This window comes from Mytilus edulis, chromosome 8, assembly GCF_963676685.1.
Source record: "Mytilus edulis chromosome 8, xbMytEdul2.2, whole genome shotgun sequence".
NCBI classification, from domain to species: Eukaryota; Metazoa; Mollusca; class Bivalvia; order Mytilida; family Mytilidae; genus Mytilus; species Mytilus edulis.
This window is the reverse complement of record NC_092351.1, coordinates 3158815-3447172: the sequence shown is the minus strand read 5'-3', so window position 1 is coordinate 3447172 and position 288358 is coordinate 3158815. Positions and strand designations below refer to the sequence as shown.

At 32.9% G+C, this 288358-nt stretch overlaps 6 protein-coding genes and 2 long non-coding RNA genes across 32 annotated transcripts in view; 1 reads left to right on the top strand and 7 right to left on the bottom strand.

Annotated features, from left to right (window-relative positions):
* Positions 1-37847: 37847 nt before the first annotated feature.
* On the bottom strand, positions 37848-40856 carry LOC139486621 (uncharacterized). The gene is made up of 3 exons (XM_071271549.1): positions 40710-40856; positions 38919-39139; positions 37848-38854 (listed from the first exon to the last, which is right to left on the bottom strand). Exons 1-3 carry the CDS (start codon positions 40734-40736, stop codon positions 37909-37911), a joined length of 1194 nt encoding a protein of 397 aa, XP_071127650.1. The 5' UTR covers positions 40737-40856; the 3' UTR covers positions 37848-37908.
* A 12231-nt stretch (positions 40857-53087) lies between these two features.
* LOC139484632 (galactose-3-O-sulfotransferase 2-like) lies at positions 53088-119750 on the bottom strand. Of its 2 annotated transcripts, XM_071268458.1 has the most exons (3): positions 119566-119750; positions 58835-58949; positions 53088-54638 (listed from the first exon to the last, which is right to left on the bottom strand). In XM_071268458.1, the coding sequence occupies exons 2-3, from the start codon at positions 58864-58866 to the stop codon at positions 53396-53398; spliced, it is 1275 nt and encodes a 424-aa protein (XP_071124559.1). In that variant the 5' UTR covers positions 58867-58949; positions 119566-119750; the 3' UTR covers positions 53088-53395. The 2 variants fall into 2 exon arrangements, with proteins under 2 accessions (XP_071124559.1, XP_071124560.1); XM_071268459.1 differs by lacking the exon at positions 119566-119750 and having other exon boundaries at positions 58835-59692.
* LOC139484634 (uncharacterized) lies at positions 72754-119789 on the bottom strand. 3 transcript variants are annotated; one of them, XM_071268464.1, is made up of 3 exons: positions 119674-119789; positions 75809-76004; positions 72754-73111 (listed from the first exon to the last, which is right to left on the bottom strand). In XM_071268464.1, the coding sequence occupies exons 1-3, from the start codon at positions 119711-119713 to the stop codon at positions 72931-72933; spliced, it is 417 nt and encodes a 138-aa protein (XP_071124565.1). In that variant the 5' UTR covers positions 119714-119789; the 3' UTR covers positions 72754-72930. The 3 variants fall into 3 exon arrangements, with proteins under 3 accessions (XP_071124565.1, XP_071124563.1, XP_071124564.1); XM_071268462.1 differs by lacking the exon at positions 119674-119789 and adding an exon at positions 80940-81231; XM_071268463.1 differs by lacking the exons at positions 72754-73111; positions 75809-76004 and adding exons at positions 111021-111337; positions 115743-115941 and having other exon boundaries at positions 119674-119788.
* Positions 93143-96512, bottom strand: LOC139486866 (uncharacterized). Its single transcript, XR_011655659.1, has 3 exons — positions 96366-96512; positions 94503-94704; positions 93143-93498 (listed from the first exon to the last, which is right to left on the bottom strand). It is a non-coding gene; the product is annotated as an uncharacterized lncRNA (long non-coding RNA).
* Positions 119790-133682: 13893 nt separating the features above from the next.
* On the bottom strand, positions 133683-153028 carry LOC139484621 (uncharacterized). The gene is made up of 3 exons (XR_011655126.1): positions 152872-153028; positions 151362-151557; positions 133683-133929 (listed from the first exon to the last, which is right to left on the bottom strand). It is a non-coding gene; the product is annotated as an uncharacterized lncRNA (long non-coding RNA).
* Positions 153029-160327: 7299 nt separating this feature from the next.
* On the top strand, positions 160328-241965 carry LOC139484620 (CAP-Gly domain-containing linker protein 1-like). 20 transcript variants are annotated; one of them, XM_071268433.1, is made up of 22 exons: positions 160343-160447; positions 183432-184220; positions 185334-185595; positions 187324-187359; positions 188181-188321; positions 191864-191978; positions 194874-194955; positions 198681-199605; positions 202504-202586; positions 203530-203638; positions 204674-204781; positions 218172-218395; positions 221630-221711; positions 222691-222849; positions 223337-223392; positions 223995-224100; positions 227958-227984; positions 232333-232406; positions 233320-233418; positions 234917-235036; positions 235398-235495; positions 237509-241965. In XM_071268433.1, exons 1-22 carry the CDS (start codon positions 160445-160447, stop codon positions 238581-238583), a joined length of 4773 nt encoding a protein of 1590 aa, XP_071124534.1. In that variant the 5' UTR covers positions 160343-160444; the 3' UTR covers positions 238584-241965. The 20 variants fall into 20 exon arrangements, with proteins under 20 accessions (XP_071124529.1, XP_071124521.1, XP_071124534.1 ...); XM_071268427.1 differs by having other exon boundaries at positions 184938-185595; XM_071268430.1 differs by lacking the exon at positions 160343-160447 and adding an exon at positions 164316-164363.
* A 5313-nt stretch (positions 241966-247278) lies between these two features.
* LOC139484619 (LIM/homeobox protein Awh-like) lies at positions 247279-255631 on the bottom strand. Of its 2 annotated transcripts, none has more exons than XM_071268411.1 (5): positions 255436-255631; positions 252744-252916; positions 251907-252130; positions 250246-250515; positions 247279-247447 (listed from the first exon to the last, which is right to left on the bottom strand). In XM_071268411.1, the coding sequence occupies exons 1-5, from the start codon at positions 255556-255558 to the stop codon at positions 247386-247388; spliced, it is 852 nt and encodes a 283-aa protein (XP_071124512.1). In that variant the 5' UTR covers positions 255559-255631; the 3' UTR covers positions 247279-247385. The 2 variants fall into 2 exon arrangements, with proteins under 2 accessions (XP_071124512.1, XP_071124513.1); XM_071268412.1 differs by lacking the exon at positions 255436-255631 and adding an exon at positions 254614-254977.
* A 22361-nt stretch (positions 255632-277992) lies between these two features.
* LOC139484617 (LIM/homeobox protein Awh-like) overlaps positions 277993-288358 on the bottom strand; it is a 22765-nt gene continuing 12399 nt past the window's right edge. The window contains exons 1-5 of one of the 2 annotated variants that reach the window (XM_071268409.1): positions 280053-280393; positions 279628-279800; positions 279152-279366; positions 278492-278728; positions 277993-278177 (exon numbers count right to left, since the gene is read on the bottom strand). In XM_071268409.1, coding sequence (XP_071124510.1) covers positions 278125-278177; positions 278492-278728; positions 279152-279366; positions 279628-279800; positions 280053-280190 — 816 coding nt within the window. In that variant the 5' untranslated portion in view covers positions 280191-280393 and the 3' untranslated portion in view covers positions 277993-278124. Of the gene's footprint in view, positions 278178-278491; positions 278729-279151; positions 279367-279627; positions 279801-280052; positions 280394-288358 lie in introns of those variants that run through there. The other variant, XM_071268410.1, reaches the window with a different exon arrangement.

Sequence of the window (288358 nt, the reverse complement as noted above, 5' to 3'; positions counted from 1 at the left end):
TGCAGGTGAAATAAAACAAATGATGTTTTAATCTAATTTCAAATACTAGACTAAGTATGCCAATTTTCTGATTGGCAAGCATTAGTATGGATTCAGAAAATATGGTGTTTAACTTAGTTGAGGATGATAAATTGTTTCTGTTGATGGTGATTTAGAGGAAGAGCTCCTTGGTTGGTGCAGTTTGCTTTATCTCAGTTAGCATGAAATCCTTATTTTATATCATCCTGCCTTCGTATGCCTGCATGTTGTATTTGTAAACGTCAAAATATTAAACGTTATGCCAAACCATCGCATCTCAGCGTACGGATCATCGTACTTCGGCGTGAATTATCGCACTTCAGCGTGACCATCGCACTTCAGCGTCTTTATCTCACCTCCGAGTACTACATATATATATATATATATATAAAATGACTGAATAAATAGTCAACGATCAATCTTACAGGGCGATGGATCATGTAATATGATTCTGTACACTACAAAATATAATATATAACAAGTCAAAAAGGGTACAACATCACCATTAAATAACTATAAAATACACAAATATTAGATATTTCGGATAACAGATATCCTTCTTCGGTAATTGCACAATGACAAATGAATCATGTCAATTCAAATTGAGACTCTATCAAAATCTTGATTTATACAATTTAAGCGAACGCTGGAACAATTTTAAAATTTCCAAACACACCGCAAAGACTACAGAAATATGCCAAAAATAAAAATAGTTATTTACGATGTGAAATGGCACAACTCTAGATTTCCAAAGGTTGTGACAGTTGAGATGTTATAACTGCATTGAGGGCAGTCCTCAAACAAAAAAATGAAAAATGTCCTAACCGATCAAGGATGGTATAAATTAGACAACGGTAGGGCAATTACAACAGAAACTACATATTTAAGCCTCCCAAACGAATATCAGTATAATACTGATTGAAAAAATAAGTATTGTATAATGAGGTAAAATAATTGAACGTGGCAACGTACTTATACATCATCCCGAATCAATGAAAACCTGTAATTTAAACTGTTATTTTAAAAATAATTTCGAACTGTAAAGCCAGTACTAAATCCGGCGTTGTTTGAAACAGGTAGTCACAGGAAAATGAGGGACTCGTTCTATGTTTTTTCATTTATACCCTCTGGGGAGACTGTCCGTAACTTTCTTATCCAAAATCTTTCCCGAGCGACTCTGTCGACCTTCGACCAACCCTCGTTGTGGTCTATGATCGTGATGGAAAGGTTTTTGAGATCAGCTTGTGTGTGTCCAGGTGATCTCAAATGACGACTTACGGGTAGGTCGGGCTTGCAAGTGTAGTCACTTCGATGACCATTCATGCGTTTGTTAAATGGCTGCTCTGTCTCGCCAACATACTGCATGCCACATCGACATTGAAGGAGGTATACAACATTCTGGGTTTTGCAAGTTACATTGCAATATATAGTGTACACAGACCCAGTCGAGTGGCAAGTGAATGTTTGAGTATTCAGTATTTGTTGACAAGTCAGGCAACGTCTGTTACCACATGACTTGCACCATCCTGCAATTGAACAGCTTTTATTTGAGGAGACGTCAGCTCTCCTCAAATAAAAGCTGTTCAATTGCAGGATGGTGCAAGTCATGTGGTAACAGACGTTGCCTGACTTGTCAACAAATACTGAATACTCAAACATTCACTTGCCACTCGACTGGGTCTGTGTACACTATATATTGCAATGTAACTTGCAAAACCCAGAATGTTGTATACCTCCTTCAATGTCGATGTGGCATGCAGTATGTTGGCGAGACAGAGCAGCCATTTAACAAACGCATGAATGGTCATCGAAGTGACTACACTTGCAAGCCCGACCTACCCGTAAGTCGTCATTTGAGATCACCTGGACACACACAAGCTGATCTCAAAAACCTTTCCATCACGATCATAGACCACAACGAGGGTTGGTCGAAGGTCGACAGAGTCGCTCGGGAAAGATTTTGGATAAGAAAGTTACGGACAGTCTCCCCAGAGGGTATAAATGAAAAAACATAGAACGAGTCCCTCATTTTCCTGTGACTACCTGTTTCAAACAACGCCGGATTTAGTACTGGCTTTACAGTTCGAAATTATTTTTAAAATAACAGTTTAAATTACAGGTTTTCATTGATTCGGGATGATGTATAAGTACGTTGCCACGTTCAATTATTTTACCTCATTATACAATACTTATTTTTTCAATCAGTATTATACTGATATTCGTTTGGGAGGCTTAAATATGTAGTTTCTGTTGTAATTGCCCTACCGTTGTCTAATTTATACCATCCTTGATCGGTTAGGACATTTTTCATTTTTTTGTTTGAGGACTGCCCTCAATGCAGTTATAACATCTCAACTGTCACAACCTTTGGAAATCTAGAGTTGTGCCATTTCACATCGTAAATAACTATTTTTATTTTTGGCATATTTCTGTAGTCTTTGCGGTGTGTTTGGAAATTTTAAAATTGTTCCAGCGTTCGCTTAAATTGTATAAATCAAGATTTTGATAGAGTCTCAATTTGAATTGACATGATTCATTTGTCATTGTGCAATTACCGAAGAAGGATATCTGTTATCCGAAATATCTAATATTTGTGTATTTTATAGTTATTTAATGGTGATGTTGTACCCTTTTTGACTTGTTATATATATATATATATATATATATATATATATATATATATATAAGAAAATTATTAAAAGATAATGACGGTTTCAATTCATCACTTTTACTAGTACTTTCACTGCTTTTTCTTTTATATGTATATATACAATAAATATATAACTGTATAAGAATGCATGACAAAATATATTTTTGTAGCTTAATCTATACAAGAGTTGAGAAAAAGTGTAACATATAGCTTGATGTTGCATAAAATATGTTTGTAGCTACAACTACATGAAGTTGGAATAAAAGTTTAACACATTTATAGATGTTCGATTACTTGTATGAATTTAATGTATTAATTGTCGCAAAATAATGTCAATAAATTCATACAATTAATCGAACATCTATAACTGTGTTAAACTTTTATTCCAACTTCATGTAGTTGTAGCTACAAACATATTTTATGCAACATCAATCAATATGTTACACTTTTTCTCAACTCTTGTATAGATTAAGCTACAAAAATATTTTTTTGTCATGCATCCGATTTCACCTTGAGAGATGCACACGCCTGATGAAGCTAATTTGATTAGCGAAATATGGCGTATTTCTATTTAAAATCTAATAGAACTTTTAATGTATTAATTAGCGTGTTTAAGTTATATTCTTAGACAGTTATATAACTTTAATTCAATAACTGTATCAGTTTATTTTCACAAACTGATCCACACTTAAATAGATTGAATGTTGATTGTTGCTATTTTTAGACATTATATATATATATATATATATAAACGAGTCTAAATTGAAAACTACGTTCAAACCTATGATTGCGTTGGATAAAAACCGCAATTTTTAAACGTGTGCATGTAAAACAAATTTCGTTGTAAAAGGGTCTAAAAACAGCACAAACAACATTTTCCAAAAGACCAAAAAAGTAAAAAAGTATCTTTAAACCAAACGCATTTGACTAACAGGTCGAACAACCGATGTTCTTTAACCCTGCTGACTGCAAATGGCGACTGCCAAATAAAATTGATCACAAGATGTAACAAAATGGATTTGCTATATATATATATGGTTTACCTTAGCAATAATCGACATCCTTTTAAAGAATTGCGGTTTTTATAAGTGAACAAAGTCGTATAAAATTTGACCTTTTTTAGTTCGAGCGCACCTGATGACTCTCGAGTAAAGTTGCGTGACTGGTGTAAAAATCAAAATATAGGCCTAGTATCATTGGTGAGTTGTTATGATAAGCATTGTATAATATGCCAATTTACGTTTATTAATTTTTAGTTTCATCTGAAAATGTCAGTCACATTAATGATATTCCAGAATCGACAACCCTACATGAAGTGACGTCAATGTTGACAACATATACAGACCATGACGTGACTTCAATTTTGACAACATATACAGATAGCAAGTTTACTACACCATGGTCTCCTACCATTAAGTTGTCTACTTTCATAGGAAAAGACTCAACAGTTATGATCAGTAAAACAAGATTAGCAAGTTCTACCAACAGCCCTAAAACGAAAGATATGGGTAAAAGCAAAATATATATCGTTCAGTGTTCTTTATTTTCATACATTTCACACACGCTCTTCAACTTTGTATTTTACTTTTCTAACATTTTTTTATTCGAGTGTCACTGATGGGTAGACGAAATGTAAATACAAAATTTCAATCCTTGTATCTTTGATGAGTAAATTTAATGTCAAATATGTCTGGTTAAAACAGAAATCGCTAAATCTAATTCCAAGAAAACAGAATGTGTGTTATAGTAATTGATGAGTTAAAACTGTCAAAAGATATGAAAAATGTCTACCAGTTCAGTGATAAAGGACGTCAAACTAAACTGAAATATATAAATGAACTAATAAAACAAACTCATACAAGACGAAAAATGGCCACATGCCCTTGAAATAGGACAAGCGAAAATATGCAGCGGGGTTTAACATGTTTTATGAGATCTCAGCCACACAAAACAAACACACATCAATATACACGGTAAATCTCAGTTTAAAAGAAGTCAGAGTGTAAACAATGTTAGAATAAGTAATAAAAGAACCTTATCAGAAAGACAATGATATGTAAATTAACAAAGGACTACTATCAGTAAATGACATGCCAGCTCCAGACCTCAATTAAACTGATTGAAACATCATGTCTTTATCACATGAATATCAGGCACAATCCCTCCCGTTAGGGGTTTAGTATCATACTACCATAAAATATATGAGCAAAAACACAACCCGTATCACGGTCAACAACTGGTTTTAAAATAAATGTGTTCATTTCCGATGCTAAAATCACCGCCCACTTGTATGAATTTGCTTATAGGTCTATTATATTAGAATAAATGTGGTGTGCTACTCGAAACAGAAATATAGTTTATGTAACCATAACTAATAAAACAAACCAAACAAACATACACATGACTTTATGCGTACAAGTGTAATAATATGACTGAAAATTACGAATGATAGATGTACCCAGTGGTTATAAATCGTCAACAAAGATTCCAAACGCAAGAAGCATTAACCATCTTGCTGTCAAAGGGACATTTATGGCTTTCTACACACAAATCTTGTTGATTGTGTAGAACGTCAAAGGTCCATTGTAACGTGATAATACTCAGGGGCACTGACAACTTATTTAACGTGTTTACTAATTATCTAGTTCGTCATTTTCATGTAAAATGTTGCATTCTTTCGAGAAATTTGTTTAAAGTTTTTTTCGTACATCTATCAATCCGAATATCTCATATTTATATATTAAAATCAAAAAAATAATGATAAAAAAGGTAACTTTACTGTTATACTTGATTACGCGAAATATTACTATTCATTCACAATTAATACACCATACACGCTTTATTTAAAAGAACTGGATAATTTATTTAGGGCTCAGATACCACGATTGAAATTTCAGCTAGGATTTTTAGCTCACCTGGCCCACAGGGCCAAGTGAGCTTTTCCCATCACTTGGCGTCCGGCGTCCGTCGTCGTCCGTCGTCGTCGTCCGTCGTCGTTAACTTTTACAAAAATCTTCTCCTCTGAAACTACTAGGCCAAATATAACCAAACTTGGCCACAATCATCATTGGGGTATCTAGTTTAACAAATGTGTGGCGTGACCCCGCCAACCAACCAAGATGGCTGCCATGGCTAAAAATAAAACATGGGGGTAAAATGCAGTTTTTGGCTTATAACTCAAAAACCAAAGCATTTAGAGCAAATCTGATAGGGTTAAAATTGTTTATCAGGTCAAGATCTCTCTGCCCTGAAATTTTCAGATGAATCGGACAACCGGTTGTTGAGTTACTGCCCCTGAATTGGTAATTTTAAGGAAACTTTGCTGTTTTTGGTTATTATCTTGAATATTATTACAGATACAAATAAATCAACATGACCGAAATGGTCAGTTGATCCCTTTAGGAGTTATTGCCCTTTATAGTCAATTTTTAACCATTTTTCGTAAATCTTAGTAATCTATTACAAAAATCTTCTCCTCTGAAACTACTGGGCCAAATTTATCTAAACTTGGCCACAATCATCTTTGGGGTATCTAGTTTAAAAAATGTGTGGCGTGACCCGGCCAACCAACCAAGATTGCTGCAATGGCTAAAAATAGAACATAGGGGTGAAATGTAGATTTTGACTTATATCTCTGAAACCAAAGCATTTAGAGCAAATCTGACTGGAGTAAAATCGTTCATCAAGTGAAAAACTATCTGCCCTGAAACTTTCAAATGAATCGGACAACGGGTTGTTGAGTTGCTGACCCGAAATAAGTAATTTGAAGGAAATTTTGAAGATTTTGGTTATCTTGAAGATTATTATAGAAAGAGATAAAATGTTCAGCAAAGTAAGATCTACAAATAAGTTAATATGACTAAAATGGTCAGTTGATCCCTTAAGGAGTTATTGCCCTTTATAGTCAATTTTGACCAATTTTTCGTAAGTTTTTGCAATCTTCTCCTCTGAAACTACTGGGCCAAATTAAATTAAACTTGGCCACAATCATCATTTGGGTATATTGTTAAAAAAAATATGTAGCGTGACCCCGCCAACCAACCAAGATGGGTGCCATGGCTAAAAATAGAACATAGGGGTAAAATGCAGTTTTTGGCTTATAACTCAAAAACAAAGATATTTAGAGCTAATCTGACGAGACAAAATTAATTATCAGGTCAAGATCTATTTGCCCTGAAATTTTTAGACAAATCGGACAACATGTTGTTGGGTTGTTGCCCCCGAATTAGTAATTTTAAGGAAATTTTGCAAATTTTGGTTATTATCTTGAATATTATTATAGATAGAGATGAACTGTAAACAGCAATAATGTTCAGCAAAATAAAATCTACAAATAAGTCAACAAGACCAAAATTGTCAATTAACCCCTTAAGGAGTTATTGCTCTTTATAGTCAATTGTTAACAATTTTCATTAATTTTTGTAAATTTTTAGGAAATATTTTCCACTGTAATTACTGGGCCAAGTTCATTATAGATAGAGATGATTGTAGCAACAAGAATATTCAGTAAAGAAAGATCGACAAACACATCACCATCACCAAAACTCAATTTTGTCATGAATTTATCTGTGTTTATTGTTAATATGCACATAGACCAAGGTGAGCGACACAGGCTCTTGAGAGCCTCTATTTTTTGTAAAATACACACATTTTAATCGATGTACTTGTATTGTCATACGACATTTCAATACATTGTAAACCTGTTTCATCATGGAAGCACTGACTTAAAAATGTTTATTTTCATTCGAAATGGGGATGTTAAATTATTTGTAGACACAATGATTTCTATTCCTATCATATATATCATAGATATCCTTTCCCAGTGGCAACCTCTTTTTTTGGGGGGCATTCAGCACAAATCTTTTACTTTGTAGGACCTACTGAGTAATAGATTTATTGTATATTGAATTTCAGACGTCCTTGATATTGCATGAAATACTTGCCACTGAACGTTGAGAAGGGAACAATTTATCAATTAAAATATTTTAATCATATTTCGTGTATGTCAATTACAGTGTGTACTTTATCATAGTAAATGAAAATGAATTATTATTGATTCAGGTTCACTTGTAGACAATAGAAATTCATTTTAGAGAATTTCTTTTCTCGTTTTTTACTATGTTTTTTTATTCATATTCTCTAAAGTTTTTAGCAATAAGTGGTCAACAAAATGATAATAAACATGATTAAAAAATAAGCAAAATGAATATGGATAATAATTTTTAGATAAAAAATATTTCCTCGCCTACCGAAACAAGGATTGAAATCATGATAATTTTAAAACGACACGTTTGATACTATACAAAAAAAAGTAAAATCACAAAAATACTGAACTTAGAGGAAGATCAATTGGGAAAGTCCATAATCACATGGCAAAATAAGTAGTTCATAGAATCACAAAACAAAAAGTAGTTCATAGAATCATAGAACAGCTGCTCGGAAATTTCATTTATTTTTATTAATTTGTACACGCTTTGTTTTTATTTTCATTTTCATTCGATGCCGTTGTTTTGCCGTTTATATAATGATTTGAGAGATTTTTTTTACAGTATTTACCAATTACCTAATAAAAAAACGAGAATAAATATTTTAGTATTTTATTGTTGGTTAAGAATCATGTATGCATTTCACTTGACAAAGATAAAACAAAGTCTCCTTCAAAGCTAGTATAGCAATTGGTATATTATTTTCACTTTATTTTAAGACAAAAAATAAAAAAAAAAATATATTCCAAGGTTAAAAGTTGTATTTTTGAATAATGTTGTATTAAAAACATCGTTTATGACACTCTTAGAGCAATAACTTCCGTAAAATTACTTATACATCGTTTTTCATAATTACGGCTACATTGACGTGGGAAAAACTATGGACGGCAGGAAAGCGCAGTTCTACAGAGAGGCACAAGTTTTGCAACGTCACAGATAATAAACGTCAAGATGCTTTTGGCGCGACAAAGCAAGAAAAAAAAACTCGGCAGCAAGAGGGTTAAGATTGAAGCCGAGTGCATCCGATTTATGACGTCATGACGTCACACTTAACAGCCACGGAGAAAGCGCAACATCAGATAAGACATTTTAGTTTACCAGGAGATATCAAGAATTTTATGTTAAATGCAAACGATAAAAATACAAAAATGTTAATGTAACAAGCTAAAAAGTTTTTAAAACAAATGATATTTTCAATAACATGTTAAAATTCTTGCAAAATACAATTAAAAAACACACAAAAAGAACATTGAACGTCATTTTCCTAATATATTATTTACATAATTATCTAATATAGAAATTAAGGACTTTCACTCAGTTAATACATCATATATGGACATGAAATATAATATTGACACTTTCGGACTTCGTCCTCAGTCAATATAATCTGAACAGGTCCATATATAACGTATTGACCTCGTCAAACGTCCTTAATTGATAATAACCCGTATTTGATTTTGACGGTATGTTATCATGTTTTCTTCTCACATTTCCACCATTAGGTTTATACAATGTATTATACAATATAGAAATAATTCATAATTCAAACACGATTATTAACAGGTTTAAATGATAGAGAAATAATTATTTATTCAATCAGTGCCGGAACTCTGATATTTGTAATACTAATATGCAGTGTTTGCCAGCGTCGGTATAGAATGATTTACGGCAACTTGAAGAGGTATCAAACGCACAATAGAAGAAGGATAAATATTACAGACAATTCATTACCAGATATTCCTCTGGATGACATAGATGGGATATATGACGTAATAGATGAATCAAATATGATAATTGACCTTGAGTATCTTATGGATAATAATATATCAGATTCCGATACTACTGGAAGTTATGTTCAGGCTGAAAGCAATGGTTATCTAACACCATATCAGCCTGCTGATGAAGATAAAAACGTAGACGATTCAAAAGACAAATCAAAATATTCAGTGTCATCAGATGCTGTTAATCTAACCAAAAGTAATTCCGAATCCACTTCGGCAAGCTCAGAGGAAGATAGGATTAGAAATAGCTATCTTAATCCGTATCAACCAATCGTACCTTCAACAGATATTCATGAATATTCCTGTATTCATAACAGTTCATCAGTGTCTGTAACATTAACAAGGGAATTAGGTTATTTCAATCCAAATCAACTTTTTCCAGACACGGATTTACATGACAAAATACATGAAAATAAATCTGTCCAAGGATGTTCAAAAAGATCAAGTTCTTCGATAGCAGATACATGTACCACCGAACTTGAATTTACGTCTCCCTATTTGGGTAAAGATTTACCATCGGAACTTTATACACAAGAGAACATATCAGTCGGTGGCATATTATGTGATACAGTTTCAATGGACGTAGATATGACAACAGATGGTTCCCTTGAAAAGATTCGAATCCACACAGAAGAAAACTAAATGAACATTGAACAATTTCCAAGTAGTTACATAATTTAATTACCTTATCTTATGCTACTCACTAGAAAACCATGACCTTATAGTATAATGCTATTCCATGACTAATAATTTATTAGACACAACTGGATAAAATAATTTAAAATATTGCAATTGAACCATTCTATAACATATAGACAAATTAGAAGCAACAATGTGAGCCGATTTGTTTTGTAACTGTAACTAGACGGATTGGAAGTCGGGTTGGAAGTAAATGTGTTATTGTTTTGTTATTTCAACACAGGAAATTTAGAAATAATATCAAACACAAGTATTACATATGTTGTTCAAAGGGAAGTAAATTTATGCATGGTCGACAAAAAAGGAACTTTTTAGTTCTGTATTTTAAGACTGTCGACAAAAGAGTAGAATTCTAAATGTTCAACCTCTTTTGGTGTGAATAAATTACACGCATATTTACATTCCTTATTGATGAGAATTATTTTGATCAAGGGATAATGCTTAATTACAAAGGAAAATCTCTTACCTTAAAATGGTAGTTTGTTTCTGTGCACAGATACTGCATAATGGCCACACTCTCCCTATTTATATATATCATATGAGTTCAGAGATATAAACTCAACATGCAGGGGATGAAATATTGTTACAAAGGAACACAAATTTCTTTCAAAATGTCTCAAATTCATTAACTTATCACAGCATTAAAACGAGTTTAAAGGTACAAAGAGTACAAAGAAGCGAAACATTCTGTACATGAGACAACTATCCACCTAAGTTCAAATGAATTAGTGTAGGCAATTAAAGGCAACCATACAGCCTTCAAACATGAGAAGAAGAACAAATACTGTAAAAGTCTCCGACAAAAATATAGCCGTGTGATCTGTAATATATTTCTGATGTATAATTTTGGCTGTGTATGGACATTATTGCAAACATATACAGCCAATTAATGTAAGCATTTATTGGTCACTAAACTATAAATACGATATTGATTCTCTTCTACGAGTTATATGAACCTGCGGAGCATAGGCTGTGAGTACATTAGGATTTCTTGATGCAGGATCCTCCCGGAGCATCTGAGTGCACTCGGTTCCAAGATTATTGTTCATGGTTGATCTTTGATATTATGTGTATTATTGTTTGTTTTAATGTCTTCTTTTAATTGATATGTCTTCATTTGATCAAATAATGTATCTTTTATTGGTCTTCTGTTGGTACTTTGTCTATTGCAAAAATCGAGGATCGATGTTGAATTCTGATTTGTTCAATTTCTAAAAAGAAGTCCTGTTTGAAAATATGTTTTCAGTAAAACTTACTAAAGACTTAGGAATTTTGAATTTTGGACGACAAAAACATAACGATATGATCGTACACTCGGTACCTATTAAGCTGCAGAGAAAACTAAATATTTTCTAAATCTAGTATGTTACAGAAAAATTAACTTTTTACAGTCAACATTACAATTTTACACTGACAGCAGCAATCTCAGGCGAGACAGAGGGTTCTGTGGAATCCTTCAAGAATTTATTATAATACTCATCCCATTTGAAAACTAAGGAAAATAAACGACTTGATTAAGTGGTGTGGGGGTACGTCCGAAATATTGTTATCTTTAAATACTTTTTTTCTAATATTTGACTGTCCCCTTTTCATACCAAACAGTATACAATTACTGTGTTTTGGTGAGGTAAATATGTGGTTACATTGACTTTTGAAAAACTAATATTCAATAAGGCCAAACAGTAATTGTTTTATTCCATATTCCGAGAGAAATGTATATATTGGCAATTATTTACCAAAACCACTTGTACATCAAACTTTTTTTTTTATCAAAATGATGCACGTAAAAGCACGCGACGTTTTGCGCGGTGAATATATACTGACCGACTTTAAAAATGCAACACTCATTTTGTTGATTTTTTTTTTTTACCAAATCATGTTTGATCTTCATACAAGTACTATGCAATCTTATTATACTTCTTTCTCTTTCGAAAAAAGTCAAAATTTGATTTACCTGAGGTTATTGAACATACCGGGTTATTGAGATCTCCCGAATTTCAGAAAGCGAAATTTCGAACCAATAAAAGTTTTTTCTTGCATTTTTTTCTTTCTGATACAGTTCTTTCAATCCTTTGCCACACTTAAATCAGTTAAAAAAATGTTGAATCTCCATTTTGCCAAGACTGAGGAATTATAAACTGAATCAACCCATTAGAATACTTAGTACTGCAAAAAGGAACGTAAACGTGCTGCAACCAAACAATTTGACGTCAGAAACTCGTCTTACTGTCCTTCCGACAATGATACCGGTAGACGGGATTTGTTGAAGACCATTAATGACCAGATCAACATGTAGTGAAAATGCAGCATCAATAGAATTGAATAACGCAACGTCATTTGAGAGACAGATCTACGGCTGAATGCCATTTTGAACAGATTTATGCCATAAATTTTTCCCACTAACTGAACTGCAAAAAAAAAACACTTCAGAAAAAACCTTTAATCCTAAAAGTTTCAAACCGCATAATTGCCAAAACCCATTGTAATGGATGGAACAACGGCAAAATCAGAAGGTGCAAAACAGAAACCAAAACGTGCCGAACAGAATTGGTTGACCTCTCTGACACTCATTTTGGCGTTTGTTACAGGCAGTCATTGTTTTTGATGGTGACACGTTCATTGATAAGGGGAAAACCAAGGATTTAGCGTATACCACAATATTTCAACATTGAAAATGACGTAATCAATTCAACTTTCGAACTTACATTTTTTTTTTAAACATTCTGTTCATAAGTTTGTTTACAAAAATGCTTATTTTAAAATAGGAATTTAAAAGAATAGGATAGTGTTGCGTTTCTAAAGTCGTTCAGTATACTTTTTCCGCAGGTGAATATGCTTATTTATCGTCATTCTCTAAGACTATAGCACCCTTCTCTGTCGCTCCGCAATTCTCGTATAAAGGCTTCAAAACGAGACCTGGCATTATCAGCGACGTCACAATGTGAGGGAAGAAGTTATCAGCGACGTTCCAATGAAAGAGGAGACGTTATCAAGCTTGCGTTTGTCAAGCGAAAACTGTCTTCGGGATAGGTAAACGACCAGTCAGAGAACGTTAAACAGATAATCAGGTTTTCTTCGTATAGATATCGTAAATTATCAGCTGCTCGACACAATGTGATTTTTTAAGCTCGTTTGCTGCGCTCACTCGCAAAAAAGATTTACTTTGTGGCTGATAAGTTATATCTATTTGTAGAAAACCCGATTATCTATACTAATTCAAAATCCGATTCATATAGAAAAACCTTCTAAAATCTTATCAATATGGAATAACTCTGAATATCAACTCGAACTTAAATTTGAAAAAGAACTCAATGGCTAGCGACACTCATCCGAAGCACATATGGAAATCGTTTTTAAAAATAGACCTATGTTTTACCAATATGGTCACGTGGTTTTATAACATCGACGAAATAAACAACTTGTCGACTGAATCAATTAACAAGTTAAATTCAATATGTTGACTTCTTATTACTATATGTCATTACATTTATATGAGGAAGTCGACATTGTAATGCAATTTTATCCGATAAGTTGACTCCACATGATGACTTGATTCCAGCTTATAACACACAACATAACTAACACTTGCGATTTATTTGCAACAGAAAAGCTTTACAAGGGGTGTACCATATGCGCAAACTACTTAACTTTAAAGTCCTTGGATATTGAATGGTGATGGTGGGTGCAAAGTTTGATTTAATAAAGGAGACGACTTTCCGGGTTTTTATTCATATATACATCTCCGTTTTGAGACAATTTATGATTTATATATGAATGGTACATGTAAATGTGTCTTCGTGCCAGCACAAAAACAATGTCCTTGTCGAGAACTTTTAGCTATTGTTTGATACAAGAAGTAAGGGTTAATGTGGTTGCCGTTACTTGTAAAATGTTCTTTTGTCAGTTTATTTTCTTTTATACAGTTAGCATTAAATGAGTCGTGAACAGTGTTACAATATTTCAAATTTCACATTCAAATCAATAATTTACAGGGAAAAGGACGTCCTTTTTATGGAAACGTATATTAGTCACCAGTTGATCAGTTGTCAACACAACTTGACGACAAAAATAAGAGGGAAAGTTGCATTGTTACTGAACTTGTACACTTAAACAAGTTTACTTGTTTAATTAATAATTCAACTTGTAGACTTACTACAAGTTGACTTGTTGAGTTCTTCTGAACAAGACCACAGACCAAAAAGTGTACATAATATTATTGTGTCCTAGTAAACTTTGCCGTTTGTTCACTTGCTAAATTGAACGTTTCTTTCTTGCTTTAGAAAAGTATACTTTCCGAGTTAATCGTGGTCACTTGTCGTGTTGTTTCTCGCCTTTCCGAATTCGTGAAAGCATACTTGTGTTCAAAAACTGCACAAGAGAACTTTTTAAATGTCAATTTGTTCTGGAAAACAGTCCATGTTTACTTTCAAAATGTCGACTTGTTTTAGTGCAAAAGTGAAAAAATAATATTTGACCACGCGGTTCCTAGTGTCTTCTTGGAATTTAAGATGAGCTTCATCTACAGTATTTTAATGGTGAGTATAAATTTTTTGTGGAAAAACCTTTTGATTTTCTTCCAATTATTAAATATTTTTTTTGCCAAATATTTTTGTTAAGCTTATTTTTTCTTTCGCAAGCTATCGCTTTGATTTTTTTAACATGATGTGGTTTCACCACTGACCCTGTGAAGACTTTCTTTTTGAATGCCATTCATAAGATAGTAGAGGGGCATTATGTTTTTTGGTCTGTGTGTCCGTTTGTTCGTCGTACCGTCCGCCCGTGCGTTCGTTCGTCTGTACGTCTGTCACTCCGCCTGTCCCGTGTGAGGTTAAAGTTTTGGTTCAGGTCGTCTTTGCTGAAGTTGAAGTCCCCTCAACTTGATCCTTAGTACACATGTGACCTATCATAATATCTTTCTAATTTTAATTCCAAATACGAGTTTTTACGCCCATTTCACGATCTACTGAACATAGAAAATGATCGTGTGAGGGTACTTTGGACACATTCTTGTTTCATTGTATTTTTCTTCTGAATTTTTTTCTCTTACTTGACCGAGATTTGAGAACCCGAATGCACAACCACAGAAAAGGTAACCTGTCCAAATTTTCATATATACTCCGAAATCAAAAGTCGGTAATATACAAACTGACTACGACGTCTTCTTATATAAGTAATTGCCCCTTCTGTTAAATAAACATATCGACTGTTTTAATTTTAATTAAACGATTGGAAATATTTGACCTTGAAAAGAGTAAACCGGAAATGACCTTGACCAAGCCGAAAGTAGTGTTTTAACAGATTTTCATTGATAACATTCATAATTTTCATATAATTGTGGAATCTGGGTACAAATGTATAAAATTGCCTTAAATGAGACAAAAAAAAATATTTTGTTAACCGGAAGTGGTAGAATATTGGTCTTATTTCAAGTAGAAGTCCTTTTTCGGAATCAAGAGAACTTTTGAAATTATCTTTAAAGTTAGACCAAAAGTAAAAGAAAAACATGACATGACTGTTCCTTATGAGGTGCTGACAAAGCTTTGTTACTTTGTGCGAATCCATCATTCAAGATGGCCACCAGCGGGGTATCAGGGCAAGATTTATCATTAATTGACCCATTCAATACCTATTTTGGTATTTTAGTTTTCTCATTACCAATTCTCAATCAAAAAGGGGAAAAGGCTTAATTTTTTGTATGTTTATGATCATCCGGTTGTTTTTTTGTTGTTCATACTAGTCCGAAAGTTAACAAGGGATATATAGATTAGACCGTTGGTTTTCCCGTTTGAATGGTTTTACACGTCTAGTAATCAAGTTAGGGGCCCTTTATAGCTTGTTGTTCGGTGTGAGCCAAGGCTCCGTGTTGAAGGCCTGGTTCTCTGTTCATTGTCAAGAAAAAAATGCATAACTGTACATGTATCATCATATTGGTATCCAGGTAGCTATACTCAGATTGTTTTACAGTAAAAAAAAAAATTCTCAGACAATAAACATAGAACCAAGCCAAGGGTATCTATATCCGGGTGTTACGATACACCATGCATTATAAGAATGATGCTTGTAAATTGAGATCGATTATAGCATTGATATGTTTGGTTATTTTTCAGGCACTTATTTTCTTACCAGATGGCATTGCATTCCCATTCCCTGGTGAAGATGGCACAAAAGAAGATCTTGTTAGATATTATTTTAATCGACTTTATACAACAAAAGAAATCTGTGGATTTCTTATGTTATATCATGGTATTATAGTGAGCTTCTCGACGATAGAAAGAATTAAAAGGAGACTTCGATTAAGGCGACGCCAAAACCAAGCCCCAACTTGTATGTCAGAAAATATATGAACTACGTGCTAATGGCTTTACAAATGTAGGATACAAGTCAATGTGGAGACTCCTCAACTCAAATTACAATATCACTGTTTCACAGGAAAATGTAAGAAATTGCTTGGGTTTCATAGACACTAATGGCGTAAGCTTAAGAAGAAGGCACAGACTTCAGAGAAGGAGTTATTACAATAGTGGACCGAACTATCTGATACACATAGACGGTTACGATAAGATCAAACCATATGGCATTGCCATTCACGGAGCTATTGATGGCTATTCTAGAAGAATATTGTGGCTAAAAGCAGGTTGCTCCAACAACAACCCTAGATACATTGCTAAGTTTTACATTGATTTTGTGAAGGAATTACGACGAGTTCCCCGAGCCATTCGTGCTGACGCTGGCACCGAGAACGTTTTGGTAAAAGACTTACACATTGCATTGCGATTCGATCATGGGGATGAAATATCTGGATTAAACAGTTTTTTAACAGGAAGATCAACAGGAAACCAAAGAATTGAAAGGTTGTGGAGAAGTCTTTCGGAATATTTAATGTTATTTTGGAGAAATACATTTGCGAACATGCGTGATATTGGACTTTTTAGTACCGCAGATCATCTCCATATTGAATGTTTAAGATTTTGTTTTCTTCCTTTAATTCAGACTCAACTAAATCAGTTTATGGAAAACTGGAACGACCATAGAATACGCAGACAACGACAAGAGGTTATAGTCCCATCGGGTATTCCAAACGTTCTCTATTTTCAACCTGAAATATATGATTCGTCTGATTTTTCTTTTCCTATACTATGCAATGACCAGACATTGAGTGAACTTGAAAATGAGCATACTTCAGACTTACCAGTAAGAGGGTGTTCCGAAGACTTCATGCATCTCATCGGATACCTTAGTGGCGAAGAACCAATGCAAGCCCTTATTCCACAAACCCTTGACGAAGCTTTTCAAAACTTTTGTACACTCATTTATATTTGTAATGGTTGTAGGATTTAGGTTTAAGCCATGCAACGTTACTCTCTTCAAATTAGCCTTAAAGTCAGTTTTGTTGTTTGTGTGAAACGAATGATATGTAATGGCAGAAATCTGAAAAACAATTTTCTAATGGAAGAAGGACAACACGAAGGCGGGAACCTGCTAAGACTACCTGCTTATACATGGATTCACCTTATTTGCGACTAAAAATTTAGTTTATTATAATCTTTTTGCAAATTAGATTTGTTACAGTATTTGCATAATCTGGGATTATTTATAATTACTGAACATTTCAGGGATCTACATAATCACTGAAATTTCAAGTATTCTACATAATCCCTTATTATCCATTTTCACTGTAACATGCACTCTATTAACTATATTGAAAGATGTTGGTTTTTTTTTAATTAAACAGATAGACACGATTTTTTGAATCTAAAATGCTTGTCATATTTGCATAACTTATTAAAGTACCTATCTCATATAGCAGCCGCGTATAGAAAAATAGTTTGTGTTGGGAATTAGGGTGATGGAAACGTAATTTCATTTTTGGCTACCCTAAAATAAACACTTTAACATACTTCAGATAGGGTATGAGTGTTGATAAGACACAATGTAGTTAAAGTTGGCAATAAAATGTTTCAGTACGGCATTCGATCCACAGCCGTGGCTCACACCGAACAGCAAGCTAAAAAGGGCCATTACAATAACAGTGTAACAAATTCCAACGTGACAACCAACGGTCTAATTAATAAACAAACGAGAAGGAAAACCACATATGAACCACACCAACAAACTATAGCTACTGAACAACAGGTCCCTGACTTAGTACAGCTGCATACAATGCAGTGGTTATAAACTGTTTAACAGACCTTGACCTTATCCTGAGACAAACACAGTATTGTACCATTACTCATAAATACATAATATCAAAGATGTCAGGCTTACAATTTATATTACACCAGACGCGCATTTCGTCTATTAAAGACTCAACAATGACGCTCGAATTGAAGTATATTGAAAGGCCAAATAAAGCAAACAAATGAAAACAAAAAAGTTTCAAAAGGTTGTGCCTGTCACGGAATAGAAGTTCCTTCATAACATAAGTTCCAAAAGGAAAATATATTCTGGAATATTATTCCCACAGGAATAAATATTACAGTATATGTTCCTTACGGAAAAAATGGTATAGAATATTTGTTCCAACAGGAATATATTGTAACGTGTAACCGGGCGGGAACGTTTAGATATTATTATCCTCGGGTTCGTACCAGTTTCCTGGGATTTGAAAAGCAATTCAAAAGTTCTAAAGTCAATAAAAAGTTTACACTATCACTAACAAATATGAAACAAATACTATACTACATAAAACGAATTTCAACACCTATCAACCTAACCAGAACCTGTTGAATTAAATCTGTTTAAAACCCTTTCAGTCCGATACTGTTTAAACCAACTGTTTGAAACTATAGTCTGAAACCTAAATGTATAGAACTGGTTTGAAACCTAAATGTATGGAACGGGTCTGAAACCTAAATGTTTGAAACTGGTCTGAAACCTAAATGTATGGAACGGGTCTGAAACCTAAATGTATGAAACTGGTCAGACGGTTTGGAACTACTGTCTGAAACCTAAATGTTTGGAACTGGTCTGAAACCTAAATGTTTGGAACTGGTCTGAAACCTAAATGTTTGGAACTGGTCTGAAACCTAAATGTATGGAACGGTCTGTAACCTAAATGTAAAAAACGGGGCTAAACCTGAATAAAACGAATGTATGGAAACTATTCAAACTGGTGTAAACTTTCGTATGAAACTTTATTAAATAAACATGTCTATAACTGTCTGAACAACAGGGCAGCACTAAGGCATGGTATGTCAGCAAACACTCACTGCAATAGTGAGAGATGTGAGACGCAAAACCTTAGCACCAGCCCTGTTTGGACAATCCGTACCGAACCAACAGTCTCAGCCCTTTCTATATTCTTTCCGCAGGTTCCAAGCACTTCACTTTACTTAAACTAAACCGTCTGCCTGCTATTCACTACTTTCTTTCCAACCTATCCAATGTTAACTGTCTGCTGTCTTCGGTACAAATGACGATTTGAACTGAATAGCTACCCACTATTTATACCTCGAACGCGGACCTCGAAGAGAGCACCCTAGCAACAATTATACAGGTAAAGCGTCTGATAGCAACCAAGGATAAAGGGATGATTTTTAATGCCGTTTGCAATGATAAAGAGATCAAATGGAAAATTCAAAGAGGTTTCAAAAAATATACAACTGTAGAAATATTATAACCTTCTTAAACTGCAAATTCGTAACAATATATTATGACAATGTTTATAACAAAGTTTCCATTGGAACTTCTGTTAGGCGGAACAAATATACGTTAACAGTGCCAAGTCAAATAAATGACATAATATATATAAAAAGATAATTAAAAAGGCCTAACTCATTAAATCGACAAAATGTGAACAAAAACAAGTAGGCTTACATTTAGACCCATGACAAAATCTAATTATAAAATAAAAACACAACTGCTAGTATAACATGGCCATGGACAGCTCAATTTTACGACAAAACAGATGTTCTTAAGTAAAATATTACGTCAATAGTGTTGCAAAAATATTGATAGACACGTAATAACAGGTGAGTCTAATTAATATAATTTTGTTGTTATATAAATTAAAGTTAAATTTCATCGGCAAGATAGAATAAAATGAACTTTAATATTCCTTTCACGGATTTGGCTTTACTTTGTGGACCTTTCGGATTATAGCTCCTCATCTTTTATATAAGCTTTGGATTTCAAATATTATGGCCACGAGCATCACTGAAGAGACATGTATTGTCGAAATGGGCATCTGGTGCAAGAAAATTAGTACCGTTAATTTTATTAATATAATATGGATTAAAAGAAATATTCTACTCAATAAAACTACAGTTGGGTGCGATGGTATGATATGTATCACACAACAAGTTTTTATTGAATTAAAGAAATGCATTACAATAGTGTCAACGGGCCAACTAAAGACTCAAAGTCTTTAACCTAACGGGTAACTATAAAGACTCTAAAAATGACTGATAAAATGAAAAACCAATTCTTCAGGGAACAATTGAAGGTCTTTCCATCTCGATACTAAGAATGCATTTTTAAAAAAGATGTTAGAAAAGGTCACTCCTTGTTGATTTGATTTGGTACCTCAAACTGATATAAAAAAAAGATTAATAGGTATATGCAGGAGACTTTATTGTTTTATAATGAACAAGCAATAATTTAATGCAAAGGTCAAAATTTAAAACGTCAATTTGACCTTGACCTAAATTTCAAGGCCATAGGTCAGTGATCTCAAATCAAAATACCCCAGGTCAATCACTTGTATGGTTGTGGAGAAATACCGATTTCAAATACAAAAGGGGAGAAAACTCCTATAAGGGTTGACCAAACACTTCGACTTAAATGGGTAGAAGTTGCCCCTTATGGTAAACAGTAATTTGGCAAACACATCATATCATTAACTGTTACAGTTTCTTTTGAATATAGATTACAAGCAAAATCCACAAATTTTGAATATGACCTTGACCTTCAACCTTGACCTCAAATTTAATGTCATATGTCAGGGAACTCAAATCGAAAGGCCCGAGGTCAATCACTTGTATGGTTGTGGAGAAATAATGATTTCAAATATATAAGGGGAGAAAACTCCTATAAGGGTTAACCAAAACACTTCGACTGAATAGGTTGAAGTTGCGCCTTATTGTAAACAGTAATTTGGCAAACATATCATTTCATTAACTGTAACAGTTTCTTTTGAATAACGATAACAAGCAAAATTCAAAATTTATAACATGACCTTGACCTTTGACCTTGACCTCAAAGTCCTTCAAATAGACCAAGGACTTCATATCTAAAGACTGTATGCCTCTACGACTTATACCGTATGAATTTATCCAACATATCGCCTATCTTAAATTTTCAAAGGGAAATAACTCCCATAAGATGTGTTCCGATCACGTCAAAATAAAACCACGGGGGGTGGGGGGGGGGGGGGTGGTGGGGGGGGGGAGGGGGTTGTCACTTCTTAATATTGGGTATACGGGGATGTGCCAAAAATATGGGTCATAATTTTGCGAGATTTTATATAGAAATGACCCTCCTTTTTAATGACATCTTATATTAAAATGCCTTTACGTTTGATAACTGTATATGGATTTTGGGTATGATCTACATATCATATATAAATATGCTATTGAGAATCTTACAATATTAATGGTCAATTATTATATTAAATTAAATCAATTCATTTGAAAGTTCACCTTTCAAATAAGTTCCCAAACGAACCCAGGAAATTTGTCGCCTGAGTTAGTGCTTATATAAGCATGAAGTATAGGTCATTCTTTCTTAAATGTTTTTATAACTATAGGTACTGAATTTCAGTGAATGTTATATTAAAATGGGTACGTTTTTTGAGGCAAAAATGGCACACCCTTACAAAAAAAATATCGAAGTTACCCCCCCCCCCCCCCGACCGGGAATAAAACAAATCATTCTTAAGAGTAGACGAACAATTTGGTGAAAACAGTTTGTAAAATATTAAGTGTTCGGTCACACATGATGAGTTTTGAAACCCCCATTACTGTACAACATCATTGGCCAAACATCCATTCCATAAGTGGTAAAACAAAAAAGCATCTCAGACGGCAGAAGAAGAAAAAAATATAATTAGAAGAAAAACAAAAAGTCTTTCCACGAAAAGTGGAAAGACCTCATAATTCAAAAAGAAAAACCAACGGTATAATCTATACACACAACTGCTAGTCCGACCGATCGGTGAAAAAAATGCTCAAATAATGAGGGAAGCACCAATTTTTGCATGATGGTACATTTTTGTGTACTGAGCAATATTAGCTATGGACCCATTCTCAAAATTCAATATGGCGGCCTATTTCAAGATGGCTGCCGTACGTTCTAAAATATTTTCCAGTATTGCATAAACCACAGTGGATTTGATGCTGGGTGCACAAAAATCAACATATTTGAATGACTTGGTGTACTTAGCAAGATTTTGTTTTGTTCTATTTTTGAAATACAAAATGGCGGCTATTTTCAAAATGGCCGCCTTGAAAAATAAGCAAATATTCATTATTGAGAATTGACCTGAATATAAGCATTTTATTGATGTATAGTGTCATTTGGTATCTGTCCCAGTTCTGTCCTTTCTGATTTTGCCTTGCTTGTCATTTCATACACAAAGTAGTAGCTGTCATAAAAAACTGTAGCAGTAGCTTTCATTAAAAGCTGCACTATTTGTTGTCTTGGGTCACACATAAAAGCTGTAATTTGGGATTTATCTGCCTTAAGATATTATTCAGTGCCTATCTTATCTCTTGGTCGCAATATTTTGCAATTTGAGACATTAAACTGAATTGAGAATCAGTTAAACACATATCAGTGAAATGGCAGGAATTGGGGACAACAAGGACAAGAACATTGAAATGGCAGAAACTAAATCACTTGGTGATATTGAGAAACCCACAGCTGAAGACGCTTTAACAGAGGACAGCTCAGAAATGACTATTAAACAATTGTACCAAGAATATTTAACAGATAGAAATCAAATGCTAAAAGAACAGTTGATATTTACCGCAATATAAAACAGAGCGAAGCGCGAATATATAAAATATGTGTTGGTCTCATTACGTTTCAAGCTGAACAGAAAGAGGCAATGAATATCAATAACAAACAGGTGAAAGCAATATCTCAGCAACTTCAGCAGTCTGACGACAGGATAGACCACAAGGCTAGTAATAATTGCTTGACGGAATTGATGGTCAGACCAATAAGATATTCAATGTTGTGGTGAGACGAATGGACAAGCTGACAACAACTGAGGAAGGAGACACAGTTCTATTTCAAAGTGCATTTTAACAGCAGGGTACCTTCCAACAACTGGCATCTGTTGTGAATGAATCAGTGGACAATCGAAATAAAGAAGTTAATATTTCTGCAATGGACACATCATCTAAGCCAAAATTTGACCTTTGCCAGTACAACGCAAGTTTACCAAAAGTACACATCAAAATCCATGCCGTGGTTCTTTCCACAATTGTGCCATAAACCGTGCCAACTCTGTTGAAGGTGTCTTCGCCTTAAGTCAAAAGTCCTATGTCAGGGCCCTTGGCCCTGCATGAGACAGTTCAAATTATTCAACAACAATCTCCATTTAAGAACATACTATAAACCTCTAGTACTAATCAAGGATACCAGCAAAAGGCTTATGTGTCTTCTTACGCACGCTAACCAGCTACTATGAGTCAATAATATTTGGTTTAGATCAGCACACCATTACAGAATCAATTAGCTGCAAATGAATTCTATCAAGTTTCTCCAATGTTGAATGCAGTGCCTACTTACGGTATCATCCCCGTCGAGTCAATGGCAAATCCCACATTTATCACTCCAATTATGACAACCTCGTCCGCTTCTGGAGCTCTAATATGCTTCCCATAACATCAAGTTGGCTCCATTGACCGATCCAGGAAAGGGCAGAGGAAAGAAAAAGAGTGTGACAACACCTCTTCTTCAGACTCTTCACTGGAGAGAGAATATACCATGTGGCAAGAAAATCTTTGAGCAAGGGACCGGAGCCGAAGCCCACAGCTGCCACAAATTTAAAAACTCAATTGAAGAGGATCCATCTCTTGGGAGGCGCTCATTTACCAATTTGAACGAACTGCCGGTAGATGACAATGGGAAATCAGGAAAAATGTGTGTAGGCCCCAGATTGCCAGGCCGATGTTGGCTTTGAGTACGCTCGCATGGTAAACACAGATGATGATTCCAAGGCCTTAAAAAGCATTCATTTGGAGCAGCGCTTCAGCAAGGAAGACGATCAAACCAGATTGCAACCATAACATTCCGTCGAGGATGTAAATAAAGAATCTTCAAGGCATGTAATAGAGAGGAACCTAGAAACATTCAACAAGGTGTTAAAACACGTGAAAACCTCAAAAGCAAACCAGATGGCGATATATGGATAAAAAAGTGCCAATTATGACCATCGACCACCGTTAAAGAAAATATGAGCAGTCCTTTGGATTATGAGTTGCATAACCTCACACAACTTGTCACAAAACTAGCTGATGTTATGCTTTCAACTAATCAGCATAATTTTGGATTGGCCGATCAATATAATCTCGGTTCTTCTGATAAAAAATCATGGAAGATCATCAGTTCAATGGAAGATCACATGATCAATATAAACGTGGAAGATCTATTGAGCAATACAATCGCGGTAAATCGGCAGATAGAAGTACATCCAAGCTTAATGCCTATCGATCAGTAACACCCACACTAAGCTAGAGATCATATAGTCCCTAAAAACAACGGTTAGCATCTCCACGGACAAACTCCAGAAATCCCGAATATTTCAGACAACGGTCACCTTCACCACGATAAGGAGCAAATCAAAGTGTAACCTCAAAAATGGAGCAAAGGGTCGGGCCAGTAGGACAACTCAGATTCCAAAGTCTATTGGCAATGAAACATCATCTTATCACACAATCGAACAGAGGCCCACTGCCTCGTCCAATATTGTCATCAGACGAACCATTTGAAAGAGCTTAGTAGTACGAGGTACTACACATGACCAGAATGTGAGCATGATTGTGGACACTGCTGCAATGATAACATTAGTAAATGAGAAATTAATTCCGGTAGAAAATTTGGAGATTTGGAGAACGTAACGCTACGTGATGAGGTTAACAGCTTGTTATTGAGAAGATTATAAGGAACGACTCTCGACATTAATAGAGTAAACATACAATGGGATATGTGCAAAGAGCCATTAACAGACGATGTTATAATTAGGCTAGTTATTTTGGACACACTGATCGCAGTGATAAACCTGAGTAGTCCCACAATTACCATTAACAATAAAGAGATAAATGCTTCATTTGTTAATAGTGGAAACGAGATTTTAACTCAGCTAGTTTGCATAAAACGAACCATCACAGTTCCACCAAATTCAAACATGACTGTTACCATTAAGACTAATAAAAGTGCTGACCAGGAGTGCATTTTAGGACCATGCTCGCTGAAATGTTGCAAATTGGTTACGCACGTAGTTGGAAAAGGAAATAGTTGCCCCTTAACCATTTTAAATGATGGCAATCGTCTAATCCGCCTGAAGAAAGGTACACCTATTGATTACATAGAATAATTTGACGATGTAGTGGGTACGGCAGATGCAAACGCGATAAGTGACGTAAGACGTGGCATTGAAGAGACACGAGACAAGGTGCCCTCGGCACTGCCTCAAAGTTCAGATGAGTTACCTACTATTCCACCACATTTAACCGACCTATATTAACGTCAATCGACTCGTTTCAACATATTTCATTCCAACCATTAAAACTGAAAGCGTTTAAAGAACAATTACAATAACATGTAACATTATGATATTGATTAACATTTTGAATTTCACTATTTGTTTTTGTATATGCAGCTATATTTGCAACTTATGTGTTATAGAAATACCCAAATTATTTGTTTTATACTTTTGAATTAATTGATAACAAATTCAAGAACATGAAGTCCATTTTTAAAGAATCATTACTTTAATTTCCGAAATTATATAGAATACTTTTAGGACAATCTTGAATTTTATACCGTTTTTCCGCCATCTTGAAAATGGCAGCCATATTGGATTTTTCAGAGTGGGTCCATAGCTGAAATCAAAGGGTATATAACCAAGAACTACTATGCAAAGTTTCATGCTTTCCTCATCAAGTGAGCAATTCTGCTCTATATCTGCACCAATCGGCCGGACTATGCCGAGAAAGACCTTTAAACCAAACCAACAAACGACAACCACTGAACAACATATGACATTGGATATATGTGTAAAAATGCAGCCGAAGTTTGCTACTCAGTTTCAAGAAAAATAACTTTCCAATAGACTAATATAATTATATTGAAAGGGGATTAATTAAGGAAGCAAAAGAGCAAACAAAAATATAGAGGTCAATGTGCTTGTTTTTGAGATATTAGCTATTGAAATTTAGGCGGGAAAACGTTCTCTCTTGACTTTTCATAGTCTTATCATTGACAAGCTAAAGTTCTCAAAACTATTAAAAACTAAATAATATTTTATAAGACTTTTACAAATGGCTTATAATTATACATGTACAAGATTTATAAAATGAATAAGGGTCAATGGGCAAAGTATTTTAAGGCATTCAAATGGATAAAACCAGAAGATTTCGAAAATCTGACAAAAATTCCAAAACATGACAAGCGAACATCCTACCCTTAACAGACGTCATAACCTGAGACAGTAGTGTAACATTAAACAATTATTGTAATTTTTTACCCGAGATGGGTTGTTTTCCTCGAGGGCTGTAAACCGAGAGAAAAAAACTTCAATCAAGGATAAACAATTTGGATGTTTGCCTTGTATGATGGCAATGAATCACATCGGGTATCCAAATCCGAAGAACAAACAGCAAGATCTCAAAAAGTGTTTATCATGATTTTAAAACTTGTTTTATTCATATTTTGAGGTTCGATTTTTCCAAACTTACATGTCAGCTCAAAGACATCAAGTGAACTGATAAAAAGAAATACGTCTTCGACCTGTACATCTTCCAAAAATTGGGGGATTTATATGGCAAGCCCTTTTACTATTTATTCGAATTTCAAGATATCTCCTATAATATATAAGATATCTTATATAATATATAAGATATCTTATATAATATATAAGATATCTCCTTTAATATATAAGATATCTTATATAATTTCATTTCTATAAGATATCTCATATATTATATAAGATATCTCCTAAAGTTTATAAGATATCTCCTAAAGTTAATAAGATATCTCCTAAAGTTTATAAGATATCTCATATAGTTTATAAGATATCTTATGTAATTTATAAGATATCTTCTATAGTTTATAAGATATCTTATAAAGTATATGAAATATCTTATAAACAACTTTTATATCAGATATCTTATATAGTTTATAAGATATGTTATATGGTTTATAAGATATGTTATATAGTTTATATAAGATATGTTATATAGTATATATAAGATATCTTATATAGTTTATAAGATATCTCATATAGTTTATAAGATATCTTATATAGTTTATGAGATATCTTATAAAGACAATTATATAAGATATCTTATAAACTATATAAGATATCTTATAAACTTTAGGAGATATTTTATAAACTTTAGGAGATATCTTATAAACCTTATGAGATATCTTATAAAATTTATGAGATATCTTATAAACTTTATGAGATATCTTATAAACTTTATGAGATATCTTATAAACTAAATAAGATATCTCCTATAATATATAAGATATCTTATATAATTTCATTTTTACGAGATATCTAATATATTATATAAGATATCTCCTAAAATTTATAAGATATCTTATATACTTTATAAGATATCTTCTAAAGTTTATAAGATATCTTCTTAAGTTTATAAGATATCTTATAAAGTATATGAGATATCTTATAAAGACAATTATATAATATATATGATAAATTATATGAGATATCTTATAAACTATTTTCATATAAGATATCTTATATAGTTTATGAGATATCTTATAAAGACAATTATATAATATATCTGATAAATTATATGAGATATCTTATAAACTATATACGATATCTTATAAACTATATGAGATATCTTAAAAACTATTAAAGATATCTTATAAACTATATAAGATATCTTATAAACTATATAAGATATCTTATAAAGTTTATGAGATATCTTGAAGTAAGAATAAATAGCAAAACGGCTTGCCATAGGTTTACAATATAGTCATTTTCATTTATCAACTAGCAGGCTGTTTGTTGTTGTATTCGTGCTTTGTCGCGTGATGTGTTTGTTCTCGTTGTTGTATTTTGTGTACTTCGTATTTTTGATAGAGTTTAGCCATTTTAATTAATATTTTATAGTGCGTCATTTCTTGTTGTAATGTTGTACTGCTGTATCAGGTTAAGGTCAAAGGTTGGTGTCTGTTGAAATCTTCAGACCGGCACCTGCATATATTATATGCACCTTTCCTAAGTTAGGAACCAGCAGTGGTTGTCGTTTGTTGGAATGTTTCATAGATGTTTCTCGTTTCTCGTTTTGTAAATAGATTAGACCGTCTGTTTTCCTGTTTGAATTGTGTTACACTGATTATTTTGCGGCTGTTTATAGCTTACTGTACGATGTGAGTTAATGCTCCGTGTTGAAGGTCGTACTGAGACCTATGATTGTTAACTTTTTTAACATTATGACTTGGATGGAACCTTGTCTCATTGGCACACTTATCACATCTTCTTATTGATTGTTATTTAAACCTTCCTAGATTTTGTTTAAAAGAAATTTGGCATAATTCCTTGTGCCTCAACTTTTATAACATGGTGATACATCCACATGCCAAATTAACGCATATATATATAATGAATAAAGTAAGGAAAAGTAACACCTTGAGGTCAATGTCACATTAAGATCATCGTGGCACCGGACACATCATCTCACGACGATATATTCACATGCAATGAGGCCAAAGAACACAAGCCTATGTCAAATGAGAAAAAGTCATGTCCTGGTCAAGCGTTTTTAGACTAAATCTGCATTAGCTGTAAGTGAAAAGGGGGAGGTTGAGATTCACGAAACACCCGTTTTTAACCCGCCGCATTTTACTTGTCTCTTTGGTAGCAATACACCAGAGGCGGATTTAGGGGTGTGTGGCCAGGCCCACCCCCCCCCTTTTTGGAAAAAAATGTGGTTGTTTATAGAGGGAATCACTGAAGCGTAACTGAAGTGGGCCCCCTCTTAGGTCAGTCAGTGGGCCCCCACTTATGAAAATTTCTGGATCCGCCACTGTACACAATTAGGATTCGACCCGGACCGTGTTAATTATTGGTATTATATATTAATATGAGGAAATCAAAAGGGCCGGGAATGAATCGGGAATGGTGAAAATTTAGTTAACACCATTGTCCTATATTAGTGGCGGGGGTAATTAGTTACATATAAAGTTAAATTCTTTAATTCGTCCGGCGTTTTCAAGTCATGACGGCTGACATTTAATTGGACCTGGCGATCGTTATTTTAGTATTATAGATGTGAGATATCCTGCAGTTATAATAAATAGTAAAACGGCTTGCCATACACATTGTTTATATCATATTAGTAATATCGTTTTTGCGGGGCTCGATATTTATACATCCCGCCAGTGTCCTGTTGTGTTATTGTTAATCATATTTTTGTATTCTTGTTTTTAATGTATTTTTTTTGGTTAATGATGTCTTGTCTAATTATTTTTTTTGTTTTTTTGTTTTTATACACTTATCCGTTTTTATGGTATTTAAAATTCTAACACTAAAATTCTTATTCTAAAATACAACCCAAGAACCGTCCTGTAATACCAACTAATTACAAATTACACGGACACACACTTGACACCGTTGAAGCTAGTAAATACCTGGGAGTTACTATCAGCAATAATCTAACCTGGGACAGACACATCGACAACATAGTGGGAAAAGGCAACAAAACACTAGGCTTCATACGACGTAACCTAAAAGATTGCACTAAACCGGTCAAAGCAGCAGCATATTCAACAATAGTAAGACCTTCAGTTGAGTATGCTAGCACAGTATGGGACCCTACAAAACAGGCTAAAATAAAAGCAATCGAGCAGGTACAGAAAAGAGCAGCTAGATTTGTTAACAACAACTACACAGACCGCACACCTGGCTGTGTAACAAAAATGGTAACATCTTTAAAATGGGAAAGCCTTGAAGACCGCAGGAAACAAAATAGGCTATGCATGCTATTCAAAATCCAACATGATCTGATAGACATAGATAGGCACCAATATCTAACGCCAAACGATAGCCGGACCAGAGGTAAAAACCGCTTCTTCCAAGAAAGGGCAATCATTTTTTCCAAGGACCATTCGAGACTGGAACCAACTGCCAACTTCCGCAACATCAGCTGACACAGTTGATGGATTCAGAGCTGCCCTGAAGGCATGCTCTGCTAAAATTTAGACAGTAACATCCTGTACATAGTTTTAATTGTATATATAGAGAGAACGTTTTATCCTGTAAATAGCCAAGAGAAAACTTTCTGTGTTGTCCGACATTGCGTTAGTTTTCGCGGGACCTCATACATTCAAGATTTGAATTCGGTTCCTTACCTGGAAGAAGAAGAACACTGTCTGTATTGACTGCTGTTCCCCGATTTTTGATTATTGTCAATATATGTAATACTATGCGTCTATCATACCAGTAAGAGTTTTAGTTAAATTTAAGCCACCACTTCTACATAAGAAAATGTCTGTACTAAGTCAGGAATATGACAGTTTCTTTCTATTCGTTTTATGTGTTCGAGCCTTTTGCTTTGCCACTTGATCAAGAATTTTTCCAAATCAATCCATCAACAGTGCACACCAATTGATAAAAATAAGTAATCAATTAAGTGAGAGAACATCATCTAAATAGCTGAAAGTATTTGTTAAAGAACACAGCTAACTTCTTTTTTTTCTTATAAAGTCAGCCTCATATGAATAAAGGAACAAGTCGACAAGAAGAGGGGCACATTTTTTACCAATAGGAATGCCGATTATTTGTTGAAAAACACGTCCTCCAAGCGTAACAAAAATGTTGTCAATCAAGAAATCAAGCATCTTGGTAACGCCAGTTTCAGAGATTTTTTTGTTAGATTCAGAAAGTACTTTATCCCTTTCTAAGACAAGAATTTATGTAAAATCTTAAAGATCTTTTGAATTTTTTAGTATCCTTTTAAGTGCAAGGAAATATGTTAACTTATAAGGTCAACTGAAATTGAAAAGTTTCTTTGAGACCGGAAATGTTTTTTTCAACGCCATATACTTTGGTAATCAAAATGCATACCTCTTATTTTCAGAATATTTTTGAACAAGAATGTGTCGAAAGTACACGAATGCCCCACTCGCACTTTAATTGTCCATGTTCAATGGACCGTGAAATTGGGAAAAAAATCTAATTTGCTATTAAATTTAGAAAGATCATACCATAAGGAACCTCTGTACTAAGTTTCAAGATGATTGGACTTCAGCTTCATCAAAAAATACCTTGACCAAAAACTTTTAACCTGAAGTGGACGGACGAACAAACGAACGGACGCACAGACCAGAAAACATAATGCTCGTAGGTAGCATAAAAATTAAAATCTGGTAGACATGCACATCCTTAGGTTAGGGTTTAAACATCTTAAAGTATTAAAAGCAATACACTTTCAAAAACTGAAGAAGCAGCTAAACAGACAAATCATGTATCTATTTCCAGACTGGTAAATTAACATGGCTCTCAAATTATTGTCACTGGACATAATAAAAAGATTATCCATTAATGATCTTCATGTCTCCAATATACACTAAAACTCGTTGCATTGTTATATGCACCCATCCTATGTCAGCTCTTTGTTCAGTGATTGTCGTTTGTTGGTGTGCCTTATAGGTGTTTTTGTATCTCGATTTATATATAAAGATAGACTTTTAGTTTTCCTGTTTGGATTACTTTACACTGGTCATTTTGGGGCCCTTTATAGCATGCTCTTTGTTGCAAGCCAAGACAATGTGTTGAAGGCCATACTATCACCAATAACAGTTTACTTTAATACATTGTGACTTGGATGGAGGTTTGTCTCATTGGCATCACATCTTATTTATATTAAATTCATTACCATGAAATTTTTATCAACTTGAAGAAACAGAAAATTTCTAACAATATGCACATCTCCATTCAGTGACCCCACATTGCTTTAGTACACTTGTAGTGGATTGCATGTTGGACAGACCACAGACTGACATAATGAAACATCTATATCACCCAAACTTAGTTTAAAGGTATTTAAAAATACTCTGGAGGGATCAAGTGACATTGTATACCCTAGACTTTGTAAGGAGCTAACCATTGATAAGCAGAAACGATAAAACTGTAGACTCAAAGCACAGAATAGGTAGGTTCATATTTGAAAGTCAACCTATTGTTATCAATCATTTGTGAATGGTAATAGTTGATCAAAGGTTGATTATGATCAATTGATAAATATATTAAAGCAATAATGAATTAAAATAAAGAACAAAACATCATAACATTTTATTAAAAAGTAAAGTTTGATCATCAGACCAGAGACCAATAAAATAAACTAGAGGCTCTAAAGAGCCTGTGTCGCTCACCTTGGTCTATGTGCATATTAAACAAAGGACACAAATGGATTCATGACAAAATTGTATTTTGGTGATGGTGATGTGTTTGAAGTTCTTACTTTACTGAACATTCTTGCTTCTTACAATTATATCTATAATGAACTTTGCCCATTAGTAACAGAGAAAAATATTTGGTAAAAATTTACATAAATTTACCAAATTAATGAAAATTGTTAAAAATTGACTATAAAGGGCAATAACTCCTTAAGGGGTCAATTGACCACTTAGGTCATGTGGACTTATTTGTAGATCTTACTTTGATGAACATTATCGCTGATTACAGTTTATCGCTATCTATAATAGTATTCAAGATAATAACCAAAAACAGCAAAATTTCTTTAAAAATTACCAATTGGAGGGCAGCAACCCAACAACTGGTTGTCCAATTGATTTGAATATTTCAGGGCAGATATATATTGACTTGATTAACAATTTAACTCCTTGTCAGATTTCCTCTAAATGATTTTGGTTTCAGAGTTATAAGCAAAAAACTACATTTTACCCCTGTTCTATTTTAAGCCGTGGTGGCCATCTTGGTTGGATGGCCAGGTCATCGGACACATTTTTCAAACAAGGTACCTCAAAGATGATTGTGGCCAAGTTTGAATTAATTTGGCCCAGTAGTTTCAGAGGAGAAGATTTTTGTAAAAGATAACTAAGATTTACGAAAAATGGTTAAAAATTGACTATAAAGGGCAATAACTCCTAAAGGGGTCAACTGACCATTTCGGTCATGTTGACTTCTTTGTAAATCTTACTTTGATGAACATTATTGCTGTTTACAGTTTATCTCTATCTATAATAATATTCAAGATAATAACCAAAAACGGCAAAAATTTCCTCAAAATTACCAATTCAGGGGCAGCAACCCAACAACAGGTTGACCGATTCATCTGAAAATTTCAGGGCAGATAGATCTTGACCTGATAAACATTTTTACTCCATGTCAGATTTTCTCTAAAAGTTTTGGTTTTTGAGTTATAAGCCAAAAACTGCATTTTACCCCTATGTTCTATTTTTAGCCGTGGCAGCCATCTTGGTTGGTTGACTGGGTCACGCCACACATTTTTTAAACTAGATACCCCAAAGATGATTGTGGCCAACTTTGGATTAATTTAGCCCATCAGTTTCAGAGGAGAAGATTTTTGTAAAAGATTACTTAGATTTATGAAAAATGGTTAAAAATTGACTATAAAGGGCAATAACTCCTTAAGGGGTCAACTGACCATTTCAGTCATGTTGACTTGTTTGTAAATCTAACTTTGCTGAACATTATTGCTGTTTACTGTTTATCTCTATCGATAATAATATTCAAGATAATAACCAAAAACGGCAAAAATTTCCTCAAAATTACCAATTCAGGGGCAGCAACCCAACAACAGGTTGTCCGATTCATCTGAAAATTTCAGGGCAGATAGATCTTGACCCTATAAACAATTTTACCCCCATGTCAGATTTGCTCTAAATGCTTTAGTTTTTGAGTTATAAGCCAAAAACTGCATTTTACCCCTATGTTCTATTTTTAGCCGTGGTGGCCATCTTGGTTAGTTGGCCGGGTCACCGGACACATTTTTTAAACTAGATACCCCAATGATGATTGTGGCCAAGTTTGGTTTAATTTGGCCCAGTAGTTTCAGAGGAGAAGATTTTTCTAAAAGATAACTAAGATTTACGAAAAATGGTTAAAAATTGACTATAAAGGGCAATAACTCCTAAAGGGGTCAACTGACCATTTGGGTCAGGTTGACTTATTTGTAAATCTTACTTTGCTGAACATTATTGCTGTTTACAGTTTATCTCTATCTATAATAATATTCAAGATAATAACCAAAAACGGCAAAAATTTCCTTAAAATTACCAATTCAGGGGCAGCAACCCAACAACGGGTTGTCCGATTCATCTGAAAATTTCAGGGCAGATAGATCTTGACCTGATGAACAATTTTACCCCATGTCAGATTTGCTCTAAATGCTTTGGTTTTTGAGTTATAAGCCAAAAACTGCATTTTACTCCTATGTTCTATTTTTAGCCATGGCGGCCATCTTGGTTGGTTGACCGGGTCACCAGACACATTTTTTAAACTAGATACCCCAATGATGATTGTGGCCAAGTTTGGTTAAATTTGGCCCAGTAGTTTCAGAGGAGAAGATTTTTGTAAAAGTTAACGACGCCAGACGACGACGGACGACGGACGACAGACGACGGACGACAGACGACGGACGACGGACGCCAGACGCCAAGTGCTGAGAAAAGCTCACTTGGCCCTTTGGGCCAGGTGAGCTAAAAATACAATTTGAATAAAATGAGAACTTAAATAAATAACAATGCAAGTTATGATTGCAATAAAAATATAACTTATAAGTCATAAAATGTTATAAAAGAAATACTTCAGGAATAATCATACAAATTTAAATTTTAACTGAACATATGTCAATTAATTAATTACGTATGCTGTTATACTGTTGATATCATATAAATAGATATCAGTAATAAATAAACAGCCAAAACTCCCAGAAAGGTCTCAAATTATTATTAAAAATTAAAGGGCAGCTTTTTGTTGAGTCATTGGTCATTTTTTCTCCAATATATCTCATAGATTTTAATTTGATTGCTAAAAACTACAATTTACCATTACACATAATTATGATCTTTTTTACAATGACATCCTTGTTTTTTCACCAAATAAGTTCTGTGCAGAATACCGCAGAAAATATTTTAAAACATTCTAAAGAACATTAATACAAATCAATCTTGAGGTTTTAGCGGAGATTTTTTACAATCATACAATAAAATTAAACAGAAATATAGCTTAAATTGCACATTAATGGCCATTTCTAGTTTGAGATAAATAAATTGAGCTTGATAATTTCTGTACCATTTGTCCTTGCAAAAATAGGGAAAATAAGAACTTAAAACTGTTTTGTGCTATCTAGTTTACATATGTCAAAATAGTTCCTTATGTTTTCCAAATCTTTAGCATAACAAACCAAAAAAAATGCTATAGTATATATAAACAAGAGGCTCTCAAGAGCCTGAATCGCTCACCTTAATTTTTTTCGGTTAAATCTCCCATCAATGATTATTTTGGCTTTTCAATTTACTTAAATGTTCTTTGAATTATCCTATTTTCTTCAAAAAAAAATATTTTCTCCTATGTTCCATTTTAGCCATAGGAGCTATGTTATTTGACATACAAGAAAATAAAATATAAAATTTATTCTAGATACTCTGAAACTCATTTAGCCTAAGTTTGGCTGAAATTGATACAGCAGTTTCAAAGGAGAAGATTTTTAAAAGTAAGTCAACATGATGAACAAATTGTGAAAAAAAAGACTTTAAAGGGCAATAACTCCTTAAGGGGTCAATTGACAATTTTGGTCAAATTGACTTATTTGTAGATCTTACTTTGCTGATCATTTTTGCTGTTTACAATTTATCTTTATCTATAATAATATTCAAGATAAAATTACCAATTAAGTGGCAGCAACCCAACAATGGGTTGTTTGATTTATCTGAAAATTTCAGGGCTGATAGATCTTAACCTAATGAACATTTTACCACCCCCCTCATGTTAGATTTGCTCTAAATGCTTTCGTTTTTGAGATATAAGCCAAAAACTTGCATTTGACCCCTATGTTCTATTTTAAGTAACGGTGGCCATGTTTTTTGACGGATCAAAAATCAAAGCACAAACTTTGTGCAGGATAATCTAAGGAACAATCATGCTAAGTTTCATCCAAATCCATTCAGTAATTTCAGAGGAGAAGATGTTTGAAAAATTGTTAACGACGACAGACGACGGGACGACGACGGACGCCAAGTGATGAGAAAAGCTCGCATTTCCTTTTAGGAAAGGTGAGCTAAAAAAGGAAATTGTTAATTGTTATCATATAAAACCTGATCATTAATTGTCAGATTCATTTACAAAAAATACAGAACCATATATCTAAAAGATACAATTAAGATTAAACCACAATACAAAATCAAAATCCATCTCTGGGAAACAAATGCTATCTGTAAAACAGTTCTGCGGTTTTAATGAACTCACCCTGCTTTTTAAATCAATTAAAGCTCACTTTTCCAATCGACAACATAATGCTTATATTGAAAAAGAGAACTTTTGACATTGCTGCCAAGTTACATATCTCAGACATTTTGTGAGGACAAAATTATTTCCTTTTTGTTTGTAATTAAAAGATTTCTTGTTTGCCTGATATTTCAATATTATTTTTGGCTTACTAGTAAAACACCCAAGTTTTTTAATACATTTGCAGGAGTCAGTTTCTATAATACCAATATTTCAAGCCATCATCACCTACATTATAATTACAATTTTTTTGGCTGTAACTCAAATCTACATCTACTGCAAAAATAAATATATTAGGCCAGAAACTTAAATAAATAAAGACTCCACGAAATGATGAAGCATTACTAATTTCTACATTTTCCTAATGTTCATAAGATAAACACAATAAGATATGAAATTTGAAGTCTTTGTCATAATGAAGGAAGAGCTACTGTCAACCTTTAAACAAACATTTTAGTATGACAATAAACAGAAGAAAGATTGTCCTCTTTAGACTCATAACAACAACAGAACAAGTTGTTTGATCTGATCAATAAATGGAAGCATGTCAATTATGGATTTTATAAAATGATACACTTATCTTATTTATATTCATGCATAAATAAATGACAGTTGCACAAAACAGACTAAAAAGTGCATCAGCTCAGATGCATGTCTGACATAAAACCATTGTAAACATTTAAGTATATGTAGATAGAGTTGTCGTCAAATCAAGTAAAATTTCTATCATGACCTTCAACTATGAATTGGTGCAAACTGTCTGAACAAAAGTTATCCAAAAATGACAGAACTTCTTCACAGCCATCATTTATACTACCAAGAAAAAAATATAAAAACCAAATCTCATATCATCATACATGTTCATTATGTCTATAATCCTCTTTTAAGGAAAACACTGATTTACATCTTGAATGGCTGTTCTGCATACCGGACAAGGCTGGTCTAATGCCTCAATCTGTGTAGCACATGCCATACAAAATGTATGACCACCAGATTTCTGCCATTACATATCAATCGTTTCACACAAACAACAAAACTGACTTTAAGGCTAATTTGAAGAGAGTAACGTTGCATGGCTTAAACCTAAATCCTACAACCATTACAAATATAAATGAGTGTACAAAAGTTTTGAAAAGCTTCGTCAAGGGTTTGTGGAATAAGGGCTTGCATTGGTTCTTCGCCACTAAGGTATCCGATGAGATGCATGAAGTCTTCGGAACACCCTCTTACTGGTAAGTCTGAAGTATGCTCATTTTCAAGTTCACTCAATGTCTGGTCATTGCATAGTATAGGAAAAGAAAAATCAGACGAATCATATATTTCAGGTTGAAAATAGAGAACGTTTGGAATACCCGATGGGACTATAACCTCTTGTCGTTGTCTGCGTATTCTATGGTCGTTCCAGTTTTCCATAAACTGATTTAGTTGAGTCTGAATTAAAGGAAGAAAACAAAATCTTAAACATTCAATATGGAGATGATCTGCGGTACTAAAAAGTCCAATATCACGCATGTTCGCAAATGTATTTCTCCAAAATAACATTAAATATTCCGAAAGACTTCTCCACAACCTTTCAATTCTTTGGTTTCCTGTTGATCTTCCTGTTAAAAAACTGTTTAATCCAGATATTTCATCCCCATGATCGAATCGCAATGCAATGTGTAAGTCTTTTACCAAAACGTTCTCGGTGCCAGCGTCAGCACGAATGGCTCGGGGAACTCGTCGTAATTCCTTCACAAAATCAATGTAAAACTTAGCAATGTATCTAGGGTTGTTGTTGGAGCAACCTGCTTTTAGCCACAATATTCTTCTAGAATAGCCATCAATAGCTCCGTGAATGGCAATGCCATATGGTTTGATCTTGTCGTAACCGTCTATGTGTATCAGATAGTTCGGTCCACTATTGTAATAACTCCTTCTCTGAAGTCTGTGCCTTCTTCTTAAGCTTACGCCATTAGTGTCTATGAAACCCAAGCAATTTCTTACATTTTCCTGTGAAACAGCGATATTGTAATTTGAGTTGAGGAGTCTCCACATTGACTTGTATCCTACATTTGTAAAGCCATTAGCACGTAGTTCATATATTTTCTGACAAACAAGTTGGGGCTTGGTTTTGGCGTCGCCTTAATCGAAGTCTCCTTTTAATTCTTTCTATCGTCGAGAAGCTCACTATAATACCATGATATAACATAAGAAATCCACAGATTTCTTTTGTTGTATAAAGTCGATTAAAATAATATCTAACAAGATCTTCTTTTGTGCCATCTTCACCAGGGAATGGGAATGCAATGCCATCTGGTAAGAAAATAAGTGCCTGAAAAATAACCAAACATATCAATGCTATAATCGATCTCAATTTACAAGCATCATTCTTATAATGCATGGTGTATCGTAACACCCGGATATAGATACCCTTGGCTTGGTTCTATGTTTATTGTCTGAGAATTTTTTTTTTACTGTAAAACAATCTGAGTATAGCTACCTGGATACCAATATGATGATACATGTACAGTTATGCATTTTTTTCTTGACAATGAACAGAGAACCAGGCCTTCAACACGGAGCCTTGGCTCACACCGAACAACAAGCTATAAAGGGCCCCAAACTTGATTACTAGACGTGTAAAACCATTCAAACGGGAAAACCAACGGTCTAATCTATATATCCCTTGTTAACTTTCGGACTAGTATGAACAACAAAAAAACAACCGGATGATCATAAACATACAAAAAATTAAGCCTTTTCCCCTTTTTGATTGAGAATTGGTAATGAGAAAACTAAAATACCAAAATAGGTATTGAATGGGTCAATTAATGATAAATCTTGCCCTGATACCCCGCTGGTGGCCATCTTGAATGATGGATTCGCACAAAGTAACAAAGCTTTGTCAGCACCTCATAAGGAACAGTCATGTCATGTTTTTCTTTTACTTTTGGTCTAACTTTAAAGATAATTTCAAAAGTTCTCTTGATTCCGAAAAAGGACTTCTACTTGAAATAAGACCAATATTCTACCACTTCCGGTTAACAAAATATTTTTTTTTGTCTCATTTAAGGCAATTTTATACATTTGTACCCAGATTCCACAATTATATGAAAATTATGAATGTTATCAATGAAAATCTGTTAAAACACTACTTTCGGCTTGGTCAAGGTCACTTCCGGTTTACTCTTTTCAAGGTCAAATATTTCCAATCGTTTCATTAAAATTAAAACAGTCGATATGTTTATTTAACAGAAGGGGCAATTACTTATATAAGAAGACGTCGTAGTCAGTTTGTATATTACCGACTTTTGATTTCGGAGTATATATGAAAATTTGGACAGGTTACCTTTTCTGTGGTTGTGCATTCGGGTTCTCAAATCTCGGTCAAGTAAGAGAAAAAGTTTCAGAAGAAAAATACAATGAAACAAGAATGTGTCCAAAGTACCCTCACACGATCATTTTCTATGTTCAGTAGATCGTGAAATGGGCGTAAAAACTCGTATTTGGAATTAAAATTAGAAAGATATTATGATAGGTCACATGTGTACTAAGGATCAAGTTGAGGGGACCTCAACTTCAGCAAAGACGACCTGAACCAAAACTTTAACCTCACACGGGACAGGCGGAGTGACGGACGTACAGACGAACGAACGCACGACGAACGTACGACGAACAAACGGACACACAGACCAAAAAACATAATGCCCCTCTACTATCTTATGAATGGCATTCAAAAAAGAAAGTCTTCACAGGGTCAGTGGTGAAACCACATCATGTTAAAAAAATCAAAGCGATAGCTTGCGAAAGAAAAAATAAGCTTAACAAAAATATTTGGCAAAAAAAATATTTAATAATTAGAAGAAAATCAAAAGGTTTTTCCACAAAAAATTTATACTCACCATTAAAATACTGTAGATGAAGCTCATCTTAAATTCCAAGAAGACACTAGGAACCGCGTGGTCAAATATTATTTTTTCACTTTTGCACTAAAACAAGTCGACATTTTGAAAGTAAACATGGACTGTTTTCCAGAACAAATTGACATTTAAAAAGTTCTCTTGTTCAGTTTTTGAACACAAGTATGCTTTCACGAATTCGGAAAGGCGAGAAACAACACGACAAGTGACCACGATTAACTCGGAAAGTATACTTTTCTAAAGCAAGAAAGAAACGTTCAATTTAGCAAGTGTACAAACGGCAAAGTTTACTAGGACACAATAATATTATGTACACTTTTTGGTCTGTGGTCTTGTTCAGAAGAACTCAACAAGTCAACTTGTAGTAAGTCTACAAGTTGAATTATTAATTAAACAAGTAAACTTGTTTAAGTGTACAAGTTCAGTAACAATGCAACTTTCCCTCTTATTTTTGTCGTCAAGTTGTGTTGACAACTGATCAACTGGTGACTAATATACGTTTCCATACCTTTTCTAGTACCGGCTTCACACATTAGTGTATACATATCTCCGACCTACGCCGGGAGTGTTAAAAAATCATGTACGCCGCCCTATGCGCTATGATTGTAATAACTCCAGCGCTCGACTTTATACCTTAAGCGCTGCAACTTTTTATCCACAGCGCAAGATCTTGGATCTCAAGCGCTTGACTTTTGATCTTGAACGGTACATTGAATTTAGATCTGTATCTCTGGTCATTTGAATCTCCATCGCTGGAATTAAAAAAAAAACACCCTCAGCAGAAAACAATCCAAAATTATAAGGATCGAAATAAAATACAACGCGAAATTATTTATTTATAAGTTAAAAAGAGGGGGCGTTCTTGTTTTCTTCATTACAACGGGTTTTCTGCTCTATTTTTATTGATAAATTTGGGAATAAGTCTATATCTTTTTTTGTGTCACAAAGTTTCTATGGGACCAGAAGAATATCTGAAAAAAATGTCTCTCCAGAAAACGAAGATCAGCTTTGTCAAGAATGCTATGTGGAACGTTTCACCTTCAACTTGAAAATTAAAGGGCTTATCAGAAATATTCCTGTTGAACAAAGAATATCCAAAATGTGTGACAGTAGAAGACGAGCCCCTCTTCATGTTTAACTGTAAATTGTATAGCGATATCCGTAAGGAACTTCTTCAAGAGCTACAAACTTTACATCACAATGACTTCACGTACCTTTCATCAATTGATAAACTAAACGAACTTCTCAATAGTAATAAGAATAAAACAGTGGCGAAATTTATCATTGACTGTTCAGTTTTGAAAAATCAATCTACATAGTGTATATATAAATTACCAAACCTATTTTATAACATCTGTTCAAGCTGTAAATGCGTTAAATTTTCTTTCATGTTAGAAACAAACTTAAATTTTGATTTAAAAAAATCATTTCATGATCCAGAATAAACTATAATCATCAGAAAGAAGTGCATCATAAGCCTATTTGGCTGGCTGAATATATTGCCAAAAGTTACTAGTGTAAAACCATTCAACGGTCAATCTATATAAAAATGTTCATCAAAAGAATAACCATGCTGTAGCAAGTCGAGCAATCCGCGCTATAAATTGTAGAGTTGAAAACGTGACAATAAGAAACAAAGTTGCAAAGCTTGCATTTGTATTGACCAGCTTGTTCGTTAATAACTATATACACCTAACTTGTGTGTGGGTGCACACTTCTATGAATGTAAATGATAAGGACGTCACGCTTATATATTCTGCGACCTCACTACGATTATCACGATCTGTCTACGCTAATCACGTCCTCACTACGACCATGCTACGATTTATTCCTTTGCAACACGATTTTACCACGCTTCTGCTGCGCTTATAGCACATTCACATCGCGATCTCACTACGCTCGCAGCAATAACGTCAACATCGTGTTCCATATACTAGTAAATACTGTTCCATTTATTCTATTTCTGGTTAATACGTAGATGTCTTGAAAACAATACAGTCATGCCATCAAGATTTATCAGAACACGTGGGCGTGGTGGAAGGGGTAGATGTAGAAGCAGACGGAGCACTGATAGTAACGAATCCTGATCCAGCAGAGATGTCGGACCGACCAATCCAACCTTAATCACAACCTTATGTTGGTCCAAGTCCCAAGTCAGGAGCCTGAAATTCAGTGGTTGTCGTTTGTTTATGTGTTACATATTTGTTTTTCGTACATTTTTTTTATATAAATAAGGCCGTTAGTTTTCTCGTTTGAATTGTTTACATTGTCTTATCGGGGCCTTTTATAGCTGACTATGGGGTATGGGCTTTGCTCATTGTTGAAGGCCGTACGGTGACCTATAGTTGTTAATGTCTGTGTCATTTTGGTCTTAGTCGACAGTTGTCTCATTTGCAATCATACCACATCTTTTTTATACCATCAAACTATAAGTAACGATGTTTTAGTGAACGATATCAGGGATGACACAGATGTGTCAAGCCTGGTTGAGCCGTTAGAGAAAAAAGTCCAAATTACATACATACAAACGAAACCTGGTAAGCTTTTATATATGTCATGTAAAAATGACAATTAGCATTATGGTCAAAGTATGAACGTAGTCAGGTCGTAAGAAAAGTGTGATGAGGACGGCATGGGCGTGCTAGAATCGTACCATGGTCTTGAACAGAGTGGTTTAAACGTGATATAGTCGTAGTGGAAGCGTAGTTGGGTCGCGGTGCGAACGTGATGGTCGTAGTAAGGTCGTAAAAACGTCGCTGTGAGATCGTAGCGAAGTCACTACGAATAGAATCACGCTCTCGTTACGCTCTCGCTACTTTGGTACAACGACCTGTGCGATCTTACAACGACCTTACTGCACTCTCACTACGTTTCTACTACGACGTAATTTCGCCACGACCGCATGTTCAAAGTTGGCCACGCTCATCACGATCACGAATATGTCACAACCACTGTACTACGAACTTACTGCGATCTGCAGGATCGCAGTACGATCGTCAAAATTATATTTTTTGTGCGATCGTGGCCTAGTGGGACTGCGGTATTAGTTTTATTCCAATTGTTTACCTATTTTCTTGCCTATAGAACGTTATTTGAAACATTGAATGTTTGAATATTGATGATAGCATGATCTATGAGAGGGAAGTGTTCATTGTTAGTATTACTAGTAGCTTTATTAAATGTAAAAACATTGAGAGCCGTGGTGTAGTGGTTAGTGCATCGGACTAGTAACACATATGTACCTGGTTCGATTCCCGTTCGGGATGAAAATTCAGGAACTCAATTTTAGGCTCTCCCTTGACACCATTTGCGAGTATGGTCTTGTGGAAACGATGATAGTCCGTCGGAAGGGAACGATAAATGGCTGGCCCGTGTTAAGAGAGAGCCATATCTCTTGCACGTTAAAGACACCCTTTCAGATTTCGAAAAATATTAGACTAATGCCGCTACAAGGCAGCACTCGCACCCGCAAAGTGGAAAGGAATAATATAAGTTGCAAAACTTGTTTCTCAATCCACTATAAATAAATATGTTGAAACTAAACTAAACGTAAGTTCAACAGGATAAATCTATTTAGAGTTCATACTGGCCCGTTACTGGGCAGTCGATTAACTACCATTTTCTACTTTCATGCATGTGACAAGCTAATAATGATTGTATAGATCTTTCGTCGTAGCTTCAGTTTCATTACTGGGAGCCTAATTATCATCCAAATATCTAAAAGTGATATAAACAAATTTAGCAGATGTTATTTCAATGGGTCGTCACTGATGTTGACATAACTAGTGTTTCGTAACGATGCAGCAACAGGTCTGCAATAAGCAATGCAAAGTTAGTTCCTAATAAATTTAAATATCCGATACCTTGGCGGTATACGGAATCTCGAACAAACATGTTTTAGAGTAAATATTCAATTGCAGGTTCTTTTTGAACTGAGTTTTATTACGCGTATTGCTGTGGGTTTGTTTTTGCCACATTGGCTAAAGATATATATCGTTTGGGGTTGAGATCGCACAAAAAACATGTTTAACCCCGTTGCTTTTTTTGCGACTGTCTCTTGCCCTTATTTGTCTAGTATGTTTTTCAAATGTTAGTTCATTAATATGTTTTGGAACTTCATGTAAGTATGACTTCCATTTGCACTTAACTACACTATTTGATTGGTTGCTGGCAGCGGGATTTTCTTGGGACCCATTGGTGACCATTAGATATTTTGTGCTCCTTGGTCGGGTTGTTGGTTCCTTGACACATTCCCCATTTCCACTCTAAGTTTTAATAGTTGCAGCTATCATACCAAAGCATTACCAATTGACACATGATTAAAAGAGCATGAACATGTAAATTCTGATAATGCGATTTGTTTTCTTGATGAGATTTTGAGGCAAAGTGGAATATAGGTTAGAAAATAATCAGTACTTTGAACGTATTCAATAGCACCAATATAAACCTGCTATTTATCAGGTACTTCCAACACTCATTTTTTGAAAAATAAATTCAACTATTTTCGTAGAACCCCAGGTTTTTGATTGTATCACGTATACTGGTAAGTAGATTGTTAAAGTTGATAAGTGTACCAATGTCTTGAACTTGAAGACGATACAACCTATACGAGTAAGGCGTTTTGTTCGGTTTCAGATGCAAGTGAATAGGTTGAACTTTCATGTTATTCGGGTTTGCTGCACGGTTTGCTTGTAAAGTGGAAGCTTAAATTTTGTGTTTGAAAACCATGACATTTCCCGAAAATGGATCAGTTAGAATGTCGGTAAATTTATGATTTCTTTCTTTTAAAAAACCTAAATATAAAATGTGTGTTAAGCAATAATTATATTATTGGCATCATAACAGCTAGAACAAAAAAATATTTCCTTGTCGAGATGTTTTAGCTTTTTATATAGGAGAAATAAGGCAATGGTTTGTCGCCAGGAGTGAAATTCTCTGTTGTCAGTTTTTTTCTTTTCCTCGTAATATCTATCCATACAGTAAGCTTTGAGATGACCTAGAAATGAAATTAATTTCCATTCCGGTGCAATTTAGTTCGCAACGAATAGAACTATTGTTTATATTATATCTTTATCCTGTCCTGCAATATTTTTTTGCAATATTGTATACTAGTACTTATATATCTTTTTTTTTTTTTTTTTTTTTTACTTTTTGTGTCATAGCAAAAACCAATTAAGCAATTCTTAGTCTAGGTTTTTATATTCATATAAAACATTAAACTGTACCCCTGTATTATCTTTAAAGTAACTGAGCATGATAACTGACCCGTCACTGAGTAGCCATTGAATACTTTAGTGATTGTGGCAAGCTGATCATAAATGTATAAATCCTTCATCGTAGCTTTCGATCGTATTTATAATTCAATATTTAAAATATGGTGTAAAATGCGACATATGTCTTCCACTACAAGAAAAAAGTATCCATATTTTATATATAAACATCTGTTAATTGTGTAAATGAAGAAAATCATTAACACATTACATTTGTAATAGGATATACATGAATGTAAGTATAGAAACCAATTTTTAGTTTTGTCTGTCTTAGATCTTTAGAAATATAGTCGTGTGATCCTCAAAAAATAAAATAACAAAAAATACCGATCTTATTGGGAAATTCAAAACAGAAAGTCCTATCTAAATGGTAAAATCAAAAGCTCGAATTTCATCTTACGAAGGTCATATTCCTGACGTGGTACACTAGAAAATGGTGAATTAAACCTGGGTTTTAGCTAGATTAACCTCTCATTTCTATGTGTCTAATTCAATTCCCGATTGTGACATTTTGGCTGAGTGAGGATTCATATGGCGGGAGTATAATGCACTGGATAGTAAGCGATGCTTACCCTGTTGATTCTTTCGATCTCTTTACATTTAGAGTTCATGCGATTTACTCAGTTTTGTTTTGTTACCTTACAATGAAAACAAAATTGAGACAAAGAAATGGGGAATGTATGAATGTATCAATTATCAAAGTGACAACAATTCGACCAAAGAGCAGAAAACAGCAGAAGGCCATAAACAAGTATTCAATACAGCAAGATAATCCCACCCCCGAAAGCGTACTTCAGCTGGCCCCTTAACGAACATATGTACTAGTTCAGTGATAATGGACGTTATACTAGACTCCAAACTATATAAAAGAAACTAAAATCAAAAATCATACACAAGACTGACAAATTCAAGACCAAAGGCTACTGACTTGGGACAGGCGCAAACATGCAGCGGGGTTAAACATGTTTTTTTTATACTTCAACCCTCACCTAAACCTGTAGACAATGTAGAAAAACAACCACACAGCAATACGAACAGTAAAACTCAATGTCTTTTTAAATCGGTAAACTACTCTTTCCTTGATTTAATTTAGTTATTGAAAATACCACAATGACTGCAATACTTATCTCTGTTCTAAGTTAACCAGGGTAACGTTTGCTGTTATAAAACTTTATGTAAGAGATTAAGAAGGAGGTTCGATAATATACAATAACGTTGATGGAACCAAATGCTCACTTCGACAAGTACTATCCATTCTGCGATGCTTGAGCATATATACTAGTTAACAAAAAAATAAAGATACACAAGTTTGAAACCCAGTTTGTCATAACATATATTAAAAAGGAACATAGTTCTCAAAGGTACCTGGCTTATAATTTAAAACGCAAGACGCGCGTTTCGTCTACATAGGACTCATCAGTGACGTTTAGATCAAAATAGTTAGAAAGACAAACAAGTATAAAGTTGAAAAGCATTGAAAACCCAAAATTCCCAAAAACCTTGTGCCAAATACGGCTAAGGTAATCTATGCCTGGAATATTATAAGAAAATCCTTAATATTTCGAATATATTTTACTTTTGAAAACAGTTAAAAAAACGTTTAAGCTATCCAATGAAAAACATTCATTTGCAAAGCAAATGCATTTGATTAAAAGACAATTTTAAAAGTTAGAAAATACTGTGCTATTGTACTGTGCGTCAATCAACTTCAGTAGTCGTGTCCTTAATTATAACATTCAATACACTATTATCCATCTATAGGAGTGAGTGATCAGATACAATTAAAATCATAGCACAGCGATCAACGCCTAATACAATACAAACAGTTACATCTGCTTCATACATTCACTTTCACATAGAAATGAACGTTGAAATAAATTCTACGTAAAAAACTCTTTTTTCAATTGTGGATTCATTTCTATTTGTATAAAGCAATTTTCGAGCAGCTGTTGCTTAACATTTCTTCATTCATAAGTTATGCCCTGCTAGGTATAATGATTTCTTGACCTTTTTGTGGCATTAGGCTTGTTCTCTCCATTGTATCATACGGATATCTGGAGCACAAGAGTTCACTTGGGTTCATGTTGCCTAAGCATTATCATTCTGATTAGCATTGGTTTGTTTTAAGTCTTCCTTTTTATTTCGCCTGTCCTCGTTATGAATTTTATCGGTCTTTTTTATCATATGTTATTTACTTTGTCTATTACAAAAATCAAGGATCGATGTTGAATTATAATTTGGCAAACTTCGAAAAGAAATCTTGATTAATGATTTTTTTCTTCTATTAAAACAAAATTATCAAAATAACAACAATGAGTGACAGTATGATGACTTGGGTAACCACACCTACGATACTTTTTTGAGCCTTATAGGACAATCGTTGAAACCTCTAAGGGCATATATAAACTGGATTTGACAGTAATATTACTGTGAAAAGATAGTGTAACTGTTTTTTCAAAACACACTTAAACGCAGATTTAACTTTTGATATATTTGTTCATATATTATACAATTTATTACAAAATAAATTCCAACCATGCAACGGGATAGCTGAAGTTATTTTTTTTTTAACATGCTTCAACTGTTATTTTTTTCTATTTTAGGTAACGATCATCCTTTTACGACGAAGGCGTACGATACTTCCAATTGCAAATAACACCTGGCATGTTTTGTCGAAATATAAGAGAATCGGCTTAAGTCATAAATGCTCGAGCGTGATCATCTTTTTTTTTAAATTTGACGAAGTTAACGTGTGTCAAAAAGGTTCAAGAAAAGACAATATGTATTTAATTCGTCCATTCAGAAAATTATTTTTGAAAACTTCTTCAGTCATTAGTTTGCTCTTTCTCCTATTTTGCTATATTCATTTTTTCACGAAAGAGGTACACATACCACGTGTGATTTGGATGTTTTGGGATCGAGGCTTTGAGCAAGCTCCAGAACTTCAACGTGCTTGTTTGAAATCTTGGAGTGAATTAAACACAGATTTCAAAATCGTTATACTCGACATGAAACAAGCTGAAGCTTTGATCAACCGTAAAATTTATTATTCTGACGATGCCTGGAAAAGTGCCATCATTCAAGCAAAATCTGATATTATTCGACTAGAATTACTCGCACAGCATGGAGGAATTTGGGCTGATGCAACTGTACATTGCAATGAACCATTGGTGTCATGGATTGAAAGTGCAGCTGAACTAACTAGTTTTTTCACGTACGAAAGAAGGGACTCCGAGGTGACTCAAAACGAGATGCCCCATATATCAAGCTGGTTCATTGCAACTACAAATACCTCCTACCTAATATCTAGGTGGAGGCACGAGGTTCGTAAAAAGTGGTCTATTAAACCGTATCCCCCTGATGTCTATGGATATTACTGGTTACATCGTATATTCCGTGATTTAACTCGCACTGACCCAGATTTCTATAATGAGTACAACAAGATGCGCTTTATAAATGCCGCTGGACCTCATTGCTTAACACATATAAAACCTTACATGTATAAAATGACAGCAGATCCATGTATAACTCGGTTTAAAATTAGTAGTCAACAGTTCATTAAATGATTGTGTCGATTTTTAATACTCATACAAATAGCAGATATATTTAGCAAAATAACTAAAATCAGAACAAATTAATAACCGAAAACATTAAACATTGTAATATAGACAACACATGTTTATTAACTAGAAAAAAAGAAAACAAAACCGTTTTGTATAAAAAGTGAACAATAAATCTGTAATATGCAAAAGAAGGAAAACAATACATGTGTATTATATACATAATAAAGACTTTCAAATACTTTTAATTTACAGAACAAACGATTGCAAATTTAAAAAGCGTGTAACTATAAATATGTACAAGTGGGTCACATGTTGGGATGGATGGGTAAAGATTGTTTTTTTCTCTCCAACAAAGAGCTTCGTGAAGGGAGAAAGCCACGATCTATGCATGTTATGACTGTCAGGTCCACGAGAATATCATTAGCACAGTAGTCGATACGTCGGTACTGACATGATGTTCGGTCCTATTTGGTCATACAGCTTTTCAACAGTTTCAGTTCAATAAATAATTGGCTTTCAAATATTCAAGATCAAGAGAAAATCGCTTCGGACGTATGCAATTTTTGAAGGTTGTTTTTATCTTTAAGGAACAGTCAGCCCTTGGTATATTTTCCTACTTTTGCAGCTACTTTTAGAAAATTCTGCAGAAGGTGTGTTGCAAAATACAACATCTTCCCCTATCTCACAGGACATTTAATAATGGCAGTCAAAATTTTGTTAATTGTATCCCCGTCAACCCAATTTGCAAATAAAAATAAGAATACCTCAAAAATTGCATGCGTCCGAAGCGATTTAATTTGGATCTACAAAATGCAAAAACGCCATATTAGTTTTATAAGACAGTAAGATTGCTCTAGACGTAGCTAATGCAATGCCAAAACTTAATTTGTATTAAGAAAATCAATATCGAAAATACAGTCATTAAAATAAACATTACAAACCATTCTATATTGTAAAGCTAAACCACTACTTCAGGTTAGGGTGGTGGTTTACACTTGGTAAAACGTTTAAACCTACTGCATTTGTTTTCACCTGTCCATAGTCAGAAACCTGTTGTTCAGTGGTTGACGTCGTTTGTTTATTGTGTTCATTAATGGTTCTTGTTTCCCGTTTATTATATAGATTAGACCGTTGGTGTCCCTGTCTGAATGGTTTAACACTGGTCTTTTTTATGGGCCCTCATGGTTTGCTTTTCGGTGTGAGCCATGGATCCTCTGTGTTGAAGGCCGTTTTATTTTTACCTGTCATGTTTTACTTTTTTTTACTTATATTTACATCGATGGAGAGTTGTCTCATTGGCATTCAAACCACATCTTTTTATATCTATTAAGATATCGTTTTAACTGTTATCTAGTGCATTGCATTATTATACATAATAAATACAGAGTATACCACTATGTTAAGTGTGATACGAAATTTCCCTACTCGAGAATGTTAAAATAAATTTAAAACTCAATGCTTGCTGAGCGCACAACAATGATAAATGCAATTTTTATTGTTCTTCCCTCATTCTACTGAAATATTGTGGCAACAAATCGCCATATATATATATATATTTATATATATATATATATTACATTTTTTTCCGCAAATTTGCAGATCTTTTCACAGAAAATGATAATTATCTTATCAGTGCGTCTGAACCAGTGACCACTTTCCGACGTATTTATATATTCTGTTTAGTATTAAATTTATATTAAGATCCATTTTGTTACATCTTGTGATCAATTTTTTTTGGCAATCGCCAATGGCAGTCAGCAGGGTTAAAGAACATCAGTTGTTCGACCTGTTAGTCAAATGCGTTTTGTTTAAATATACTTTTTCACTTTTTTGGTCTTTTGGAAAATGTTGTTTTTGCTGTTTTTAGACCATTCTACAACGAAATTTGTTTTACATGCAAACGTATAAAAATTGCGGTTTTTATCCAACGCAATCATAGGTTTGAACGTAGTTTTTAATTTAGACTCGTTTATATTTTTTCGTTTGGGCTTGTATCATATTTTCCCTCCGGTTTATATGATCCGTTCATCCTACATTGACTCTTAAAATTCAAGAGTCTATCTAAAAATGAGGGTACTTTCTCTAAGAATGAGGGTACTTTTTATATGGCCTTCTACATACCGTTTCGATCCCTAACATCACTGAAGAGACATTTATTGTCGAAATCCAGATCTGGTGTACTAAATAAATATTGACACCGTATGTTTGTGGCATAACATCGTGGCCACAATTAAAAAAAAAATTCTGTTTAGTATTAAATTTATATTAAGATCCATTTTGTTACATCTTCTGATCAATTTTATTTAGCAATCGCCAATGGCAGTCCGCAGGGTTAAAGAACATCAGTTGTTCGACCTGTTAGTCAAATGCGTTTTGTTTAAATATACTTTTTCACTTTTTTGGTCTTTTGGAAAATGTTGTTTGTGCTGTTTTTAGAGTTATACGAGTCTAAATTGAAAACTACGTTCAAACCTATGATTGCGTTGGATAAAAACCGCAATTTTTATACGTGTGCATGTAAAACAAATTTCGTTGTAGAAGGGTCTAAAAACAGCACAAACAACATTTTCCAAAAGACCAAAAAAGTGAAAAAGTATATTTAAACATTTTTGACATTTGACATTGTTGGGTTGATGTTTAGACGAGTTGTATAAACAGAATGTACACAGCCATGTATCACCATCACATGAATAAATCTGTTGTAAATCTGCCACTGGTTCAGACGTACTTATAAATATAATTATTTCTGTGACTATATCTTACATTAATATGTAGGATCCTTTACTATTGATGATTTACATTGATAAAGCTTTCGGTGGTCGGATACGTGTTACCTTTCCTCGTCAGTTTTTATGTACACAGTACATAATATATAAGGCATGAAGATGGAATTTTAAAAGATCAGCTTATAACATTAACGGTACCAATTTTTCTACACCAGATGCGCATTTCGACAATACATGTCTCTTCAGTGATGCTCGTGGCCAAAATATGTAAAATACAAAGCTTATATAAAACTTATCTATAGTAGAGGATCGAACAAATTAATGTAGGATGCAGTCACAGAAATAATTATATTATATGTACGTCTGAACCAGTGACAACTGCACGACATATATATTTGCTTCCGCAAATTTGCAAATTAATATTGCTGTGCTGATTTGTAGTGGAATTATGAATATAATATGTGTTTTCAATAATGTATCCCCTCACTGGTTATCATATTGATGGATCTGTCATAGAGTTGTCACTTATTTAGACATAATTATACCTATGACTGCATTACGATCCTTAATGTCAAATAATCTAGCTAAACTGCAATCAATATCGTCTTCATGCCAAATGTGTCATGTACTGTGATGCAACCTTAGATCCTGCTGAAGGAGAAAGGTAATAGTTGGTCACCGAAAGCTGAAGTCTAGGTGGTCAAGTGGGCTAAAGCTCTCGACACATTGCAGGTTGTGCTATCACGACATCTCAATAGCATGAAGTCGAATCACGGCGAAGGTCAAACAAAAATTACTTCATCAAATTTGCAGATTTAATATTGTTGTAATGATAATTTGAATAATTATGTAAAAACTGTACAAAACACCAATATCAATATAGGATATATCAAAGATTTAACAATAACAATTTGGAAATTTATACAATTAAAACTGGACATAGCAGCGCTTAGTCAATTCTAAAATTTCAAAAATGACCTAGGCTAAGTCATGTAAGTATTACTAGCATAGAGTGCATAAATATATTTCTAAATTTTCAGCAGTTTGAGAATGATTAAAAAAAAACAATCATATTAATTTCTGTAATTCAATATCTGAATCAATCAATCTTATTTCTTTCTGTGATGATATTTGTTTTCGGCTTTTTTCCCTAATCGCCACAATAAATATAGTTCTCCTTCCATCATGAATTTACATTCTTTAACAGTTATATTAAAAGTGTTATTCCAAGCAGTTTCTTTGATTATCAGTACTTCAGCAAACTGATCATTCGTTTTGTTTTTACAATAAACTAATACAGTTTCTTGCACGATTTTAAAGTTTTCAACTTCTTCATGGAAATTGTGGCTCGTTTTATTAAGTTGTCTCATAAACTTCTTCTCAAAATATTGATACAATCTAAAATCTGCATGGTTATATTTTTGAAGGTTTCTGATATCATCTGGTGATAACTTAATTTTGTTTCCTTTTTCCTTTGAATATTCATTTATTGGTATGAATAATATATCTTTTAGATTCCAACATAAAATTCTTTTCATGAGTACCAGAGATTCGACAAAGTATTCTAATAGCATTATCAGAGAAAATTCTTTATCAAGTGATTTAAGTTTTTCATCAATTGCAGTGTCATTTTCAAAATATTTGACTGGAAGTCCAAAATCAAAGGACATCCGATTATGCATTAAACGTTTTAATAAATCAGGGTGTTTTAAATATTTTGACATACGTTCATTGTCGTTATCTCCCTTTATTCTTTTTCTTATTATATCAAGTACATGCCAATAATATACTCCAGAGAGAAAATGGGATGCTGGATGTCGTATTATTCCAATATTTACGGCATCCTGACCAAGTATTTCTGTAAATTTGTCTTTACTGTAAACCACGTGGTTACATATAATGCTATATGATTCGTTTTGAGGAATTGGAATAAGTCTTTTTTTCTGTAAAAATGTATCTACGCCGAGATAATTCCAGTTACCACTTTTCTCTTTTGGTTTAGGAACTCTGGGTAATGCAATGTTCAATCTATGAGAGTCTCCATATCTTAGAAATATATTCATCACAGTTGAGCTTCCTGCTTTATGAACTTTTAGAAAAGCAACAGTGTTAATTCGATCCTTGCACACATCTTCATTTACCTTTCTTTGTTTCATTGTCGAATTGGCATAAGTCAATTCTATGTCTTTCTGATTTTTCTCCATGGTTACTGTGTCATATAATGACAAATTTGCTGCCAAAGTTCTTTCTGTTATGTTTGTAAGTCTAAAAAGTAATCCTTTAACACGTATGTCATAACATTGATACCAAATGTTCATGAGTCCAATCATTAAAATGATTATTAATATACATCTGAAAAAAGAAAGATGACTTGATTTACGGTATTGACCAATCATTAGACAGGAAAGATTAATCGAGGTACGTATAGATCTACGAAGTATTACTAGTATATGACAACTTTGAAATTCATTTTACCATATTATGATTCATCCGATTGCCTTTTCTTTTTATCTTAATTAAGTTTTCTTAACCAAGGCATAGATTACCTTAGTCGTATTTGGCACAACGTTTTGGAATTTTAGTTTCTCAATATTCGTCAACTTTATACTTGTTTGACTTTTTGATTATTTTGATCTGAGCGTCACTGATGAGTCTGATGCAGATGAATTGCGCGTCTGGCTTATCAAAATTATAAGCCTGGTACCTATGATAACAATTAACACCACTGAGTTGATGCCACTGCTGGTGGACGTTTCGTCCCAGAGGGTATCACCAACCCAGTAGTCAGCACTTCGGAATTGACATGAATATCAATTATTTGGTCATTCTTTATAAAGTAACTGTTTGCAAAAGTAAGAATTATTCGAAATACTAAGGATTTTCATGTCCCAGGCAAAGATAACCTTAGCCGTATATGGCACAATTTTTTGAAATTTTGGGTCCTTAATGCTGTTCAACTTTATACTTGTTTGACGTTTGAATTATTTTGATCTGAGCGTCGCTGATGAGTCTTATGAAGACGAAACACGCGTCTGGCGTATCAACATTATAAGCCTGGTACCTATGATAACTATTCAGTTGTTTTGTTTCAAGTATGTTTACGTTATATGACTATGGCACGGGCTTATAAAATTGTCAGGTTTCAAAGAAATGCACCGTATTACAAAAAGGAAAACAAGATAATTTTAAGTTACTAACGCTACAAATTCCGTTCGATAGTCATTTCTTCTATTAGACATGTTTAATCACAAATCGGTACCGATACCGTACACGTTTAGGTTAGGTTTGGATTCTCAAGGTTTACAACAATCGCAGGTTGTTACATTAACTTAATAAAATGGGAATTATTTCATTGTATATACTATGGATTTTTTTGGGTTTATTTCAATTATATGTTCCTTTTGATAACCTGTCTGTTTAGTAAAGTAGAAATGCCAGATGCTAAAAATGTTCAACATATAAAAAAAGAATCAATTACAAATTGAAAAAATACATAGAAATGTGAAGCTTCTTAAGTTGTGATGCATTTTTGTTCAGAAGAATAACTGACGTCGACGATAAGCAAATTTTCTCAGATTTTACTCATTGCAGATAATTTATTTGACTAAACAATGTTATGATCGTAATTTATTCTAACGAACAATCCTTAGCAGGATAGGAGTTTAATCGGTGTTGACATGAATATCAATAATATGGTAATTTTTATAAATTTGCTGTTTACAAAACTTTGAATTTTTCGAAAAACTAAGGATTTTCTTATTCAAGGCATAGATGACCTTAGCCGTATTTGGCACAACTTTTTGGAATTTTGGATACTCAATACTCTTCAACTTTGTACTTGTTTGGCTTTAAATATATTTTGATATGAGCGTCATTGATGAGTCTTAAGTAGACGAAACGCGCGTCTGGCGTACTAAATTATAATCCTAGTACCTTTAATAACTATTTGCGTCATAAAACGTTCACTATTGAAAAACAAATGATAAACATACAATTACCTGTAAAAAAAGGCGGAAGATGCCAAGGGATCATTCAAAACTCTTTTGTGAAACTCATGTGCTCCGGAAAGGTAAACAGTTAGAGCTTCACATTTAGCACCGGTCTTGTTGCTTATGCTAGTACAGAGATAAGTATCATTTGGTGAAGTCATAATTGACAATAAGACGAATAAATTATGGAAACAATAATTGGAGCATATCTATAACCATGTGTGACGCAGATTCGAGTTGACGTCCGTGAGACATTCGAAAGGATTCCTACAAACTTAACATATTTGGAACTCTTGTCTCAATAACTGCGTTGAAATCAGCAACCTGCTATCAAGGAATTCACATTAGGAGTTACAGCTCTGAAATATCGTATCAACTGACAGATATATATTGCATATTGATTCGTTGTTCCATATTCATAACAATCGGGGTAATTATTTATGACATCTTTTGTTTTGTATTGTATATGTAAATGTCATATGATTGAACGTTGTGGCGCCTTGATAAAGATGTCTCGCAATTTAGTAAACACGGAAGAGCTATTGTGATGAGAAATAAATGTAGTAACATTGTGCGAGTACAAAACATCAAAAATAAACACGTAAAATTCAACAGAATAGACGAAATCATTAAAGTAAAATGAAAGAAAAACAATTCTAAAGAATCAACCATTTATGAATTAAAAAAAACACCTTTGCAGCGATTGGTAAAAAAGCTAATAAGCAGTCACGCATTCAGAGTTTTATTTAAATATGCAGTACTGAGTTGATACTCATCCTGTCGGGGAGTATCTTTTTCATTTCCCCGAGGGTATCACAAGCCCAGTAGTCAGCACTTTTTGTGCTGACATGAATTATCAATAATATGGTTATGTTTATAAATTAACTGTTTACAAAATTTTGAATATTTTTAAATACTAAGGATTTTCTACCTCAGGCATAGATTACCTTAGCTGTATTTGGCAAAAAAATTTTGGTCCTCAATGCATTTCAACATCGTACTTTATTTGGCCTTTTTAACTTTTTTGGATTCGAGCGTCATTGATGAGTCTTTTGTAGACGAAACGCACGTCTGGCGTATATACAAAATTTAGTCTAGTTTATTTAAATAGCATTGGTAATTACTAGTGTTGTCAAATCAAACAGTTTTGCCTAATCGGGTACACTGATAATGTTTCGACCAATTAATCGGTAGTCAAATTGATGTTTCAGGCCTCATCTATAATACCTTACAAGTGTATGTTTTATGATCGATATATTGAAGTTTATTCTTGAGTATTATAAGGCTTGACTTTAATCATTCCTTGAAAAGTTTTATTTTTAATAATCCAAACTACAGTATATAGAATCTCGCTTGTAATAACTATATATTGGGATTAAGAAAATCTTCTTAATGTCGTCGAATTGACAATGTTTTTAACGAATGTCTCAGAAAATAATGTTGAGTGTTTCAATATAAGATTGTTAAGCGTATTACTCATACCACCCATTATACATTAATTCCGCTGACGTTGATGTTCAATTCTTCCTCTTTTCGAGTCTGCATTTTATTCAAAGCATGACAAAGCCTTGGACAGTGGATACAGTATATTTAGATGTAGGTTATGACATTTTGATTAAAAAATAAATTAGTGTAGTAAATCATAAATTTTAAATCGACTTACAATTAATTGTTCATTGTTTTAAAGTGTATGCTAATTATATTATTTACAGTCTTGCCCGAGCTGATAGGCAAGTTGTCTTTGTGCTAATTAGGTTTTAAGTTAATAATGTTTAATGATGATAATAATAATCAATATACTGGACAATTGATATGTCGAATCATTTACCACATTGATCATTTTGAAATTGAACTAAATTTATTAATGATGGCAATACACATTTATATCGAATCTGTTGAAATTGAAAAAAGGTCTGGTTAGCCGGTTAGCGTTTTTGGTATTCGATATCGTTGACAACAGTAATTGTTACTGATTTTATAGTAAAAAAGCTACACAGTCAATTTCTTCGTAATTTATTCAATAATTCTTTATCGTGACGTTAATTTAGAATGACATTTTAAAAGTATATATTGATTGATTTTGTTGGTTGTTGTTTAACGCCACTTTCAACACTATTGTGCTATTTCGTGTCAGTCAGTTTTTATTAAGATTGGAGTCGATTAGTATGCTGGACTAGTGAGGTATATTGTTAACAGCAGAAAGTACAATTTGTTGGAGTCGATTTCACCTGCACCGTGCAGGATTCGATCTCACAACCTCAGTTTTATGAAAAAGAAAAGAAGACACGCGGAAAAGATATACAAATTCAAGCGTGTAAAACAAACTGGGAAAACGAGCAGGAACTTGTTCTGAAGTTGCATCTGTTCTATTGAAGCTTGTCATACTCGCAATCAAAAACACTGATATAACTGCCCATTTGTGGCAGGGGTGATTTCAACCTTTTAATTCTTTGATTTAGACTATGCAAACACTATTTTGTCTTGAAGAACATAACTTAATGATTGGTAATTTCATACTGCGTTTTAAACATAATCTTAATTTATGATATACTTAGTTACCTTGATGTACTTTTTCCACATGAACATCCCATCCCGATAACACTTTACAGCAGCGACTGACATTGAAAGTCTTACTAGTTACCAAATTTGATGTCATATTACTGATTATCAACAGCTGTTAAAATAAATTGAAATTGATTTTCCTCTTTCTTAACAGGGTATATTCAATTTTCACTGAATAGTTTATTTTTCATAATCCGACCACACTTTCTTGAGGTGTTATTTAAGTAATGTATGGCTATTGATTTGTACTATATACCAATTGTCATTCCGCAAATAAGATACAGGTTATTCTTATTCAGCCCACATATATACTATACAGGTAATAAATAATGTCTGAACTTTTTTTTTAAATTGAAGGAAACCTATTTCATTGTATTTTCTTTTTCTTGGCAATAAGTTGTCTTATTGTGAAACTCAGTCAGGTCAAGAATATGAATATAAAGGGAGCAACAGTAGTATAACAGTTTTTAAAAGTCATAAACCGATTGAGAGAAAATAAATCCGGGTTACAAACTAAAACTGAGGGAAACACATCAACTCTAAGAGGAAAACATAAGAACAACAGGAACACTGAAGTGAAACAAAAACAAACGCCAACATACATAGAAACGCACAAACAAATAATATTACAGTCGACACAACATGCAAACCGCAGAACAACAACACATATATTTCATCAACGACAGACACCACATGATACATGTATCAAAAACAGTGGAGCGCTTATGTAAATAACATGCAATCTAGACCTTAATACAATTATTTTCACAATACTCATCCGAACAATTTTTGAAAGGCAATTTCATAGAGTATTTTAATTTTGATTTTGAAAATATATATTTATAATCCCTGTAGTGTGTAAATTAACGGCATAATTCTTAAAACCTAAACAAGTTTTTAGAAATTCATCATAAAGGCTTCGGATCTTTAAAATAAGTTCATGTGAAATGGCAGGGAGATGATCGTGTGTCCGAATACGTTAACTTACAAAAACACAAGTGTTTCTGTCTCAAGAAGATCCTAATCAACCATTTTCTTAAGAGGGCACTGGATCGTTACGAGTAACGATACAGGTTCACAATAAATACATTATATAAAGGCCTAAAAGGTAACGACAGTTAATGTATTTCTTCAAAGACTGCGTGTAAATATATACCCAATGAACAACACTGACCGATCTAAGCTGATTTAATTTTTACAGAACGAGTCTACCTTGGTTGTACATACGATAAATGTTGATATACACAAAATAGTTTTCTAATGTAAGTGTTTTGACAATCTGCTACAATATTTTACTTTTTATTGTAATTTGCTCGTTCGGCATACTCAAACAATTATTGCCAGGTTGAGTCGGTTAATATCCAAAGTAGTCAACTTGGGTAAGGGCTATTCCCCTCGGGCTAAAGCTCTTGTGGAATAACCCTCACTCAGGTTGACAATTTTGGATATACACCTTCTCAGCGGTTCATTATCTTATTTTGTAATGACGAACAGTAGCTTGCCAATGTTCACATTTTGTCCAGTGTGATTCAGTAATAATGTACTTGCAATAAGATAGTAAAATAGAACTCTGTATAATAGATTAACAACAAGTAATATAAGATAAGAAGATATGGTATGATTGCCAATAATAAAACTATCAAACAGAATTTAAAAAAAGTTAAATGACGAAATAAATATGTAACACTCCCAAGCGTGTCCTTCCCCCCAAACGTGTCCGATTCCCACAAACGTGTCTATTCTCCCCAAACGTGTCTATAATATTCAATGTTCCCCAAACGTGTCTGATGTCATAACCCCAAACGTGTCCAACAATATTGTTATTCGCCAAAACGTGTCCACTATTTAACGCCAGAACGTCTCATGTCGTTTATCGCTAATACATGTATCTCCTAAATGAAACCGCTGATAACGTTTACGGCAATTCTATTGCGAGGGACACAGATGATAAAGTTGTCATGTATTATCATTAGTTAGTGCAATGCCGGTTTATAATGATTATCATAATTCCAAATTTAATCTGTAATTGTAAACTTTTGACTGAAATTGCTTATTGTCCAGTTGCAAGTATTTCTTACTCATTTAGAGCGAACATACAAATAATTCTAGAGTTGAATTAATCGTTAACTTTGTAAATTATTTTACACGTCTAATAACATGCTTTATATATTTATCCGAATATTGCACGGCAGGCTTTCAGCAGGATTTTTTTCACTTTTGTCAACAGTTTTCAATTTGAATTATATGTATTTTCAAAGCTCATCAAATCATATACGGATAGTCAGGTTTTTAATAAATTTTAATAAATTTTAGGTTTCCACCATCACTAAAGATAAAATATTTAGAGCGAACATAGTTTTTCAAGTTTTAATGCTTTAACTTTTGCTGTATATCTTAACTTTTATAGACTGTTTTAATATGGCGTATTTCTGGTTGCAAGTATTTCATTTAAGGGATGATTGTAATATTTTTTCTGTCTATGAAGAAATAACATAAAAAATTTGGTGCACACTGAATAACGCGCGTAGCGGGTTATTTAACAGTGTGCACCACATTTTTTATGTTATTTCGAATAGACAGAAAACAATATTACAGTCATTTCTTATAATTTAATTCTAAATTCCATTTTAAACCGTAGAAAACCATGAAAAAACGTTGATGACGTCGCGGTCACATGACTAAATTATGTCTATGGGCTCATAACAAAATAACGTCAGCCAATCAGAAGACGCGTTACATCCAAAATTAAATTATTCATATTTAGAGAAAACATATGCTACAAGTTTTTAAGTTTTTACATTTGTACTATATAAATTTACTTTAGACTGTTGATTGCGTATTGTTCAGATTCAAGTATTTCTTCATGCATATTATGACAGAACGTAAAAGTTTTAATGCGTAGGAAAGGAACATTATTACCCGGTAACTGTACAGTTGTACTCAACGTGTGTGCTTACAATTTACATACGACATAGCTGAAATGACGCCCCACTTTTACACAGTTTATACTGCTTGTTTATAAAAGTACTTACGTACCTTATCTATATTTTTAATGAAATAGTAAAATTAGCATACGTTAATGAAATAGCAATAACCAAATAACGCTTGACATGGACACGCTTTGGGGATCGGACACGTTTGTGGGTTAGTTGAAAAATGGACACGTTTGGACGTCTATATAAATGCCACCCTTTGGCGCCCTTTTGCAACTATACATGTTTTACAGTTCAGTGACGTTTTGTGGACACGTTTGGGGGAATCGGACACGTTTGAGGGGAAGGACACGTTTCTGAGTGTTACAAATATACTACTATTGCCTTTATTTATTCAATACCAGAATTTTGACAAACGAGACAATTTCTATTTTGAAATTATAAATTTTCCTCACTGAATGAGCAATATACTAGCTTCACCCGCGTACGAAGTATAAATTTCTCATGCATGTGTACACATATTTGACTGCTGGATCTGTCAGATTAACCTATTACTAGTATGTCTGTTATGAATGCTTGACTGTTTTGTCCATTCTTTCGATGTGTTTGAGCTTTGATAACTTTTGTTATTCTTGTCAATTTGTAAGAGCTTTACCTTAATAAATTTGCCTTTGTTCAGGGATGTACTTTGGTGAGGTTTTGGAATATGTGTTAGATGATCGGAATCCTTGTTTTTTTTTAACATACTATAGAAGATAAAATAGTTTGCCACATAACACCCCTTTTTCTTTTTTATAAGACATAATAGCTCAAATTTTAAGCAGATTCTTGATTTTTTTCTTTTGATTTGAAACCCAAACAATACCAATGAAAATATAAGGTAAAAGACAGAGTCAGGCTTTTCCCGCCATATTTTAAAAATCAAACATCTCGAAAAGGAGCTCCGTGACCTATCAATATTTCAGCTTTGTTCCTTAAGGTTCATGTGGACCCTATGGCTAAAATGGCCGTATTTTCACTTTAAAATTTTCTCTGAGTACAGGCAAACCTGTGCATCTGAAAAAGTTTTAAGGCATGGCATGCCCTAGATAAATAGAATTCAAATGCATTGTATGATTTAGAAAATTTATAACTTAACTGGATTTTGCCGTGCACTTTTTTTCGTCTCTGCAGAAGATGATAAAATTAACAAACAGTTGAGTTTACCTTGATATGGTCCACTCAGGTACACAGTTTAAATAACCAATTATTGTCAGGTATCTAGTGTCCATCTAATGTCCATGTCAATTAAAAATGCTCACTTTAATTTTTACCTGTGGGGAAGTTCTCAAACCTGTTTCCCAACTTAGTTTATTTTGGCACCTTCTGGAGGAATGAAAAAAAGTGCACGGCAAAATCCTGGTAAGTTTTTATTTTTCTAAAACATAAAACATACTAAAAATTCATTTATCTAGGGCATGCTATGCCTGAAATGTTTTACAGATGCGCAGGTTTGTCTGTACTCAGAGTAAATTTTGAGGTTAAAATACGGCCATTTTAGCCATAGGGTCCACATGAACCTTAACCAATGCTCTTCCGACTTATAGTATCAATTTTAAATGTTTGATTCTTTTTAATTTCACCTAAGTACACCCTTAAGTTCGGTATTTTGTTTTTTCTTCGATTTTTACAATTATCGTGTGTGGATCATGGATTATGTATGCACAACATGGTAATATGGCTTCTCTTTCGACGAGTACAGTTTCGTTCTTTTGGTGTTCATTCAATTCACCAATTCTATTTGTTATCTTAAATGTTTTCTTTTTACCAATATATAAAATTTGAACATTGGTTAATTGATGAATAGACTTAGCATATGAAGAGTTCAGATTAAATATGACACGATTGGAGAATTGGAATCGCAAAAACACTCATCGAAGAATTACTAGTAGCGTCGACATGTTTTTATAATATCCCATTGACACGAGCAGAGATATTAGATTTATAACATCTTACTATTTCATCATTGAGGGCATATAATTATTCCTTTCGTTTCGTTTCGTTCTGTAAAGGAGTAAAAATACAAAGATAGGAAAGAGAAAATCTAATATTAAATATTTGTGCATTAATTCATTGTTAATTTAATTTGAAATCTTATTTTTTTTTATTCAACTACTCGCTTTATAAAATGATATTCATATTCGATATCATTGATATTTGTACATGTTGTATTATATAACTCACATTACTATTATTACACCGGACTCAACCACTACAACTACAAGGGTTACTTTTCTGTAATCCTGCTTGGAGTGGTAGACGGCATCCTGGTTTAAATTCGCTGAACAATTATAATATAAACTAATACGAACAACGTCGTTTACTTGGACCGAAGTTATAATGACACTGAACAATATTGAAAGCAAATGGCAAATGACACACAATAAATCGGACCTTCTTTATATACTAGTAATTCGGGGTCAAACGCGCGAGTGACCCACGACCGTTGTGCGACAGTCGTACGACAGTGACACAAAAGTAAAACGCGCATTCCATGACATGAAAACCTGAAAAAAATATTTCCCAAAACAGCTTGGGACTGTCACACGACAGTTTCACGACCGACTTGCGACAAATCCACGACAGTACAATTACATTTGTTTTTCTTCTGCCGTGTACCCATTGGAACCACCGTGAACATGTCGTAGCTGATTATTAATATAGATGATATTACCATTCGAAATATGTTTTTGACATTTTGAACGACAATGCCACGACAACTGTTTTATAGAATTCCACGATGAAAAAACGTACAATTTATTGTGACCGGAGCTGAAGGTAACGAGACTTCGAACATATCCGTCGTCATCTGTGAAACATATATTTTAAGTTGTTCCGTAATTAAAGGCAACATTAGTATACCATGTATGCTGCTGTTTAAAAGTCGAATAGCAATAATGAAGATTGTTCATATTTCCTGAACATTCAAATTTTAAATTTGTCAATGAACATAACAAGATCTCTAATAAGAACTCAAGGGCAGATTAAGGAGTGAAATATACTCGACTTGTCTCTTCTCGTCACACATAATCCTATCCTGTTGTGTGTGTGTTTGTCTATTGTCTCCAGGAATTGACACTCGATTTCACAACGTCTGTGAATGGGCAATGATTGATCCACATTGATAATGGAAAAAATAAGACTACTCATTTGTGCATCTAGCGAACACTCAAGATATAACTAGTGGAAAACATACCATTTTGTCTTACTTTAAGGATACTAAGGCAACGGTGATTTAAATTTTGGGGCTGGGGAATAGTTATTATTCCGTTCCACAATTGTTTAAAGCAATCGCAAGTGTCGCATTATTTCTTATAATATAACAAAATTTTGGTTATTCTCCCAGATTATATTTGTCATCTTTTTTCATACATTATAACATATTTGTCTTACAAATATTGATAATTAAGGTTACAATTTGATGAAGGCAAAGTCATCAAAAACGAAGTTTTAAGTGGTTTAAACATTTAAAGATATGCATTTCTATGTGTGTAATCATTCTTCACATAAGCAACTCATCGGACGTAAGTGTATTTAAAACTATTTTTCCTTTTTTTTGTCTGATCATTCGCGTTTTAATTACCACCTGTCTAAATTGTTTGCGATCTATTTCAATCAGATAGGAATGCCTTTAAGTCGGATAAAATAGACTCTCAGTATCATTGCGTATCATACAGTATGAATATAGCCCTTAGACTTAGTCAATTCCAAGCCACATATGATTACAATGTATTTGGTTGAACAATTGACCTTATGAGAGATATATCTTTGCTGCTCACTTTGATCTTATAACTCCACTCAAAAATGATTTTCCAACAGATTTTTCGACAAAATATTTCTCTTAATTTCAGAGTCAGATGCTTTGATGCATACCATATCAGTAAATATCATAGCAAGCTTCGGGATAATCCCTCTAGTTTCCAGCCTGATGCAGAGAAAGTAAATTTGAGAACCTATGGATACGGTAATGGTGGATGTACGTGGAAAGCTAACCATTGTGGACCAAACTACTGCTGTTGCAAAGCTTATTAAAAAGTATGAAAAAAATCAATATCAACTACCAATGAATTAAACATATCATATATTTGTATTTGTCTGATATTCAATTTATCATATACTTCCACTTTACTTAACATAATGACGTCAATCTGCTTTGAGTTATACATTGACGTTCTGTAAAAGGACGGGCAAAAGATACCAAAAGGACAGTCAAACTCATAGATCGAAAATAAACTGACAACGCCATGGCTAAAAGGGAAAAAGACAAACAGACAAATAATAGTACACAAGAAACAACATAGAAAACTAAAGACTAAACAACACGAACCCCATCAAAGACTCGAGGTGTCCTCATGTACTCCAGAAGGGTAAGCAGATCCTGCTCCACATGTGGCACCTGTCGTGTTGCTTATGTAATTGCAATTCCGATAAATGGTATAAATCGGTAGGTCACATTTGTAAAAAGGTAAGGGGATTGTAAGGAACATATTCAATATCATCTGTGAAACGGTTATTTCATAAGGTCAACCAACTCGTGATGGCGTCCGTAAATAGTTATCAAAGGTACCATGTGATAATTTAAAACGCCAGTCGCGCGTTTCGTCTACATAAAATTTACGACGAATTATTTTTTAATTCACCATTTAGAACTCTTGGTTTAAAGGAGGGACGAAAGATACCAGAGGAACAGTCAAACTCATAAATCGAAAATAAACTGACAACGCCATGGCTAAAAATGAAAAAGACAAACAGACAAACAATAGTACACATGACACAACATAGAAAACTAAAGAATAAGCAACACAAAGCCCAACAAAAACAAAGGGTGATAATAGCTTCCTTGTGAGCAGCAACCCTCTATCAGTTTTATGAAATTATTTCCCATTATAATGAATAACCCATATTTCAGCCAATACTTACATCTCATATATCCAAGTGAACTTGAAATTAAGGATACCACTGATACTAGAAGGACTGCTTCATACCTTGATCTTTTCCTCAATATTGACGTAGATGGACGACTTCACACGAAAATCTATGATAAACGGGACGATTTCAACTTCCCAATTATCAATTTCCCATTTCTCAGCAGTAACATACCCTCTGCCCCTTCGTATGGTGTTTACATATCACAATTGATACGTTATTCACGTGCTTGTTCACACTATACGGACTTCATATACAGGAGTGTGCTCCTTACGCAGAAACTGCTCCAACAAAGTTATGAGGAGGACAGATTAAAATTGACACTCCGTAAATTTTATGGACACCATCACGATTTGGTGGATCCATACGATGTTTCGTTGACCAAACTAGCTAAGGACATTTTTACCACATGGTAGATTGTGTTTTGTCATAATGTCGTCTAATCTTTTAATTACCAAACGTGACTTATTCCCGATTGTGACTGTGTTGCCGAGTGTGAACTCGCATTACTATAAGACGTGGTACGGTACTTATACATCCCATATTCATGTATTTAGTTTAAATGTTTAATGTTATATTTGTAATTCTCATCGGATTTTGTCAAATGTGTTAATGTCTTTTCTATTATATTTCTGTGTTATGGTAAAGAAAATTAATCACCGCCTTCATTTATCAGATTTGATTTCGTTCAAAGTAATCAGTACGATATTTTACGTTTGAAGTTAGATTCATAACAAACCTGACATAGTTTTATAATATAGTTAATTGCTACCTCAGTTTTATATTAATAAGAATTAAAATGTGCTTTGTTATTAAATGCAATATCAGTATTTAGTTCAAATATATAATCTTAAATTAATCCTAATTCTAATGACGTCATTTTTTCGTCATTTTTCATTTTTTGATGCTCTGTTTTACTAATTCTAATGACGTCATTTTTTCGTCATTTTTCATTTTTTGATGCTCTGTTTTACTAATTCTAATGACGTCATTTTTTCGTCATTTTTCAGTTTCAAATAGGACGTCACTTGGCGTAGAGGTTTATACGTATTCGGATGTGTCTACTTTTGTGTTTCAAATGTCTGGTTATGTAAATGTATTTCAGTTGTTTCCTGTAATTAGTTAACACTTCAGCTTTATCATGTACATCTTTTGAATATTCATTTTATTAAATTTACTGTTTGCAAAAGTATAAATTACTCTAAATTATAGGGATTTTCTGGTAACTTAACGGAAAACCCTTGCCGTTTTTGGCACAACCTTTTTGATCTTTTGGTCCTCGATGCTGTTCAACTTTGTACTCGTTTCGGCTTTCAAACTTTTGTATCTGTGCGTCACACATAGGTCTTGTGTGGACAAAATACACTTCTGGCGTATTAAAATTTTGAACTTGTTGGCTGTTGTTCGTGTGATTCTTTGTCTATTGTGTTCTCCAATTTATTTATATTGTAGTCCTGTGTTGTCATTTTGATGTTATATTTTACATGGCCATAAAAGTGCGAGGTTTGGCATGCCACAAAACCAGGTTCAACCCACCATTTTTTCCTTTAAAAATGCCCTGTACCAAGTCAGGAATATGGTCATTGTTATATTATAGTTCGTTTCTGTGTGTATTACATTATAACGTTGTGTCGTTTGTTTTCTCTTATTTTTGAGTGTAAATTCACATTGCGATAAGACGTGTCACGGTACTTGTCTATCCCAAATTCATGTATTTGGTTTTGATGTTATATATATATGTTATATTTGTTTTTCTCGTGGGATTTTGTCTATATGTGTTACATTTTAGTGTTATGTCGTTGTTCTCCTCTTATATTTAATGCGTTTCCCTCGGTTTTAGTTTGTTATCCCGATTTTGTTTTTTGTCCATGGATTTATGAGTTTTGAACAGCGGTATACTACTGTTGCCTTTATAATACATTTTTTTTTAACAATTTCGCTTTATTTCAAATACACTATTATTATTTCATAGTATTTTTAAAGGATAAATTTTTTCTAATAACTATTCAATAAGTTAACTAACGAGATAGGATTTCACGGCAAAGGAAAAAATATCCCCGGGAAATATTTTCCTCCGGATAAAAAAATAACAACAAGTACTGTGACATTTTTTCCTCCGGATCAAATTTCACCCGGATATAATTTTGCTTTACATATACACTACGTATGTAGGCGCTGCTGGAATGTTGCTACATAGAACATAATTGTAAAATTTCTATAGTACACAGATACAAGAGTGAAATAAATCATTCAAATGGCTCCGCAACCAAATTTTCGGGGCAACCCTCATCCGCCATTTCGTCATTTCGTTTTCTGTTTAAATGCCTCCACATATTGCCCAAAATTTAAGTATGTGAGTCTACTATGTTGAGTAACAGATCGAATGAACATTTTGTTCCGCTCCGCTTATTTTGCCAAAGTAAAGGGCTTTGGACTTTTAAAATTTCACCTCAAACTTTGCTAATCACGGGCCATTTTTTGGCTTATCAATGAATAATGATATTGTGCGCCCTCCTCCAAAAACAAAAAAATAAAAAAAAAATAAAAAGATTACTTCTTTGCACTATTACCCTAAGAATACAAAGGCAAAAATGTTTGTGGACTTTGAAACTTCTTAAACATAGCAGTTATACTGATTGTTTTCTACAGTATACATGTGTCTGTCAAAGGTTGGCAGCCTTAATTCAGTGTTGTCTGTTTGTTACTGTGTAACATATTTGGGTTTGGTTGATTGTTTTGTACATTAATTAGGCCGATGATTTTATCGTTATAATTGCTTTACACTTTTGATGCATTTCTTAGCTGAGTATGCGGTGCAATGACCTACAGTTGTTAATTTCTGTGACATTTTTGTGGTCTCTTGTGGAGTGTTGTCTCTTTGGCAATAATACCACATCTTCTTTAAATATTCATTTTTAAAATGTTCACTCCTAAAAATGAATCCAAGCTTTTTTTTACGAACGAGGCCATTCGTGTCTTTCCGATTCATCTTGATCAACTTGTCGTTCTTATAGATTAATTTTGTTTACTACAAATAAAAAAAAAGAACGAAAAAAGTGAAAGAAGTTGATTAGACATCAACACTTTATAGTCAAGCCAAATGTTCTCTGAAACGTTGGTAAATATGGTCTCTTATCGACGTCTGTTTCTTGAATATGTCGTATGAGATTAGCATTCCAAAATTGACGGGTGATGATCTAATTCTTTTCCCGTTCTGAAATTTCCTTTACATAGTAATTGGATAGCCGTATCTATTGTATCCGGTGGTATTTTTCATTTGATTATAAATTCAGGGGATGTTGGTAGTTCTCTACAAACATAGTTAGATCTGGACATGCTAGACTGGTGAAGTGTTGTTTAAAGCCTTCTGGTACATTTTCCCAAAAACTGCGTGACGTCAGTTCCTGCTGATTGTTTTTTTAACTAGGCGAAGTAACAGTTTTGTATCTTTTGTTTAAGTTTCCAAAATTCGTTGTTTCGTTTAAACATAGGGCAACTTTCCAGTAGCACCTGCATACGGAGTAAATATCTCCACATTCATACAATATTTCAGGATTTGTATTTTCTATTATGAATTACTTGATAGAGAGATGCTGCTCACAATGCAGGTGAGCTATTTAACCAAGATTTACAAGTCGTAAAGTTGAAACCATCCCTTCGTAAATTTTACAAACGCCATCATCGGGTTGGTTTACCGTTATGGAATTCTGTCTTGGGCTTTAAATCTTCATAAACCATGACCAAGTAATTTCTAACATATACACCAATGATGGACGGTGTAAGAACAATGTTGTTTTGAACTTTTAACCATTTTTTATCAGTTAATTTACGACAAAGCAAAATATCAATGAAATTTCCGGACATAAGCGCTGCCTCCCTGTTTGAAAACGTCCCCTGTTAGATACATGAACCCAGTGGTTGAAACACTTCATTACAGAAACAAGGATTTCATTGTTAATACCAGACGCACGTTACGACTTCATAAGACTTAATCTGGCAATTGAGTCAAACGAGTGTATGAAAAAAATTATTTAACGAAGTAAAAAAAAGTAATGTGTGCTGCTTACATAAAACTTTATACCAACAATGAGTTAAAATATGTATACGTTAACAAACTGCTGTTTTTGGAACATATTGACTGTAAAAAATGATATAAAACTTTACATCGATCATAATGGCATGTTATTGTTATCAACTCATTTTGATTAACGACAAAGCAACATATGAATGCAATTTGAACAAGTATAAGTTCTCGTGACGGGGACCTTTCCGTTTGGAATGTCCTCTTGCTATTTTCGTCTTAAATTTGGTGTCATTCATCTTTTTTAAAGTATTTACCAACATTCCAGCTGAAAGACTTTGTTATAGTTAAAGTTGTCATTTACTCTGTGTAATTTAGTTTACTGTGTGGATTTGATGTTCCATCATGTCCATCGAAGTCGTCACCGTTTTTCTGTGCTTTTATGAGGTTCGCTCCTGTGTTTCATAATAGCACGGTATTTTGAATAGATATGTAGGACTCTAAAGTACAATGGTACTCGAAAGTGGATGGTCACGCTAAAGTGCGATGGTCTTCGCTAAAGTGCGATGGTGTCTCACGCTAAAGTGCGATGGTCGTTTGTTTGCTTTAGTACGATGTACCAATAGGTTAAGGTTCGAGGGCTTTAAAAACTTTTAAGAACATTCAATGTAAAATAGTGCAGAATCTATTATTATAAGGTATATATCATATGTTATAGGCATTCTAATTTAAATGTAGTCTTAAAAAAAGTGTATGATTCCAAAAGACCAACCATAATAATAATAAATAAAAAGTTATAAAAACGAGATGTTGTATGATTGCCAATGAGACAACTATCCACAAAAGACCAAAATGACACAGACATTAACAACTATAGGTTACCGTACGGCCTTCAACAATGAGCAAAGCCCATACCGCATAGTCAGCTATAATAGGTTAGTTTAGGTTTTACAACATACTATGTTTTTTGTAAAGAATTTTTTAACAATTCGAGCGTATAAAGTATTGTGATAATTGGTAAACCTTGCCGTTCACACATTGTAGCCTATTACTTATGGTAACAACTCCCCTTACAATCGTCCTTGTAAATTACATATACAAAATTCGTTTAATATCGGAAAAAGTAACATTTAATGTTTACGATTTAATTTAAAGAAGAGAGAAAGGCGATGTTCGCCGACCTTAATTTTCCTTTTTTTTGTAGCGACTACACATTCATGTTATATTTTCCTGCAATGTACTTACTACTAGTCATATTCTAGACGACAATTTATATTTTACGCATGAAAAGTTTAAGTGCCAAATAATCTGCAACATAAACAACGATTCAAATGTATCCGTTCGCTTCCAATAAAAGCAGGATACAGGATATCTATGCGAAAACTACTTGTATCTATAAGGCCTATAGTAAAACGATCGACTAAAGGATACTGTTACAAGTTCTTCTTCCAGCTTCCACAATAAAACACATTTGCTTGAGCCAACAAAGCTCTGTTAAAATTAAAATTAATTAAGTTACTGACATTTTGTTGAAAAGTTCTTAATCAAATATTTGAAATTTGTCTTCCGGCGTGTTCATTTTTAGTCTGTATATTTCTAACGTCTATACTTTCACAGACCATCGGACTTTAGCGTCTTGAGGGATCGCACTTTAGCGTATACCATCGTACTTTAGCGTGACCATCGTACTTACCGTCCCCATCGCACTCGAGAGTCCTACATATATATGAAGATGTGATATCTTTGCGAAAAGGGGTCTCTAGTTTTTCCCGACATTTAACTTTGGCATTTTTGTCTTAAAGAAACTATGAAATAATATTAAGGATTAAATGAATTTTTTAAGAATGGCTTTTTGAAGGCCGTACGGTGACCTATAGTTATTAATGTCTGTGTCATTTTGGTCTTTTGTGGATAGTTGACTCATTGGCAATCATACCACATCTACTTTTTAATATTTTTAACTGTATGTGATAAAATCATGAACATAGAAGTAGACGTTAGCAGGTAAAGTTTTATTTACACTTAACATACAATACCAAAGGATTCCGATTATCTGACAAAGTTTCAAAACAAGGAAAGAGAATATCTTTGACATTTGCTATATTTGATATAAAAGGCAACATTATAGGATAGGTAAATTCATCGGTAACCGAGATTGAATTTTCTCAGACCTTTTAGAAGGCTTTGCAACAGCAGTAGTTTGGACCACAATGGTTAGCTTTCCAGGTACATCCACCACTACCGTAACCGTAGGTCTTGAAGATAACTGTGTTTGAATCAGGCTGTGCAGTCGATGGGTTGTCTCGGAGTCTGTTATGGTTTTTACTAACCTTGTATCCATCGAAGCAACTGACTCTAAAAGTACAAAGAAACATATTGTTGTATTCTGTCATGTTATATCTGTAACATGTGATGCTTTGAATTCGCTACTTTCTGCGTACTGATGTTGTTTATCATCTTAACAACGTGTTTTATAGTTCTTTCATTTGTCTTTGCTCTATTAATAATATTACTTTTACTGTTGAATGGTTTTATGTGATATCCGTTTGACGTGGCTCGGTACTTATACATCTCGTCAATGTGTCTCGTGTTTGTATTGTCTTTCATTTTTTGGTGGCGTGTTTTGTATATGCGACTTATTGTATTTCTTTGGTTCTTATAACGTGACTCTGTACTTTAAAAGATCCCGTCAGTATGATATTGTTCTATTTTATGTCATTATGATATATTTCTATTATGAATTACAAAATACGTTGAACAATAAACGTCAAAATCCATCAATCGCGTAGAGGAATTAACTATTTGTGGATTCTTATAAATTCTGTATATAACTTTTGTACTATTTTCAATCTTGGTCTATGTTCCTTTAAATTGTTATACGATGATGACTGATGTACCCATATTTTGACTTTTTTATTTATTGTGTTTAGTAGACGCATCAATGTAAATATAACGGAATTTGATGAGACTGTCATCAAAGTTAGAGGGTTAGCGGTATAAAACCAGGTTTAATCCATCATGTTCTACATTTGAAAATGCCTGTACCATGTCAGGAATATGACAGTTCTTATCCATTCGTTTTTTATGCGTTTTGTTATTTGATTTTGCCATGTGATTATGGACTTTCCGAATTGATTTTCCTCTAAGTTCAGTATTTTTGTGATTTTACCTTTTATCACAACAGCCGCTTGTACGACATTAAGAAACATACAAAAAATGCAAAATACAGCAGCATGTGTTATCACCAAGACGAGAAAGCTTGCAATTCAAAATAAATTTTTTTTATTATATACTGTGCTTTGAAAGGTATCGGCCTTGCTTACAAACAGGAACAAGTAAACATGCACGTGCTTGTACGATCTCGCTGTTCAGGCTCTTCACAACTTCTTATGATTCCAACAAAAAAAAAAACAGACGGAGGCGCACTACGAAAGACAGCTTGATTGGGTAGCGGCTTTTTTTTTTTCAATATTCCGACAGTTTGAGAAAATGCAAAGAACAAGAGTACTTTCAGAAATATTACAATTGTTGTCCATTCGTTTGATTTGTTTTATCATTTGATTTTGCCATTTGATAAGGGCCTTTCCGTTTTGAATTTTCCTCGGAGTTCAGTATTTTTGTGATTTTACTTTTTAATCCTCAGCTTAAAAATTAATTTTATCAAATTGATTTATAACATTTTTTAGAATATCATGTTACTTATCTAAATTGAGAAACTAGTTAACCGTGTGCTTGATAGGTTGAGGATTTTTGCATGCCGTGTTAGCAATGATGACGTTTATAAATTCAGATATTTATTACACGTTAAAGTCTATGGACTTTCTGCAAAAATGTTGTCTGTATTTGTCAAAAAATCCCCATTTTCTATTAAATGCAATAAAACAATAAGTAATAATGCAGAGAATGGAGCTTTCCTTTGGCATATGTACACAATGGCACATCTCTATAATTCATTTACTTTGCTGTTTTGATATATTTACACTTAAAAAATTTCGTAATAAACATTGCTATAGAAGGAGTCATTAACATACATGAACATATATTGCTGCTACTTTCATTTTTACGGTTAAAACAAAAAAAAAAATCTTAAGTTTATTTTTAATTTTTACAGTTAAAAAAGGAAATTAGATCTTAAAGTTCTTTTTTGAAGCGATGATAAATCGTTTTCATTTTAACATATTTATAAGTAGTTAGTTCCGACTTATATTGTTTGATATCTTTGGCAGCAAATTTAGTTTGATTTTAAAAATAGAATATTGAAGAAAAGCACACATTGCAAATGTTTTCGTTTCGCTTTGTACGTTGGTATTCGCGTAAATTAAGTATGCAATGCATGTTTGCAATAGCCAATAAAAAGAATGTAGTATCCGGACAGAATCTGACTACAAGTCAACTAAGTTGAGATGACCATAAATTAGAGTATCATTCGAAAAGACCTTTAATTTAGGTCTACATAAGTTCATCAGAGTTACTGAAGTAAATCAAATTGTGTTTAGCACATACTTGTATCCTATGTTGCTTTGTAGTAAAGAGTGACGCTAAAATATCCCAGTGAATACTATTAACAAAATTCAAAGAAATAGAATAAAAGTATGAATTATCCCGGTATGATTTTAACATAGTTTAGTGTCTGTAAAATCAAACGTAACTTAATGTACAATATTAGGTCAATGTCAGAAAAATTATAACTTTTTTTTGTAGGAGGCTGAGAAACTGGGAAAGGGCGAGGTTTTGCCAAGGTCTTCCACAGTTTTGCGCCGAATACAAAAAAGTTTATATGTTTTCTGAAATTGACCTTATATTGTTTTCATACTGCAACTTGAATTAATACATTGCTGACTATTTAAACTGTATTATTAATTTCAAACTTATTTTCTTCCTTTAAGGAACCCCTGATTGTGGAAAAAGTGATCCATGATGAAATCGACATTGCACAAAATATAACTGTGTTACTATATTTAAGAAATAAACACATCTAGTTGCAGTATAAAACATAGAGATATATATAATTATATTTAAAATCACATAAAAAGTTAAATAGTTAAAACTCACCGTGTTCCCTGATTACTAATTGAAGCCAGTATTGCATTCTTTGCACTAGCACATATATTGTTGCAAGTATCCGCTCCCCTCGCACAGTCTCGTCGAAGAGCAAAAACCCAGACTGATGACAGACACGCACAGTAAGATTGTGCCATCTCATCATAGTTGTAAGTCAGTGTTCCATCATAACCCTTTGGTAACAACACTGAAATTGTGTTAGCAAGGTAATAGTAAGTCAATTGTTATTTGCAATTGGTTTGACCTTTAATTTTCCAAAAGACATAAATGTGCAATCTTTTTAAAATGTACAGTGTTTGTGTAAATGTCGAGTTTTGTTTTGATAATATCAATAATAATTAAAAACCAATTGATCAGAGAACGATTGAAGGTCTTTCCACTTCTAAGGATTATTTTTTATATGACAATGTTAAAAGTCCGTTTTCAATGTCATTACCAGTGTCTAATGAAAGCTCATTGTTTGCTGATTCCAAAAGTATATGGTTTCTTTACAATTCTGTTTGAAATAAGAGAGGTTCCGTTCTGAAGAATGTCACTTCCGGTACTATTTGATAGTTTATTTGACATTTTTTGGTTTGTACAAGGTCACTTCCGGTTGGCTTTTTCAGTCACATGGCTTGATACTAATGCTACAGTCATATGGCTTTATGATGTATCAGTATGAATTTAAAGCAAAAGTCAGAATAAAGAACGTCAAACTAACCTTTGACCTTGAGCTCAATATCAAAATCAAATACCAAAAACCTCAAATCAAAAGAGTTCTGGGTCTATAGGTTGCACTTTGTAAATACAGCTGTTTCTCAAACCACACCCTTTTTTGGGGAGATTTAGAATATTCAAAGAAAATTTATTTTGTTTACATACTGGTTCCTAGTTATGCTCTCTGTCTTCCATATCATAGAGAAATAACTTTGGAATGTTACCAGTAAATATACATTTGCATATTGTTTACATTGAAATCTGTGGTACCCTTTCATTCAAGGTAGGGGTAGTTAAGAAAATTAGTGTAAGTTTAAACTATGAAAAGTTCAGGGTATATAAACGTTGAAATATGCCGCACAGCCCTATTTTATGACCTTTGAAAAAAATTGTAGTGCATATGAACTTTCTATTCAAGGATAAGATTTTTTCAAAACTTCATAGTAAAAGTGGTACAGTTTAAGCCGTAAAAGGAGTTCCTATGGGAAATTGCATTGTCAATATTTACAAAAATCTAACCTTTAATTGTTGATAATTTATTTCACTGTAAGCATAATACTTAATATAAGAAAAACTCCCATTTTTTGTCTTAGCACCCTTTCAACCAAAATATAGGAGTTACGACATATTGCAAATTACAGTTTAGTATACATATGTTGTCAATATATTGTACGGTTTACGAAAAGAAGTGAAAATGAGCAAAATGTAGACGTTAACCTTGATCTAATTATTTTTTTTTACCAAGAACCTCAAATAAAAAGGCCCTATGTCTTTATCACTTATTGCTTAACAGTTAGTAATGCATATCACTTATATCAAACGCATGAGGGGAAATAAATCCCATATGGAGTGGCGGAACTCTGCTGTGAAAACCAAGCTCAACATTCTTAAGACATAGCGATCAGTTAGGTAAAAAACTTGTCGTAATCTTTTACTGTTGCGAAGGAGTAGTCGACACAAGAAATACAGTGTTTGGGAGATAACTGTTACATGAAAAAGTGTTCTGTTAAATAGGATCAGTTTCAAAAGCGCACAAACTGTTCGATATCATATACCAAACACCAAAGCGACGTCTTGTACAATAACAAGACTGCGAAAGAAACAAGATAATAGTCAAAACAAATTCTAAAGGTAAAGTGGAAAGACCTGATAATTAGAACAAAATCTAAAGATTTTTTAATGGAAAAGTGGAAAGACCTAATAATCAGAACAAAATCAACAGGTCTTCCAATGGAAAGGTGGAAGAATCTAATACATGTAATCAGAACAAAGTCAATAGGTCTTCCAATGGAAAGGTGGAAAGACCTAATAATGAAAACAAAATCTAAAGGTCTACCCACAGAAAAGAGGTAAGACTTATTATTGTAATAATTATGAAAGAATTTTTTCAATTTTTATTTTCATATTTTGCGTACATTTTGAATCTGTCGGTAAACTCATGATACCTACCAGGATTAAATTATGAGTGCACCAGATACGCGTTTCTTCTACAAAATACTGCTTTTTACCAGTATTTAGTCTTATTTGTTGTTTTGTGGACTATTCCCAATTGAAAAGATTTGAAACAGTACAAGTTCTCGTGATGGGGGATGAAAGCGTGCGAACGCCAATTCACTTTCTTACTGAAGTTCCTTTATTCATTCCTTACCTCCCAGAGTGATTGCCTGTTGACTTGATTTGCCTCCTAATCGACTTTCGAGATTTAAACATATACACATGGAAAAAAGTATTGCAACACCTTGATTTTTTAAAATCAGCCTCTTATTTTGGATGGAATTGGATAAAATATTTGTAAAATAATATTGAACGTAGTTAATGATAGTATTTGCTTTAAAAAGAACAAAAAAATATTGAAAAAAAATGTTTTATCTAACCAAAATTTTTATAACAAAATAAAGTGTTTTATTGTACCAAAAAATGCATTTTATAACTTTTACTGTAGTCGAAATTAACAATGTCAGACATTTCTAAATTATTCTTTAGATGATTGTTCACATCATGGTTGATCGTTATACGCCAAAGAATTAGTACTTTGTGCGCAGCCTCCATTCAAACGGATAACCGCATCTTAACGTCTTCTGATTCCTGCCATAAGTCAACTAATTTGTTGCTAAGGTAGTAACAATCAATACTGACTAAGGGTATTGTGTATTTCATGACGTGTTTGAACTGGGGTGTCCTTTTGTGCAGACTTGAACAAACGTCTACTATACTGTACTACAGGCTCTGATTTGGGACATGCAAATAAAAAATTGTGGCGGGGTTGATCATGTTTGTGACAGATTAATCTTCACACTAACCTGGAACAGTTGTGTTACAGCACAGCATACGAACAAACTGTTAAAATCAGTTGCAACTGTCTAAACTCATACGATATGTACGAGGTACAACAACAACTAACATAAAGATACTAGACACAAGGCATCAAAATAAGAGTACTCGAAGTTTACATTCGTTAAATGCCAATTATAACTCATAAATAAATCATGTTTTCCCTGACTTTCAATCAGTACACATCCAACGGATTTAGTTTAAATATGTGTAAAAACGGTATGACCTTGTGTTTTACGGCTTTATCATACATGTATATCATTCGAATTGACAATTTGAGTACGGTAAAATTGTAAATGAAACAGAAGACCCTCTACTGCTGTCATAGAAAGGTCTATTTATGATTAATTGTAGTTAATTCATTTGAATAGGTTATTGCATCATTAACTTTTTCAATTTACACACGTATTATTTGCTACAACTACTCCGGCTCGTTACCGCTTGTGTAGTTGCATAAGCAACACGACGGTTGCCACATGTTTAGCAGCATCCTCTCTGAAACACCTGAGATCTAGCGGGGTTCATGTTGCTCATTCTTTAGTTTTCAATGTTTTGTATTGTATAATGTTGTTTGTCTTTTGGTCTTTTCTGTATTGTGTCATGGTGTTGTCAGTGTATTTAAACTTATAAAATACAATGTCATTTTGGTATACATGTATCTTAGTCTCTAATCTTTTCACAACTACACTTGTTCTTAGCTCCGCCTTCCCATAATACTAACCCAGGCTTATTCATATCATGACAGAGTGTCATGTTTTGGCTGAAGGACTGTACGTATCAATTTGTTTGAGCACTAGCTACAAATGAACGGCATAACGGGACATGTCAAGGCGGGAAGCTTAAACAAATCTTTGAAAATCCAAAAGCAGTGGCTCCAAAAGACAATATACGAAATGAGTCTGTCATGTGATTCGGAGGACGAATTTTATTATTCTACTTTATATTTTGATGTCTGTGGGGTAGTTGATTAAGGCATTTACAGTTGTAGATATAGGAAGATGTGGTAGAAGTGTCAATGAGACAACTCTCCATCCAAGACATTTAAAGTTATAACACGTTTCTGCTTCATTACATTTGTAAGATATGCATATTTGCGTAACCCGTATTTCTAGATGGATACTTTGTCTTCCTTTTCAAACTCGAAATTACACAACGCCTACCAATGTGAAAGACTAAAACCGAGTAGTGGGTTCTGGTTATATAAAATTTACTATTTGAAGAAATTTTTAGTTATTTTCATTCTTTATTTTACCAAATTGTTCGCTATATCTAAAGGATGTTGAGTTTGGTTTTCATCGCAGCGTTCGGGTGTTTTTCTATGTTGTGATGTTATGCTATTGTTTTAGAAAAAGGGAGAAGGTTTGGTACCGTTAAAACGTTTAATCCCGCTTCAAATTGTCTGCACCTGTCCTAAGTCAGGAATCTGATGGACAGTAGCTGTCGTTTGTTTGTTATTTATACGTGTTACTTGTTTCTCGTTTTTATATAGATTAGATCGTTGATTTTCCTGTTTGGATGGTTTGACACTAGTTATTTTGAGGCCCTTTATAGCTTGTTGTTCGGTGTGAGCCAAGGCTCCGTGTTGGTGGCCGTACATTGACCTATAATGGTTTACTTTTATAAATTGTTATTTGGATGGGGAGTTGTCTCATTGGCACTCACGCCACATCTTCCTATATCTACTTTGACAAATAATGGAAGTTTTTTCCCCTCTCATATTTAGAATTATGCATACAGTGATATAACTAATTAACTTTACAATTTAGGTCTTTTGGTTTGAAGTCTTTGGTATATAACCTTGACATTGAGTTCAAGGTGAAAGGTTAATTTGATGTTCTTTATTTTGCCTATTACTTTAAATTCATACTGATACATCATAAAGCCATAGGACTGTAGCATTAGGTATCAAGCCATATGCCTTTGAAAAGCTAACCGGAAGTGACCTTGTGCAAACCCGAAGTGACTTTTCTGTACTTATTTCAGATGAAAGCTTATAGAAAAATAAATCTTTGAAAGCAGGGTCAAATACGTTATCAAATTGTACCGGAAGTGATTTTTTCAGAACGGAAGTATATAATACCATTAAACTCACCTTTCAGAGGAGTTTTGTCTGCTGCTTGTTCACTGACTTGTAATTTACTTATATAATCTTTTTCTTCTTGAATGGCCTTGCGAATTTCAATTTTCTTCTTTTCTAGTTTTAACACATTGACTTCTTTTTCTAAAGTTGACAGTTCCCGGTCTTGTATGAGTTCTTTTTCTAAAATTGACAGTTCCCGGTCTTGTAAAATAAAGAAAAAACACTTAACTAAACAAACAGCAAAATCATTGGTGGAATATTTAAAAAGTGTGTGTGTCCACCAATACATACATGGTTGCTTAAGCACAATATTTGCATCTAACGCAAAAAATAATTTGACGACGTATTATATGAGTCAAATTTAAAACGATGTTTACGAAACGCTATTTAGACAAACATATTTGTTTATTTAATCATTAGCGATTTTGACATACTTGTATTATAACTTTTACAAAGATGCTCTACGATTTTCTTGTGTATGTTGACTTATTAAACAAGGAAGCTTTAATGATTAGTTAAATACAGGTTCAAATTATTGTTTCTCCTTTAATAGTTTTCCGTCCGATTACCTGTGGAAAGTTCCTTCATTCTTCACTGGGGTAAAGCTGATGACCGTAACTGCATTCACGGTCATCCCAAGATGTCGGATGAAAAATTAGGTCAGTTTCTGTATTGTCTGTTAAAGTGTTTCTATATCATTTTCTTTACAAATCATACATTGAAACGATGTAAATTTATAAAAGAATCACTCGGAAATCACTAATTACTTCCGAGAAATGTGCATGAAACGGGAAATTCGATTTGAAAAAATCGTTAAGATGACCGTAAATCATAATCAAAATATTTTCAAGATGACCGTAACATAAAACAAGGATGACCGTGATTGGTAAAAAGATGACCGTAACTTGTAAAGGATGACCGTAATTTGTAAAGACTGACTATAATTTATATAGGACGACCGTAACTTTTATAGGATGACCATCAATTCTAAGAAATATCTGTATTGTATTCAAAGCTTTTTTGTTGAGTTTGTCGATCTCAATAGGGGCTCGGTTAGCGGATATAAATATGTTTCATAAATTTCTTTTTTTAAACTATAATATAATTGGCCATATTTAGGATTTATAACAATGATAGTAAATTGCATATTTCTCGTAAACAATGAAATATTTATTGATATCGACGTTAAAATTTTAACACAAATTTACAGCGAAACGACGAAAATTTGAAGAAACATGAATGTGTCCCTAGTACACGGATGCCTCATCTACACTATCATTTTCTATGTTTAGTGGACTATGAAAATGGGATAAAACTGTAATTTGGCATTAGAATTAAAAAGATCATACCATAGGGAAAATGTGTACTAAGTTTCAATTTTATTTAACTTGAAGCTGGACAAACGGACAAACAAACAGACGAACGGACGAACGTACGCACAGACCAGAAAAACATAATGCCAATAAATGGAGCATTAAAAACATTAATAATACATACAAATATTTGGTAATCGAGCCCATGTGTATGGGTCCAGAGGAAGCAGATTAAAATCTTAATTTGTCTTGATATATGCAGGCGGAAACACTTTTGAAATAGAACAAAAGAATCGAAGCTCTGTGTTTATCGAGAAAGCGATAAAAGTTAACTGTAATGTTTGATATAGTAACAAAATTTTAAAAAGTTAATAGAAACAAATAAAACGACAATTTTCTTATTTTAAAAACATCATTTGCATAAGTTTTCAATGTATCTATTACATGTACATAGTAATGCAAAACAATAAGATATCAAGTCGACGACATGGTTCTTATCGGGGCCTTTTATAGCTGACTATGCGGTATGGGTTTTGCTCATTGTTGAAGGCCTTACGGTTACCTATAGTTGTTAATGTTTGTGTCATTTTGGTCTTTTCTGGATAGCTGTCTCATTGGCAATAATACCACATCTTCTTTTTTATATATAGTATCTATAAGTTGGATGTAGAAAATGCATAACCTCCGATTTTTTTTAATCACGGACGGAGAACATATCAATCTTTTAGTTCAGAAATTTTCGTGTCTGCCCTTCAATAATGTGAATCAAGAAAAATTCCCCAAAACAGGTAACGATTGTATCGAAAAGAGAAAAATCGAGTGCACCTTTTTATGTTAGGGCATGTTTGGGGTGTATATTTTGCCTTTAAAACGTACAAAGCAAGAGCATTTTATATAGCATCTCGCTTCAGATTCTATCATTATTATATATCAAAGCTACAGGTTGACTTTATAACGTAAAAAAATGACAGTACGAAAAGATGAAATGTATGGGTCAATTGAGATACCTATCTAATGAATCACAAAAACAGAGTAGGTGTGTTCGAATAGCTATTTTTTCTAAAAGTACTTGACGACAGTCTTTTAATTTGGATGATGAAAATGTGTGTGTGATAACTAGGGTTTATAATCTTCAACCACTGAAAATGTTTAGTCTGCCCTTCCACGAAATATTTAATTCGATTTTTTTTAAATGCTTAAGAATTTTCAAAAATTCCATCTGACATCCAAACAGACAATATTTTTAAGCTGAATCAATGCAGACAAGATCATTAACTAATGCTCATTAGCTAGAAGATACATTTGTCTTTTAAAATATAACTGACATATAACGATCGATCGTAATGGTGCTATGTGGATAAATTTATCAGTTTTCAAGAGCAAAATTGGCAGAGCGTCATCCCTACAATGGCTTCCATTTCTACGATTGTGAGCATGAACTGGCGTAATGGGGAGATAATTTTGAAGAAGTAGAATCCTGACTGTATGAATAACATTTCTGATCATTTCTGTATATATACAAATTGACAACGTTCCGCCTTGTGATACGCTTTTCGAACAATACTATTTTAAGGATCTACTTTGCTGGAGCTCACCTTCACTAGTTTATTCGAATGATATTTTCAAAATATTTCTGTTATTTTATTTCCACGACAAAATGAAAGACGATATAATATCAATGGGTGTACATGCAATTTTTTGGCATTTTTAAAAATGTGTATTTATTATATGTCATTAAAAGGAATCCCAGAAACAAAAAAAAATCTTTTGTCGAGCAGTTGAAGGCTGTGCACCGCATTTTTTTCATTATGCTTGTAAGGTGTCATTTTATCGCGCTTTTGTAGCATGTTTTCCCTTCCTGTTCATTTGCATGTATTTTGGCAAATTCATTTTAAAAATTGAACCCTCTACTGTAAAAAAAGATACATATGGTAATCTTCGCATTTGAAGCACGTCTTATTTTCTTCTACCTATAGGATAAAACTTTCATATTAATATGTGTATACCAACACGATTAATCATTTGATACAAAAAGATAGTTACAATGTACTAGTATATAAATACGGATATTTCTTAGAATTGAGGGTCATCCTTTAAAAGTTACGGTCATCATTTACAAATTACGGTCATCTTAAAAGCAGTTACGGTCAGCCTTGTTATGAATCGCTGATTCTGTTACGGTCATCTCGATTGTGATTTACGGTCATCTTGGCGATTTTTTCAAATCGAATTTCCCGTTTCATGCACATTTCTCAGAAGTAATTAGTGATTTCCGAGTGATTCTTTTATAAATTTACATCGTTTCAATGTATGATTTGTAAAGAAAATGATATAGAAACACTTTAACAGACAATACAGAAACTGACCTAATTTTTCATCCGACATCTTGGGATGACCGTGAATGCAGTTACGGTCATCAGCTTTACCCCAGTGATTCTTCTTTCATTCTCGTAAACGTACATTGCCATAAGTACTACAACAATAGCATTGATGAATAGTAAAACGTAGCTCATGTCTTTCATGTCTTTCGGTTACTTCTTTAACACATTGTCAGTAGAGTAGATATATAAATCAGACAGTCGTTTGTTTTTGTTAAGAATATCAAACAAAGGGAGATGATTTGTATACAATCAATAAGCAGTCAGGTATAAAGGTGGTTTTAAATCGTTTTAGTCAAGCGTCGACCGATCAAGAGCAAATGATTTAAATCACATATTGTTGATTCAGATAAATTTTCAAAACAATCGCGTTATGATCATAGTTTATATGTTAACTTTTGTATCACTAAAATGGTCAAGTAATTGAAGTGGTGGTGATTTTCTTTTACTTCTATAGGACGTCCTGAACGCTTTTGATCGAACATCATGCAACGGGTATAGGATATTTGAATGGGAATGCTCATCAATTTTGTAGTTGTTTTACTTAAACTAATTGAAAGATTATGTCTTCATCCCATGAATGTTAAGTACAATCCATCCCGTTAGGGGTTTAGTATAATACCACCATAAAATATATGAGAAGACCATAGCCCGTATAATGCCAACAAATGGTTTAAGAATAAATGTGCAACGATGCAAAGACCCTATAAGTGAATCAATATTAAATCCATAACATGCAATCTTTAATGACCTGACAACAGTATCGTAACTATATTTTTTCTTAATCAGTCTGTTTAAATGTTTTGTTAATCTTGTGGTGAATGTCAATATTTTTGTGCTGTGTAAAAAATATTACCATTAAAAATTTGATGTGAAATACTTGAACGTGTTAGATGTCTGCATTTTGAATTATATTTATGAATAATTTCCTTGTACCGATGATAAATTTAGTAAATGTTTAGTCTAGTTTGCAATATCGAAAACCCTGTAGTAATTACTGTAAACCAATTAATTATCGCGAGCGATTTATTTTCGCAACATTTGCAAGTAGAAAAATAACCCGAATATAAATCGTCGCGAACTTGTAAAACTTGAATCTTTCCTTATTGAACTACAAGTAAACGAGAAAATCGCGAAATTAAATCGCCGCGAAATTAGCATTAAATGACTTGTAGCGTAATATAATATTATCTGGGAAAATTTAATTTACAATATTTTTAAGTAAAATTCAAATTTCTCTCGCTAAAACCAGATATGTTATTACATACACGAGCGAATCTTAGAAGTTGAGTTATATAAACACCATAAGATGGTGAAAAGGGAACGTCACCACCTAAAAATGGATAATTAACGATAGGAAATGCAAAATCATCCCTTTTATCATAAATTTCGGTCTTGAGCTTCCCGTTAATAATATAGATATCAAGATCGAGGAAAGGCCAGTGTTCAATATTAGTATTAGCTTTATCTAAATTTAGTTTCAACAGGATTAATTTCTTTAAAATTGAGAATGGAAATGGGGAATGTGTCAAAGAGACAACAACCTGGCCGACCATAGAACAGCAGAAGGTCACCAATAGGTCTTAAATGCAGCGAGAAAACTCCCGCACCAGGATGCGTCCTTCAGTCTTTACTGACTGAAGTCGTCATTATTGAGAGCCAATATATCATCCAAATATCTAAATGTATAGTTAAATTTTTGTATCAGATGCTGTTTCGATGGGCCTTTGTTGCTTTTAGTCATAAATTGAAACTCATAACAATACAGAACCAAGTCCGTAATAAGTGGTGCACAGTTAGTCTCCAATGGAATTCCGATATCTTGACGATATACCGAATCTCCAAAGCGAACAAAAATGTTATATTATAAAAATTCAAGGGCAGTTATTGTATGAAAACATGTCAAATATCGACATAATTCTTTTGTTTGTCATGTTTTTAGACATATTTTATTTACTTATCGAAATCAGTATTGTTCTCTATAACCATCAGACAACCTTGTAAGACTGATTATGTATTACTATGTAGACTTTTATATACAATGTTGTGTACATATATACCGGTTTTTTTAAATGTTGTTTGTTTAGACTCCTAACCAAGAAACTTTTTTTTTATCCAACGCTATCAAAGGTTTGAACATTATTTGTAATATAGACTTGTTTTTATTTTTCGTTCGGGCTTGTATTATATTTGACTTCGGATTTATATGATCTGTTCATCCTATTTTGACTCTTTCAAAATTCAAGAGTCTATCCTACATTGAGGTAATTTTTGGTATGCCATCTTTACCGCAAGTTCATTGTTTTCTGTTTGTTGATAAATTAACAATAAGATCCCATTTGTTACATCTTGTAATACGTTTATTTGGCAATCGGCAATGGCAGTCGACAGGATTTAAGAACAACAGTTATTCGACCTGCTAGTCAAATGCGTTCTGTTAAAATATACTTTTTCACTTTTTTATTTTCTTTGGAGAAAGTTGTGTGTGTTGTATTTAGAGCCCCCTACAAAGAAGTTTGTTTTACATACAAAATAAAAATTGCAGTTTTTATCCAAAGCAATCATCGGTTTAAACGCTGTTTTCAAATTAGACTTCTATCAATTATGTGAAAACTTTATGACTAACTTTGTCAATCACATTACCAAGTGGGCTACCACCACGAATAACATTGTTTCCAACTAGCTAGACCACTTAAACAACAAACTATATGACATATTAATGTATGGTGACATCGTGCCAACTCAGTCAGCATTATATCCAATTAATGGACCATTCGGTTTATATTATGTAAAATATATATGTTCTTACCATGCAATTACCCAAATATGATTCTATTATATACATCACAATTTTATAAATGACATTTTAACGACTGATTTTAATTGTAGAACATGGATGTCGAAAATGAACGAAAACGTGCATACCAATATGTAAGTTTTATGATGAATGCGATTTGGTTGATATTTATCTAATTTTCCTTTGATTACGATCTGATATTTAACAAACATATGTTTTAGTTTTTTTTTTATTAAATCATTTAATGATTTTCTAAAAAAAAAATCTTATTATTTTAACAAAACTTTTTTTCAGTATACTCAATTAGCATGTGATTTATTATGCTTTGTCAATGATATAAGATCGTCTGTTAATTTTGACCAACTGATCACCAAAGAAGTAGCTGTACTTTCAAAACTCAAACATAGAGGTGTAAAATTGATTTATCAACAAAAGACTTCCTTTGGTTAGTATTTTATTCAGTATACATCTTTTGCAATTTAAAATACAACGGGATTCTCTTTGTTGTCTGTCAACAGCGAATTTCTCCCAACTTCATTGTACTGAACAGAAATTGACAAATTCCTCGGGAAAGTTATATCATAATAAAAGAAACAGCATCTTATAAAGCGTGCTTAATAACGTACATGTTTGGGATTGCTTACATCTTATATATCCAACTTTTTAAAGTTAAAAATATTTACCAGGTCCAAGTCTGTGATATTTTCTTTGATATCGCATCAGAATGACGTCTACATATTTTTGGTTTGTTCAAGATGAGTTATGATTGATAACTTCGTTTGATAAAATATCAGTGAAGTTCCTAAAACCGTTTCATGTCAGCCCCCTCAGAGGAGCAGATCCACTTTACTCTAAGAGCTTGACTATACATAATACCTTTTGTGGGTGATAGCTTTGGGTACTGATGTTAATCTGTAGGTTTACAGTAGAGTACTGTTTGATATGTCTTTACACGCAAAACATTTAGAAATAAGACTTAGAAAAAGCACACAGAATACAAAATATTCTGTACTGCAATATTTTCTTAAACAGCTTTTCTAAGCAGCTTATTGTTATAATCAATATTACTACACCCTCCTTTAGAATCAATAATCAATACAGTTTCCCACCAAATATTCCAAACATTTGCCATGCAGAATTCGAAGGTTAGTTTCGATATATACTGCAGCTGTGCTATTTGAGCAGTCAAATTGCATTGACCGTATATTCATATGTGATATACAGTCACTGACCGTATATCACCTTGTTTATGACTTTGACAATATGTTTCCGTAGAGTTTTATTTATGACGTCAATAAAACATACAGGTTCGCGGAAATTTTACGTCTTCCGTTGAAAATTAAGAAATGATGTTTTTTACCCTAAATGCTTCATTTAGAACAGTTATAAGAGTTGCAGTATATAAAGAATAACCATACTTGTCTCGAAATATCTATGTTATTTGTACTCGGCTCGAAACAGGTAGAAATGCTCGGCACAGCCTCATTTTTTATGCTTGCCTTGTTTAAGTTTTGATATATTGTATTGCATTGCGATTTCATTTTCTACCTGTTCCTAAGCCTTGTACAAATAACATTGATATTTCGAGACAATGTATTGTTATTCTATATGCAAGTTTCCAATAAAAGATTTTCCTGTCAGTTGATAGTTGTTTTTCATTTCCATATCTCAAGTATATGTCTCAAAGAGAATATAATTATCATCCCTTTTTTTATCAAGTCGTGTAAAAAATACTAAATGACTAAAAAAACAAACAAAACAAACAAAAATGCAAATTTTCAAAAATTTGCCGAATTTTGACACTGGGAATACAGACATTCTATTTATTTATTCACACAACCTTTGTCTTATTTAAGTTCATATTGACTTGAAATTGTAAAACATACACACTAGAAATAAGAAGTGTCAAATACAAATCGCATGATCAAATCTTATATATGCCTAATTTCAATTTTTGTATTCAGTAAGACCCTCTTTTGCCTCAAAATATATCACTTTTTCCAAAATTGTTATAATGTAAACTTTAAATCATTTATTGCTAAGTATAATACTTCTGCTACATAAATATGGGCTGTTTTAGGCAATAAAATGCACATTTATCGGGTACTAGCATCATTAAGTTATGCTAAATTACTGAAATCTTCACAATTCTACCATTTGAGTTAAATTCTAGACGGTTTTCGTTTTAAATAGAAGTGGCCGCATTCGTGTTCATTCTAAATATTTAAGATGGTACCTAACACTACAGGGAGATAACTCTGTAAAATCAGCTAAACGTTTTAATTACGTTGTGTTTTAAGGGAATATTGAGCTTCTCAATGATCAAAATAAGTATTTGTCGAATTGCTATATAACCAGTGTAATTTTTCTGATAAAACGGTTGGTTCAAATTTTTTGAATTTTTTGTATTTTTGTCAAAGGGTCAAAGTAAATACTTTGTCAAAATGTTATGAAAATTAAACGAGCCATATAAATTTTAGTTAAAATGTCATTTGTATTTCATGATAATACATAAAATATATAAAGGTTGAGGATGAACACGAATGCGGCCACTTTTATTTTTGACAAAAACCATCTGCAAAGTAACTTATTATGGCATATTTGATAGATTTGTCATATTAAAGCTTAAATATGAGCGTCTGAAATGAATAAATCAGTTTAAATCTTTTACACAAACTAATTGAATCGACTGAAGTAGCCACTTAGGTTTTCAAAAGGTGTACAAAATGTTTAACCAGATGAACATGAAATTTAAGGCCAAAATGGGCCTTTATCGGATCTATTCCTTTAAAAAAAAAATGCACTATTTACGTTTTCATGACAATTGGCACACATAATCTTCTTACGTATTCAAACCAAAATGGCAATTTAAAACAGAGATGATCTCGTTTTCAAGTTAGATAAGTTTGAATGATAACAATCAGTCAAAAACTGAATCTTTTCCCGATAAGTCATAGTTTGGCGTCGCGAATATAACAATTTGTGTTAACAACGTCTTTACCTACCCTGTAACTGTATCGTATGCCCTAAAAGTCAGTTGTAGGAAGCAGTTCATCAAATTCAGTAACAAGGATGTGACTGAATCCAAAACAGTTGACCATTTTTAGTCGGTGCTTTTTGTAGCTTGTAGTTTTATCGATAGTTCTTATGTTATGCTATTTTGTTTAAGATAACATAATTACAAACTTAATCTCGAATTATATCCATTTTTTTTTTTTTAATTTTCATGTGACGTTACATTTTGATGCGTTGATACATTCTGGTGACTCCCAATTCGTTATTCTATTATGCTGTTTTTTTCAATCGTTAATTAATTTTAGGTATTCATTGTTATTCTGTAGTTATCATGTCGAAATGTTCGATTATATTATTTACTTATGTATTTTTCTGTTCTTGCACTTATTTGTACTCAAGTGCTGCCATTTAATGTTGTCATTTTAGCGGTTTATTTATCATGGCCATAAAGCGCGAGGTTTGGCTAGCCACAAAAAAAAACAGTTTCAACCCACTATTCTTTTCTTCAAAAAGCAAGTACTAAGTTAGGAATATGGCAGTTGTTATCTAATAGTTTGTGTCTATTTATGTTGCTTTGTCGTTTGTTTTTGTTCAGTGTCTTTGTTGTTTCGTTATTTTCATCTTAGTGTTGATGATGTGTTTCTCTCGTTTTGTAACCCGGATTTATTAACTCTCAATCGATTTATGACTTTTGAACAGCTGTATACTACTGTTGCCTTTAATTATAATACACTTTGATTAATATCATTGTTCAATGTTGTCTTCACAAGTGATGCTGTCTATTTGTTTGAATAACTCTTCAATATATTTGTTTACATGATCTGTAAATGGTTTGTTTTCTGTTTACACCATGAGGAGTCATAAGTTCATTTTGTCAAAGATATTACCAACATCCCAGCTAAAACCGTTTGCTATATATTTCTCTGCTTTACAAAATGAAGAAATTTGAGATATAAAGGTATTGAATTTTACTATCTCATTACAATTGCAATAAACATAACATATGTGATTTGTATCCATGTTGACCATTAAAGGGATCTCATATAATGTTTTGAATATTACAATTAAAAAGGGATATTTTTTAGCGTCACTAGAATGTTTGAATGAGATCTAAATTGGTAAGACAATATTTGGTCATGTCTGATGAATATTCGAAACCCTCGACTACTCATAGGTCTTTAAATGTTCATAAAACATGACCATTGTCTAACCTATAAGTAGATATATCTATTGTCTGTCTATTGCGCATTGTCCCAACTTAGTTATTACACGTTCTGCAGGAACAGAAAAAAAATCCCAAAAGGATTTTATCTTTTTGTAACACAAAATGCATTTAACTTTCATGTATTCAGTGTACATAAATAAACTCATCATAGATACCATGATTAAATTTGGTATTTACGCAATACGCGCGTTTCGTGTACAAAAGACTCAACAGTGACGCACGCTAGACCTTCAAACTTTTCTTACTGCACAGGTTAGTATGTTCTCAGACTAATTTTCAGGTGAAAATACAGCCATGTTTGTCCATTTGTTATGATGAACCTTAAGGTGGTACCTAACACTACAAGGAGATAACTCTGTAAATTCAGCGAAAAGTTTTAATTACGTGGTGTTGTAAAGGGAATATTAAAAGAGGGACGAAAGATACCAAAGGGACAGTCAAACTCATAAATCTAAAACAAACTGACAACGCCATGGCTAAAAATGAAAAAGACAAACAGAAAAACAAAAGTACACATGACACAACATAGAAAACTAAAAAATAAACAACACGAACCCCACCAAAAACTAGGGGTGATCTCAGGTGCTCCGGAAGGGTAAGCAGATCCTGCTCCACATGTGGCACCCGTCGTGTTGCTTATGTGATTACAAATCCGGTAAATAGTCTAATTCGGTAGGTCACATTCATGAAAGGGAAGGGGATTGTAGTTACGACGTAAGGAACATATCCGATATCATTTGTGAAACGGTTATTCCATAACGATCAACCAACTCGTGATGGCGTCCGTAAAATTTACGAAGGGATGATTTCAACTTCACCATTTGGAACTCTTGGTTTAATAGCTTCCTTGTGAGCAGTAACCCTCTATCAAGAAAATCATGATAGGAAATGCAAGCACGGGAATATCGTATCAATTGGGAGATATATACCCCGTATGCAGGTGCTGCTGGAATGTTGCTACTTAGAAATGGAAAGTTCACTATTGGGAAGCTGAAATCATCTCTTTTGTCGTAAAGTTTGTTTTTAACAGACCCTCATTGTCAATTTCTAGATGTAAGTCAAGATATGAGGCAGACTTAACTGTATATGTAGTATTCTTTATCTACAGTTCGAAGGGAAAGATTCGTTCAACATAGTCACCAAATTTTGTATTATTTAGTGAACATAATCTATAAAGCGGGACGTAAAGTTAAAGGATTTTTTTAACTCCTTATCTTTCTTTCTAAGAAGTTCCTGTATGAAGTCAGCCTCATAATAATAAAGAAACAAGTCAGCAAGAAGAAGGGCACAATTAGTTCCCATTGGAACTCCGACAGCCTGTTTAAAAACCCTGAAAATGATTCTCTCTGAATTTTCCCCGAAACTTAACATTGACATTTTTTCTTTAAAAAAACTATGAAACAATATTAAAAATTAAATGATTATTTTCGAAAAAATACCTTTTTAAACTTAATGTGATAAACTCATGAAAATAAAAGTAGACGTAAGCGGGTACAGTTTTATTTTCACTTAATAGATAATACAAAAGGATTCCAATTATCTGACAAAATTTCAAAACAATAGAAGAAAATATCCTTAATGTATTATATGATTATATATAAAAGGCCACCATACAGGATATGTTATTTTATCGGTAACTGAGATTGATTTTTCTCAAACTGTTTAGTAGGCCTTGCAACAGCAGTAGTTTGGTCCACAATGGTTTGCTTTCCAAGAACATCCACGAATACCGTAACCGTAAGTCTTGAAGATAACTGTGTTGGAATCAGGTTGTGCACGCGAGGGATTGTCCCGGAGTCTGTTATTCGATTTAACAATATGATATCCATCAAAGCAACTAACTCTGCAATTAAAAATAAAATATTTTTTTTACTGTATGCTAATTCAAACATGTAGTTAAAGTATACCTTGATATGCAACATTTAGAGATAAATAAGTTGGATATTTCTGACGTTACTAGTAAATTTACAAAAATACTGAACTCCAAGGACTATTAAAATGAAAAGTCTTTTATCAATATGAAAACCAGAAGCTTAAACACATCAAACAAATGAAAAATAACTGTAAAATTGTCCTTTTCTGTATTGTATAGGTGTAACTGGTTTGCTTTTGACATGTCAAACGATCGAGTTATGTTTCTTTGACAAAAATACTCGTCGCATTGTGAGGTATATATATATATATATATATATATAATTAAAGAAGATACCGTCTGATTGTCAATGAGACAACTCTCCACAAGAGCCCAAAAGGACAAAACCGTAAGCCCTTCAACAATGAGTAAAGCCTATACCGCATAACAGCTATAAAAGGTCCCGAAATGAGAAAACTAACGGTCTTGTTTATGTACAGATATATTTAGATTCTACCATTGCATCGAATGTGATACGACATTCATCAATTCAAGACAGTAAAATTTTGAAAATTAAGACGCTAAACTCGCCGAGCGTTTTAAATATTTAAAATCGAACTGTTGACAGTGGATATATCGTATTACACGAGATTTCGTAATGGAATCTGTTTCTCTAATGATTTTCAAAAAAATCCACGTCAGCAGTCAAACTTAATATTCCTTTTTTAATGTTCTACATAAGATTTAGTCTTTCTATGTGACGTCGCATGTCGGTATGGTCGTCTTTTTTTCATGCCGTCGCAATAGAATAACAGAGAAAAGTAAACAAATTTGATATGATTATTGGAATTTTAACCAATGAAGAATTGAGATCAAACAAACCACACGTTGATTTGTTATTATCAATAGGTGCAGAAAATGATCATTTAACGAATAAGTTGAGAAATACAATTATATCGACTTCTACATAAAAATTAAAAGAAGTTGATACCCACCGCCTTGCCTGGTAATTGATTGAGGCCAGTATTTTTTTCGTTGCACCTCTACATATATCGTAACAAGTTCCTGCTCTTCCTCTTGCACAGTCTCGTCGAAGAGCAAACACCCAGCCTTTATAGCTACTCGCACAGTAAGATTGCGCCATCTCATCAAAATAGTTGTAAGTCAGTGTTCCATCATACATATTTGGTAACAACACTAAAATTGTGTAAGCAAGGTTAAAGTTAGTCAATTGTGATTATACAATGCTTTGAGTGTTACCTTTTAAATACACATACATGTGCCATCTGATTCAAAATGTACAATGTTGGTGTACATATTTAAGTTTCATTTTGTGACTTTCAACAATAATAATAATCAATAAAAATGAGAAAAAATTTAAAAAATATTTTTATTCTTTATTTCTATATTTTGCGTACATTTTAAATTTATCGGTACACACATGATACTTACCAGTACGTGCAATTTGCTACAACTAAATGGTTACTAGTAGGTTTCTAGTCTTATTTGTGGTGTTCAGGCCTTGTCTGATTTACAATTGAAACTATTGGAATGAGTGTAAGTTGTCGTGAAGGGGATGCATGCGTGTCGACAGAACCGGAAGATTAAGTTTATGCCTTTTGCTTTGTTATGTCTCTTCCAATCGATTTTCGAGATTTGAACATCGGGAAATTTTTGTCGCCTTAATTTGGTTGGAGGACTAAATTTAAGTTTTCTATCATACCTAGAAGATTGCTAAAGTCTTTTTCCGTTTCCGTATACATATTCGAAAAAAGCTTACAAAGATCTGTACTGCATTTAAAAACAGAAAAGTGTATACACTTTAAATGACATGCATTTTTTATTTCCTCATTTGATAACTTACAATCTATATAAAACGTCTAAAGTATACTAAAATAAGCTACATGTATGTTAAATATGAAGGGAAAAATATAAAAAGTCGAACAAGAGTACACAACTTACAACACAACGACATATTCGATAAGTATTGTAGGTCAACCAAATAGGATGGATGTAATAATGATCATCAGTAATGGATTACTAAGTTATGAAGACAAAACGTAGTCATGGTATCAAAATTAACCACCATCCATATATCAAATACAACTATTGCTCAAGATATGCATTAAGTAGATAGATATAAGATGCAGTGTGAGTGTCAATGAGAGCTCACAGTTACAATTTGTGAAAGTAGACCATTACAGGTCAATGTACGGTCTTCAATACGGAGCATTAGCTCACACCAAACAGCAATCTATAAAGTGCCTTAAATAATGACTAGTTAAAACCGTCCGAACGGAAATCAAACGGTCTAATCTATATAAAAACAAAAAACAAACATTTACCAGCCCCATCAAAAAATCTCAATCTCAATTGCTTTATCAAAATTATTAACTTCTGCCTTCTTTTCGTATCTATAGAAAGTCAACAGTAGTATACCGCAGTTTAAAAGTCATTAATCGATTGAGAGAAAACAAATTCGGTTTACAAACTAAATCCGAGAAAAACACATTAACCATAATAGGAAAACAACAGAAACACTGCTGTGCAACAAATAAAAGACAATGCAACATTCATAGAAACTAACTGTTAAATAAAAACTGCCATATCTTAATGGGAAATCATCGAATTCTACTATATTTCCTATCTTATCAATTAAGTCATATATTTAAAATGAATCTCCAATTTTACCAACGAATAACATAGAAAACGGTCTCAACCATTGACGGAAAACATGCAATTACGTTATTGCTAATTTCGCGTTATCTTGGGTAACGTATATACAAATCTGTGCATTTATAACTGATTAGAACTGTAAAATAAAGATTAATAATAATCAGAATTAACATTCAACTTACCACAAACGAATATACTCAGAAAATATGTTTGAATATTCATTTTTGTATTCCAAACCATTTAACTGCAACCAGAGTAGCGAATCAACTAGTAAATGTGTCCTACATTTATACAAATGTTAAACCACCTGATTGGCTAACGTTTGTTCAATTTAATTGGATACCGTTTATTTATGTGTTGGTTTTGTCAATAATTGAGTGTAAATGATAATTGTTATCGTTTTGAAAAATAATACATTTTGTACCAAAAGACAGGCTGACTATGCATTTTCTAAAAATGAAAAACGATACAATTATCATAAATACAGCATAGATAATGCACAACTGAGCAGATCGAACATTATCAGAGACTGGGATCGATTTCAAATGCAGTATTTTCAACATTAAAGTAATGTCCACTATCTATATGACTACTGTGAATTCATTAGTATTCGTTTGATACTAATTTTCGTGGATTTCGTTTGGTCAGGAAACCAAATTGCTAATTTTCTGTATAATATAATGTAGACTTTTCGAAAACCACGAAATCAAATGAATCTTCAGTATATTCATGATTTCAACTATCAGAATTATAACTTAATTGAGATAATTTTGATGTCATAAAGTGGAACAGTAGTATGCACAGGTGGGACTCAGCAAGGGTTCTCGGGTACAGATGTGTAACTGCGATTTCAAAAACACCCCCATTGATATGTTGTAGTCTTGTGAAATCCTGACCCATAAACATATTCCAATGTATACGGTTTATGCGTATGAGCACTCATCAATTCGGGATTTGTGTATCTATTATTATGTTTACTGATTCACTTGCATTTGATTTATTTTCAGAGTTGTCAAAATGAGAATTCAAAAGAATCACAAAGCACAATTATAAGAACAAATTTCAATATTTTTTGGTAAGTTAACATTATTAAAATTTACTCATTGCTGCACGAATACAGCTCTTTGTTAGAACAATTTGTCTATCCAATGACTCTATTAATACAACAAAGCTCATTATTTCTAAGTTTGATTCATGTACATTATTTGGCTATCACACTGTTTCGATTCGTACGTCACTGGTTTTTTTTTTTTTTTTTTTTTTGTAGATAAAACGCGTGTCTGGTGTACAAACTTTCACTACTTGTATCTTGAATGCGCTGGTGTAAAAGACACGCAAAAGAATATAAGTTCATCGGACACTGCAACAAAATTACAACAATACAAGAAAACAAATTTCTTGTCTTCAGCTGTCACAATAAATTATGTTAAAAGCAATTCCTTTAACATGTACAAACAGTACATGTACTATTATATAACATTTTGTAGTTCCTAGCTAGATAATTTATACATATTTTTCATACCCAAAGGTAAACTGTAAACTTATAGAAATATCTATAAAAGAACATGCCGGAATTGCTTTAAAAATCAACAAAAGAATCGTGCAGTACATTTAATAATGACATTATATTTTATAAATGTTAAAGTGAAATTTTTGCCGTTTATCTTCCTAGCGACATCATGAATACTGATAATTACGAAACGGGAACTTAATGAGTCTCAATATCCAGGAACTATATACAAGCAAAAACTATATAGGTTCAAATCAAGTTAAAAAATGACAGATATCGGTTTTGAACATCGGTACTTAGACACGATAAAGCATCCAAACTATCAGTTGCTACTTGCTATGTAAAAAAATTGACCAAGAGTCATGATCGAAATTAGTTAGATTTCAAGTAACATTTTAAGTGAAACAAATTCGGGTCACAAACTAAAACCGAGAGAAACACATCAACGATAGGAGGAATGAGTTGTTTCGGTGCCAATGACGCGTATGACTACTCATGAATTTAGATTTTAAATCTATCATTATGTTGACTAATTATCTTGCTTTTAATTTCTACTACGAGTTGTCTCAATGGAAATGAAAAATGAAAAAGAGAATCAGAGAGAACAATTAAATTTAATAGAAAGTATATACGAAAGTTTACATTATTAAAATTTATTCATTACTGCACGATTAATGCCCCTCGTTTGGACAACCTCATTATCAAATAACTCTATTAAACAGTTCATTATTTCTAAATTTCAATCCTTAATTGTATCCTTAATGAGTTTATGTAAAATGAAACATAAAAAAGTAAGTGTAAGTCCATCTGACACTGAAACAAAAGTACAACAATACATGAAAACAAAAATCTTATTCTCAGCTGTCACTATAAAATATGTTAAAACCATTTCCTTTAACATGTTTATATATCAAAAGTACAACAATACATGGAAACAAAATTCTTATTCTCAGCTGTCACTATTAACTATGTTAAAACCATTCCCTTATAACATGTTCATATAACAAAAGTACATGTACTATTATTGTAACTTTATTCATTACCCCTTTCAAAACTTCATTCTCTGTTCAATTTATGTTTGGAATCCACTGTTACAAACCCTCATTCAAACCAATACAAACTTGAAGCTATAATTTCGGATATTGCAAGTCACAGACTTTTCAAGCCAGTTCGCATTGGAAAATATGAAAAAAAGAAAAGGTCTTTTCTTAATCTTTCCTTCGCCAACAAAGGTCTCGATGGCGTCAACCTAGGCAATATCCTTCATCATAAATTAGTGCAATCGAAAATACCTCCTTATTTCAAAGACCAGTCTGTACCAATAATTTCTTATACCTATACCAAACCTATTGCAACTAAAATTTTCAATTACAAACGCGTTTTGCAGGATCTCGATATTGACGACTTCAAGTCTAAACCTCCTGATTGCACTTGTGCTAGTTCCAAATTCACATATAATCCTGCTGGCCACGTTATTACCGGTGACCTTAACATTGTTAATAACACTTCTCTACGAAATGTGTTATCGAAAGGTCCCAAATATCGTGAGCCTAAATCCATCAATTGGAAATACAACTTTAAAATTTTGATGGATTCAGTCGAGGATTATGCCAGGCAATGGGCTAAGCGCGAGAAGGAAGACGTAGACACTCTTTCCGAATGGATTAAGGCAGTGAGGTCGTTGATACAAATCAGAATTAAGAAACTGAATAGGTCCATCAATGCCCATGCTACGTCAATCTTTAAAGACCCAAATGTTGCAAAACACCTATCCGACCTCCATGACAAATATGTTGTTGTCCCCGCAGATAAAGCCCCAAATAACATCGTTTTTGTGTGTAAAAGTCACTACATCAACTGCTTGATAAACGAATTAGGTATTGACAATTCACTTGGAAACTCAACATATACCCTCACGACACTTACCAAAGAGGAAATCTTGGATAATCATAGGTCTGTTCTATGTTCCTTTGGAATTTCAACCAAAGATGAAGAACTGGATCTTCCATCACTGTATTGGATACCTAAACTACAGAAGTGTCCTTACAAACAACGGTATATTGCTGGGTCTTCCAAGTGCTCCACGAAACCTCTTTCTAAATTATTAACATCTATTTTATCAGCAATCAAAGACGGGCTTCAAAGTTATTGTAAAACTGCCTATTCTAGAGGTGGCGTGAATCAGATGTGGATACTTAAAAATTCAAAAGATCTTTTAGAGTACATACAATCTAACTCTCTTTCATCTTGTAACAGTATTAAAACATTTGACTTTTCTACTCTATACACAAGTATTCCACATTCCAAACTAAAAGACAAATTGAAAGAGTTGGTATTACTTTGCTTCATAAAAAAGAATGGCCAACGTAGATACAAGTATCTTGTCTTAGGGAGGGATAAATCCTACTTTGTAAAGAATCACTCTGATTCAAACAAAAAATTCTCTGAAACTGATATTATCAAGATGCTTGATTTCTTGATTGACAACATATTTGTTACGTTCGGAGGACGTGTTTTTCAACAGATAGTCGGCATTCCAATGGGAACAAACTGTGCCCCTCTACTCGCCGACTTGTTTCTTTATTGTTATGAGGCTGACTTCATGCAGGAACTTCTTAGGAAGAAAGATAAGAAGTAAGCAATATCCTTTAACTCTACTTTCCGTTATATAGATGATGTTCTTTCACTAAACAATTCAAAATTTGGTGACTATGTGGAACGCATCTATCCAATCGAACTAGAGATAAAGGATACTACAGATACAGTTAAGTCGGCTTCATATCTTGACTTACATCTAGAAATTGACAATGAGAGTCGGTTGAAAACAAAACTTTACGACAAAAGAGATGATTTCAGCTTTCCAATAGTGAACTTTCCATTTCTAAGTAGCAACATTCCAGCAGCACCTGCATACGGGGTATATATCTCCCAATTGATACGATATTCCCGTGCTTGCATTTCCTATCATGATTTTCTTGATAGAGGTTTGCTGCTCACAAGGAAGCTATTAAACCAAGAGTTCCAAATGGTGAAGTTGAAATCATCCCTTCGTAAATTTTACGGACGCCATCACGAGTTGGTTGACCGTTATGGAATAACCGTTTCACAAATGATATCGGATATGTTCCTTACGTCGTAACTACAATCCCCTTCCCTTTCATGAATATGACCTACCGAATTAGACTATTTACCGGATTTGTAATCACATAAGCAACACGACGGGTGCCACATGTGGAGCAGGATCTGCTTACCCTTCCGGAGCACCTGAGATCACCCCTAGTTTTTGGTGGGGTTCGTGTTGTTTATTCTTTAGTTTTCTATGTTGTGTCGTGTGTACTATTGTTTTTCTGTTTGTCTTTTTCATTTTTAGCCATGGCGTTGTCAGTTTGTTTTGGATTTATGAGTTTGACTGTCCCTTTGGTATCTTTCGTCCCTCTTTTATTGAAGATTTTGTGGTTCCTTGCAATTGCTAGATTAAAAATATTCTCTTTAAACAGCCGTTAAGTGGAAAAACCTAAAATACATCAATTGAAACCCATGTCGGATGTGCTATGGAAATTTCATAAAATATTGCAGGATCTTCAATAATGAAATAATGTTTTGTTGATATTATATTCATAGTTTGTCAACAACTAACAATATGCAACTCATCTATCTGTCGATATCTTGAACTTCAAATAATAATGAACGAAGACATTCACTAACATAACTGTTTCAATGGAGTCATGGTTAACAGCAATTACGATACTGTTATAAGGATTTATCATATTGTAACAAACCGCCGCCACAGGCCGAGTAATTGTGGAAGGGTCTGTTGACAAGTTTTGGGGCTCTCGTCAGGAATATTCTGCATCTTGGTGTTTTTCCGTCTTCTACCTCTAAAGACGAATGGATGCCAGGCAATGCACTCATATTTCTCAGTCCATAAACTATAGGTTCGAACGTATATTATATTTATTATTACATGTTCATGGTATATAGTACACAGACAAATGCAGACATGCAGACGCTTAATCAGTAATCAGTTTTTCGGGTCATTTAGGTCACTCAGTGTGGTGGGGGATAACTGCCTTTATATTTACATTTCCTTAAAAATACTTCATCTTATATTATTAAAGCATATTAACCTGCTTGGCTTTTCTGTTGGGCTGGGTCTGGTAAAGATAAACTTTCAAGTTGCAAGTTAAGCTACTAGTTAGGCTTGAGCTAACAAGTTATCCGCCATTTCACTGAGTGGAACCTTATTTATATACTTTTGAGATCCCTGAAAGCCAATCGAAAATAAGGGATCTAGCCAGGGATCCCTGAGGGCCAATGAGAACCCTGTCAGGACTGACAGGAAAATGTCCGATAAAATAGGGGCTTGACAGGAAAACCTGCACATTTAAAAATCACATGTAAAATGGACAGTGAAATGCCTGTTCTTTAATTATTATACAATTGGGCCAAAATCCTAACTTTTCCTTTATATAAATTTAGCAAAAGAAGCTTAAAACTTCGTTACTAGACTTGTTTCCAATTTCTAGCCGTGCGTAGGACTAGCAGACGCCGGGAGTACTGATACTAAATTCCAGCAGTAAACTGGTTACAATATAATCCCTAAGAAACTAATCTTTAACAGATATAAATAATGAAGCCTTAATAAAACTATTAATGTAAAGACTTATTTCTTACTCTTATAGAATACTTAAGAGATTTAAGATATATAATAACAACAACAAAAATATTTCCTACTGCGGTCACATGACCTGTAAAATGGCTCTTCACGGAGAAACAACAAAAATGCTTTGGACCGATAGTAAAACTTAAATATTTCCTTACTGAGACACTTTCAGGACTTATAATGGGTTGAAATATAATCTTAGGTATATGCTTATTAGTGCCAGACACCTTACAATCTATGAAAAATATGTTATACAGGAAAACGAGTTTGGTAAGCAAGTGGAAGGGGCACTTGCCAAACAAAATGCATAAAGTTAAAAAGTTGCAAATATAACAGTATGTCCAATTCAAATAAATGTTCATAAAGTCAATAATATTTCTGTTACAGGCCATCATCCAATAAAGTTTTCATCCATCTGTAGTTGACTTATTTCTTCTGTTGGCATAGTAAATTCCAGGTTGTAAAAATTATTAAATGTTATATTTGTCCAGTTGTTACAATATATATCATAAAATAATGGTATATTGTACCCCATAATAAAACTTATTGTACATATATTTGTTCATTAAATTTGAAGTAATGTTTCAGCCGTTTGATAATACTTTTGTTATCGACTGCTTCCGGTTTATAGCAACTGCTTCCGTTTCATACCAACAACTTCCGATTCATATCAACTGCTTCCGGTAATTATCGCATTATCGCATGCTTTTCTGTAACGTTTCTTGTTATTTCGACGTCATTCGGAAAATTCCGGCAAAATCCACCGCAATGGAACGGTTTTTTTTTTGTGTAAACAAAGTTGGATATAAAGAAAAATATATTAGGAATCAGTTAAGTATATAATAAAAATACTCAAACATTACAACAAATTTTTCAAAGATTTTAAAATAGTTGTTGTCTGCATGTCTTTTGCTGAAGTATATGATAAAAAGAATATAACATGTTATTTTTTTATATCAGAATCCTTATCAGCCCATGGTCAAAATCATCCAATCAAGTCTGTCGGCTCTCGGGCTGATATCATGACCTAGGGCTGATAAGGGTTATGATATGAAAAATGTCATGTTATAATCTATATTTATCATATACTTAGACTCAATAACATAAGATTTTTACCGTATGATAATAGCATTAAATTAACGTATATTCCATATTTTTCAAATTGGTGCTTAGCGGGCTGTTATGAAAAGTTTATCATAAAAAAAATTATACTTAGACTAAATAACATATAAATTTTACCGTATGATAATAGCATTAAATTGACGTAAATTCCATATTTTTTGAATTGGTGCTTAGCGGGCTGATATGAAAAGTTTATCACATGCTTCGATTGTTATCACATGCCTTTCCGTAACGTTATCACATGGCATTCCGGTAATACTCGGCCAATTCCGGAAAATACACCTCAGTGCTACGTGTTCAGTGAAAAACATTACAAAGTAGTGTACAAAACAATTACTTGAATACTGGAAAGTATATTGTTTAAAATAATAATAATAAAAAAAAAAAACCAAACAAACAAATTATTTAATAAATGCATTTTTTAAAGTTTTTCTGAAACATAATTTAGAAAGTTTCTTTAAAAAGTTGACTTTTCCAAACAATGATCATTATGTGTATTGTTGAATTATTTTTTTGTAGATTCGTCCATATTAAAATGGTTTTTTTTTCCTCTCTCTGTTGAGGCATACGATAGAAAGATTTGATATTGAATGTATCAAATTTTGGGTCCGACGGCCGTGAACTTTTTTACTCTTTAAACTTCGGGAACCACGTAAAAGGATCAATATATGAATCTGTTATTTTTCTCTACTGTTGAAGGATATGATAAAAAGATCATAACATGTCATTTTTCATATCGCATGTATTATCAGCCCTAGGTTCAATATCAGCCCAAGAGCCGCAAGAGTCTGTCGGCTCTCGGGCTGATATCATGACCTAGGGCTGATAAGGGTTATGATATGAAAAATGTCATGTTATAATCTATATTTATCATATACTTATAGAAAATAATGGTATAATTGTACCCCTTGATAAAACTAATTTGTTCGTCAATCTATTCATTAAATTTAAAAAATTGTCTAAGCCGTGTGATATGACACTTTTGTTATCAACTGCTTCCGATATATATCAACTGTTTCCGGTTTATATCAACTGTTCCCATTTTAAATCAAATGTTTCCGGTTTAAATCAACTGTTTTCGGTTTATATCAACTGCTTCCGGTTATTGTCGGATGCCTTTCTTTAACGTTATCGCAAAGCCGATGTCATTTTGCAAATTCTAGAAAATAAATCTCAGTGGTACAATTAAATTAAAAACATTACTAATTATAATAAATCAACGAATGTTAGAAAACAGGAAAATATTTTATTAAAAACAAATAATTCAATGAATAAATGTTATAAATTTTAAAAAAAACATTGTCTTGTCTGTATGGATTCTGCTGCAGTATTTGATAAAAAGAACATAACATGTATTTATTTTTTTTATCAGACCCCTTATCAGCCAATGGTCAAAATCATCCCTTGAGCCTTGCAACTCTCGGGCTAATATCATAACCTAGGGCTTATAAGGGAACTTATATAAAAACTCCAAGTTAGAATTTAAGGAATTTGTAAGAGAAAATTGTGACAGAACTATAAACTATAAAAAATAGGGTAATATTAACTGTTTTCCAAAATGATTAAGGATTTGTGAATGTATCTTTTTTAAGAACAAACTCCTTGTTCTTTTGTTTAGATTTTTACTTTCTTTACAAGTCCTAAAATAGTAAAACCTAAGGTCATGGTTGTAAAGGTTGTTTTGTACTTCTTCATCTACCCGTCTACCCTTTTCCAAGTTAATTCACAATTTATAAACCATTCTTGTTTTCTGTTGGTTTCTTCTATGACTTCTTGATTAATTTATATTTTACACAAGATGTTGCAGTATTAATAGTATAATCTGTAATTGTTTTGTCATTTGATTTATATCTGTAATACCAACTGTATCAACATAAAAATACATTAAATAAAATAACATGGTAAATTGCATATTAGTATATTCATTGACATGATTGACTTTTTGGACATTGAATTTTAAAGACATAAATTATGTATCCACTGGAGGTAGTACATTAAAATGAAAAATGTATTGGTAAATATCTTCTGACACAATTATATAATCAATAAAACTAGAACCTTTAAAATCAAGATATGTACAATTTCCAGCAGAATCTCCCAAATATCTGCTATTAAGAATATTTTACTTAATTTCGCTGCAAGTTTCCAATAAAACGTTTACCCTATGAGTTTATTGTTTTGTCACTTTTACCCCTTACAATTTCCTTACCACCAGTACATGTCTCAGGGAGAAGGTCATTATCGGCCCTATCAAATAAAGTATCATAGATGTGATCAACTTCTTCACCTGTTTTACAATTAAAATTACCAGAAAGATATTATTTTCCATAATTGGAGTATTCTATGATATCTTGATTATGATTATCAAAAATGTTTCGCTCCACTGTCTACATTAAGATTCTATGATTGATATATCATACAGATAATTAGATATCAAATCCTGATTAAAAAAAATATTGTTTAGTTTAACCATAATCCAGTCTTTTCTTCACATAAAAAAGTTACTCCTCTTTCTATATAAATTATTCCTCCTGATCTCATGCATTGCTTTACTCGCTTTTTCTTAGCTCCAAGTAAGTTAACAACATGAAAACTGGCAGATTAATGGGTGAATCAGTTTGGGTTCATGTTTCTGTATATCCTAAATTGTCATCAAATTCTCAAATTTTATTTATATACAAATATGCTTTTGATAGTTGTCAACACTTTGAAAAATATCCAAAAATAGAATTAAATTTTACAATAGTGATTTTAACTTTTGTCTTTTATCACCGTAAAATGAGTTGCATAAGAATTGTATACCAAAAAACCTTGAAACATGTCTTTCACTTTTATCAATTCAAAATTAAATATCTTTATTTTTTTATTATCTTTTTTTTTAGTTATGTTAAATTCAACAGATGTGTAGCTTATCTAATAAACTAATTGTGAAACAAATGTTTTTACTGACTGTTAAACTGTTGAATTTTCGTTATTGATTTTTTGTATTCATTGTACATGCATTATGTAAATGAGACATATCCTATACAAATATTAAATTTAATTTCTAAAAAAAAGGTATAAGTGAACGGTTGATAGTTATAACGTATAAGACATAAAAAGAACAATATAAATGTAACAAAAAAAATAGAAGTTCACAATTAAAATAATACTCGCTGACAGGTATACGTACATGTAACAATGAGATCAAAGATTTCTCATTTAGTAATCAAATGCATCTTTCAGATCCAAATTCCCCTTTTAAAGTTGGTATCTATTTTGTTGAAAGCGTCGTGGTCGATTTTCTGTATTGCTATTTGTCCATTTCTGTTTATGTTCATTAGATTCATCATTTTGGTCTTGTTCATTGTATTCAAAGTACGGTTTTAATCCGAATCTGACATTTAAAAGATTCGAACAAGTGCCACTGAGAAATGAATTCCATCATCAAATAAGTTTCTGAATAGTTGCAATTAGGAAAGTTCTTAGTTTTCGATAATGTAAATATTTTCCTATTCTTATGACAGTTATTGCAGATTATATACTGCTAGTTTCTTGTTATAGTTTACATTGTCTATTCTGATAAAGGGAGATATAATATGGATTTGATTTCATGGAAGGTTTTGTTTATATGTCTTGATAACATCTTTCATCTTTCTATATTGGCATCAGGTGTGTACCTTTCCAAATCATTAATACCAGCCATCATAAAATTGAGAATGGAAATGGGGAATGTGTCAAAGAGGCAACAACCCGACCATAGAAAAAAAACAACAGCAGAGGGTCACCAACAGGTCTTCAATGTAGCGAGAAATTTCCGCACCCGGAGGCGTCCTTCAGATGGCCCCTAAACAAATATATGCTAGTTCAGTGATAACGAACGCCATACTAATTTCCAAATTGTACACAAGAAACTAAAATTAAAATAATACAAGACTAACAAAGGCCAGAGGCTCCTAACTTGGGACAGGCGCAAAAATGCGGCGGGGTTAAACATGTTTGTGAGATCTCAACCCTTCCCCTATACCTCTAGCTAATGTAGAAAAGAAAACGCATAACAATACGCACATTAAAATTCAGTTCATGAGAAGTCCGAGTCAGATGTCAGAAAATGTAACCAAAGAAAATAAACAAAATGACAATAATACATAAATAACAACAGACTACTAGCAGTTAACTGACATGCCAGCTCCAGACTTCAATTCAAGAGAAGTCCGAGTCTGATGTCAGAAGATAACTATTTCAGTTGAACTGTGTATGCCTGAATGATTTTCCATAACGTATCTGTTTTCTATTTGAATAAAATTGAGAATGGAAATGGGGAATGTGTTAATGTGTTGAACAGCGGTATGCTACTGTTGCCTTTATTTAAAGAGACAACAACCCGACCATAGAAAAAACAACAGCAGAAGGTCACCAACAGGTTTTCAATGTAGCGAGAAATTCCCACACCCGGAGGCGTCCTTCAGCTGGCCCCTCAACAAATATATACTAGTTCAGTAATAATGAACGCCATACTAATTGTACGCAAGAAACTAAAATTAAAATGATACAAGACTAACAAAGGCCAGAGGCTCCTGATTTATTCTTTTTACCTGGTCCAAGAACATTAACTCTTGTTCTATTGTTTTTGTAAATTTTTCTCCTTTGAAATTGGTATCATGAGAATCACTTATAGGAAATACCGTTTTTTTTTATTTGAACAGATCTATCACTTGTATATGCATTGATAAGATCTGGGTATTGCTGTTTTGGTTTCAGAGATTTTATCAATGATATCGTTATAACTTTCCCTTGTAATTTCATTTCTGAGCTAATGTTTTTGTTTTCGTTTTGCACCCTTTCAAAGCTTACATTTTAGTTTTGAATAATTGTTTTTCTATGCCTCATATTTGTGTAGTGGTCTGTTGATTTTTTTTCATTGTTTGATTGTTGAATTCAATTATACTTTTTTGTTTTTAATAATTCTTGATATTATTTATATGTTGAGACAACTTAATGTTTGTAGACTTTAGAGATTTGATGTCTGATTCAATATTAACAAACCTGCAGTACTGGCTTTCTCTTACAAAACACATTTTTAATAAAAAAAACAGGGGAAAAAATGTTCAAGAATCCAAAATAATAAAGGTGATAAAAGTGAAACATATAAAGTCTTCACGTTATCGGACTTATGTTGTAATACCTCACTTTTATTACCTTTATTATTCCAACTCTTAAACATTATATTCTGTCAGAAATATGGAAGTTGTTATCTAATAGATTGTGTGTATTTATGTTGTAATGTTTGTAACCCGGATTTATTTATTCTCAATCGATTTATGACTTGTGAACAGCGGTATACTACTGTTATCTTTATTGATAATATATTCTAAAGAATATTATTATTAAATTTTGTCTACGAATCATGCTGTCTACTGTTTTGGATAACTCTCCATTAAATTGACAAATTAAAATGTTTACATAATCTGTAAACGGCATGTTTTATGTTTATCCCATATGTAGTCATACTGTCATTTTGTCCCAATGTCATAAATATTACTAAGATTCCAGTTTAAAGCATTGGTAACATTTTTTTAACATAATGTGCTTTATAAAATGAATTTGATATATAAATTCGTTATCTACGTTCATATCCGTGGATATTGATATGTTAACACCCTGAAGTATCTTAGTACACCCTGAGGCGCAGTCGAATGGTGTACAGGGTACTGAGAGTGTTAAAATATCCCCGGTCTTCGTCTAAATCTGGCCATTTTTAGAGAAATTCGACCACAAAGTTTCACGTGAAAGTAACGGGTTTTTTATACTTTTTAAATATCTTTTATTGAAATTTAGGATTTTGACATACTAAGTATTTGTAACGTGATGTAGAGTTCTTCCTTTGGTAGAACCCTACAGATAGACACATACAAGACGTTTTTAATATAAAGACAGAGAAAGTGAAATGGGTCGAATTTTGTGCTCAAAATTGTGAGAGTTACATCATAGACGGTGTGACGTCAACGTGGGTCATTTGCATAGTAAGGTCAGTATACCAATTAATTGACAATGTGGCAGAATAGTAATGTATTTACTAGAATGAGTGCAAATAATCGAGATAAAATGCAGTACCTAATTATACAGACATCTTGGATGATCTACAGAATTCTATATTTCCTAAGGAACAACCATTGAACTAAGGAAAATGCGCGCGAATGGGTAGCAACGTTAGGGGATATTGGTGAGCAACACTTAGGAGCTATGGGTTTTGTGACGACGTGCGTTAACCAATCAAAATCCTAGAAATATACTAAGCCGGGGAAAATGAATTTTACTATCTCAGTGCAATTACTTTGCACCTTTTGAAATGACCATTACATATGTGATTTGCATCCATGAGGCCATTAAAATGAACTCAAGTCATAGTATGAATATTGCAATAAGAGGGAGGATTTTTTTAGTGTCACTTGAAAGTTTGAATAATTTCTACATTGGTCAGACAATACTCTTCGGACTTTAAATATTCGTAAAACATGACCAGGTATTGTCTAACATATAAGTAAACATATCTATTTTCTGTCATTGCCCATGTCAATCAAGGACAATCAATACAATATGATGCAGTTATTACTTGAGAAGGAACATATCATAATTGTATCCCAACTAAGTCTTATTTTTACACTTTCAGCAAGAACGGAAAAAAGCCCTTTAAAATATTTTATCTTTTTAAAACAACAAATCCATTTCACTTTTATATATCTGGTGGGTACCAGACCTTAAAATTGTTGAACTGCACAGATAAGCCTGTACTCACATAGTTTTTGAGGTAAAAATACAGCCATGTTTGTTCTTTTGTTATGATGAACCTGGTTGCAATTCGGTAAATATTAGCAATGCAATTTCCAATAGGAACTGCCTTTGCGACTGAAAATGTGACACTTTTACTATGAAGTTTCGTGAAAAAAATATATCCCAGAACGGAAGATGATATGCAATACAACTTTATTCAAAGGTAAAAATATAGGGCTGTGTGGCATATTTTCAAGATTTATATATCCTGAATTTCTTATATAAATTATATACTACCCCTACCTCCAGTATTGGACTTCCTAAGAATTAAATTTACGGCGATACCATTTTTTCTATACTGGTAACATCAAGAGTTCTGTCTCTATGATATAAAACACAGAGATCGTTTCAGGGGACAAGAACGTTAGCAAATAACATATTTATGAATATTGCATATCTCCCCGATTTTGAAACAAGTGTATTTACAAAGTGCAGTCTATAGAGTGTGTCAGGTTACGACATTAATCAGTTAAAAGTGAATTTTTGAGATTTAAGGATGTTCGCCCCTTTGCTTAATAACACGAAGCTTTTTAAAATACAGGTTTGTGTCCTTGTTTTTGTGATATAATCATTAAAAACTTTCCGGCAATATTAGTCTCTCTAGATTCTTCGACATTTAACATTGGCATTGTTTTCTTCCAAAACCTACTATACCATATTATGGATTAAATGATTTTTTCTTATATGATTTTTATAACTGTATATGATAAAATCATGAAAATAAAGTACACATTAGCAGATAAAGTTTTATTTGTACTTATAGATAATACAAGAGGATTCCAATTATCTGGGAAAATGTCGAAACAAGGGAAGACAATACGTGATAGGTTAATTCATCGGTAACTGAGATTTTATTTTCTCTGACTTTTTAGAATGCCTTGCAACAGCAGTAGTTTGGACCACAATGGTTAGCTTTCCAGGTACATCCACCACTACCGTAACCATAGGTCTTGAAAATAACTGTATTGGAATCAGGCTGTGCAGTCGATGGGTTATCTCGGATTCTATTATGATTTTTACCAACATGGTATCCATCGAAGCAACTGACTCTGAAAGTATAAAAAAAACATGTTGTTGTAATCTGTCATGCTATATCTGAAATATCTGATGCTTTGAATTCGCTACTTTATCACAACAGCCGCATGTACGACATTAAGAAAAATACAAAAAATGCAAAATACAGCAGCATGTGTTATCACCAAGACGAGAAAGCTTGCAATTCAAAGAATTTTTTTTTATTTTATACTGTATCGGCCCTGCTTACATACAGGAACAAGTAAACATGCACGTGCCTGGATTATCTCGCTGTTCAGGCTCTACACAACTACTGATGATTCCAACAACAACAAAAAACAGACGGAGATGCACGATGAGAGACAGTTTGATTAGGTAGCAGCTTTTTTCAATTTTCCGACAGCTTGAGACAATGAAAGTACCAGAGCACTTTTAGGAATATAACAGTTTTTTTCCATTCGTTTGATTTGTTTTATCATTTAATTTTGCCATTTGATTAGAGCCTTTCCGTTTTGAATTTTCCTCGGAGTTCAGTATGTTTGTGATATTACTTTTTAAACCTCAGCTAAAAACTTATTTTGATCGAATTGATTTATAACATTTTTTTATCATGTTTTGATATCTAAATTGAGAAACTAGTAAACAGTGTGCCTATATAGAGAATTTCATATTCAAGCTTTTACTTGTGTATTTACTTTTAAGAATTATGGACCCTTTTTTTGTTTCAATGCTAAATTATTTGAAATTTTATAAAAATTCCACAGCCATTCCCATTTTTTCTCAAATATTTGACAATGCTGTGCTGGATAGGTAGAGGATTTTTGCATGCCGTGTTAGCAATGATGACGTTTATAAATTTAGATATTGGTAACACGTTAAAGTCTCTGGATTTTATGCCAAAAAAAATTGTTTATACTTGTCACAAAATCCCCATTTTCTATTAAACAATAAGTAATAATGTAGTAAATTGAGTTTTCCTTTGGCATATGTACACAATGACACATCTCTATAATTCATTAACTTTGCTGTTTTGATATATTTACACTTCGAAATTTACTTAATAAACATGGCTACAGAAGTAGTCATTGACATACATGAACATATTGCTGATACTTTCATTTTTACAGTTAAAACAAGAAAATATATCTTAAACTTCTTTTTTGAAACGAGGATAAATCGTTTTCATTTAAACATATTTATGAATATTTATGACTTATATTGTTTGATATCTTTGGCAGCTAATTTAGTTTAATTTGAAAAATAGAATATTGAAAAAAAGCATACAATGGTAATGTTTTCGTTTTGCTTTCTTCGTTGGTATTCGTGTAAACTAATAAGTATGCAATACATGTTTAAAATAGCCAACAAAAAAAATGTAGTATCTCGACAGACTCTGACTACATGTCAACTAAGTTGAGATGACCATAAATTAGAGTATAACTCGAAGAGACCTTTAATGTAAGTCTACATTATGTTATTTTGTAGTAAAGAGGGACGATAAAATATCCCAGTGAATACTATTAACAAAATTCATAGAAAATAGAATAAAAGAAGAAATTATCCCGGTATGTCTTTAATATAGTTAAATGTCTGTAAAATCAAACGTAACTTAGTATACAATATTAGGTCAATGTAAGAAAAATACAACTTTTTGTATGAGTCTGAGAAACTGGGGAAGGGCGAGGTTTTGTCGAGCTCTTCCAAAGTTTTGCGCCGAATACAAAAAAGTTTATATTTTTTCTGACATTGACTTAATATTGTTTTTTATGTTGCAACTTAAATTAATACATTGATAGCTATTTAAATTGTAAAACTAATTTCAAACTTATTTTCTTCCTTTAAGAACCCCTGATTGTGGAAATGTGATCCATAATGAAATTGACATTGCACAAAACATAGCTGTATTACTAAATTTAGGAAATAAACACAATTAGTTGCAGTATAAATCATTGATATATACAATTATATGTAAAATCATATAATCAAAGAGCTGATAGCTCTGAGGTGGAAGAAGGTGAATAAAAGGTAACCTGAATTACCACAAAAGCAGCACCACTTACCAAGGCTGCTTTGATCCATTATCGTTATGATGTATTTTTTTTTCTTCAAACAAGAAAAGGTCATAAGTACATGGATTTTCCATCCGTACAATCATTTTCTATGTTCAGTGGACTGTGAAAATTAGGTAAAATCTTTAAATTGGCAGTAAAATTAAGAAGATCATATCATAAGGAACACATGTGCACTAAGTTTCAAGTTGATTGGATTTCAACGTCATCAAAAACTACCTCGACCATAATCTTTATAACCAGAAGCAGGACGAACGGACAGACCAGAAAACATAATGCCCATAAATGGAGCATAAAAATAGTAAAGTTTGTTACATACCCGCCAACTTTTGAAAGTTCCCATAGGGGTTTTTAGTGCACAACAACAATTTTAAGGTTACAATTTTAAGCGAAGTATTTTGCACGATCTGGATTGTCTAGAAAAAGTCATATTTGTATGATGAACTTACATGCCTTTTTCTTAAGTCTGTTTGCATGATTCTAGTTATTAAATCGGTAGAAGAGATGAAGCTAGCAGATCAGTGTTTTTTTTCTTGCGTAAGAATATTAGATGCTTGTTGAAATTTCCAATTTTGAATTATGCACACAAAGATGGACCTTTAACAGGTTGGGAACAACACTCCAAATGAGGGGTAACCTTATTGGAAGAACATTACAACCCACTGTAAAAAATGAGCCAATTTTTTTCATATTATTTGATGAAACTTTCCCCCAAGAACTATGCATCTATTAAGTACTTAATGGTCAAAATATGTCAAAAGATTTTTCTGTTGTTTCTAAACTTATATCTTCTTTATTAACTTGACCCCTCATTTAGAAAAGTTGTTCCAAATATAAGAATTTTCCCACTTTTGAGTTTAATAAAAAAATCTTAAAAATGTTCTTTCTTTTTTTTTCAACAGTAAAATGACCCCTTGATTTAGGAACAGTCCCTTATTTAAGGGACACCACTCATAATTGGGGGGGGGGGGGGGGGGGGTCCCAACCTGAATACAAAATAAAATATGTTACAACCAGTATCATGTCAATAAATTAGTGAAAAAAAATACTATTTACTATCTTTATCATGTTTATGGTAGTACGGTAGACTCCGGACAATCGGATACCCAAAATTTCAGCTAAAAATATCCGATTACCCGATATATTCAATTAGACGATGAATGTATATTCAATGAATATTCTACAATAATAAGTAGATCTATTGCTTAATATGTGAAAGGGCTGGAGGATTGATGGAGTGATTTTTATCAGTTACATCACCACGATGTTTGGAGAAAAATTATCAGCTGATTATGTAGCTAATGATTAAATTTGTTTCCACTTGCAGTTTTTAAATCCAATATTTATCAAAATCAAACAAATGTCCTGAAATATTTATGTAAATTATTATCTTCCATCCATAATTTGTCTTTACTTGTTTAGTAAACAAATTATTTACATTTTCACACAGGTAAACTTATTTGGCTATAAATAGATCACAGCATGTCTGAGTAGAATCTCTTATCTAAAATCGTAATTGTTATAATTTTATTTCTTTAAATAATCAAATTTAAATTTATGAAAATAATCATGATTGATAAAATAGTATTGCATAAAGTTTACGCTTTCAGAGACTATTTATGTTTAGGTCATGGTTCTACAGGCTTCTTCACATATTTGTAAACAAACCAATATGGCCGCCACACGTGATTACCTTTGCACATGTGAAAAAAATATTTCTGACAAAAGTCAGATTTCTCTTGTCAAAAGTGATTTATATTTATATTGCAATAAATTATTCAGAAGGAGGTACATTCAGTTTCAATTATATTTCTTATTCTATGAGCATTTAGAGTTTAATCAAATTCTCCCAACAGTAACTTACTGCTCTTGTCAACTGAGTCTTGAATAATTTTATAAATAGATTCAAACCATTTGAAGTAGAAAGGCATCTACTTCACATGACAAGGAAAACAATGAATAAAGACACCAATTTAATAAGAAATAGATCCTTTTTATTTACTAAATTCGTAACTTCAAGGCCGAACTTGTAAACAGGGCGAGTTGTCCCGATACCAAATTCACGCATGCGTACTACAAATGTCTACAGTAAAAACATCCGGTTACAAGTAAACAAAAAACGTTCATGGATTTCATGTGGATGGTCATATTTACGATAGTGATTGTTTTTCAATCCTAATTTACAAATTAAATGATTCAGTTGCTTAATCATGTGTAAAATCGGTGTCAGGAATCTTAAGTTGTTATGAAATTGTAATACACAGAAACAATTGCGGCATACAGAGGCTCAATGAGTTTAAAGTCGGTCCTATAGGTCTTCAGAAGACTTGACGTCTTCTTCCACCAAAAGATTAATAAAGTTGATACTCACCGTGTTCTCTGATTACTAATTGAAGCCAGTATTGCATTCTTTGCACTAGCACATATATTGTTGCATGTATCCGCTCCCCTCGCACAGTCTCGTCGAAGAGCAAACACCCAGCCTGATGACTGACTCGCACAGTAAGATTGCGCCATCTCATCAAAATAGTTGTAAGTCAGTGTTCCATCAGAACTCTTTGGTAACAATACTGAAATTGTGTAAGCAACGGAATAGTAAGTCAATTGTTATTTGAAATTGATCTGACCTTTTTAAAGACATAAATGTGTAATCGTTTTAAAATGTACAGTGTTTGTGTACATTTTGAGTTTTGTTTTGATGATATCAATAATAATTAAATACCAATTGATCAGAGAACAATTGAAGGTCCTGTCACTTCTAAGGATTATTTCTAATTTGACAATGTCAAAAATAGGTTTTTAATGTCATTTCCAGTGTCTTATGAAATCTTATTGTTTGCTGATTCCAAAAGTATATGATTTCTTTACAATTCTGTTTGAAATAAGGGAGGTAATTTTTCCTTCCATTCTGGTACTATTTGATAGTTTATTTGACACTGCTTTCAAAAATGAATTGTTCTATAACCTTTCACCTAAAATAAGTACAAAAAGTGTCCCTTCTGCCTTGCACAAGGTCACTTTCCGATTAGCTTTTACAAAGTCATATGGCTAGATACCTAATGCTACAGTCATATGGCTTTATGGTGTATAAGTATGAATTAAAGGCAAAGGGCAAATAAAAGAACGTCAAACTAACATTTTACCTTGAACTCAATAGCAAGGTCATATACCAAAGACATCAAAGCAAAAGACCCTTGGTCTTTAATTGTATAGTTAATGAGGTATATCACAGTATGCATAATTCTAAATATAAGAGAGGCAAAAACTCCTATTTTTTTGTCTAAGCACCCTTTCAACCAAAATATAGGAGTTACGACATATTGCAAATTACAATTTAGTATGCATATGTTGTTAATATATTGTACGGTTTACAAATAGAAGTGATAATGAACCAAATTTAGACCTTGACCTTGATCTATATTTTCTTTGGACCAAAGACCTCAAATAAAAAGGCTGTATGTCTCTATCAATTATTGTTTACCAGTTAGAAATGCATATCACTTATATCAAACGCATGAGGGGAAATAACTCCCATATGGAGTCTCCGGAACTTTGCGGTGAAAACCAAACTCAACATCATTAAGAGCAATTTGGTAAAATAAATTTGACACAAGAAAAACAGTGTTTGCGGAGATAACTGTTACAAGAAAAAGTGGTCTGTAAAATAGGATCAATTTCAAAAGTGCAAAAACTGTTCGATATCATATACCAAACATCAAAGCGACATCTTGTACAATAATAAGACCGCGAAAGAAAAAAAAATAATAATAACTAGAACAAAATCTAAAGGTAAAGTGGAAAGACCTGATAATTAGAACAAAATCTAAAGATCTGTCAATGGAAAAACCTAATAATCAGAACAAAATCAGTAGGTCTTCCAATGGAAAGGTGAAAAGACCTAATAATGTGAACAAAATCTAAAGGTCTATCCACAGAAAAGAGGTAAGACCTAATAATGATAATAATTATGAAAGAATTTTTTCAGTTTTTATTTGTTTATTTTGCATGCACTTTGAATATGTCGGTAAACTCGTGATACCTACCAAGATTAAATTATGAGTGCACCAGATACTCGTTTCGTCTACAAAATACTACTTTTTACTTGTATTTTGTCTAATTTGTTGTTTTGTGGACTTGTCCTATTCCCAATTGAAAAAAAATGAAAGAGTATAAGTTCTCGTGACGGGGGATGAAAGCCTGCGAACACCAATTCACTTTCTTATTGAAGTTCCTTTATTCATCCCTCCCCTCCCAGAGTGTTTGCCTGTTGACTTGATTTGCTTCCTAATCGACTTTCGAAATTTAAACATAGATTGCCGTTTAATTTAATAGAAGTACTAAATCTAAAGGAGTAGGTTCAGTAAGACCCCTTTTTGGCCCCAAAATATAGCAGTTTTAGAAAATTGTGAAAATGTAATCTATAAGCTATATTTTGGAAAGTAAAATGCTTCTGCTACATAAATATGAGGTGTTTTTGACAATACAATGCAGAAATATCGCGTTCTAGCATCATTAAGTCATGCTAAATTACTGAAATCTTCAAAATTTTAGAATTTTGGTTAATTTTTAGACGGTTTCCGTTTAAAATGAAAGTGGCCGCATTCGTGTTCATTCATAGTATTGAAATGCAAGTTGCATATCATGAAAATACAAAACATATATAAAGGTTGAGGATGAACACGGATGCGGCCACTTTCATTTTTGACAAAAACCATCTGAAAAGTGACGTTTTTTGGCATATTTGATAGAGTTTTCATATTTAAACTTGAATGAGAGCGTTTTTAATGACTAAATCAGTTAAAATTTTTCCCATAAACTAATCGAATCAATTAAAATAGACACTTAAGTGGTTAAAAAGTGTCCAAAAACTTTCGTTAGATGAACCGTAAATTTGAGGCCAAAATCGGCCATTACCGGACCTACTATGATAAAATTAAGAATGGAAATGGGGAATATTAAAGAGATCACCATCCGACCATAGAGCAGACAATAGCCGGGGGCTGAAAAATAAACAGAAGTTTTCTTCTTTTTCCTTGTTCTATATGCAAAAGAAGTCATATGGATTTTTACTTCTTGATTTAAGAACAGAATAGTCCATAGTCTTAAAATTAACATGCATTCATTAATTCCCCATTTGATAACTGACACTTTTTATAAACGTCTAAAATATACAACTATTAACTACATGTATATTACAAAAGTAAATAAACTTTAAACATAAAAAGAACATTAACGATATATCCGATAAGAGTTGAAGGTCAACGAACCGGATGGATGTAATGATGAACATTAGTGGTTAATTACAAAGGTTTAAAGACAAAACGTAGATCAAAAACTTTAAAACAGCACATAAGTATCAAGTTCAAATATCGATCCGGATATGTATACTGTTAGCCAATCAATACGCAATCAATTAAAACAATAAATCACAAAACCGACAGAAACTTTATCAAAAAACGCAAAAACGTGTTTGTCAGACTTTACAACATACGACTAATGTAACGTTGAGTCGAAAGATACCAAATGGATTTTCAAACTTACAAAAATGACAATAATAACAAGCACGTGCACAACATAAAAGGTAAAATTTGCAGTAATTAGGAACTACATGTAAAATGTACAGGCTTATATGTGTGCTTTTCATGAAGATATAAAAAATCGCGAATATTTGCAAGACTTTAATATCTTAATAAAAATTATATTCAATTGAAACAGATCAGCTAGTGATATGCTTTGTTTACTAGAAAGTAGAGCCCATTGAGTATCAACCCATGAAACAATTTACTTTTTTATGGTCTATTTATTTTTATATTATGTTTGAAAATTATAATAGTAATTCATCTGGTCAATTAAGACGATGTGATTTGAAAACAAAATATGCGTTCCTTTGTTTCCTTGGCATATTTGTCGTTATCGATTAAACAGATTAATAGTCTTAGTTTTGCAAACAAATGGTTTCATTATGGTCATATTTTGTCAATATATGTAAGTTATCAAAATGTGTATTTGTTTTAAATAAGACACAAATCATATGTTACTTAGTTTTAGAAAATATTGCTTACAAAAAACAGAAGGTGTTGTATGATTGCCAAAGAATGTTTAATGAATACAGAAATTTTACAGACAAATACAAAACACCACGCCCTCGACCATTGACAGAAATCATCAAATCACGTTATTGATGATTGCGACACAATATATTGGGTAACGTATATGTAAATATATGCATTTATAAAGACTTATAACGAATTAAAACTATAACATATGAAACTGATAGCATTCAAAACTTTCATTTAACTTACCACAAACGAATATACTCAATAAAGTTGTTTGGATATTCATTTCTGTATTCCATACAATTTAAATGCAACCAGACTATTAAACAACAAGTTAAGATGTGTGCTCCTTTTATACAAATACTTGTAAAATCCTTTGATTGGCTATCGTTTATTCATATGTGATGTTGATTGGCTATAGCGTTTATTAATGTGTTGATTTTGTCGATAATTGTGGGTAAATGATATTGTAATCGGGGTTTTCAATTGAAAACTTAAATACATTGTGTACGAAAAGACAAACTAACAATGCATTGACATAAAATGAAAAACGAACATGCAGTTTACAAAAATACAAGATAAAAAAAAACGACTGAGCAGCTCGAACACTATCAGATCAGAATCCGAGGTTAATATCAAATGGTCCAGAAGTGTAACTATTTATAGTGTTTTCAACATTTTAATGCTGTCAACTATCAATATAACTTTAATAAGAAAACTAATATCAAACTCATTAAATAAAATGAGAAGATAATTAAAACTAATATCAGCATATAAAACCCAAATACAAACAGCGAAAATATTCTCTAATTTCCCAACATAACTTGGCGTGAAACAGTTACTCTAAAAATTGATATGTCATAAATTTTACTGGTCCGTTCATGTCAGTGTTACATTATTATTGGTTTTAGTCTGTTACTGGCTTTATGGGTGACTTATGAATGGGAATTTTCGCTACATTGAAGACCCATTGGTTGCCTTCGGCTGTTGTTTGCTCTATGGTCGGGTGGTTGTCGCTTTGACATATTCACCATTTCCTTTCTCAATTTTATATAACTTTTGAAACGGTTTATGGATGGTATATTTATAGCAAGAGATGTGTATCATGTTGACCAGTATGCCCACGTATCAATTAGAGATACTACATCTATTTTGCTTTCTTTTTTGTCTTTTCAAACTTGTCACCATGACAACACTAAAGAGAGAGAAAAGGCCAAAGAATCAGAAAGCAAAATAATAGATACAAGCTTCTATCTATTTGTAAAGTTTACATAAGATTTATTAAAATTTACTCATTGCTGCATGAATAATGCTTGGTTTTTTTTAATAGCTAATTGATCTAATCATTATATTTATAAAACAGCTAATTGATCTAATAATTATATTTATAAAACTGTAATTATCTCTAAATTTAGTCACGTCCCTTATTTGGCCTGAAGGGATTTTGATTTGGGCGTCACTGGTGAGTTTTTTGTAGACGACACGCGCGTTTAGCGTACAATTTTTCAATCCTTGTATCTTTTATAATGAGTTTATATTAAACAACTCAAAAAAGTGAAAATAAGTCTTTTACATGTAAAACTAAAACAAAACGATAACAGTACAAGGAAACAAATTTCCTGTGTTCAGCTGTAACAATAAAATATGTCAAAACATTTCCTTTTACAAGTACATATTAAAAAGTACAATTATTGCTTCTAAAGTTGCAATTTGTGCTATCATATTCATTAATATTGATTATGACTGGACAGTCATTCATGCCAACACTACTGATTTGTTTACGAAGGATAAAGGTAGGCTCTGATAAATGTATCCGGTGTTACTGGCAAGAAAAGGAACGCGGATTTCTACATTCATGTATATCATGAGTATCAAATCGAAGCATATATGTCAGGAAATACTACAAAAGTTCAAAGTAAGTTAAATGTCCGTGTCTTATCACGGTACTTAAACACGCCAATTTATCCAAAAGAGGGACGAAAGATACCAAAGGGACAGTCAAACTCATAAATCTAAAACAAACTGACAACGCCATGGCTAAAATGAAAAAGACAAACAGAAAAACAATAGTACACGTGACACAACATAGAAAACTAAAAAATAAACAACACGAACCCCACCAAAAACTAAGGGTGATCTCAGGTGCTCCGGAAGGGTAAGCAGATCCTGCTTCACATGTGGCACCCGTCGTGTTGCTTATGTGATTACAAATCCGGTAAATAGTCTAATTCGGTAGGTCAAATTCATGAAAGGGAAGGGGATTGTAGTTGATCCACAACCAATGTCATTCAGATACGTCAAGTAATCAAAAACAAACAGATTCCAAGTAATATATAACGATAACAGTAGTATATTGCTGTTCAATAGTCATCAATCGATTTGACTGAAACAAGTCAGAACCGGGGGAAACACATCATATATAAGTAGAAACTAACGGAACAACAGAAACACTGTACTGCTACAAAAACCAACATACATGAAACGAACTATTTGACAACTGACATATTCCTGAATCGCTACAGGACATTAAAGGAAAAATGGTGAGTTGAACCTGGTTAAAACTTCTCGCTTATATGGCAATATTAAAAATAATTTTAAAATGACAACATTACGTGACAGAAACACGATACAAAATAACATAAGAACACTCTGGACAAAGAGTTACATGAATAAGTAATATACTAGTATATTACAAAATGTAAACCACAGAATAATAACGGACAACTGCCTCTAAATTACGACAGTTTACAAGTACACCACGATCGAATTATGAACTATGCGTCACACGAATATATAAACACTACAAATAGTTATCAAAAGTACCAGGATTATAATTTAGTACGCCAGACGCGCGTTTCGTCTACATAAGCCTCGTCAGTTACGCTCAGATCAAAAAAGTTATAAGGCCAAACAAGTATAAAGTTGGAGAGCATTGAAACCCAAAAAAATGTGCCAAATACGGCTAAAATAATCTATGCATGGAATAAGAAAATCCTTAGTATTTCGAAAAAAACATACTTTTGTAAACAGTAAATTATAAAAATGACCATATTTTGAAATTCATGTCAACACCGAAGTGCTGACTACTGGGCTTGTGATACCCACGGGGACGAAACGTCCACCAGCAGTGGCATCGACCCAGTTGTAAAAATAGTTATCAGTTGATACCATGCTTATAATTTGATACGCCAGAAGCGTTTCGTCTACATAATACTCATCAGTAATGATACTCAGATCAAAATAGTTATAAATGCAAACAAGTACAAAGTTGAAGAGCATGTAGGATCCATAATTCCAAATACGGCTACGGTAATATATCCATCGGATAAGAAAATCCTTAGTATATTGAAAAATTCATACTTTTGTAAACACGAAATTTATAAAAATGACCATATAATTGATATTCATATCAAACCCGAAGTGCAGACTACTGGGCTGGTGATACTCAAGGAAACGAAACGTTCACCAGCAGTGGCATCGACCCAGTGGTGTAAATAGTTATGAAAAGTACCAGGATTATAATTTAATACGCCAGACGCGCGTTTCGCCTACATAAGACTTATCGGTGACTTTCAGATCAAAATAGTTATAAAGTAAAACAAGTACATAGTTGAAGAGCTTATAGGACCCAAAATTCCCAAAAGTGACGTCACATGTAAAACTAGAATATAAAATTAGGATTCAGTTTGTTATGTTACATCTTCATTATAATTTACGACAAGCTACGTGTTCAACATAGACTACGATGAAGCACTTGCCGTAACATAGCAACTATATTCCCAATAACCATCAGTTAACATGGTGAAGACAAGCTATGCACATGTTTACCTTTATCCCATTTACCCGCGAAAATGTCTACAGAGTTACTTCAAACGATCGTTATTTACCTCTGCAACTTTTTGTATCAATGATTTTAAGCGTATTTGAAACACATTTGATTCCATAGTAAACCAAATAGGTTTTTTTAATATTTAATTGAATTTAAATATACAAGAAATTACATCAAGATGAGATCAGTGATGAAACTTGGTAATGATATCTAAAATAGTATTTACATGACTATGACAGTTGTGTTCTATTCTTTGGTGTGTTTGGGCATTTAATTATGTTGATTTTGCCATTTGATGGGAGACTTTTCGTTATGAATTTCCTTGGAGTTCGGTATTTTTGTTATTTTGTTTCTACATGTATTATCACAAACAATGCAGAATGATATGCACTAAAAACAATCAAAAAGAAATATACACGGTTTTATTAGTATACGTATTGACAGATTGTTGCAAATTATAGTATAATCTAGGTTTTATCTATATGAAAAGATAACTTAATCTAGATTGATGGTGTTTATATTTTCTATGGCCCCATTCATAAGGAAGCGGTAAAGTTAAAATCTGTCTGCACGACACTTAAAAACTTATAACCGTCATAATTTACAATGACTCATCTCATAGAAGGATTTTGAATATTATTTCTACATGATTTATTAGATAAAAACTGTAATTGTAAAATCACAATGTATTACTGGACTACTGAAAAAAGGGAGGGCAATACGTTTACAATAGATCGGCATTGCAAAATAAAAACATTATTATCACGTTATAACCAGACCTCAACATTGTCAGTAACACTTCCCTTTGAAATTTGTTATCCAGAGGTTCGATATATCGTGAGCCTAATCCATCAATGGAAATACAACTTATTAAGAAGACGTATAGTAGGTGTAAGATTTAATAGTGCCCCCATGAAATATGTCCATAGTAAATAATGTCCATGGACACAATTTTTTTTTGAAACATGTCCTCAGGTATGAAAAAGTATCCATGAACCAGGACATTATTTAATACTACAGTTCTGTCCAGGTGGACATTTTTGTTTCTCAGGATAATGTGTCCGCCAGGAGTAGATTACCTTAGCCGTATTTGGCACAACTTTTTGGAAGTTTGGGTCCTCAATGAGGGGGAGGACAGGGGGAACCATTCTCCCACCCCTCTTCTCCTTTCTCCTACCCCTCTTCTCCTTATTTTATTTTTTTTAATTTACCGGAAAAAAGAGAGATATTTTATTTTTTCATATTTTATTTTTTTCTCCAACTTTTTCTCCTTTCTCCTACCCCCTTTCTCCCTGTCTGGCGTATAAAATCATAATCATGGTACTTTTGATAACTATTTACACCACTGGGTCGATGCCACTGCTGGTGGACGTTTCGTCCCCGAGGGTTTCACCAGCCCAGTAGTCAGCATTTCGGTGTTGACATGAATATCAATTATATGGTCATTTTTATAAATTTTCTGTTTACAAAACTATGAATTTTTCGAAAAACTAAGGATTTTCTTACCCCAGGAGTAGATTACCTTAGCCGTATTTGGCACAACTTTTTGGAATTTTGGGTCCTCAATGCTCTTCAACTTTGTATTTGTTTGGCTTTTTAACTATTTTGATCTCAGCGTCACTGATGAGTCTTATATAGACGAAACGCGCGTCTGGCGTATAAAATTATAATCCTGGTACTTTTGATAACTATTTACACCACTGGGTCGATGCCACTGCTGGTGGACGTTTCGTCCCCGAGGGTATCACCAGCCCAGTAGTCAGCACTTCGGTGTTGACATGAATATCAATGATATGGTCATTTTTATAAATTTTCTGTTTACAAAACTATGAATTTTTCGAAAAACTAAGGATTTTCTTACCCCAGGAGTAGATTACCTTAGCCGTATTTGGCACAACATTTTGGAATTTTGGGTCCTAAATGCTCCTCAACTTTGTATTTGTTTGGCTTTTTAACTATTTTGATCTGAGCGTCACTGATGAGTCTTATGTAGACGAAACGCGCGTCTGGCGTATAAAATTATAATCCTGGTACTTTTCATAACTATTTGATATAATTAAAGTATTAAAAGATATAATCAGTTGCCCTGGTATTACTAGACGAATATTTAATTTATAATTGCGAACTTTAATACATTGTTACTTTGACATCCTTTTCTTCTTATTTATATTTGTTATTATATAAACATGTATAATGATTTAAATTCAAACAAGTAACATGTGTTTTTCAGTTTTATTTTCCTAGGACACAATTAAATAACAATAACTAAACAATATTGTCCTGTAGATGGACCACATTTCATAACTGTTAATGTAATGCTTACCCTTGCGGAGCACCTGTGATCATCCCTAGTTTTCGGTGGGGTTCGTTTTGCTTATTCTTTAGTTTTGTATGTTGTGTCATGTGTACTATTTGTCTGTTTGTCTTTTTCATTTTTAGCCATGGCGTTGTCAGTTTATTTTCGATTAATGAGTTTGACGGTCCCTCAGGTATCTTTCAGGTATTTTTCGTCCCTCTTTTAATGTAAAATGCTGACCACTTAGGGGACAACATTTCATTACAATGGACATTATTTAATACCGAAATTCTATATTTTCTATTGTCTTTTTCTTATATTTAATACAGTAAAATTGTTCAAATTTGATTTTATACTTTACACACTTCCTTCTGTCATTGTCATTATATTAACATTCACTTCCATCCATAATTTATTTGTTTACATTTCTTTATTAAGCAATTTCTATTCAGTTGTTTAGATTTTATCAAAATTCAAGTATATTAAAACTTTTTAATGACTTTTGTATTACTTCCCTTGGTGGACACAATTTAATAGATACTACTATGAATACTTGCCTTGTGGGTGGACACTATTTCAGGGCTTTTGCAGTTAAAATTTGTCCACTTGAGGGACAATATTTCATGCCAATGGACATTGTAAAATACCAAAATTCTATGAAAAACTGTCCAGGTGGACACTTTTTCACATGACACTATTATGTCTTACATATGTACTCTTTCCAAATGGATTAAGGCTGTGAGGTCGTTGATACAAATCTGGATTGAGAAACTAATTAGGTCTAACAATACCAACGCTACGTCAATTTTTAGACATAATGTTGCAAAACACTTGTCCTACCTCCATTACAAATGTGTTGTTGTCCCCGAAGAAAACGCCCCATACAACATCGTTTTTGTGTGTAAATATCATTACATAATAAAATTAACGTTACCAATTTTCTTGCACCAGATGCGCATTTCGACAATACATGTCTCTTCAGTGATGCTCGAGGCCAAAATATTTGAAATCCAAAGCTTATAAAAAAGATGAAGAGCTATAATCCAAAAGGTCCAGAAAGTATAGTCAAATCCGTGAAAGGAATCAGAGCTTTGCATGAGGGAGATACATTCCTTAATTTATATAATTTCTATCATTTTGTAACAGCAAATTTTAATAACACAAAAAAATCCGTATTTTCATGCCAGTACATAAACTGCTTGATAAATAAATTAGGTATTGAAAAATCATTTGGAAACTCAACATATACCCCATGACACTTACCAAAGAGGAAAACTTGGATAATCATGTATGTTCTATGTTCATTAAAAACAATGGCGGGCGTAGATACAAGTATCTTGTCTTGGGGAGGGATACATCCTACTTTGTAAAGAATCACTATAATTCTAACAAAAAAAATCTCGGAAACTGACATTATCGAGATGCTTGATTTCTTGATTGACAACATATTTATTACGTTCGGAGGACGTGTTTTACAAAAGACAGTCGGAATTCCAATGGGAACCAAGTGTGCCCCTCTTCTTGTCGACTTGTTTCTTTATTATCATGAAGCTGACTTCATATCGGAACTTCTTAGGAAGAAAGATAAGAAGTTAGCAATATCCTTTAAGTTTAAAGATGATATTTCAGTCTAATACTAAATAATACAAAATTTGGTGACTATGTTAAACCAATCTATCACATCGAACTTGAGATAAAGGATACTACATATACAGTGAAGTTATGCCTCATATATCTTGACTTACATCTAGAAATTTACAATGCGGGTCAGTTAAAAAAGAAACTTTACGGCAAAAGAGGTGATTTCAGCTTTCCAATTGTGTACTTTCCATTTCTATGAGTTTGACTGTCCCTCTGGTATCTTTCGTCCCTCTTTAGTAGTTGTGTTCGATAATAAAAACAATTTTGTTTAAGACATCCCTGAAAATATGGTTAACCTTTTTAAGTTAATTTGAAAAGATCATTAAAGGATCAGAACTTCCCTTTCTAGTTAATGAAAATTTTGAAAATTTGGTTCAGAGAAAAAAGAAATAAGGCTTATGAAGACTAATTTCTGATGATTCTCAAGTAAATAAAGGCAAGAGTAGTATACCGATGTAGAAAGATCTCTAATCTATTACGTAAAATGAATCCAGGTAACAAATTAAAACTGAGGGAAACTAATCAACAATAAAAAAAAACAATACAAGGGAACAACTGAAACACTAACGTGCAACACAAAAATAAACGCCAACATATATAGAAACTAACTAACTAGTAATTGGTAACAACTGCCATGTTCCTGACTTGATACATGACATTTCAAAAAAATGGTGGGCTGATCCTTGGGTTTTGGCTAGCCAAACATCTTGCTTTTATGACAATGTTAAAAAATATCACTAAAATAACAACACTACTATCAGAAATACTGCACAAACACACTCCAGAAAATCCATCACAGAGAAACGTTCAAACAAATAATATAATAGTCGACACAACATGCAAACCGCAGAACAACAACGAACATTTTCCTTCAACGACAGGACCTCACAAACAGTGAAGCACTTATGTAACGAATATATAATCTTGACTTCATACAATTTTTTTTTCACAATACCAGTCCAAACAGTTATCATGACAATGGCGGTATTGAGAGGCTATTTTATGATTATTCATACTATAAATGAATAACAAAAATAAAACCAAATGTAACCTTTACGAATTGGTTGACCAATACGATGTATAGGATTGTCAACTTACTCACTAAATATTATCATCGAGATTGTAAATATCATCATAGTCATCTGAGATGGAAATGTGGTATGATTGCCAATGAGACAACTCTTCGCAAGAGACCAAAATGACACAGACATTAACAACTTAAAATTATACTGAATTACTTTCTACATCTAGATGACAAAAGCAAAAGAACTTAGACGAAATAGTGTGTAACCATTACATCTATTGTGGTTGTGTTTGATAATGAAAACAATTTTGTTTAAGACATCCTTGAAAATGTGGTTAACCTTTTTAAATGTATAGTCTTAATAATTATAAAATAGCCTCTCATTACCATCATTGTCATGACAATTTTGAGGACTGGTTTTGTGAAAATAAACAGTAGGCATTTCATTGTTTACTAAGTGTGCATCCATCCTTTTGTAAATGTTGTACTTTCCTAATTTTATATTTTGTTACTTAATTGTATAATGATATAATGATGGTAAGATGATATATTCTATATCGAGACATTCCTTTCTTCAAATTGATTGTTTGAAAGATATATATAATAGAAACTATTAAAACAAGAATGTGTCCACATTACACGGATGCCCCACTCGCACTATCATTTTCTATGTTTAGTGGACCGTGAAATTGGAATAAATTCTCTAATTTGGCATTAAAATTAGAATGATCTAATCAAAGGGAACATGTATACTAAGTTTCAAGTTGATTGGACTTCTACTTTATCAAAAACTACCTTGACCAAAAACTTTAACCTGAAACTTGCACTATCATTTTCTATGTTCAGTGAACCATAAAATTGGGGTCAAAACTATAATTTGGCATTTAAATTAGAAAGATCATATCATAGGGCACATGTATACTAAGTTTCAAGTTTATTGGACTTCAACTTCATCAAAAACTACCTTGACCAAAAACTTTAACCTGAAATTTGCACTATCATTTTCTATGTTCAGTGAACCGTAAAATTGGCGTCAAAACTATAATTTGGCATTTAAATTAGAAAGATCATATCATAGGGCACATGTATACTAAGTTTCAAGTTTATTGGACTTCAACTTCATCAAAAACTACCTTGACCAAAAACTTTAACCTGAAGCGGGACAGACGGACGAACGAACGAACAGACAGACAGACGGACGGACGAACGGACGCACAGACCAGAAAACATAATGCCCCTCTACTATCGTAGATGGGGCATAAAAAGAGAAGATTTCAGATTTTATGTTTTGAATCAACTATTATGGCACGCCGTTTTTATATTTATTCAAATTTGAAGATATCTTATTTATTTAACAAGATATCTTATTAAGTATTAAGATATCTTTAATTTTCATAAGATATCTTATTTAATTTGAAAGTAAATAAGATATCTCTATTAGTTTATAAGATATTTCTATAAGTTAATAAGATATCTCTATTAATTAATAAGATATCTTATAAAGTATATAAGATATCTTACTTCTTTATAAAGATATCTTTTAAATACATACTTTATAAGATATCTTATTGATTAATAGAGATATCTTATGAACTAATAGAGATATCTTATTAACTTATGGAGATATCTTATATATTTAATAAGATATCTTAATAACCAATTAAATAAGATATCTCTATAAGTTAATAAGATATCTCTAAAAGTTTATAAGATATCTCTATTAGTTTATAAGATATCTCTATAAGTACATAAGATATCTCTATAAGTTAATAAGATATCTCTATAAGTTAATAAGATATCTGTATAAGTTAATAAGATATCTCTAAATTTATAAGATATCTCTATTAGTTTATAAGATATCTGTATAAGTTAATAAGATATCTCTATTAATTAATAGAGATATCTTATAAACTAATAGAGATATCTTATTAATTAATAGAGATATCTTATAAACTAATAGAAATATCTTATTAACTTATGGAGATATCTTATTAAGTAAATAAGATATCTCTATTATAAACTATATAAAAGATATCTTACAATATTATTAATTCGTATATTTTAACAAATTTGATTCGTTTAGGGATAGTCACATCTATAATACTAAAATTACGAGGTCCAATTTGTCAGCCGTCATCACGTAAAAACGATGAATCAAAGAATTCAACTTTATATATAACTAATATAGTACAATGGTGTTGATTAAAAATTACACCACTCTAGGCCCGTTTGTTTTCCACGTAATTAATATTGCCAATAATTAAGAAGTTCCGAATCGAGTCCGACACCGATACCAATAGTATATTCACCTGTTACCTATTACCTTATCTGTACGTTCCGCATCTGACAGGCGCACCACCAAACAGTGTATTTAGAATTTTGCTGTATACTGTTGAGTAAAAAATACTCCATTCCAGGCCCTTTTGTTTTCCAAATTATTAATATTACCAATAATTGATAGGTTCCAGGTCGACGGGTTCAAACAGAAAGATTTTGCACCTTATACACGTTATAATCGGCATGACTTTATCAGATGACAATACCAATACTAAAATAAGGCATACGCATAGTTATATATCAGTCACGGACCCGCGATATCACGGGTGTGTTCTAGTGTTAAACTATATTTTCGAAGGTAGAGAAGGATAGCAAAAAGCATATTGCACGGTTATTTTTAGAATATCTAAAAACCGATATACTTTGTGACGTCATGTAATGAATTTCAGGATATTGTTTAACGTTTTGAAACAAATGATATCTGTGATCGATTATTTGACGGAAAAAAATCTTCAGATACATAAGAAAAAAAAAGTAAATGAAATAACAACTAATATGTTGTTATTGTCAAGGAGAAAATGTACTATCTATAAAGTTCCAACAAAACTAAATGACGACTTTGATACAAACATGGTCGGAAATTAATAATATAACAAATATAGCCTTTGTATGAGGTCAATACAGGATATATCGACCCAAAGACTTCGTCCTCAGTCAATATACTTCTTTCATGTCAATATATCCTTGTATCGACCTCATACAAAGGCTATATTTGTATATAGTTAATAAGATATCTTATAAATTAATAGAGATATCTTATATTTTAAATAAGATATCTTATATATTTAATAAGATATCTTTATAAACATTTTAATAAGATATCTTATTTAATATATAAGATATCTTATTTAATAATTCAGATATCTCAATTAATATATACGATATCTCATTTTGTTATTAAGATATTTCAATTAGTTAATAAGATATCTTATTTAACTAAATAAGATATCCCGAAATTGAATAAATATATAATAACGGCGTGCCATAAACTATATGGAGTATAAATAAAAAACATTACTTACATAAAATGGCATCTACATATACCAGTTCATACCATACGCCAAAAACGTGAAAACTTTAAAGCTCATCACTTTAGTTAATCCTTTTTAAAATGTAATCAAATTGTATATCAGATATCGTTCATTTGGCATTATTTGTCTTCTTACGTTTTAGCGTTCATCTGTTTTGGCTGTTCTTTTTCGAAATTTTTGTTCTGAAATGTTTTATATACGTGTTTTAAATCTTTTGGTATGGAGTATACCTGAGCTAAACATTCCTGAATGATTTGGTTCGTCCACGGTAATCGGTATTGGATATTTTGGGGTGTTGTTTTTTTAAATTGCCGGAATGCCTACCCTTTTTATACGTTTCCTGGGGAAAAGATTATCCAAAAAGATAAACAACAGCGAACAATATATCATGGTCAAGGTATCGTGATCTGGAACAAACACACTCTGGTTCGGTTGAATAAGTTGTACGTTCGCATTAACCTCCACCTCTGCTTTTTACACCATGTTAAATAGCAAAAGTAAAAAAAAAATCTATTTGGTCACAGTCAATGATCCGAAATTTGTAATTTGATAAATATCTGTTGTTTGATTCATCCTTCAATGTTGTTGGGTTTTTTTACAATAAAGGGAAGTTACACGCTACTAGTTACAAGTTACAAGCACTTTTTGTGCTGACATGAATTGTCATTGATATGGTTATATTAACAAATTTACTGTTTACAAATTTTTGAATTTTTTGAAATACTAAGGCTTTTCTACTTCAGGCATAGATTACCTTAGATGGAAAAACTTTTAGGAATTTTGGTCCTCAATGCTCTTCAACTTCTTACTTTATTTGGCCTTTTTAACTTTTTTGGATTCGAGCGTCACCGATGAGTCTTTTGTAGACGAAACGCGCGTCTGGCGTATATACTAAATTTAGTCCTGGTATCTATGATGAGTTTATCTACATACATTAAATTGGGAAGTAACCATCCAACAACATTTTCCACGTAAACTGCCGGCTCCAAGCCCGAATAAAGGAGGAGGGAAGTCATATTTCTTCTAATTGGCGTAATCGTATGTTTTATTTTTGGCGCAAATGATACCATGTAATTTTAAAACCGGTTGCGCAAACGTAGCATTGGAGAAAAAAAAGCTGTGGTGCAAAAGGACGCATTTTTGGCGCATACGGATCTCCCCCTTTTTTGGGCCCTTTATAGCGTGCTGTTCGGTGTGAGCCATGGCTCCGTGTGAAAGACCATACTTTGACCCATAATGGTGACTTTTATAAATTGTGATATGGATGGAGAGTTGTCTCATTTGCACTCATACCACATCTTCTTATATCTACTTCCAGCTTTTCAATGGTATTTTTTTGTTGTAAAAACGGCAATGTCCAGTTAAATGATGACAAATAAAATAAATGAAGCAACTAACAGGTTAATGTCCAGGACAAATTGACTTAAATATCTCGATTGATAACTGACAACAATATGCATCACATTTTATTATATTGTATTTTAAGCTCCGACGGCATCAATTGGGGATTTGATGGTCGCAAATTAAGTTTACTGGCGACGCGTTAGCGGAGACAGTAAACGGGTATTTGCGACCATCAAATCCCCAATTGATGCCGTCGGAGCTTAAAATACAATATTGTTATCTCCATTCTAATGAAACTGACAGAAAACAACGTTAAAACATGTATTTAAAATCTGTCATATGCCGTCTGTGCTTGCGCGTACGTCCAATAGCATCAATTGTCAATTGATGTCATGTAAATAAGTGACGCGGCAATACTGTACAAAAATTGTCTTAACTGTAGATAGTTGATGTTTCAATCGCGTTACATGGGAGACAGAAAAGACAAACAAAAGTACACAAAAAATAACATAGAAAACTAAAGACTGAGCAACACGAACCAAAAAATAGGGGTCTTATGTTCTCCGGGAGGGTAGGCAGATCTTGCTCCACGTGTGGCACCTGTCGTGTTGCTCATGTATGTACAAACCCGGAGATAAGTCTAATTCGATAGGTCACACTCGGGGAAAAGGGAACTGGATTGTAGTTGCGACATTTGGAATATTTGCGAAGTGTCACTATGTGGCAATATATGAATATAAAAAAAGGCAAAAATATAGGATAAGTTTAATTTATTGATAATAATTGAGATTGCCCTTTTCAGTTTGTTCAGAAAGCATTGCAACAGCAGTAGTTTGGTCCAGGTCCACAACGTCTGCCTTTTTCTATTTGTGCACATCCTCCTTTACCATAGCCGGAGGATTGAAAGATTACTCTCTCCGCGTCAGGCTGGGATCTCCGGGGATTGTCCTGGAGCTTCTTAACATTTTTACGAATTTTGTATACAGCATAGCAACTAACGCTGAAATTAAGAAATATTTAGTTGAATGTTGGAAAAATGTATTGTATGGAGTTGAAACAGTTAGCAACATAATAAACAAAGATCCTGCACTGATACATTGTAATCATATTTATATTGGTGTGCATTTTATACGATAAACAGCAATTCGCTAATTTATGATAGTTTGAAACAAGACTTAAATGGTCCTTTCCTTTGTTTTTTTCTTTTCTATATGGAATTGTGGACCAGGTTTGTTATGAGGATTTCAAACGTTCCAGGTTTGTTCTGAGGATTTCAAACGTTCCAGATCGGTTCCTTTGATCATATAGTTCCTCACGTTTTGAGGTATTTATACATCCTTGACTTTAATGTTATGGTTATGGGCGGTCCTGATGAAAAATTAAAAAAAAACCTTCTTGTGTGAAATTTATCAGGTGTATTTTCCATTTTGCAATACTGTTTACTCTGTTGCTGTATAGTGCTTCAGATATGTCTATTTTTGTTTTTGGTACTTATCTATTTTCTGCTGTCATACCATTACTTTTAATTCTTTAATTAACCTTGCATTACTTTTTCTCTAATTCTGTGGCAAGTTAACATTTCTGAATCCATTGTATAAAAAAAATTAATCAACGTGTGGTTGCCGGTGATCTCAGAAGATGATTGGATAAGTTTAAGGGTCATAACCTTTATCATCTCACTGGATGAATCAAAATATGCTAACAGGCAAGAAATTGACAAATATTGTGGAATGTGGAAGGCATTCGAAGGGGATTTTTGTTTAACAAAAAATGAAAGTTTATTTTTTAATCATTTATTTTTTAATCATTATAGAAACAGACTTACATAGTTACTCGTTGATTATAGGATTTATCCAATCTAGATAGTTAAATTATCAATTTTAAAGTCCTCGCCAATTGATTTTAACTATCTCGATTCGATATATCCAATACTCCACTGGTACACGGCCGACACTCGGCTAACCGAGAGATTGGTCGGTTAATCTATATTGAGGATGCGGCTATATCGGCGGCTGGTCTGTTAATCGGGTTGGCTAAAATCTGTTAATCAGGTGTTATCGAGAAAATCATTGAAAGTTCAGCATGTTTCATTGTATAACTTTCTAAATATATTTTCATCATAAAAAGTATTCATGTCTAACAAAACAATTCAATGTACTGAATTCAGTGGTGTAATTATTATTTGTCTAGCTTCGTTGCACGATCTATAAAATGAAAAGGCGGGTTACTCATCAATAAATTTATACACATTTTACACACATAAAATGTACACAAAATGACACATTGGTTAAATTAACTTGCATTATTACATTGGTTGCAATGAATTACATTGATTTCCCAGTTAGATAAAAACCGATAATTTCACATGTGAAATAAACGTGGTTATTTCACTCTCTGACGTCATACAACAATAGGCGTTGTCAAGACGTCGATAACGTCGGATCAAAACAAATTGTCAATGCGTAGGAAAAAGATATAGTTCCTTACATTTTCTACATTAATTTCATAAAAAAAAGCCATTTGCCAATGTAATAAAAAGAATAACTAATCGCCGTATTTGAATATCAAAAATAAGACAACGCGTGACCGAACGACGCATGGATTAAACGAGTGCGCAGCACGAGTTTAATCCATAGCGGCGTTCGGTCACAAGTTGTCTTATTTTTGATATTCAAATACGGCGATTAGTTATTCTTTTTATTACATTGGCAAATGGCTTTTTTTTATGAAATTAATGTAGAAAATGTAAGGAACTATATCTTTTTCCTACGCATTGACAATTTGTTTTGATCCGACGTTATCGACGTCTTGACAACGCCTATTGTTGTATGACGTCAGAGAGTGAAATAACCACGTTTATTTCACATGTGAAATTATCGGTTTTTATCTAACTGGGAAATCAATGTAATTCATTGCAACCAATGTAATAATGCAAGTTAATTTAACCAATGTGTCATTTTATACTATAATTCAATATGTTGAACATCGAAAAAAGAAAGGCATTATGTTTATTAACCATATTGATATCATTGTGTGAAAAATCTACACGAAAATCTGTATTTTGGGGACATAAATCAATCTTTATTTAAAACCTGGTCTGTTAATGGGTCGGATGTATAAAACCCGGTCTGTTAATTGGTCTGTTAAGAGTAATGAATGGCATTTTATTGCTATATGGGGTGTTATCGGATCAATTGAGTAGGCTCAAGACGAGCGGCTAAAATATACGAAAACAACACATGAGCAATGAAGCATAACATATACGGAAACAACACATGCAATTGAAAATTGATAAAAATGGTTTCAAAAAGTGTAATATTAAAGTAATATTAATTTCATCCAAGAATGATCGCAAATATCATGTTGATTCTGTTTAATTGTCATGAATGACACATGCAAATTTGTCATCTACATTGGTACAAAATGTAACAGTATATAAATCAGAGATAAACGTCGTAATGTAACTTAACATCAGTAAGTAAAATATATTGGGATGACAAAATATGAAAAATAAAGAAAGAATAATGAGTAAGATAAATAAAATGTAGAAAAAAATGACATAACAATTTAAAGAATACAGGAAATAAACAATACCCCCAATCCGGACCCTTATACACGAGAATATGGATGGAAACCGAATATAGAATAATATATAAGGACAATAGAGAGTGATACATTGCTAAAAACGAAAGAAAAATAATACTTGTTTAAGAATACAACAGTCTCACATGAAACACCGATGGCTGTTGAAACAGTAACGGAGTGCGATGTACTTATATTGGTGACAAATTCTAGAAGTTTACATGCGGACAACTATAGTGGCAGGTTAATGCCATTTTGCGTTTTAGCGCTAAAGCGTTTTCGCCTTACATATTCTATATGGCGAAAACGCGAAATTGCGAAGTCGAAAACGCGAAACTGCGAAACCGATTTCTCGTTTTCGACTTCGCGGTTTCGCCTTTTCGCGATTTCGCGTTTTCGCCCTATAGAATATGAAAGGCGAAATCGCGAAAACGCGAAATGGACTTCACCGACCACCATAGACAGCTGTAGTTCTCCTCTGCACTTATGTAGAAAGGAACTAAACGGAATAAAATGAATTGAAACTTTAAATAACCAAATGTAGCTGCATTCGCTCCTTTCCGTTTACTTCTTTAGAGTGATTTAATTCGTAAACAACATATGATTAAGTAATAGAAGCAAAGAACCAATTGGATGATGCTGACGAATTAGGGTTTAACGTCCAGTGACAAATATCATGTTCATATGTGAACGAGAACACGTTATGTGTACCCTGTGTTGTATTAGAAAGACACTTTAAGGGCATGTCGGGAATTTAGCGCGAATATATACATGTTAACGTTGCTACTTGACTTATGTAATTATGACGTTACTTATATAGCAATGGCTAGACGTTAGAATAAACACGATCTATACACAACGCATTTTATCTACTTTACACAACATTTATGGTGCCGTGACTGTCGGAAGCAATGGAATCGAAGTTAAAAGCAGTACGTAGAGGACACAGAGGGCAAGTCACAAAGTTATTCAAGAAATTCGATGAGATTGAAAAGAATTCGGACTTAGACAAAGACGATGTGAAACTTATTTCGGATGCAGTTGAACAGAAACAGAAGACTATCGTGGATTTGAATGAAAAGATATTGGATTTAACGTCGGAGGAGGATGTAGAAGAGGAAATTCAAGAGTCTGATGAGTATATGTTTAATTTAGAGTCCAAACTTCGGAAAATTAGAAAAATATATTCTGATTCTATTTCTCAAAATGTCGCATCAACGTCTCTAGATCCAAATGCAAATAGTTTTATGCCATCTTACCCCACAAATTCATCGCTTACCAATGCCAATGTTATACGCAGCAATGAAACTGAAATTAATGTACAGCCAACCAATTTCGATAACTTTCGCTCCATGCAAAATACCCATCGTGACTTGCAGTCTACAAATAACTTGTACAACCAAGGCTTTTCTTCAGTATCAAACAGCAGTCAAAATCACAGATTACCTAAACTTGATTTACCGCACTTTGATGGGGAAATTTTACAATGGCAAACATTTTGGGATTCCTATGAATCAACTATTCATTTCAACATTACTTTGACCGAGATACAGAAATTTAGTTACTTGAAGGCCCAACTCCATGGCCATGCCGCCCAAACTATTGAAGGTTTCGCACTGACAAATGTCAATTACACCACTGCCGTTAATTTGCTCAAAGAGCGTTTTGGATCGCCTCAAAAGATTATTCATGCCTACATGAAAGCTTTAATGGATCTTCCTTCACCGTCAAATGATTTAAACAGCCTAAGGAGGTACGGAGACCACCTAGAAACGTACGTAAGAGGTCTTGAATGTTTGGGTCAAACACAAGAAATGTATGGCGCGCTATTAGTACCTATAATTATTAGTAAACTACCAGTAGAAACGAGAAAAAGTATTGCCCGTGAATATGATAGCGATCATATAACTCTTAACAACCTCAGAAAAGCCATCACAAAAGAAGCGAGAATTCTTGAAGCGGGACAATTTACCGACCGCGAAGGTTTACATACTACCGCAACATTTCTGACCGAAGCTCGAAATAAAACTCAGCGAAATTTCAATACAAACAATCCACGTTTCAATGACAAAAAACGTCCTTGCATCTACTGCACTGGTATACATTTTCCGGGAGATTGCACGATAATTTCTGACGTGAATGAAAGACTGAACATCGTAAAGCAAAAGAAAAAATGTTTCAACTGTCTAGGAAACCACGGTGTTGCCGAGTGTAAATCGCGTAACCGATGTAAGAAATGTAACAAGAAACATCACACCAGTATTTGCGAGGAACAAGCTACAGATGGAAAAGGACAGGACAGCAAGGAGAAATCAACCGTTGTAAGCTTGGTAAAAACAGAAGAACCAGAAACTGCAGTAATGTATACCTCACAACACACAAGTGTTTTATTGAAAACAGCTATCGCACCAATATCATACGGGAAACAGATCACAGAAGCAAGTATTTTATTTGACGAAGGTGCCCAACGTTCATTCATCACTCAGAGCATAGCAGACAAATTACAGATAAGACCAAGCGGAAGGGACACAATTGAACTGTCAGCTTTTGGAGACAAGGAGAAGAATATACGCCATTTGGATACAGCAACCGTTCAACTACATACTGACAAAGGTGATATTGTAAGCATTAATGCATTGATTGTTCCAGATATTGCAGTCCCACTTCAAAACCAGACGAAATACTTTACACGCAATTTGCCATACTTGAAAAATTTAAAGCTCGCACATCCGGTAAATGACGATGATTGCTTTGAAATTTCACTCTTGATAGGAGCCGATTATTATTGGGATATAGTTCAAGATCAAGTGATAAGAGGGAATGGACCTACAGCCGTAGCATCAAAAATTGGTTACTTGTTATCTGGACCGGTAATAAGAAACGGAGAGAAATCCTTGACTTCATCAGTTCTTCTGAATGTTACTTCACACCATGCAGAGGAAAGCGAGATCGAGAAATTCTGGAATCTAGAATCGTTAGGAATACGTTTACCACAACAGGACGATGAGGAGAGTTTTGTAAAGACTTATCAACAAGACTGTATCAAATTTGAAAACGAACGTTATTCTGCCAGGTTGCCATGGAAACTGGATCATCCGGATCGCCCCATACTGTACCCGCTCGAAATCCGAACAAACATTAACAATTTAGATGACAAAAATGATGATACTTCAACAGAGAGATTGACACGAGTTCTACCAAAACGAGAGACATCTGTTCGAGCTCGACTACCCAAAAGTGATAGACTTCGTTAAAAGTGAATTTAATAAGTGAATTATTTGAATTTGTTTTAGAAAGACATTTTAATTATTTAATTTTCAGAAATATCTATTCGATTGACATTTAAAGTAATTAATAATTTCATATTTTAACTTTTGCCGGCCCCGAGAATGTCGGGAATTTAGCGCGAATATATACATGTTAACGTTGCTACTTGACTTATGTAATTATGACGTTACTTATATAGCAATGGCTAGACGTTAGAATAAACACGATCTATACACAACGCATTTTATCTACTTTACACAACAGGGCATACGATACAGTTACAGGGGAGGTAATGAAGTTGCTAACGTAAAATGTTATTTTCGCGACGTCAAACTGTGACATATCGGGAAAAGATGCATTTTTCGACTGATTTTTATCATTCAAACTGATTTTATTTGAAAACGAGTACATGGACCCCTATTTTTTAAAACGACATTTTGTTTCATTTTCCAGGGAGATTATGTGGACCAAATTTTATAAAACTGTAAATAGTGCAATTTTTTTTAATTTGATAAAAATACAGCAAGAAATGACTTTTTTTTTCTCAATTCATGACCATTTGATAAATATGAGTTATTTCTTAATAAAAAATGCATAAATTTTTAGGACACTAATAAAATACAGAAATTACAAATTATTTAACAAAAAACAATTTGTGTTTATCTTTTAAAACAAGAAAGTTATGTCTTTCTTTCGAAAAGAAAAATACGGCCACAATGACTTTTGAGCAAATATACAAAATTTCGACCTCATTTAACTCAAAAAGTAGCACATGGAGGTATATTTTTTATTACATATTTGATTTAACAAGGCAAAAAATAGCCTATATGGAAATTTTCAGCAAACTGTAAATACAGGTTCAAAACTGTATCGTATGCCCTTAAGTCGGAATTGAGAACGTGCTACTTCGAACAGACACAAAAATTAAGCCTGATTGAAAACGTCAATAAAAAATTCATGTATATTCCAGAGGCCAATCCATATCACGCTATATTGAAGTGACACGCACTTCAATAAAATGCAAAGAAAGTCAAAATAAAAATGCTCTTTCTAGGATACTGTGGCACCGTATTGTCATTTTTGTTTACTCAGGAACATCTCATTCTTAAATTTTTCAAGGGGAAAATATAAAGGTAGCAAAATTATTGTCGTGGCTAAATAACTCTTAACTGACACAATTTCAATTGTCCAACCCATTAACAGACTTTATTCCCAAAATTTCACTAAAACGTGGTATTACTCACGTTATTTTACAATTATGAAATATTTACTAATGTCAATTTATTTTTTAGAACCACAGTACTATTTTTTGTCCTTTAAATGATATCTAAATTTGTTTGTTTCGCCTTTTATTAAACAAATTGCTATGCGTAAAGGCATAAATACTACATACTTGCGCGACGCCTTTTAGTTTTACTGAAAACTGCGCAGTCTAAGAAATGTTTTTACAAGTGCAAAATGTTCTATGATAGATATCATTTTGTCAGACACTTTTCTTTTTTTTATTTGGTTCATTTAACATGCCAAAAATCTGTATATCTAATAGAGTTTAACATTAACCCTTTAACATTCAAGGATTTTTTACCTTTTCTTCCCGAATAAAGGATAAATGTTTTCAGTCAATTGCACATTTCGATAAAAAGCTCACTCAAAGGACAAGTGAGACTCATCTGATAGATAATTGACCAAGGTTTCAGGAAAACTTGATTTGGGGAAAATAATTTCTTACTTTGGTCACGTGATATCCCTCAAAAGTCACGTGACATGCGGAATCAAAGTGACAAATATGTACAATTCAAGCGGAAAAGCGGTTTTACAGACATTTAGTGACAAAAATAGAACATAATTTTAGTGTTGAATTAATGCATGAAGACTTTCGGAAACATTATCGGTGAAAACTTTATACAGAAAGATGCAAAACGAAATATCAAGACTCGAAACACCGAAAAATAGTGGATTTTTTTAGAATTTTTGTCATAGTCAAATAAATGGCCCAAGTTTATGTTAAAGATGTACTATTCATAACTGCTTACAGAATAAGCCTTTAGGACAGAATTTTGAGTAAATATTGAATGAAAATCTGGTATTTTTTGAGCGTCCAGGCTAAGAATGTAACAAAAACAGAGAGAGGGGAGAAAAAAAAGGGAGAGGGGGGGGGGGGTAATTTTTCTTTTTGATGTAAATCATGTATTTCAGTTGTCTTACAGCAGATTTCAGTCAGTATGTAGCTAATGGTAATATCTTTGGTTAGCTTGCTTGTTAGCTGAACCGTGAAGTCATTGTTAGGTAAGGTAAACTACCCTCCTTTTAAAGTAGCTTAGTCCTACAGAGAGATAGATTTTTTATCTGTTGGGCTAGTCTACTATTAAAGGAGGGAAGTTTACCTTACCTAACAATGACTTCACGGTTCAGCTAACAAGCAAGCTAACCAAAGATATTACCATTAGCTACATACTGACTGAAATCTGCTGTAATTGAAATTGAAAGTAAAGTTAAGTTAAGTTACATTTAAAACATTTATTTTTTCGTCCTCCGGCAGTGAGGTTTGAACACGCGATCATCCGGGTGTAAGACTGTGCATCTTTCCACTGAGCCATAGAAACCATTGGAAAACTTATGAAATTTAAGCATATAAGTCACCTTCTCTGTAAGACTAGAAATTAATTTTGGGAGAACATAATCAAACTTCGTTTTCTTAAGAAGCTATTTTTTGAAAATTATTATTTTTTGAAGCAAATTTGTAAGAAAGTTATTCAGAAATGTTCGTTTTTTCGTCTATATGTCACTTTTTCTATACCTTAGCGATACGATATCCAACACCCTAATAACCAGACACTAAAGAAACAAAGATTTGTTATTGCTATTCCGACTTGGCTAACAATTTTTAACACATTTTAGATGTTCTCATCTCTTTTGCTATAAAAACTGACAAAACAAAACATGAAAACTCCTTGTAATTTGAGTTTGTTTCAGTGTTGATACTCTATGAATCAGATTTTTTGTATGTGTATGAGTTTTACTTACAGTTTTGATAGTATTCTTGTAAATGATCACGGCACAGTTATCAAAATTTTCATTTTAAAACAAAAAACAGCAACAATTTGTCTTGTGACATTTTGTGAAAATATTCTATTTAAAAATAGAAATAAAACAGTTTCCCCCCCAAAAAAATCTTGTCAATATAGGGCAAATTGACATAATGCATTGCATTTTATTGGTTTCAAACACCAAAAATCAAGTTGGTGGTATACTGATCTTCAATTTGAGCCCACAACCACATATGTACGTCAAAAATTGTCAACGATACAAAACTTCATGCAAACGACTCCGCCACAAATTTTGCTTAACGGTCAAATTGACCGGTAGGAACGTTAAAGGGTTAAATTAAGCGTTTTACTCTTAACAGACGTATGACCAACCCGATTAACAGACCAATCGCCCATATAGCCGCATACTCAATATAGATTAACGGACCAATCTCTCGGTTAGCCGAGTGTCGGCCGTGTGATATCAATGTAAGAATCTAATATATATTTATTAGTCATTAATTGAGATGAGAAAATGTAAGGGTTATAGCATTAAGTGTTTTACTGTTACTTCTACCATTAACCTTGTATTACTTTTTATCAGTCATTGATCGAGTCCGAGATTAGAAAATGTAAGGGTTATAACATTAAGTTTTTACCTTACTTCTTTCATTAATGAAATTAAGAACGGAAATGGTGAATGTGTCAAAGAGACAACAACCCGACCAAAGAGCAAAAAAACAGCCGAAAGCCACTAAACGGTCTTTAACAAATCGAGGAAATCCCCAACCCGGAGTTGGGCTACAGCTGGTCCCTTAACAAAAATGTGTACTAGTTCAGTGAAAATGGACGTCATACTAAACTCCAAAACATATTAATGAACTAAAATTCAAAATCATACAAGACTAACAAAGGCCAGATCAGAGGCTCCTGAATTGGTACAGGCGCAAAAATGCGGCGGGGTTAAACATGTTTAGTGAGATCTCAACCCTCCCCGTATACCTCTAGCCAATGTAGAAAAAAACCAAACATACACTATTACGCACAGTAAAACTCAGTTTAAAAGAAGCCCGAGTCCACTTCAGAATTGGTATCAAAAGAAACTAAGCAAAATGACAATGACATATAAATTAACAAAGGACTACTAGCAGTTACTGACATTCCAGCTTCAGACCTCAATTTAACTGTTTGAAAGATTATGTCTTAATTATGAATATTAATTAGCAATTTAAGCACTACTAATTTCTGGCTATGTTTACTTTCTCCTCAGTATTTAATGCTGTTTTTTTTTTTTTTTTTTTTTTTTTTTTTTTTTTTGGAGGGGGAGTATTACTAAGTTGCTGTTTTAAAGTCCAAATACTTCTCTTATTATAATAGCGTTATTTTATTGGTAAATAACTATATATTTTTTTCACCAACACGTGATGCATTGCGGGGTACATAAAATATCTGTCTGTCTGTCCTTCCGGTTAGATTTTCAAGTGGACAATTTTTGCCAGATTTTTATAAAACTTGTATCGTACGGACACTTCGAAAATCAGTCCCTATCAACTATTTTTTAAAAGAGTTATGCCAATTGGAAATTGCATTGTATTTGCTGTCAATCCGTCATTTCTCTAACATATTTGTAAAAAGTTTCAAAGAACAAAAAAATATTGTTGGTTATTGCCTTTTGTTGGATAAAATACGTGCAACGCGGAAGAAATTGAAACTTTATTCTTTTATTAAAGTTGTATCATTGTTAATATTAGCGGCATACCATTATTTATGTAACATAAATAAATTATTCAGTTAGGAAATATACTTCTTCATGTACCTAAATTTTCGGTATTTAGTTTTTAAAAATCATTAGTTATCTGTGCTATAATAAAATGTCAGAAAATCGGATCTAAATCCAAAGTTTGATGATGGATGATGAATTATAATACAAATGATAATTGACATGCTGATGCATTATATTCGTAACAAAAAAAGGCTCAGCCGTCTTGGGATTGCTCACTATACGATATTTTGTTGAAGATCTCACAGAAACTTCCAAATGAGGAACAACAGAAACAGTAATGTGTTTAATTTCTAGTTAAAATCAAATGCACTATTATTAATGGTGTATAAGTTAGCATGCGAGAGAAACAGAAATTGGAGCATCGATTTTACAAAAATATCGTTCTATTACGGAACATTACACGCACCTTGTATTACTTTTTATAAGTCATTGCTTGAGATGAATAAGTGTAACATTTAGTGTTTTACTGATATTCAAATACGGCGATTAGTTATTCTTTTTATTACATTGGCAAATGGCTTTTTTTTATGAAATTAATGTAGAAAATGTAAAGCTCTTCTTCTAATTATAAAACGGTACTGATTGTGTTCACTCACTCATTATCTTTGAGAATATATACTATATTTGTTGTCTCCCTTCTCTTATATAATATTGTTTCAATTTTATTGTCATGTATTGTAATTTCAATGAAAAAAATCAACACAATTATTTGTACACTTTAATTTAAACTGTAATTGTACTGCTCCTCGGGGCGTCTTGATTGACAAATAAAAATTGTTGTTGTTGTTGTTGTTGTTGTTGTAAGGAACTATATCTTTTTCCTACGCATTGACAATTTGTTTTGATCCGACGTTATCGACGTCTTGACAACGCCTATTGTTGTATGACGTCAGAGAGTGAAATAACCACGTTTATTTCACATGTGAAATTATCGGTTTTTATCTAACTGGGAAATCAATGTAATTCATTGCAACCAATGTAATAATTCTTTCATTAACCTTGTATTACTTTGTAGCTCACCTGGCTCAAAAGGGCCAAGTGAGCCTTTCTCATCACTTGGCATCAGTTGTCCGTCGTCGTCCGTTTACTTTTACAAAAATCTTATCCACTGAAACTACTGGGCCAAATAAAACCAAACTTGACCTGAATCATCCTTAGGGTATCTAGTTTAAATAAACAGCTGCGCCACGAGCGCATGATACGCCTGTCCTCTTGTGTGTGAAGTTTTATGCAATAATCATAAATAGTTTCTGAGATACGGCGCAACATGTGACCCCCCCTTTTTTTTTTTTACAAAAAACTCAATAACTCTAAAATAAAATTTTGAATCATCACTAAAAAGTATAACGTGACGGTACCCAAATTGCACCTATTTTGACAGTTTTTTCATCTACGTTTTTTTATGATGAAGACAAAAATGTCCATTCTGTGTTTATTTTGTAGCCCTATCCTTCTTTATTATAAAGGTACACCAATTTGATTTTTATTCCATATGGAATCATAGAAAAATTGATCTAAACTGACCTCCAAACCATCAATGGTTCTGAAATTAGGAGTACCCAAATTGCTTCCATGCTTAAATTCACATAGTCAAAAGTCTAATAACAGAGATTTTGTTTAATTTCTTTAAATATTTTGAACAATTGGATATTAGTCCATGCTTATTCTTCATTATTTTTTTAAATGGATACTTGTAACATATTGCATTTGCTCATTTTAAAAAGATGACGTTTTGATGACGTCGCATGGCGACGTTTGACTTTCAGTACATTTTGCTTTTTCAGTAAATACTTCATCTGATAGATACTGTGAACGTTTTGTGCATATCTAAATAGTTTTACCTATGTTGAAAGATGTGCTTAGTATCAAATCATAAAAAAACAAATTGTTTAGTCTCTAGAAAATCTTGTAAGATTTTCGCTGCTAGTTTTGCTAAATAGGTGCAATTTGGATACTTGGTGCAATTTGGGTACCGTTACGTTACAGATCTTAAGATTTATATAACTAAGAAGTGTGTAAAGTTTCAAGCAATAATCATAAATTATAGTTTTTGAGATAATGACGGGTCGGTGCGACATGTGACCCCCCCCCCCTTCCCCCATTATAAGCAATAATCATAAATTCTTATTGAGATACGGAGCGACATGTGAAAAAAACACACCCCTGTTTTAGTTACAAAGTCCCGTAACTCAAAAGTTTTAATCTTATTTTCACCAAAAAGTAAACAGATCATAAGAAACAACTATGTTAAGTTTCATGAAATTTGGATAAGTTGTTCTCAAGTTATGGTGCGACATGTTTACGACGGACAGACGGACGCCGGACATTTGTATATCATAATACGTCTCGTCAAAATTTTGAGTCGTTTAAAAATGAATCCGATGACAACGCTCATCAACCAAGATGCCCGCCATGGTTAAAAATAGAACATGGAGGTAAAACGCAGTTTTTAGATTATATTTCTGAAACTAAAGCATTAAGAGAAAATCTGACATAGGGTAAAATTGTCATGGTCTATTTGCCCTGAAATTTTCAGGCGCATCAGACAACCCATTGTTGGCTGGCTATGGAACGACACAGCTGTCTTATGTAGAACAATGATATTACGTTATGTTGTTTTATCGCACCGCGTGTAAATTATCACGTTTTGATTGGCTTAAAGCCGTCGTCACGTGGTGACCCCTAATGGATCCGTAGGGGGTTAGTACATTTCATAGGGGGTTCATGACGTCACTCTGCTGTTAAAGGTGACGTCATCTATTAATGTTGTTCATGACGTCACTCTACTGTTAAAGGTGACGTTAAAGGTGACGTCATCTATTAATGTTGTTGTGTTTTTCAACAAAACGCAGCAGAAAAAGTTAAGCAAGGCTTTAGCGATAAATTCGTTATACGGTTAACTACTGACCCACTACGGACCATAGAGGATATCAAAATTAAGACTTGTACTGTATTTTCAACAAATGAGACACTTTAACCCTCTTGCTGCCGACCGTTTTTCAAGGTTGCATTTCATATGCCGGAAAATACGACAGAACAACGTCTGTGACGTAACATGCCAAACAACGACGTCATTCGATATATGACGTCACTACATAATGACCAATACATTTGGGACCCACTGGAGAAAACATAACTCTGTTTTATCTTCGGTATTTTAATTGAAAGAGATACAGCATTGATGAGAAGCTTGCATAAATTTATCCATGGACATGTGTCCCTCCGGCACTGCCGGTTTGGACATATGTGTCCCTCCGGCAGCAAGAGGGTTAAAGGTTAAAGGGAAATGTGGTGGGGACTATAAAGCGACAAAGCATCGATAAAATAGGAATTCAGCGATTTTTTTTAGCGTGTATGATCATTTGCACATAAATGAATATTAAACTTTACTTTTATTAATTGCATTCTCTGATATACCACGAGCTAATTGAAAAAAAAACACTTTTTGGAATATCTGTTTCACAGGTGACGACGGATATGTCGAAACAGACATTCCGGTCAGACAAGGCCGACCGTGCAAGGGCTGTATAGCCAGTCAAGGTCGTTAAAAACTTCCATTTGTTGTTGTATTCCGGTCAGACATGCAAACCTCGGCCAAAAAGAAATACGCCTTTTTTTTCATCATGTTCATTTAATGCTAAATAATTGTGTTGGAAATTTTTGTTTCTAATAGCAAAAAAGTGGACAAGACTATTGTTTCAATACAGATACGGTCAGAATTGAGTTTTGCTTAACGCAAGAATCAGAGTCAAATTTTTTTTCTCTCAAAAATCTCAGACTGCCACCTCAAATTAAATGGTTCGTACCTGAGACTTGAAATCTTTCTTAAATTCTTGTCAATTTTCATTTTGTTTACTATTTATATTACAAAAATTGGAATTTATTGAATGTAAAAAAAGCAGTGAATAATTTTAAAATTCATATTATCATGACATATAAGATTCCATTCCAATTTGATATTTGACATAATTTGTTATGACTTATCATTTAAAAATGAACAAAACTCTTGTTTAAAATTTTGACCCCCCTTTTTTTATTTCAACAAACAAATCCCCTTTATACATTTAATTCATAAATATATCATTAGGCATTATCAAAGACTTGATTATATGTATACAATTATGTTAAACTAACCTAATATAGTTTCTGTTGAATCGCCAACGGCATCGTTCATTGTGCTGTTGTTTACGTCCTACAAAATAAAATGAAGTCGACGTAAACAAAAAATTACCGAAAGGTCACAGTGTTTACATTTGAAATCCGCGGCTTATAAAACATTATTCATTCATACTATTATTGTTTCTTTATTCAAAAACATCTGAAAAATTCAAAAATCGATGATAAATTTATATATAAGTTCAACTTACCATGATAAATTCATAATTTTCCAGAAAAACAATTGCCGACTTGACATTGACCTCTTTCACCTGTTTACCCTGTTTACCTGTACTGCAACTCCCTCCTATGTCAGGAGAACCACCAATCCTAGAATCGGTGTAATATCACTCGCGGTGATTGGATTATCATGTACCAAAATAATCGTCAGACAATCCGCTTTCCGTTGATTGGTCATTCAGAAAGGGTTTCCTCTTGATGACGCGCGGATCAGCCAATGAAAACGAATGCCGCTTTTAGATTCCGCTAAAAATAAGTACCACGTTTTCAAACAGTGACGGAGACTACACATTTGTTACTCCACGTAAACTATTAATAGTTTATTTATTCTTTGGAGTATTTTTATCAAATCTTCACCAAAAGAAAGGTAAACATTACCTGCAGATACATTTAAAAGGAATAATAATCAATTAAAATGAGAAATTACTTTTAAAAGGGATTTAAATTTGTATTTTTTTCTGTCAAAATGTCTATCGATTACCGATAAAGGTCACGTGACTTGAAACCCCTACTTTCTAGAGCTTATAAATACTGACTGTGGATCATTAATATTCAATTTGTTATTTATAAAATAAACGTATTTACACTTTTGGTATTTAGCTGAATCTTGCCTCCGAATGACCTTAGATCTACTCCGAATCACCTTTTTGACGTCAAGCAACGATCACTTTTAAATTGTGACGTCAAATATTTTAAATTATGATGTCAAAGTTTACGGGAACCTGTGTGATTTTACGTAATGGCGGACAAATTTGCATACAAGTGTAAATACGTCTATAGGTTGGGGCATTTGGGGTTAAACATGTTTTCGAGGTAAATAATATGGTGGAACATTTTTTCATGAGAGTGTAATAGTCTATAGAGTATTTACTAATATGAGGCAGGCATTACCTGTAAATGGGGACGAAGTCTGTGTGAATTATTTTTTTGTAACTTAAATATTTGTTTAAAAAAAAAAAACGGAAATACCGTAACGTTTCCGATTTTGGTTCTGTTGTTAGGGATTTAGTTGTGACGTTATTTAAATTATGACGTCATATGCAATGTAAACAAAGAAACGCTATCATCAGGTAACGTTTTTTCATATCAAGGAATTATTAAAAATGAAATTTGTAATGCGCGTTCCTTCCTATTTTATACTAGACTGATAAATATATATTTTACTCAAAATTTCATACAAACGAGACCAGAAAAAGGAAGTACATTGTACATTTCTGCGCAGGTCCGGGATTTCAAAACACGACAAAAAAAATTTGAACGATTTTGAGCTCATTAGTATACAATGAAAAATTCCGGAAATTTTCCCGTATTTTTTTTTTATTGAATTTTCTACTGTTATTGGGGACTCCGTCCCCATAATATGAGGCAGGCATTACCTGTAAATGGGGACGAAGTCTGTATGAATTATTTTTTTGTAACTTAATTATTTGTCAAAAAAAAAAGAAACGGAAATACCGTAACGTTTCCGAGTTTGGTTCTGTTGTTAGGGAATTTAGTTGTGACGTTATTTAAATTATGACGTCATATGCAATGTAAACAAAGAAACGCTATCATTAATTAGGTAACGTTTTTTCATATCAAGGAATTATTAAAAATGAAATTGGTTTTGCGCGTTTCTTCCTATTTTATACTAGACTGATAAATATATATTTTACTCAAAGTTTCAGACAAACGAGACCGGAAAAAGGAAGTATATTGTACATTTCTGCGCAGGTCCGGGATTTCAAAACATGACATAAAAAAAATTGAACGATTTTGAGTTTATTAGTACAATGAAAAATTCGGGAAATTTTCCCGAATTTTTTTTTTATTGAATTTTCTACTGTTATTGGGGACCTCGTCCCCATATTACTTTCTGTTTGGTGGAATAGTGAAATAGAAGTAAATACGTTCTTGCTCAATCCTTGGTCGCTTTGAAGGTTTCATGATTGTCATGACATCCTCAGTCTAAGCAATGTGTTACTGTAATTTGAATTTCAAAATGACCGAGTGACGTTTTTTCAACGCAAAGGTCACTAGGCCTCCACCATAGCAAATCACATGACTTTGACAATCAGTAAATATCAGCAAAAATATCTTTATAAGTAAAGAATTGTCGTATAAAAATTAAATACACGGGAAATGGCAAAGTTCACGAAGTCCAAATGAAGTCTATAGATATAGGAAGATGTGGTGTGAGTGCCAATGAGACAACTCTCCATACAAATAACAATTTAAAAAGTAAACCAGTATGATTAATCATTTTACAAAAAAAAAAGAAGAAAAAAGTCAGGGCAAAAGGGGGGGGGGCGTACGCCCTCTACGCCCCCTCTGAATCCGCCACTTATCTTTAATCTTACAGTTACATATACATGACAACTAAGGTACTCAGTTACTCACCGACTCTTGTTTATGTGGTGTGTATAAAGTATGTCGACCCTTTTTGCAGCACATATAGTGTTGCAAGATCTCCGACTCGGACAGTTTCTTCGAATAGCCATCACCACCCCATAATTGTGACCCGCACAAAATGATTGCGCCATCTCATCAAAATAGTTGTATGTCAGTTTTCCATCATATGTCTTTAGTAGAAGCACTGAAATTTTACAAGCAACTTGATATACATAAAGGTAACAGTAGTATACCGCTGTTCGAAATTAATAAATAGATTGAGAAAAAAAAAAACACAAATCCGGGTTACAAACTAAAACTAAGGAAAACGCATCAAATGATAAAAGCAGAACTACGACACAACAGCAACACAACATTAAAATGTAACACACACACAGAAACGAACTATAATATAACAATGGCCGTTTTCTGACTTGGTACAGGACAATTTAAGAAAAAAAAATGGTGGGTTGAACCTGGGTTTTGTGGCAATGTTTAAAATATACCGGGCATTACCCTTTAAAATGTCGTGATTTCAGACTTTAACTGTTACCATTCAAAAACATATTTGGATTGAAGAATTTGTTTATGTACTAATAATTTAATCGATCGTTGATGTAACACGTCATCTGATTGGCTGAAAATCAAAGTTTTGTCTATCAGCTCATAGACACAATTTTGTCATGTGATCATGACGTCATCAACGTTTTTTTTTCATGATTTACTCCTTTAAAATGGAATTTAGAATTAAGTTATAAGGAATGACCACGTGGGTAATTCAGTGAGCACCACATTTGTGATGTTATTTCTTCATAGAAAGAAAAAAAAGTACATTAATTTCTTAAATGTTATATAAATTTTGATAGAGGTACCAATTTTGAATTTACTAATATAAATATGACTAAAAAATTACTTAAGTTTCCGTCCTTTGTGCGCCCAAATTATGTTAGCCTGAACAAAGCTTTAAAGAATGATTGAGTATTATGTGCAATATAATACAGTGCTAAATTTTCTCCGAGTTCGACAGTCAGCAACTGATCTAAAATTTTGGATGATTTTCAACTAGCGTTATTTTATTATTACGTTTAATATTTCAATAAATATGATTACTCTACGAATCACTCGTGTTCATGCCTCCCCCCCCCCCCCCCCCCCCCTTCCGTCACAATACAATATTATTATATAGATAGTCGACCTTTCTATGGATACACCTTATACACCTTATCGCTAATCCCGGTTGACCCGGCCGCTTGAACTTTTGACGCACACAACAATCACTTTTCCATTGTGGCGTCAGGTATTTTGCTTTATGACGTCAAAATTTTACGGGAACTTGTGTGATATCCAGACCCTAATGACGGACAAATAGCAATAAGGATCAATATAAAGGTGCATAGAAACAAGTGCCTGTGACTGTGTGTACTGAATATCGTGTGTAACGTCTATGTGAACCTATTGCTATGCATTTATAACGAAACTAAGCATATTTCATAGCATTCAGGTTTAGTATTCAACTTACCATAAACAAATACACTTAGTAACGATATCTGAATATTCATCTCTAAATGTAACCCACCCTCTTGCTGCCAAAGGGACATTAATGGCTTCTACACACAAAACTTGTTTATTGTGTAGAACGTCAATGGTCCATGGTAACGTCACAATACAGAGGAGCACAGACAACGTCACAAACGGCGCCAAAAGCAAACAGAACCAAATGCATTATTATGTCCCACCTACGATAGTAGAGGGGCATTATATTTTCTGGTCCGTCCTTCTGTCCGTCCGTTCGTTCAGGTTAAAGTTTTTGGTCAAGGTAGTTTTTGATGAAGTTAAAGTCCAATCAACTTCAAACTTAGTACACACGTTCCCTAGGCTATGATATATATTTAAGGAATGACTGTAATATTTTTTCTGTCTATGAAGAAATAACATTAAAAATTTGGTGCACACTGAATAACGCGCGTAGCGGGTTATTTAACAGTGTGCACCACATTTTTTATGTTATTTCGAATAGACAGAAAAAATATTACAGTCATTTCTTATAATTTAATACTAAATTCCATTTTAAACCGTAGAAAACCATGAAAAAACGTTGATGACGTCACGGTCACATGACTAAATTATGTCTATGGGCTCATAACAAAATTACGTCAGCCAATCAGAAGACGCGTTACATCCAAAGTTAAATTATATATATATAACTCGTCTAAACATCAACCCAACAATGTTAGATCTGTAAATTTGCTTTCGCAAATTTTAGGTTCTTCCCTCGCCGGGATTCGAACCCATGCTACTGTGATATCGTGACACCAAATCGCCTGCACTGCAGCCGTCCCGCTAGACCACACGACCACCTGGGCTCTCATATATATATATATACAACTCGTCTAAACATCAACCCAACAATGTAAGATCTGTAAATTTGCTTTCGCAAATTTTTGGTTCTTCCCTCGCCGGGATTCGAACCCATGCTACTGTGATATCGTGACACCAAATCGCCTGCCCTGCAGCCGTCCCGCTAGACCACACGACCACCTGGGCTCTCAAAAAAAGAGCTTTCGCTGGCCATGTGTTACCTTTCCACGTCAGTTTTAATCTAGCGGCGTACTACAGTACATGATATATAAGGCATGAAGAAGTTATTGTTACAGATCAGCTAAATTATCTATAGTAAAGGATCCTACAAATTAATGTAAGATACAGTCACAGAAAATAATTATATTCATAAGTACGTCTGAGTCAGTGACAACCCTACAACAGATGTATCCATCGGATCGCCATCAATGATGGTGATACATGGCTGTGTACATAATGTATATACAACTCGTCTAAACATCAACCCAACAATGTTAGATCTGTAAATTTATATGCTTTCTAATTTAATTGCCCAATTAAACTTTTGACCCCAGATAGTGCAAGTTTCAGGTTAAAGTTTTTGGTCAAGGTAGTTTTTGATTTAGTTAAAGTCCAATCAACTTGAGACTTTGTACACATGTTCCTTGGGTTATGATCTTTCTAATTCTAATGCCAAATTATATATATCTTAATTTCACGGTCCACTGAACATAGAAAATGATAATGGGAGTGGGGCATCCGTGTACTATAGACACATTCTTGTTTTTATACATAAAACGGATGTCAACAAATGATATAGGATCTTGTAGCTTGTTAGTACTATAATACCAACTTATTTAACGTGTTTAAATTACTAATTTTATGCAGTTCGTCATTTTCATGCAAAATGTCGCACACTGTCGAGAAATTTGTTAAAAGTTTTTTTTCATATATCTTTTAATCAGAATATCTTAGTTAATAATCTCATTCCTAAAATATAATCACAGAAAAGGTATTCACAATACACGCTTTATTTCAATCTTATTTAAGAGAACGGGAAAATATTTGTTGCGGGGCTCATATGCCGCGATTGACTTCTTAAGTATTTTTTGTAAAGGTACACACATGTAACACGATCGATATACTTGTATTGCGATATGATATTTCAATTTATCACATGTTTAGTAGTAAATACAGGCCCCAGTGGCGGATCCAGGGTGGTGGGTTCCGGGGGTTGGACCCCCCCCTTTATTTGGGCGATCAATGCATTTGATATGAATGGGAGCGTATAGTTGGAACCCACCCTTTACTCTGGGTTGGGAACACCCCCCCCCCCTTTTTAGAATGGCTGGATCCGCCACTGGGCCTTTTTGCTGATATTGGTGTCTCGGGATGATACGACATATGATACGGATTTTGCCATGTATTATTCTCTATACATTTTATACCTGTTTCATCATGGAAGCAATAATCTAAAAATATTTATTTTCAATCGAAATGTGGATGTTAAATTAGTAGGCGACCCAATGTCCAACTCTAGGGGTCTACTCCCTATATACAGGCGGAAACCCAATTGAAATAGAACAAAAGAATCGAAGCTCTTTGTTAGAGAAGTCGATAAATGTTTACTGTAGTGTTTACTATAGTAACAAAAAAAATAAAAATTAATAGAAACAAATAAAATGACAATTTTTTCTCAATTACGAAGTGTTCTATTTTAAAAACGCCATTTGCATAAGGTTTCAATTTATCTAATACATATAGTTAAGCAGAACAATTAGATATCAAGTCGACGACATGGGTATCTATCAAGTTGGATGTAGAAAATGCATAACCTCGATTTTTTTGAAAAAAAATACCACGGACGAAGAACATATCAATCTATAAGTTCCGTAATTTTCGTGTCTGCCCTTCCATTATGTGACTCAAGAAAAAAAATTAAAAAATGGGTAAAAAATGTATCGAAAAGAGAAAATTGAGTGCACCTTTTTATGTTAGGACGTGTTTTAGTTGAATATTTTGTCTTGAAAACGTACAAAGCAAGAATATTTGATACATCATCTCGCTTCAGTTTCTATCATTTTTATATATCAAAGCTACAGATTGACTTTATAACCTAAAATATCACGGTACTAAAAGATGAAATATATTGGTCAAGTGGAATACTTATCTAATGAATCATAAAAACAGAGTAGGTGTGTTCGAATAGCTATTTTTTTTTTACTAAAAGTACTTGACGACAGTCTACGGAAGCGTATTAGCGCCACACATTTTTTTTTTATTTTTCTTCCTATGTTTGCGATTTGTTTTATCTTATTTCTTATTTAAGATTCAAAGGAAACAGTAGTTATTAATGGAGGAGGCTGTATATAATAAAATTTATCACCTTTGTAGTAATTGCAAAGTAAACTGCTTAAATAATTAGATCATATCAATGACTAATAATGAGCAGAATAATATAAGAAGATGTGGTATGAGTGCCAATAATTACCTAATTAATTTTTACCTATTTTTTTTTTGGTCTATGAAAGTAATTTAATAATTGTTTCCAGTTTATATTCTAGCTCTGAAAAGACCTACGGTGACTTTTATCTTTTCTTTTGATATTCTCAACGCATCTTCTAGGATTTTATTCTAATAATCAGTACAAAGAAAGATAACTCTATTCATTCTAGGTGACAATATCTCAAATATTTCCTACTGGAAAACTATGGTTTTTCATGTTATTGACTAACAAATCTATTTACAGAGAATGTTAACTATGAGAAAAATTATTCTCATTAAAATCCCTCAATTTAACATTTAACATAATGAATTCTACCAAATATTCTTCTGATAGCCTTTCCATTCAAATTAATAACAATATTATATTAGTACACATAAGAACTGAAGAAGATAGAGAGAAACTGAACAGACTAAAAGCTACATTGGAGACCTATTGGTAAACTTCTGATGTTGTCTGTTATATGGCCGGGTTGTTGTCTCTTTGACACATTCCCAATTTCCATTCTCAATTTTAAATGATTAGCAGTACAAGATCAACAAAACAGAGAATTCTACCAGACTGATAAATATAATACGTTTCCTAACTATGGCATAACATGTAATATGCCATCCAAACAAAAACTCCCTAGACACCCCAAGTGGAGGATAGCACTAAATGTAAGTTTTGCGTAAATAAATTTGAATTTGAGACATTAAGCTGACAAAAGGAGAAAGTCCAGTAAGACCCCATTTTGGACCCAAAATATAGCAGTTTTACAAAATTGTTTAAATGTAAACTTTTAGCTATTAATTGGAAAGTATAATATTTCTGTTAATACATATTTTTGACAATACAATGCACATGCATCGAGTACGAGCATGATTTAGTCATGCTAAATTACCGAAATCTTCATAATTTTATCATTTGAGTTAAGTTGTAATACTATTTGCAGGGGCGGATCCAGGATTTTGGAAAGGGGGGCGAATATTTTTTTTGGACCTTTTTTTAGGCTAAAAAACATAAAATTAGTGTAAAATGCACTTTTTAAACGGTTCCTGACTTTGGGCATGTATATTTCATAGTTGCTGTTAAGTGTAAGGGTTAAAAAAATTTGATGCCGTATTCTCCCCATCATGTATTTGTCTATTGTAAAACGTTTGGATAGATTCAAAGCTATGTACTAACTGAATATATTTGATGAGGACTTGTCAGTAAAAAAATGACATGGAAAATTCTCATTTGTTGTATGTTAAGTTAGTATAACCTCACAGATTTTTTTGTTGTAAACAAGATATATGCCGAGTTACTCAATGCAATTTACAATACGACCGACACGAGTTAAGACACAAACTAGCAATTTCTATCCAAATGTTTGGTTGAAATGTTTCAGCCAACAAGGAAAGTGAGGGGTTCCAAATCAGCCAAAGGCTACGAATAAGTCTAAAATGACAACGAATTTACGAATGACGGTCGACAAATGGAGACATAAAGGCCACACCCAGCAGGCAGGTTGAGGTCGGGCCTTGAAAAAGGTATTCAATATATCAGTTCGGCGAAAGAGACATTCCGGTCGGATATGGGATTTACATGCAAACCCCCGGCCCCCCAAAACTAAGTCCGTTTATTATTAATCATGTTCATTTAATGCTAAATAATTCTGTTGGAAATTTTTGTTTCTAATAGCAAATAAGTGGATAAGATTATTTTTTTCAATCCAGATAAATCAGGCTAAGAATTTGTTTTCTTAAACATCTCAGACTACCCCCTCAAATCAAATGGTCCGTACCTTAGACTTAAATTCTATGTAGAGATTACTGACTGGGGATCATTATTCAGCTATGTTATTAATAGGCTAGGGCATGTGGGGTTGATATGTTTTCGTAGGTAAATTATATTGCTGTGAAACTTTTTTTTTCATGAGAGTGTAATAGAGTATAACTTTCTGTTTGGTGGAATTGTGAAATAGAAGTCAGTACGTTCCTGCTCAATTCTTTGTCGCTTTGTAGGTGTCATGCTTGTCACCCTTGATGAGCAGCATAAGCAATGTGTTACTGTAATTTGAATTTGGAAATGACTGAGTGACGTTTTTCGACGCACTGGTTAACTACAGCGTAGCGAATCACATGACTTTGACATAACCAATAATATATTACAGTAAATACGAGTAAAATATATCTGTATAAGTAAAGAGGAAGGCGTACGCCCTCTACGCCCTCTACGCCCCCTCTGAATCCGCCACTGATTTGATAATAATACATAACATATATAAAGGTTGAGAGTGAATGCGGATGTGGCCACCTTCATTTTAGACAAAAGCCATATTATGAAAAGTGACATATTATGGCATATTTGATAGATTTTTCATATTTAAGCTTAAATTTGAGCGTCGTCAATGAGCAAATCAGTTCAAATTTTGCACAAAAACTTATGGAATCGACGGAAGTAGACACTTAAGTGTTTTAAAAGTGTACAAAATCTTCCATCAGATGAACCTAAAATTTGATGCCAAAACCATACATATAAATGAAAGTTTATACAAATTATAATTTGTACATGGTTTGTGTACAAGTTATAAGTTTATCTTTTTGGACCAGGTGATAAAAGTTTATCTTCTTAAATGAGTACAAATTATAATTTGTATAAACTTTCATTTATACACAACACATATATATGTAAGTATATAAAGTGCTGATCCGTTTCGTGTGAGTAAACTGTAAAACTATTTGGCTGGCATTGACATAGATTATAAGGCTAAATTTTGATACTTATATTGGTAAAATACACAGGAAGGAATCTCAGCAACTAAATATTTTGAAACGTTTGGGAACTTTTTTAAACAAGCTAAGTAAGCTTATTCAGTACAACATATTTATTTTGTCAAATGTTAGTTTCTGCATTTCTGTAGCGAGAAAATTTCCCCCAAAAATTAGAAAAAGTGCAAGAAGGAGTACTAAGGTTTGTTTGTATATGAAGATCACTCAAGCTCATATCAGCAGTTGCTTGAAAAGGCTAAGATGTCTTCATTGCATATCAAAAGACAAAGAGCAATGGCAATTGAAACTTTTAATAATTAATTTATCACCTGTCTGTTTACATGATCATTAAGCTAGAAGTTTTAAACTTACAGCTACTACTCTTTTGTCTACCTGACCATTTAAGAACAATAGTTTTTCTCAATTAAGAGTCTTATACCGTCCTAGAATGGTTCGAAATGCTGTTGTTGGTGTTCTGCCTGTTGATAATATCATCATAAGATATTGCTCTAAATTTTGCATTATGCCTTAAATTTTACATGTGAGCTATATTTTTGATTTTTGCTTATTTCTAAGTTGTGCATGCTTAGTATTTAGTTGTGCTTCAATTTTAGTTGTGCTTGATTTTTGGCATGTTTAGATGTGTATAGTTCGTTAATGCTTGGGTATGTACTATTTCAATATGGCTGTGCTGTTTATATGCATTTGAAATAATTTGCTGCATATGATAAATCTTATCTGCATGTTCTGTGTTTAAATGTTATGAATATATATATATATGATTCATATTTGCAAGGATTTCAATTTTGTATAGTATACAAATCCTTGATATTCGGTGAAAGGCTCTCAGGAGATGTTGGAACGTTCTATATGTGAACCAAATAAAAATAAAACTTTTTTCAAAAGAATCTTTTTTATTCACAAAATTAGGGCCTCAGTAGGGAATATAGCGTATAAGGCAGCAACTATTTGATTTTCTAAGAGGGGGGGGGAAGGGGGTGGGGGGCTATGGATTTTTTTTCTGGACAAACTTTTTTTTCACCTGCATGGAAAACAATCTAATTTTTTTCGCGACAAGTCGAAAACAATTTTTTCTTTCAATTTTTAGCATTACATATAGTGGCAGCTGAGGGGGGAAACGAACATTTTTTTCCCCTCACAATCAAATACAAATTATTTTTTCTCTCCAAAAACTGGAAACAAACTTTTTTTCCAAAAAAAAAAGGCCATAGCCCCCCCTCCCCCCGAAAATCAAATGGTTGCTGCCTAACTGAACAATATTTTATTAATCTTTCAAATTGGAGAAATAGCCTGCAGTACACTATAAAAAGAAATCGATGTTTGTGCAATGATTTTACTGTATACATGCTTTTTAAAGATCCAGATGTTGCAAGCAAATCGATCGGATGGGTCTTAGTCACTTTCGCGCATGATCTTCTGTTGATTTGGGGACCAAGCCAGTCTGGATACAAAAAATGGAAAGAATGATTACTTATTCACTGTGACAAGTTCTAAAAATGGTAAAAGTATACTCAGTACCCAAAAACAAACTGTCAATTTTTGACAAAGTTATTTTGCTTCTTTTTACATTCTCTACATGATAGACAAAAGGGGGAATAATAAAAAGTATGTGTATTCCCAGTGACAAATATTTCATGCTTGTTGTTGAAATATGTGGTTAATATAGCAGAGTACTTATGATCAAATACAAGATAGAATATTTTAATGTTTGGTTCACTATAATTCAACTTCATTTATCTATAAAAATAGTCTAGATATGTGTTACAACTTAGCCTACAGTTAAATAAGTTCAAATTAGACAAATAATATGAAAAAATAATAATAATACTGTAAATTTATAAAGCACCCTATATAAAAAAATAAAAAAATTTTTTAAGGCGCTGTACATTCAACATGGAAATTAAAACAATCAATTTCAACAACATAAACCATCAGATTCCTATTTAATACTGTCAGAAATAAAAACACAACAAAAATGCCTACCATGAGAACAAGTCAATAGCAGAATGTATTACCTGTATAATTATTAAATAGTATATTAAAACAAAATACTGAAAATTAACAATTTAGGCGAAAATCATGCAAAAAAAGCAAAAACTCTAAAATGACATTCAATAAATTGCATTAAAAGTGGGCAAGCAGAAACATGAAAAGAAAAACACAAAATATTGTCCCAAGTGTTGAACTAGTACACATTCCTGTTACCTGTTCTATATTCTCAGAGACTAAGTGCCATGCTGTACATAATATACTTATTAATTGGTAGAGACTGTCAGACCATGTAAGGCACAAAATTGTCAAAAATGAAATCATATGTGTTTTTGCTAACCATACCTACCCTTATTTTAAGTGCCTACCAATACACTTTTTATACCATTTTGAAACAAGCACTGTTAAAGTTAAACTGATTCCCTTATAGTAACCTATTTTTTTCCAATTTGAATTAGTTTAAATTGTCAGAGTTATACACCTTTGAACATTATTTTTTATTAATAAGTTTCTTCAAAAGTTATTATTTTATTTTTGGATATTGTATATATGTAATATATTTGGAAGCTGTAGTTATCAAATTAAGCACAATTTTTAAAAGAAAATCAAAGGAAATGAAATTTAATTGTTAACACAAATACAAATATACAAATACTATTATTGGCACAAACTCATTGACTCATGGTTAAGACCTATTACATATGTATAATTATATTAATTGACATGGTAGAATGAAAAGTTACATATTGATGTATCCTATTAGTTCAGCATTTGAAGTATTTCTTAAATTTAGACACTCTGATATGAAAGAGGAAGACAGTCTAAGTATTAATACTGAGCTATTGTTAACCAATAGAGATATGTTTTCATCAGTGGTAATGTTACGCTGTATTCTAAATATAACATTAGTTTTATTTTCTAATATTTCTCGTTATGAGGTAAATCTATTACATTGAAATAAGAAATGTTGTTCATCCTCAATTTCCCCATTTTTACAGACACAAGTGTTAGGAAAAGTTCTTGAAAAAGAATGCACAATTAAGGTTAAATCATTTCCCTTCAATAATTTTTTGCATTAAGTAAACTATCTATGCCATAGATGGCATAGAGTTATAGTAGAATTAATACTGAAATAGTTTTGTCTATCTGTAATACTTTTCCAAAACCATGTGTTTGAAAGCTTTCATACATAGTAAGACTCACTTAAAATGGTTGCCATCATAGGTAATTGACCAATTTGATACTAGTATTCCATTTTTACATGAGCAATAGGACTTTGTCTTTTTGGACCAACTTACCTGTAGCATAAGGACACCTTGTGGAATGACACTTATCTCAGACCATATGTTTGAATATTAAGTTCAGGGGCAGATCCAGGATTTAAGAATATGAGGGTGGCACAATTTTTTTATTTTTTTATTTTAAAATTATAGAAATATTCATTTTTAAGCTGAGGACAACCAATGCTTTTAAAATTTAAGGAAGGGGGCACATCTGCCACACTGAAATCCATCTTTGATTTTGAAGTTGGATTGTTTGTCATAAAGTATTTTTTATCCAAGTATATATCCAATTCAGTTAAGTCATATGCATAGAAGGTCTGAAGAAATTATTATATAACTTGTGATATCCCAGTTTTCCCCCTAAAACCATTCAAGCTTACATCGATGTCAGTATGTCCTTGTAATAATCGTAAATTTCTTTATGATTTAACAAATGCGTTTACATATTTAATATTTAATGTATCTGTGTAGCCATTACAATATTAGGATGACAAGAAGCATGTTGTACGAGTGCGACACTGCTCTCAATTAGATGAAAGTAAGTCATTAAATACATGCTTTGCTTTAGGCAGTCAATAGTTGCAATACATGAACATGATCAAATTAATGGTCTTTCTGACCCACACTTGATTATCAATACTTCAAGCTTAAACTGGCTTTACAAATGGACTTTACTTAATCCATTTGTGTCAATGTTGATATTGTTTATCTTAAAAAGTGTGGTATTTAAATGTCTCCAATTGTTTGAGGGGTTGGAAAGAAAATGCGCGGTAAAGGACATGTGATAAAAATTTCATCTTTATCATATTAAAAACCACTGTAAATTAAATTGGTATTAGGATTAAAGTAAGGTGTTAAAAGTAAGTTAAAACTTTGTTTTTTTATCTAAATATATGTAAACAACTTTTAACAATCATTTATAGGCTTGAATTGGTAACAGTTTCGTTGTATTTTTTATGTTTAAACTTTTGTTTAAATTTGATTTATTAGCCATATCATATTCTTTTACTTGATAATAATAATACTGACTGCTATTGTGGAAACAGTCTTTCTTTTCTGTGTGATTTATCTACTATTGAGTTATTCAAATAGTTTTATTACAAGTCAGCTTGATGGAAGTTAAAAATATGTTTGTAGCATTTTTGATAATGTTAGTAGGAAAAGGATTTATATAAGCAAGCGCTTTATCTGTCAGACTAAAAACCATTTAATATATTTATTGAATTCATTTATATCTAGAGGGAAAAAATGAACACATATATACTTAGTATTCTGTTGGAGATCTATGTTGACCTCCAGGTAACTTTTTGTGTTTTTTATGTTCTTGGGTTGCTGTCTCAGTGCTGTATATGTAACTGTTAAGAGATTTTACCTTATATCAAATCTGTGGATAAGCCTAAGAAAATTTAATTATTTGCCTGTGCTACTATAAAAAAAGTCATACCCGTAGCCAGGGGGGTTCGGGGGGTTCAGACGAACCCCCCTTGAAATCAATTAAGCACTGTTAAAGTCAACGTTTTGTTCAAATTGTGACTGTTACAGTCGAGTTCATGAGTCCAAAGAAACCCCCTTGGAAATTCCTGGCTACGGGCCTGAAAGTTCCTTGTAGATAACACAATTTTAAGGCAGTTGTCTCTTCATGTACTGCTCACAGTTGGCATGGTTCCAAATAAATGACCACAGAAAGAGGACAGTGCCCCCTTTATTTTGGCTTGCTTAATCACTGAAAGAAATACTTTTCAGGGATACATGTATTGATCATTTACATCAGTTATAATTAATGTAGTGCAGAAAGGACAGAAGGAAGCTGTACATCTTTATCTCCGGCTAGCCAAGGATCTAGCTAGGATACAAACTATTGATTTTGAGGGACATTTAGTCATTTACATTTATATTATGCATATTAACCATTACTGTACAGTTTCTATTTGTAGTACATGACAAACATGTTATATGCCTTTATATAACAGTAACCTGTTTTCCTGTATGTGTCAAAAAGGAAATTGTATCATGTTAAACTTAACTTGTTGTTATATATTTATATATATATATAATTAAAAAACATTTAGATTGTCCTTTTCAAATGAAATTGACTAATAAAACTGTAGCAATGTCACAAGGATATATTATGTTGACTCAAAAGGTATTTTAATTTAACAAAATCAACATCAGACAACTTGCTGCATGCATTTGAATTGTAATTTAAATATTTGTTTGTAGAAAATGGATTTGAAATCAATATTAGAGTTAAATAACTTAGCATAGTTATGTGAAGAAATAGCTGTGTAGCTATACCTGTACAGGTAGCTGTTTAATCGACCAATAATGATGTGTTTTGATCATTTTCTTTGTGCACCTTAACTGTTAATCCAGATTGATATAAAGAAAAGGAAGTTGTCATTTTGTGGCAGGAATGAATCATGCATTTTTAAAACTGTGTAAAGATTAAGTCCAGGCTAATAATGTATATTTTCTCTAAAGATAAGTTCAGGATTATGTAATTCTTCTTCTATAAAATTGAAAATCTGATTTGCTTAAGAAAATTAATTCAAATATTAAGAGCATGAGCTAAAAAAATAATTACAAAAAATTATGAGCATGAAATTTGGAGAAGTAAATTTACATCTAATCTGTAATAATTTGTTGGGGATGTGCTTCATAACTGTTCAAAACTATTGAAAAATAACATGAATAACAGTATCAGCTCTTTTACTAAATGTCAACAGTATGATATTACAATAAGTCAATGGGGACAGATATCCATTACAGTCTCAGTGTGTGATATCAACATCATATAATTAAGACACAGATCAATGTCAGTCATTCCTAGTGTTTGATATCACTATCATTTAATTGGGAGAGATATCAATGTCATGCCTAGTGTTTGATATCACTATCATTTAATTGGGAGAGATATCAATGTCTTGCCTAGTGTTTGATATCACTATCATTTAATTGGGAGAGATATCAGTGTCTTGCCTAGTGTTTGATATCACTATCATTTAATTGGGAGAGATATCAATGTCATGCCTAGTGTTTGATATCACTATCATTTAATTGGGAGAGATATCAATGTCATGCCTAGTGTTTGATATCACTATCATTTAATTGGGAGAGATATCAATGTCATGCCTAGTGTTTGATATCACTATCATTTAATTGGGAGAGATATCAATGTCTTGCCTAGTGTTTGATATCACTATCATTTAATTGGGAGAGATATCAATGTCATGCCTAGTGTTTGATATCACTATCATTTAATTGGGAGAGATATCAATGTCATGCCTAGTGTTTGATATCACTATCATTTAATTGGGAGAGATATCAATGTCATGCCTAGTGTTTGATATCACTATCATTTAATTGGGAGAGATATCAATGTCATGCCTAGTGTTTGATATCACTATCATTTAATTGGGAGAGATATCAATGTCATGCCTAGTGTTTGATATCACTATCATTTAATTGGGAGAGATATCAATGTCATGCCTAGTGTTTGATATCACTATCATTTAATTGGGAGAGATATCAATGTCATGCCTAGTGTTTGATATCACTATCATTTAATTGGGAGAGATATCAATGTCATGCCTAGTGTTTGATATCACTATCATTTAATTGGGACTGATATCCATGTCTTGCCTAGTGTTTGATATCACTATCATTTAATTGGGACTGATATCCATGTCTTGCCTAGTGTTTGATATCACTATCATTTAATTGGGAGAGATATCAATGTCATGCCTAGTGTTTGATATCACTATCATATAATTGGGAGAGATATCAATGTCATGCCTAGTGTTTGATATCACTATCATTTAATTGGGACTGATATCAATGTCATGCCTAGTGTTTGATATCACTATCATTTAATTGGGAGAGATATCAATGTCATGCCTAGTGTTTGATATCACTATCATTTAATAGGGAGAGATATCAATGTCATGCCTAGTGTTTGATATCACTATCATTTAATTGGAAGAGATATCAATGTCTTGCCTAGTGTTTGATATTACTATCATTTAATTGGGAGAGATATCAATGTCATGCCTAGTGTTTGATATCACTATCATTTAATTGGGAGAGATATCAATGTCATGCCTAGTCTTTGATATCACTATCATTTTATTGTGAATGATATCAATGTCATGTCCAGTGTGTGATATCACTATCATTTAATTGGGACGGATATCCATGTCATGCCCAGTGTGTGATATCACTTTCATCTAATTTGGGCAGATATCCATGTTATGCCCAGTGTGTGATATCATAATATTTCAATCAGGACTGATATCCATGTCATGCCCAGTGTGTGATATCACAATCATTAAATTTGGGCAGATATCCATGTCATGCGTAGTGTGTGATATCACAATTATTTAATTCGGCCAGATATCCATTTTATGCCCAGTGTGTGATATCACAATCATTTAATTTGGGCAGATATCCATGTCATGCCCAGTGTGTGATATCACAATCATCTAATTTGGGCAGATATCCATGCCCAGTGTGTGATATCATAATATTTCAATCAGGACTGATATCCATGTCATGCCCAGTGTGTGATATCACAATCATTTAATTTAGGCAGATATCCATGTCATGCGTAGTGTGTGATATCACAATTATTTAATTCGGCCAGATATCCATTTTATGCCCAGTGTGTGATATCACAATCATTTAATTCGGGCAGATATCCATGTCATGCCCAGTCTATGATATCACAATCATTTAATTTGAGCAGATCTAAATATCATGCCCAGTTTGTGATATCATTATATTTCAATTGGGACTGATATCCATGTCATGCCCAGTGTGTGATATCACAATCATTTTATTTGGGCAGATATCCATGTCATGCCCAGTTTGTGATATCACAATCATTTAATTTGGGCAGATATCCATGTCAAGCCCAGTGTGTGATATCACAATCATTTAATTTGGGCAGATATCCATGTCATGCCCAGTGTGTGATATCACAATTATTTAATTTGGGCAGATATCCATGTCAAGCTCAGTGTGTGATATCACAATTATTTAATTTGGGCAGATATCCATTTTATGCCCAGTGTGTGATATCACAATCATTTAATTCGGGCAGATCTAAATATCATGCCCAGTTTGTGATATCATAATATTTCAATTGGGACTGATATCCATGTCAAGCCCAGTGTGTGATATCACAATCATTTAATTTGGGCAGATATCCATGCCATGTCCAGTTTGTGATATCACAATCATTTAATTAAGGCAGATATCCATGCCATGCCCAGTGTGTGATATCACAATCATTTAATTTGGGCAGATATCCATGTCATGCGTAGTGTGTGATATCACAATCATTTAATTTGAGCAGATCTAAATATCATGCCCAGTTTGTGATATCATAATATTTCAATCGGGACTGATATCTATTTCATGTCTACAGAGTGATATCTATGTCATGTATGATATCAATATTTCAATCGGGGCTGTGTAATGCTTGTTGGGGACATGGAAATAGCAGGTGTCTGTCTGTCCGGTCTTGCTCTTATTGGTACAATTCTTGCAAGATTTTTATAAAACTGATATAAAAAGGTTAATATCAGCAACATCTCGGACAAGTTCTAAAACGGTGGTCAATCAACCTTAAAAACAATAAATGTTATGTCCCTTGGAAACATTAAAAATTTATGAGAAATGGCCTCATTAGCACTCTCACAGGTACAATTCTTGCAAGATTTGAAAAAAACCTTATACATGTACTATAGGTATCAGCAATATCTCAGTCAAGTTATATAATGTTGGAAGATCAATTTTTTTAAAGCAGTAATCCCCCTTTAAATATAGGATATGTGCTACACATAGTATTATTGTTTTGTTAATTATTACAAATTGTGATGAATAACTTCTTTGTTATAAAACATTTAATTGAAATATCAGGTGATTATGTAATAGAATGTATCAGAAAAAAGTGTTGGATGTTTACTGTAAATCAGAAAAAGGAGAAGGAAAGTTTTGTGAACGGTTTCAAAATCAGGAGAATTTCACCTTTAATATTATTACACACCAAAAACCTAAAATTAATGACATTGTTTTGGAAATTTAAAGTATAATTAAATGGAGTTGCAACCCTTTTTGCTAAAAAAAAATAAGAGCATTGAATAATTACAAAATTGTCAGCTAGAGTAATGGCCCTTTGATACATTGGTCTGAATGCAGGTAAACTTATAAAAGTCATAAACTGATAAAAATTATTAAAACTAAAAACAGTTTATATTGTGTTCTTGTTTTAACATTTTAAAAAGACCATGTGAGAATGATAGTTTAAGAGATATGGTTTAACATTTTAAAAAGACCATGTGAGAATGATAGTTTAAGAGATATGTTTTAACATTTTAAAAAGACCATGTGAGAATGATAGTTTAAGAGATACGGTTTAACATTTTAAAAAGACCATGTGAGAATGATAGTTTAAGAGATATGGTTTAACATTTTAAAAAGACCATGTGAGAATGATAGTTTAAGAGATATGGTTTAACATTTTAAAAAGATCATGTGAGAATGATAGTTTAAGAGATATGTTTTAACATTTTAAAAAGACCATGTGAGAATGATAGTTTAAGAGATATGTTTTAACATTTTAAAAAGACCATGTGAGAATGATAGTTTAAGAGATATGTTTTAACATTTTAAAAAGACCATGTGAGAATGATAGTTTAAGAGATATGTTTTAACATTTTAAAAAGACCATGTGAGAATGATAGTTTAAGAGATATGGTTTTTTTTTATTTTAAAGCAGTAAAGCTTTTAAAAGGTTTTCAATGTTTTTGCAGAAAAATATGTACATGTATGTTAGGATATTGAATGAAATGTTACACGACTACAACAAAGTTACTGTTTAATTGTAACAATGTTAATGTGAACAATAAATAAGCAAACTATTAACAACTTTATGAATTATTATTGTTTGAGAAAGATTTTCAACTAACATAGGCGGATCCAGGGAGGGGCCCAGTGGGGGCCTGGTCCCCCCCTTTCAATGAAAAGAATCTGTTGATTATATACGGAATCACTGAAGCGTGACTGGAGCAGGCCCACCCCCTTAGGTCAGTCAGCGGGCCCTGGATCCGCCACTTACTAAAGAGGGGCAAAATATTTCCATTTAAAACTATATTATAAGTTACTTAGCAGCATCCAATTATATGTACAGGCTACTTCACATTAAAATGTAGTAAATGGTTTAGAGATTAAGAATGCAATTAGCTTGGCCTGTATTTTTAAAATATGAATTATGATAAATAAGTAAGTAATGATAGGTAACAAACAGAATCTTTACCCATCATAAAAACTTTGTGTTGTGAAAGTTTGTTGGCATGATGAGACGGTAATAGTTAACAAAGAATGGAGTAAGGAATGTAGGTAATATAAAAGGTTGTTCTAACTGGACATTAGCCAGACCTACAGCTACCTGTTAATATCACTTCTACAATTCATATAACAGTAACGTAAGTTGTTTTGCATGCATTGCATAATTTTTGCACTATAAGTAATTCTGGTACTTAACATTGCATAATTTTGCAATCTTATTTCTCAATTTTGCATACTTAAGATCTCATCTTAATAAATCATTATCTACAGCTTATTATTATTTCAGTTTATTTTATTTTTCCTTTTATAATGTTCATTTTTTTTTTTTTTGGGGGGGGGGGGGTGGTGGTTGACTTTCATTATTGAAATGTTTCTTAAATACATAATTAAAAATGTTTTTTTGTTTACTGATTGTATATTGCATATTGTATTTAGAATTTAAGGCGTTGTTCGATCATATAAATCACTGATTCAGACATTAAACTATGTAGATGTGCAGGTGAAGTCATAAAATAAGATTGTTTGCAGTCGGGTTACATGTGTTTATCTTGGTAGATAACTAGATCATGTTTAAAATATGTGTTACTTATAATTAATTATAATTTTTAAATACTAAGGTGGGGATGGGAAATACAAATTAGTTTGAATGTTATTTCTTTTAGCATATATATAGTGCATTCATTGCCAACGTTTCTTAGATGATTTAAAAACTTTAAAAAAAATATTGAGTCTTTGGTAGCTGCTTTGAAAAGTTGGGGTTTGATTTGTAGATCTTATGATTTTTCATAAATTTCTATTAAAACCTGCTACGATTTCAACCAGCAATATGTTTTGAAAACTCTGCAAGGATTTGATTTGCCTTTAGTATAAATTTACTCCAAATATCACCTTTAAAAAGCATTGTATGTTAAGTCATCATGTTTCTTTCTCTGTACATTTGTTTATTAGTTTTAGGGAATAAACTAATCTACATGTATTTATCAAATGAAAAAATTATATATTTAGCAATTGATTTAAAAACTTAATTGACCACTTTAAAAGAACTATTTTGAGCCATTTTACTTACTTGGATTACATCAATTTTCTTACTATCTCTAGCACAATACTATTTTCACTGTCAGTCTTTGATGAGGGGCTGAGGTTTCTTGATCCTGAAATCCCAGGCTTAAAAACTTGAAATTTTGAGGTCCCGAACTTAAAAAAAAATTTAAATCCAGACATCCTGAAAAAAGAATTCCTGGATCCAGATATTCAAAGCTTAAAATCACCCAATCCAGGAGTCCCTCTAAAGGTTCTACACACCCCTCCCTCCCCTACCCCTTTTTGATTCATACATGTAGAGGCCAGATATAGTGGTTTCGTCACGTCAAGTGACATTTATTTGTTTTATAATTGATTTTAGGAGGTAGCCTTTAGTTAAAAAAAAAATGTCACTTTGGGTTTTGTTTCTCAGAATTTGTTAGTATCCATGAATTTGCATGAAATATTTGCCACTGGACGTTACACAATCAACAATCAATCAGTATGCATGTACATGGAGTCTTATCAAAATTCAAGGGGAGATAACTAATTCTGAAAAGCATATGACAATAAAGATGTTTTGGATTCAATCCTAATCATTAGTCATTCCATTATCTGTTGGGGGAAAAAAAGTCTCAATACTGTAAAATGTAAAGTAGATATTTAATCAATGAAGTAGTATTCCATAGAAGAGTAAACAGGACTGTGACGAGTCATCGGAATCCTGATTTTAATTGGTTTATGCTTGTGCATTGGAAATCAATGAAATAAAGTGGTATATTATGCTAGCTGTTTCCCCCAGCAACAATCAATAACAGATCTATATTGCAATGGATTCTTATATCAAGTCTTGTTGACACCGTTTTATGGTGCATGTTCAGATTCTAGTTTTTTTCCTCTAAAATCAAGTCCTTCTAGCTATTCATGAGAAGCCTGGATAAATCAATATTTCAACAGACTATAGAGCACTTTGCATTGTTATTTTCTATGTGTGAACATTTTTATGGGAAGCTTCTTTTAGAGAAATGAAAATGTTTGATACTTTACTGAATATTAATATTTCACTGAAAAATATGGTGTTTTTTTACCATATTAAAGTGGAATATTTTTATTCATAATTTCTTCATATACATAGTTCTATCAAAGTTTGGTTTATTATCTTTAGTTTCCTCTCAATGCACACAAAAAGTCCTGCTACACTATCCCCCCCTTTTTTTCTAAAAGAATTTGTTGTAACATTTAAACAGATAGTAATGTATAGCTGTTTTAGAATTATGATTGAATTATTAGAATTTGCAACTGGACCTCAAGGACATAATACCTTTATGACCAACTTTGACCAACTTTGACCATTATACTGGGACTTGTCAATGATGGACTTTTCATATTCTTACATTTGAGACCATTTCTGTTTGTCTTGTTTTAATGAAGGTTTTTATAATTGTTCTGTCTTTTTAGCTTGAGGTTTTCAATATTAAAACATTTTCTTGTTTTATTCATATTTTTCTATATTTGACAGAACTAAAAAATGTAGTTTTTGTTTATTAAAGATTAACTTAAAATTCCAGTTGAATAGCATCTTTTGAGTATTATAACAAAGGTATGTGAATTCCTCACGTAGGTGGTAACATCTGCTTCTACAGCATACATGTAAAAAAATACAAATAACATCAATAAACCCAAAACATCAATATATTATAATGTATTTATACATAATGTATATCTATATATACTCCAATAACCCAGACCTAGAATTTGAAAATGATAAAAGCTAATAACTTTTAAACTATCTTTTTATTAAATTTATATTTTTAGTAGAATTTATTTGCAGTATGAGTAGAAATCCAATATAAGTTAGAAATTGATTGATCAGTGTTAACCCATAAAAGGAAAATAGTTGATTAGTATTCAGATCAATAAAGCTGCACATATTGAATACACCACCACCACTTGTGTTTTGTACTGTAGTAGTGATGTTTAATATTTATCTTTCGTGAAGGATCTTCTAAGACATGTTTTTGTCTTAGACTTGTTGTTTATTAATATAACTGTAAAGTAGATGTAGATAAAATACATGTTGATTTAGAATTGGCACAGTATTACTGACTGACGAGAAGTTGTTGGTATTTTGAGGAACATGGAGGCAGATAAATAGAATTTTTTCGTGGGACATCTGTGAACTTTTGTAAACTGAAGTATTTTTCTTTCGTCCCAATATGTTGTTAAATGTTAAAGGATTTAATAATTATGAGATGACCGATGACTGGACACTGGTAAAAGTATAACCTGTTATGATGGATATTTAAATTATCATTTTGTCCTGAGATTTATTATGGTAAGTGTTATTTTTACAATTTATGGCGAACATAAAAATGTCTCTGTACATGTATCTGTTGGATGAAGATATGTAAAGTAATGACAACTTTTGTCATATTTAATACATGTATCTGACAAGTCTACAATCTCTTAATCTATTTAGATAACATTTACCTAACAGGTTAAATTGCGGTGCGTAGAAATACCGCAAAGGACTTCTTAGTGCACTAAGGAGAAAGTTTTTGCACTAAGGACACTAAAACAATACGCTAGGACCACAAAGAACATGGATATAAGAAGATATAAGTATATAACTCATAATTTTAAAGTTTGGTATTAATAGCTTTTGTAGTTTTGAAGTTAAATGACTTTTCAATGATCTTTAATCAGCGCGTGCCATTCGACACGTGACCATGCAACGGCTTATTGCAAGTTCCCAATCATCATGTCCAATCAACCTTATCGAATAAACAATTATCTTTTGATCGTTACTAATTGATTAGTTAATGGTAGTTTTTGAATAAACCTAACGGTGTCTCTGGCGTGGTATAATTTCAAATGATGAAAGAAAAATTAAAAATTGAATTTTGTGTTTACTTTGCCTTTGTTTTATTTTGTTTTAAAGGAAATTGTTAAATAAACCTCTTTTGTTTTTTTCTTAAAGAAGCCAATTTTGAGATACAAATTGAGAAAAAAAAAATGCTTCTGAGATTTCATTTCTTATTTACAACACAAGAGTTTACATCTAGTATTATACCTTGAAAGATATCTGAGAATAAAAAATGTGGCGTCCGTGGGGTTCCGTGGGGTTCTTCAAAACCCGATTACAAACGTGTAATAGAAAGACTTCAAGAGGTAAATACTATTTTATGAAATAACATACCGTTTTTTTTTTATTTTTTCAAAAAGAGAATAATCATAACTGTGTACTATGAAAAATACTTTTATTACTGATGTCAATGCCTTTTTTTACAATTCATCTTTATTTGATCATTTGAAGATGAAGACCATTTTCTTTTACAATATAATAGACATTTGAGAAACCAATATATTCACAATGTTGTTGAAGTTCATTTTCAAGTTAACTTTTGGTTCAATATATAAAATTCGTTGTATAGTACAGCAAGATTATGAATTAATTGTTATTCTCCGCTTAACGGTGTTAAAGACTTTTCCTACAAAATTCTAAACTTAACTGCTATTCCACGTAACTGCAAAGAAGAAAACAATCCAATAATTGTAATGTGGACACGTACTTCGTACCATAATCCAAAGCATACTTGGACCCCGAACCACTTTGTCCCGCTTATAACAGGACCATCAGTTATAACTGCAAGCTCACCATCACCAGTCATTGACTCGTTCAACGAATTTCCACCTCTTTCAGCAACACAAGTGCTTAACATTTCATACTGTCAATCGAATGTTTCTGATACAAAAGAGAATTCACAACCAACTTATACAAAGCCATCAACTTCGTCAATTCTTGAACAGTCCTCTTCACCGTCCTCATCAACATGTATCAATACATCAACAAGTTCAAGTACCGAAATCCCAAATTTGGTCAACACCAATTGCCTTCCAAATGGTAATTTGACTGCCAACGAAATCTACAAAGCTGTTATAAACAACGAATCTTCTTGTAATGACACTATACCAAATGGTCCAAAAGAAAATGTTTATTTTCTTCTCGACAATAACAGGAACATAACTCGCAAAACTAACTCTAAGTCAAGCCAGTTTCCTGATGACTGTGGTGCATGGGATTCCCATTGTGGTCGTACTGTTAAAACAGACTTTGTTGTTCAGTCAGACTCAACTTTACGCTTTACATGTGTAAAAGATGGTCAGTATTGTTTCGAAAAACAAGTAAAGGGTAAAAAGACATTTATTCCGTTTAACCCACAGCCTAGTCCAGATTCCATTGTAACTCTTACAACATACTATACACCATTAAAACGAGACAAAATGTACAAAAAACGTGTCAGCACTTTTAATCGTTTACCAACACAACATCAAGACCGTGTACATATAGCACTAGTCGAATATACTGGCAAATTTCCTCAAACCAGTGGACCTCATGGTAACGCAAAACATGTAACACATGACTATACACGCACAGATCCTACGGTGTTAGATCAGATCAAAGAAGATATCAAGGCCAAAAAAACAAACATTGACATTTATAAAGATATGGTTTTCAAAGACTCAGAAAACGCACCAAGAGATCTTCAGCAAATCCGATCGAAACGATACCACGATAAGAAACAGTCTAATCTAGGTTCAAGTAACGTACCGGACCAGGTTTGGGAAGCCTTGGCAATGGTCAATAAGCATGAATTTGTAGCAGAAGTTGTTTATACACGTGGAAATAACATGCCGCCGTCTATAATATGCTACAGTCAAATGCAAATGGAAGACATGAAACTGCATTGCGAAAACGATCCCGATTCCATACTTGGCATTGATAGAACATTTAACCTAGGTCCTACATATGTAACAAACTTTGTGTACAAAAACAAGAAGGTTGTAAAAAAATCATCACGTGATCATCCTATATTTGTTGGTCCGGTATTTTTTCACTGGGACGCCTCATATTATACTTGCCACTCATTTCTGTCACATGTGAAAGCACGTCTCGACGCCGATGTAAAATATATTGACATACGTATAGGCTCAGACGACGAGGGTGGTATCACTAAAGCCATTGATAAAGTTTTCAACACTTCAGAAAGACTCTTGTGTACAAAACACATGAAAGACAATGTTACCGACCATATGAAAAATAAATTGCCCTTAACAAAAGAAGAACGATCACATATTATGTCGGACTTGTTTGGTGATGATGGTATCGTGACATCAAATGACACTATTGATTTTAATTTGAAATCCGAAAACCTGTGCAATAAATACCCCATCATCACAGATTATTACACAAAGAGACTGAAAAACAGACTCTTTCACCACGTAAATAGACCGCTTAAAAACTCTTCAAATCCAGACCGATTGTGGACAAACAACAATTGTGAAAGCATGAACCACAGATTTAAAATTGCAACAGACTGGAAGCCGCAGATTCTGCCAGAATTACTGACCAAGATATTCGACATAACAAAACTTCATTTTATTGACATAAGGCGATCGATATATGGTCAAGGAAACTACGAACTATCCGAATTGTTTCAAAAATTCTACACTTCTCCTTATATATGGGGCACAAAAACTCACGAAGAAAAAGATAAACTGTACAAAAAGGTACTAGCGCACAAGACCTTAACAGACAAAATGATTTTCTCATCAAATGGGAAACTCGTCATTCCCAATGTGAAGCGTCTAGCTCGTAAGCCAGGTCAACGACATAGACCAAAAAGTGCAGCTGCAAGAACAATGCCGCGGTTTGCCAAATGATTGTACTTGACTGTTACATAGTGTATCTATATATGTAAATATGTATATCAATATAAATTAATTTAAAAACTATGTTATAAACTGTTATATTTTTTAAATGTCATGAAGTGTTATGTTTTAAAAATGTCATAAACTGTTATATTTTAAAAATGTCATAAACTGTTATATTTTAAAAATGTAATAAACTGTTATATTTTGAATTATTTGTTTTCTTATGTGTTTGTTAACAAAAATATACATGTTTTAACTTTTTTTAAATATCCGTATATATAAATTTACTAGATATCAACAAAAAATCAACTTTAAAAACAAGCAAAAAAAAATTAAAATCAAAAATCAAATAATAAAAGTAGAAAATACGCTATTACATAGAAGTGAAAAATAAAACAGACAGAAATACAAAATAAACACGACAGTAACAACAAACACAGAACACCAAATACCGTATACATGTTTAATCGGTTTATAAGTGGATTATAAACGGGTCAAGGTTGAGTGAACATGAATTTCTATCGATTACACAGGTGACAATCAACTGATTGAGGCGCGTGTCGATAAAACATTAAATAACTTTCTAATTACAAAAGTTATGATTATGAAATTTGAAATTATGAAGTTTTTCAAAGTATATTTCTATATGCCATGTCCTTTGTGGCCGTTGTATCATTCCATCAGGTCCTTAGTGCACATTTTTGTTCTTAGTGCACTAAGGAGGTCCTTTGCGGTATTTCTACGGACCCGTTAAATTGTGGACAGGTGTAAATCTTGGTGTCCCTTATTAGTTAGAAAGGTAGGAGTAATTAATACTGCTTCGTTAACAACTAATTAAATAGAATAGTTGTCTATCGTTTATTTACACGGGTTGTAAACATATTATGATCTCTTCGATATGAAAACAAACTAAAAAGTTAGATTGTGTAAACAAAGATTTAAATAGACGAGAGACAGTTTTTATGATTAATACAAATATGAAGAAATGATATAACATGGATGATACAGGATTTATAGGACTAAATTGTGTACAAAAGTATATCCGATGGGTAGGATCATTAAGTTAAATTGATAACATACAAATCTGACAAAAAAAAGAAACAAATAGTTTTTCAATGGGGAATGTGTTTCAGGTGAAGTGGGAATGTAGTTGACTGATTAACAAAATAATTTGCCTTTTGCCTATAAAGACAGTTTATATCGATAAAAAATGAAATCAAACAATTTGTAAATAGAACAATATCTGTAAGTCAACTTCTTGTCCTTGTTGGGTAGCTGTCAAATCATTGATTACCTATTTCATTTTACAACACTGTTTTAAAATAATAATTTTTGGGGGTTACTGCCACCCAAACCCCCCCCCCCCCCCCCCCCCCCCCTATGGAAAAAACACAATTACATATTGTAGTTTATACATAAAGTAGGGAGACTCCCACCTATGTTACATCAAAATATTAATGACAATTTCTGAATCTGTCTTATTGAAAATCTTACAGTCAGCTTGTATAAAAATGAATTTTTCATTATTTGCCAGTACATGTGTCTACAATAATCAATTAGTAAGATAAAGATGAATATTCTTGACACTATAAACATGATAAAATATTCATTGTCCTCACTTCTTTATCTATAAAGTACACGCGCATACAAATACTGTAATCAACTTTTGACCTGTGACCTTTGAGTCCAACTTGAATTTTTTAATGTGATATTTTATATTTAATGTTTTATTCATTCGTTACAGAGAAAATTTTACTACTGAATTGATAATGCATAGGGGAGATAACTCATTAAATTTCTATTTGTGGACTATACATACTTTTGAAATTAATTTCTCCAATAAAATATAAAGGCTTTGTCTAGGCCAGGCCTAGGGTATACAATTGTACTGACCTGGACTACTCCTTTTCCTGAGTAGTTCAACTAATGCCCTTGCTTTCTATGGGGCATATGTTTTGCTATGCTGTATAAATTTGTAGGTAAGTTGGATCAAAAGAGTAATGAAATGCTAAAATGCTAAATCTTTTAAGGATTATATCAAAGTTTAATGCTCTCTGCACTTTAAAAAACCTTTGAAACAACTATCTTAGAGGTCAGAAGGTGGCCAGTGATGCAAGGTAAAGCTAATGCTGTACCTAACACTCCATTATATTCAAGTGGCAGTCCAAATTTCCTGCCCTTCATATCCGTTGTCCTATGGTCCTACCTTGCAGGTCCTTCCTTATAACTATTGATTTGAACAAGGATTTGAATTGTACTTAGTATACAAAAACTTGATTTTGAATATCAATAACAATCAATTTTTTTATGTTTATTGTTTTCTGAATCATGAAACATTTTAATTTATCAAATTACCTCCCTTGTTGATATGTTCGTGTAATTAACATTTGTTTATGTCATGAATCATCATCAGAAATTGAGAAGTCTATATATTTATTTCCTGCTGGTTCATACCAGAACAGCATCAAATTAGATTTTCATAAAAAGTTTGATGAATATTTTTTTAGTTTTAATTATTTATTATGAAAGACAGACAGATGAAATATCAATTATTATACATTTCTATTGCTGTATATCTTTTTATTTATGTCCAGTATTCATTAATTATTGTTACTTCACAGTGTCGCATTCAGAATTTTTCAAAAGGGGCCTGCTCTAGTCATGTTCCAGTGATTCCCTATGTAATTACCTAATTTTTCCGACTAAAGGGGGTCCCCCTGCCCGAAATCCGCCTATATCCAACATTTGTTAAAGTTGGGTAATTTATGCTTGGTGCTCATCAGCATCAGGATGGCATCCTATAGTAGCTGTGATTTTAAGGAATTGATCCTAACTTATAGAAATCTCACACTATAGTTAATAAAAGTTAGAGATGACATTGATTACCTGGTGTTTACCTGTGATTAAGTCTTTATATGACAGGTTAATGTGTCTATAATATTGATCTATTGATTGGTGATCTATGGACATAATTAATATTAATATCTTAATACAAATATATAAATATATATATACATAATTTAATGTCATCAGATAGACAAAATATCCTTATAGAAGAAAATTTGATATTTCTTCTGTTTAACTTTTATTGTTTTGATTTATTATATCTTTAGGGCATGAAAATGAGATATTATTGAGATTTTATGGTTCAAATGATTTTATTAGGGTGACAAAAAAAACCTGGAATGGAAAGCTTGTATAGATCTTGTCTAGTTCTAAGTTCATCTGTAGGATCAGATATATTGTCATACAAGGTTACATGGATATGTGTTTGTGGTATCAAACATTAAGGGCATACAATACAGTTACAGGGGAGGTAATGACGTTGCTAACGTAAATTGTTTTTTTCGCGACGTCAAACTATGACTTATCGGAAAAAGATTCAGTTTTATACTGATTTTTATCATTCAAACTTATTTAACTTGAAAACGAGTTCATGGACCCCTCTTTTATAAAATGACATTTGGTTTCATTTAAGCGAAAAGATTATGTGTGGCAATTTTCATGAAAACGTAAATAGTGTAAATTTTTTAATTTGATAAATATACAGCAAACAAATATATGTTTTTTTCTATATTCATGAACATTTGATAAATATGAGTTGTTTCTGAAAAAAAAATATATAATTTTTTAGAATATTTATAAGATACAGAAATTACAAATTATTTAACAAAAAACATTATTTATGTTTATCTTTGACAACAAAAAAGTTATGTCTTTCTTTCGAAAGAGAAAATACGGCCACAAATCCGAATTTTGAGCAAATATACAAAATTTCGACCTCATTTTACTCAAAAAGTAGCACATGAAGGTATATTTTTTATTACATTTTTGATTTAATCAGGTAAAAAATAGTCTTTAAGGAAATTTTTATCGAAACATAAATACAAGGTCAAAACTGTATCGTATATATGCCCTTAAAGTTATGTATAAATGCAGCATCCATTTTATGCTTTGACAGGGGCGTAGCTGCCGTTAGGCACTTTAGGCACGTGCCTACACATAATTTTTCACAAATATTTTTTTTTCTTCCAAAAAAATAAAAAAATGATAAACAACGTTATCTGTAGATGAACGCCAGTTAAGTTCTCAAAACTCTTTGATTATCGAATGTCAAGTGCACACTAGTCTCTCGTTCTTAGTGAATGGAATGTTGGAAAGAAATGAATGTTATTATGTTTTTACCTTATATAGAATCTATAAACTAGAACTTAGTTGGTTCAGATCATTTCACTTCTATCAACAAAAACTTGAATGAACCTCAACTTAGACACATGCATGAGTGTTTTACTTTAATTAGTTGTTAGTTTTCAACTAGCTTTCCATTTTGCCCTCACCCGACTTGCCAATGTTGGTTGTCCGTTTGGCTGTGCAGGATGTATAAATACGCAGTCACGTTAGGTCAAAATGGGGACATTAAATCCGATGCCTAGTTGTAGAGAGAATGCCACTCTTTGGGGAGTTCGTAGTTGGTCTACTCAAAGGCAGAATTTCTGCTCTTTTCCAATAATCCCTCATTTTCAAATTTCCAGACCTTCGTTCTGGACGATACCTATTACAGGACCTAGCTCCCTGTTGTATGTATTTATTGTAAAAAAAAAATTGTCCAAATTCCTAACCCGGTAGGGATTTTACAGTAGAGGATACTAGTAAAGAAATATGCATTTCTTGAATTTTGTTACGATGGTATGAACAGAACAGAACTGTGTGTATGTGTTTGTGTGGCTAGGGTGTAGGTTTATAAGAATAAAAAAAAAGATTAATGATTATTTTCCAGCCAAACGGATCGTTTTATTATATAGAAATATTAGTGTTTACGTGGATTCCTATTTTTTTTAATGAAGGATCGTCACAATATTTACTATTAATTAAGTTATACGTATATATCAATCAGAATGGAATAGATATGAAAATACCAAACAGGGTGTACTGCTTCATTAAATGGATACGCTGATCTACGCTGGGCAGTGCATAATGTGAGTTTTTTATCCATATTTCCGATTGTACTGCGTTACCTAATTCACTAGTCAGATTACTCATAATTCTTCGAACTTTTCATCATGTATATAATAATTATCATGAATAAATAACCAGTAAATTTAATATTTTTTAACATAAAATTATACAGCTAAAATGCTTAAAACCGTTTTCCGTCGGGGGGCTTCGCCCCCCTGAAACCCCTACCAGGGCTCTGCCCTGGACCTACTGGGGGCCTTTAGCGGCCCCCAGACCCCCTGCCGATTGGTGCCTACAGTTGGCTGAATACCTAGCTACGCCCCTGTTTGAGAAGGCATGCATAAGATATATATTAGTAAATGTCTGTTGTTAACATGTAGGCATAGAACAGTATTCAAGTCACATTGACCTATATTTGATCCTTTACTGACTATGTAACACTCACTTTGAATTCAATGTTTTATCGTCATTGTTTGCAAATTTATGTATGGTTCACTTTCTACTTGTTCTTAAATGCTTATGATCATTAATTTATTACAATTTTAAGTGGCAGATCCAGAAACTTTCATTGACTATCTAAGAGGGGTAGCTCAAGTCATGTTGCAGTGATTCCCTAGATAGTTAACCAAATTTTTTTCCCATAAAAAAGGGGGGGGGCCTGGGCCCCCTTGAAAACTCTCTAAATCTGCCTCTGGATTTTAATTGTCTTCTGATAAATGTAGTCTCAGACCTTTATTTTTATTACTTATAAACAAGATTAATTAACAAAATATAATTTGGTCCGGCCTTAATATATAATTCTATTTCTTCTTTAATTGCCTGAGTCAGCAATTAAGTTCCTGTAAATAATTATTAGACATATGGTTCATTGATGATTGTAAGATCAAGAACCGGTACAAAACAACTTAACCTTTAATCAAGACAGTTCTACGTTCAGCTTGTAATCATATTTGTTAATGAAAAATATGAAATAATTGGCACTTTCTGTCTTCATTTTCTCTTCAGATGTTTTCAGATGTCATTAGTTTGTGAACTTCCTAGATATTCTTCCATCATGTCCTGAGATTGTTATAGGTTATTCAATGTAAAGCTGATAAATTCTTACAAAAGGCCGTCAGGACTTAATTCTTCAGGCAAAATTGTTGACGATTCTGTTGTTGATCATCTTGATTATGATCTTATTATTTATATATAGAGAATAATACATGGCAAAATCCGTATCATATGTTGTATCATCCTGAGACACCAATATCAGCCCAAGGGCCTTTAGGCCCGAGGGATGATATTGGTCGAGGGTGATGTGACATGTGATACATATTTTGCCATGTTTTATTTCTTAAGCAAAAAATAAAATAAAAAAAATAAATAAAAACTGACTATGCAAAAAAAAAAAATTAGGGGTGTGATAAAGGGTATGCGATAAAGGTCAAGTCAAAAAGTCAAAGAAGCACATTTAAGTCAATTTATTTTTCTTTGGTTCAGCAGTATATATATTAAAAGAACCTGGGATATGGACTTTTAGAGAGCATTGTGCTTGCAATTCTTTGTAAACACATCTGAAACCTATGTTTTACAATGAACTGTCAAACCTCTGACATGATCAACTTGGTTTGTGGTTGTATGACCATCTACGTCTTGTGAAAAAGACAATATATATCTACTGATCATATTGTTATAAGTGCTTATTAAAACCAGTTCTTATAGCACTCTTATCCTCACTTTATAGTAGATTATCTTCTTACAGTTAAATTCATGAAATATAAAAATAGTAGATCTATTAAAGTCTAATTTTTAATAAATAAATTTATCAGCAAATCTTATGAACTTTCAATATTAAATGTAGCAAAAATTTGTTTATTAATATTCTTGTACATTGTATGTTGTACACAATACGCTCAAACAATTCTATTCAGTTCATTTTAAAATAAAATTGATTTAGATTTTAATCTAAATATGTATAGTGAGGTATATTGGAAATTTGTAACCTGTAACTGTAGGAAAATATACTTAATTGAAGGTAATAAAAGGAAATAAAATCTCATGTCACAACCTCTCAATTTACATTATATTATTAATGAATATTTCATTGGTTGGTAATGGGTAGCTTTTGAAATAAATGATTTTAATAAAAATCGGTTAAATTAAATATTTATTATTACTTTTATTGCAGGCCTCCTATTCCAATAAAAGAATACCCATACCCGAGGGGAAAGCCAAAGAGAAAAGGAGATCTTTTCTCCCAGCACCTAAAACCTTCGGACTACAAAAGGAGAAACAAGAAGAACCACGTCTCTTTTCGCCTCCCCCTGAAGATCATGCAGACGAGGAGCTACATGTCGGAGATAGAATAGTAATTAGTGGAGTTAAGTCGGGAACTCTGCTTTATTTTGGTAAAACACACATTGCATCAGGATTCTGGTGTGGAATTGAGCTTGACGAACCTGACGGAAAACATGATGGATCGGTAGAAGGTGTTCGTTATTTCGATTGCCGGGTTGGACATGGAATATTTGCTCCTGCAGATAGAGTATCAAAACCTGAAGGATCTGTGGTCAGTGTGGAGGATATAACCGAGACGTTACGACAAATACCGCAACCTAAAACCAAGGTCAGGAGACTCTTACCTCAACCTAAATCATTTAATAAACACGAAAATACAGAGAGTTTGTTACGTTCTAAGATACTTGAGGAACAAGAGGAGTTTCAATATCGTAGTGAACCACCTAGAATTGCGCCACAACAGAAATCTCATTATCAACCAGAATATTTATATGACCGTTCTAATTTAAACATTGATGATTTGTTAACTGAACAATATGGAGATTCTTGTGTGAAAAAGTTATCATCAACATTTACGTTGAGCGAGGGTTCTCGTGGATCTGAGTCAGAGGATTACCATCATAAATCTCCAAGGAGATCACAAAACTATGGACAGCAGCACTATCAAGGTCAAGGTTGTGTAAGTACTGAGCTTGAGGTGACTGGCAATGCTTTGAATAATACCTATATCCTTCCCGCTGAAAAGATTGAACAATTAAATCGTATATATACAGATAGTGGGTTTATCCTTCCTAGTGAAAAGATTGAACAATTAAATCGTACCCATAATGATAGTGGGTCTAGTGGTGATGATTCTATTGGTCCAGAATTAAAAGATTGCCTTTCTTCTGACGGCAGGAAATATTTCAATTTAACTTTTGATACTGAGGGAAATAATTCACCTAAACATTTAAGTGATTCTAGAAATTCTGATAAAATTCATCATGAAATATCAAATGAGTGTGAAGTAAAGACGACTTCAGTTTCCAAATCAAATCAAATGAGTGAGAGTATGAGCTCAAGCTTAGGTGTACTTGATTTGGAGGACGTTCTATTCCAAACTGAGTTATTAACTGACGATTTAGTCGATTCTTCAAATCTTACCGACATTGAAAAAATTGTTCAATCTTGTGAGAAAACAAAGAGGGTTGCTTCATTAAATGAAACATTTGAAAATAAAAATGTGATCACTTCCACGCCATTGGTGACGGAAAAATCCAAATCCCTGCTTGATCGAACACGTACTATATCACATTCCAAATCTTGTATCAGCACTGGTATACCTGAAGAGGTGGCACAATTATCTGATAATCAAATCCTACAAAATCTTAGACATAATTTAAATTCCACTTTTCAGGCAGATCAGACAAGAGGTGTTGATTTACCCATTGTAGGAGACGATACGCTTGACTGGAGACAAGAAGCTTCAGATTCAGAAGAGCAACAATCTGACGATAGTCTGGAAGATTCTTACAGTAAGAACATACTGCGAGGGTACAATGAGAAGGGTAATATGAATGGGACATACACATACGGACTAGATGCTAATACTAGTAGTAGAAATGACAGTTTGTCGGAAAAATTACAGAATCTGAAACTTGATAAGGAAGATAGTATTCACAGCAACAAGGAACTTAGTTTCCAAAAGGTTCAAAGTGGTCTTACAAAAGAACAAATACATAAATTAGATAAACCAATGACTGATTCTGGAATCTCTGTAAAAGGATTAACAGATTCTACCAATTCTTTACAGAGTTCAACGGAAGGTATAATATACAGACAGAGGAAACCTATGACTGATTCTGGAATATCTTTACAAAGTGATTTTGGGATGGCCGACTCACAGGAAATGAGATGGTCCCAGAATTTAGATAGTCTCCAAGAACTAACCGAGACTTCTGGGTTGGAGGAGAAACAGTTTGGGGATCCCACACAACTGGAGAGAGATTTAAAGGCAGGGCATAAAAAGAGGGATCGCCCCCTTTCTCTAATATCTACAACTAGTGCTGACACAGGTAAGGTCACATGTAAGAATAGGTCAGTAGTGAACAACAGATACTTAGGCTTTCAAAACTTTTCCCTATGAGCACTTGTTAGTTTTATCCATAATAGAACTTAATAGGCTCAACTTCAACAAAACGGGTACATTAAAAAAAAATTGTGGTATGATTTCCAATGAGACAACTCTTCACAAGAGACCAAATGACACAGACATTAACAGCTATAGATAACTGTACGTGTGCAGCCTTCAACAATGAGCAAAGCCTATACAACAGTCAGCTATAAAAGGCCCAGAAATGACAAATATTGTTCACATTTTACTTAAATTATCATTTAGAATTGTAATGTATCATATGTGTGCTTGAATGCACATATGTAGTTTCATTGGCTTGTAGCAAAGAATTTTACTTGAACTGGTCTTACTGGCAGTCCTTAAGTTGTTGTAAATTGGAAGCTTTGGTACCATTTGGAGGCATACAATTTACTTGGCAATAAAGAATAAGGATTAAAGCTTGTGCAGTATGTGCAGGGATTGTCCATCATTAAGTAAAACACCCTAGGTTTAATTTTTCCATCATATTGGTTAATATTACATCAAATACTCTCAAGGTGCAAGTTTCAATCACATTAAGGAATATCTTGATCAATCTCCATGATAAATGGGTGATACTAGATTCTAAAATAAGTAATGATGACTAGGTTGGAAAGGGACTAAGAATTGACATAAAGTACTGATGAGAGCTGATGTTATAAAATACTGGTACTTTATTAACTAGTGGAGTGTGTCTGAGTCTCCTGACAGGTGGTTTTGGATTTGATTTCTCCTCAATGTCTATAAAAAGTCACTGTTATGTTGTACAATTTTAAATACATTCATTAGAAATTGGGAAAATAAGATGTGTCAGATCTAAATTCTGTTGTTTTCAGGTTTGCTGGTTACTTGTGTCATGTTGATTGTATAGAAATTTATGGTAAAAAATAAGAAATCAAATAACATGCCCTCAGAAGAATGTTTATTGCTTCACAATGTGTAATGTATAGAAATGATGCCAAGAGAAACCTGTTTTAACTGCACATTAATGTCGGAATTATTCTAAAATTAACTTTCTTCTTAAAATAAAAAGTAATTACTTGAACAAAGTATTGTAAAAGCTAACAGTTGATAGACATTACACTGAGTGGAGAAATAATTAGGTTAATTGATCACAGCCCAAACATCTTAATGCAAGGTTTTAAATTCCTATCTTTGTTTGTTATCATTAAACATATTTTTTCTAAAAAAAATTATAATGGACTACTTACAACTGCACAGAGTTTGATCATTTGTCTTAATCATTGAAGACCTAGTGCAGTTTTTCTTACTGATTGAAGTCCAAGTACATTACTGTTGACATCATGAAAAGGCAGATATACACCCAATCTATTTACCTTTTGTATATATTATATTTTAACAGAAATAAAACAGGGGTTGATCCACAGTTCTAGGGTCTATAAGGAATGGGTAGGGGTGTCATTGTTTGATTTTTGAAAAATTAGAAAATTTATACCAATATGATACTATTTGCGATCATGTTTCTGATGAGGAAGGGGTGGGCCGTCTTTGTCCCCTTTAATCAACCAATGAATAAGTACTCATTCTACCCAAAAAACCTATTTCTTTAAATATACAGATAATAAGAAAATTTATTCTGCATTCCCAAATCTTATAAAGTAAATTGATTAAAGGTCCAATAACTTTGTAGTCTGCAAGACAAAGAAAAAGATAGTCAGAATAAAAGGTACCATTTGTGGTTTTGGATTTTAGATATTTTTCATCCATTCATTATGAACTGCATATTCTGCTATTGGGAACTTTGCACTTCTGAATTGATTTTGTTCATATGTACCTCATTTTATCTTTATCAGAGTTTTACAGTCCTTTCTGCTTTGTTGGCCATACTCATGACTTTAAGTACTACTGTAATTCTGGGACAATTCATGAAAAAAAATGAATTTATAGATAAGATTGTCAGTCTATAAATTCTGTGCACCTCTGTAATCTTCCCTTTGACAAAAGTCGTGGAAGTAAGACTTGTACTTATATTGACATTCACAAGTTGGGGTTATCATTTGTAGTTAGGTTACCAGGCTAGAACATATATCTTAGTTGACAGTTTATTATGTTAAGTTTTTTAATTTCTAATTTACGATATAAACTCTTGTCACTTTACTGTCTTATCTTGCTTCTTCCTTGGCATTTATATCTCTTAAACATACACAAAAATAAATGAATATGTTTTATCCCTCTTTTGAAAGTGGGAAGTTTTGGTGATGGCATCAAACTCATCATCCGGTGATTGTATGCTTAATTTTATCATTGCAATAAATTTACTAGGAGTATTTATTTTAGAGTAGCGTAACCTTATTTTAATAATTGATACTTTTTATTATTGTAACATGTAACAATGCAATTAAAGTTTGGGATCCTTTGGTCCTGTAGTTAACAACTTTTAAACTTTCTGACATTTGTCACACACCTTCACCAAATTAAGTCAGTTAATGTTTTCAGTAATGAACTTTGTGAATTTTCATCTGAACCAACAAGTGTTTTATTCTGTAGGATATGTGCCGGATACTGACTCAGAAGTTGGTACTGTGACCATGAACTCACCAACAGAATGGTCAGACAGGAAAACAGATGACCACAAGGTTACTGACCTAGATCAAGCTTATGCTGAAACTTTTAAACATTATCAATCAGGTAGGGTAGTGATACTAACCATGGATTAACAGACAGACATACAAAAACAAACACACTTACAAACAATATTTAAATTACCAAATACATATCAGGAAATATCCGTATTGTACTTGAAGATTTGCAGGTATCAATTGATGATTTGATGGTCACAAATTGAGTTTACAAATAACATGTGAGCAAACCTAGTGAACAGTACTTTCATGCCCCTACTACAATAGTACAGGGGCATTATGTTTTCTGGTCTGTGCGTCCCTTTGTTCGTTCGTTCTTCCGTCTGCATTCGTTTGTCTGTCCCGCTTCAGGTTAAAGTTTTTGGTCAAAGTGTTTTTGATGAATCTGCAGTCCAATTAACTTGAGACTTAGTACACATGTTCCTTATGATATGATTTTTCTAATTTTATAGCCAAATTAGACTTTTTACCCCAATTTCCCAGTCCAGTGAAAATAGAAAATTGAAGTGCCAGATTCAGTTTAAAGTTTTCGGTTAAGGTAGTTTTTGATGAAGTTGAAGTCCAATCAACTTTAAACTTGGTACACATGTTCCCTATGGTATGATCTTTCTAATTTTAATGCCAAGATAAACTTTTTACCCCAATTTCCCAGTCCACTGAAAATATAATTTTAAACATTGAACAACTTACACCATACAACACAGACAGCAAATCACTTCTTGCCAAAGACAATACAGTAAAATACAAATTAATTCGTCTAAATTTATACAGTAGCATGCAAGGGTTAAATAAGTCAATCTAATGCAGACTTTATACATACAATGACATTATTTCACGCTTTACCAAACCTTTCAAGAGTTTTTATTGAATAACAGCTATAATTGAACTGTATTATTAAGGAACAGCAAGTAGTTTCATTCTCCAGAGAATAGTAAAGTATTGATTTTATACCAACAACTTCTCTTGTAGTGATTCATAGTATGGGATTCTATCTTAAAAAAAAATATACAGGCTTATTCTTGATCTAAATGACACATCTTAAATTATAATGGAATTAAAAGAAAGAAATATCTAGTAAGGCAATACAACCTATGCAGAGTTTTCATAGCCTGTCATGTAAATTAGTTAATAGATATGTGGTATGAGTGCCTGAATGATTGAGATAACTCTCCGTCCAAGTCACAATATATAAAAGTAAACCATTATAGGTCAAAGTACTGCCTTCAACACAAAGCATTGGCTCACACAGAACAGCAAGCTATAAAGGGCCCTGAAAAATGACTAGTGTAAAACTATTCAAATGGGAAAAACAACAGTCTAATCTATATAAAAAAACAAGAATCGAGAAAGATTTATGAACCATTATACTTATTGTCAGTTGGTCTGTCCGTCTGTTCTACCTTCTACTATTTTCATCACTCTTTTCTTTTAAAATACTATTGAACAGAGAGACTTGATATTTGGTCAGCAGCATAATATGATATTTCCTGCAGATTAATATGTGCACATGGGAATAATTTTTAGACATCATTCAGAAACAGTAAATTCTCTCTGTAGCAGCAATTGAAAAAAAAATTATTTTTTTTTAGCTCACCTGGCCTAAAGGGTCAAGTTAGCTTTTCTCATCCCTTGGCGTCCATTGTCCGTTGTCGCTGTCAGTCTTCGGCGTCCATCGTCAGCATTAACTTTTTACATTTTGAACGTCTTCTAGAGAACCACTAAATGGTATGAAACCAAACATGGCATGAATGTTCCTTATGAGGTGTTGACCAAGTGGTGTTACTTTTCTAGCCGAACCATCATCCAAGATGGCCACCAGTGAGGGACTTAGTTTAACATAGGACCCTTATGGGAAATGCATACAAATGACTTCTTCTAGAGAACCACTGAATGGAATAAAACCAAACATGGCATGAATTTTCCTTATGAGGTGTTGACCAAGTGTTGTTACTTTGTAGCTGATCCATCATCCAAGATGGCCACCAGTGAGGGACTTAGTTTAACATAAGACCCTATGGGAAATGAATAAAATTGTCTTCTTTTAGAGAACCACTGAATGGAATGAAACCAAACATAGCATGAATGTTGTTGATGAGGTGTTGACCAAGTGTTGCTACTTTGTAGCTGATCCATCATCCAAGATGGCTGCCAGCAGGGGGCTTAGTTTAACATAGGACCCTATGGGAAATACATACAAATTTCATATTTTAGAGAACCACTGAATTGAATGAAACCAAACATAGCATGAATGTTACTTATGAGGTGCCGGCCAAGTGTTGTTACTTTGTAGCCAAATTTTATCTTTTTTTATATGATTTCAAAAACCCAGGTAGAGTCAGGTGAGCGATACAGGCTCTTGAGAGCCTTTAGTTTATGTCCCCACTGCTAAGCATTGGGAGCATAAAGTGTTGCCCTAATTGTCTGTCCAACTGTCCATCCCAAAATTGGTTTACATTCTCTAACTTAAGTTTGCCTCAACCTTTATTTGAAAAATAGTGTTGTCATCCCCTGTCATTATCATGCCTTTGTAATATTAGTATGGTGGTATCATATTCAGTGGCAGCAATAAATATAGGAGGAATCAGTATTTTATTAGACAAAAGAGTTTTTTGCTTCATAATTTAAGTGCCTGTCAACATTGGTAAGTTAATCTGTCAGGGTGACATTATTCAGATAGATTCTGTTTCTTAATTTTATTTTTTCAAGGTTATTCTGTCCATTTTAAGACAAGATACAAGACTTGATTTATTGACATTTGTTTAGTAAATACAATACAATTTTGATTTATAGCTTGAAACTTACCAAAAACTAGAAATAACATAATACTGGTTTTGTGAGTTTTACATCTTAGAGGTCATGTATACTCATTCAAAAACATAGAATATAAAAAAAAACAGGCAACTGAAGCAATGCAAGTAAAGCAATGCAAGTAGGTCCTAGTGTGCCTAAAATCCCCATTGGGAATTTTAAAAGGATGCAAGGTTAAAAATTATAAATATAAACATCACTCCATGATATGCATTTACCCAAACATCCAGTCAAAGTTTTCACCAGTTGTTGACATCTGTAATAAACCATGTTCTGTTATTGTGAAATTGTGTTTCAAGAAAACAGACTAATAGTAACCATAATTGACCTTCATATATAATTTCAGCAAATATGTTAATATATTAAAGTTAATTCTGATTTTAAAGAGAAGAAACATAAAAAGTGTTAGGAAACAAATTAAAGTTTACCTTTATTGTATCATTTTGTTAAATAGGTGAAATGTTTAATTCATTATAATGGGCATGTTGTAACAAATTAGATTTAGAAATTTAATACATGTACATTTGTACCAGCCCATTAGCAATAAATCTTAATTTTTATTTATTTCACCTGCAAACATCTTAAAGTATATATAGTGTCAGCATTACCTGTGCTGGTTGTCAACAGATTGTAAAATCGGTTCAATTGTCAAGGGGCCATATCGTTTATCACATTTTACTACCTTATCACAAAGATATTTTTTCTTTTTGTATGAAATCAAATGTATTTTCGACATAAAAGTTTAAATACATTAGAAAGTGATCAATTTCATTTGTATTGTAGCCGTGTTAAAAGGTACGAGACGGGCCAGGGACCTTGAAAGTGATTCGGACATGTATAGTGATGCCGGGACTATTATAGCCGATACCGATACCCTTAGAGAGATTTCATCTGATATGTAAGTTACTTAAATTCATGAATGTGTGTGGTTTGTAAGAATTGTTACTATACTAATTAAGATCAAAGTTATTTATCTGCTTTTACATGAGGACATTGAATAATCACGTTTTCTTAGCTTCATGTCAATGTTAACGGTAGTGCAATCATGCATATAGCTACAGCTATTTTGGCTAAAAACATCCATTTAGAAAATATATTGCTCAACCAAGAATAACATGGGGAATAAATAGCATTTATGTTGAAAAGAGAGCAAAACTGATATTTAGAACTTCTCTCAGTGAGAGTAACAAAGACATCAAATTGATCATAAGTATTCCAATGTCTAAAGCTATAAGACTTCGTATGTTAGTAAGTCAATAATATAACAGACTTTATAAGAGCTTCCTTCCGTCTTTTACCACATTTTATTATCATTTTTATGTCCTCTATAAAGTTAAGTCTCCCCATATCAATAGAGCAATTAGTTTTCATTACTCTATAAGACATCCTATATTACCATTCATTGTGATGTAGAAATTGTTATATGGGATTTATATATATTCCAGCTTCCTCAACTGGTCAATAAAAAATAGTTGACATAGTATAGTCAATAAGGATGAAAGTGCATTCAATAAAACAATCAGATTTATAGATGTAATATTGCACACTTAAAATATCATATTTTTTACTAAATAATATATTTGTGTAGGAAAACATTTCCAAATCTCATTTTTCAAACCATACTATTTAAATTTAAATATTTTGGATGAAGTAAATGAAAACAAAAGCTTTTTTCTAATAAATAATATTTATACAAAATAGCAAAACATTTATCATTTAAAGCAACTGGTCATTTTCGGCCTGACCTTGAAAGGACAGTGTCCTGATGTGTTAGATGACAAGTACATAGAAATATTTGTAACATATTTTTGTTTCTTTGGTGAAGCAAAACAAATAATATTGACAAACAACCTACCCATTTAATAAATTACAAATAAGTAGAAAATTATCCCCAGGGTGTATCCATTTGTTTGTAGTAGATCTCTAATATCTTCTTATATAAATATATTTGACGGAGATGTGCAAATAATTGTCTTAGATCAACGTATTATTATGTATTTTGAGGAGTGTATTGCAAATTTTGTTTGTAATCCTTTTCATATCTTGAGGCAATACACATTTATATGATATTTGATCTCTGTGATATGGATTTTGATATTTAACAGATTTTTACACATTAAAGGGTAAAATTGATAGAATAGATGGTGGGTGACACTTTTCTCTGGGTATATTAAGATTTAGAACAAAAATTATCTTTTGTTTATTGTAATTTGAGATAAAGTAGTTCCTAAATATTCTGGATTTTTTCCCCACGTTATTTGATGGACTTTTACACAAGTAGTGAGTAAAATTGATAGAATAGATGGTGACAATGTTAACACATTATTCTGGGTATAGCTAGTAAGACAATGTAGGAAAATTCTTCATGTTATTTGACTAATCGTCAAGTTCTCTTTGGTAATCAATCAGTAATTTAAGGGCGTCTAGAATTTCTTTCTACAAAGGAAGAATATGATATTAGATCAATCAATTACTTATTAATGATCATCCCAAAAAAAAACTCATTAATAAACTTCCTTCTTTAGTTTCATTGCTAATATGGATCCAGAAAAATAACAATTCCATCTGACTGATCTTTTTTATTTCTCCACGCAGCAATCTCAGAATTTCAAACTATGTCCTTTAGCTGTCCTAGAAAGCTTATTAAAGATTAGTTCTGGATTTCACTCTGCACAAAACTATCTGATACAAATGATATATTCTGATTGATTTTTTTATAGTCTGGGAAAACCCTATATTAGCTTGTGGCTTTGAACTAGCTATTAGTAATTGTAAGAAGTTTCTCTACAATTTGTACTTTGTATTTGTATCATTAATTGTCATTTTGTTAGATGTGCCCATCTAATTTTCAATGGATTACTGTTTGTTCATGTTTTGTGCTGTCCAATGTGAGAGAGGATTGAGGGCTGTTAGCAAACATGTCTAACCCAATCTTCTTTAGTATACATGTGCATCAGTCTCAAACTGTCTAAGAGCCTATTGTCAAGTAGTTGTCTTTGATTTTTTGACTGTCATAAATATTTTTTTTTTTTATATAATTAGCTTAAATCTTGCTTTTATGTATCTCTCTTGAAAATTTTCATATTTTGTCATCATTAAATCTCCAAAGTTTTCTAAAATGGTATATGTTTTGCTAAGTTGTTAAAAGTTGTAGAGTGACCTTGACCTTTAGTCCTTGGTTGATAGATCATAGTTATCCCGTTTGCCATCTAAACACATTCTTTATTTTTATATAAAATGACATTTTGGTTTTGGTTCAGACACAAAGTGCAATGGCAGATCCGTAGAGGGTTTCACAGGGTTTTAATTTCTTTCTTCACAACACTTTAAAATTACAATTAAGAACCCCTGATATAAATATATCTGGATCAATGGCTGTTAAAAGAATTTTAATGATGGATTGTTTTAAAACCTTAAGATTTAAAAAATATAATTTTGTGGTCAAGTTCAGCAAGCTAGCTTTAAGCATATTACACACTGTCTTTAAGCCATTAAGGTTGTTACAGCCGTATTTTGTACATGTACTTTAAACATAATGAATTTAAGTAGCTAATCCATAAACGTATCTAATATTTGATTTGTTTAACAGAATTAACTTCCTTTCTGTTTTATATAAGTATAAAATACCATTACCTAAATGTCAGTGTAGCGGTTATTTAGATAATATTGTTATATTTTTCTGACGTTAATTCTGAGATTATTTTGCTGTATAGTATTTTGTATTGTTGTATTATAGAGAAGTGGTTGTTTTAATTCGCCAGATAAATACGGCCTTTTATTGTTGTTTTTTCAGTGACAATATTTGTGGTAGTTTAAGTGAAGCAAAGGAAGCTCTGTCAGAACAACTACCCAGCTTGGATCTACTGAAAGCTAAGGTAAGTCTCTAAAATATAAAAAGGAAGATGTGATATGATTGCCTACTCTACACAAGAGACCAAAATGACACAGAAATTAACAACTATAGGTCACCATACGGCCTTCAACAATGAGCAAAGCCCACACTGCACAGTCAGCTAAAAAAGCCCCCGAAATGACAATGTAAAACATTTCAAATGAGAAAACTAACAACCTAATTTGTGTTTTAAAAGTTTGCTTGTTGATCATAGTCATACAGTACTGTCTTTGTTCAGATGACCATACACAATGTTCTATCACCTTGTTTATAAAGTTTTGCCAAGCTATAAGATCTAATCATCATGCAAACTTGTGATATCCTTATATATCACCCTTGATATTATATCTATATCAGACTAACCAAAATTAGCACTACAAAAGTAGGGTATAATTTTAGATTTATGTACATCTACCAGATATTCCCTCAAGTAATCCTTTATTCTGTTAATCTTCTGTTTTTGGTAAATATAGTTAACCATGAACTTGTGGTCTTTCTACGTGTGAACTTTTCAGTTCATATGCCAAATTATTGTTTTGACCTAGTTTACTGAGAATGAAGACATGATCTTGCAACATATAAATTTTTAGGCATTTTGGAGTCTTTCATTTAAACTAGGACTTATATCAGCACCTAGCAAGAACTTCTTCAGAATTTAAATAAATAGATTTGATTTATAAGTTTAAAGACACATCATAAGATCAATGTGGTGTTATTTCTTTATTTAATTTGATTGTTTGTATGTTATTACATCAGACAATTCTATTGTTAAGAATATTCAGCTGATATAACATTGCATAATAGTCAAAAAGTAAAAATTAGGTGAAACATATGGTTTGCACATGTCATTGACACAAATGTACAGAATGAGTGGGAAAATAAGGTTCAAGCTTACAAAAGAAAGAAACATATCAACCTTTGATGTTCAAAACTCATGTCATATCACGACCTAGAATTTTAAGACAAACATTTTGTCGGCAACCATTGTGTTTGTATATCATACCACATGTGGGGCAGGATCTGCTTACCCCTCCAGAGTACCTGAGATCACCCCAAATTCTGGTAGAGTTTGTGTTGCTCAGTCTTTAGTTTTCGAAGTTGTGTTTTTTTTTTTTGTCTTTTGGTATTTTTCTATTCTGCCTTTAAATTGTCTTTTTATTTTTGACTTATCAACTTGAATGTCTGTGTAGTATCTTTCGCCATTCTTGTACATCTAGTATTAAACTTTGAATACCAAATATGAATCTACCTTTTACCATACAATACATTAGGTGGTAGATTTCTTGTGTAACATCACACACACACATTGAGCTTTAAGCTCCTTAATTTAAGATTTAAAATTTAAACTACAATTAAATTATCCTTTTAGCCTTAAATGACATAACTGTATAAATACCATTATATGCATATATAACAAAGTCACTGTATTGAACATTTAAACCATCAATTTCTTAATGTTCTTAAAAAACTAAATTCATGTGGATTTAATGTTTGATGAGAGATTTTTTTAATTGAAAATGGAAAGTGTTTTTCAAACCTCTGTTTAAATTATTCACAGGCAAGTAAAAATGTGTCATTTTGGTCTTTTGTGGATAGTTGTCTCATTGGCAATCATACCACATCTTCTTTTTTATATTTTCTTCATTTTAAATGATTTTGTGCTTCAAATTTATCCCTGGAGAGTTACAGCTGTTTGCTTTTGAGATGAGGAGACTAGAATTATAAGTAACAAAATGATAATGGAATGATATTGATACATGTATAAAAAGCAAGCAGTGGATCTGTATTTTACAAGCTGTCTCTATCATTAGAATCTTTGGAAGGTATGCTAAATATGTATCAAAGACTAATTCTTAACAAATACACTATACATTGTGTGAACTGAATATTCCAATGGACTAATAATGTGTCACATTTTAATTGTAATATGAAAAAGCTGTTGGGTACACATTTGAGAAACAACACCCCAACATATTAACCTTGTAATTCAATGCTTCTGGCTTACAACCCTTCTATCACTCTTGTTTAAAGAATTTAACTACAAAGAAAATGTGCTTCAAACATGCATCTGGGTACTAGCCTTACACAAAATGGGAAGTTTAAATGTCAAATAAAAATTTAAATAGAAAATTTAAAAAAGCATAGTGCTTTAACTTCATAATCAAAGCTAGTATAAATTGATAAGTGCAGAATTTAGCAGACAATATCCCTGAAGTTTATATACAATTATTTTGACACGAATGAGAAAGATGTTTTGATGTATGTAGACATATGTACATTCCTAAAGCTAGGAAATATACAACAAAACATATGACATGGTTATCATACTAGGAGGGGACTGAAACTCTGTAAGGACAATGGATAAACTGGTAAGGGACATTTATATAAATGAACATTTTATTTTTGTAATATTTTCATTAATTCTGTTACTTTGAAGATCTTTTTTTTAAGATTATTTTAAACTTTTTCCTATTGTTTAAATTCTTCAGAAAGCAGGCTGTCATTTATATCCAAGTTAATTGTCCTTATAAAGTGCTAAAATAATTATAAAAAACCCAACTTCATTCCTTTACAAATCATGTTTATTTAACTGATAATTATATAGGAGGAATTGCATTGTGGCATAGTCAAAATACAGTATTATGATAAAGACAGATTTGATTCAAATATTTGACAATTATTTTTACAAAAAATGATAAAAAAAAAACTTAATATCTTTGTAAACACATTTGTTTATGAACAAGTCTGGTTCTCATATCTAAATGTGAATGGAACATTAGGAAAAGAAGTATTATTTTGGCAGCAAATATACATGATAAATTGAAATATAGTTTTATTGATATCTGAAGTGCTCAAGTCTTGTTAATAAAATTAACGGTACCAATTTTCTTGCACCAGATGCGCATTTCGACAATACATGTCTCTTCAGTGATGCTCGTGGCCAAAATATTTGAAATCCAAAGCTTATATAAAAGATGAAGAGCTATAATCCAAAAGGTCCAAAAAGTATAGCCAAATCCGTGAAAGGAATCAGATCTTTGAATGAGGGAGATACACTCCTTAATTTAAAATAATTAACCTGGGTGTTATTATAAGACTTACAAAATTTGTAATATAAAAATTTAAGTGTTCAAAAACAAAAAATGACCTCGCAAATTATCTTTTTGAAGGTATTAATTCTGCTTTTTTTCCTCCCTTATATCAGCATTGTTTCTCTATAGTAAAATGAGGGGGGAAATTAATTATCTGTTGCCATTTGTCGCCTGAGGGACCTTATATAGAATATAGTCAGAGATATCTAATTGGCTTATGATGACAATAGTTTAGGAATTTTTACACATATGATATAGTTTATTCCAAGCGGAATGTATGTAGATTGTATATTTTATGGAAGTTGATGAGTTGGAAACAAAAACAATTATCCTAAGGAATAGTGCTTTAAAATTGTAAGTTTTGACATATTTTAGGGAAAAAACAATGATATGATAATTGGGGGTAAACATCTTGCTCCAGATAATCTGATATAACTGTTTAGTTCTGAGCTAAGTTAACAAGAAACCAATCCTTCAATAGTTCATGGTCATTTAACTGACATTGTGATTTATTGGGAGATGAACAATGTTAAATGTTTTCTCATATTTATTTTTCTGGTCAAGGCTTCTCTCGTAAAGATAAATCTGGTTCTAATTTCTCACTTGTATGTTGTAGGTCCAAACTCCTGCTCTAACAGAGGATAATGAGGAGGATGAGAGAATAGAGGCTGATCAACAGTTAGATCAGGATTTAGATAAAGATTCAGGACAAGCTGAGGTTCCGCAAGTGAAAATTGAGATTGTAGATCATGATGATACAACACCAACAGAAGAAAAGAAAGACGAAGATGTTGAAACAGACGCTAACAAAGAATCTTCAAAAACGCCACGGAAAATGACACCAAAAAAGAAAGAGTTAGAAAAATCAGATTATAAAAAACCTAAAGTTGCCTCAAGACTTGCTGATTATATAAACCAACCTGTACCAGAATTAAGTGAGGAAGAAAAACTAGAAAGAGCTAAAAATAGAAAAAATAAATTTCAAAAGAAGATTGTAAAAAAAGTTGAAAAAGAGGATAAAAACACATCGCAGTCAGAAAATAGGCATAAAAAGGTTGAAAAAGAACCTCCCAAGATTATAAAACGAACTCCTCCTAAGAGTAAGTGGGATGCTGTAATGAATAAGATAGAGGATAACCAAAGTGCTCCTCCAAAGCCCAAAACTGAAGTTAAAAGTAAACTACAGGAATACCTCAGTACACCAACACCAGTAAAGAAAGAGACAGAAATAAAACCTCCAAAAAAGGTTTCAAATATGCCAACGCCTGACTATAGCAAAATAAAAAGTAAATTAAACTTAGCAGCCCCTCCTCCTGCTGCTAAAAAGGTAGACAATAAAAAGAAGAGTAAACTACCAGCACCAGGAAATCTTAAACGCCATTCATCTATCAGCTCTAATGCTAGTTCTTTAATGAAATTGGATTTAAATGATTCTGGTAGTAGTCAAATCTTTGGATCAGCTCTAACCTCGGCCAGGAGCAGCTTCTCTGATCTACATAAGGAGGTGTCTCAGGATTCTAAGTCACATGATAAACCTTCAAGTAAGTACAAAGTAACGTGAAAATTTGTAGTATTATGAATAAAAAGGCATGAAGGGTAAGCCATCCACCCAAAAAACAAATTTACCATAATAGACTGGTATATAGTTTTCAACACACAAAAAAAGATGCAGTCTATCGAAAAATAAAATATTGAATTGAAAACTATATAACCAATTTTGATATTCTTAATCCCAAGTCTTTCTATTTATATGCCAACCTTAAGGAGTTTCTGGTTCCTAAATGTTTTTTAACTTCATACTTCATTTGGCCATATGTGGTAACTTAATTTGTATGTCAATGATGAGACTTCTGTAGATGGAATGTGTGTCTGGCATACAAAATTTAATCCTGATAACTATGATGATCTATGATGAGTTCTAATATTCATATTGCAAGCTTCAATTCAGCTAAAAAATTATTCAGGTGCAATCTCCTTGAACTTCAAATTTTGTAAATTGAATAAAAAAAAAAAACCAAAGTGCAAGTTAATTATACCAGGATTCAATTATTGTTGAACAATTCTGTATGATTTATAGTTGAGAAACAATAACTTTTCTACAGTATTACAACCAGAGCTGGCAACAAACCTATATTAATATGTGATATAATAATAACGGATAGTTCTCCTTGCTGCAATACAATAGTAATAATGTGTTAATGGGGGCCCTTGACATCAAACAGTTTTTTTTACATTGATAGACAGAGAGTTTGTTTTTGTTGTTAAGATCATCATGAAATAATATCATAATTAATAATTGGGAATGTAATGATAATAACGTCTTTTGAGTACAGGAAAAGTTATTTTTACTGAGAAATAATTTCTGGTTATGTATGTTAAGTTAATGATGAAGACATTTGGTGTTTTATTCTTATTTAATTTCCCTCTTTATTAAACATGTTTCTGTATGTATGAGCCAAGAATATTAACTTGAGTGTGTTTCTCTTTACCCTACTAACATTAAGATTCTTGATTTTGAAAAAAAAATATGCTATAGTAAAGTGCCTTGTTTAAACCAGTGATGTTTTTTGATAAATGAAACTATTAACTTATCTACCAACCCTAAAAAAAGATTTCCACACATAATCCTAAACAAAAGTATCATTTTTTAGGCTTAACTTGAAGTTGATTGGCAAATTATGAAGAAAAGACTAGATAAAAATTAGGTGGCTGTTTAAAATTTCAATACAAGTCTGCCCAGATTTGTATGTTACTCTGATCGTGTCTGTAATATGTCCCTATTTTATGAGTTGTTTTTGTGTCATGGTGGTCTCTATCGATTGCTGTATCAACTTGATGAATAATGAATAAATATAGTGGAAAACACAAAACATGATATTCTTCTAAATGAATGCACTCAGCTGGTTTAATATTGATCATACAATCGGTGGTTATTATATTAAAGGTTAAAAGAGAAATATATTACTGTTTTCAATCATCTGTTTTATCATCTGAGGGAAAGGACTATTGATGGAAAACAAAATTGAATTATATAGATACCATTAATAATGCATTATTTATCTATATATGTGTCCATTAGTGGCTTAAAAATCAATATAAAAAAAAAATATTTGTAGACCATTATCAAACTGAATATTATATTAGCAATATTTAAACTGTTCAAACAAATATATTTTACCTTTCAAAAATGAATTTTAAGATTAAAATATGAAAATGTAAAACGCATTTAGTCCAGTTTAAAAAAAATCAGAGATCAAAACAAATCATAATTAAGTGTTGAAATAGATGAAAATATTGACCTAAAACAGTTGCAGTTGTTTCCCTTTAATAGTTGATTTTCCAGGCATATTCATAATAGGAGCATTGGGAATGAGTTTGTCATGGAGATTGGATCAAAACAGATCAATATTGTTTTATACATTGACATTGATTTAGGCTATATTTGATTACTGGACAATTACAGGATATTTATCTTATAACAATCACTGATTAAATTGTTTGATAAATATAAATGACCATTTGCTTTACTCACTATCCCTGTATTTCACAAGTTGTAGGCGAAGTGAAGTTGTAATGACATAAATTATGTTTATATTAATTTAAAATCAATAATTCTGATTAATTATTTAGTAGTTTGACCTGTTTTTGTAAATCCAGTAAAGAAAACAGTGATTAGTGTAAAAGACATACTGTGATATTAGGAACTTTATAATCATTTGTTGAAATCATCTCACAAATAAATAGGGACTAAAATGTTCAAATTTTTTCACAAAAAATTGCAAAGAAAGTTTAGTTTGGATTCTTCATGGACACGGAATCGTCGTGCTGTATACCCAGGTAAGGACCTATATATCGATGATTTTGTTTCTGGGAAGGATGTCCATGTTAGACATATGGATCAATGAATAATACAGTTATATATGACTGTAATAGACTTATATTGACTAATTGGTTTCTGTCTGTAGACAATTCTCATTCAGTATATGTTATAAGAGTTTTTATAATCAATGTTTGAGGTGATGGATGATAGTGTTATCATCAGATGTATCAAGTTGTAAAGTAAAAGTCAAAAAAGTAATAGATTTTAAATGTTAATTACAATAAACTACCAATTCATATTTAAGACAAATTGCACTTTTTTTACCAATTTATAAGAAAATGATTATAGCCAACATATATCTGATGTTTGACCAGGATGGCCAGCATTCTTTCCAAATGTTGTTGGTTCTCCCTTGTCTCTGTGGCTTCCTCCATCACTAAATCTGTCTGCTACTTAACAGCCAATAGTGCTGAAAGTGGCATTCAACACAGAAAAATCAATCAATCTATTTCAATATCTGAACTTCATGATAAATCTGTTTGAACTATAATGAAGTTAAATGTTTGAATTATGAATTTCCAAGAACATTCTGAACATGTTGTATTTGACGTTTTTTCAGATCCATCAGTTGGCCGATTATCAATGCCTGGTAAAAGAGAAAGGCGGGATAGTACATCTAGCACTATATCTAATATATCTCAGGTAAAGTCACAGGCTATTTCGCAAATAAAGGGACTGAATTTGTATAGTTCTCATTTGTCTATAGATATAAGAAGATGTGGTATGAATGCCAATGAGACAACTCTCCATCCAATTCATAATTTGTAAAAGTAAACCATTATAGGTCAAAGTATCTCACACAAAATAGCAAGCTAAAAAGGGGCCAAAAAATGACCAGTGAAAAAAACAATATAAACAGGAAAACCAACATTCTAATCAATATAAAAAAGAGAAACGAGAAACACTTATGAACCACATCAACAAACAACATCAACTGAACATCAGGTTCCTAACTTAGGACAGATGCAAACAAATGCAGTGGGTTTAAACGTTTAATAGGTACCAACCTTCACCCTTACTCCTAACAATAGTGTGACATCACAGCATAGAAAGACACACTATATCTAGTAGAAAATATAAACTCTTAAGATTGATCCAGAGGGCAAAGTCATCAATTTCTCTTTACAAAACAAAATTATGCTTTGAAAAAAAAAAAAAAAAAAAATTAACACTACATATTCAATGTACATATTCAGTCATAATATTTACAATATTATAATCTCTAAGAATTTACTTGTACTATTTAACAAAAAATGCTGCTATAATGACAAATTTGAGGATGGAAACAGGGAATATGTCAAAGAGACAACGACCCAACCAAATAGTGGAAAACAGCTCAAGGCCACCAAAAGGTTTTCAACACAGTGAGAAAATCTTGCTGGCCGCTAAATAAGAATGTGTACTAGTTTGAATGAAAGGAATGTACTGTTAATATCAATGTAAGCGAAAAATAATTTTTTACTGAAAAAGAGCTCTAGAGGTCACAGCTATCAAAGAGACAAGTTTTCTTTACCATATTCTAAACATTAAAGAGTAAAATTAACAAGGGGAAAATGTTCAAGAGAATTGTGTGTGTTATTTGTAGGAATCATCTTCTCGACCCATGACAGACAGGAGTAGTAAGGTTGCAGAAAGAGTGAGTCTGAGGAGACAGTCCATGCCAGTCAAGAGTAGTATACCACCTCCTACAGATTGTAAGTCTGGGTGTGATCACATTCATCATCATCTATTGTATATTTAATGTGTCTTTGACAGTTTAAACTCTACACACACACACTCAAACACACAAAATTCATGTATTGGTTCAATGATACTTCAAATTTATAATCATGAAATTGATGAAAATTATCCTGTGGTAATTTTGACACTCTTGTTGTCCTTATTCACTTGATTCTGAAAGAAAGAAAAAAATGTCAATATACAAATTGGTAGTACACATTTTCCTCAGTTTATGGGAATTATATGTCTAGTTGACAACAAAAGTGAATATCAATGAAGGCATAATTGAATTGGCAAGGGAATTAGACGTCATTCATTTGTACTTCAATTTTTAACATTGTGATATGGGAGATAACTCTAGTTGTTCTAAAATCACTTTTCACATGAATGGAAAATGACTTAGTGTGCATGTTGTTACATTGGTTTTTAGCACAATTTGTTTATGGTGATTTAAGGATATCACTTTATTGGTTAACCACATAAATTAGAACATAATCAGAAGTAAATATGTAAAAATTGTTCAGTATGACTTAGAACTAACACTCTTGTTCAATTTGTTTTAAAAAAAATTCTGAAATTTTCATTGTATATTATGCTCTTGTAGTAAAATAAACAACTTGGTTTACTTTAATTTCTTCAATTGTTTGGACACTTTTGGGTCAAATTTGGAATGGGATGAAAACTTATGACTATTGCCCAGCAAAAAAATGTTGCTTTAGTTTTAAGATTTCACTTTGAATACATTTCTACAGATAAGTGCCTTTGTTATAATTCAACTTTTACATTAGTATTTCTGAAATGTTTATAAATCAAACTTTGTTTTTTAGAAAACTAAGGTCATATGCAGTTAATAGTGGCAACTACTTCATTATTTGAGAAATTAAAATATACAAGAAGAAATTAAAGAAATTTATATGTAGAAATATATATGATATTTATTTTGCCACTTTTAATGGACATGACTTTCATTTATCTCACTAACTGTCTTTACACTGACATTTTATTAACAGTACCCAGGAAATCATCTATAGCCTCTAGAACTAACACAGGGACTAACAAAGTTAATAAAACACTCTCCACCATCAAAGATTTACCGTCACCAACCAAGAAAGACACCAGTAAGTCATTGTGTGTACTTTAGTTGGGGGGGAGGGGGAGTGTAACAAAAGAGATACCTGTAAGTGCTCCTGTGCCTATAATTAGGGGTGGAGGGGACCCAAGAGGGACACCAATAAGTGTTTGTGTGCATTTTATTTTTGGGGCACCAGTCTTCATAGGCATGTGGTCATTTGAAAATTGGCAACCAAAATTGAGTTGCTTATCTATAAACCACAGAGAGGGCTGCTTTGTAAAGTAATATTTTCAAATATGCTTTTTATGCCCTACCTACGATAGTAGAGGGGCATTATGTTTTCTGGTCTGTGTGTCCATTCGTTCGTCCTTCCGTCGGTCTGTCCTCCCATCTGTCCTGCTGTCTGTTCGTCCCTATTCAGGTTAAAGTTTTTGGTCAAGGTAGTTTTTGATGAAGTTGAAGTCCAATCAACTTAAAAATCAGTACACATGTGCCCTATGGTATGATCTTTCTAATTTTATTGCCAAATTAGTGTTTTTATGCCCCACCTACGATAGTAGAGGGGCATTATGTTTTCTGGTCTGTGCGTCCGTTCGTCTGTGCGTCTGTCTCTCCGTCCGTCCATTCGTTCGTCCGTCTGTCCTGCTTCAGGTTAAAGTTTTTGGACAAGGTAGTTTTTGATGAAGTTGAAGTCCAATCGACTTCAAACTTAGTATACATGTTCTTTATGATATGATCTTTTTAATTTTAATGGCAAATCAGAGGGTTTACCCCAATTTCACGGTCCACTGAACATAGAAAATGATAGTGAGAGTGAGGCATTCATGTACTGGGGACACATTCTTGTTTTTATCTAACATTGGAATAGAAAACCAGGGGATAATCTTTTATTTAGAATTATGATTGTTTCCCGTATCTAATAGAATGAAGAAAGTTCAACAAGAAAGGAGATGCTGACTCTGACGGGTGTTAATCATCAGTATGATATGTAGCATGAACATAATTTGTTTTTAAAATATCCAAAATCAACTATTAACAAATATCAAAAGCACATTGTGCAGTTGAAACTAATTAGATTTTTAAATTGATAGTTACCATCAAACTTTAACTTAATGGGGTTTTTATCAGTAAAATATGAAAATTTAAAAAGCACTTAAAAGAAATGTTGTCTTTGATTGAATTTGAGACCAGGCTAGTTGATGGATATGTACTGTAGAAGATAATTAGTTAACAAAAATAAATCATAGAAATAGATGCTATATCTGGAAATAGAACCCTCCTGTAGGATCCATAAATTTATTTGGTAGATTCCATGATAAATATGTCTCAGAGTTACAAACATCTAATGGTTTGTGGAGGCAATTCATAATGTGAAAGTAAGCAAAATTTAGTGTCAGAAAATGATTTTTATTTTTGCACTGTCATCAGCAATTTTGTCATAGATGGACACAGAGAAACCTCGTTTTGTACCACATTTTCATAATTTTTCAGTGTGTACCCCTGTTTGAAAGTCCTATTCTTGATTATCTGTTGACTGTATGTTTATGCATATATTTGAATTACACACTCTCTAAGTGGAACAGTCAACTTAGGAACTTATTCTGATGTTAAAATTTTCTTTTGGTCATCTATTCCAATATTTGAGGGCTGTCATGAAATTGATGGATTTTGTCACAGAACTTACAGCTAATAATACTATAATGATGTGATTTTGTCACAGAACTTACAGCTAATAATACTATAATGATGTGATTTTGTCACAGAACTTACAGCTAATAATACTATAATGATGTGATTTTGTCACAGAACTTACAGCTAATAATACTATAATGATGTGATTTTGTCACAGAACTTACAGCTAATAATACTATAATGATGTGATTTTGTCACAGAACTTACAGCTAATAATACTATAATGATGTAAAATATGCTTAACAAGAGGAATAATTCCAAAATAAAAAAAAAATATATCAAATAATCTAAAATAATTAACACAGTCCCCCCATCTTTACCATATAAAAACTTTTTACATGCTTTGGGAAGGGATGAGGGTCTGATATTGGAGGAATTAATTAGAGAATGAAAACTAACAGCTATAAGGATGAATAAGGTATTCTTATCTGATGAGTAATTTGTCAGAATTTTACAGGTTTCACAGAGATAAGTGTAAAGTAATAATTCTCCAAATACTTCTTTAACACTGCAAAACATAACAGGAATAATGTTAATGGATTCTGACTTAATGTTCTTTGTTGTGTGAGGGTTAACACATTTAGTCCATTACCACTAGAACCTGGTGTTTATCTCAGACACGAGGTAGTCATTTCATGCTTAATAGACAACTAGTATAAATAAAGAATTACCTTGGCTTAATTACAATTTAATACCTAGTTTCCTTCATCAAATTAACAGATAGATTAGAATTAGATTTCATACTTTATCAGCTCCTTTCAAGATGTGTTAGCTTATTACCTTCAATGTTTTACCCAGAATAATGGTGTTTTATATAACTATTGACAAGTCTGCAAGTAACTAATAGTTTAAAAAATATCTTAATGCTTCATTAGCCCTGTAATAAGTTCTTTTTTGAAATGATTTATAAATTACATTTCTTTTTAAAATGTTGTTGGTTGTTGATATAGTTATAAAAAATAATTCAGAAACTTAGGTTCTAAACTACATCAACCTAAGTAACAAACTTAGATAGTTTTGGCCTAGTCTTTTGTTCTAAGAATCATGTCAGTCATATAGCCTTGAAAGTACAAATACATCATGTTTTTTGGGGGGTATCTTGAGTGTTCCTGTTGAAGATGAATCAAGAAAAACTCTTGAGACGCACCAAAGTGTGAGATTTAAAATGATTGATGTGACAGTTTTTCATTAGACAGAAGGATAAAAGCTAATAGAGGTTGAAGACAAGAGACAGTATATAAAAATGTATGTCCCACACAAACCCCATATCTCTTTGACATATTCCCCAATTCCATTCTCAATTGTATTTCTGTATTTGTGAAATGTTCTAGTCTGAAAGTTATTTTAAATCACTGAATCTGCATATTATAACATCTTATTTTGAAGTATTTTATATTAAACAGTAGAATGGTATTCTATGAGAAATGGGTGGAAACCTTTGCATTAATGATAAAACTTAGGTTATGTAAGATAAAAGTATAATTATTTCTGACAAAATAACTTCTGTATAGTATAAACCATTGTTTTGAAGGGGAAAATATTGCCGACTCTTGATAGTAACTAATTATAAATAGTTACTATTTATGAGAGATTTTTGTCTCAAGATACCCCCCAAAAAACATGATGTATTTGCAGGTTCTCACAAATAGTTTTGTCAGTAATAATTTGGAGATGTCAGACTTGCATGTTGCCTCTTATTCTCATAATGTTTAGCAATACATTAAATTTACTCTTGCCACAAATGTTTCTACTAGTTTGTTTTACACTGAAAATATCGAGGAAAATATATGATTTTCATAAAATTCAAAAATTAATGAAAACATTAGAGACTGAAACTATAGATATATCTATGGTGACCTGTGCAGATATAGAATCATACCTGTTTGGATGTGAACAAATAATGTCTGAAAAACAATGTCATGAATAATTTTACCTTTAATTTTTTTGTCATCTTTGCTACAAAAGTTTTACTATTCTAAACTAATCAGTTAGGTTATTGAATGACATATTGACTTGACTTGTAATTTGTTTTTTTCTTTGTTACTCTATAAAATGCTTGGTCATTATTTGGAGTCTATTTGTTGAATGATCTTTTACTGTGTGTAATATCTCTATTGTCACACCCTAACCACGAACCGTTTTATTTGTATGGATAACTTTATCAAACATTTCACCTCTTTAAAATCATAAACTTTAAACTGTCAAAAGTTTCTTTTGAATAGAATATGTTGGTAGATCCGTATTTGATACTTCTTATGTTAGTATCGGTAAAGTGGGTATTTAAACATACTCAAAATCTGTATCTATATCCTTACAGGTCTTTTGTCGCTGGTCAAAAGAGGACAGATTAGATAAAACCCAATAAAACAGAAAAGTAATCCCATACGACATAAACAATACAGGGCTAATTACATAACAACTGTATTTATCCTTTCTTTGTCTCATTTATTTAAATCTTTTTTTTATAATATGTGATTTTGTTTATAAACATCTTGCCTGAGTGCTTCTGTATAGTATGGTAAAGATCATTTCACTCTTCAGTAAGGTTTAGATTTATATCAATGTCTCACACAGATGATATATTTCTTTGTGTATTCCATGTGTTTTAAGAGAAAGAAAATGTATGGATGGATTTGGTGCCATCGAGCTGTCTACGATTATTTTACTTTTCTCTCCGGATGCTATGTTATAATTCAATTGGTTCATTTTTGGTCCAAGATTTTTTCAAGGATAGATTTTCCTTTGTTACATTTTGAAGAAGGTATGTTAACATATTTACTTACTTGCAGTTCCATTATGTTTACAGTCTATCAAAATTCTTTTATAGTTACAACTGCTATGCTCCTGTCAGTCCTTCAATGAAATTTTTGTTGTGCTTTTCTCAGGAACCTCAAACAGAGTTTTCTGAAATTTTGTAGCAAGCATCATATTAAGATGCTTTACTGTGAGGTGAGCTTTCACATTTATCGCTCAACCTTCTAAGTGTACCTACTGTATACTTATTCTTAAACATAGACATGCTACTAACAGAGCATCTCCTACTATAGCCAATTTGAAGTTCAGTGGCGGATCCAGAACTTTTCATAAGGGGGGCCCGCTGACTGACCTAAGGGGGTGCCCTCTCCAGTCATGCTTCAGTGATTCCCTATATAATCAACTAAATTTTTCCCACGAAAGGGGGGCCTAGGCCCCCTTCCCCTGGATCTGCCTATGAAGTTGTCTCATACAGTTTTTAAGATCTTCCAGAAATTTGATATAGAGCATCAAGTGAACAAGCCTTACCATGGGATGCTTTTCACACATAAGTTATTTGTGTATTACTTATAATATTGTGTATTTCACTAATGTTTATATAATCATTGTATGATGTTTTTGTATCTTGCCCGACAAGGGCCCATGATTGGTTTTTTAATAAATAATGTCATTCACTGTGTTCATGTTGCTAAGTCTATTTTTCTATTTCTTTTTTCTTTTTTTAAACATTTTTTTTCTATTTTTGCTATGGCATAGTAAAAAAGCCATTGTCAAATTACTATATGTGACAGTTACTGAGTTAATATAAAAATATGACTCATGAGTTAGAAAATACATGTATATTCTTAAATCTCATAGCCATGCTTGTTAGAAATTTATCTGATGTCTTACAGCTTTTTCTAAAACTTTCTCTGTTCCAGACTTTATCACATTGCCATATATGATTCTTTTTACATCCAGCAACTTTGTTAACCAAGTACTTATAGTAAGGTTTCAAGCTGATCTATCAAGCTCCCCTCATCACAATGGGTGGTATCTGTTTTGATTAAAGGGTGTCTGATGATGAGTCAGGTTTCTAATGTATTGGTTTATTGTGTGTTTGCTCTTGTTGTCTATAAGTAGAAAGCTATAACTTATACAGTTATGATTTTAAGATATATATATTTTATATTGAGGAATCAATATGTTTGGGGTTCAGAGAATTTGTATTGCATTAGCTAATCATTAAAAAGTAACAATAAAATTGAAGACATGTGCAATAATAGTTTGAGAAATGTGCAGAAGTGTTCAAGAAATAAAATCTTATATCTGACAATGATCAGTGTTGTAATAAATCTTCTATTTTATGGTAATGAACAATTAATAAGCAAATGGTTTTGAAATTATTTCAATATAAGTATTATCTGTAGACAGGATAGAGGTTTCATAAGGTGTATCATAATGTTTGGTATGAGTTCTTAATTATATTAGAGGGAACAAGAAACATGTATAATTTGACATTTTTAAAAACAAAAGATTATAGGCAATTTTATTGCTTGCACGGCCACCACAAAATAATGATAGTTGAATTTCTATTGTTGTGTTTGTTTTTAATCCAATCACATCATTGGGTGTATTCATTTGGAAAGTATTGTCCAGAATATGGGGCGAAATATGGTTTTGTTAAGTCAATGCTTTGTCTATAACAGCATTCTTGATTGTTTCAAAAATGAATCTATATATCTGTTCTTATGTAAGCCCAAATAAACACCAGCTCAGTGAATAAAAACATTGGGCTCCGTGTTGAAGGCCGTACTTTGTCCCATAATGGTTTACTTTTATATAAATTGTGACTTGGATGGAGAGTTATCTCATTGGCACTCATACCTCATCTTCTTATATTTATTAAGCTCTATTTATTTCATCAAAACACTCTTTTTCCCCTTCAGATTTGCCTCTTTATAATGAGTGATGTATATTTTGACTTAGCTGTGAAATATGGCAGATTCATTAATATTGATTTAAAATATCAGTTACCAACTTCACCTTGATTCAATTAAACTTCTGATTTGGGAAAATGTTTGATGGTTCTAACAAAGAATTAGGGTGAAACTGAGGTAATATTTTACTCTTTTGATGCTGTGATCTTCAATCTATTCCTGGTTTTGCAAAATATTGGGATATCTATGATGTAAGAGTGCAATATCTTCCAGTCTTCTTTAAGTCAATGTTGATAGGCTTCTTTTAAGTTGCACTTTTGTTTCCTATAATACTAATTTTCTGTGTATTTCAAATTGTAAATAGCAATTCCTTTTTTATGTTTTGCTCTCTCTATTAATGTACCCCAACTGGTTCCTATATTATGTCAAACTATTTTTTCAAATGAATGGAGGTAAATTAGGATCTTTAAATAGCAACCTTTATTCAACAGATTTGTATCTCTGGTTTTTATACTGCACAGTAAATAATTGATGCACAAAATTACATTTTAAGTAGGCAAAACAGCTGTACAAAGAATAAAAGTCCTTATGGTATATTTAACCAGGATGAATCTAAATATATTTCTCCATTCAAAAAAGTTTAATACTGTAACCTACTTACAAAGTTATCAAAGATCTTTTAAGCTTTATTTGTGGTAAAGAAAATGAAATATCAAAAATAATAACCTTCATGTTCTTATAATGTACATTAAATTTCTCTGTGGGGAACGTATTAAACTTTAGTTTTTTGTTCATGTTTGTGAACAACAGAGATGAGATTCAATGATTCAATGATACAACATAAAAATGAAAAACAAAAAGCTAGGGACTTGTGATACAAAAAGATTGGGAAATTAAGACTGATTTTTTTCTAACCAATTTACTTGATAATTTTAGGCTTAAAAATAAACCAATTTTTCACATATAAACAAATTCATGTATCTTTAACATGTTCATTGTCCAAGAACATATAAATGGTGATTATTTTCTCTGTTAAATAGATAAAGAAAACATACTAATTTTTTGTTAGCTTTGTAAAAGTAGAAGATAGTGTTAAATAGTCAGATCTCTTTCCCATTTGCTAGACTAGTTTTGATTGACAAGAAATGATTTAAGCACATGTTCTGGAGCTCCACTGTCAGCATCAGTAGATTTCTGTAATTAGCTGATTCAGTTCTTCACTGCCCCATTAGATTTTCATTTTTTCGAAGGCAGTTGAGATGTGAAGTGCCCTTTTGAACCTGCTGTTGCTGGACATGGAATACACATTAAATACACATTCTTTTCTAATGGAATATTTTACATTCCACCTCTCCATGTTAGATTTTTGACATTTCGGAATTCATCTTTGTTTGGGACATTATAAAGCAAGTGAGGATAGATATTGAAGCTAATTTTGAGTGTTGGACATAGAGAAGGCTAATTAACTGACATTTCATATTTTATTGAAGCTTTGCTGGTCTTTGTTTGTTATAGAATCACAAGCCAAGTATGGTGACTAACATTACACATTGTAATATTACTTTACACAATGTAAAATTGATAAACACATTGTAATATTGTCAGCTGACTCATTCTAATTTTTCCTGCACAAACAAATATTTTGGAGATAATTTGAATAATTATTGGATATTGAACAGTTTGTGTTGTTATGTGCCAAATATATATGTTATCAAAAACGTAAAATATTTAATCATATACAGGATCGGAAAAAACTATATTGAAGTTATGACAAGGGGGATTGATAAATATAGGTGTTGATTTTGATAGACAAGGAAGGTTATGCCATACACAAAGATTTAAAAGATAAATAGCAAATTTGTTTGCATTAAATAGCTGTCTTTGTTCAACTACCAACAGCTAAAAAAAATTCTAACTCGAAGAGAGAAATACTAACTTTAAACCCTTTTACGTTTACAAATTTGTGTTTAGACAAAGGGAAATTTTACACATGATTACATCACATTAGAAGTTATATATTATGCAGACATTCAACGGTTTTACTACTCGCCAGAGGAAACACATGCAGTATATCCTACAATTGTTTAGACGAGAACTTTTTCTCTCCACTAAATAGTTCTCATTGCTACAGGCTTATTGAGACAGGATCTAATTAACTATCATTGACAATATATTCAGTCATTGAGAGGGAGATTAACTTTTCGGAAATGTCTTCGTCAGGAAGAAATCGTCCTAAGTCTTGGATGGGTGTACAGTTTGATAAATTGTTTTCCAGATCTGGGAGAACAGGTAGGAATAATGTTTTTTTTTTATTTGCAAACATTTGAAACTTTTTGTCCTATTTTACACAATGTAACCTTTTATTGGATATCTTTGTCTTATGCTCATTTTAAGTGGGTTAAGCCATGCAGTCTTGCTAGTTGACTTTTCTCTCAGTTTATGGCTCATTAGTTTCTATTAAATCTAAATCAGTTGAGGAAGAGACCAAACAGTATTTGTCTGACTTTTTAAATAGAATTAAAAAGAGTATTTTGCCATTATTGAAGTTTGGGTGATTTATTAGATATTCTAATTTAAATCTAAATTAATTTGAGTGACTTCTGCACTAAACAATAATTCAAAAATTATAAAAGAAATTAGTTAAACCTTGGTCTTAATAAGAAGTATGGGTGGTAGGCATGCTAGGTTTGTATTTACTTTGTTAATTATAACGTTGATGGACAAAACAGAGCTCTTTGTAGAACATGCATGTTATGGAAGAATTAAATTTCTTCGCTAATACACTATTATATCCTCAGATTATATCATGCCAAAATTATAAAAACATGGCAATTAAAAAGTAAAGAAGAGTATTCTTACAGTACTAAGTTTAGATCCTGTTTGTGGAAAATTCAGAACATGTAAAAGTCTATGAGTAAGTTGACTGGGACAATAGATCAGGGGTACAAATTTGCTTTGACTGAAAGGTCCAGGGCCATTTGAATTTTCATGTGAAAGGCCCACCTTATGAAAGTCATGGATCCTGTAATAAACATAAATGAAGAGGATGGAAGGGTTATACATTTTGTAATAACCAAAGACTCCCTCTTGCACCTAGAGCAGGTTTTATTCTTTACTTTTTGTGTTAGTGGATTAAGTATCATTAGGAAATAAAGTGACCATATATTTGAAAAAGGTTATATGCTTGACTTCTTGTAAAGATAGCAGTTGTATGCTTGAGTTCAGAAAAGATAGCCAACTTCCTGAAATTTTAGAAAGTTATCATCTGTCAGTTGATAGTGAAATGATTGTTCGTTTGTATAGTAAAGGCATCTTCTGATGTTCTCAAGTGAACAGATTGTGTATTAATAAGTACATGATAGCATTGAGACCTCAGTAATCCCAATCTGATTGAAGCACTTGTACAATTCTAATAGTTCTCTTGTTGCATAGGATTCTATGTGTATGAGATGGAAGTCACTTTTCAGAAACAAATTGAGATACTTGTAATGTAAATTAAAATGAAGAGTCATATGATGTAATGTCTGGTAGAACTGAAATTGACAGAGATGTTCATTTTTCAATTCCAAAGACCTCTATTTAGAGATTCCCTTGCACCTAGAAGAACTCTTGTAGTTTACTCCTTGAAGGGCCTGTAGGTAAACTATCTCGAGGCAAAATTAGTGCTCCTACCTTAGTAATTTCAATTAATTGAATGTATACTGTACTGATTATATAAACGGATCAAAATGAAAACATTTTTAACAATTTTACATTAAAAATTTATATGTTTTGTTAAAGAACATGAGATTTTTTATTTTTTGGTGATCAAACGGTTGTGCCATTTACCACCATCCCACAGAATCTGCCACTAAGTTATGTTGAAAGCAAGAAATGCAACACTTATGTTTCCAGTTTTAAAACAAATCTATAATGATTTTGTAGCAAGGGCAGAGATTTTGAATTTTCAGAGTAACAAACTAAAATCTTTTATAGACAATTTATGCAAAGGAACAATACCTATGGGCTTTAAATTTGACACCATATTATTCATAACAAGATAAAAATTTTAAATAATATTTCTGTGTTATGCAAAACAGTGTTACTTTTATTGGATATTAAAAACTTGACAATATTTGGATACAAAATCTTGTCTTGTGCATGTATATGTTTTGATAAGTTTGACCCGAACATGGTAGATGACACTTAAGATTAACATCTCTCTATTTAAAGTTATCAAAAATTTCATAAACTTGACATAAATCTATTAAAATTTCAATGTTGTTATTGTGATAGATTTGAGCGCATCGTTGACCACTTAGATAAGAGCATCGTCACCTGGAGTGAATGTAATGAAAAGTCACATATCGTCTTATTACGGGTTATACCTTTCACTTATATGGATATAAACATAAATTTCATTGGTCAGATTATTGGAACAAGCGCTAATTTTTAATGTTACAAGTTTGAAAACTCTGACCTATAATTAAGGTTTGAGAATAACTAAATTCACTCTTAATGATAGTAATTTTAGTTGATTTGACTATAATATGATAAAAGACTAAACAATGGAGTATGTACTATTTAAGTTAAATGGATAGATTGTTAGAAAATTATAAAACATTTTATGTGAACAATTGAGACAAAATGAGGTATTTAGACTAAAAAGATATATCAGTGAAGTGCATCGAGCGTGTAGAACAAATTGTTTTAAATGGTCAAATTGAATATGATTTCACTCGTGTGTATTCCGAAGGTGTGTTTACATTCCAAATGGGGAAAACAACAAAGATAGTCAATGGAAATAAGAAAAAATATGCTGAAATCAACATTTTTGTGACATTAGTTCAAACTCCTTATTCAAAGATGAGGAGAAATTTATCGTTTGAATATACTTTGTGTAAGAAGAGGAGATATTTTACCTTACCAAGTATTGAGGTATCAGTACTGAGGTCCTCGTCATTTGTTACACCTCTAGATAATAGGAAAATGTTTGTTTTAACACATATAGGTAAGAACACTTCTCAGTTTCTGCAAAATCCCTTATAACATTTGTCTGCCGATTTAATTTCACTATCTGTAAAATCACAAAACTTTGGCTGTTTTTTATGCCCTCAATTGTTTATGTTTATTTGACCAAGAACTAAAACATGCATAAATTTGTCCAAGATTTGGCTTACTAAACTTTTGACAAACATTATTGGTGGAATTTCTTATATTCTGAAGATCATAGATTCAAAAACAAGTAATAGGTTGGCTTTAAAGTAGGAATGGAAAAAAGGGGGGACTTTAACTGTTCATATCTCATGATTGAGAAAATTGATGTAAAGCAAAGTTAGACATACAACCAACAGTGTTATACAAACCAAAGAAAGCTTACTAATCTATACACAGTGAATAAATGGACAGAAACATGTTGGAAAGTTTAAGTCAATATTTGTCTTGTTTAGAAGATTAGGTATACAAGTTCTATAAACATATAAGATATGGAGTAAGTTACCAGTATTTACTATACTTATAAACACCAGTACGATACAGGATGACCAGGTATCTGTGGTGGGTTGTTGAGGCAGAAGTGTTGATTGTTAGGCTGATGAGAATTTGATAACCCCTGCTGAGATAAAGTAAAAAATGTTGTTTATAAGGGGAGATCACTTGTTATATACAATGATAATCTGTAGGGTTGATTGATAGGGTATGAAACATTACAGATATGAGGTTATGTTTTGATTGACTGTGAAAGATATGAAATCTGCATTTTGATTGAGTGTGAGAGATACAAAATATATTTTTTGATTGAACTATTACAAGATATGAAACTCATTATTTGAAAACGAAAGTGGAAAAGCTAAAGAAGTTTTCAGGCCTAAAGGTCAGTTTTAGGCCTAAATTCTGTGTTTGGCTTTTTCTCTTTTTTAAAGGGCAGACAACCCCTTCTCCACTGTTCATACGTATATCTAGATTGCATTACTTGAACAATGACATATTATACTTTATCTGAATTTTACTCGTTATTTTTTATTGCTTGTATAATTTTAGGCCCTGCCTTGATGCAAATATCTTGTGTCGTGTGCAACATTTTATTTATTCCATCATTTAGACCATAAATTGATCCCTGTATGTGTACTCTATTATTATTGTTTTTCTGTGATTTTTCAATATAACCCTATCTCTTTTTATTCAAAAGTTTGTGCCTATCTATAATAATGAGAGGCATACATTCCCAATATAGAAAGTTATTAAACACATTTATAAAATCACCATACCAAGTTTTATTTTGTCCATGACTCCTTAAACATTTAAATGCACTTTAAAAGCAATACACTAAATCTTCACATTCAGATAGTTTATCAGTGGAACAAAGTGGTGAATTTAACAGGATTTTAAATAATATAGTTTTGTCAAATAAAATTTATACAAAGGATGTGATTTAAATTTGATAACGTTTGTCCACGATCACCTAGCAGGGTAAAATAGGTATTCTGAGTTCACCTAAGGGCGTTTCTTATTTCTCACATGGTGAAACTTGTAACAAAAAAAACAGTGAAAAGTGTTTTTTGTTGTTGATGTATAAATATTCTATAAATGGGTTGATTTCCAGAATGAACAAGGACAATGGTTCACGTATGGCTATGCTCTCATTTCTCATCTTTGCACCAGTTTTGGATGTAAACTCGTTGAAATGTGGTGAGTTATAGTATCTGGTCTTTAGAGTCTTCCTTTGAGTGGAAGGCTCGCCTCAAAACATTACATGTCATGATCCAGTTGAAAAGTGTTGGATTTAAAACATGGATTTATCCGTATATTTTTTTACCTTTTTAGAAGTATTTATAACTTGTACCAATTTTGTAGTTACATTGTGTGTATCATTAACATATAACATAAAATTGCTCTTTCTAACCAAAACCTTAACTTATATTTGTTAAAAGAGTGTGATTTTTTTACTCCAAATAACCATGTTGTATTACTGTTAAAAAAGATAGATGGTTCCATTTTAGTTTTTTGTGTCTGAAACTTTGACTCCTTGACTTGTGCTTCACTTTTGCTTTTATCCATCAGTTAAATGTATGAACATAATTATTTCTTTTACAGACAGTAACAAAAACAAAATCAAAACAAAGAATGTACCAAAACCTAGTCACAGAACAGAGCCTGAACCTAAACTCACCCTGTCACATGCTAAACAGGAAATACTCCGACTTGAGGCCTTATGTGAAAATAGAACTAAGGAACTCAACGTAGCCAAGTTTGAAATGAAGTCCTGTCTCTCTGGCTTTGATGCCATGTCAGCTCTGGTGAATTATCTCTCTAATGATGTGAGTATATGTTTATGAACAGTGCATTGTTTTTAGTTGAAAGTTCATCTTATGAAGACTTCCAGTTAAAAATTACAAAATGAAAGGAGTAGGTCCAGTAAGACCCCTTTTTGGACCCAAAATATAGCAGTTTTACAAAATTGTTAAAATGTAAACTTTTGTTTATTTATTAGACAGTAGAATGCTTCTGCTACATAAATATGGGCTGTTTTTGATAATACAATGCACATATATAGGGTACTAGCACCATTAAGTCATGCTAAATTACTGAAATCTTCACAATTCTAGCATTTTAGTTGAATTTTGGACGGTTTTCGTGTAAAACGAAAGTGGCCGCATTCGTGTTCATCCTTAATATTGAAATGTAAGTTGTATTTTATGATTATACATAACATATATAAAGGTTGAGGATGAACACGGATGCGGCCACTTTCATTTTTGACAAAAACCATCTGAAAAGTGACTTTTTTTGGCATATTTGGTAGATCTTTCATATTTAGGCTTGAATCGGATCGTTTTTAATGACTAAATAAATTAAAATCTTTCTCATAAACTAATCGAATCAAATGAAATAGACACTTAAGTGTTTAAAAATTGGTCAAAATCTTTCGTCAGATGAACGTATAGTTTTTAATTCTAAAAACGCATAATTATATGCAAAGTTAATTTTCTTCAACATTTCGAAATTATCTACTTTCTATAGTAATGTTCAGTGAGTACTTTTAAGTAACTTTGTAATCATTATTAGATATATTTTCGATTAGTTACCCTCCCACCCATCCCTAAGGTTTAATTATTGTACTTGTGAGTCATTTTTGACAGATTTAACTTGTGCGGGTTATTTTTGTAGGGCCCGCAATTGTGTATACTCTATGTCATGTATGTGTATAGATTATTTGTTAAATGAACTTGTACAATAATTTTCGGCCAAAATAAAAGTTTTATTTATCTTGTTTTATATTCTGAGCCAAAGATAATTCTGAAATTTGAGGCCAAAATCGGTGCTTACCGGACCTACTCCTTTGATATGTACTAGAATGTGTGACTTTGTTATTCACTGTTAATCCCTTGCTTTGGTCACTGAATGTATGACAGAGCTAGTCAAATATTTGCTTAAGGTGGCTGATTTTTTCAGACACTTCAGTTTAATCTACAAATAGGGTGCATTTAAAAATACTCTTGAAAATCATTTATTGAGAAATTCATTTTAATGATGAATTAGGGTGCATTAATTATACCCCCGCTCCCGCTTTACCATATTACATTGTTTCTGTTTCATTGCTAATCAACTTACTATATTTTATTGTAACATACACAGGCTATGTATGAAATTTCTTCTCATTTTTCTGGGGAACTACAGGAAAGAGCCTCATGAAATTTGTAACCAGTCTTCATGTGAAAATGCTTGACACAATGTAATGCATTTTCAGATTCTTTTCTCTTCTTCCTGATTAATCTTAATGCTTGGGGTATCTTTAGTGAGCAATAGCTCACAGCTTTTATTGTTTGATACCAATATATATTTAAATATTTTTCAGTTATGAGGTAATAATCATATAAAATCAATATAGACTTATTTTGATTTATTACACATATCATGTAGTTTTTGGCAGAAACATTGATACACTTGTGTATTTGTAGTGCAATTCTATGCAAAAGATTTGAGTTAATCAGATGTGCAAACATTAGCTTTGAAGGATGTATGTATTGATACAACATTCTGTTTGTAAACTAAGTTCAAAATAAATTATTGAAGCCTAACTTATGGTTATTAGACTTTAAACTTTCCACCTGGGTTACATCAAAAGGTTTTACAAGTAACCACTTGATTATATTGGCCATAGAACTTTATTTATAACTACAGTGAACTTAAAAATCCCTCTAACAACAACATATTTCATTTCCTCATTCTGCTGATTTATTTTATGTATAGTTTATGCTGTTGGTGCATTATATTTAACATGAGATTAATTATCTAGGTGGGAGGTTGATCTCCAAGTGATTATTTTAAAGGAAGTCATAAATAAATATGAAAATCTTAAAAGTCTGAAAAGATAATTTGTATTTAAGAATAAAGTATAGTAGTTTCTGAAATAGATTTATATTAGGATATTCTGCAGTTTTATTGGGGTTTAATTATTAACTTTTATAAGGATTGATGTTGGTTCAGACAAACTAATCTTAAATCAAAAATAGGTGGTCAGAGGCTGTTGTAGGACAGGCATTACAAAAAGTTTAGGGTCAGTGTCATGTGATGACTTTAACACCAAAAAAAATGCATTTGAAATCCTCATGAACCGTACTAGTTTTTAGGCAATTTAATTCTCAAGAGTTATCGATGTTTTAGGTTGAGGTGCCAAGTATTCTCTATTTTATTTTGAAATTTTGAATATTCTTGTTTATCTCCCTCTGGGACATTGGTGCCCAACTGGTGTAAGTAGTTGACAACTTATGTATCACTGGCTTGTCAACTCTGAGGAGGTGAATATGAGCCCCACATGTGGCATGTGTTTTCATCTCTTATCTAAGCTGGCTAGGCTAATCAGTTTTTCTGCTGAAAGTCTGGTTTACTCTGGGGTTCTTCCACCAATAAAAACTGACAGAGCTAATGGTGCTGAATGTGATGTAAGATTTCAATCAATCATCTACCCTTTATTAGGAGTGCACTCATTTGATAAGTTTGACAGCAGACACTATCTACTGAAATAGAATTAGTGTTGATATCAATTTGAAGCATGTAAAGTTCACTGTATAAAGGCCTGATCCAATTTTAATGTTTGATTTATCTTTGAGGTAGACTTTCTCTTTATTCTGAATATAAAATCTGTTACATGTAGTGATGTCAAAATAGAATAGCTAGTTATGACTAAAATGAAGATTAATTACACCAACTGTTTGTGTTTGTGTTTAAAAGAGGTTTGTTTGTAAACCTTGTACTTCTAAGACTTTATAAGAGAGGAGCTGAGTGCTTTCTTAATTAAATTGTGTTATTTAATGTCCATGAACTCAACATCTCTCTCAAGTTTTCTCGTTGAAATATAAATATGATTTTTTTTTTTAAACATTTGCAATGTTGATATCATTTTTGTAGATGCTTGATTCAAGTAAACATTGTTGTCTTTTATATATTAAGGGAGACTAGTAAAATTATTGCATTTGTATTGAACATAGAAATCTGCATGAAATATTTTATAATATATTATTTTATATATGTATGGGATGTTTCTATTACAGCTGAAAGCCTTCTCTTGTCCCAAACTAGCAGCACAACTTCACAGAATACAGCAACAGCTGACAGAATCACAGACACAAACTGGTAGGTACAACTCAATTAGACATTTTGGTTTGTTAATGCTGTATTTATATGGAATATACAGAGGTAGACACTGCTATGAATAATTGACAATTTTCATGGTGTGGAATGATAACAGACTTATCATTTTTTCTGTGTTTCCACACAAATCGGGTTCAGCAACAGACTTATCGGGTTTTAATACAAGACAACATGACACACAATGAGGCACAGAGACGATGTGATTACGGAAGGCACCAATGATCTAAGTTTGTCATATGCTTCATTTTGCGTCTGTACCACTCATGGTGTTTTCAAACAGCTCAACACTTAACTGGACAACTGGCCGAACACAGTAACAAATGCCAAACAATGTAGTGGTTTCCGTTCAAATCCACAGTATTTTAAGATTTTTTTGTTTTTGTATACACACAAGTGGTTCCAATATATATTTCGCATGAAATAAAGGAGAAAAAAAGTGTACAATCTTATATACTGTGTATTTGAACGAAAACTACACCATTGATAACTGTGTTCGGCCAGTTGTCCAGTTAAGTGTTGAGCTGTTTGAAAACACCATGACTGGTACCGATGCAAAATGAAGCATATGGCAAACTTAGAACATTGGTGCCTTCCGTAATCATAAATACAAACACTTGCGACCTATGTGGCTCATTGTGTGTCATGCTGTCTTGATTCAAAACCTGATAAGTCTGTTGCTGAAGTTTTAGGAAGGAGTACATAATTAAACATGAACCAGTTGATCATATCATATCAATGGCAATTGTTATAACTTTTCACGAATTACTTTTGTACAAATGGTTTATAAGATCATGGGATGGAACAATTGAACTTCACAGTGTTAACTTATTAAACTTGGAAAAAAAATCATTGCAACCAAAATTACCTCATTCCTGCCTTGCAGAAAATTATTTTTATATTTATATTTATAAATATATAATGAATTATAAAAAAATTGTATGTTGTTTTTTTTCACTCACAGATGATTTAAAAACACACAAATCCAGACTTGAACAAGAAATAGCCGATCTCTGCTCCAAACATGAGCAGGAGAAACACAGAATGGTGGAGGAGAACGAGAAAGCTTTAGCAGCAGAGATCGTCAAATTTACACTAGAGAAAACAAGGGCACTTCAGATAAGTTAGTATTCATGACAACAACTGTGCACAGATTTATACTGCTTTTACTTGTCCTGTATCTTCAACTTGGCTCTTATTCTTTTCAGAAAAAAGTTTGTTTTGCAAAAAAACCCTTTCTAAAAAATACTGAGAACTTGACAAACTTCTTATACAATACTCATTCCTGAAATATATACTTTTAAAGATTTTGGATATTTGTTATTTTTCAATTAAGAAAAAGTCAGATATTTATTTTCATTTGATGGGAGGTAACTCTGTTTGATATCAGACTGTACTGATGCTATAGTGTCAGATTTAATACTATTTTAAACTTGTCAGCCAATTTGCTTGACCTGCTTAACTAGTTTATATTTTATATATTAGGGTATATATTTATATAGGTAGTATATATGATAGAAAAAATCAATACTTGCCATATTATGAGTTTATCAATGTTATCCTCACATTGTGCCAAGGGAGATAATCATGATATATTGATTATATTTTAGCTGAAGAAACTCAGATGAAGGTTTTGAAACAACTGAAAGAAATCCACAGTGATGAAGTAAGTAAAGTAATGCAGCTGTTGCAAGCACATTAAAATAAGTAATAGAATACTTTCTGGAATAAGACAGATTTTTGAATTCTGAAGTTTGTCTCTTTTTTCAGATTTTGGTATTTTTCTTTCACCCATGGGTCAGTTGACTCTTTCACCAATTCAATGATTTCTTTAGCTTTATTTTTACTGTAATCTTTAGCCTCACAGGGGGGAAAATAAGTTTTAGTTCAATATTGATTGCTGCAATCCATTTTTATGCCCCATTTATGGGCATTATGTTTTTCGAACTATGTGTTCATTTGTTCGTCTGTTTGTCTCTCTGTGCTGCATCAGATTAAAGTGTTTGGTCTTTCAGGTTAAAGTTTTTGTCAAGGTAGTTTTTGATGAAGTTGAAGTCGAATCAACTTAGAACTTAGTACACATGTTCCCTATGATATGATCTTTCTAATTTTAATGCCAAATTAGAGTGTTTACCCTAATTTCACGGTCAGCAGAACATAATAATAGTGCGAGTGGACTATGAACACATTCTGGTTATATAAATTTATCATTTTGTGAATGTCTCACCAATTATTCTTTATTGGTTATATTTTATTAAATTTTTGTAGATTTCGAGACTAAAGCTTGAACATACAGAAGACTACATGAAGATACAGTTAAAACACAAAGATGACATTCTACGCTTACAATATAAACATGAAGGTCAAATGGAAGGTTAGTTCTTATTATATAGGGTCTGATTACAGATGAGAGCAAGAAAAGGCCATATGGTTGTAGATATTACCTGTTTATCTGTCTACATTGCATTTTTAACCAGATTTCCAGTAAAAATCGGTTATTAATTTGTTCACCTCTTACTAGCACTTTGGGTTTTCTTTGAGATTCTGTCCTATTTCAGGAGAATATTTGTTACTGTGAAACTCTTACGTGACTTCGACTTTTACAGAAATTAAGAAGGAAAACCCATTCTTTGGAAGTAGGCAAAAATCATTATTGTCAGATCTCTGACAAGTTAAAGTTTTAATTTTGGAAACCATGGCTTAGTCTGATTATTTTTAAGTCCTTGTTTTTTAGAGAAGATGTTCTTTGCATATAGCACAAAACAAGAGGGGAGCCAAATTGCACCTATTTTGACAGTTTTTTCACTTACCCTTATTTATGACACAGACAAAAGTTTTTGCTCTGTGTTTATTTTGTAGATGTATTATAATTTACTATATGGTTTCACCAATTTGATTTTGAATCCATATTGTATCATATAAAAATTGGTTGAAGCAAACTTCCAAAACAATTCATGATTCTGTCATTAGAAGTACCAAAATAGCATCCATGCTTAAATTCACATCCTAAAAAATCTAATCACTAATGTTTTGTTTTATTTCTTCAAATATTTAGAACAACTTGACATTAGTCCATACTTTCTAATTGTTGTAATCTTGTTAATGGCATTCTTCAGCTGAAAAAAATCACATTTTATACTAAAATTCATAAATTTATACTGTACACCATATGGACTTCTGTATCACTTAATTTTGTTATTTTACCAAATGAAACATTAGAATTTGACCATTTATAGTAGGTTTTATGTGGATAAGGGCATTAGTTATGATTTTAAATTGTATTCAATGTTTTTGTTGATTATTCCACATGAGATATAGGGAAACAAATTGAACATTAATATTTTTGTTGATTATTCCACATGAGATATAGAGAAACAAATTGAACATTAATATTTTTGTTGATTATTCCACATGAGATATAGGGAAACAAATTGAACATTAATATTTTTGTTGATTATTCCACATGAGATATAGGGAAACAAATTGAACATTAATATTTTTGTTGATTATTCCACATGAGATATAGGGAAACAAATTGAACATTAATATTTTTGTTGATTATTCCACATGAGATATAGGGAAACAAATTGAACATTAATATTTTTGTTGATTATTCCACATGAGATATAGAGAAATAAATTGAACATTAATATTTTTGTTGATTATTCCACATGAGATATAGGGAAACAAATTGAACATTAATATTTTTGTTGATTATTCCACATGAGATATAGGGAAACAAATTGAACATTAATATTTTTGTTGATTATTCCACATGAGATATAGGGAAACAAATTGAACATTAATATTTTTGTTGATTATTCCACATGAGATATAGGGAAACAAATTGAACATTAATATTTTTGTTGATTATTCCACATGAGATATAGAGAAATAAATTGAACATTAATATTTTTGTTGATTATTCCACATGAGATATAGGGAAACAAATTGAACATTAATATTTTTGTTGATTATTCCACATGAGATATAGGGAAACAAATTGAACATTAATATTTTTGTTGATTATTCCACATGAGATATAGGGAAACAAATTGAACATTAATATTTTTACACATGTCTACATTTTAATGTGTTATTAGTGTTATTATTTTCACTTTTATTTCACCTTAGTGTCAATGAACTTTTCAAAGATTTACAAATGGACCTTAATTGAATCATATCAACTAGTAACATCAATAACAAATTAATTTGAAATTATTTGTTTTAAAATTCCTATTTCTCCCAGAAGTGCTGACTCAGTATTTTTCCTTTTTATACCTGACCAAATTGTATTTATTGACCCACCATGTTGATAAACTTGATTTGTTTGACTGTCTTTGTTTACAAAACACTTTTGTTATGTTTGCCCTTGTTTGTTATCAAGGTTTAATATGTAGTATAAATACTAGAATTCCCCAATGTTTAAACACCCTTATGAAGAGATAAGACATATTTCATGCCTTTTGTAAATCTATCAGATTTGTTTTTCCAAGTAATTGTTCAAACAGTAGAACAAGACCTAAGTCTATTTCATGATATTGATAACCACTTGTGTTTGATTAACAAGAACAGGTGAAGCGTAGTAAATTGACCGGTGCTTTATGAATGATATGTTTGTCATCAGCTGATGTATGCCATTCTCTCTCATTTGATTTGCTGTAGAGTAGGGGACATTAAGTGTTATCCTTGTTCTTACATACGTCCTGAATATAAAAAAGAAGATATGTTATGATTGCCAATGAATCAACTGTCCACAAGAGACCAAAATGACACAGACATTAACAACTATAGGTCACTGTACGGCCTTCAATAATGAGCAAAGCCTATACCGCATAGTCAGCAATGAAAGGCCCCGATATGACAATGTAAAACAATTAAAATTGGTTTCTGTTCTCTTACTTTGGTCTGCTTCAACAAAATGTTATGAAACTCACAATACTTATTACCACAAAAATCAGATCAAGTTAGAATTTGAGGTGGCTTTACTTTTACTGTTCTTGGGTTATGCCCCTTTATAACATTAGATGCAAGCGAGGCATTATCTGTGTCACTTGGACACATTCTGCATTTATTTATTCTGTTGTCTTCAAATATATGTACTGTTGATGTATAACCTGAATGATAAGATTCCAGTTCCTTGTTCTTGTGGACTTACTGACAATCAGGACAAAGGCAGATCTGTATCATAGAGATATGGATAAGGGAAAGATTCTATCCTACTTATAATATGAACTGTTTATGGTCTTGGCAAATGAGTGTGCTTCCAAATCAAAATAGTTTCTGTACAAACAGGCATGACAATAAATTATAAGTTTTATAACATTTTAAAGTTGGATGTTTTTTAAATCAAATATTTGAATGAAAAGGATATCTGGACATGAGGGGAAATCAACTTTTTGTTTAGTTTAAATCCTAGACCTTGGTTCCAATCCCTCTCTTACCTTTGGTCTCAGGGGCTCCACATTATATCCTAGACGTTGGTTCCAATCCCTCTCTTACTTTTGGTCTCTGGGGCTCCACATTATATTTTATTGTTTGATAGAATTGTCTTGCTAATGTTATATTTATCTTTTGAGCATTGTAAACTATCAAACTCTGAGGAATATGACATCTGTTGTTTTAGTTTCACAATATCAAGTATTTTCATTGTTTGAAAGCATGAAAAAACATTTATTTATTTCATTTGCTGAATTTGAAAAGTTAAAGAGGTAAATCTAGTCTGTCAATATTTGTCTGGACTTTTAAAAAATCTAAATTGATGTGCATTGAAATCATTAATCATAAAATTCTGAAGGATATGTTTTTATATACTTGTCATAAATCTACTTAAATGTTTGCTTTGGACATTTTGGAGATTTGCATTATTTTTATTGCTAAATGGAAACCTATAAATTACCATGGAAACAAATTATAGATTTTTTTTGTTATGTTCAAAGTTTAAACAAAACAATTCCTTATTGAGGACATTTAGAGGATATATTAGTACAAATAGAAGTTGATTTCAATTTATAACTTTAGAATAAGTGGACCAGTCTTAATTGTACTTGAATATAACAAAATATATACCTAAGAAAAGAAAAAAAAATGTAAAAAGTTTGATTACAAATAGATTCTCTCAGTGTTCTAGCAATAATTTTGCTGTATTATTAGCTTTTAACAAATTTTAGACCTGGGTTATGAAAATGAATTTTCTATTAAAATGATACGAATAATATTTTATGTTTCCAGTCAGTTGGTACCAGATGGCATTGTGGGGTAGGTTCATTTCTTATGACTTTTTCAGATCCAGCAAATTAGTCTTATTTGGGAAATGGCATTTTTGGATTTTTTCTTTTGATTTTTATGTAGCTTTGGTATACTGGCTTAATGGATAGGGTAGAAACATCCTCTTTCCCTTAGAAACATATGGTACATTTTGGAATACAACTGCTTGCTATGTGAAAAAATGCAGACGCCTCTGCTTATTTCAAATTATAAAAAAAGAGAAAATGGATAGTTGAATTTAAACTTTTATCAATTTATTTTATAGATGTCTAGAAATAAATTTATAATTCTTACTTACTTTACATAAATGATGTTTTTTGACAATTTTCCAAAACTAAAAGATCTCCTTATAACTTATGACAGGTTCACACCGCCCACTTGTATCTCTGTGTATTGTATTTTAAAAATTTGATGAATTCAAGATTTTATTATAAACAAATATATGCTGATCAGTATTACCTATTGAACTGAGAAGATTCCTGTCAGATATAAAATCTATAATTAGTTTAATACCTTCCTCTGTCTGTAATATCACCTCATCATCAGAAACAAATGTTAGAAAACACAAATAACAAACAGATAATCAACTGCAGTGGTTAAATACTTGGAATCTCACTCACTTTAAATATACTGATTTTCACCATTTTTGTGATGTATATGATCAAATGATAATTTTGTTTCTAAGTTAAGCAGCAAAAAGATAGAATATTTAATTTACCTGCTATATACTTGGAATAGGTGTATGATCAATTGGTTTTAAGCTTTTACTTCAATAATGCATCCCATGATTAGTCTCAAAAGTTAGAGCAACCGGTTGGAATTATTGAATAACTATTGGATAAATGAAATATTCTGTGTTCCTATTTGGTGTAAATTAATTCAAATTTAAACTTGTGATGCAAAGGATTGGAAGAATGAACTAGTATTGAAGAACACAATTTCCCAAATTTATTTGTATTGCTAGATGTAAACGTGACTGCCAGCAATGATAACTTTTAATGGATATTAATATAAATGGCTAGAATCAGTTGCATAAAATTGGATGTCATACAACTTTTATAATTACATTTGCTTGAAAAAGTCATTTTGTCCGTCTAAAGAGTCGATTACGTTTGATTTTACACACCATCTCAAACCGTTGGCACCACGTAAAGGAGAACTTTTATCTATTTTATATATCATTCAACAAATTAAATTTCTATATCGTGTGTATTGCCGTACAAAAGAATATTTATATTTTATTTATACTCATGTATTTACTGGATAAATACACAAACAACATGAGATTTCAGCGTAATTTCTTTTATATCGTCCTTTTATACCGAGCCTACAATAGTATAGGTAGTTAGATAAAAATGTTGACTATCGACATACCGTTATATGTTTAAGGATAATATGTTTAAGAACCATAAAAATTTGAATGAAATATAACTGAATAGGAGCTTCACATATGTTTACCTACTCATAGTTTGAAGTTTTATGTACCATTCATTTCAATTGATGACTTTGGTCAGTTAGGATGTCCACAGGAAAGTGACCAATTTGTGGAACAAGTCGTTAAAAGAAGAACATATTGAATAGAAATCGTTATTAAATGTGTAACATTGGTATTATTAGTCGTTAAAGTCAAGATTGGGAGATAGACATTTAAATTGATTTACATTATGACATCTACATTTAATACAGTTGTATTTCCCCCCAAAGGACAAAACTTTTTTGTTTAATTTTGGAGTATTTACCTATATAATTGAAGACATAATGATAATAAAAGAATTCCCAACGATTATATGATTAAACTATTTGACTTGCGTTGGGATTTAATATTTTATTTTTACTGTCTGAAATGATCTGGTTGAGATTGATATTTGGGAAGTGATTTGTAATGATTTGTGGATACCTACCATACCTATAGCAGTGTTTACGTGGTGTGGCCTTCGAGGAACAACGTTGACATTTAGATATTTATGTATAAGTGGATTGCCTCCTAGGGAAAGTCAAATTTAAGAACTCTAATATGACAAGATATTTCTTTGGAATTGGGATTTAAATTAAAATTCAAAAAATGGCTTTGGCGTTAGTAAAAAATGGCAAGAAGCCTCTTTCTACTGTGCTTGGTGCATCCAAAGGTATTTATAGTGTATATTATTTTTATTTACAATTCAATCATCTCATTGTTTGACCTGGTCATATTTTTATTCAAAAGTAATATATGTAGTCTTCTTACCATTTTGCTGGTGACTTTAATAATGGATCATATTTTGAAAATACATGTTCTGATATTTACTGGCTGAAGAATTCAGTATATGTAGAATGCAACTCATTTTAGAATTGATTTAAAGTCAAAGAATGAAACGCAATTTAATATAGGTGGTGCATAAGGGCTAGTTCCTAGAGAGGATCCAACATTTCATATTGTGCCACAAAATAGTACAATAGTGCTGAAAGTGGTGCTAAACAATCATCAATCAATCCATATTTTTGTTTGTATTATAAGACATCTTCATTATGGTCAAATATCTGTTCATTTTTATTACATTCTACATATTGTTAAACATGGCACCATCATGAATATCTATGAGATATTTGCGACTGGACATGTATTAATCTTTGTATTCTGTTCTAAATATTGGTAACATCGACAATCCTCATTGTCTTTCATTCTTTCTTACACTTTAAAACTTTTAAATTTAGGAAGATCTGAGAACTGTAAAAAAGAAGGCATAATAAATACTTACTTAGAAAAAAATCATCAATCTTGTAAAGACTTGTTTAAATTGGACTTCAGCCAGTATAATTTTAATAAAATATTTTCTGAGGTGATATTATGAATAAGATATTTTATTTGTTTAGAGAAGAAAGTATCTGGTTGATATAACATGGATTTTATAAGTCAAATCAGCCCTTATTAGATACAAATAAAATACCAAAAAGGTAGGGGAGGCATGTATCTATGTAGAGATAATGAGTTGGGTAAACATGATCAACATTACTTTATTTTTAATTAAAAAAGATATTGGATATTATATTGCAAAACTTTTTCAGAAATAGTTTGAGCTATCAGGATGTGTCACATTGTTTCATGTTTATTAATTGAAATGAGTCTCATTTTTCATAACAAGTTAGATTGTATACTTTCAAAGCAGACATAATTCTCCCCATACTGCAACCGTGCAAAGTTCCTAAACCTGCTACCTTTCAACCACCCTTCTGAATAGGTCTAGAAATGTGCCAGTCAGCCGACTTTTGTTTAAAATTACAAAAAAAATTGTTATAGAGCAATGATTTTTTATAGTTGCCTATGATAAACCAGTACTATGGATTCATTATTATTAGTTGGATACCAATTTTTGTGGGTTTTGTGGGTACAGGTGAATCACAAATTTAAGTGTTCAAAGATATACAAATTTCTATAAAGTTTTATCTAGACTTTGGCAGAACCTCGAAAATGCAAGGTTTCCACAATCCACTCAAATAAATTAAAATGAATCCACATTTTTACATCAGCAGTTTCATATGCCTTTTTAAAAGAGTAGAATCTTCTTACTTTAAATTAATTTGTTTGAGGTCTCAACAGCAGATGACATTAAGATTTCAATAGGTGATAGATATTTAATGATGTGACTAAATTTATATTCTCTTTATCCAATATCTATTGCCTGAGAAAGTTTTATTTACAAGTTATAATATTCAGGATGTTTAAACTTTGAAAGAGTGAGGTTTTATGTAATATTTAATGTCTTCATACTTGATTGCATTTGATAAATAGAATATATATTTTATATCGTTTTCTTACCTTTATTATAATTCTACCACATGTAGATATAATTTTGTTTGGGGTAGTTAGGTAAAAGTACTAAAATTAAGCTGAATGTGTAATTTGAATTGAATCCATAGGTGAATGTCTTCAAATTTCAATTTTGAAGCTCTTATGCAATACACATTTATGATTGACAGATTTATACAATTTAATCAATTTTATATCATATGGATGAAATGTTAACTGTTATTTCCCCCATGTGATGCAGAATTATTAAAAAGAGGGAGAACTTCGATTAAAAAACCCACCAATCTATATACAAAATGTTCTTGCTGTGTTGTAGACCCATTGTTTGCTCTTTAGTCGGGTTGTTGTCACATTGACACATTCACCATTTCCTTTATCAATTTTACTAAAACATTTATTGCCATTTGATTTAGGGAATTGCAAATTGAAATGGTTGAAAATTTCATATGAATAAAGTCAAAGATTATAAAATTCAAAATATGGACATGATACAACAGTCTGAATTCTAATTGAAAAAAAAGATCACTTCTAAAATCTATTATGATTTATTTTCAGAACTACACAAGCAACACAGAGACAAACTAGAAGAAATTACAAAACGATTTGAAGCAATGAAGCTGAACTTAGCTGTAAGATATTTTATGAATGTTAAGAATTAGTTATGTTTTAACAAATAAAATACATGCATGAATGGTAGATATATAAGCTGTCAATAAAGATTCCACTGTCAGATAAGATCATCAAAATCAACATGCCTTTGTTAAAGGGAATTTCTAGACCTTTGATGACAATGATGATGTATGGCTGTTTAACATCCAGCAGCAAAATAGAATGCATATTCAGGACTGGAATATCCTAATGTCATAGGAGTATTATATAACCCTGATTTGTTCAAGCAGATACTGACTCAGATTTCTATCATTCTAATGCAACAATGTTTGTAAAGTTCATTTTGATTGGATAACGTCACTAATTTTCATGGCATCAATTGACAATTGATGCTATAGAAGGTATGTGCAAGTGCAGACGGTAAACTTAATTTGCGACCATCAAATCACCAATTGATGCCATTGGAGCTTGAAGTACAAAACAGTTATCTCCTAAAGGTAACTGTTTGCAGGAAGACATGTCTCCCTATCCAGATACATTATTCTGAGTCGATCAGTCTTTGTACGTAATCCATAATAATAATAACAAGTGAATAAGCAGCATTAAAGTCTTAGGTTTGACCCAGCCTTGCCTGAACACATAACTTCTTAAAACAAACACACTACCAAGAGACCATTAAGGCAATTTAAGACCTTTCAAAATAGAAACCTACAGCTCTTTTAATAAAAAATCTGATTTAAGAAAAGACAGAATATTGGATAACACACTCATTTTTGAAACAGATTGTTACACACTGAGGTTGAGGTTACATGATGATAATAAGGAGCACTTGTTAGCACAAATAAAAATTCAACACTTTTCACTTTTTTACATTTAAACATACTCCAATACAAACTCTTTAAATGACCAATAACACTTCCTTATCTGTTTTAGGACAAAGTTGAGACGTTACGTACAGAATGTGATGAACTGAGGGTGAGAGCACGAGATAGTGAGGAGATTTTGTTACGAGATTCCGATATTAAAGTACAGGTTTGTTACATTCTTACATCAAGTAAGATTCATTTTTAATGTCCACTAGTTTCTATAAATTAAAAAATTATTGCATTTATTATTGCGATTTTTGAAGAGTGGACAAAAATGTGATTTTAATTATTGCAATTTTCAAAAGAAATCTGCATACATATTGTTTCAGTACTCGCCCAGTCCCATTATTTGCATTAATAAAAACCTTGCAATAATTTCTTAATTTACAGAACTGTTTCAAAGAGATCCACAGGCATTTAACCTGAAAGTAGATAGGACTCAGACCCTGTAATATTTGGTCTTGGTACTGTGATGTCAGGGCAAACTATTATATATGTTTAGGTTTGAATGCTCCAAGGAAATAAATTGTTACTAAAGTGCAAGTCAACAGAGATAGTAATTGAACCAGTACTGTATCAGTACATATGAGAAAAAATTAGTGTTAACAACCATTATTAAATGATATGAGCAAATAAGCCCTAATACGGATAAATCAGCATGTGCAATACTAAAAACGTTTCACTGTCGATATAAATCAAGATTTAATATTGCTCTTCGAACAGGGCCAATACGGAAAAAAACAGGGCCAATACAGAAAAAAGTGGGAAAAAAGCTGTATTGGCCCATGGGCTAATACGGGACGTTCACTTCCGGTTTTTAATTCTCTTATAATCATTTAATAAAAGTGTTATGAACTGACTGTTTCTGTATTGGCACTGGTATAGATTCTCGGTCAGCTGTATTGGCCCTCGACCCTACGGGTCTCGAGGCCAATACAGCAAACCTTGAATCTATACCAGTGCCAATACAGAAACAGCCAGTAAATAACACTATATTATTTTCTTAGTTCAAGATGTTTTGTAGGAAGATATTTTATAACTTGATCTTGTATTTGTAATAACATGGTCCTTTGACTCTGGTATCAGTTTAATATTAGCTTGAATGATGGCATTGGCAGATCCAAGGGGGGGGGGTGTCCAGGGACCCCCCCTCTTTTTTTCGGCAGATCAATGCATTTGAATGGGGACATATAGTTGGAACCCCCCTTTTTAAAATGGCTGGATCTGTCCCTGAATGGCTCCTATCCGTTGACAATTTCAACAATGACTCCTGAAGTTTTGAAAGCCAAATACTCATAGATCTTGAATTAAACAACAATCAGGAAATGTGAATTTATAAAGATAAATGAACAACTGTTTCATTCCTCAGTATTGTTTATCTAAGGGATGTAAGGTGAAAACTTTTGTTCAAAGATGTTTATTTGAAAAGCAGTTCTGTCACTCAGTTTATTAACTTGCTCAATGACCTTTATTTTATAAAAGATTGTAGTTAATATGTGCTTAAAATATTATCTGGCATTTGGATAAGCTGTCATTTGCATTTGTTTAGACCAAAAAGATTCACATCATCATTTCTTTAGTCAATACTGTATTTATGAATTTTCAAAAGTCAACTTGTGGTTAATTGTCTTTAAACAATTATGAATTATTTCCCTTGATTACAGATGGCAGTAGCAAGATATCGACACATGCCAGCTGAGATAGAAAGTCTGAAACAAGTCCTAGACATGAGGAATGATGAAATATTTAAACTCAGAAACAAAAACATCGATCTTGGAAGAGCGGTAAATGATTTTAAACTGTAGAGACTTTTAAATGGAACCTGTACAAGTTCCTACCCAAAGGAGGCACTAGTAGCTCACCAAATCTACTGCTAGTGAGATGTACCATTGAAAATTTAATCTACTTACTTTAATAATCAAGATAAAATGACAAAATCTATGAGTTGTTACTCCATTGAAAAGTTTTTAATGTTCATTATATGACTGCATAAGGAAAGTCAGGTCAATGTTTGTAGGTACAGCAATACAAATATTTGCCAATTATTTAAAATACAAGAAAAAGATAGAACTAATGGCCTCATTAATGTTTTGTAATTGCATAATAAACATAAAACAAGGATAATTTTAACTTTTTGTTTTACAGGTGGATGAGTTGAATATTGCTAAAGATAAAATACTGGCTTTGAACCAGAAGATAGAGAATCTAGAAGCCATTATAACCATGAAAACAGACCATGAAAAGTAAAGAACTTTATCTATTATATCATCATTAATTTTGTTAAGCACCACTTTCTGTATTATTCCTTAAAGATTGCTTAGTGTATTTGATGAAGTAAATAAACTGTAAACCACTGACCTTAGCTAGGAAACTGTTGTGGTTAATTAACTGACCTTAGATCAGTAGCTGACCAATTTTCACACGCAGGGTATTTTCTTCACAAACATGGCAGCAAAGTTTATTTTTGTTATTTAACCAGAAAATCAAACTTTCAGTATGTATAGAATTGCTTACATTACCTCCATTTTTATTGAGCCTTCGACTTAAGTTTAAAAAGTGAGACATAGCGATCCTACATTCTGGCAGCGGTGGCCACAAATATTCACTCTGTCGTTAAAATTTTAATAACTTTCTTAAACTATACTGGATTTGTACCAAACTTGGACAGAAGCTTGTTTATGATCATAAGATAGTACAGTCAAACCTGATTAAACCGGTTTCCTGTCCATTCCGGCCGAAATTGAAAGTCCCATATTTTTCCATTCAAAGTCTTTGTTAAAATACCCTTTGTAAACGGACCCTGTGTATTCCGAATTCCGGTCTAATTATGAAGTCCCAATACTCTTAATTACATTAATCATTACCTGTCAAAACCGGTTTGTCTAATTAATTTCAATGATCGATATGCAATCAAAACATATTTGTTTATACAATATGGCTTTTCGTGATAATCAATTAGTCAGGTGTCAAACTGTGAACCTACAATTGTACAGTAGTGAGCTGTATTATTTATTAAAACATTATAAACGTATCAATTAAACGAAAAGACATGATCTTGGATTGAACTTACGTTTTAACTTGGATAAACAAATTTAAATCGCGGAGTAAGAAATTCACATCGTGATTTCGAAATCCTGGGTTCCCTGTTGTGAACCCCTAAACAAATGACCTTGATAATGAAAACACCCGGATGACAACAATCAATGGATATTGTGCACTGTACGACAATGTTTCGTTTGATAATATTCTGGCTTTTTAATCGGCCATTCCAACATTTCAAATTATTGATCATGGGAGTAAATCGAAACTCTCGTCTTACAATCCAAACAACGCGAGCATTATGATGCAAATGCAAACAATGAAAAACGAAGTGAAAGTATTTTAATTTATCATATCTAATTTACAATCAGAGAGAACTTTTACATGCAAAATGTTGGACGTCACAAGTCATTAACTTCCGGTCAAAACGGAAACCTGAATAAACCGGCTCACTGTCAAACCGGCCCTTTTTCATAGTCCTATAGCCGGCCGGTTTATACAGGTTTTACTGTATCCAGAGGTAAATTTGTTAAAAAAAAAATCATATGTTTCCGTATTTCACTTATAAATGGACTTCGTTTTTTCGGCCAGGTAACAATACATTCACTCTGTGGTTAAAGTTTTTAAAATTTTAATAACTTTCTTAAACTATCCTGGATTTGTACCAAACTTGAACAAAAGCTTGTTTATGATCAAAAGCTATTATCTAGATAAAAATTTTGTTAAAAATTTTGTACCTGTTTATCCGTATTTTACTTATAAGTGGACTTAGTTTTTCTTCCAGTTAACATTACATACAGTCGGCAGTTAAAGTTTTTAAAACATTTATGAGATTCATAAACTATCCTGGAATTTTACCAAACTAGGACAGAAGCTTCTTACAATCAAAAGATACTATCAATAGGAATATTTTTATTGATTTTTTTCCTCATTTTTGTTGAGCCTGCGATGATAAACAGCAAAAGTAGGCAAGACACTGGGTTCCACGGAACCCTTCAAATTTTTTTCCATGAGTATGTCTTTTGTCTTGATGCGGCATCATAAACATACCAATGAAATAACACTACATGGTAAACAGTAAATTTATAGTTATAATTTATTTCTTTATTCATTCTATAAAACTTGCCCAGGATTATACATTTTATGCTGGTTAATTGAAGTGATTTTTTATTTTTCTACATTTTTCATGCTTTATTATCTTAATATTTTATTTTCAGACAAATGAATGATAAATGTCAAATGTTGATGAAGAAATTTGATAAAGAATCTAAAGTTAACAAAAGACTATCTATGAATAACGAGGAACTAATGTGGAAAATGAGCCAATCGGAAGGCTCGATGGAAAATCTCCTCAAAGTGGGTGAACCACAGAATCCTGGTGACACTGTTTCACCTGTACTAAGACGTAAGACAGTCTCACCTGTAGTCAGTGACCAATCTCCACTCAGAAGTCCAGCATACAGACGGTCACTTTCGTCAAACATTGGTGAAAAATCTCAGGACAATAAAAAATGGAAACGTAAATCGGCATCTTATTTGTATGAGGAAAAAAGAACATCACCAAGTAGAGCAAGTCCAACGTATAGGTCACATTTAGGGTCTGACTCAGTACCAAACAGTCCAAGAACAAAAACTACTGGGAGGACCAATCGTATGTCTCATTCTTGTAACGATGCCGATGTATTTGAAGGGCCACAACCTCTGCCTTCACCAGTGGCCCCTCCCGAGCTTTCTCAATCTTTAGACAGTGATTATTTTACAAGTGATAAAACAGATTCAAGTGATAAAGACACTTCAACAACCATTTCTCAATCGGAAGACTCCATTAGTGTTACGATTTTTGAAAAATCCAATGGAGTTATATCCCCTGGAACAGACACTTACCATGAGGATATTTCTGAAATGTCACACTCCACTGATTCTAATGGTGTAAATTCTTTGGTTTGGGATTACGAGAAGTTTGACTCTAGTTGTAAGTCTATGGAATCGAGTAGATCAATGGAGTCAAGTGTTGCCAGTGATACAATACTTGAAGTGAATGACGCGTCAGATAACTTAACCTTCTCTAACTCCAGCACGGTGGAGGACATTTCTATGCCTCATTCTCCTGACAAAGGAGGAGACATAACACTATCACAAGAGTTTAATTCATTAGACAGTGTCATTGAGGTTTCTCCTCACAATGAGGTCCAAGAGTCAACGGGGGAGGATGATGATCAGTCAAAGTCAAATGGTGATTTACCAAAAAGTAAAATTCCTTCATTTATAGGCATGCGTGAATCTACTGTGTAAAGATGGGAGAAAGAGAAGAGTGAAAGAACAGAAAAAATGTTTTGCTATGAAACTTTCATGTTTATTTTTGTTGTCCAATTTAAATATAACTTGAAAATTCAGTACCTGCCATATTTATTGTTTAGATATAGATTGATGCTAACCAATAAAGTCCTTTTCAGCTATAGTCAAAAACCTCTTTAGGAAAAATCATATAATGCTGATTTACCTCCAAATCTAGTGTAAATGATATTAGTTATAATTATGCAATTCAATTTTTGCAAGTAATCAAATACAATGTACATGCATTTATTACAAATTTATTGAATATTAAATATTATGAATAGATTTACCAGCCTACCTGTAGTAAACCATTTTGACTTATAAATACATTTTGAATAGTAAAGTTAAGTTATACAGAATGAGATGCATACATACATTGGTGGTTGATACACATGTACAAATAAACATTCCTTGGATATTCTTGTTATGTACCAGGGCTGGATATTATTTGGCTATTTTGTTCATTACATTATTTTGAAGAGCGAAATTTGCATGTATTTAATTAAAAAATTGAACTGATAAACATTGCTACTGGAAGGTTAGAGGCATTATAATTACATGGAAGTTCAATTTTCTTATGCTAAACCTAAGACTTAATACATGAATCGACTCGTTCAAAGATAAACTTTGCCTTTTTTTATCACTGCCACCAGCCTTGGAACATAAGGAAAAGTCCAACTTATAGATCATTTTATAAATTCATTCATTTATACAGAAGAGGTATAACACTTCACGACAGACATAATCATCCATAAGTTTAACAGCGTCAGGAAAGTTTGCTTTTGGATATTATTATAGGTAGCTGGCATAAACATTTTATTTTAAGTGTATTAATCATTGTATTGATGGGAACAATAAGAAAATTTCAGCTGATATTACATGTTCAAAGCTTGTGGATATTTGTTATCAATCATATAATTCTGCCAGGGGAGATAATCATCATATAATTCTGTCAGGGGAGATAATCATCATATAATTCTATCAGGGGAGATAATCATCATATATTTCTGTCAGGCAAGATCATCAATAAAAATTGTATGATACAAAGATGATGTATTTTGATTTAAAACTACTTTGGTGTTCACAGAATGAGAAGAGTTATTGTTTGTATTTATGGAAACAAAAAAGAGAGTTTTTGTTTTGTGGAAACTATGTTTAATACTGAGCAAAGAAATTACAAATTTAAAAAGATAAGTGAAAGAATGATAAAATTCATTGAACAAATATCCACAAGACATCAACAGATGATCATTGAAATCCACTAATTATTACTTTGATCTCAGAGATTAATAATATATAAATATTTAACTTATTGTTTGAATTAGAAAACTAAAATTGTAAATTATACTGAAGCTATTTGTCTCATATTTTAGCTCAAGGTAGTATAAAAGATTTAAAAAGAAATGGTTGATTAAATGAAGAAGTAGATATATTTCATGCTATTTCCAATATAATATCATAACAAAGTACATCTTTTTCAAAGGTTAATTTGTGAAGTAGGCTCACAATTCATTCAGTCATGAAAGATTATTTAAAAAAAATACAGCTATTACAATTCTAATATTGTCACTAGAAATCTATATTGATAATTTTTGGTTTATCAAAAATGGTGGCATTATTTTTTAAACTGAACTTTACTTATGCTTTCAGTACTGAAATCAACAATAATCATGAACAGGTTTTCTATACATAAATTTAATACATTTTATTTTGAAAATTTTAAAAGTAAAATTTTGATTTTTCTAAATCAAGCAATTGGTTTCTTACTATTTATGTTATTTCATATGTCTGTTGGTCATGTGTTTTGGTTTATTTATTTATTTGTACATAGAAATTATTCTTTTGTTTTCAATTAGTGCTATTGAAATGTAAGAATGTTTTGGACATATTAACTTGTTCAATTTTCTTCGTTGATGCTTCTTTTTGAAGTTTTTTCAATGAATGTATAACTTCTGAAATGTGCATATTGTTCACATTTTTAGACATTGTTCTGAAACCAAATCATAAAGAAATGTTTAGGAAAAACAGCTTTCTTAAAAGCAAAATTGAAAAAAAAACCATTTGATTGAAGAAAGGGAGATAATTCTTCCTTGTTGAAAATTCTGATTTTTTTTTCAAATGTGATTATGCTTTAATGTATGAAAAATTCAGAGAGAATTATATGTAAATTATGTTGACAAATTTGTTATAAATGTTAATATTAGATATTATAATACCAAGCAGTAGTTGGTTACTTTTCCAAATCATTATATGTGGTATGTTGTCATATTATTTATGTCATGTGATGAACTAAATGTTGTGATAAATGGTTGTGTAGTAAATAGACTGTTTTGGATGTACCATGGGGATATTTCACTTGATAAGCTTGTGATTATATTAAGGATGAACTAACAAATTTGAAAGAAAAAAATAGTTGATTAAAATTTTTGTAAGCACATGTATCAAATTTATAATCAATTCTTTATCAGGATTTCAAAAAACAGAATTTGAAATGTAAATCAAACTGTAATGTACAGTAATTCTCTTCTATCTGTGACCAATTGATAATTTAAATAATTCTGTATACTTAATATTTTTCTTAGAAAATTTATTATTATGATATGGTCTAAATATTTCCTCATGTGGGCTTTAATTCTATGGTACAAGTGAAATCAGTTTATGATTTTTTAATGTGTTTTGTGAATTACTATACTCTCTAGAACTATAACATCTATGATGTATTTCACCACAATCTATATTAGTTGTTCTATTTAGTTTTTTGTGCTGACTGAAAACTTAAGGTCCTTTAGTTATCTTAGGATCATTTAAATTGCCTAAAAAAGGGTTATTTGTTTAATGGTTTAAAAATCATATATCTTATTTCTCCATTTTCTTTACAATGACTTTTTGGCTTAATAGTCATGTCCCTGGTTAAATTTTCACAGCTTCATCTATGTCCCTGGTTAAATTGTCACAGCTTCATCTATGTCCCTGGTTAAATTGTCACAGTTTCATCTTAATTGATTTACTTACATATTTAAACTCTTTTAGTGTCCAAACCATCCCCTAAATAATCTGTCTATTATTTTACTTTGCCCTGTGAAAGGAGGTTCCTCTTTACTTGTTTTAATGAGGCATTTATAAATGAACCATACCAACTATCCAGGATTCTCTAACAATGAACACAATATAGTATGTTTAGCATCAACCAATATAGATTGTGGTGATGTAGTTGTGTCTGCAGGTAAACGTGGCTAGATGTTTCATGTTTCATATCACATTGTATTATTTATCATGATACTTTATTTAATAAGGCTGTGTTCAACCTGCAGGAGTTAAAATAAAACTATTTAAAATCTCATTTGTTATCAATATGCAAGAAGGCCTAATTTGAAACCCATCATCTATAGTTCTTTGGTTGATGTATCATCAGATATAATATATATCTCACAGGCAATATTTTCAAATCTCCATGATATTACTTTATAGCCTATTAGCAGTGAAAGAGGACATAAGTTTGAGGGTGAACCATTTTCTTCAGTCACCTCTTTGTAATAGTTAGAAATTGTAGTACAAGGGAGACAATTCAGACAAATTTTATAAATGAAATATCTTATCAATATCGCAAAATAAAAGCAACATAAGAGATATTATACAAGTCTGCAGGGGTGAAGGTCGTAGTGTAAGAGATATTTATACAAGTCTGTAGGGGTGAAGGTCGTAGTGTAAGAGATATACAAGTCTGCAGGGGTGTAGGTCGTAGTGTAAGAGATATTATACAAGTCTGCAGGGGTGCAGGTCGTAGTGTAGAGATATTATACAAGTCTGCAGGGGTGCAGGTCGTAGTGTAGAGATATTATACAAGTGCAGGGGTGCAGGTCGTAGTGTTACTATTAACTAGTTCATTTTGTAACTGAAACATTTCATATCCCTATAAAAATATTTAACAATATGAGTTGTAGGTTATGGAAAAATGTTAAATAAATATTTCTATTGAAAATAATGAATAGGTAGACTAATTAATGTATATGTTACAGTAAATAGGTGAAATTAGGAATTACATGTAATTACTGAAATTTAGGAATTACAGGTAAATCCCGATGCACTTAGTTAATACAAGTAATTCCTTAAACGGCCCAGTTATTACCAGTAATTACTAAATTTAAAATGAATTTTTACACCTATTTACTGACTGCTAAAACAACCATAACTTTTGATCACCTGACCATAATACAACATTGTTTTAGCTGTGTAATACTAACTAGAAGATCAGTTAGTACTCTTAAAATTTTGAAAGGTTGATATGTATAAAAAATATCTTGAATAAATATGGACTTTCAAATATTTGGTTAAATCAGAGTAACTTTAGTTTTAATCCAAAATGGTTTAAGTTGAGCATTATACAGATAATGTTTGACCAACTTCAGCAGACATGGAAATCAGAAATGGAAAATTCTCCCAAAGCATTATGTCTTAACTTTTTAAAGAACTCTTTGAATTTGAAGAATATTTAGACTTATTACCCTACAAAGATAAGATAACGTTATGTAGGTTAAGAACTGGAATGAACTGTTATGTGCATAAAAAAATAGCTTCTTGATATATAAAAAAATATCTTTTTTTTTGTTGTTAAATCATTTATAAAAATGATATAGTAAAATTATAATTCACTGTTAGCAGCCATTCTGGTTTTATTTTGTTAAATTAGCTGAGAAACAAGGTTGATGAGTTGTGCACTTGCAAGTGAATATTTGGACCTCATTGAATACGTATTCATGTGATCTTCAAATCAATCCCTAGCTGGAGATGAGTTATCGATGTATTAAGCTATTAAAATTGTAAGGGTTTTGCAGAACAAATAGTCTCGGCTACTTTTGCTGTTAATCGCAGGCTCAACAAAAATGAGGAAAAAATATTAAAATTTTTCTCTAGATACTATCTTTTGACTAGTACTGTAAGAAGCTTCAGTCAAAATTGGGTAAAAATCCAGGATGGTTTATAAAATCTAATGTTTTAAAAACTTTAACTACAGAGTGTATGTAATGTTAACTGGGAAAAAACTAGTCCATTTATAAGTAATATACGAAAAAAAGGATTTTTTTTTTCAAACTTTACTTTTGGATATTATTTTATGATCATAAACATTTAGCTTCTGTCCAAGTTTGGTAGAAATCCAGGATATTTGGAGCAAGTTTGGTAGAAATCCAGGATATTTGGTTCAAGTTTTTTTTAAAGTTTTGAACCACAGTGCATGATGGAGATTTTAGTTTGATTTTGGATAGATATCATTCATTGTCTTGCATACATATATTTACGGAGTTTCAAAACCTATAAAACAACCATTTTCCAGTTTCAATTCACAAACACTAAAGAGTATCCACTTTGGATGTGCATTATATTCCTACATCCTTAAGTTAGCGCCCTTAAAATCCCTACCCCTTTACTTTCTTATTTGGTATCTTGAATTATGTTTTTAATTTTAAAACAAAAACATCAAGTTAGTAAATAGCTGTAAAAATGACAAAAAAAATCAACTAGTAAATACATGTAATTACTAAATTGGCTAGTAATTACAGGTATTTACTGAAGTGTTTAGTAATTACGTGTAATTCCTAATTTCACCTATTTACTGTAACATATATATCTGAAAGGTTGACTAAAAAGGTATCAGCATGTTAGATCCTGCTTCCTACAAGTACGCATATTCTCATTCTGGGATAAATATACTCAAAACCAGATGTCCTGTAGTATATAGTTAAGGAGGTATGCTTTTGTTAATGTCTGTGTCATTTTGGTCTCTTGTGGACAGTTGTCTCATTGGCAATCATACCACATCTTTTTTATATTTTGTTTACGGATCAACCCGCAAAGTGGAAAGGGATTAATATAAGTTGCAAAACTTGTTTCCCAATCCACTATAAATAAATATGTTTAAACTAAACTAAACTAACTGCTGCGTCTGCTGCTCTGGCCAACTAAGACTTTGTATCCTGTTTATACATGGTTTTTTGTCCAACCTGCAACTTTTGTTGCAGAAAGCTCGACCTAATAGGGATAGTGATCCGGCGGCGGCGGCTAACTTCTTAAAAGGTTTATATTTTAGAAGGTGAAAGACCTGGATGCTTCATACTTTGTATATAGATGCCTCATGTTACGAAGTTTCCGTCAGTCACATGTCCAATGTCCTTGACCTCATTTTCATGGTTCAGTGACCACTTGAAAAAGTTCAGAATTTTTGTAATGTTGAATTCTCTTTTATTATAAGTAATAGGATAACTATATTTGGTATGTGCGTACCTTTCAAGGTCCTCATGCCCATCAGACAGTTTTCACTTGACCTCGACCTCATTTCATGGATCAGTGAACAAGGTTAAGTTTTGGTTGTCAAGTCCATATCTCGGATACTATAAGCAATAGGGCTAGTATATTTGGTGTATGGAAAGACTGGAAGGTGTCATCTGACCTTGACCTCATTTTCATGGTTCAGTGGTAATAGTTAAGTTTTTGTGTTTTGGTCTGTTTTTCTCATACTTTATGCAATAGGTCTACTATATTTGTTGTATGGAATGATTGTAAGGTGTTCATGTCTAGCGGGCAGATGTCATCTGACCTTGACCTCATTTTCATGGTTCAGTGGTCAAAGTTAAGTTTTTAAGTTTTGGTCTTTTTATCTAATATTATATGCCAAAGGTCAACTATATTTGGTGTATGGAAATATCTTATGATCTATGTCAGTCCCACAGGTTTTATTTGACCATGACCTCAATTGCACAGTTAAGTTTTTGTGTTTTGGTCTATTTTTCTTAAACTATAAGTAGTAGGTCAACTATATTTGTTGTATGGAAGCTTTGTTAGCTGTACATGTCTGCCTGGCATGGTTCATCTGACCTTGACCTCATTTTCATGGTTCATTGGTCTTTGTTTAGCTATCTTAATTAATGTTAAGTTAATAAGTTACAGTTGTAATAAAGCTTTATACTTAGGACTATCAACATAATATCAATGATTAGTAAAGAAGGCGAGACATTTCAGTGTGTGCACTCTTGTTTAGATAAAATCAGGCTTTATGCCAGTATAAATATTTTTTAATTTTTATTTATATTGGCCTCAATATATAGGTAGACAATTTTGAGCGATAGAGACACACTTTATAAGCATATACAATTACACAAGGTACAAAACGTCTCAGGTACAAATCAACCTAGTTATGAACTGACCAGGTACGAAATGACCAGTTTATGAAACAACTAGCGAGTCTTCAATGTTTTTTTAAAATTTAGTTCATTTATGTGTTTCTGAGTTTAGTATGATGTCCATTTTCTCTGAAATATTACACATTTTGGTATAGGGACCAACTGAAGCCTACCTTTGGGTGCCAGATATTCTCGCATGTAGGAGACCCATTGGTGGTCTTCAGCTGTTATCTGCTCTTTGGTAGGGTTGTCTCTTTGACACATTTCCCCATTTCCAATCTCAATATCACTTTTGGATAAAACAATGATATGTGATGTATAGTTGCAATGGTCTCCTTCCTACTGGTATATTATATGTGAAATTAGAACATAACTTTGATATGTTTGTATTTAGTGAATATTTTTCTCAAGTATAGCTGTCAGATTATTATCAATGTATTTCAGTTTCATAGAATAAGACTTTCTATATCTATTCTGAATAAAAATATGCTTAGAATTTATCACATAAAGTCAATCAAAAATGATTAGGTAATTTCCAAGATTTATAAAATATTTATTAATAATAAAAGATATGACAAAGTCAACTGAAAGGAATACTTTAAATTGACCTTCTTTGTTAAATAATTCAGGAACATGGTGTGGCCTGATTTGGTTTGGATCAGTTCAGGAACATGGTGTGGCCTGATTTGGTTTGGATCAGTTCAGGAACATGGTGTGGCCTGATTTGGTTTGGATCAGTATAATTCAGGAACATGGTGTGGCCTGATTTGGTTTGGATCAGTATAATTCAGGAACATGGTGTGGCCTGATTTGGTTTGGATCAGTATAATTCAGGAACATGGTGTGGCCTGATTTGGTTTGGATCAGTATAATTCAGGAACATGGTGTGGCCTGATTTGGTTTGGATCAGTATAATTCAGGAACATGGTGTGGCCTGATTTGGTTTGGATCAGTTCAGGAACATGGTGTGGCCTGATTTGGTTTGGATCAGTTCAGGAACATGGTGTGGCCTGATTTGGTTTGGATCAGTTCAGGAACATGGTGTGGCCTGATTTGGATTGGATCAGTATAATTCAGGAACATGGTGTGGCCTGATTTGGTTTGGATCAGTATAATTCAGGAACATGGTGTGGCCTGATTTGGTTTGGATCAGTTCAGGAACATGGTGTGGCCTGATTTGGTTTGGATCAGTATAATTCAGGAACATGGTGTGGCCTGATTTGGTTTGGATCAGTATAATTCAGGAACATGGTGTGGCCTGATTTGGTTTGGATATCGGTTCTCTTTATTCAATTCAATCATTACTTACTTCATTCATTCTTAAATAGATTCATACTTATCACCCGATTCATTCATAACTGGTTCATCATTTGTCAATTAAAAGTTTTCATAGAACATATGACCAAGAATATAGAGTAACACAAACAGGAATACATACACACTCAGTACATAAATACATCTCCACAAGTAAATAACACATATTTCATCATAAAAACATTTTGTCTTTATTTGGACAAATAAAATAAATAGACAGACAATATTTACAAGATAAAAATTAAAAACACACATAAAATTTGGCACTATATTGTTACTCTGAGTAGGACTGTTGGCTGTCACTTCCATCGGAACTACTGGAAGATGGTGGTCGGACTGAAAATAAAGGTCAAGAGTTAATAAAACAGTAAGAGAGAACATATTAAAAAGAGGTTTTGGTTTGGTGATATGTGTCTGCCTAGTGTGAGATTTAGTTAATTGTTTGATAAATGCATTTTTTTTTTAAATAATAAATTTACGTGTTTTCTACATTGTCTATGTCATGTATGTACATCAGTCCCATCAGATTGATGTAGTTGATATTCTTTTAAGTCTCAAGCGGTATAAAAATAGGTGACAAATGTGGAGCAGGATCTGCTTACCCTTCTGGAGAGATGACCACTAGTTATTGTGGAGTTTGTGTTAACCAATCTTTAGTTTTTATGGTAGTGTTTTGTTAAATTGTTTGTACTTTCATGTCTTTGCAATGGTATTGTCATTTGGATTTGAAATTAGAGTTTGAATTAACGCTTGTCATCATTTGCATTTATAATTTAAAGACAATAGGTTGCAATCTAATATCTTGGTTATTTGTGTTGCTCCATTGTTGTCTAATTGATCAACAAACCTCTTTTAATTTTTCTGTCACAAAATGTCATAGCTAAAGCCCTGGTCACAACAACCCTACGACACATCTATACAGCGCCACGACATGAAATTTTGTCAAATCGCGGGTCATCTGTCGTCTTCGTAAGACAATCGCACGACAGTTGCACGATATTTTGAGCATCGTGGCGCTGTCGTGGGACAAAAACTGGACATGCACCTTTTTTGCTCTATGATTTTTTATCATGTCAATGTCTTGTGGCTGTCGTAAAGGTGTCTTACAATCGTTGTGCGACTGTCGTGCAATAAACACATTATCGTGGGTATCAATATAACGCATTTTAATCAAACAATCGGTGCACAGCTGTCTGACGACAATCTCAAGACTGTCACAAGACACTCATGATATAGTCGCACACACGACAATATAATTACATTTTTTTGTTTTGTCTTGTACCCATCGTGGAACCATCGTGGACATGTCGTAGCTGATGTGATCACTCGAAATATTTTTTTGACATTTTGCAAAACAGCGCCATGACAACTATTTTATAGATCTTCCACGACAAAATCAAACCATAGGATCTGTTGTGACCGGGGCTTAAGGTGAACAAATAAAATTGAGAAAGGAAATGGGGAATGTGTCAAAGCGACAACAACCCGACCATAGAGCAGACAAGAGACGAAGGCCACCAATGTAGCGAGAATTCCCGCACCCGTAGGTGTCCTTCAGCTGGCCCATAAAAATATGTATACTAGTACAGTGATAATGGACGTCATACTAAACTCTGAATTATACACAAGAAACTAAAATTAAAAATCATACAAGACTAACAAAGGCCAGAGGATCCTGACTTAGGACAGGCGCAAAATTGCGGCGGGGTTAAACATGTTTATGAGATCTCAATCCTCCCCTAATCATTGCTAATACCTCTAGCTAATGTAGAAAAGTAAAAGCATAACAATAAGCACATTAAAATTCAGTTAAAGAGAAGTCCGAGTCCGATGTCAAAAGATGTAACAAAAGAAAATAAATAAAATGACACTAATACATAAATAACAACAGACTACTAGCAGTTAACTGACATGCCAGCTCCAGGCCTCAATTAAACTGATTGAAAGATTATGTCTTCATCATATGAATATCAGGCACAATCCCTCCCGTTAGGGGTTTAGTATCATACTTTCATAAAATATATGAAAAGAACATAACCCGTGTCATGCCAATAACTGTTTTAAAAAAAAAATGTGTTTAGTTCCGATGCAAAGACCCTATAAGTGAATCAATATTAAAGCCAAAATATGCAATCTTTAATGACCTGACAACAGTATCCTAACTATATCCCTTCTTAATAAGTCTGTTCAAAGGTTTTGTAAGCTTTTGAGGTGAATACTGACATTTTTGTGCTTTGTAAAGAATATTACCATAAAAGATTGGATGTGAAATACCTGAGAGTATAAGATGTCTGCATGTTGAGTTATATTTACGAATTATTTCCTTATACCGGTGATAAAATTTAGTAAATGTTTTGACCAGTTTGTGATATCCAAAACCCTGGTGTAATAATTTTTCAGTAATATACAAATTTCTCTCGCTAAAATCTAATACGTTGTTACATACACGAGCGAATTGTACAAGTTGAGATATATAAACACCATAAGATGAGGACAAGGGAACTTCACCAACTAAAAATGGATAATTAACGATAGGAAATGAAAAATCATCTCTTTTATCATAAATTTTTGTATTAAGCTTCTGGTTAATGATATAGATATCAAGATCGAGGAAAGGGCAGTGGTCATTGTTAGTATTAGCTTTATTTAAAGTAAGTTCAACAGGAAAGTAATTTTCAGTCACAAAAATGTCATAAATAAGGTTTACAAAGTTATTTTCTGTCACAAAATTTCATAGTTTAGGTTTACTTAAGAGCTTGAAACCCTATTTAATATCTATGGTGATAAATTTGAAAATTATCAAAAAAACAGTTGTCCATGTCTGTTAATTTCCATTTTCGTCATATTTGTTTATGAAGCACCTTTTTTTTCATTTTGAATTGTTGCACATTTTTCCTGTCCGGGTCTTTTATAGCCAATTATACAGAAAGGTTTTCTCATTGTTGATGGCCATATTTTGGTCTATAATTATTCAAATGTTTGAATTGATAGTTGTATCATTAGCAGACATACCACATGATCATTCTATGTATTTTAATGTCAAATAATGTTTTTAATGTGCCAGATTCCAAGGGATGTTATACAAGTTACCATTGAAGGATTTGTTTATTATAAGAGGAGAAAATTCAACTCACCAAATTTTGTAGCTTTCTTTTTGCCCTTTTCTTTTTTCTGTCTAGCTCTGGCATTTTGGAACCATACTTGTGCCACCCGTTTGTGTATTCCAGCTTTATTAGCTATTTTCTCCATGGCTTGTGAGTCTGGGTTTATTTCTAGTATGAAGTGTGACTGGAGTATTTGTATTTGGTCCTCAGTAAAACAGGTACGTGGTCGTTTGGCTCGTGGTTTTGAGGTTCCATCGTTACTGCTGGTATCTGTATGTATTGTCTCGGGTATACTGGCTCCTAAAAAAACCAGGTCAAATCTTAAATCATGATTATTTAATTCTAAACTATGTAAATTTAATGGCTATCGTTGAATTCTGAAATAGTCTTTGGAAGCTGCTGTAATCCATTAATTGAGTTTAGTATTTGTCAGACCCACATGTTCATCCTGACACTGTCCAATATTGGTCTCATCAGGAGGTTTTGTAGTATTATTTGAAGTGAAATATGGTTGTAAAACATGTAAATATTGCAAAAATGTATTGTATTGACAAAAAATTACAAAAGTTTAACCTTTTTTCTAAACCAAGTTGACAAAGATACAACAGATTATATGAGGGACATACATGTAATCAATTACCCAATTACAATTAAGCATCAAACCAACAGTCTAGCTTTATTACTAAACTTGGCCAAACAGACCTTGATGCAGTCAAAAAAAATTATGAACATTAAGTATGTTGAGGTGCTATTTCAATGGCTCAAAATCTGAACATAAATAAAAGTCAACTTTATACTGTAAACTAAAGATCCCCCTATAAATATATCAGATGAAAGCACAAACACGGAAATCTGCAATTAATTGTTAAAACATTTATTGAATTTGGGGAATTTTATACCCAAATTAATACCAGATGGTAAAAACAAATTTAATCAAACATAATATCTTTCATCTTTTATAATATGGGATATAAATCTTTACTGAACAAATGTTGAATATCTGTAATTCACATCCAACTCTCATGATTTTTTCTTGTTCTAAACGTCATGCATGAAATATTAGCCACTGGATGTTAAACAACCAACAACCAATCAATCAATCATGACTTTCGAAAGAATAGATAATCATAAACAGTCTTACAATGAGAAGAAAGTGTGTTGCTGTCTGTGGTCGAAGGCCTCCCTGATTATTTCACTTTAAAATGAAGAACAGCATTAAAAGCCTCCTTGCTTTTAAGTTTATCAAGCATGAGTTGTGATTTTGTTTCACATAAAAGAATTATTACAACATTTTCTAGCATTTCCTAAGAAATAATTCAAAACTATGTAAAACTTTACAAAAATCAACATTGATTGATTCTGGTGTAAATATATAAATAAAGAGCAATGTAGAGTGTATGACAATATGACAGCTACACTTCCAAAATGTCAATAAAATGACCTATTCCAATAGCCCCTGCTGTCAATAAGTTGTCAAGTCATTTCTATCCATTCTTTCATCAAACTTAAGAATGGAAATAAGGAATGTGTCAAAGTGAAAATAACCGGACCAAAGAGCAGAAATCAGGACACCAATAGGTCTTTCAACACACTGAGAAAATTTTATACCCTGAGGCGTGCTACAACAAAAATGTGTGTACTATTTAAGGAAAAAAAGGAGTTAGTGTCACCAATAATTTGACAAAACTTACCATCGGTGCCATCTGAGCTATTCCCATCCATACTTTCTATAAAATGTCTTTTACACAGAAGTCGTTTGCCGAGAAGTCCAAACTGTTCTCCTGTAGATAATGGTTTGTCACATGTTTCACAATAAAAACAAGCCACATGATATATCAAATCTCTGGCTTTACGTACCCAGTCTTCTCCACGAATGGTTTTACTACAGTTAGCACAATCGGTTCTGTTGAATTCTCTGGAAAAACAAACAACATGTTTGGTCAACTGTCAAAATTCCAGCAAGGATCATTTTTTTTTGGCAAAATACATGTAAAAAATAAATTTGGTAAAGTGTTCAAGGGGGTGGCAATATCTATTTATGTTAAACTGATTTGGCCGTTTTCAAGGTGTTGTTAACTGTTATCCAAGACAAATTAAAACTGTTAACTGTTTTCAACCCACTGTGATAACTGTTATTAGCATTTTGCCTTTTTTGTTAACTGTTTTTGCCAAAATCGAGGTGTTGTTCACAGACCCCCTATTACCCCCCCCCCCAAAAAAAAAAACCCTTCCCCCCCCCCCCCCCTTCTCAAATTTGGCCAGATTTGACAGTTACAAAAATATATTTTATACTGCACGTACTTATCTCGTAGACAACATAAAATATTAAGCAAGAATCAATCAATCAATCAATCAATCATGGTATGCAACCTGATATTATAACTGAGGCTGTTATTTATTTTATTAAAAATATGCGAAGTACATTATTGTAACTATTCAAGCACACCTGCGCTGCTACATAAAGTTATTAACTATTCGAGTACACCTTCATTGCTACAACTGACGATTACAAAGCCCAGTAAACTTACTCATTTTTACAGAAGACACTGCCATCTTTGATGTAACATGAAGAATCCCTGTCTAAGGCCGTCTGACAAAGAGAACATCTAAGACAGTGTATATGCCAGTGACGGTCATTGACCTTGAGAAGATGTCGGTCAGTTATCAAATCTCCACAACCATAACATATGTCTTTTTCAGTCTGAAAAATAATAAACATCAATTTACAAAATATCAACTTTTTTATAAATCCAGCAGAGACAAGCCTTTAAAAAGCTTATTTAAATATGTTGGTCTTGCCAGGTCAGTACTGTAAAAATTAGTGTGTGTGACGTATTAATACTTTTACTTAGAATTTGTTTTTTAATTAAGCAATAGACAATTTGGTTTAAATTTGACGTTTATACTGATATTAGGTTTGTTAGAACTGGATGTCACATAAAATATGTTCCTACCATATTATTCATCCCCATAACGCTATATGTCTTTCTGAAATAACAGGTCTAATTAATGTCTCAGTGTTTGGGATGGGACTCTCACTTGGTAAAATGATATGCCCTTTAATCATCGTATATCATTTTCATTTTCCCGTACTTTTTCTACGAAATAACACGTATTTGTATAGTTCTATACAAATCCTTGGAAATAATAACCGTTCACACCAAGATTATAACAGTTATTGACCTAATCGATATATTGAAACCTATACTTTTTAGTAAGACCCCACGAAGTGAATACTGTAAAGTACATTTGACAGAAAGAAAAGCCTTTAAATCGCAGAAGGATGCCTGAGAGGATGCAAGTGCTAACAGGGGCCAATGGCATTATGCAGGATCTGTGAACGGCCTAGGTTTATCAATGCCCCGTGGTCAAGACAGCCCAGTTCTGTATGTTAAAGCACCATTCCATCAACCCTATAAGACTTCAGTAAGTCTCTGTGTATGTAAAGTGTTTCAAGGTAAAATAAAGTAATATAAGACTATACGTCAAGGTTTCTCTCATTGTTGAAGGCATTATTGTTCCCTATAATTACTTACATCCACTTTATCTGAACTTAGGTGGATAGTCTCATCTCTCTGTTTTTATCAAGATAATAAATCTAACTAAAACACATAAGTTGATAAAAATAACCTTTTACAGTGTGTGCAAAAACGAAATAGGTCGTATGGTTATATAAATCTGCCCGTTCTGTGAGAAAAGAAACAGACTTGGATTGGTGTCTTTATGTTCAAATAAGTATATCATAGAACATGTAGAATCAGAACTTAGTAAAAATCATCATTTCGATTCATCAATCCTGAAAAAATCACTTCTTTTAAAATTTGAAATTTAATCGCGCGATCTTGTCAAAATTTGTCTAAATGTACCGTTAACATGGTTAATGCATTAAATTGTTTGAATTATTGATGGAGACTGGACTTAACAAAATCAATTATTGATGTTATTGTCATATTCTATTCTCTTAGTGGGTCCATCTTCCATCTATAGGTTATTTGTAATGTATACCCAGTAAAGACTAACAAATAGTTTCAATTTTTACTGATGACAACTTTGTGTCAGCCTTAACTTTTACTATATCAGTGTTTTCTTAGAATACGGTCTGATTCTTTAGAATCCAGTAGAAATGATTTATTTGAATAGTCTGACCATAACTACTCTATTCTAAAGCTGCCATATTGATTTAATGATGGATTTGTGTTCTGTATAGAGATACACGTGTGGAATCGATTTATCCTCCAAGACCAACTGAAGAGTGTCTGATTTCAATTATTATCAGTAAACAAAGAAAATTGTCAACAAAGAACTTTTTACTTTATATTTAAAACAATTTTTTTTAAACACAATACTGAAATATGTTAAAATTATTTTACACAACATACATGCAACATGTAACCTTACCATAGTTTTTTGGCGGTTTTGAATTACAATATTATCAGAATATGGTTATAATCTAAAGACACAATTCACACATTTCTGTTCTATGCTGGAAGCCGCTTATCTGGTTAATTCTGTCTCCGTTTCCCTAAAGAATCTATTCAATATTCGTGTAAATATTTACTGATGTAGTATTTGTGACGTAACTCCAGAACATTTGCTCTGCATCTGGATACGCTGTTCTCTGCACGCGCCGTGTGTGTATATGATATGTGCGTGTGTTGTGTTTCTAAGGAATTTTATTCAGAAACGTCTGGCTTTCCTCACAATAAAATCCAAAGTATGAAAGATACAACCACATAAAACGGTTTGTCGATGATAAAATTTTCTATAAATTATTTGCCATTAGCATTATTTAACATAATAATGAATATAATAATATTTTCCAATTTAAAAATAAAAGAACGCTTTATAGAAAAAAATCTCAGAAATTTTGATTTACTATCATAACTATTTTTTTTTTTATAAAAACTAAAAGTTAATCAAGAAATGATCTGGCTATTTCTAAATCTATATATTTACTGTTGAAACCTATAATATAATTTTGGAAAAGATTTAAAATAACTGTTTATTAGAAAATGACAGGAAAAATTCATAAAAAAAAAATTAATATTCAGTTAATAATTGAAAATTTACTCTCGCGTAAAATACATCTGTAAATGAAGCCTTTGTGTATTGACATAATTAATAATTAATGAGGACAGGTGATCGAATAAAGAACTTCCTCTCTATACAACAGGTAATAATAGATACCAGAAAATCAATAATAACGGTTAATGCAAATACCTTTAAAAGTGCAGCGATGGAAAACGGGTAATGGTCCAGCGAATTAGAATCTTCATCAGAACCAAATGTAAAATTTCCAGAATCCTCGAAAATTCGGGTATCTAACTTCATGTCTAACTTCATGTCTGTGGCTCGTGAGATTGTTTGACATGTGTTGTGAGTGAAAGTCGTGAATGAACACTGCGTGCTGGAGTGATAAGTATTGTTCATTGAAACGGTTGATTGAGTCCAGATTGCGGGTATTCTGACTGGCGATTCGACCCGGTGGTCAAACGGCTGGGGTATTTGATGTCATAACATGGCATGTGTTTATTTGATTGCACAGTTAGCAGAACTGATGTGTGAAAAATAGCATACAGATACATCCGTTTCCTAATTTTTGTATAATTTTAATATATATTTTTTTTGTTAATTTTTATATTTCGCAAATATAAATCAATGATCTTGAAATAAGAAAAAAACCGGGATGAAATTAGAACACGACGGTAAAATGACACTAACGGACTATGATGGAACCGCACGTGCAAGCGCGAGATCTGGAGAGCACCAACTATTGTCGTACTAGTCGTAAAACACAACCAAAGACGTTTCAAAATTTATTTAAAAACGCAAATATAATCTAAAAAGGGACCCAATATGCTCGAAAACGTATCACAAATATTTACGTCACCAATTATTCGATCCGGTAGTAAAATACGTTCCACAGACTTTGTTTTCTTGATAAGGATGTCACTATCCATAATTCATCAGATTTTGATTCTCTATTTACCCTTAGACACAAAATATGTGTTACAAATTTAAATCAAATACAAGAAATAACAGAATAGATAAGAAACTAAAAACAAAAGTGAACTTTCTAAAGATGCCCCGTAAGATTTATTATTGTTTGTTGTTTTAAGCACCGTAGGCTTTTTCGTAGCGGTAGCAGTTTTATTTGGCGAAGGAAGCCGGAGTGCCCTGAGAAAACCACCGACATTCGATAGGAAAACTGATACGAGCGGGGTTCTAACTCACAACCTCAGTGTTGACTGGCTAGTAATTACAGTAGTAACAACTTACGCCACTCGGCCAACGAGGTCCCCTATAAATTGTAAGATGCATGCGAGTGCTTAGAGTAGATAGTTTCTTGATAAAATAGCTAACATATGCAAGGCCGGTTTCTCCAGAAAAGCGTTTTTCTGAAACAGATAAATATCCATATTAGTCAAATACATGCAACTATTCCGATGCAACCAGAACTAAATTGAAATTTCTCATTAAGATGAAAAAGAACACCTGTCGCTTTAACACGTAACCGTTAGGTTTATTTTGTAGGTTTAAAGGTGATTTTTTTTATTAGGTTCATTGATCAAAGAGAAAGCTAGTCATTTCTATAATTCGATTAATAGACAAAAATCATGTGAATGATCTGTATATCATAAACCAATACATGTAGTTACATAGAAGACACTATTGTAATAATAACAAATATTGAAAATAACATGTGTGAAATCAAGATTACTATTATATAATATTTAATATCTTAATATAACGAATATTAAATTTCATGTTTGATAACTATACTGGTATGAATTTAAAAATATGTATGTTGTTATTACAAAATTGAGGTCAGAATTGGTTTGTTTTATCGTTGAAAAAAATCTCGACATATGCTGTTATAATACGATATAACGGTTTTCGTCACAGAGGTCAGGTAAGTAAGTAAGTAAGTAATTTTTATTGGTTTAAAATCCAAAATTACAGGATTGATACCAAGACAATACAAATTTGTTATACACAAACATACAAACATATATATATCATACCAATTTCATAAACATTATATGAGGAGGTGGTACCACAAAGTTATTAAGTGCTTAATAAAGCATTTCTAGAAATGTACATGTCGCTTATAAATTTAACAATAATTATAATTATATCAGTCTCAACACACGTATATAAAAATTTAAATCTTGCTTCATTAGTCATATTTAAAAAAGAGGGAACTATTTCACTAATTTTGGGAAACAGTTGGTCTCTAATTATATTTAGTTTTGTACATTTTAAAGTGAAATGAAATTCATCTTCAACTTCTAAGAGGCACAAAGGACAAATTCTTTCTTCTACAGGGGTTTTAGTGTGACGCCCTTGTTCAATTCTAAGAACACTATTACTAATACGAATTTTAGCAAAATGCCCTATTACTTTTCTGTCTATATTTAACAATAAATAGGATTCCAATTTATAATTTTCTTTAAGCTGTCTATAGAGAAAGCTAGTCATTTCTATAATTCGATTAATAGACAAAAATCGTGTGAATCATCAATCAGATATACGATATAAGGTAACTAACTCAAGCTTTCTTTTCTTTAAAAGAATCACCTGTGTAAAATAAAACAAAATTTGAAAGGCTGTTTTTCTGATGGATAAAATAGTCAGAATAAATTTTTATTAATACAAATCTGATTACTAACAATACTGTTATTAAACTTGGCTTTCTTTTTAATCAATTTCATTTGAAATGTACATGGATCCTGCATGGACAGTTGCATTAGACTTTCCGTATTTGCGTAAACAGGCAAATTACATAGTATCCCTATGTTGTTTTGTCCACAATACGAACAGTGATAGTATTTTATGTGATAAATGTGGTAAACTTTTCACCGACCCGTGTATTCACGCAATTTCGTCGTGTGACTATTTATCCGACATTCGGGATGAATTCTGGTGCGAAGTACTATGCTTAAACCCAATAACTTTAAGTGCTTTTCTTGGTTCCTTAGATGATGAAGATTTCTGTTACATTTTACTCTCGTGCGAAACCGAATTTGAACTAGACTGCGAGCAGAAAAAGCGTTTTCAATTTTTATGCGTCAAACATGTTTACAGATTTTGCAAATCATTTTCTCATTCCTAATTGACAATATGAATTAAGTTCGAAGTTTTTTCTCAATCCGAATTAACAAGGTGAATTAAGTTTAGAGTACTTTCATTTATTATTTTTCTTTCGTGTGTTTTTTCTATTCAAATTTGTATATATTGTGTTATGCATTAATTTAGTATTGGTATCACTATCTCTCCTTAGGGAGGCTAATAAAGATATATATATATATATTTATATATAAGGTAACACCCGGCTACCAAAAGCTTCATTTTTATGAAGCCCAGGTGGTCGTGTGGTCTAGCGGGACGGCTATATGTCACTGTCTGTTTGTGACACCAGGTACTGTCTGGTGAATATTTGAATAAAATTTTATCAAGAGAAAAAAAGCAGGACGGCTACAGTGCAGGCGATTTGGTGTCACGATATCTCAGTAGCTTGGGTTCGAATCCCGGCGAGGGAAGAACAATTTTTTTTCGCAAATTTACAGATCTAACATTGTTGGTTTGATGTTTAGACTAGTTGTATATACAGAATGTAAACAGCCATGTGTCACCATCTGTTGTAGAGTTGTCACTGGCTCAGACGTACTTATAAATTAATTATTTTCTGTGACTTTATCTTACATTAATTTGTAGGATTCTTTACTATAGATAATTTTGCTGATATCTCCATGCCTTATATATCATGTACTGTAGTGCGATGCTAGATTAAAACTGACGTGGAAAGGTAACACCCGGCCACCGAAAGCTTCATTTTTATGAAGCCCGGGTGGTCGTGTGGTCTAACAGGACGGCTACAGTGCAGGCGATTTGGTGTCACGATATATCAGTAGCATGGGTTAGTAGCATGGGTTCGAATCCCGGCGAGGGAAGAACAAAACATTTGCGAAAGCAAATTTACAGATCTAACATTGTTGGGTTAATGTTTAGACTAGTTGTATGTACAGAATGTACACAGCCATGTATCACCATCACTGCTGGTGATCCGATGGATAAATCTGTTGTAGTGTTGTCACTGGCTCAGACGTACTTATAAATTAATTATTTTCTGTGACTGTATCTTACATTAATTTGTAGGATCCTTAACTATAGATAATTTAGCTGATATCTCCATGCCTTATATATCATGTACTGTAGTGCGATGCTAGATTAAAACTGACGTGGAAAGGTAACACCCGGCCACCGAAAGCTTCATTTTTATGAAGCCCGGGTGGTCGTGTAGTCTAGCGGGACGGCTACAGTGCAGGCGATTTGGTGTCACGATGTCTCAGTAGCATGGGTTAGTAGCATGGGTTCGAATAGGCGTTGTGTCATATCCTCTCAGTATAAGCATTATGTCATATCCTCTCAGTATTAGCATTATTTCATATCCTCTCAGTATAAGCATTGTCATCTTCTATGCATGTAGTTATTGTGTCATATCCTCTCAGTAAATATATTCTCTCAGTATAGGTTTTGTGTCATATCCTCTCAGTATATGCATTGTGTCATATCCTTTCAGTATAAGCATTGTGTCATATCCTCTTACTATAGGCATTGTGTTATATCCTCTTAGTATATGCATTGTGTCATATCCTCTCAGTATAAGCATCGTGTCATATCATCTTACTATAGGCATTGTGTCATATCCCCTCAGTATAGGCATTGTGTCATATCCTCATACTATAGCCATAGCGTCATATCCTTTCAGTATAGGCTTTGCGTCATATCCTTTCAGTATAGGTAGTGTGTCATATCCTATTCGTATAGGCATTGTGTCATATCCTCTTACTATAGACATTGTGTCATATCCTCTCAGTAAAGGCGTGGTGTCATCCTCTCAGTATAGGCATTGTTTCATATCCTTTCAGTATAGGGGTTGTGTCATATCCTCTCAGTATAAGCATTGTGCCATATCCTCTCAGTATAAGCATTGTGCCATATCCAGGGGTTAAAAAATGTTGTTACAGCTAACTAGCCCAGGACTTTTTGGCAGCAGGATTTTACTAGCCCTGTTCGAAGAACTGCTAGCCCATAAAAACTGACTGCTAGCCCATCTATGCCTTACAAATCAGAGTTTGCTGCATAATACAGGGTGGGTGTCATGTTTTGAAGGGGACATTATACACTATTAAACTAGTTCATTTTTATCCGTTGTAGTACTATGGGTCATCAGGCAGAGAAAACATGTTCATTGGTTTTATCGTGTGAAACAAGTGGTTTAATGACCGGTACCGTTAATTGAAAATCTCGACAGAAGCAATGTACAATACCCCCTGTTCTGAGAAATCCAATCTAATTAAAAACCGATCTCTCATCGCTCCTGTTTCTGATATGTCGCGTGGGATATTGAAAGTGTAAAATATTGCGATCAATAGATGATACCTGGCCACCCTGAGTTATTTGTTCTTTTTTTTAAACATGTAACTGTAGAACAGGGTTGTGTTCAATATCGTAGAGGCTACGTAGTGCTACATAGATTTTTGTCTACTGAACGAGTAGCTAGCCTAGCTGCTATCAATATCTATGTAGCAGCTAGGCTAGCTACACGTTCAATAGTCATAAATCTGCGTAGCCCTAAGTAGCGGCTACGATATTGAACGCAACCTTAAACATGTACAAACCAGTTCAAATGCTTTGAATCCCGGATGACGTAATTGAATCCGATTGGCTAAGATAGAATAGGGATGAAGTGGTTTTCTACTATCTATTTTGGAAACGCCAAGAATTTTTTTGTCACTAGTCCGTCGGGCATATTGGGTTTAAAGTTTTGATTGCCCGCGGCGTAATTGCTCTAGTCCTGGGCGTCGGGCTAGTGCAGGGGCGGATCCAGGATTTCAGATTAGGGGGGGGGGGGGGGGGGGGGGGGGCGCAATGTCAAAATTTCGCCGAGTGGAGCGATGCGAAAATTATTTTGAGGTATAATTATCGAAATTATTGGAATATTCTTCTAAAGAGGGTGCAATGTAGATATCTTGCATGGCAAGTAAAACGTGGCGAATATTTTGTGTTAAAATAAGCGAGAAATTAAAGTTTCAAGCTAAAACCGCATAAATCCACCCCTGTCAATCTACAATCACCATAATTAACAAGAAATGTGCGAGTTTCAATTCATTGACTCAACATTAGCTCAACTGAGTGACCAATATTAGATTTTAAAAAAAAACGGTCTACTTTTGCGATTTTTCATTGTCTTTTCACAATTTTTTATTATTATTATTTTTTGTTGTTTTCGGAGGTCGTGCCAAACTTTTTATGTACATTATTTTTTTACAGAAACCACTAAATTCAAAATGAGATCTTTATTTTCATGGGATCCTATATGTAATACGGAAATACGAGTTGGAGCCTTGATCGTTTACGCATGCTTCGGCAAACTTTACAGGTTGCAATTAAGTGAGAAACATATATTGATACAGATATATTAAATATTGATACAAATTAATAAAAACTAACCTTTCGCTTGAACCAGTATTTCTATCTTTCATTAAGAAAGAATTTAACCAGTTACCTTGACTGTTTTCTTCGCTGTGCAATGATGAAATACCCAACCCAACCGCGGGTAGGGCACTTTCACCTACTTCGTTGGAAAGTGAGTTAGTGATGTTTTGGAGTTTCGATTATCAAAGAAATTGTTTATAATTTATAAATTGTTTTACTTTAACTGCCAATTAAAGCCTATGATATGTGTCATCAAACGCAGTACCGCGTTTGACACCTTTCTTTGAAGTATACCATATTTATGATAGAACTTATAGATAAACAGTAGGTCAGTATATTAGTAATCACATTGGTTCTGTTAAACTTACTGTTTTATATACTTCTTTGAATGATAAAACAGATTGCAATGCGACGACATTATGTTTCGTCGTCTGTTCAGATACTTTATTGAGCTGGGGACAACCCATGTTTTGAAAATTTTAGGGGGGGCGCACGCCCGCCACGCCCCCGCCTAAATCCGCCCCTGGGCTAGTGGATTTTTTAACCCCTGAATTATCCTCTCAGTATAGGGGTTGTGTCATATCCTTTCAGAATAGGGGTTGTGTCATATCCTCTCAGCATAGGCATTGTTTCATATCCTTTCAGTATAGGCGTGGTGTCATATCCTCTCAGTATATGCATAGTGTCATATCCTCTCAGTACTAGCATTGTGCCATATCCTCTTAGTATAGGGGTTGTGTCATATCCTCTCAGTATAGGCGTTGTGTCATATCCTCTCAGTACTAGCATTGTGCCATATCCTCTCAGTATAAACATAGTGTCATATCCTCTCAGTATAAGCATTGTGCCATATCCTCTTAGTATAGGGGTTGTGTCATATCCTCTCAGTACTAGCATTGTGCCATATCCTCTCAGTATAAACATAGTGTCATATCCTCTCAGTATAAGCATTGTGCCATATCCTCTCAGTATAAGCATTGTGTCATATCCTTTCAGTATAGGGGTTGTGTCATATCCTCTCAGTATAAGCATTGTGTCATATCCTCTCAGTATAAGCATAGTGTCATATCCTCTCAGTATAGGCATTGTGTCATATCCTCTCCGTATAGGCGTGGTGTCATATCTTCTCAGTATAGGCATTGTGTCATATCCTCTCAGTATAAGCATTATGCCATATCCTCTCAGTATAAGCAGTGTCATATCCTCTCAGTATAAGCATTGTTTCATATCCTCTCAGTATTAGCATTGTGTCATATCCTCTCAGTATAAGCATTGTGTCATATCCTCTCAGTATAAGCATAGTGTCATATCCTCTCAGTATAGGCATTGTGTCATATCCTCTCAGTATAAGCATTGTTTCATATCCTCTCAGTATTAGCGTTGTTTCATATCCTCTCAGTATAAGCATTGTGTAATCTCCTATGCATGTACGGATTGTGTCATATCAAATTCGTGTAGTGATTATGTGTCATATCTTCTCCATCAAAACAAGTGCACCATCTTTTGATTTTGAACCTTGTAAACTAGCTTCTAGCAGATTACAGATTATTAAACCAATGATCAAAGCCTAAGCTGCATAGAATCATGACTAGTTCAATATGGGCGTCAAGTTGGTTACCTATTCCCTATTCCCTATTCGTTGCCTATTCGTTACCTATTCCCTATTCCCTATTCGTTGCCTATTCGTTACCTATTCCCTATTCCCTATTCGTTACCTATTCGTTACCTATTCCCTATTCCCTATTCGTTACCTATTCGTTACTTATTTGATTTTTAATATCCTTCCCCCTTTTTAATTATGGCATGGAATAGTTTAATATGGCTGCCGTTACCATGGAAACGGCACAATTGTGAAAAAAATGAGTTTTTGGTTTTTGGTGAACTGTTTGGATATGCTTCAACTCAGAATCATCATATTTTAAAACAATGTAGGTGCCCACTATATACAGGTGTTGGATGATTTTGGCGATCATTGGAACTACTATGTTGCCATGGAAACTACACCAAAATTTTCAAAATTCTAAAAATGCTCAAAACTTCATGAAACTTCACAGTAATGATGAGCAACATTGGAGTTGGAATTTCCAAAATAGGTCTTGTTACCATGGAAACAATGCAAAAAGGTCAAAAATTTCAAAAATAAGAATTTTCCGCAAACTGGATGAAACTTTACAGGAATGGTAACTGGCATAGGCAGAGTTGGATTTTGAAGTTAGAATTTTCAAAATGGCCGCCGTAACCATGGAAACAGCAAAAATATCAAAAATTCAAAATGTTCAAACTTAATGAAACTTTGCAAAAATGTTACTAGACATCTGTAGATGCTCTCTTTGACTTTGGAATTGTCAAAATGGCTGCCGCTCACCTGGTAATAGGGGGAAGGGGTGCCTTCCGTTATTGCTAGCAATTACAAATCTAGTTGTTAATAGTCTTACATATGGTAATAGTTCTGAATTGGTTGAGGTAAAATGATCTTTTTATGACTTATTTATATGTGTTTGTGCTCAACCGATCCTTTTACTTCATGTTCGATACGCATTTGTTCCTTACTTGTTTTTTATACGTTCTACCTTTTAACTGCTTTATATCCGTATGTTTGAAGATGGATCTTGGTTCGACGGGATGAAATCACCGTGTTAGCGCTTGCTAAAAAACGAAGATGTGGTATGATTGCCAATGAGACAACACTCCACATTAGACCAAAATGACACAGAAATTATCAACTATAGTTCACTGTACGGCCTTCAACAATGAGCATAGCCCAAACCGTGTAGTCACCTATAAAAGGCCCAGACATGACAACCTCATACAATTCAAACAACAAAACTGACGGCCGTATTTCATATACAAAAAAATAAACGGAAATATGTAACACAAAAACAAACGATAACTACTTAATTTCAGGCTCTTGTCTAGGGACAGGCACATACTTACATACTGTGGTAGAGTTAAACATGTAAGCAGGGTGTACATCGTTTCGGAGCATGCTATTACCTTGTTTAATTCGTTCCATCACTCGCTTATAATTCGCTTATAATACGTGTATCTTACGTTGCACCTTTTAAAACATGATTTTCAATTGTTTTGTTGTCTCTGGTGGAAGATTTGGGCTCTTAGAGGTGATATAACTCTATAAGTGCATTTGTATCCGTTCCAGCGGTCGGATAATACCCTGTTAAATATTCGTTACTAATTCGCTTTTAAAAAGTTTGTTGTACGTTGCACCTTTTAGAAAAGGATTTCCAATTGTGTTCATATCTCTGGTGGTAATAATGTGTTCTTATAGATGAAATACCCCTATAAGCGCATATGTACTCGTTCCAGCGATCGGTTAATACCCTGTTACCTATTCGTTACCTATTCGTTACCTATTCACTTATAGTACGTTTGTTGTACGTTGCACCTTTTAGAAAAGGATTTTCAATTAAATTCATATCTCTGGTGGTAACAATGTGTTCTTAGAGATGAAATGACCCCATTAGAGCGCATGTACCCGTTCCAGCGCTCGGTAAATAACCTGTTACCTATTCGTTACTTATTCGCTTTTAATGCGCGGGGTATACGGTGCACCTTTAAATAAATCGTGTTTTAATTGTGTTCATGTCTGGTGGTAACAATGTGTTCTTAGAGATGAAATAACCCCATTAGAGCGCATGTACCCGTTTCAGCGCTCGGTAAATAACCTGTTACCTATTCGTTACTTATTCGCTTTTAATGCGCGGGGTATACGGTGCACCTTTAAATAAATCGTTTTTTAATTGTGTTCAGGTCTCTGGTGGTAAGAATGTGTTCTTAGAGATGAAATTACCCTATTAGCGCGCATGTACCCGTTCCAGCGCTCGGTTAATACCCTGTTACCTATTCGTTACCTATTCGTTACCTATTCGTTACCTATTCGCTTATAATACATTTTTTTATACGTTGCACCTGTTAGAAAAGGATTTTCAATTATGTCCAGGTCTCAGACGGTAACAATGTGTTCTTAGAGATGAAATGACCCCATTAGAGCGCATGTACCCGTTCCAGCGCTCGGTAAATAACCTGTTACCTATTCGTTACCTATTCGCTTTTAATGCGCGGGGTATACGGTGCACCTTGAAATAAATCGTGTTTTAATTGTGTTCAGGTCTCTGGTGGTAAGAATGTGTTCTTAGAGATGAAATTACCCTTTTAGCGCGCATGTACCCGTTCCAGCGCTCGGTTAATACCCTGTTACCTATTCGTTACCTATTCGTTACCTATTCGCTTATAATACATTTTTTTATACGTTTCACCTGTTAGAAAAGGATTGTCAATTATGTCCATGTCTCAGGTGGTAACAATGTGTTCTTAGAGATGAAATTACCCTATTAGCGCTCATGTACCCGTTCCAGTGCTCGGTAAATAATCTTGTTACCTATTCGTTACCTATTCGCTTTTAATGCGCGGGGTATACGCTGCAACTTGAAATAAATCGTGTTTTACTTGTGTTCATGTCTGGTGGTAACAATGTGTTCTTAGAGATGAAATGACCCCATTTGAGCGCATGTACCCGTTCCAGCGCTCGGTAAATAACCTGTTACCTATTCGTTACTTATTCGCTTTTAATGCGCGGGGTATACGGTGCACCTTGAAATAAATCGTTTTTTAATTGTGTTCAGGTCTCTGGTGGTAAGAATGTGTTCTTAGAGATGAAATGACCCTATTAGCGCGCATGTACCCGTTCCAGCGCTCGGTTAATACCCTGTTACCTATTCGTTACCTATTCGTTACCTATTCGCTTATAATACATTTTTTTATACGTTTCACCTGTTAGAAAAGGATTTTCAATTATGTCCATGTCTCAGGTAGTAACAATGTGTTCTTAGAGATGAAATTACCCTATTAGCGCTCATGTACCCGTTCCAGTGCTCGGTAAATAATATTGTTACCTATTCGTTACCTATTCGCTTTTAATGCGCGGGGTATACGGTGCACCTTGAAATAAATCGTTTTTTAATTGTGTTCAGGTCTCTGGTGGTAAGAATGTGTTCTTAGAGATGAAATGACCCTATTAGCGCGCATGTACCCGTTCCAGCGCTCGGTTAATACCCTGTTACCTATTCGTTACCTATTCGTTACCTATTCGCTTATAATACATTTTTTTATACGTTTCACCTGTTAGAAAAGGATTGTCAATTATGTCCATGTCTCAGGTGGTAACAATGTGTTCTTAGAGATGAAATTACCCTATTAGCGCTCATGTACCCGTTCCAGTGCTCGGTAAATAATCTTGTTACCTATTCGTTACCTATTCGCTTTTAATGCGCGGGGTATACGCTGCAACTTGAAATAAATCGTGTTTTAATTGTGTTCATGTCTGGTGGTAACAATGTGTTCTTAGAGATGAAATGACCCCATTTGAGCGCATGTACCCGTTCCAGCGCTCGGTAAATAACCTGTTACCTATTCGTTACTTATTCGCTTTTAATGCGCGGGGTATACGGTGCACCTTGAAATAAATCGTTTTTTAATTGTGTTCAGGTCTCTGGTGGTAAGAATTTGTTCTTAGAGATGAAATGACCCTATTAGCGCGCATGTACCCGTTCCAGCGCTCGGTTAATACCCTGTTACCTATTCGTTACCTATTCGTTACCTATTCGTTACCTATTCGCTTATAATACATTTTTTTATACGTTTCACCTGTTAGAAAAGGATTTTCAATTATGTCCATGTCTCAGGTGGTAACAATGTGTTCTTAGAGATGAAATTACCCTATTAGCGCTCATGTACCCGTTCCAGTGCTCGGTAAATAATCTTGTTACCTATTCGTTACCTATTCGCTTTTAATGCGCGGGGTATACGGTGCACCTTGAAATAAATCCTTTTTTAATTGTGTTCAGGTCTCTGGTGGTAAGAATGTGTTCTTAGAGATGAAATGACCCTATTAGCGCGCATGTACCCGTTCCAGCGCTCGGTTAATACCCTGTTACCTATTCGTTACCTATTCGCTTATAATACATTTTTGTATACGTTTCACCTGTTAGAAAAGGATTTTCAATTATGTCCATGTCTCAGGTGGTAACAATGTGTTCTTAGAGATGAAATTACCCTATTAGCGCTCATGTACCCGTTCCAGTGCTCGGTAAATAATCTTGTTACCTATTCGTTACCTATTCGCTTTTAATGCGCGGGGTATACGCTGCAACTTGAAATAAATCGTGTTTTAATTGTGTTCATGTCTGGTGGTAACAATGTGTTCTTAGAGATGAAATGACCCCATTTGAGCGCATTTACCCGTTCCAGCGCTCGGTAAATAACCTGTTACCTATTCGTTACTTATTCGCTTTTAATGCGCGGGGTATACGGTGCACCTTGAAATAAATCGTTTTTTAATTGTGTTCAGGTCTCTGGTGGTAAGAATGTGTTCTTAGAGATGAAATGACCCTATTAGCGCGCATGTACCCGTTCCAGCGCTCGGTTAATACCCTGTTACCTATTCGTTACCTATTCGTTACCTATTCGCTTATAATACATTTTTTTATACGTTTCACCTGTTAGAAAAGGATTTTCAATTATGTCCATGTCTCAGGTGGTAACAATGTGTTCTTAGAGATGAAATTACCCTATTAGCGCTCATGTACCCGTTCCAGTGCTCGGTAAATAATCTTGTTACCTATTCGTTACCTATTCGCTTTTAATGCGCGGGGTATACGCTGCAACTTGAAATAAATCGTGTTTTAATTGTGTTCAGGTCTCTGGTGGTAAGAATGTGTTCTTAGAGATGAAATGACCCTATTAGCGCGCATGTACCCGTTCCAGCGCTCGGTTAATACCCTGTTACCTATTCGTTACCTATTCGTTACCTATTCGCTTATAATACATTTTTTTATACGTTTTACCTGTTAGAAAAGGATTTTCAATTATGTCCATGTCTCAGGTGGTAACAATGTGTTCTTAGAGATGAAATTACCCTATTAGCGCTCATGTACCCGTTCCAGTGCTCGGTAAATAATCTTGTTACCTATTCGTTACCTATTCGCTTTTAATGCGCGGGGTATACGCTGCAACTTGAAATAAATCGTGTTTTAATTGTGTTCATGTCTGGTGGTAACAATGTGTTCTTAGAGATGAATGACCCCATAAGAGCGCATGTACCCGTTCCAGCGCTCGGTAAATAACCTGTTACCTATTCGTTACTTATTCGCTTTTAATGCGCGGGGTATACGGTGCACCTTTAAATAAATCGTTTTTTAATTGTGTTCAGGTCTCTGGTGGTAAGAATGTGTTCTTAGAGATGAAATTACCCTATTAGCGCGCATGTACCCATTCCAGCGCTCGGTTAATACCCTGTTACCTATTCGTTACCTATTCGCTTATAATACATTTTTTTATACGTTGCACCTGTTAGAAAAGGATTTTCAATTATGTCCAGGTCTCAGACGGTAACAATGTGTTCTTAGAGATGAAATGACCCCATTAGAGCGCATGTACCCGTTCCAGCGCTCGGTAAATAACCTGTTACCTATTCGTTACCCATTCGCTTTTAATGCGCGGGGTATACGGTGCACCTTGAAATAAATCGTTTTTTAATTGTGTTCAGGTCTCTGGTGGTAAGAATGTGTTCTTAGAGATGAAATTACCCTATTAGCGCGCATGTACCCGTTCCAGCGCTCGGTTAATACCCTGTTACCTATTCGTTACCTATTCGTTACCTATTCGTTACCTATTCACTTATAATACGTTTGTTGTACGTTGCACCTTTTAGAAAAGGATTTTCAATTGTGTTCATGTCCCTGGTGGTAACAATGTGTTCTTAGAGATGAAATGACCCTATTAGCGCATATGTACCCGTTCCAGCGCTCGGTTAATACCCTGTTACCTATTCGTTACCTATTCGTTACTTATTCGCTTTATATACGTTTGTTGTACGTTGCACCTTATAGAAAAGGATTTTCAATTGTGTTCATGTCTCTGGTGGTAACAATGTGTTCTTAGAGATGAAATGACCCTATTAGCGCATATGTACCCGTTCCAGCGCTCGGTTAATACTCTGTTACCTATTCGTTACCTATTCGTTACTTATTCGCTTTAAATACGTCTGTTGTACGTTGCACCTTTTAGAAAAGGATTTTCACTTGTGTTCATGTCTCTGGTGGTAACAATATGTAATTAGAGATGAAATGACCCTATTAGCGTGCATGTACTCGTTCCAGCGCTCGGTTAATACTTTGTTACCTATTCGTTACCTATTCACTTATAATACGTTTGTTGTACGTTGCACCTTTTAGAAAAGGATTTTCAATTGTGTCCATGTTTCTGGTGGTATCAATGTGTTCTTAGAGATAAAATGACCCTATTAGCGCGCATGTACCCGTTCCAGCGCTCGGTTAATACCCTGTTGCCTATTCGTTACCTATTTGTTACCTATTCACTTATAATACATTTGTTGTACGTTGCACCTTTTAGAAAAGGATTTTCACTTGTGTTCATGTCTCTGGTGGTAACAATGTGTAATTAGAGATGAAATGACCCTATTAGCGTGCATGTACCCGTTCCAGCGCTCGGATAATACCCTGTTACTTATTCGTTCCTTATACGCTTTTAATGCGCGGGGTAAGTATACGTTTCACCTTGAAATAAATCGTTTTTTAATTGTGTTCATGTCTCTGGTGGTAACAATGTAATCTTAGAGACGAAATGACCCCATTAGAGCGCATGTACCCGTTCCAGCGCTCGGTTAATACCCTGTTACCTATTCGTTACCTATTCGTTACTTATTCGCTTTAAATACGTTTGTTGTCATTGCACCTTTTAGAAAAGAATTTTCACTTGTGTTCATATCTGTGGTGGTAACGATGTGTAATTAGAGATGAAATGACCCTATTAGCGTGCATGTACCCGTTCCAACGCTCGGTTATTACCCTGTTACCTATTCAATTATAATACGTTTGTTGTACGTTGCACCTTTTAGAAAAGGATTTTCAATTGTGTCCATGTCTCTGGTGGTAACAATTTGTTCTTAGAGATGAAATGACCCTATTAGCGCGCATGTACCCGTTCCAGCGCTCGGTTAATACCCTGTTACCTATTCGTTACCTATTCGTTACCTATTCACTTATAATACGTTTGTTGTGCGTTGCACCTTTTAGAAAAGGATTTCAACGTACAACAAACGTATTTAAAGCGAATAAGTAACGAATAGGTAACGAATAGGTAACAGGGAACTGTAAACCAACTTATTTTCGCGAATACTTTATTTCGCGTTTTACCCTTTCTTGACCAATTCGCGGCTATTTAATTTCGCGATTTTTTCTGATTTACTTGATGAAGTTTAATAAGGAAAGATCCAAGTTTTACATATTCGCGACGATTTATTTTCGCGTTATTTTTCTACTCGCGAAAATCGCGAAAATAAATCGCTCGCGAAATTAAGTTGGTTTACAGTATTAACCGAGCGCTGGAACGGGTACATGCACTCTAATAGGGTCATTTCGTCTCTAAGATTACATTGTTACCACCAAAGACATGAACACAATTAAAAAACGATTTATTTCAAGGTGCAACGTATACTTACCCTGCGCATTAAAAGCGAATAAGGAACGAATAAGTAACAGGGTATTATCCGAGCGCTGGAACGGGTACATGCACGCTAATAGGGTCATTTCATCTCTAATTACACATTGTTACCACCAGAGACATGAACACAAGTAAAAATCTTTTTCTAAAAGGTGCAACGTACAACAAACGTATTATAAGTGAACAGGTAACGAATAGGTAACAGGGTAATAACCGAGCGCTGGAACGGGTACATAAGCGCTAACAGGGTCATTTCATCTCTAATTACACATTGTTACCACCAGAGACATGAATACAAGTAAAAATCTTTTTCTAAAAAGTGCAACGTACAACAAACGTATATAAAGCGAATAAGTAACGAATAGGTAACGAATAGGTAACGAATAGGTAACAGGGTATTAACCGAGCGCTGGAACGGGCACATGCGCTCTAATGGGGTCATTTCATCTCTAAGAACACATTGTTACCGTCTGAGACCTGGACATAATTGAAAATCCTTTTCTAACAGGTGCAACGTATAAAAAAATGTATTATAAGCGAATAGGTAACGAATAGGTAACGAATAGGTAACAGGGTATTAACCGAGCGCTAGAACGGGTACATGCGCGGTAATAGGGTAATTTCATCTCTAAGAACACATTCTTACCACCAGAGACCTGAACACAATTAAAAAAACGATTTATTTAAAGGTGCACCGTATACCCCGCGCATTAAAAGCGAATAAGTAACGAATAGGTAACAGGTTATTTACCGAGCGCTGGAACGGGTACATGCGCTCTAATGGGGTCATTCATCTCTAAGAACACATTGTTACCACCAGACATGAACACAATTAAAACACGATTTATTTCAAGTTGCAGCGTATACCCTGCGCATTAAAAGCGAATAGGTAACGAATAGGTAACAGGTTATTTACCGAGCGCTGGAACGGGTACATGCGCTCAAATGGGGTCATTTCATCTCTAAGAACACATTGTTACCACCAGACATGAACACAATTAAAACACGATTTATTTCAAGGTGCACCGTATACCCCGCGTATTAAAAGCGAATAGGTAACGAATAGGTAACAGGTTATTTACCGAGCGCTGGAACGGGTACATGCACTCTAATGGGGTCATTTCATCTCTAAGAACACATTGTTACCGTCTGAGACCTGGACATAATTGAAAATCCTTTTCTAACAGGTGCAACGTATAAAAAAATGTATTATAAGCGAATAGGTAACGAGTAGGTAACGAATAGGTAACAGGGTATTAACCGAGTGCTGGAACGGGTACATGCGCGCTAATAGGGTAATTTCATCTCTAAGAACACATTCTTACCACCAGAGACCTGAACACAATTAAAAAAACGATTTATTTAAAGGTGCACCGTATACCCCGCGCATTAAAAGCGAATAAGTAACGAATAGGTAACAGGTTATTTACCGAGCGCTGGAACGGGTACATGCGCTCTAATGGGGTCATTCATCTCTAAGAACACATTGTTACCACCAGACATGAACACAATTAAAACACGATTTATTTCAAGTTGAAGCGTATACCCCGCGCATTAAAAGCGAATAGGTAACGAATAGGTAACAGGTTATTTACCGAGCGCTGGAACGGGTACATGCGCTCAAATGGGGTCATTTCATCTCTAAGAACACATTGTTACCACCAGACATGAACACAATTAAAACACGATTTATTTCAAGTTGCAGCGTATACCCAGAGTATTAAAAGCGAATAGGTAACGAATAGGTAACAGGTTATTTACCGAGCGCTGGAACGGGTACATGCGCTCTAATGGGGTCATTTCATCTCTAAGAACACATTGTTACCGTCTGAGACCTGGACATAATTGAAAATCCTTTTCTAACAGGTGCAACGTATAAAAAAATGTATTATAAGCGAATAGGTAACGAATAGGTAACAGGGTATTAACCGAGCGCTGGAACGGGTTCATGCGCGTTAATAGGGTAATTTCATCTCTAAGAACACATTCTTACCACCAGAGACCTGAACACAATTAAAAAACGATTTATTTCAAGGTGCACCGTATACCCCGCGCATTAAAAGCGAATAGGTAACGAATAGGTAACAGGTTATTTACCGATCGCTGGAACGGGTACATGCGCTCTAATGGGGTCATTCATCTCTAAGAACACATTGTTACCACCAGACATGAACACAATTAAAACACGATTTATTTCAAGTTGCAGCGTATACCCCGTGCATTAAAAGCGAATAGGTAACAAGATTATTTACCGAGCACTGGAACGGATACATGAGCGCTAATAGGGTAATTTCATCTCTAAGAACACATTGTTACCACCTGAGATATGGACATAATTGAAAATCCTTTTCTAACAGGTGAAACGTATAAAAAAATGTATTATAAGCGAATAGGTAACGAATAGGTAACGAATAGGTAACAGGGTATTAACCGAGCGCTGGAACGGGTACATGCGCGCTAAAAGGGTAATTTCATCTCTAAGAACACATTCTTACCACCAGAGACCTGAACACAATTAAAACACGATTTATTTCAAGTTGCAGCGTATACCCCGCGCATTAAAAGCGAATAGGTAACGAATAGGTAACAAGATTATTTACCGAGCACTGGAACGGGTACATGAGCGCTAATAGGGTAATTTCATCTCTAAGAACACATTGTTACCACCTGAGACATGGACATAATTGAAAATCCTTTTCTAACAGGTGAAACGTATAAAAAAATGTATTATAAGCGAATAGGTAACGAATAGGTAACGAATAGGTAACAGGGTATTAACCGAGCGCTGGAACGGGTACATGCGCGCTAATAGGGTCATTTCATCTCTAAGAACACATTCTTACCACCAGAGACCTGAACACAATTAAAAAACGATTTATTTCAAGGTGCACCGTATACCCCGCGCATTAAAAGCGAATAAGTAACGAATAGGTAACAGGTTATTTACCGAGCGCTGGAACGGGTACATGCGCTCAAATGGGGTCATTTCATCTCTAAGAACACATTGTTACCACCAGACATGAACACAATTAAAACACGATTTATTTCAAGTTGCAGCGTATACCCCGCGCATTAAAAGCGAATAGGTAACGAATAGGTAACAAGATTATTTACCGAGCACTGGAACGGGTACATGAGCGCTAATAGGGTAATTTCATCTCTAAGAACACATTGTTACCACCTGAGACATGGACATAATTGACAATCCTTTTCTAACAGGTGAAACGTATAAAAAAATGTATTATAAGCGAATAGGTAACGAATAGGTAACGAATAGGTAACAGGGTATTAACCGAGCGCTGGAACGGGTACATGCGCGCTAAAAGGGTAATTTCATCTCTAAGAACACATTCTTACCACCAGAGACCTGAACACAATTAAAACACGATTTATTTCAAGGTGCACCGTATACCCCGCGCATTAAAAGCGAATAGGTAACGAATAGGTAACAGGTTATTTACCGAGCGCTGGAACGGGTACATGCGCTCTAATGGGGTCATTTCATCTCTAAGAACACATTGTTACCGTCTGAGACCTGGACATAATTGAAAATCCTTTTCTAACAGGTGCAACGTATAAAAAAATGTATTATAAGCGAATAGGTAACGAATAGGTAACGAATAGGTAACAGGGTATTAACCGAGCGCTGGAACGGGTACATGCGCGCTAATAGGGTAATTTCATCTCTAAGAACACATTCTTACCACCAGAGACCTGAACACAATTAAAAAACGATTTATTTAAAGGTGCATCGTATACCCCGCGCATTAAAAGCGAATAAGTAACGAATAGGTAACAGGTTATTTACCGAGCGCTGAAACGGGTACATGCGCTCTAATGGGGTCATTTCATCTCTAAGAACACATTGTTACCACCAGACATGAACACAATTAAAACACGATTTATTTAAAGGTGCACCGTATACCCCGCGCATTAAAAGCGAATAAGTAACGAATAGGTAACAGGTTATTTACCGAGCGCTGGAACGGGTACATGCGCTCTAATGGGGTCATTTCATCTCTAAGAACACATTGTTACCACCAGAGATATGAATTTAATTGAAAATCCTTTTCTAAAAGGTGCAACGTACAACAAACGTACTATAAGTGAATAGGTAACGAATAGGTAACGAATAGGTAACAGGGTATTAACCGATCGCTGGAACGAGAACATATGCGCTTATAGGGGTATTTCATCTATAAGAACACATTATTACCACCAGAGATATGAACACAATTGGAAATCCTTTTCTAAAAGGTGCAACGTACAACAAACTTTTTAAAAGCGAATTAGTAACGAATATTTAACAGGGTATTATCCGACCGCTGGAACGGATACAAATGCACTTATAGAGTTATATCACCTCTAAGAGCCCAAATCTTCCACCAGAGACAACAAAACAATTGAAAATCATGTTTTAAAAGGTGCAACGTAAGATACACGTATTATAAGCGAATTATAAGCGAGTGATGGAACGAATTAAACAAGGTAATAGCATGCTCCGAAACGATGTTCACCCTGCTTACATGTTTAACTCTACCACAGTATGTAAGTATGTGCCTGTCCCTAGACAAGAGCCTGAAATTAAGTAGTTATCGTTTGTTTTTGTGTTACATATTTCCGTTTATTTTTTTGTATATGAAATACGGCCGTCAGTTTTGTTGTTTGAATTGTATGAGGTTGTCATGTCTGGGCCTTTTATAGGTGACTACACGGTTTGGGCTATGCTCATTGTTGAAGGCCGTACAGTGAACTATAGTTGATAATTTCTGTGTCATTTTGGTCTAATGTGGAGTGTTGTCTCATTGGCAATCATACCACATCTTCGTTTTTTAGCAAGCGCTAACACGGTGATTTCATCCCGTCGAACCAAGATCCATCTTCAAACATACGGACATAAAGCAGTTAAAAGGTAGAACGTATAAAAAACAAGTAAGGAACAAATGCGTATCGAACATGAAGTAAAAGGATCGGTTGAGCACAAACACATATAAATAAGTCATAAAAAGATCATTTTACCTCAACCAATTCAGAACTATTACCATATGTAAGACTATTAACAACTAGATTTGTAATTGCTAGCAATAACGGAAGGCACCCCTTCCCCCTATTACCAGGTGAGCGGCAGCCATTTTGACAATTCCAAAGTCAAAGAGAGCATCTACAGATGTCTAGTAACATTTTTGCAAAGTTTCATTAAGTTTGAACATTTTGAATTTTTGATATTTTTGCTGTTTCCATGGTTACGGCGGCCATTTTGAAAATTCTAACTTCAAAATCCAACTCTGCCTATGCCAGTTACCATTCCTGTAAAGTTTCATCCAGTTTGCGGAAAATTCTTATTTTTGAAATTTTTGACCTTTTTGCATTGTTTCCATGGTAACAAGACCTATTTTGGAAATTCCAACTCCAATGTTGCTCATCATTACTGTGAAGTTTCATGAAGTTTTGAGCATTTTTAGAATTTTGAAAATTTTGGTGTAGTTTCCATGGCAACATAGTAGTTCCAATGATCGCCAAAATCATCCAACACCTGTATATAGTGGGCACCTACATTGTTTTAAAATATGATGATTCTGAGTTGAAGCATATCCAAACAGTTCACCAAAAACCAAAAACTCATTTTTTTCACAATTGTGCCGTTTCCATGGTAACGGCAGCCATATTAAACTATTCCATGCCATAATTAAAAAGGGGGAAGGATATTAAAAATCAAATAAGTAACGAATAGGGAATAGGGAATAGGTAACGAATAGGTAACGAATAGGGAATAGGGAATAGGTAACGAATAGGCAACGAATAGGGAATAGGGAATAGGTAACGAATAGGTAACGAATAGGGAATAGGGAATAGGGAATAGGTAACGAATAGGCAACGAATAGGGAATAGGGAATAGGTAACGAATAGGGAATAGGGAATAGGTAACCAACTTGACGCCCATTAGTTCAATATCAATTAATATTTAAAAACTGGCAACCAAAAATGTTATTATTTAACAGCTTTTTTCAGCGTTTGTATTTACTCTATACTCATAAGAGTTTTCCTGTTGAAGTGACGAAGCTGCAATGTCTCAGTTGACAACAGTCCCGTGTTTATATGCATGGTAATTATACAAATTATATATGGTAAATTTCATAAGTGTGATATTTTCTACTGAATTTTATAATTCGTTCATTTGTTGTATTGTAACACCACTATCCAAGGGTTGGGACGAGGGTTGGGATCCCGCCAACATGTTTAACCCCGCCATATTATGTATGTTTATGTATCTGTCCCATGTCAGGAGCCTGCAATTCAGTGGTTGTCTTTTGTTGCTGTTGTGTTGCACATTTGTTTTTGTTCTTCTTTTTTTGTACATTAATTAGGCAATTGGCTTTCTCGTTTGAATTGTTTTACATTTGTCATTTCGGGGCCGTTTATAGCCGACTATGCTTTATAGGTTTTATTTGCGGTATTGTTAAAGGTCGTAGGTGTAGCTGTTAGTGCAGTTTGTGGAGAGTTGTTTCATTGGCCAACCGTCCACATTTTCTTATATTATATTCTTTTTTTATATTAACTCATCAGATCGATACAGCCCAGTGTTGAAGGCAATATTCAATTTGAAGTTAGATTATGGTGTTTGTTTGTGTACAATATTTTGGTTGTTGTGACTACGGTATTATGTTTGCATCATAGTAATGCATTTTTTGGGGTTTTATTTGCTGTCTCATCTCGTTAAGTTGAATGAAAACTAGAATATTCTTTTTATACATTTAATATTAGTTACATTTTCAATAAGTTAACAATATAAATACAAATAAATAACAGTTATTTACAAATAAAATGTGTGTTGACTTTTTAGCACGTTATATTAGTACGTAGATCTTTGTTTCAGTCGCTGTAGGTCAGGTCATCTAAACTATCAAAGCTGTGTTCTGAGGAACCTACAAAACAAATAATAAATACTTAAAATTAAAAGTATAAACAGTGAATTAGAATAAAAAAAAAACTTAACACACAACATTCGACGAGATGGCACCAATGTTTCTTGAAGTTATTGATAATATAATATAGAGAGGATGTGGTCTAGAGCACTTGAAATGAGACCAAGTGATTAGTGTCGTACAGAGTGTAGCAAAGATGCGAGTTCGTTTCCCGTCAAGGAAAAAAAGTCAGCATGAAAATCTATCTCTAACACTGTTCCGTTCAAATAATCAGACTTACGCAGAAAATAAAAATTGTTAACTAATATACTTACTGCATTCTTTGGGAACTGGCGAGACCGTGTTCATCTGCATATTTCTCTTGGACCGTGATCGTGCGTTTTGGAACCAAACTTGTGCCACACGTCTAGTGACTCCAGCTTGGTCGGCAATGGTATCTAAGTCTTGAGGGTCTGGGTTCTGTTCTACATTGAAGTAGGACTGGAAAACATGAACCTGCTCTTCTGTAAAAGCTGTACGCTGTCTCTTGGCTTTACGTTTACCTAGACGCTCTAAAAAAGTAAATGAATATTGTTTAACAGAATGTTTAGAAGGAACATTTTTTGCATTTACTAATTTTTTTCTAAATGTGTTGTACCAAATAGATCTGTTCACAATAAATGATACGATTAAAATTGATTGTAAGTTATACTGAAATGTGTATGATTTTTTGTGGAAAGAGCCGCTGACTTGCAATTAAATTAAATATATTTGGAAACAAATCTGCAGGAATATGATGAAAATACAAAAGTTCGCGTTTATAGATATAGGAAGATGTGGTATGAGTGCCAATAAAACAACTTTCTATCCAACTTATTAAAGTAAAACATTATAGGTCAAGGTACGGTCTTCAACACGAAGCATTGACTCACACAGAACAGCAAACTATTTTTAACTAAAACTAATGATAAATGCAAGAGAATAAACAGACTTACCATCACCAAGTTTGTTGCCTTGTAAAACTTGTAGATAGTGGATCTTGCAGTGCAGACTGTTGTCATGTAAAGCAAACTGTTCCCCTGTTGAGAGTTGTCTGTTGCAGACACTGCAGCTAAAGCAGTTTAAGTGGTAACAGTTATCATGTGCTTTCCTGACCCAATCGTCGCTAGTGATCGTTACGTTGCATTTGGAACATGGTGTGCCAAATTCTCTGAAAAATAACAAAATATAAAATTAGTATACAAGTTTATTGAAAATCGCGTCGTATTTGTACACTAATTAATGTTTTTAAGCTTTGACATGTTGATTTATAGGCACAATATGCAAAACTGATGTGTCTTTAAAAAATATTTCCTTTAATGGGAACTATAAACGAGACGAAAACCAGCGTGTTCCAAGATGGTACCGTCTTACTATTTCGAACTTGTTACTTATTGCTGTATCGATATAAGTGTACTTATATTATACTTACTCTTTTCTGCAGTAGATGTTTCCCCCTCTGACGTAACAGGTATTGTGGTTGTCCAGTATGGTGTGGCAATGGGAGCACCGGAGACAGGTCGGATGCCAGGACTGGTCATTTAGACGGAGGACGTATTGATCTTCTACAACTCCATTACAACCATAGCAAACATGTACAGTAGCCTGGCAAAATAAATAGTAGAATAATTAATTACTGACAATTAAGCATATATTCAAAAATACTATCGTGAATGAAATGATATGTATACAAGATTTTTTCCACATTTAAAAAAAAATATATATTAAATTCAGTAAAATATATTAGTGAAAAGAAATGAAAGAAATTGTTACTGTATCTAATTGGTAAAATTAAAACTTCTAAATTGTCGTTTCTTTTTTCAAACTAGCACGGACAAGAAAATTAAGTATATTTACCGTTGGGAATGTGTATTCAAATACCGAGTCCGGTGATGAGCAGTTTTCATCTTCATAACTTGTACTGCACTGGAATGTAAAATTACCGGAATCTTCAAACTCAAAGCTGTTGTGAGCAATGTCTGTTAAAGTACCCATGGTAGAACTATGTATATACTTGAAGGACTGTTGAAAGTTTATGTGATACTTTTGCTAGTGGAATATGGGGTTTTATAGAAAGTTAGAATAGTGTTCACTACTCTCACGGGGTGAGTACAGTTAACAGTACTGTCAGCGTGGGGTAGGGACACTTTACTTACCGTCTACAGTACTCTCAGCGTGGGGTAGGGACACTTGACCACTACAAACAAAACATCACTGAACATCTTTGATCATTAATCAGTGGTCACCGTTAATTAACTTTTAATTAATACTCAATTGGAAAAGCAATGTATTTTTACATGAAAAAGTTTTTAAAAAATATTAAAAAATAATTTTTCTTGCATAAACAATTTATATGTATATAATATTTTTAACTTGCAACGGAATTAGCATCAAATTATAAATACATGAAGTCTCATTTAATTTCTTTTATATTATGGAATATTTTGTCACAGTGCATATCCAAAATTCAGAAATATATTTCAGTATAGGAAAATGAAAATGAATGGCACATAACTTTTTGATACTACTATTTTTTTTATATAATATATAGAAATAGCAAAGTTTTCATTATTTATAAAGTAATGAAATTATTTCGAGGCTAATACGGGAATAAACTGTCAAAAGACAACATCAATATTACAAAAGTTAAAAATCTTTTGTTTATTTCGCTGAAAGAGGCAACATTCTTGGGATCCCAAGATATAATGTTTTGTTATATGTCTTTTAAGATATTATCACACCTTATAAGGATTTCGATTAAATTCTATAATTGCATTGTCCGTATTAAAGCTGCAGCAACAGTTTTCAGTTGGATGAAAATTTTGAATTTACTTCCAATATAAAAATAATAGTAAGATGATTGCCCATGAGACAACTATCCACCAAAGACCATAGAATGTGGTTGATTACATCTACGTACGGCCTGCAAAGAGGAACAACAATACAAATCATGTTTTTAGTACGGCTTATTCATTTTCATTCTTGAATAATTACATTAGATGTATGTTTCATTATAATATTTTATTCTGATTTGCTAACTGCACATCGCGTGTTATTCCGTAAGCAGTTGCATTGCTCAATACAACTTTTCATTCATGATAACACGTGCTCCAACAATAAAGTGCGCAGGTGAATTAAATAATAAAATATATAAAATTCGTGTTTTCATGATCATAGCTAAAAAATGTAATTATAAGTATTGAATGCTTCTTTTTGTAACTTTATAGGGTTGTAAAAGCGTTGGCCGTGCGTACATTTTTAGAATGAAGCGCGGAAATGTACTTCGGTCAACGCTTTTACACCCCAATAAATTTACAAAAAGAAGCATTCAATTCTTAAATACAACTATTTCCTACATCAATATTTTTAGAAGGATTTATTTGTAACATTTGACGATTTGCAAATGGCAGCCGCAAGTACGAAAAATATTCAATGAAAATTATATTATCTATCTCTGTTCTTTCAGCAACATAATGTTTTTTCTCTTTGGGCGTATCCATTATACATAAATTGCATTGTAAGTACTCTCAATCCTCATTTTCTTAAAGGAGATTTGATTTATTTTTTATTAAAGGATTATATCGACAATGTCTCAGACGATTTAAAAAAAAAAATAAGTTCTGACCAATTTAACAATAAAAATGCCCCCAAATACAAGTTTGATTGACATATCGCATTGAAAGCTCTCCCAAGCATTAACTTCTGATATTTTTATCATCAATGTTTCGGATGCAATTTTTGACTGGAGTTATGTCCCTTGAAATTAAAAAAAAAACCAATGGAAAGTTTTTTTGTCATAGTTCTAAAGTCGTCATTCTTGTCAGATAGCTGCAAATGTTGGAACTCCTTTACCCTAATTGTGGACTACCAAATTAGACTTGTCAATGGGTTCATACTTACATGACCGATACGACGGGTTCGACATTTTGGAGCAGGATCTGCCAACCCTTCCGCAGCACCCGAGATCACCCCTAGTTTTTGCTGGGTTCGTGTTGTTCTAGTCCGAGTTTTTTGTTTGTTTTTTGTATATACTTGGGAACAGGCATGAAACTCAGATCAGCCTTGTTTCTGCGCGTTAGAATCATGTGGTATCAGCAGCTAAAATCAGATTTCTTTGTAAACGATTTAGAGCTGACTAAAAGAATGACCTGTCTATAGTATTTGGTTTTTTACGTGGTTTTTTTTAGGGGGGGGGGGGGGGAGAAGAGGGAGGTCACAGTGAACATTTTAAGCTTGGATTAGTTTAAAAATTCTAAAATTGATGTATTTTAAAGTTTTTTTCTACTTGATTTTTTTGTCTAACTTCTGTCAGTTATTTTCGAAAGTTCGATAGAACACTTAAAAAATATGTTACTATTCTATGGAAGGCCGGACTAGAATTTGTCAGAGAATGAAGACGAGATAACCTAGATAATACTAACAGAAATACGTTTTGCATTTTATAATTCCAAAAGAAAGTCTGTTGTCAAATATTTTTTATAAAGAATTAAGGGGGGAGTGAATGATGTGTCCTACTTTTCTATAATTAAATATATTTAATGACTAGTACAAACATACTGCTACAAACATGCCTTAATTTTGATTGAAAACGAGTGAAAACGAGTGGACGGGAAAAAAATAGCAGACTAAGAAATACTCTTTTAATTAAAATATTGGTAATATTATCACGAGGCTTTTAAGTTTTGTGTGCCAAACACACATTCTCTGTTGTTATGACTCGTTACTGAGGTTTTTCACTTCACGCATTTATTTTTTTTATACAGTGAATTCTTAGTATTATAACATTAACATGTAGCCTTTTTATATATATATCTTTTTAAAAAGTCGAATCTAAAGCCAGATATATCAGTTTTACATTTAAAATGTGTTTTCAGGACAAAACAGTCAATTCAAACACGCCTTGGAAGTAAGATGCAATAAAATGATTGCCCATTTATACCCCCCCCCCCCCCCCCCCCCCCCCCCCCCCCCCCCCCCAACAACAACAACAAAATAAAATAAAAGAGTTGTTGCCGGATGTGGAGGGGGAGGGGTCAGATATGCAAATTAAAATCAATATTTTGTCTTTTCGTGTACGGTTTTTTTTTTTTTTTCAGTTGAATTTATACTTGTTTGCACCTACAGATATCGGTTTTGTTAAATGTGCTTTTAATTTAAAAAATTAAAATATCTCGTAGCTTCATACTTCTAAATGAGTATGATTATACAAGTATAAAAGATGCAAAAAAACTAAATTATACACCTACATTTGACTTTCAAAAGTCATAACAGTTAAAAATCAAAGTACTGATGTACTGAACATCGGATAACCGCATGTTCTTGTGGATGGTCCGACAACCACTTGTCTTAGAATAAAAAATAATAGTGCAGTACAAGTGCATATTGGACACTCTACTGACATCATTCGATTTCTCTAATAGAATGGATTTGAGTAGGCATTCGTATTTTATCGCAAAAAGTGTAGATATTGATGATTTTTTACATAGATTTAGGAAGATGTGGTGTGAGTGCCAATGAGACAACTCTCCATCTAAATAACAATTTATAAAAGTAAACCATTATAGGTTAATGTACGGCCTTCAACATGGAGCTTTGGCTCACACCGAACAACAAGCTATAAAGGGCCCCAAAATTACAAGTGTAAAACCATTCAAACGGGAAAACCAACGGTCTAATCTATATAAAAAAACGTGTAACACGTATAAATTACATAAACAAACTACATCAGATTCCTGACTTAGGACAGGTGCAAACATTTGCAGCGGGATTAAACGTTTTAATGGTACCAAACCTTCTTCCCTTTTCTGAAACAATAGCATAACATCACAACATAGAAAAACACACGATAAAACATCAATTGGAAGGTTTAACTCAATCAAAAAACGTAAATTAACACACTATGAAATAAAGGGCGATATCTTTTTGCGCCAAAAAGTAACTCATTTGCGCCACAACTTGATTGCGCCAATACTTCTTTTGCGCCACCTAATTTTCAAAACTATAGGTATCATTTGCGCCAATTTTTTTTCTTTTCATTTATATATAACAACAAAATGATTGACTTCCCTCCTCCTTTATCCGGGTTTGGGAAATCTACATGACTTAATAACGACTTCTGGAAAAAGGGTGTCTTACTGTTTTGTGCATTCTATTTTCAAAATCTAGATGAATGATGGTATTATTCGAGGTCAGATTAATCTTCTTGCAACTTTAACCAAGTAAGGAAAACATTTTCTTGTAACAAGCTTTTGATTTTGACGGCAACAGACATTTGTTTCATGAATATGATCTAATTATCCATTCAAAATAATTGTACACGATTCATCTATGAATAACCTAGCACAACACGACCTTTTTTCTCCTGTTTTCTTTACAAATGCCTGACTCTATTTTCTTGAATGATATATTAGACATCTTGACTCGTGAAAAAATATTCTAATGTTGATGATATCTATGTATTCGTCATGTTTTTGGATCGGTTAAAACCCCAAAACGAAAGTTACGTAATGGACATCTAGGCGATAACAATACACCGGAACCCTCACTGTTATCCACTGTAACAATACAACACTCTACACACTTTACACAACTGAATTGAAATAATTGGTTATCAACCCGTTTCGATATAAGCTAGCCAGTGTCTAGGGGCGGCGTGAGCTACATGTATCGACTTGGCGTCAGTAATAACAAAACGATGTTCTCTGAAATTACTTGATTAAATGTTACCAAATGGTTTTTTAAGAGTGAATCTAGGAAAGACAATATTCATCAACAAACATGACCACTGTCTGCTAAAATGTATTTGAGTTTTAATTTTTTAAATTAAAATTAAGTTAAAATAACGTAGCTAACTATAAGGAGACTCGCATTATCCGATAAAGTCGATAGTGACTTATAGTAGTCTCAGTTTATATACATTTTGTATGTATAGACCTATTGGCGAGCTTCTGCTGTTGTATGTTTTAAGGTCGGGTTGTTCTCTCTTTGATACATTCCCCATTTCCATTCTCAATTTTATATGATTCCCCATTTCCATTCTCAATTTTATATGATTCCCCATTTCCATTCTCAATTTTATATGAATATAATTATGAAAGACAACAGGGTCACCACGGTGTGAATTCCCTGTCATCTGAAGTTAATAGCTCTAGAAATCGACAGATAATCATGACACTTAAAAAAGATCTCTCTTGTTTTCGAAGTTTTTGTAGTTTTGTTTTGCTTAAACAAACTGACACACACAGTATTGTTGATTTTTTTTAACTTGTGTTCAATGTATACATGGGTAACACTGGTTACTAGGATGATAATCCTGTCACGTATGAATTGGGTAAAATAAATCAGAAAAAAAGATGGAAATATGAAAATTTACATGCAATGAGTGCAACAGCATACCGACAATAAGCATGGCTCACCAGGGTTGAAGCTTAAAAGTAAATCAAACTTCATGAACATTTGATTTAAATATAAAAAAGAAGATGTGCTTATGATTGCCAATGAAATAACTCTCCGGAAGAGACCAGACGTTAACAACTATAGGTCCCCTTTGTTCTTTTCGTTCCAACAAAGTTATTTAGATTTTGTTGAGAATTTAACCTTTACGACAAGAAGAAAACTATTTAGAATTTAATGCAAAGAAGTTTTAAAGTCTTTCGACAAAACAAACTATAATTTTTTTCTTATCCTATGTTAACTTCCATGCAATCTCCACCCCTTCTTGATCATTAACTGTAAAATTCTTCTTGGTATCTTCCAAATGCCTATATAATGTCTGATTTATACATATGAAATAACTGTTGTAAGCACAAAATTCACTGCACACTTTTAAAGTTCTGCTTTATCAAACATTAAAATATGAACTTTATGACCGGTACGATTGGGAATCTTGGTTTATCAACCGGTATTAGTTGAAAATGCGGCTTTGAACTAGCTTTCAGTAGCTGCGAATATGCGTTGTTCAATAATTTGTGTCTTAATGTTATTGTTTTATGTGATAAATTATGTGTTGTTACACCACTGTACCAATGAATGAGGAAAGGATGAGGGGTTGGTTGGAACGCATATTTAACTGAAATAAACCAGTCAAACCTTAATGTCAATATAAGACCCCCACTTATAAATGTCGCTTTACTTTAAGCACCTTTTAAAACTGTTAAGTTAACACATCATGTAAAGAATCGTCAATTCAAGGGCATTTAAAATCTTTAATAAAACTATTCTAATTAGATATATTTTCATCTGATATTTAATAGACGGAAGATGTTGCCCATTTGTAATAATAACCTCAGTTGTATTCTTAAGCAATACAACTTAAAGAATACAAGTTACGATTATTTAAAAAAAAAAAAAAAAAAGCTTATAAAACAGCCAAATGGACGCACAAAAGTAAAAATAGGAGTCACAGATCCGATTGAATACAATTATCAGCCAAATTTTATTGATTTTGTAACATTTGTTTCAAATATGACAAACTTTTTACTCAAAATCACCAGCACCGTATCAGGACCCACCAACACAATAACAGGACCCACCAGCACAATATCAGGACATAAAAAAATGAAAAAATGCAAAATTTTATTAAATTGCACTGGTTTTTCACAAAATAATTTTGTCGTTTGGATTTGGGTATAGAAAGCGGACTCCATGAGCATTTTTGTTTTATTTTTTTAGTTCTAGATTTTCTGAAAATGAGCACTTTTGTGTTACGCTTACTGAAACAGCTTAGAGGGTCAAATTTTTAATGGTTTGCCTATGAACCCAAAAGAAACAAAATTGAAAAATCTCAACGGTTTCCTTCCATTTTTTATTAGAGAAATTGTCAAAAATCATCATTTTCGTCTTTGTTTACAATTTTTCAATGATCACCAGAACCCGTCAGGACCGAATCACCAGCACAGAACGTTCCCTCGCAGGACAACCTTACCCACCGTGGTTGTGGATAGGAAACTTGGAATTGATAGTACATAACAATTACCAGCTATTTGTAGTATATTTATATTTTTATAATTCAGAGAAACGCGAAAATAATTGAAATGAACAGAAAAAAACGGATTTTGGAAGAAAGGGAAAGGGCTAAAAAGATTTTGTTCCTCAATTAACTATGGTGTTTTTATCATGTTGTTTGTCTTATAGTCTTTTTTCGATTTATGAGTTTGAATGTCCCTTTCGTATCATTTTGTCTCTCTTTTATCGTGAAGTATCGTTCGCCGCTCTTTTATCGTGAAGTATCGTTCGTCGCTCTTTTATCGTGAAGTATCGTTCGTCGCTCTTTTATCGTGAAGTATCGTTCGTCGCTCTTTTATCGTGAAGTATCGTTCGCCGCTCTTTTATCGTGAAGTGTCGTTCGCCGCTCTTTTATCGTGAAGTATCGTTGGCCACTATTTTATCGTGAAGTGTCGTTCGCCGCTCTTTTATCGTGAAGTATCGTTCGCCGCTCTTTTATCGTGAAGTGTCGTTCGCCGCTTTTTTATCGTGAAGTATCGTTGGCCACTATTTTATCGTGAAGTATCTTTCGCCTCTCTTTATTCCTCTTTTATCGTGAAGTATCTTTCGCCTCTCTTTATTCCTCTTTTATCGTGTAGTATCGTTCGCCGCTCTTTTATCGTGAAGTGTCGTTCGCCGCTTTTTTTATCGTGAAGTATCGTTGGCCACTATTTTATCGTTAAGTATCTTTCGCCTCTCTTTATTCGTTAAGTATAGTTCGCCTCTCTTTATTCGTTAAGTATAGTTCGCCTCTCTTTATTCGTTAAGTATAGTTCGCCTCTCTTTATTCGTTAAGTATAGTTCGCTTCTCTTTATTCGTTAAGTATCTTTCGCCTCTCTTTTATCGTGAAGTAACAACACCTTATGACTCGGACGACTTTAAAAAACAGTGTCGATCAACTATTTTTTTTATTGTTATTTATCATACTAATAAAATCGAGAAAGGATGGGGAATGTGTCGAAGCGACAACAACCGACCATAGAGCAGACAACAGCCGAAGGCCACCAACAGGTCTTCAATATAGCGAGAAACTCCCGCGCCGTATCTCAGAAACTATTTATAATTATTGCATAAAACTTCACATACTTTTTAGTTAAATTATTATTAAGATCTGTATACTTTTTCGTGATGTCTCTTTAATTCATTTTTGAGTTCTTGAGTTTTTATTGAGCTTCAATTT

Excerpts from the sequence above, each read along its gene's own strand:
- LOC139484634 (XM_071268462.1), bottom strand. The coding sequence starts at position 81,216 with ATGTATTGGTGGACACACACACTTTTTAAATATTCCACCAATGATTTT. Across the intron at positions 76,005-80,939 it reads AGACAAAACTCCTCTGAAAG|TGTTGTTACCAAAGGGTTAT; the intron begins GTGAGTTTAATG and ends ACACAATTTCAG. Across the intron at positions 73,112-75,808 it reads ATTAGTAATCAGGGAACACG|AGTCAGTTGCTTCGATGGAT; the intron begins GTGAGTTTTAAC and ends TTGTACTTTTAG.
- LOC139484620 (XM_071268414.1), top strand. The coding sequence starts at position 164,331 with ATGTCACAAGGATATATTATGTTGACTCAAAAG. Across the intron at positions 188,322-191,863 it reads TTTTAAACATTATCAATCAG|CCGTGTTAAAAGGTACGAGA; the intron begins GTAGGGTAGTGA and ends TTTGTATTGTAG. Across the intron at positions 218,396-221,629 it reads TGAATTATCTCTCTAATGAT|CTGAAAGCCTTCTCTTGTCC; the intron begins GTGAGTATATGT and ends TTTCTATTACAG.
- LOC139484619 (XM_071268411.1), bottom strand. The coding sequence starts at position 255,558 with ATGAAGTTAGACATGAAGTTAGATACCCGAATTTTCGAGGATTCTGGA. Across the intron at positions 252,917-255,435 it reads CCATCGCTGCACTTTTAAAG|ACTGAAAAAGACATATGTTA; the intron begins GTATTTGCATTA and ends ATTATTTTTCAG. Across the intron at positions 250,516-251,906 it reads TAGCTCAGATGGCACCGATG|GAGCCAGTATACCCGAGACA; the intron begins GTAAGTTTTGTC and ends TGGTTTTTTTAG.
- LOC139484632 (XM_071268458.1), bottom strand. The coding sequence starts at position 58,866 with ATGGGATGTTCATGTGGAAAAAGTACATCAAG. Across the intron at positions 54,639-58,834 it reads TGTGGAAAAAGTACATCAAG|ATGTATATTAATAATCATTT; the intron begins GTAACTAAGTAT and ends TTCTTTTTTCAG.
- LOC139486621 (XM_071271549.1), bottom strand. The coding sequence starts at position 40,736 with ATGAGCTTCATCTACAGTATTTTAATG. Across the intron at positions 39,140-40,709 it reads TCATCTACAGTATTTTAATG|GCACTTATTTTCTTACCAGA; the intron begins GTGAGTATAAAT and ends GTTATTTTTCAG. Across the intron at positions 38,855-38,918 it reads AACCAAGCCCCAACTTGTTT|ACTCCTCAACTCAAATTACA; the intron begins GTCAGAAAATAT and ends GTCAATGTGGAG.